The 245962-nt window shown below is 49.6% G+C and overlaps 6 protein-coding genes and 2 long non-coding RNA genes across 13 annotated transcripts; 4 read left to right on the forward strand and 4 right to left on the reverse strand.

Moving 5' to 3' along the window:
• The first annotated feature begins 11890 nt into the window (after positions 1-11890).
• On the forward strand, positions 11891-79103 carry lmna (lamin A). The gene is made up of 14 exons (XM_088620977.1): positions 11891-12111; positions 30644-30905; positions 31541-31922; positions 66189-66345; positions 68131-68256; positions 68929-69099; positions 69714-69839; positions 70634-70854; positions 71529-71808; positions 73020-73127; positions 73466-73585; positions 74152-74214; positions 74315-74548; positions 75185-79103. Exons 3-14 carry the CDS (start codon positions 31579-31581, stop codon positions 75218-75220), a joined length of 1986 nt encoding a protein of 661 aa, XP_088477103.1. The 5' UTR covers positions 11891-12111; positions 30644-30905; positions 31541-31578; the 3' UTR covers positions 75221-79103.
• LOC148639880 (uncharacterized) lies at positions 26018-27196 on the reverse strand. The gene is made up of 2 exons (XR_015930629.1): positions 27092-27196; positions 26018-26464 (listed from the first exon to the last, which is right to left on the reverse strand). It is a non-coding gene; the product is annotated as an uncharacterized LOC148639880 (long non-coding RNA).
• On the reverse strand, positions 28860-30647 carry LOC148639881 (uncharacterized). Its single transcript, XR_015930628.1, has 2 exons — positions 29356-30647; positions 28860-29132 (listed from the first exon to the last, which is right to left on the reverse strand). It is a non-coding gene; the product is annotated as an uncharacterized LOC148639881 (long non-coding RNA).
• Positions 79104-79198: 95 nt separating the features above from the next.
• pear1 (platelet endothelial aggregation receptor 1) lies at positions 79199-142012 on the reverse strand. 3 transcript variants are annotated; one of them, XM_088620974.1, is made up of 23 exons: positions 141498-142009; positions 110841-110954; positions 109007-109108; positions 108695-108795; positions 108130-108222; positions 104241-104487; positions 104023-104128; positions 103501-103637; positions 101914-102126; positions 100551-100725; positions 99842-99962; positions 96066-96229; positions 94723-94825; positions 93467-93613; positions 90788-90922; positions 89758-89886; positions 87850-87966; positions 86769-86981; positions 86248-86366; positions 83708-83840; positions 82661-82729; positions 81403-81600; positions 79199-80855 (listed from the first exon to the last, which is right to left on the reverse strand). In XM_088620974.1, exons 2-23 carry the CDS (start codon positions 110948-110950, stop codon positions 80713-80715), a joined length of 3075 nt encoding a protein of 1024 aa, XP_088477100.1. In that variant the 5' UTR covers positions 110951-110954; positions 141498-142009; the 3' UTR covers positions 79199-80712. The 3 variants fall into 3 exon arrangements, with proteins under 3 accessions (XP_088477100.1, XP_088477101.1, XP_088477102.1); XM_088620975.1 differs by lacking the exon at positions 141498-142009 and adding an exon at positions 114395-114447; XM_088620976.1 differs by lacking the exon at positions 89758-89886 and having other exon boundaries at positions 141498-142012.
• A 6691-nt stretch (positions 142013-148703) lies between these two features.
• gpatch4 (G patch domain containing 4) lies at positions 148704-157041 on the forward strand. Of its 2 annotated transcripts, XM_088620370.1 has the most exons (9): positions 148704-148830; positions 149367-149466; positions 150582-150655; positions 150869-150961; positions 152573-152680; positions 153527-153639; positions 153973-154023; positions 155635-155774; positions 155811-157041. In XM_088620370.1, exons 2-9 carry the CDS (start codon positions 149388-149390, stop codon positions 156155-156157), a joined length of 1005 nt encoding a protein of 334 aa, XP_088476496.1. In that variant the 5' UTR covers positions 148704-148830; positions 149367-149387; the 3' UTR covers positions 156158-157041. The 2 variants fall into 2 exon arrangements, with proteins under 2 accessions (XP_088476496.1, XP_088476495.1); XM_088620369.1 differs by having other exon boundaries at positions 155635-157041.
• A 139-nt stretch (positions 157042-157180) lies between these two features.
• On the reverse strand, positions 157181-170283 carry naxe (NAD(P)HX epimerase). 3 transcript variants are annotated; one of them, XM_088620373.1, is made up of 7 exons: positions 170176-170283; positions 167996-168211; positions 163162-163270; positions 161435-161545; positions 159458-159571; positions 158601-158748; positions 157181-157955 (listed from the first exon to the last, which is right to left on the reverse strand). In XM_088620373.1, exons 2-7 carry the CDS (start codon positions 168181-168183, stop codon positions 157753-157755), a joined length of 873 nt encoding a protein of 290 aa, XP_088476499.1. In that variant the 5' UTR covers positions 168184-168211; positions 170176-170283; the 3' UTR covers positions 157181-157752. The 3 variants fall into 3 exon arrangements, with proteins under 3 accessions (XP_088476499.1, XP_088476497.1, XP_088476498.1); XM_088620371.1 differs by having other exon boundaries at positions 170097-170265; XM_088620372.1 differs by having other exon boundaries at positions 167996-168240; positions 170097-170265.
• Positions 170284-172245: 1962 nt separating this feature from the next.
• Positions 172246-224074, forward strand: dennd4b (DENN/MADD domain containing 4B). The gene is made up of 29 exons (XM_088621370.1): positions 172246-172658; positions 189452-189769; positions 190836-191088; positions 192423-192492; positions 193772-193941; positions 195537-195778; positions 198837-198903; positions 199938-199996; positions 202534-202678; positions 203573-203748; positions 204889-204989; positions 205326-205541; positions 206311-206456; positions 207290-207423; positions 208251-208365; positions 209198-209404; positions 211014-211142; positions 212133-212280; positions 212685-212840; positions 213727-213955; positions 214647-214938; positions 216126-216230; positions 217388-217563; positions 218223-218391; positions 218936-219175; positions 220329-220428; positions 221040-221205; positions 222317-222375; positions 223532-224074. Exons 2-29 carry the CDS (start codon positions 189474-189476, stop codon positions 223675-223677), a joined length of 4512 nt encoding a protein of 1503 aa, XP_088477496.1. The 5' UTR covers positions 172246-172658; positions 189452-189473; the 3' UTR covers positions 223678-224074.
• A 138-nt stretch (positions 224075-224212) lies between these two features.
• On the forward strand, positions 224213-234813 carry pmf1 (polyamine modulated factor 1). Its single transcript, XM_088621371.1, has 5 exons — positions 224213-228553; positions 230821-230926; positions 231948-232048; positions 233165-233360; positions 234335-234813. Exons 1-5 carry the CDS (start codon positions 228273-228275, stop codon positions 234374-234376), a joined length of 726 nt encoding a protein of 241 aa, XP_088477497.1. The 5' UTR covers positions 224213-228272; the 3' UTR covers positions 234377-234813.
• The last annotated feature ends 11149 nt before the right edge of the window (positions 234814-245962 follow it).

The raw sequence follows: 245962 nt of genomic DNA on the forward strand, positions 1-245962 counted from the left end.
GAGGGGTGAAGAGGGGTGAACGCCAACTGACATGACGCCCTGTAAACTATTCCAGTGCTAAACCCCCTGATTGAGGGAGCGAGTCGAGCCACCATCACTTCCATACTGCTAGTGTCTAGAGCAGCGTCTGATTATTGATCTGGAGCACCTCGAGCCGATCGCCAGCGTGTTGTTTCAGTCACTAGTGTTTCCCTCCTTCATGGGGCCTAAACATTTCGGAGGCCCTAGGCGCTGTGCCTGCAGTGCCTCATGGGAAATCTGGCACTGGTGCTGATATATTTGTCTCCCCTCGTTTCCCAGTGGCAGTGCCCAGCACGCTGACCACAGATGTACTTGTCCACAACCAGCTTTCAAAATAAGATCAGATCAGATCACTTTATTAGCCCTTTACAATTTCTTGCATGAGGAATTTGTCTTTTCACATACCCCAGCTTGCTCTCCATGAGACACACAGACGGGGAGAGAGGCTGGGGGTCAGAGCGCAGGGTCAGACATTTATACGGCACCCCTGGAGCAGTTGGGGTTCAGGGCCTAAGGTGCCTGATTCCATGACTTACGTCTTTCCATTGCTTGGTGTTCTGGTCTCTGACTTGAGGTGTGGGTTCAAATCCCACTCCTTACAGCTAATACCTCTGATTTGTGAATAAAGAATATTCAGGGCCTTGCTCAGGGGCCCAACGGAGTAGGATTCCTTTGTCAGCCACGGGATTTGAACCGGCAACCTTCCAGCCACAGGCACAGCCACAGAGCCACCTCAACAGCTGTTAGGGGTTTCTTCCCGGATCTCCAACATCGACCCTCCCAGGACACTGTCCTGACGACTCGGGCAGTCAGCCCCTTGTGATGAGGTGGACTGCTTCTGGCCTCAGTGGATGCAGTGAAGAAAACATGGCTGCACTGTGACATAAGGGGCACAGGGAGGGGAAACAGCACAGAGATGGGTCTGAAGTGCAGTAAAATCCAGCGGAGCTGACAGGTGTGCTCAGAATGGCAGGGGCCTGTGTAAGTGGGTAGATTTCGGCAAATCTAAGGCTCTCTCTACAGCTCCTTAGTAGTTAATGTTTTCACTGCTCATCGAGCAGAGTCTGCAGGCCCGGGCAGCAGTCAACAGGACGCACATTTCGCCCTGACAGTGAGGGCCTTTACACAAAGGGTAGTGGGGGTGTGGAGCAAGCTGCCCAGTCGCACTCTGGAAGCAGGGCGCAAACAGCCTGGGAGGCTTCAGGGAAAGAGGGTTGGATGGAAACTCTGGATTCGTAAGATACCAGCGACCGAATGAGCGGAGCGACCGGAGTGACTGGACTGGAGTCACATACTCTCATTTGTGACTTCTCTTCTCTTCCACGGGTTGAACTCTGGGGGAGAACCACGTGCCACACAGATCATATAAAGAGATACACCAGCAAACTTCCTCCAGACAAGTTTCTAAAGCAGGCACGGACTTTACAAATGAGTATAAGGACAGCGAAAGGTAAACATTCAAGCAACACTGTAGGAAATCAATCCGTGATTAGAAATAGGGGGAAAAAAAGGATTTAAAACAGATCACATTAAAGGAAACGTCAATTTATATTTAAGGTGACATAAATTAAAAAATAACGTCCTCAGAGTAGGTTTAACTCATCACGACCCTTTCTGTAGGCGATTGAAGATCAGGGTCTGGAACAGCCCTTGATGTATCTTTGTATTTCTATACAGAGAGCGAGCGACGACAGTTAACCGCTAACCGCAAAACAACTTGACCAACAACAACAACAAAAAAAAATAGCAAAGAGCTCAAAAGAAAAACAGGGAGTGAAGAAGACTCCCAGAGACGATGTCGCTCTGGCTCGCGGCGCGTCTGTCGCCTCGTGCCGGCTTCACGGGTCGCGCGCCCCCCCCCCCGCCTCGAGGGCGGCGGCTCTCCGGCGCGCGAGTCTCGGATCATCTGGGGCTTTGTTGCGAGGCGCTCGCGGGGCGATCCCCCGAGACGAGCGGCTGTCGCACTTCCTATCGGTGTGTGACGGCACCGCCGGGTAAAGCGCATCGCGCTGGGGGAAAGGGGAGCGAGACCGCTGCGCCTTTCTTTTCTGCTGGTCCTCTACGGGGGGGCTTAGCGCCCCGTTTCCTGTGTGCGTCCGTCTGTGTGGAGTTCGCATGCTCTCTCTTGTGTAAAATGGGACAGGAGAGATACGAAACCAGGTGGAAAAAACGGGGGCAGCCGTATGAAGCACTGAGCACGTTTATCCCCCCAACATTTTAACAAGCAGTGAGGAAAAATATCAAGGACCAGATGACTACAAAAAACCCCAGCAGGAGGCAGTTAAAAAGAGTAAGAGTTTATTTCCAGCACAGATAGGCAAAGATAGCAGAAAGGTCGAGGGGGAAAGTGAAAGGAATATTTCAGCGCTGGCTAAAATAGTTCAGAAAACGGTCTTTCAACACTGCAACTGCAAAAGGGTGAACCATCAAGGAGGAGCCCAGGTATCTCGTGGGCGAAAAGGAGAAACTTCCGGACAGAGAGGGGGACATGGCTGGGCCACTCGTTTCACTCAGGTGTGCACCGAGGAAGAGCAACGGGCCTCGGGCTGAGGAAGAGGAAGGTTCTGAACCAGCACAGAAGAGGATGAAGTGTTTACACACTAGAAGCCCTCAAGATCGCTAAACCCCCGGGGCCTGAGGCGAACTTACCAGCTGCGCTCAAGGACACAAGGAGCGCAGTTCAAGTTCAAGTTAAACAATTTAAACCAAAAAAATAAAACCATCTTATTTACAGAAATTCTATATACAGAAAGGTGAATTTCAATATTACTGAACTGATCAAAATACTTATATTGTAAATGGTGTTGCTTCCCTGTGTTTTAGGAGAGAGGATATTCAGAGACCACTGACACGCTGTTACTCAAGACGGGGCTCGCACCTGGGGCAGGAGAACTGCTAATGTAGTGCCCAACCACGAGAAGGGTGACAAAGGTGACCCAAGTAATTCTAGACCAGAAAATCTGAAATTGGTTTCCTGGAAAGCATCTTGATGATGATGTTTAATATAAGATCAGATCACTCTATTGGCCCTATACAATTTCTTGCATTAGGAATTCGTCTTTTCACATACCCCAGCTTGCTCTCCATGAGACACACAGACAGGGAGAGAAGCTGGGGGTCAGAGCGCAGGGTCAGACATTTATACGGTGCCCCTGGAGCAGCTGGGGTGAAGGGCCTTGCTCAGGGGCCCAACAGAGTAGGATTCCTCTGCCGGTCGCGGGATTCGAACCGGCAACTTTCCAGCCCCAGGCACAGATCCTGAGTCCCAGAGCCACTGAGTTATGAAATGCACTGGGTTTTGCACACAGGTAGTGAAAATATGAAATACAATATAATAATACAGATTTAAATGTAATATACAGAGTGTAAACGCAGTGGTTGAGATCGCCTCCGATGTCTGTCTGCTCTGTGACAGTCTCGCGTGTGCACTGCTTGCTGGGATCGACTCCAGCTCCTCCCGACCTGGAACTGGAAGAAGGGATTAGGAAATGGATGGGTGGAAAAGACAAACGATAAACCCACCCTGAGAAACTCCGAACGGGAAGAGGCTATGAACGAAGAAGACTGAGGTTCTGTCGTCGACAGATCCTTTACGTCTTTGAGTCAAGGTGAGGAAGCAGGTACACAGGCAAACAGCACAGATGTGTAGCTCAAAGTATAAAATTGTGCAAGTGTATCGGTAAATTGTAGAATTGAACTCAAGAGATGTCACGCCAAAATGGCAGAATGCACTAGGAGGACCTCATTAAGAAAACTGCACACAACTTTGGCCACTACAGAATTTTTTTAAATAGAAATGATAGAAATAAGTGTATTTCTATGCATCAGAAAAAATATCACTGCTCTGGAATCAGTCCTGACACATTCAGGGGATGAAGGGAGGGAATTTGGCTGACAGGCTGAAGGGACTGAACCCTCTCAGTCTTGAGAAAGATCTCGAAGAGTCTGGAAGAGGAACGAGGGGCCCTCAGACAGGTGTTCACAATCCTCACCGCCAGCGACCCAGCCATTCCAGCGGGACGTCCCCAACCACAGGACACACCTGGACATTGTGCACTTGAAACTGAGAGCCGGAGACACGTCTTTACGCGAAGGGTTGTAGGAGCATGAAACAACCCAGACGTGCAGTTGGAGCAGAAGCTCTGTCTTTCTTCAGGATGGCTGGATGAGATCCCAGGACTAATTGTCAATTAGCTATTAACTACCAGCTAGATGAACCGAATGGCTGCTCTCGTTTGTAACTGTACTTAGTTTTTTGACACAGGCTAAAGACAAGCAAGGTATCCTTTTATTTATTATTATTATGCTTGTGTCCTCTACAGTTTTGTCTGCGTGGAAATAATGTCGGAAGCTCAGCCGGTCCGAGAGCTTCGGGACGCCCTGTGGAGGAGGGTCACGACCCGTCACGCGAGCCCACTCGGTCACCGCCTCGCGGTGTGGACAGGGGCGAGGCGGCTCGCGCGCCGGCCGGCCCGGTAGAGCCGGTATCAGAGCGGTATCCGACCTGCCCGAGCCCGCTTGCTGTTCTAACACTACCAACTCTGAAACCCGGAGCCAAACGCAGCACCCAGGGGAGTTGTAGTATCGGTCTCTGAACACAGCTGCAGGAAGACTCATTTTTCTTTCTGCCTCAGACATATGTCATGACGGATCTTCTGGAAACAAATCTGAACAATTTGTAATCAGAAGATTTGATGACTCGCGTGTCTGGGATTTTTCCGATACGTTTTGCCTGCGCACGACCGTAGTCCGGCGTGGGAATGACCCCAAATGTTAAACTCTCCACCTCGTTCAGCGCAAAAACCAAATCCGAAAATTCAAGACCCGGTCTGTTAGTCCTTCATTTTGTCATTCTGTACTGGGAGATGGTTCTGACTCCTTGAGATCAAAGAGCCGAATGTGGCGAAAGGCCCGTATCGTCCACGCGGGTCGGTGTGGTTCGGTGGCCGGGTCACGGCAGCGCTCTGGTGTGGCCGGGAGATACCAACTAATCCGGCCTCCGGGGGGCTGCCCGAGGAGCGGTGGGGTCTGTGTGCGGTGAAGTCATGCTGGTGGGCAGTTCAGGTGCACATAATCATTGTCTAGACAGGATCCCGGGGACTAATTAGCCGGGGGGGTCCCTAGGGTGTCGCCGCGCGCGGCTGCCGGGGGCCTGACTGGCGCTGCGCTTTCCCTGGGGCGGCAGGAGAGCCTCGCGCTGACTCACTGCGGGGAAGCTCAGCATGCTGGGAAGAGGCCGGTGGTCTGCCTGAAAGGTCATCTGATGCCACACGTAGCGCATGAAGAGGGGCCATTGTCTGTCCGTCTGTGTGCAGACTGTGGGTCTGTCTGTTTGTTCTGGCTAAATTCCACCGTGCAACTTGCACCATTGGGTCTTCCTAAATTTCCCCCTGAAATCAATTAGTGAAGCAATTCCCTGATTAGTGAATCCCTTCCACACCTGCAGTGCAGTATAGCAGGGCTCGGGGAGCGCAGAGGTGCTGCGTTTGTAGACGAAGTGAAGGCAAAGCACTGTACAAACACAGGCAATTCTTATCGAACTAATCTGATTCACATTTTTATCTATCGCTGCATCTCCGAAGCAATCGTCTCCGTCCATTTAGGATTCAAATCTACCACAGCGGGGCGGCAGGGTGGCACAGGGATTAGAATTTCTGTGCTCGGGCCCTGGGTTCCATTCCGGACTTGGGGGTGCTGTCTGTGTGGAGTTTGCATATTATCCCAGGGTCCATGTGGGTTTCTTCCAGGTGCTCCGGTTTCCTCCCACAGTCCAAAGACATGCTGGTGGGTTATTTTTCTTCTGGGAAGATTCGCCCTGGTGTGGGTGCCTGTGTGTGTGCCCTGTGATGAACTGGCGTCCGGTCCAGGGTGTACCCTGCATTGCCCCCGTTGCTTGCTTGCTTGGGCGGAGTGGTGGCTCTGTGGCTCAGGATCTGCGCCTGTGGCTGGAAGGTTGCCGGTTCGTATCCCACAGCCGGCAGAGGAATCCTACTCCGTTGGGCCCCTGAGCAAGGCCCTTCACCCCAGCTGCTCCAGGGGTGCTGTACAATGGCTGACCCTGCGCTCTGACCCCTAGCCTCTCTCCCTGTCTGTGTGTCTCATGGAGAGCAAGCTGGGGTATGCAAAAAGACAAATTCCTAATGCAAGAAATTGTATAGGGTTAATGAAGTGATCTGATCTTATCTTGCTGGGATAGACTACAGCTCCCCCACAACAAGCCCCCTTTCACCATGACACACAGGATGGGGCTTCGAGTTCCTGCTGCAGACGCTGCTCTTGTACAATTTACTACTTTAACCCCTGCAGTTAGAAAGTGGATGAGCCCGGGGCTGTGAGCTCGGCGCCTGAGCTAGGTGCCTCGGACGTATCGGCTCTGCTCTGCAGCCCTCCGAGGGCTGAGCTGGCGGGAGAGACGCTTTGATGTGTGAGCAGGAACTCCAGGCCGGCTCCCCCCTCCCCCGCTGCCCCCCGAGACTCGCGATCCACCTCAAGTCTGCGCCGAGAGCTACCGACACTGCACTGCTGAGCAGCCCCCCCCGGTTCCTGGACCAGCATGGCAAGCGAGTGTCAGGGCTCAGGGTGAGTCAGCAGCTGGAGAACAACCCAGGGCTCTGTGGCCAGAGGGAACTGACTTAGGACACCAGCAGCTTAGGATAAGATTTTAATACAATTATACTATATACAATTTCTTGCATTAGAAATTTGTCTGTTTGCATACCCCAGCTTGCTCTCCATGAGACACACAGACAGGGAGAGAAGCTGGGGGTCAGAGCGCAGGGTCAGCCATTTATACGGCGCCCCTGGAGTAGTTGGGGTGAAGGGCCTTGCTCAGGGGCCCAATGCAGTAGGATTCCTCTGCTGGCCACGGAATACGAACCGGCAACCTTCCAGCCACAGGCGCAGATCCTGAGCCATAGAGCCACTGCTCCGCCAGAGTAAACCAGGGTATTTTCCACAGATGTGGACACTGGGATGCTCAAACACAGGGATTCTTAAAATAAAATAGGTTGGCGTTCATGTGGAGTTAAAATAATGTAGGTAAATACAGCAAAATGTATGTAGATATAGCACCTTTCAAGACAAGCCTGCTTATGAGGGATGCACAGGAATAAGTGATGCTAACTAATCAATCAATGAATTAATGGCCAAGATCCAAGGTGGCTTACGATGGTCACAAAATGCAATGTGTCGCAGACACAATTCAAGATCACACTTGTGTAGTCAGCTTTAGAGGCAGGGAGCTTGAACAAGTGGCTACACAATGTGGGAAACAGGACAGAAATCCACAGTATCGTCAACCGGAGGAACAAGGACCAGGAAGACTGGAGACGGAGGGGCAGGCAGAGAAAATGTGAAAATACAACAGACATGCTCCACTCAGACAGCACCCCAGGCCCCAGAGCTGCAGGGTAGCCATGCTCACCACTGCGCCACCCATTGACATCAAGTCAGTCGTCACCTTCGTAAGCCAGTTAACCTAGGCCTTTGGTAAGTGGGAGGAAGGAACTCAAAACCTCCTCCGGGACACAGGGAGAACATGCAAACTCCACACAGAAGGCATCCAAGTCTACAATTGAACCCGAGATCTGCAAAACGCAGGTTACCTAGCATGCCACCATGCTGTTACTAATGTCATCAAAATTTCAGTGTCTGTGGAGAACATATCAATGGCATGTTAGAGCCAGGCTACAAATCTACTCTGTCTTTTTGCAGAGACTGATCTAATGCCGTTTTTCTAAACAAAGTCAACAATATCAGACACCAGGTTCTCCAGAGTTATAGTGTGATGAACCCATGGGCTCACCAGGATTTTTGATAGGGGCTCTCAAACCACTGTGACTCACATTGTGCATCGATTCCAGTTTTTTAGCCCCTCATCTCAGGCTGTGGGCAGTTTCACAGCATTAAACCAGCCTAATCATCCTAATCAATGTGACTAATGATCTCTTCTTGGCTCTGGACTCAAGCGCATTGTCTGCCCTTGCTCTGCTGGAACTAAGTGCTGCTTTTGAGACTGTTAATCATGCTGCCCACAGGAATTACTTAGAGACCCATGCTGGCATATCTCAGCTCGCCCTTAGTTGGCTTGGCCTTGATTTCTGATCAAAAGCAGTTTGAGTCAATAGGAAGAACTCTTTTGGTGACTTCAGGTGTTCCTCACGGCTTGGGTCTGGGCCAATTTCTTTCCAGCACCTCTGTGTTACAACTGAACGTGGTGATTAATGTATCTGTCACCATGGTGTTAATTTCCATGCTGGTGACATTGAGATGGACACGTGGACTGATCTAGGTGTCGTTCTTCTTACGGGTGACTTCTCAGAGGGTAAAACCTGGATATAACAACATTTCTTGCAGCTCAATATTGACAACGGTGATGTGAATGGAACTGGACCACCACAGAGTCTGTGCAGCATCAAGGTGTTTAGTGTGGTTATGAGCCTGATGTTGAGAAACTGGTCCACACCTTTAGGATCGCCAGATTGGACTAGCTCCTAAGCACACTATGCACAGACTACAGTCTTTACCAGATCCAAACCTCCGTATGAATATCACTCCTGTTCTAGCTTCCCTGCATTGGCTACCAGTATAGGATAGGGGTTAAAATCCTTGTCCTTCCCGACAAAGGACTACACAATCAGGCTCAAAAGCTTGCCGGGGTGTTATGCTCCATTCAAGCAGCTGTGCTCCTTGGCTTGCTGTGTGCCCCATGATAAAACACCATACCCTGGATGCTATGTTTTCTACAGAGATTTGGAGGGCTCTACTGAAATGATACAGGACTCCCCGTCTCTGTCGGTCCTCAAAAGCCATTTAAAAACACATTTCTTCATGCTAGGGTCTGCTAAGTTTTAATACAGAAATGCTGTTTTTTTTGTGTTCCTTCTACTTACGTGCTGTTGATTGGTCACCTCCAGGGTACAGCATTTTTGACATGTCTTGACATGAAAGGCGCTACATAAAATAATTATTATGAATGCTATTATTTTAAATAATATTCTGTCTAACATGGGGCAAGTCAGATTTCAAGGTGTAGCTTCCTTCGCCTTTTAGGATCTCTTATTCAGTCACGATCACTCATACGATCAAAGGCCGTAAATGCTGTGATAATTGCTCCTAATTGCCGACGAGGAAGGGAGCTTTGTTGTTTGGGATGGTCCTGTTTTTCACGCCTGATGCGCCTCAGAAGCAGGGGGTGAGGTAAGGCAGAGGGGTCTGTGTGATTGACGGCTCAAGTCACACCCACTAGAGGAAACAGAGCTCCTCCCCTTCTCAGCCATCCTGCTCAACAGCCACACGCGCGCAGGCAACGCACACACACACACAGGCTGACACATGGGGTTCTGTAGCAAAGGGGAGTGCTGCATTCAGCCGGGAATAGGAGTCAGGTGGCTATGACTTCATCTCTTTTCTCAGCTTATGAGGTCACCCCTCTCCTCATGCTGTGTGAGCCTCTTCCCTGTAACAGAAGAGTCTGGAAGCACGCTGACACACCTTTACAGCAGCTGCTGCACCAGGCCCGCAGTGGACCTGTGTTGTCCTGTCTTTTCTGAACTCCCCCCCTCTGATGCCACTCTCAGATCGGATATAGAGGGCCCCCTTTTAAAAGAAAATAATGGCTTCGTATGACGGCGTGCTTCTGCGGTGTTCCTCCCCATTTTCTCCCTCTGTCCTTCTCTTGCTTTGGGGATGGATGGGGAGGCTCCTGTTCCAGAATTCGGTTGCAGAATCCCCGGGAGTTCTCTCCGTGGGAAGCTGGAGAGGGCCTTCGTAGCAGAGGAGGGGATTCTCAATAAATCCAACACAAAGTGAGCCAATCGAGCACATACTGGGCTACGTGCTGAGGCAGAGTGGTTACCAGTATAACTGGCAATGCTCCTCCTTCCAGTACCTGGCTTTGCTACCACGGTGGGTTTTTGGCTCTGACTGGCACACCGGATACAGGTCTGTACAGCACAAGACCTCACTTCTGAAAGCCAGATTTCCTGTGGCCTTTAAAGACGACAGGTGTTTTCTCCACAAGTATTCACTATAAAAGCACCTGCAGCCTGCCTTACGTCAGCTTCCCAGCGAATGAGCTACTTTAAGCTGCAGGCTGACAAAGTTCTGCTCTGCAAGCCCACAGACCTCTGTATTTCTAAAACTCTTGGGTGCCCCTGGTTGCACCATCTGGGGCTGGCTCCTGTCCCATCCCGCCCTTCAGATGAAGAGTCCGAAGGCGGAACTGCTCTCTTGAAAGCCGAACCAAACTTTTCAGGAAATACTCACCTGTGTTTTGGAATTGTCCGGTGGCAAATTCTTCTACTGTAACGGATACCGATTTAAGACTGTAAACTAGTTTGCAAATGGGAGGATGTCAGCTGGTTAACTCGCCATACAGCTCAACTGGGAAGGCAGTAAAGAAGCTGGTTTGATCTTGGTTTTACGCAGAGTGGATGGTCTCTCCCCGACACTGTCCGTCTGACTGAGCCTGTTGCACACGAATTCGAACCTTTGACCTCACTCTTTCAGTCTCAGACCAGCATGTCTGCTCCTGGTAGGGTGCTGCACTCCAGTAACTGTTAGCTGGGTGTCAGACTGCTATTTTATTCTTTATTCTCCTGCTCTTTCTTTCCTCCTTTGAGAAATCAAAAAAGGACTTTCTAGTCCCCCCAAATTATCCAGAATCTCCGATTCCACACAGACCTGATCACCATGTTGCTTTAAACTGGATATCATACTCAGACATGACTGACTGACGCATGGCTCTCCCCACACAGTCATTTCAAATGACAAAACGATATTTAAAAAGTACCTTGCAATGCTGGGGCCCTCAGTTCAATTCCAGACCTCGGCACCTGTCTGTGTGGAGTTTGCATGTTCTCCCCGTGTTTACGGAGGTTTTCTCTGGGTGCTGTGGTTTCCTCTCACAGTCTGAAGACATGCTGGTGGGTTAATTGGTTTCTGGGACAATCAGCCCTGTGTGAGTCTGTGTGACCTGCGATGGACTGGTGTCCTGTTCTGTGTGTGTGTGTCCTGCGATGGACTGGTGTCCTGTCCAGGGTGTGTGTGTCCTGTGATGGACTGGCGTCCCTGTGCCTGCTGCTCATCTGGACAGGCTCTGGCTGCTCCCAAGACCCTCAACTGGAAGAAGTGATTCGAAAACAGCCGGATGTCATTGTAATTTTAAATTTGACTTAAGTGTGCATCAATTCAGGTTGTGGAACAATGTGTATACATGGATCAGACAATTGGATTGGTAAGAAACACACAAAAAAGGGCAGTTTGAGTTTAGCTGTGCAGAAGGGGGTCTAATTAATTTCCCCTAAAGTATTTCTTAAAATCTGAGTCTTAGGGCTTCTTATAACAAGCCGTTGGATTAACTTTGAAAATGCAAGGGAAAAAGACAAAAGTGTCTTTTTTTGCACTGATATTTTACTGAGCATATATGATATAGGTCAATTTATGTTTTATATTTTAATGTAGTAGCTTTTAGGATCTCAACCCAGCACTGACATTTGGCCCTTTTGATCATATGTGACATTAATATCTAATTAATAGACATTGAATTAATGTTTGCTGGTGCAATTCAGATACGTGACATTAATTGACAGACTTTGATTTCATATTTGTTGGTACACCACTCAATATAGAGTAAGTCCTCATTTTAACAAGGACTACCACATTTAATTGACTATTGAGAACGCTTTCACATACAACACAGACGGCAAGTGATCGAACATTGGTCCACAAGGGGGCAGTGTGCACAAAGCAAAACAATTTCAGAGCAGCAAAAAGCCACATCAGTTCCCTAGTTATTTGTATAACAGCGACGGTAGATAGGGATCTTTATTGTCTTTCATTTACATTTCCGAGATTGATAGTAGGGACGCACACAAATGAGACGCTATCTTTGATAACGGAATCGTTTTAAAACGAGGTTAGCGGTCGCCAGTGCGCTTTGGGTAGCGTACCCGTCATCCCGCGCGAGTGGTCAGCGGCGGTTTTCTTGAAGTCTCCCCGAAGATTAATCGGGATTTAAATGAAGAAACAAACAGACAAGAAGTCACCGAGTCCAGGAAATCGGCGGATTGATGCCGGCCCGGTTCTCAGGTAAAACGTCGCCCGTATTTTCTCTGTCTGTCGCTTGTTATCGCCTGTTCGTCAAGAACTTGTTTCCCTTTGCGTGCTCGACTCTCTTTGAGAGAGATTTTCCCCTCGCCCCTTTGCAATCCGGGATCTGGAAGTAGCCCTTCTGAAAAGCTTGTATTGACTGAAGCCAGATGCTCTGTGCGCTCAGAAAGCAATGGTATCAATTACCCACAATAAGGAAATTAACACCTGCGCATGACCCAAAACAAAACAGGAGGCAAATTCGACACTATTTAAATGTGCGTCGGGCTGTGTAGGAGAAATGAGAAAGAGGCAGGTGTTTCTTTGAGTAAAAGTGGCTCATGGCGTCGGCTAGCTCGTCCGTCCTGGGGGTGTTCGGACGAGGGTGGCTGTGGGTTGAAAGTTTGCCGCTATGTGCAGGAGCCCAGCTGTGCTCCGACAAATAATTCTGCCCCAGAATGAGGTGCCCAGCTTTCAGGTTACAGTAGTTGTCGTTCCTGCGGCTTGAAACGGAAAAATCGTTTGTGAAAGTTTTCTCTTTCGTTTCCGTAAGAAACTAGTTATCCACGTGTTGGGAATGAAACTTGGGCCGTGAGTGTGAGTTCTTCACACTGGCCGGTGAAGAACCGTGTGCGGAGATTGTGTTTGTGAGCACGTTAAAGGCGGGTCATCGAGGCGCCTCTTGGCTCAAATCATAACATAACTTTATTAGCCCTTTACAATTTCTTGCATTAGGAATTTGTCTTTTCACATACTCCAGCTTGCTCTCCTTGAGACACACAGACGGGGAGAGAATCTGGGGGTCAGAGCGCAGGGTCAGCCATTTATACAGCACCCCTGGAGCAGCTGGGGTGAAGGGCCTTGCTCAGGGGCCCAACGGAGTAGGATTCCTCTGCTGGCTGCCGGATTTGAACCGGCAACCTTCCAGCCCCAGGCGCAGCCACAGAGCCACCTCAACAGCTGTTAGGGGTTTCTTCCCGGATCTCCAACATCGGCCCTCCCAGGACACTGTCCTGACGACTTGGGCAGTCAGCCCCTTGTGATGAGGTGGACTGCTTCTGGCCTCAGTGGATGCAGTGAAGAAAACATGGCTGCACTGTGACATAAAGGGCACAGGGAGGGGAAACAGCACAGAGATAGGTCTGAAGTGCAGTTAAAGAAGTCGTATATGTTTGAATTGCAATTACGATGCTTGAGAACCGGTGTTGGATCCTACAGCTGTACTACCCAGTAGTAACGTGTTGGCGATCACCACTAGATGGCGGTACGGAGCCGCGTCACGCTCTGTCTGTGGCCGTGTTCCCAGGTCTATAAAAATATCTTTGACACAATGAAACCCCGGGAACTGGGCTCCGCACCAAATGCAACTTGAAACTTGTACTTTTATTTTTTAAAATCTTTTTGCTCCAACTGCTCTCCCCGCCCCCCCTCCAGGCAAATCAACTGACTGCAAAAATCGGCCGTTTGAAACTGTGCTGCACTACAGAGGCAGCTTAGCGCTATTCCAACAGTATCCGAATACCGTCTCTTTTGAAATGAATTCGTGTGCATCAATTTCAGCGTGCAGAGAAACAACATTCCCAGGAAAAAGACCAACGGGAGCTGGCTACACAAACAGGGCATGCTCCTCTGCTTCAGGGCTCTGAGTGGGCAGTTTTGTGATGGAGAAGGTGGTTTTCTGATCTGCGTACAAAAGAAGGGAAGAGTCCAAATACTTCATAAATAACTTAAGAAAGGTCATTAAATAACTGAGTTTAGAGTGTCTCCTTATTGGTTCATATGACATTTTTCTTAAATTGTTACAGCTGTACCAGTTGGTGCAGCTGGATGTCTTATTGGAACAATCTGAGAGGATGTGTTCTGCTCAAGTAGGCAGGGACTTGAACCCAAGCCCTACTGCACCACACTGCTTTGTTGAAGGCTCAGACCTCATTTGAAATGGGGTCCCCACCTGCAGTCTTTGTGGGTCGTAGTCCAGGACATTCTTGGGAACCGTTTGAACATCAAGAGCTAAAAAGGGCAATGGGGAGGATTTAAACGGTACTATTCAGCATAAAAAAAGGGCCTACTCACACCTGGACAGGGCTGGCAACACTGTAAGGATCATGTTTTTCGACTTCTCCAGTGCCTTCAATACCATCCAGCCCTTACTTCTAAGGAGGAAGCTGGAGGAGATGCAAGTCGATGCCTCCATGACCTCGTGGATCACTGACTACCTGACGGGCAGACCACAGTCTGTGAGACTTCAGAACTGTGTGTCTGAACTGGTAGTGAGTAACACAGGGGCACCTCAAGGGACAGTTCTTTCTCCATTCCTCTTCACCCTCTATACTTCGGACTTTAAGTACAACTCAAAGTCATGCCACCTGCAAAAGTTCTCAGATGACTCTGCAATTGTGGGATGTATCAAGGGTGAGCAGGAGGAGGAGTACAGAGGACTGGTCAGCAGCTTTGTGGAGTTGTGTGGAGAGAACCACTTGGAACTGAATGTTACAAAGACAAAGGAACTGGTGGTAGATTTCAGGAGGAAAAAGGTCAAACCTACTCCTGTCTACATCCATGGGAGTGGCGTGGAGATGGTGGACTCGTACAAGTACCTGGGAGTGCACATCGACGATAGACTGGAATGGTCTAAGAACATCGAGGCCATCTATAAGAACGGACAGAGCCGACTTTACTTCTTGAGGAGGCTCAGGTCATTCAATGTGTGTAGTAAGATGCTGCACATGTTTTATCAGTCGGTGGTAGCGAGTGCCATTTTCTACGCAGTGGTATGCTGGGGCTCTGGGATTAGAGCAGTAGATTCCAAAAGGCTGAACAAGCTCATCAGGAGAGCGAGCTCTGTCATTGGGTCTGACCTGGACCCCTTGGAGGTAGTGGCTGAGAGGAGAATGGTGTCCAAACTAGAGGCCATCATGGACAACTTCTCCCATCCCCTCTATGACAGGCTTGCAGGAATGAAGAGCACGTTCAGCAATAGACTGATTCATCCACGGTGCGACAGGGAGCGCTACAGGAGGTCATTCTTGCCGTCTGCCATAAGACTGTACAACGCATCCACCTTGCGTCTGGGCAGAGGCAACAGCGACAGTGACCTGTTTCTGGACTAAACGCATATACACATATACTGCTACATCTGTTCTCTTTCTTTTTCTTTTTCTTTTTCTTTTTCTTTTTCCCGTTTACAACCACTTTTGTGCAATATATGCCAGGGACCTGTGCAATACATTTATATTTATATTTATATCTATGGTTACATCTATATTTCTATTCATACGTGTGATACGATTTTCTGTGTACTGTTCTGTTCTAGTTTCCTCTTGTGTGTCCGGACTGTGAGTAACTCTTGTATTGTATTGTATGTATTGTACTATTAGTATATAATTCGTTACACTGTGGCTGTGTTGTGTGTGTTAAGCTGCTGTTGCACTGCAATTTCCCTCACGGGATCAATAAAGTATCTATCTATCTATCTATCAAAAGTACGATTAAGACATTTTAAAGATGAACACTTTTCTTTAGCTCAGATGCCAATCCAGAGGACGACTTCGAGGCCAATAGAGAAACCAGGGTCCAAGCAGAAGCTAAGAAGACATTGTGTTGAGCTCTGGGACGGGAGGCGCTTCCTTACACCTAGAGTTGTAGGGGTGTGGAGCAAACTGCCTGGTCATGTTGTAGAGCCCAGTTCAGACAGTTCCTTCAAGAAACAGGTCGAAGGAAGACCACTGATCGTTATTGATTTATGGATCATTATCAATCAGTTTCTAGCAAACAAATGAGTAAGATGAGCCCCCTCTCTAACTCTTCTCTGGTCCTGGTGTTCTTTCTTGTGCTGTTAAGCTGTTGGTGTGAATGAAGCACGAAGCTTGCTGGGTTAAGACCCCCGGTGTCACAGGTGGGGTCCCTGCTTTGCGAGGCCGGATGTTTGTGCGTTGTTGTTATCGTGTTTCCCCCACCTCTCTTCCCCAGAAAGAATCACTCTTCCCTCCCAGTCTGGGTAAGCAGCCGAACGCGCTGCAGGGACGTTCCGAAGGAAAAGGCAATTACACACCATGACACAGTCACACACAGTCACACACACATCCTACTCGCAGAAGTCAATCTGAAAGGCACGTTTCCGGATCTTTCTTTGTCGGTGGGTTGTGCTCTGTGCGATTCAGATCGTGGAGTGTTTGTTCCTGAGCAGCTGGGCTTTGCTGGAGGATGCGACGCCCCTCTCTCTCTCTCACGCAGGCAGGGCTGTGCTTGGCTGAGTAACCCCTAGTTACCACGTTGTGTTAGTTTCCACTCACTCGGGCTGTTGTGGTTTTCCTACGTCAGGAAGTGGTGGTTTCCATGCTTTAGCCTCTCTCTTGGTTACTAAGTACAGTTCCGATCGCCATGGTTACAACACAGATGCTCCAACACTGGAAGAGGATTTGGAAAACTGCCCTTGTTGGGACTGAGCTGGCACTAGTTTGTGAGGGAACGAAGCAACTTCAGTTTCAGGAGTGTACGTTTGTCCTCCTAGATCATCGTCACCTGGGTTTCAAATCAACGTGAGACAAAAAGTCTCTTTTAGGACTTTTCTAACTGGAACTGGAGAAAATTATCCTCAAAAAGCCCATGATGGTATAATCAGATGTTATTGTTTTGTATGATGGACAAGAATTAATCCATATCAGGTATCTGGAAGGCCTTCTTAAAAGTAAAGTGATGAGATATACTTTTCATCTAAAAAGAGATGATTTACACTTTTTATACTTTCGGTTAAAGTACATTTTTGAGATCTTCTTGCCTTTGACCTCCCTGGGCTCATGCCAGTAAGGGCTCTGGACTTTTGAGCGAAAAGGGTTCCAATCCCACGCAGGGACACTTCTTTATGAAGGCAGCATAGCCAGACTGCTCCAGCACAAGTGTAGGCAGCATGCCCTGCCCTGCCCAGCTCCCAGCCCTTTGGCTGGAACAGATCACCGGCAGCACTACTGCCCCCTGCTGGAGGACCAGTGCAGTGTCCACATGCCAGCAGGCAGCCCAGGGGGCAGACTTATCCCACCCACTGTGAACCGCAGCTTGGGCAATCCCAGTCGCAGTCGGTTAGTGATGCCACCCGGGCTCGAACCCGGGATCGCAGATCATGCCTGTGCTCAGGCAAGCATCTGTACCAGCTGAGCGCCTTGGAAATCCTCTGTGTAGGATTTTTTCTTATCCTTTTCCTGAGGGATCTGCAAGAGGCTCGTTCTCTCTTGCTCTTTTGTATCAGTAGCAAACAGGGAGGCGCCCAGCCCGTGACAGATTCATTAGAAGTCATGATCGGTTGCCTTTGTACAACAGCTTTGATTCTGAAGGATCCCAAAGCCTTTAAAATCTAGGAGTGAACTAACATCATCGTCCACTCAGTGGATGCATGGTAGTATAGTGAGAAATTCTGTTACAGGAGAAGTGTTCGGTCTATTAGCCAGCATAGCCAGCAGCCATATCACCCTGCAACTCACAACTGGCAACCCACTGAAGCTAAGCAGGTGTGAGCCTGGTCAGTACCTGGATGGGAGACCTCCTGGGAAACACTAAGGTTGCTGCTGGAAGAGGTGTTAGTGGGGCCAGCAGGGGGCGCTCACCCTGTGGTCCATGTGGGTCCTAATGCCCCAGTATAGTGATGGGGACACTATACTGTAAACAGGCGCCGTCCTTCGGATGAGACGTAAAACCGAGGTCCTGACTCTCTGTGGTCATTAAAAATCCCAGGGCTCTTCTCGAAAAGAGTAGGGGTGTACCCCGGTGTCCTGGCCAAATTTCCAATTGGCCCTTACTAATCATGGCCTCCTAATAATCCCCCTCTATGAATTGGCTACATTACTCTGCTCTCCTCCCCACTGATAGCTGATGTGTGGTGAGCGTTCTGGCGCACTATGGCTGCCGTCGCATCATCCAGGTGGATGCTGCACATTGGTGGTGGTGGAGGGGAGTCCCCATTACCTGTAAAGCGCTTTGAGTGGAGTGTCCAGAAAAGCGCTATATAAGTGTAAGCAATTATTATAATTATTATTATTATTACGTAGGCCAGAGTGTACAGCCACACTGTGGGAATTAGCCAAGGCACCCCTACTTTTTCAAAAGCTGATTGTCAAGAGCTCAGTTCAGCATGTCTTTGTATAAGACTGCCCTAGGCTAGGACTGTCAGCCCTTCATCTGCTCCTCTGTGGACAGCCTGTTGCACTCATGTACTTTTTGGACACTGCATTAATATTCTGTTTATACTGTGGTACTCTCAATCTGTATATACCTATGCGCATTTTGCACATATTTTATTGTGAGCATATTTTGCACACACCTAACTCTATATATTCTATTTTGTATTGCTGTACTTATTTTATTTGAATTATTAGTCTATTCTGATGTCTGTTTTAGCTTGTCTTGGGCTGGGCTGCTGTAACACCTCAGTTTCCCTTCGGGATCAATAAACTCCTGTCTATCTATCTCGTAAGGATGGTAGGTCCTATAACACAGTGTCTCCGACCAGGAAACAGTACATTATACAATTGGTTTGGACATTCTGGTCCAGGGGGAGAGTGCCACCTACTGGTCCCCCAACACAACCTGGTTTTCCTCAGATGTCTTCCATATCCAGGACTGACCAGGCTGGGGCCAGCTTCTCCCCTGAAATCGAATAAAATCTGCATCTGAGGTGGTTGTGCTGTCAGAGCCTTTAGTTTTTGGATGCAGATGTGAGCATGAGAATGGAAGATGGCCTCTTGTCTGATTCGGCTGCTCTGCTGTCACGGGCCAGATAAGAACAGGAATGATCATTTTCAATAATGATAATGAGCCTTCTCCGATTGCTCACTGTGAGTTCAGACACCTGTGAGCTGCTGCATGAGTAACAGGTACTGCAGTAAGGAGGTGATGTCATTGTCAGTAAAAAAACTGCTGTCCTATCCATGAGTAACCAAGAAATGACAGGATACATTTCTGTTTATAGAAATATTGGCTTATGATGATGATGTATTCAAGGTTGCAGTGCTGATGTTGTGTATTACTAGATGATAACAGATGATATCATCCTGCAGCTCCCAGCTGGCAGACCCACTGGAGCTCAGCAGGTGTGAGCCTGGCCAGTACCTGGAGGGGAGACTCCTGGGAAAGCTGAGGCTGCTGCTGGAAGAGGTGTTAGTTGGGCCAGTAGTGGGCGCTCACCCTGCGGTTTGTGTGGGTCCTAATGCCCCAGTATGGTGACGGGGACACTGTACTGTAAAAATGGCGTCTTCCTTTATATGAGATGTAACACTTATGTCCTGACTCTCTATGGTCATTAAAAATCCCAGGGTGTTTCCAAAAAGAGTAGTGGTGCTCCTGGTGTCCTGGCTAAATTTCCCCCTGGCCTTTCCCAGTCATGGCCTCCTAATAACCCCCCCCTCTCTGAACTGGCTTCATCTCTCTGCTCTCCTGCCCACTGAGAGCTGGTGTGTGGGGAGCGGACTGGAGCATCATCCAGGTGGGGCTGCACACTGGTGGGGGTGGAGGGGATCCCCATGACCTTATATAGTCCTTTGTGTGGAGTGTCCAGAATTATTATGATGATACTCAGGGAGAATGAGGTTAGGCAGACAGCCTCCTGCAACATGCTCCACTCCACCTTGCCTCCCACGACCGGCTTTTTATCTTTTTGTTTTCTTTTAACTTTGTAAGCTCTCTCATCAGCAGTTTTCCTGATCAACAGTCAACAACAGTCCTACAGCATGTGCAACATCAGGCAATCTGCATTTCAGACCGAGAATGATGGGGAGGGGGGGAGCCGCTTCTTTACACAAAGAGCTGTGGGAGTGGGGAACAAGGCGCCCAGCCATGTGGTTGAAGCCGATACCTTTTTTTTTTTTTTTAGGAAATGTCTGGACGAGATCTTCGGTTCAAATAACTATGAACTGTCTAGACAGGCTGGATGTCTGAATAGAGAGTAGAGGAGGTTCTTGTGTACATGTGTACTGGAATTCTCCTTCTCGCTGGTCTCTCAGGACAACACAGTACAGCAGACAACAGCACACAGTGGAGCACACCTCCACAACATGTATTGTCTTATACAACATGTTTGTATTATATATTACAGTAAAATATGTAGAATGGCCCATTTAAGATATGGTGTTTTTATATTCTTAGCAGACATTTCCCACTGGCCAAGTGACAAGAGAGGAAAACGATAATGTGCTTTAAAAGGAGAAGTGGATTCTGAAAAGCAGAGTCGGTTCGGGAAAAGCTCGTTAGAAACTGTCCTTTGGTTTGTAGAGTGTGTAAAAACAGATCTTTGTTTAAATGGGCGGGGGGAGAAAATGGCTTGTATTGGTTCCAGCAGGCAGGGCTCAATCTGAGTCTTGTGTGAGCTGTGGAGTCGAGCTCGCTGTCGGGAAGACTTAGTCATCAAATGATCCGCCCAGCCCGGCCTCGCCTCCAGGAAAGCAGGCTGCCCGGGCGGGGCCGGGCGGGGCGGATAGGGATGGGGTTTGCAGTCCGGCCGCTAGAGGCAGAGAGACGTGCTGTCTGGGGTCGGAATGAGCGTTTTATAGCGGAATGTGTTATTATCGAGGCCGAGATGGTGTGTGTGTGTGTGTGTTGTGGGGGGAGAGTGGTCTTCAGCTTCTGTGGTTTGAGAATTGCCAGAGCTTCACACCCATGACGCTGATTGAGTGTTTCCTCTGCGTTCTGCGCGTTGTGTCCTGGTCAGTCCCACGTCAAGCGGCCCGGACGGTTTCATTAGCTAGAGGCAGACCGGGGAGCTGGCGGGAAATGAACGAGTAGGGGTGGGATTTGACTTCTGGGGTTCACCGTGGGCAGTGAGTGAGTGTGACCCGACCCTGCCGGGCTGCAGCTCGGGTTCGGACCCGGGTTACACACCCTCGCTCCGCTCTGCGTGTGGGGGGGCTCCCTTTACGGGTCCAAACTTCACTCCGACTCAACGTGTGGCGAATACAGACGCTTGCATTTGTGAGAAAATGCGAATTATTTGTTTTATTAAAGCAGGACTGTCCCCACATTTTTTATTCGTCTGTACGTTGCTATCTTTGTGAGGAGGCTTTCTCAGCGCGTAAACACGTTCACACGTCGTAACTAATATCTGGATACTTTATATGAATAGTTCGGCGCAACCATTGGCTTTTTCTAGACAGCCAACTTTTTATGTACAGTTATGTACTCCATTAAAATAAAAACCCCACAGGGTTGAAAGAAACCCCCGTATCGTTTTGGGACTTTTCGATTTCAAAGAAATCGCCGTCTGGTTTATGGGGGAAAAATGGCTTTGTCTTGCGAGGACGGCCTCATCGGTCTTTATCACTCGGGTTACTAGTGAGTTTCTGTGCCCGTGGGGACATTTTCTATGGTCCCCACAAATACAGTACACCAAAAACATGATTCTTACGCTGGAGGGCTCCGAGGTGGAATGTGCTATATAAATTCAAGGAGTCGTGATATGGTTGGTCACATGGTATGGTTGTGAGTATTGCATACCTGGAGTGCTCATGTACATATTTTATTTCTGTTGCAACGGTCGACATTTCTGTTGATCATTTTATTTCTGTTCAATTCGAGACCTGGCCTGCTGTCTGTGTGGAGTTTGGATGTTCCTCCAGGGGGCTCTAGTCTCCTCCAACAGTCCATAGAGGTGCTGGTGAGTTAGTTGTGTTCGTAGACATTGGCTCTAGTGTGTGTGTGTGTGTGTGTGTGTGTGTGTGTGTGTGTCCTGTAAACAAGCGGTTATTGAAAGTCATGTTACGATGAGATCAAAATGTTAAAGCTGTCATCGTCACGCTTGCACACTGGGTCTCTGGCCCCTGCTGAACACAGTCCAGCCGCCTGTAGTTGAAAACCCAGCTGGTTCCCAGCTTGCACTTGGGGAAGATTTCCTCCTCATCTCCTACAGCCTCGACACGGTCCTGTCTGCCAGCCCCACCCAGCCTCTGCTCAGACATGGTTAGTGCTCTGCTGCTTCTTGAAACGCAATCCCTGTGGGATTAAAAATTAATTGTCCCTCGGCAAGGCAGCCATTGGCACGCTAACAGCATGCTCTCGGTGTGCGCAGCCCCTACTAAATGAAGCTAGTAGCCCCAAAAGGCCAATCAGAATGGGCGTTTGCTACTGAAATGATCAGCTGATACCCAGCTCCAAGGTGGGCGATGACTGCAGTCCATGTAATCCACTACAGGCTTGGTTCTGATTCTTTTCTGACTTTAGCAACAAATCTCTTTGGCCTGGAAATGAAAAAGAAACTTATGGAAGAATGCATGTAGTGGACGAGTACCCTGCGCAGGAGCAATCAGGGGCCTGGGCTTGTATCTGAAGGGCTGTGGGCTGAAATCCCAGGGGAGACACTGATGGGTACCGATACAGTATAGTACAGTAGTAAAATACCCAGCTGTACAAATGGATGGGCATGTACGTCACTTGGGATAAAAGCTTCCATCAAAAAATGAATAATCCAAGTCTTTTATCCTTGAAAATGGGGAATGCTAGTGATTTCCGTGAGCCCATACGCTTGGAAAAGGCAACGATAGAAAGACAGGGTTAAATCATTTACACAAGGTGTCTTTAAGAGCTGGAAAAAAGTGAGGTCATTTGTATTACTAATTAAATAAGGACATGACAGGCCTTCGTTGTGCATGACCGTGTCTTTGAGTAAGTGAAGGTGGCTTTGAGAGTTGAATTGCTCTGTCATGCAAGACATGGGGGCCGCTGTAGTTGCTGGTGGATGGTCAGTGCTTGTTCTCTGTAATGGCTTGACTTGGTGTGTTGTGTTTTGACATAACGTTCCCTCAGAGCAGCAGGTGAAGTTGCTGCTGCCTTAGTCACTCTGCCTGGTGCACAGTTCCCCAGGCAGATGCATTTGACCACCAGTGAATCACTCTAAATTATTTCCTCTAAAGCAATATTGGGGGGAAATAAATGAGGAAATATAGGCACGCGTACTTCTGTAAAATTGAAAGGGAAGTTAAGATTCAGCAGCGGTTTTTTTTATCGTCAAAGGGCATTTGCTACACTTCATTTTGAATGGCGCGCAAATTTTTACCACATGACAGAAAAATGCACAGTTGATGAAAACCAGAATGACTGGCCAGTTGTCCTTTAAAGGGATGTTGCACAGATTAAAGGAACTGATTACCTTTAGTCTTCATAAAAGGAGATCATGAGGGGACAATACCGGGATCCTGAAAGAATGAAGGTGGACTTAATACTAGTATTCAGAATAAATGGCTTTTTTTGTGCCAAATTCAAGCCAGAACACCCCTGCTGGAGCAACAGTGAATCCAGGATTGAGCACGTGGGGGTAGATGAGAAGGAATATTACCCATTGTGAGGGAGTGCTTGAGTCTGCCCTCGGGTTATCACTGGTTAAACAGGGAGGGGCAGCAGTGTGGTGGATTGACTGCTGGTGACTAACAACCACAGTGAGGAGTGGAGGGGAAGTCCAGTGCTGACAGTGACTTCACAGCTCCTGGGACATGATGCGTGGCTCTTCAGCTTTCTAAAGCCACAGTTCGTTACCATGCCACCAGGTTCCACTTAATCACTTTGTGTCATAATTAGGAAGAACGCTATTGCTCTGGTCACCGTGGCACAAAAAAGGAAGCTTGTCTCATTTGTCTGTCTAATTCAGTTAAGGATGCAGATCGATTGGCGGCGGAGGAGAGAGAGATTGGGGATGAGCTTCAGCACGAGTGTTTGCTTGAAGGAGTGTCTGCGCATCTGATTATTTGGGGATTTGAGGAAGGAGTGTTCTGTGTACAGTTGACTCTTCCTCTCTCCGGCCTTCCCTGCAGCCTCCTGCTAAGGTGTGTCTTTTGTCAATATTTTAAAAAGTTTACAAACAAGGAGGAGAGTCAGCCCGTCCAGCCCGTTGGGTAGTTAGAAGCTAATTGATCCCAGGATCTCATACAGACACTTCTTGAAGGAAGCCAGGTTATCGGCTTCAGCAACATGGCTGGGTAGCTTGTTCCAGACTCCCATAAACCTTAGCATGAAGAACTGTGCTCAGGTTTGGATGCATATTTTCCTCTGGATCTTGTCCCACTTGCTGAAGCTGTCCACAGCATAGTACAGTCCTTTAAGCCCAGCAGTGCATCCAGCCGCTCCTGTCCGAACTGATTTTAGAGCAACAGTATGTGAAATTTTTACACGTTATTCTAAATAAGGCCTTATGTGGGTCTTATGAATTATCCTGTGCTCCTGAAGCCTTCTGCCAAGCGTCTGCATCAGACCCTCAGTCATTGAGTAAAGCCAAACTTCCAGACACTGCAGTGTTTGTGGCGGCTCCATTTTGTGCGCAGTATTGTGCTGCGTCCTTATGAGTCCTTAATCCTCCTGTGTGGGGAAGCTGCTCACATGCTAGCTGTAGGTGATGGCTCACCCTCAAGGAAATTTGCTGACAATTTGCTCTCGTTTTGTTCTCTGGAAGTTTTCTACCCATTTTTAAATCTGGTAGTGCGTGTTCATTCTGTTTTTTTTTAATTTTGTTGGAACAGCGCTCCCCAACCAAAATTGGTGCACACGGTCACACCGCCTATCTGGGATCGTCTTCTTTCTTTTTTTTTAAAATCGGTGTTTGTTTTTCTGGGGATGAAGCACGTTTGTACAGGCAGACAGTACGTGGCTCTTGTCGCTCATTAAGAGGGAAGGTGTTGAAATCGGATGGCGGGTTCTCTCTTCTGCGGATTACGACTGTTTGCTTCTCTGACTGGGCTGTGCCCGCTGTCTGCCTGTCCGCCCCCTCTGCGGGAGCACACTGAGATATCTTGGGCGTGGCCGCAGACATCCGCACGAGCAAGCCAGAGTGATCGGCTCTTTGAGAGAAGGGGGCATTGGATCGGGTCTTTCCCACATCACGTTCATTTCCTCTTGATCATTGTAGTATTCATGTTCTCTGTTAATAAGTATCCAGGGAAACCACAAAGGACTCTTATTGCAGAACAGTTGGTACATTTGAGTTTAAAGGAGCTGCAGTCTCCTGTGTGTTTCAGCAGCGGGTTTTTTTGATCGTCAAAGGGCATTTTCTCCAGTAGATTTACATAATCAGGCACAATTAAGTGCCTCGTTTTTTGTGCTTCGTGAAGTACGATGTTTTTGTAAGAGCTTGCAGCTCAGAACTGGATCACACTGCTTCGGAATGAGAGTGGTTGATCCGGTTTAGCTCTCCAAATCTTGAAACAATCTATTCCTGAAAGTTCCACAACCAGATAGTCCTTCAGCTTTGAATACTTTTATGTTTTTAAACCACTTTCTTCACAAGGGTTCACCAGATGCCCCACTGTGAGTAAATTGAACGTTTTGAGGCGGCTTTAATTCTGAGGATTCACATGCATGTGCACGAGTACACAAAGATGGTTTGCTCACCCACATGCACAAAATAAGCGGCACACTCGATGACAGCCCACATGACTCAACCCAACCTAGAGCTAGCCCATATTCAAATCGCCAATCGGCCCACTAGGATCCCCTGCAGCTCAAATTATTGAGCATTATGAGAATGAGGCCATTTTTGGTTTTATTTCTTTCTGTGGTGCTAAACCCTTTGTGCACAGCGTCGTGCATCAGCCCTGGCAGTGCCCAGCTCGTGCTGGGTGGTGAAGGCCTTTATGTGAGGAAGCAACTGGACAGACACAACCCATCACACATTTCTGAGCTGCTCTCCCATAACCTTCACCGCGCTCTTTCGGGTAAAAATCTTGTATCGCAGGAAAACTTGTTCTTGCAAAATTCAAGACTTGATTAAGATCCTGATCATCGTGATCAAAAGTGTTGACTGCAGTTCTGTTAAAGTTCTCACTTAAATGTTCAGTTGCTGTTCTCAATAGTATTATCATGGTTCATTTTTTTAGGCTTGTTTTTTTGTGAGGAATGTGCCTCAGGCATTTGAAATATAAGATTATATTATAATGCTATTATAATATTATTGTTATTACATGCATCTTCAGGATCTGTTAAGAAAGGATGGCTTTGGGACTGTGATCAGGTCAGCCTGGCTGTGGCATAAAACCATCCTTGGGAGACTCAGGTCTTATAATTTTGATGTCTTTCCCATTTGCAGTGTAGATGCTTAACCCTCATTCCCACTAGATTCAATATAGTACAGTAAATGCCAGCTTAAGAAGTGTCTGATTAAGCATTGTCATGATTTATGCCATTAAAATGCACCGCAGGATAAAAGTCCCAATTGATCCTCTTACAATTTGTTCATTATTTTCAAAATTCCCCCCAAGACCAAGGAAATAAAACAGTGAATCCTTGGGGCTCTTCTTGAGGATGGAGAGTGATGCTGGAGATCTTGCTTCTAGAACAGAGCAAGTCTTTTCACCTGGTTCCATGAGCTCAGCTAGCATGTCACTGGGCCATGGTTCTGGAAAAGAGCAGATGGAGTTGTGGTGTCTAGGACAGGTTTATCTGTCTGATCAAGATCAGATCACTTTATTGGCCATATACAATTTCTTGCATTAGGAATCTGTCTTTTCGCAGACCCCAGCTTGCTCTCCATGAGACACACAGACAGGGAGAGAAGCTGGGGGTCAGAGCGCAGGGTCAGACATTTATACAGCACCCCTGGAACAGTTGGGGTTAAGGGCCTTGCTCAGGGGCCCAACGCAGTAGGATTCCTCTGCCGGCCGCGGGATTTGAACCAGCAACCTTCCAGCCACAGGCACAGATCCTGAGCCACAGAGCCACCACTCCGTCCATCTAAATAAGCAAGGTCACTAAGTAAGTCACTTAGGTTAAAACCAAACAAATTAATAATCTGAGTCTTTTTTTCTTGAAAATGGGGAAAGCTTATGTTTTCAGTGAGCCAATGAGCTTGGAAAAGGCTCTGATAGAAAGACAGGGTTAAATCATTTACTGCCAGATAACACCTTATCCCTGAGAAACGGTCTGGCAGACTGTACCTTCAACCTGTGCACAGCTCCTGTCCAGTTAATAAGTCACAGGATGAAACAATGGGCGGCGGAAATGGAGCAGGCGGAGGCTGACTCACAGGAAGGGGTGTGATCTCTAATGGCTGCTTTTTCTTCTTATGACAGATACACTCCTGCGATGGCGAAGCTCCTTAAAATGTCATTAATAACGCAGTGGCAAACGGAAATGACTTGGTTTGAACTTTATTGCCATATGTAACCGGTGCTGGTACAATGGAATTCTTACTTACAGAAAGTCTCTCGATTTGTAAAACAAGTGTAAAAAACAAAACAAAGTGCAAACAGTGCATCAAGACAATATACAAACAAACAATAGACAATGTGCAAGTAAACATGCAGACAGTTTGAATGTAAACAATACAGACGTGTAAACAATGACTGGAGACGTACAATAAATAAATTACAATGAGGTAGATGGTGATGGTGTAGGTGTGGTCCGAGGGGGATGGCTAAATGTGTTCGCCAGTCTCACTGCTTGTGGATAGAAGCTATTGAAGAATCTAGTGGTAAGTGTCCGTATGCTCTTATATCTCTTGCCTGAGGGCAGTGGGGTGAAGAGCTCATGCCCGGGGTGGTGACTGTCCTCTGCGATGGCCAGAATTCTACCACGGCAGCGGTCCTCATAGAGCTGTTTAATCTCGAATATGGTTTTAGTATTGGCTTCTCGCCTTTTTTTTTAGAGCAATTACAGAGCACTTTGTTTAGCATGCTGCTTCCACCCTTATCATTCCATGGCTGTGGGTCAGAGGCTGAATTGCCAAACTCCTCCAGTTGTCCCCCTGTTTTTCCCTCAGCTCCCGATCAACTGCAGTTCATTTTCCAATCGGACATTTAGAGAAAGCTTTTCCACATATAAGCTATCCCTCTTCAAATCTGCACCTTTTAGCGTGACCAGTTATCTTCTTTTTATCCCCTTGCCGATTAAGAATTGCCACTCGTCGATGGGGGGGGAAATTTCCTGTATTTATTTTTCCCTTGTTTTAACAGGTAGTCAATTGAGAGGAGATTCTCGTTTCCATCGGAGATGTGGTTTTACAGCAAGGTGATAAGTGGAGTGGTTTAAGTGGGGTACCTACCTGCTGTGTCACCCACCTGGGATTTGAACCCACAACCCCCTGCCAGGAATTCCTTCAGCCTTCCCAAACCTGGGTGGGCTTGTCCTGTTGTTCATGGGAGAGTCCTGACCAAAGTTGTGTAGTACCTCGGGCTCTGACCTCTGACCTCTAGACCAGAGAGCTGAGCCAGCTGTCTAAGGGAACAGCTCTCCTGCTTGAGGTGCTACATCTGTACCTCTAATCTTTGACAAGGAACGCCAGGAAGGAATAAAAAAGGTGCACATGAAAGCACTGCTGTCCCTTTCAGAACAGATTTCTGATCTAGATTTTCCATGAGGGGCCTGGAATGCTGTTGGGATAGATAAGGAGCAAAGCAAGAGGCGAACCCGGGACATTTTTCTCCTGCCCGGGATGTTTAAGATAAGAGCCTCATTCGCGAAAGGCTTTTGAAAGCTGATGTAAAAGCAGTGTTGAAGCTGTGCCTTCACTCCAGTTATATGGCCACAAAGGATCCCGCCCCTCGTTAAAACAGTGCTATCAAAATCGTCAGTGTAGCAAGAAGGTCTGTGTTTCATAAGAACAGTCACAAACGAGGAGGCTGTTGAGCTCATCCAGAGGCCCATCTAGTCTCTCAAACATCTTGCAGTGCGAGTGATAAATAGGGAAATAGGGAAATGAAACTGTGGACAAGTTATCAGGCCCACTGATGTGAAAAGACAGAGCAGAGACTGTGGAGGTGTGGGCAAGGTGAGGTTTGGAAAAGATAATAAGATAAGATAATATCACTTTATTAGCCCTATACAATTTCTTGCATTTCATCTTTTCGCATTACCCAGCTTACTCTCCATGAGACACACAGACAGGGGGAGAAGCTTGGGGTCAGAGCGCAGGGTCAGCCATTTATACGGCACCCCTGGAGGAGTTGGGGTGAAGGGCCTTGCTCAGGGGCCCAACGGAGTAGGATTCCTCTGCCGCCCGCGGGATTTGAACCGGCAACCTTCCAGCCACAGGCACAGATCCTTAGCCACAGTGCCACCGCTCTCCTCTCAATTGATCAGCCAGGTAAAATAAAGGAATAATAAAAAATGGGATTTTTGATCAACAAGTGGCCCTTGCTATAAGTATGAAAAGAAATGGCCTGCATATTTTTGAAGAATAACATGCACGTTAAATAGAAACTTTTACATGCGAAAAGGTTTTGCTGATGTTGTTTGCTAAAAATCCACAAAGTTAATGTGCTGTGAAATATTCAATATTTAAAAATATACCTTGAAGACAGGTGTCAGAGCATTGCAGTGGTTAGCGTTGCTGCCTTGCAGTGCTGGGGCCCTGGTTCAGTTCTGTACCTGAGGTGCTGTCTGTGTGGAGTTTGCATGTTCTTTCCATGTCCTTGTGGGTTTCCTCCAATGATGTGCTGGGAGGTTACTTGGCGTCTGGGAAAACTGGCCCTGCTGCAAGTTATGCGTGTGTTGCTGGGATAGGCTTCATGTGGAGGCCTTGAAGGCCATGAGCAAAACTGAGCCTCAAACATTTTTAGATGTCTTTAAAATGCTAACAGCAAGCAGAGACAAAAAATGAAGGATTTAAAAGCTAAAGAACAAAGAGCCGTGTTCGTGTTGAATCTGTTTCTGGTGAGATTTGCTCCTTCTGACAAACCTAGTAAAGTTTGTCTTAGCCTTATGATTTCTGGATATCCGTGACCTGTGGACTCTGGTCTGTCCGTTGATAAGGGTGCCTTTCTCAATTGGCAAAGGGTGTCTCCCAGATGAGATAAAACACCCCCGCTGAGGGTCAGCTGTATGAAAGATACATCTCCCGCTGTCCACCAGTGCAGTCTTCCAGTGAAGGGCACAATCTTTTTCTGCAGTTTCTGATCGCATCAGCATACGGTTAGCACATTCAAAAGACACAAATAAACCCAGTGCCTTATTTTTAAAGCATGTTAACATGTATTTCGTCCTAGAAGATACTTCTAATTGTAGTTTGTAAATCCTGCCCTTACCTTTGGCTAAAATACTTCTTACTGCACAGGATTGAGCCTCCAAATCCTGTATTGTTCTTGTGAGGAACTTTCCAACGCAGTATTTGCTACAATTCTTCCATATAAATGCACGTGACTGGCCAAATTAACCCCCCCCCCCCCCCCCCGGCCACAGTTTTCCTGATCTGAATTGGAAAGCAAAACCGAAAGAGAGGAGAAATCCTTCTGGAATTTTCCCTGAAAGTTGGATGCTGATCTTGCTCTTTCCTCTTGATGAGGGCTAAGCTCTCCTGGGCACTGACCAAAAGCGCACTATTAAAGGCAAGGGAGTTACAGGGGCAACTTTTTATCTTGTAGAAAATCAAGGTACTTTCCCTCACTCGGTTCTCCTGCATTTTTTATTTCGTTTTTTCACCTCGCTGGCAGCCTCTGACAGATTTCTTACGCTCTCCACTGAGAAGCTGGCGTGCACTGAAGGGCAGGGAAAGCAGTTTCAGGCTTGCAGAGCAAACTCAGTTCTACCGGAGCTCCTCCCTCTTCCACCCCTCCTCCTCCTCACTCTTTCTGTGTTCCAGAAATACATTGGCTGGGAAAGGCTGAGCAAGAAGCAGTCTGGATCTGGAGCCAGGAGGCGAAGGACAGAGAGAGAGAGAGAGATCAGGGAGCAGCAGCCAGCAGCAGCAGACAGCAGCGAAATCATATCTTGAGAAGCCAGTTCACTAGAGATCTAGCAGCTGCGTGCTGAGTCACAGCCTTGCTTCCAAAAGTACCGCCAGCCTCCGGACCAGTTCGCTCCAAGTTGCGGGACACTTTGCCCCCAGACGACTCAACTGCAAGGTAAACGCTTTTTATAGCCGCTTGGTTTTTCACACTGCGCAACAGTTCTCAAGTTTTGCCCTGCTGCAATAGAGGTGCTTTTCTCGGACGTATGAGTCAGTGGAACAGGTCTTTGCCTCGCAGTTGTGCTGCCTGCCGCTGAACCCTCTCGGTCTGTGCTAAGGCGGGACCGGTAGCCAAGTCGAGGTCATTTCAAAATTCCAAATCGCGGGCTCAAGGACTCCCCTGTCGAAGTATTTTAAAGTGCCGGCAGGCGAGGGAAGCTCATAGGTTTGATTTAGGAGATGGCAGTCCAGGTGTACAGGAGCAGGGTGTGTGAGGTGGAGGTTCCCGGTTCAAATCCAGCCTCTGCCTCGGTGTGTGGGATCTGGACGTCTCCTACCTGGTGCTCTGCCCTTGATTGAAACACGGGGCACAAGTCTTCTCGGCAGTCGTGTTTTCTGTCCTCCCGTTTCCTCCTCTTCTCGCTCCTCCCTTTATTGGCGAGGGAGGCGGTTTCAAGATCACACCTAGCCACAGGAGCGGGAGGTCAAAGGTTACGCGAAAGGTAAGAGAGTCCACCCAGGCTGGAACAAGGGCGAAGGCAGACGCTAAAGCCCGTTTCTTCTCCGTTTCCCCCCCCCCCCCCGGGCCAGGTGCGAGGACCCCGCCCCCCCCCGTCCCAGCCGACGCCATGGAGACCCCCGGCCCGAAGCGCACCACCCGCGGTGGCAGCACCCCGCTCTCGCCGGCCCGCATCACGCGGCTGCAGGAGAAGGAGGATCTGCAGGACCTGAACGACCGGCTGGCCGTCTACATCGACAAGGTGCGCTCGCTGGAGGCGGAGAACGCCGGGCTGCGGCTGCGCATCACCGAGTCCGAGGAGGAGATCAGCCGCGACCTGTCGGGCCTGAAGGCCGCCTACGAGACCGAGCTGGCCGACGCGCGCAAGACCCTGGACTCGGTGGCCAAGGAGCGGGCCCGCCTGCAGCTGGAGCTGGGCAAGGTCCGCGAGGAGTACAAGGAGCTGAAGGCCAGGTAGGAGGGGAGCCCCTCTCTCCCAGAATGCCCTTCTTCTCGAGCAGCCTTTGAGCTTGCTGCTGCAGCCCCCTCGTCGTCCCCCCCACCCCCCAAAAAAGCAAAGGTCAGGCCGTGTTCCTTGTCGCTTTCCCATCCCGGCGGCTCTCGGAGGTTCTGGAGCTCATGTACCCGTGAGGATCCCTCCAGACCCCTGCTGGAGAACGTCCTGTGACTGGGACAATCCCACTCCCGACACGCGGTGCGCTCTGGGAGAAGTGCCACGTCCGCTCCCTGCTGCGAGACGTTTTCCACGGAGCATCAGGAGGGGAGTCCCTTCTGCTGATCTCTGAAACGTCATCGAGATAGCGCCCACCTTTAAACCTCAGTGAGAGCTTTTCCGACTTGTAATTCAACCCTGCCTAGAAAATGACTCGCTTTCTCAGTCTTTTACAAAATCTGTTGGCTTCCAATGACACAAAAAGAGGACAGGGGTTGTATTGCACAGTGCACAGCAGAAACTTATACTAAAGTAAAACTTACAGATGCATTATTAATTTTCAGTGCTGTATTTCTGTAGTACTGTAGTACCTCTTCCTCCATTCATTGATCGTTCTCCTGGGTCAAGGCTCACAGCTGTGTCGTTTGTAGACTTGCTGGCTTTGTGCCTTTGCATTCAATCCCCTAAGCTTGACTGCCTCCATCATGCGTTTCATTTCTGGTTTTGTGTGTTGGTCATCCAGATCCAGCAGTTCTTGTGCTCCAACAGTAAGATAGCAGCACCAGACTTCACTGTCACTGGTTAGGTAGTGTGTTACACTGATCCTGGTCTATGTCCTTCTTAATCTGTATGATTTCTTGACTGAGCCTTGAGGATTGTTCAACACATCTGGGCGCTCATGCATTATGTTAACTGGGACAAAGTTTTCTTCCAGAGCATTTTGAATTGTCAGCTCAGCCCTCGGGGAAATAACATGTAAGAGACAAAACCCCCTTCTGTTGAGCTCAGGAGATGAGAACAAATGTATTAGGGACACACTGTCTATTGCGTGGGCTTGTACTCTGCTTATATTCACTATTCTAGAGAAGATCAATGTTATAGTCTTAAGAATATGACTATATAAACCTCATGACACATCTTAGCTGTATTTCCTGGTGCCATCATGTTAGATTTCAAGCTGGAATCTGATATCTTGAAAGGTTATTTTCAGGAGGTCCTTTTGAAGACTAATATAGAGTTGTATATTCGAAGAAACGACTTCTCTGGGTCTCTGGTGGGGGGGAGGTGGGGGAATTCCTTTAGAGATGCATGCCCCTGATGTCTTCCCTTGCCACACAGCCTTGTGTAGCTCTATCTCGCTCGCACTTTCTGGGGAAAAGGCTTAAAAGTGTGATTAGATTGAGATCTCTAAATGTTAGCATTTCACGATTTGGGCATCTGCCTCTGCAGAGCCGAAAGGGGTGTTATGTAAGAAATAAAAGTGCTGTCCTTCATTGTTAGCCTTGATAGTATGTTTTTCTCAAAATACCAGCAACTTAATATCTCAGAGGATATAGACAATAAGGTGACTTATGTTGTATAAATGGAGCTAAAACATTTCTTGAGCAACGAGCAAAAACATTCAACGACAGTATATGTACGTCGGTGCTGTGATGTGGGGTGTTAATTAAGGAGTGGCCTTAGCCACCACTCCCTGTTATGAAGCTGTTTTTATTTGATTTACTGGAGTTATCTCATGTCTAGTGCCCACTGCCGGCTGGTTCTGAAAATTTCCGGTTACGTCTCCTGTTGTAGTTTACTCCTTCTGTGTTACAGCACAGCCACTTCTGGGATTTTCTTCACAATCTCCCGTGAATCAAATTGCTGTACAAAAGCTGAAACAAAAGCCGAGGGATTTTCCCAAATCTCAGTTGCAGCTATTGGTTCGAGTCACTGGTGGGACGGTACTATTCAAACTGAGATTCTAAACCTGGAGGTCAAGTAAATCAAGTATTTTGACCAGAAACGGGATTAATGAATCTCACCCACAGATTTGAAATATAATGGAGGATAAGGGCATCAAAAATACAAAGTCACATTGTAAAGGACAAGTCCAGCCTGCACAAGCAGAAGCAAGTTCAATTGTTTGTTGTTTGCAGCTAGAGAGTTCTGTGCATTTCTGTGGTCGAGAATGCTATGCAATGTATCCTGGTTCGCTTTTTGTAGATAAAAGGTGCATAACTATTAATCCTCAAGTTTGATTTAGGTCCCAGGACATAGGAGCGGTTTGCATGCAGTAGTCAGGCAGGGAAAATAAACGATCACATGCCGATAGATCACAGTCTTGGATGACTGTCGGCTCGCCGGGGCTGGGGCTGGGCAAACTCTTTGTCGTCTCTCTGCTCTGTCCAAACGTTCGAGTACTGGTGATCACATCTGCCCGCCTTTCAGCATGTGACAGCCTCTCCCCTCCTCTTGCTTGAGAAGGAGAGAACTGAAGGACCTGTGTGGGGGAGGCTGCATGTTCCCACAGTGTGTGGTTCTGGGTGAAGGACTGAGTCAGCCTTTAAATGCATACAGTACCATTGCAGCCGTCAGGTCTGTGTCAGACTCCAAATCGATCCTGACACGGCAAAGTTTTTCCAGTGTAACCTGCAGCTTGTCTGCGATCTCTTCTCCCCTGCCTGTGCGAAAGCTGTCTCTAGCTGCCAGTGTGAGGTTGTGAAGCTGAAGCTGTCAGAGGTGTCTGAAACTTGAAGTACTTTTGGAATTTATTGTGTAGGTTGTCGGTTCCTGATTTTTGGCATAACCTGTTTCATTCAAGTTTTTACTTTCGCAATGCTCCAGTTTTGGTTTTCTTTTTTCATGATACCAGGTAAGTCAGGTGTGTCTGCTCCTGGACATCTGTTAATACAGCAGTGGTGATTAGTAGGAACTAATCAGACAGGCTGGCTGCTGTTGTTTTTGTGTAGTCCTAATGTGATGATCATGGATAATTAATTTCTGGATGATGCCGTTTTTAATTCATGGTGGATAAATGAAAATGGAAGTGGTCCTGGGATTGGTTTGTCTTGTCTCCTAGGCTGACTCAAATCAGGATTTGGAAATGGAATGTGCTTTTTTCTTTGTGAAAACAGCCCAAAGTTTCGGGAAGATTTTTGCGGCCATTTTAAAGGAAGGAGTAAATAAACTTCACTTTCTGTTCTTCTGAACCTCGTCGGTCTTCGAGCTGCCTCAGTAGGCAGGGATGAACAGGTTGAGGGTCTGTCAACTTGTGTGGGCTCACCATATCCACTAGGGGTGTTTATGTAAAACAGATGTCTAAAAGCCTAGCTGCAGGCTGAGTAAAGCCACACATAATGTTATGTACTGTATATCGAGGTGACTAATTGATCTCTATTTAGCTTGGGCCTTGCTCATGAACCAGTGATTTCTGTACTGCATGTCACTGGCTGGATCTGACCACAGGCCAAGAGCACCGCTTCAGAATCACTCAGTTTGCCACATGACTGCCGCCTCTGTGGCTGGTCGGTGACCAGCGGGTTTGTGCAATTAGCATTGCTGTTATTAGCCTGATACCTTTTAGCAGCTGCACAGGGTAAAGGTCTTGACCCAAGCCACTGGACACTGACCCAGTCGAGTTTGGGGTCTAAAATTGTTTTGCTGCCCTTGGCTCAGGCATTTTCACAGTAGGATTCCTCTAACTAAATGGCTGTGTATTGGGATCATAATGTAGAGCTTTTTTGCTCCCATTTTGAATGGAAACAAAAGCTTGTCCCTTAGCACTACTTACACTTAGGCTAAAATATCTGCGTAGGAGATTTTAAAATCGCAGTGATGTGGTGACGGTGATGGAATCACTCGTTCTCAGTTCCCAAAACTTTCCTTCATGCATGCTACCTGCAGGCATCTGTTAATGTGCTCTTTTGGGGAAATCCTGGTTTTCTAATTCCGGGAAGCCATATCCCTCTTACAGTGAGATGAGCAGTTTGGAGTGTCGTATGATAAACAAGACAATCACATCACTCAGTTTAAACCATTCTGAACAGAATTTTTGCAAAGTATCTGCAATTCCATTGCCCTTTACTGGGGATACTTCCTTACATTGTCAGGCTGAGGAGACTGATGAGTCAGTGTCTTGATGTCTTCTCATTCATTTCCTCTTCATAGTGAAGATCCACCCTCTTCATGTCCTGCTATAGAATAACTTTCATTGTCCATGGATCTGCGCAGTACTTATTAACTTAGGGACTGTGAAACTTTTTCATGAATTAAAAATGCGCTTCAAGTTGAGTTACAGGCATTACAATATTTTTTTGTGTTCACATTTTGTGGCCCATTCTTCTGCCTGGAGCAGTCTTTCTCAAGGGCGCAGCAGTGCTCAGCTGGTGTCTCATTTGGGATTTGAACCACACTGCGAAGGAGCTGATGCAGGCTGGAAGGATCCTCTCTAATCTCTCTTCCTTTCTAATCGCCTATTCCCATGTCATCGTTCAAGTTATCTCACTGCTTCCTTTTCCTCTCCGGTAATTACAAGGCAATTTGCAGAGCTCTGAGTTCTGCAGCAAGGTGTTTCTGTTTTCTGTGTGTCATGGAATTTAAAGATCTCCTAAGATCCAAAGTAAATGCAGCAACAGAATTTCAATATCCCCCTCCCACACACACAATGTGAATTTAAACCTGTAGGTTTGATCCATTTTTTAAGGATGAGTGAGATATGGTCATAGAATAATAATCCAGCTCCCTTGAGTCAAGTTCAATGAAAAAACAAACAAACATTTTGCTCAGAAACCTCAGAAATTCACACAAAGGACAACTTTACAAGACGCTTGGGTTAAAATACAGGATATTCAGGCCGTTACTGAGATTCCTAGCTGGATGTTCATTTCATCAGAAAGAGAAAATTGTGCACGCATGTCCAGAGTTTAAAATTGTTAACCCTTTCACCATCTTCATTAACAGCATCCTGCGTGGAGAGTCATGGTGAACGGGGACAGCAAGGCAAGACTGAAATCTTTACAGTTCTCAGAAAAATACATGCTCTTAAAAAAAGCACTCTTTATTAATCAGCCACAGTCCTTGACTTAAAGAGTCATCCAAGTCATTTTGAAAAAAAAAAGTTACTGAACAATGTAACCTCGTTACAGCCACTGACGACTCTCCCAACACCTCTTACGTATTAGTTACGCTGAACATTTCTATCAAAGGCACCTGGGAAACCCCATGTTGTTTGTTGAAAGCTGTGTATCCACTCTGCCTTCTACACTGACGAGCTCAAGGAGCAGACATGCCTGCGAACCACAGAGTGCACACCCACTTTACGGTGATGCGTTCCTATTGGGCGGAAGCAGGGTTTGGAGTTTGTGATTGGCTGGCAGGTTGAATGCGTTGCTCCGATCTGGGCCCTCGACCTGTTTCCACTTGAATCGGCATTAAACGTGTATTTTCTTCTTGAACTTGAACCACCCACAGTCACGTCGTTCCTGAACCACTTCGTTCCTGTTGTTTTTTTTTCCGCGAGTCTCCTGCTGCAGCAGAAGCCAGGTCCAGCTGCCGAGCCTGATGCGCTCTGATCGGTGCCACCTCCCCTGAAATAAACACAGAGAGGAAGCAGGTTGTGTGTCACAGTCTGGCATGTGTAGATTCCTGCAGATTGTGAGAGGATTGGCTTTTTTATGGTCCAGTGAAAGGCTGGCAAAGGGAGTATCGGTTTCAAACAGGCCCCACGTTGCCCTCTGGGTGAACGTTAGCGTGTGCTGTGTGTTTACTGTTTATTGGGCCAACCCTGTTGTGAAAGGCGCCATATAAAAATAAATTGAATTGAATCTCTTTATAGCTTGGGCCTTGCACATGAACCACAGAATCACTCGGTTTGCCACGTTACTGTGGCGACTTGGGCCCGTGAGGTCCTGCTGGGAGGTGTGAAGATCCTTGTGGGTGTTGCATTCAGCCCATAACGAGAGCTTCACCCCTCGAGGGGGGCCTGTGCTGTCTGTTACACACTGGCTCTGAAACGTGCCAAAAAGTTGCAAACCAGAATTTGTTTGGCTTGTACAGCTTGTCAGGAGAGTATTTGTCTAATTGTTTAAAGCCTTCCTGTGAAATAATCTGGTGCATCGGCGCCCAGAGTACAGCTCGTGGCTTTTCCAAAAACCCTCTATCTGTTCCTGTAAAGACGCGTCTTCTGTTTCCTCAAGGAAGGAGAACGAATGTGTTTCAGCTGAGCGGTTCTGCTTAAATGTGCCTGAAATTGGGAATCACTTTTCTCGAACCCTGTGCTTATTTTCGAAACGGTTCTTCTCATACTGTGCTGCATATACAAGGTCCGTCATAAACATGCAGCATGCCTGTGCGCATTTTAATATCCACCTTCTTCAGCATTATCATTAAAAGCAGACAAACAGCAGTTTACCCTTTTGATTTCCTGGCTAAGTTCCCTGGGGAAAATAAGGAGTGGGTGCACAGAACTGCTGGAACGGAGTGGGAGCAGAGAGCCCTTCACTGTCCCAGGATGGGTACCTTTTGGAATACTGCGGTAAACCCTACTCTTATGAGAGAGTGCACCGTCGCACGCAGATGTCATGTAAAAACGCACACCGCCCTCCCAGCCTGTCCACGTCCCGAGCGAACTGAACAGATTTGGCGTGTGTGAGCTGTCAGGAGCAGGGAATCTGCAAGCCTGTGGTTGTTTAAGAAGCCCAACCGGAGTGGTTTGTAACGGGAGAGGGGGGGGCAGCTTCTCTTCCCCCCCCACGCGCGAGAGCCTGATCGCGACTGTCCGCCCGGGGCCTGGTGTGACGCACGGGAGAGAGAGAGAGAGAGAAAGCAGGGAACAGGACCGTCCCAGCCTCCTCGGCGGGGCCTGGCTGCGGGCACTGCTGTTTGGCGGGACTGTTTGGTTGCCGAGGCGACGCGGCGCAGCGGCCTGGCTGTGGTCAGTGACTCAGCTGTGGGGAAGGCGCGCGTCTGTGGCGGCGCGGTGATGCCCACAGAGGGAAGCACTCTTCCTCAGAGTGCGGCGCCTCATTTGAGGGCTCCCTGAATTTCCTGTTGCAGTTCATGTGTTTTACAGGTTTCTCAGCAACCCCTCCCTGTCTCCTTGAAAGACCACCCCCCCCCCACGTACCCCGAATTACAACGTCTGAGTATGTGTGGGCGTTCTAGAAACACTTTCAATCAAACTGGCGCCAAAGACCTCCAGGTCTTTGGGAGTGGGTTCCCACAGCTGAGCCTGCTGTCCAGACCCCGCGCTCCTGTTTGTGTCTTGACTGAGGGCTTGGTCTGGTGCCGGATTTCCCACGAGGCACTGCAGGCACAGCGCCTAGGGCCTAAGAAATGTTTAGGGCCTCCGAAGGAGGGAAACACTAGTGACTGAAACAACACGCTGGCGATCGGCTCGAGGTGCTCCGGATCAATAATCAGACGCTGCTCTAGACACTTGCAGTATGGAAGTGATGGTGGCTCGACTCGCTCCGTCAATCAGGGGGTTTAGCACTGGAACAGTTTACAGGGCATCATGTTCAGACCCCAGAGCTCTGAAGGAGAGGATGCCAGTCCGCTGTTGGTGGGCAAACTGGGGCTCAGCTAGGAGTAGTTGCGACCATGGGCCTGAGGCCTGAGGCCTGGGTGTTACTCTCCCGAACCGCCATATTACTCATCGCGCTCTGGTGGGTATATATCGATTTTGAAAATATAAGGCCGCTTTCGCACTCCCACAGAAAAAAAAAAGCTATGAAGATATCCCAGAGACAGAGTGAACGTCCTTGGGCACCAGAGGACACCCCAACAACGAAATCTAGCCCTGCCTTTCCCCCCTGCGGTCATCTGTGGCCTTACTGATGTTATCAGGGCCGGAGTGTGGGGTTCGTAGGCCCTGGGCACTTTCACTCCGAGGGGTGAAGAGGGGTGAACGCCAACTGACTGTAAACTATTCCAGTGCTAAACCCCCTGATTGAGGGAGTGAGTCGAGCCACCATCACTTCCATACTGCTAGTGTCTAGAGCAGCGTCTGATTATTGATCTGGAGCACCTAGAGCCGATCGCCAGGGTGTTGTTTCAGTCACTAGAGTTTCCCTCCTTCGTAGGCCCTAGGCGCTGTGCCTGCAGTGCCTCATGGGAAATCTGGCACTGGATGCTGTACCTTACTCCCCCACCCTGGAGGGTGCTGTAGTGGCCACACTGCTTCCTGACGGGCAATAAAAAGTTCCAGGCACACTGGCGACAAAAAAGGTTTTCTGATCAGAAACGACGAGTTTCCTTTGCTGTGCAGTATGGGTCGGATGGACACGGTGATGTACGATCTAGGAGGTGTTGTCGTATTCATTTCACAGTGGGCCGTTAAGATGACATTAACCATCAAGGGGTCTCTTTTTTTTTTTACTGCCTGATGAGCAGCTCCCTGAGGGATTGTAAGGTATCGCTTTACAGGAGCTGTGTCTGTTAGCTCACTGCAGTGGCAACCCCAGGATCATTAGAGCTGGTTGTATTGGATTGACACAGGGCCCCCTGGGCCATAAACCGCCTTTCAACTCCAAGCTTAGCTTGTGCAGTTCTCTGCCCAACAGATGTGACCTTCTCATAGCTTCGCATAGTGCCTTCTCAGGTCAAGATGTTAGGAGAGGGACCTGCAGTCCGTTCGCTGTACAAATACCACCGTCAAAGAGCAGCAGGTGTTGAACAAAAGGAGACTTGAATATGTTGGCAGTCATGCTTCGTTAAATGAGTAAATTGAGGTAATGAGGCTGAAGAGTTTGTGTGTGTGTGTGGTGGGGAGGTGGCTCGGAAGCATTATTCATTTGCCTGTCTTAAAAAATTTGTCTGGATCTATACCTGCTTTGTTATCCAAAAGGGTGTTATGCAAACACAGTGCGTTCCCTGTCTGGTAACCTGAAGCTAGTTGCCTTGAGTTAAAGGGATTTCTTAAGGTTCACAGTGCGGTATCTATACGTGTTATTCATTAGGATGTAAACTGGAACAATTATATATGTGTATGCCTTTCCTTTAAAAGTAAAATTCCATATTATGGTATACTATTCATGTATCGGTGAAATTAGACAGCACAAAATCCCAGTGCTGGAAAGCCCAGATGTTGATCAGCGCTGTGTCGGAACACCCTGTCTTGGAAGGGACGTGTTAAGCCAGCACCTGACAGTGTCTCTTGGGGATGGTCCCATCTGTTAATATTGGAGAAAGTCCCTCCTAATAAAGATAATGCTCAACTGGGGGGAAAATAAACAGGATTTCAGTACTTGGCAGCGGTCTGGGGCTCTCTGGTTAGTCAAGATGCCTACCTTGTTTGTAAATATTGTAATTTGTATGTTGTATGTTTATGTTGTGTATTGCTTACTGTGCATGTAGCATTATTAATGTTTGTTTCACCAAAAACAAAAAATAAGTTAAATTAGACATTTAAACAGTTCTTTACTCTGTATTCCTTTCACTGCGTTGTTGTCTGGAAATAGTTTAATTGATTGATCACAGCATTGTATGGTGCAGGTTTAGGTGTGAGTTAAGGTGGAACAGAGTGTAGCTCAGGCTGCCTGCATTCCTCAGAAACGGTTTGGAGAGATCTGTACAGTTGCCGCTGAACCGCAGGGCTGCTACAGAAATAAAAGGGCGCCTTTTTTTCGCGTTGCACAGAAGCAGAAGTATTTTCGGGATTGTTCCTTATTTTTTTCTCATTTTTATCGCCCCACCCAAAACCTTCATGGATTCGATTTGCTTCAGTGTTGTTTGCATTTCGCAAACTGCAGATCACCTGGCTGAGAATCCCGTTAGTGTCTTCCTCCTTTCCAACCTGCAGCAAAGGAAACCTCAGCGTTCCGCAAGAAGAAATTATGGCCCCAATCGAGACTTCCTTACAAGACTAAGTTTAGTATTTCAACTTAATGTTGTGCAGGCAAACTGAACAAACCTTAGTCACAAATAGATTACAGTGTGGTTTTCCTGGTTGGTTTTTGTCTCGTATAGGCTCTGGGCCATGCCTACATTCAAAGACTGAAATACAGCCCCAAAGCACTTGGAACTGGGCTGATTGAGTCCTTCAAAGGCTGTCCCAGCAGGTGAATAACCCTGCCTTGCAGCTGAATGAGAAGACGGTTGTGTGCTGTGGGTCTGTGTCACTATCGGTCGGATCTGGCCCAGGGGGCAGTTGGGCAGCGGCCAGCGGCCGAGCCAGACGGCGCTCATGAATGGGGCAGTGACGGGCGCTGGCACACCTGTTTGCCCAGGGATTACCTGCTGATCCTCGGTCAGAGGCAGCGCCTGCCACACCTGTTTCAGCCCGCAGCGCGCACGAGGCGGGCAGCCGAATGCAGCTTTGTGTGCTGCCCTCCCCCCTCCTGTCTCACTCTCTCTTTCTCCCTCCCCCACGTCTCCACACTTCAGTCACACCAGTGCGCGGTTGTCCTTGGGCTACGGCGCCGTACCCTGGGCCAGTAACGTGATCCCCGGGAGGTGCGTGCGAGCACATCCTGGCACTAGGTTTTCTGTCGTTGAGAGATTCAGTCTCCGTGGGCAAAGACTGAATTCACATTACACCCTTTCCTTCCTTTTGTTCCAAGAGAAAGGAAAAAAAAAAGAGTATTAAAATATGTAGAAAGACACGTCGTGAAGAAATCAACCATTCTTCTTCAAAAGAAGTCCTTTCTTTGTGTTGCGTAACTGCGTGGGCTTCACAGCAGTCATGGGAATTTAAAAGCCAAGACTTGGAAACCAGAATTCCAAAAAACAGGATATTAACCCCCCCCACAGTGTGATTCTTCATCCTTCCCCCTCTTCTTCAGTCGTGATGTATGCATCAGCCCCTACGTGATTTGTGTTTGTGCCTGCTCCTTTTTGTGCCTGGTGGTGTTGCCTTATGCACATTGCCTGAGCCCGTGCTGTTTGTTTCAGCAAAACCGGTTGTGATTGTGTGGGGTGCCACCCTGATTCTTGTAGCATTTTTTTTTTGAATGGCAAAATATTTGTCGGCGCTGAATTCCCTGGAAGCATTCCTGCTTCGTTCCAAGCGAAGTACTTCCTCGTTCCTGTTTTCAATGTCTCGGGACCTGAACTCGAAACAACGGCAAACAGCTCCGCGCTGTTGGTGGACAGGGAGGAAATGGGTCCTTATCAAGTTCCCTAGGGGCCAGTCGGTGCTTATAGCTAACTGTGGCAGCAGAGCCAGCCTGTGCCTCCAGATAGCTTCACGTTCTTTATTTAAACAGAGACCATTCACAGCCTAACTCATCAGGAGAGGCCTTTATTTCTTCCTGTTTATGTCTTTCCCTTATGTGTAGCCTTGTTTGCTCTAAAGTAAGATTGTCAAGTGCCCGAAGTGAAGTGTTTCTGCAGTCAGCGCTATCCAGCATAGAGGCGCAGGGATCAGCCTGGGGCCCTGGGGTTCAATTCTAGACTCGGGGTGCTGGCTGTGTGGAGTTTGCATGTTCCCCCCTCACTTTGCGTGCGTCTCCCCCAGGTGCTCCGGTTTCCTCCCACACTCCAAAGACATACTGGTGGGTTAATTGGCTTCTGGGAAGGCTGGCCGTGATGTGCCTGTGTCTGTCTGTCCTGTGATGGACTGGCATCCCTCCAGGGTGTGCCCTGCCTGACGCCCCATTACTTGTCAGGATAGACTCTGGCTCTCCTGCAACACTGCATCGGGAGATGTAGTTTGAAAATGGGTGGACTACCCAACAGAAATCTGCACTGTTTAGAAACTGTCCTCTGTGTTGCTATGAAATCAGTATAGGGTTGAGAATTTCCAGTCTTAAAACAGTTAGGAGATGTACTGCCTTGGTACTCTTAACCTACAGAAGTGCTGAAAAGCTTGTTTGCTTGTTGTTACATAAACTCTTTGCAAGCTGTTGAGGTATCGCAGTCTGGTTTGTGATCTAACAGATTTCCACTAGCGGAGTCAGATTTTCTCCTTGTCAGACTCGCAAGCGAACATTCCCTCTTGTGCTCGTTTCTCTGTACAGCATGGCTGAGTCATAAAGTCAACAGCGAAACGCTGTCGCTGGCACTGACCTCCAAGGCCAGTTGCCACAACCGCCTCGATAAAAGAATAGCAAAAACTTTAGTGCTTAATATTGCCCGATGGATTTAAGGCGATCGAAGAGAATCTAGAATCGCAAAATTCACCTTCAGAGCTGTAGACATTTGGAGTTATGCAGTCTGTCTTTTCCATGTTTGTCCAGTAAATATTTTCAGGAGAATTTGGTTACAGATTGCTGTACAATGTCCTGCAATATGTGGCTTAGTATTTAACTTAATTCTTTTCCAGAACAGACAACACTGTTTTTGGACTGCTGTGGTTTATTCAACTGTTTCAACTACTACTCTTTTGACCTCCTGCTTTCGGAAGTGGTTCATTTTAGACTTTTTTTTCCCCTCTTCGGCCGACGGCCCACCTGAGCCAATATTTGCACTAGAGCCCATTCCTGGGAAGTTTGCGCACGGTTGGCATTGAATTTTACCCCACCCTTTGTGTCAAGTGTGAGACCCAGATAACGGGCCGTGTCCTTGTTGAGTCAGAAACGAGATTTGTCCGGCAAATATGTGGAAACGTAGTGGAAAAAAGATTTATAGGAGTTGTCTTATCCTGGTTTTGAGGTACCCCTTTGGTAAAGTGAAAATCCCAGTGTCCAGTTGTATAAAACACCTTCAATTAGAATCCCTCCCTTACTTTTTCCCCTTAAGTCTTCCTTGGGCTTCAGTTCAATTCAAGCTTTATTATTCACTGGGAGAAATGTATTTTCAGTCCAAGACAACGATATAAGAAACATTACCAACAGAAAAGACGGTACAAAAGTGTTGCAGGAGATGAGGGGTACATGAGCTTGGCTGAATGGAGTTCCAGAGATCTGCATCCTCCAATCAGCACAAACACATGTACACACACACACACGCAACCACCCACAAAATACACAAGTCACACCTCTGTGGGTTTTCTCATCTCTTTGCTGACACTAAGGACTTTTTCACTTTTTCTGTGGAGAACAGCGTGTGCAGAGAAGTCTCGTTTTGTATATTTTCAAGGTATCCCAGCGAAAGAAATAAGCAACTGCTGTATTTTTATTTAATTTGAACTTGAACTTCATTGCCATGTGTAACCAGTCCATGTACTGGTACAATGGAATTCTTACTGACGGAAAGTCTCTCGATTGTTAAAACAAGTGTAAAAACACAAAGTACAGACAGCGCATCAAGACAATATACAAACAAACAGTAGACACTGTACAAGTAAGCAAGTAAACAATGACTGGAGATGTGCAGTAAATAAGAAATCATAATGAGGTAGATGGTATAGGTGTGGTCCGAGGGGCATGGCTAAATGTGTTCGCATTTTGCATTTTGGGATGCAGTAACCTGAAGGGTTTTAACTCCTCTGGAAACTGTCACGGTCTTTGTAAAAAAAAAAAACACACAGGGTTCATCTTGCAAGAATTCGCTGCCGGATTAAATGTTACTATAAACAGAACTCGCATACTTGTGCATTGATCCATTTCTAGTTTCCAAACCAGACGAACATGACCGGTCTCTTCGTTGTCTTCCCTCCTCCCTCCCTCTGCTTTTGTTTAGCTTTGAGTCAGGAGGAAAACATGCTTCCCTCCCTCGCTTCCAGGAGCTCTCTGCGGAGAAGGCTGGGCTTCTACGCACACACACACGCTGGGTTTTCGGGAGCAAAGGGCCCTGTGCTGTTCCGAAATACGGGACCTCCCAATCAAGGATTTGAACTTCCAAGACGGAGTCTGGGGCTGGATTTCTCCCATGACCTCAGCCCAAACTAGAACACCTAGTCTCGTGCCGATGCGTATCCCTACATACTGCATTTCGGAAGCGGCGTTGTGGCCGAACTCCGACTGGGCAGGAGGAGCAGGGTGTGGGGGGCAGCTCCTCCATCGGCCCTCCTCTTGATGAATTAATTACCCACTGCGCACATCAGGGACTCAGTTAGCCACGTCAATGACAATGCCCTCCTGGAACAGACAGTGATGTGCGTGTTTAATTGAAAAAATGAAATATCAAAGGATCAAAGCGAAAGCAGAAAGAAGAGTGTTTTCAGTAGAAAAGAAAAGTTTTTAGTAGGGTACAGTTAGGATTTAGAGATTACAAATTGTCTTATTTTTTAGAAATTCTTCAAATGCAAAATATAGGCTGAAAACTCATTTTAAGTTGTAATTGATAATCATGGTAATTATTGTGCTTTTTAATTCTATTTTATAAATATAGCAATTTGAATTATAATAGAATTATAATTACTCAAGGAAACTCTGGAAAAAGTTTGATTGTTATAGATAGGTGTCTTTAAATGTAGACAGTTTATTACTGGATGTGTGATGCATAGCCTTCTGGATAATGTTTCTGAGCTTGAATAATATATCATTATACAGACAGGCGTTAACATGCAGATGCACATAACACATAACACGCTTATTTGCTTGTGTGACTGTTGCAAAACTTTCACGCCTTGTTGGGAACAGTCACAGCCACCGTGTCTGATGTCTTGATGTCGCAGTGGGGGGGGGCTCCCTCGGTGGGGGGCGGGGTGTGTACCCCACTTCGCCAGTCCTTAGGGAGCCCCGCTCTAGTTTCTCATGGGTTGGTTCGTTCAGCCTACCTGCCCGGCCTTCCCAAGCGGGGAGAGAAACTCGGCCTTCCTGAGAGCACAGGGCAAATGGAGAAAACTCTTCCAGCAAAAGAGTTGGAAGAGAACTAGTCCGATGCGCTTGCTTCTGCGCTGGAGTTCTGAGCTCAGAGACCTTGGAGATGACTTAAAATAACTTGTTTGTTTCTGCTCCGATGTGGTTAATAGTCATCGTTTACAGTCCCACCAGTTATTTTCATCCGTCTAAATGCTTTGTTTGTTACTCGGAGAGCTATCTATCTCCCAAACAATGGAATCGTGCAGCTTTTTCCCGCCCCCCCCCCTCAGCGGAGACGCTGTAAATACCAGCCCTTCTGCGTGAGCGGCTGCGTCCCGTGTTTGTGCCTGCTCTGCTCCGTGCTTCGCGTTGTGCCGCGCGCCGGTTCTCTCTGCGGGAAAAAGTGCAAGAGAGTAACGTCGGTGGGGGGCTCCGTGTTATTTGATTATTCCTGAGCTTGGAGACCAGGGGAAGAAAAGGAAGCAAAAAGCCTTTGAAGTGGGGGCCTGCCGAACAGAAGCCCCTTTGTTCCAGCCCTGCGGATCGGTCGTCCCTCTGATCCGGAGGCAGGCCGGGCCGCGGCATGTGAGCCGTGTGGCCAAGGCGGAGGGCGCGCGATCACAGTTTCCACTGCGGCTGAGCTGCCTGCAGGGAAAGCAGTATGACTCACCGCAGCCCAATTGGTTTAAGATGCCAGAGCTGAACTGCTGAGCGGCTCGGTTCCAGATTGGCCCGAGGGGGGGAATTCAAGGGCTGGGAACGGCTTCAGTCGTTTTCATCTAAATGGAGATTTTTTTTTTTGGTGCCTTTCTGGGAATTGGAGCCTATTAGCTGTGTACGAGCTCCGTCTGCATCTGATATTTGGGATCAGGCTTTCTCAGTTTCAGGCTTCTTTGTCATGAGGGGGCCGTCACAGTTACATTTATGTGCATGCGTTTAGGCTGAAGAGAGAAACGCAGAGCCTTCAGGCGTTTCAGGCCAGGACGACGCCAGGGAGTCCGGTTGCAGGGCAGTTTGATCCACTTCAGGTTTTAGGATCTGAGAGTGCGGGGTCCTGTTCCTGTGTGAATTGCACTAAAATGCAAAGGGGTTCCTGTAGCTCCAGGTCAGACTGGAGTGGACTGAAGCGCTCAGCGCCCTGTGTTAGTTCTCATGAGACCCTTGCAGCTGGTAAAACCTGAAATGGATCGCAGTGCTTTGCAGTGGGAGTCTGTGGCGGATGCGTCTGGTTCCATTAAATTGCTTCCATTTTAGTTGGACTCGTATAGTATTGTGCGTTTTCCAAATCATTCGGCTTACTTATTTAAAAGGGACACGGAGCCATTAGTGAAATGAGAGTTTCCCTTATGCATCCCGGAGGTTTCAGTTGATCTGTAACTGCAGATTTGTCTGTATCGAAGTTTACCCTGGTAGATTCATCATAGAGCTGGCCCTTTTACTTTACCGTGGCCTGACGTGCCTTGGCGGTGGTTTACCGCGCAGAACTGTGAGGAGGCCGAGCTGTACTGTACTGTGGGCAAGCCTGGGTCACATGTACCGTGAGTGGGACTCCCCATGCGTCGGGGCAGACTTGGCAGAACACGGGCGGGGCAGCCTGCGGGCTGGGCGCGACGCCAGCGGGGGGCGCTGTGGAGCTCTGCAGGGGTGGGCGTGTCTGAGGAGCATGTCTACAGCTCCTCCCCCTCCCTGCCGCCGCCGCCTGAGCTCATACAATCGCACAGAGCGATCTTAGAAGACATGCCCCTGACAGATCATTACGGTTCAACAAATGGTGCTCATCCAATAAACAAGCTCATACCCTAGTATCAGTAATGAGGTGCCAGTCCCTTAAAGCCCATGTGCCCCCCCGCTGGCACCACGGCCCAGCGTAGCGTGCGGGGGGGGCTCTGTGGGTTTGAAGGGGCCCCCGGGTCCCAACCACAGTGCTTGGTGAGGCTCCAGAGCAGAAATGCAAACCTCGTTTTCCCGAAGCCCAGCTTTAATCGCAAGCAGATGGGAGAGACCAAAGGAAGGACAAAAACGTTAATCAGCCTAACGAGACAGCATCTGCATTTGATTGGCGCTGCATTTTCTTTCATTTGCTGTGTTTGGAGTCTGCAGTTTGTTCTTCTCCCCCATCCTGAAGTGTTTAAGAAATGTACACCATGCAATCCAGAGAAGAGTCTCTGGGTTCGTTTTGGCAGTTCTTGGTCAGCCCCGCTGTAGTTTCTCGCAGTCTCCTTCTAGATCTCTCGTTCACGTTGGGAGGAGCGTCCTTTTACGTGCAACTTTGCAGTTCAGTTTCCCTGAGTGAGCTTGTGCGCTCGTATGATTTACTGGCACTTTCCAGCCCATGTTTCCAACTGGCCTCAGCTGTTCCAGTTGTCTCAGCCTCGCTGGAACTGGTAAGGCAGGGATCGGTGAAGAAAAAGTTACTGGCATCAATACAAACGACCCGCTGCCTCACTGCCAAGAGCAGGCCGCTTGGAAAGTGAAGGACCGAAGGCGCTGTTGTTGTATGGGAACGCAGAGGAAAGTGTAGCTGACAGAGTAGGGCTTTTACACATCGGATTGCTTCATTTCAGAGCGTGGAAAAGGCTCCTGATCTCTCTGTCCTTTCTAAGCTTTGGAAGATGCAAGGCTGTAGGATTTCCCTTCCCTCCTGTTCGTCGTTCATACCGAATCTTATTAACCTACACCGTCACACAACCTACACAAGCACTCGCTGCATTGGCGTTTTTAAAACCGTTTCAGCTCTTCAGTTGGTTAGCAGGGTACCTGTGCCAGATGCTGGGTTTCAGATCTGCTCCTCTTCGAACCAGCCTCTTGTTTCAGCGACTTGCTTAAGGGGTGAGCTGGTATGGCACTGTGAATGCCCATTACAGCAGCGTTGGACATCGCGTCTGCAGAGGCTTCATTGAGAAGCAACTACAAGCTGTTTAGAGTGCAACAACGTCAGACCAAGAAGCAGCTGTTTTGTTGGCGGATGTCTTGGGGTTAATCCCCACAAGAGTGATGAAGTCTTAATTCCGTTTCAATTCCATTTGTATGAAAGTCTCAGTTGATGAAGTGTTTAAGCCTCTGTTTGTAGAGAACAATTAAAAACTAATCAACTGGTCCCAACAAAGAAGTAACTGATTCAAATCAACCAATCAAGAGGTCAATAAATGTAATTAAGACTGGAGCTACAATGAAAACCAAAGTAGCTGGGGATATTCCAGGGCCAGGATTGGGGAAAACAATGATAAGGATACCCAAATGAGGCAGGTATCTCCTTTTTAATTTGTGTAGTCAAATTGTGAGGTGGGTAACATTCGTATTATTTCCGAGTCATTTTCCACAAACGCCTCTTCCCGAGACGGAACGCCGTCGCCTGCACTGGCCCGGTGCCCGGCCTCCATCCTGACAGTACTGGCCAATCCCGGATTTCAGTCCGGGATCCCTGTCAGCCTTCCTCGGGGCGTTAACTGCTGGCGACCCACAGTGCACCCAGAGATGTGCAGCTGGGGCTGGGCTGCCTTCAAGCAGTACCGGCCTCGTGCTGTGGCCAGGCTGTTCCTGCTGATGCTTGTGGACAGTGTGTGTGTGTGTGTGTGTGTGTGTGTGTGTGTGTGTGTGTGTGTGTGTGTGTGTGTGTGTGTGTGTGTGTGTGTGTGTGTGTGTGTGTGTGTGTGTGTGTGTGTGTATTTGTACACCCTCAGCCGACAGCGAGTGATGTAGCTATTTGATATAAATAGCATCAAGCTATGCTGTTTATAGATACTCCCACAAAATGTTTTTGAGAGCTTTTTCCATATTTAAACAAACATCCTTCAAGTAGTGGAATTGTCCATGTGCTCAAAGACCCCTTTCCAGCCCCAGATATAAACACCAGGTGTCTTCATGACTGTCTTCATTAGGCTCTGGAAGTCCAAGTAGATGATAATGATAATGTTATGCCAATTGCTGCTTAAATTACCACCCTTGGGTCTGAATACAGTAGTCTGAATTGAATTGATAATGATTTCCTTAGTGGCCTCTCTGTTTTGTGTTTTGCATTCTGTCACTGTTCTCGTAATCAGAATCAGAATCTACTTTATTGTCCGGTGTACATCAGTGTACATCTAGTGCATAAGATTCATGCAGGCTTGCATTTATATGCTGTCAAGGCAGTGCTCTGGAGGGGCACATTCATCAGGGTATAAAAGAGTAACAGCACCCAGAATGAATGGTTTCTTAATTTTTCTTTGTAGCCTTTAGCACTCTGAAAAGTCATCCGGAATGTGATTTTTCAGACTGGGAGCATAGTGGATGCAGCGTAACATCATTCGCTGTTAACACGGCCCTCCTGTAAACACTTCTGGTGTTGATGTGGGTCCGCTGGGTCTCTTTCTGACCAGTAGTTTTGCTGCCCGTGTTTATAATCCTTGAGAGGTTGGCTCTACCCCTGAAGCCTGGATTCCCATCTCGCCAAACGGAGCCGTTAAAGAGAGCCCACTCTCTGCCAGACCTGTGTAGACCAGCCCTTGAATGCGTTCTTGTTCACATCAAAAGCTCCTCGGCCTTCTCGAGAGAAATAATCTCTGCCTGATGCACACTCTGTGCTGTCTGAGAAGTTGAGTTGATCAGTGCACGTACCCAGGTAGTGAAGCCAAGGAGCACTGTCTTCATGAACTGACCAATTGTATTTATAGGCTGATTTGTGGCTGTCCAAGTGTAGCACAAATTCTTTTCTTTTGTCTCCACATGCAGTGTTGAGGAAAATTATTTTTTTTAAAGTAGATGCTTGTGTAAGGGATTCCATTTTTAAAATAAGGCATTGGGGGGGCATAGAAGTGATGACTTTTTCAGTTTGACTTGCTCAATTTCAGAAGTCATCGCTTGCATCAGCAGTTTGTAACGGTTCTGGGTTCTTTTTTTCCAAAAAGGAATTCTGTCCGTTGATCTTTTCTCTTCCTGGGGTTAATTTTTAACCACCAGGTTTCTATACCCCGAGAATCCGCGAATGCATGTACAGTACACATCACACAGGAGAAGCTGGAGTAGGGAGCTGCGTTCGCATGCGTAGGCTGTAGAGGACCAGGGAAAGGGAAAGGAACACAACGTTTCAGCTGTGGAGCCTCCTTCTGGTTTGAGGGAGAGACGGAATCCAGCAGATACTGTAGATAGAGCACAGGAGAACAAAAGACAAGGGCAGGGAGCATTTGAGAAGGAGTATCGACACTCTAGTTCAAGTTTGTCAGTCCAGCCATATACAAGTCTACAGAGGAGTGAGATATCGTTCTCCAGGTCTACGGTGTGAATACAGACAAGACACTCGCAAGACAATGCTATAGACGCAGACATTTCTGACAGGGTACAGGGTACATAAAGAGTGCATAGAGTGCAATTTACTTTACAGCATTGTGTAAAGAATCCAGTCAATCCTAAGAGAACTGGAAGAGAAAACCTACAGTGAATGATCCCTGTATTCATTGTAGTCGCAGTTGCTGGATTTTGCATGTTTTTGCTCAGTTCGTGACATTATGAATCTCTAGATATTGGCAGAACGTGGAGCAACCAGAGGGTGGCCACGGACTAAACACTCCGCAGCAGATGTGGTAGAGGCCACATGATTTCCTCGTTATCATCACGATCCAATTAACGCTCCAACCTCATGTTCCCGAAAGCCAAGTCATTAATCAGCAACGCATAATCTTATCGGATCTGGCGACGATGCAGGATTATTGCAGCGCTTCAGTAAAAACAAAGAGCAGTCTTTTTCTAACGATGAGTCAGTGCCGGAAACGTGCTGCCAGGCCCAACCCAGTCCCTCGGAAGGCCCAGAGCTTTATCGCTGGCGAAACGTGATCCGAAACCGCCGCCCGCCGCCGGGGAGCCGCCCTGCTCGTCCCGCGCGGGCAGGGCGTGCCTCTCCATGCTGCTCGCTGGCTGCCGATCACAGCCTGCGTTCCCTGGAGGCCTGGTTTTGGCAAGGCATCATGGGAAGAAGCTGCTGGCCCGGGAGGGAAAAGCAGGAAGCCGGAAAACACCTCTGGGGGGCCTGTGAAGACCTCTCTTCCACGCAGTCCCCTTTCTGCCCTGTCCTCCTTCACGTTCTCTTCCTCGAGCCTCTCGGCCCTCCCTCTCTCCCCCCTCCATCTTCAGTCCAGCGGAGCTGGGAGTCTTGCAGCAGGCGGACTGTCTTAATGCCGACCAGCCCTGCTCCTGCAGTCCTGTTGTTTTCCGTAAGCCAGTTGTGTAATTGTTTCTGGGCAGAACAGCCTGTGTTTTAGCGTGTAGCGCGTTATAAATGCGTACCAAAAACCGAAATCTAGAACTGGAAGTTTGAATAGCTTTTGGAGATGCCGTCCCCTGCAGGAATTGCAGAGCAATAATGGTAATGGAACAGTTCAAAGATGGCGGCTCACCTGTAGATTGTTGGAATAATCCCTCTATTCATTGCTGTTTTTGGCTTTTTGCTCAGTTTGTAACATATCAGGAACCACACCTTTTGTCAATCTGCAAGACGTTTCGACCCCAGAAAACAGTCGAGTGATAGTTTTGAATGTGTCTCTCCGGTTAAAGGCGTTGTCAAAATAATACAAATAAGTAAAAATTTACCTCGCCTTTAGCCATCTTTTTAAATCCCTGTAATTACATTCTACAGACAGATTTGTATGATTTGACAGTATAGATTAGGTCCTGCAGGCAGGCATTAAAACTCATCCAGCAATCTTAATTGATGGGCTCAGAGCTGCAGAGCTGCAATTAAGGTTGTGCCAAAACCCTTTACTTATGGAGGACAATTAGGCATTTTGGCAGATCATCTCCCCTCTGCCTGTAAATTAGAAAGCGAAGTAGCTGGAATGATACCTTCTCCCAGTGCGTCAGGCCTGCCTTCATTCCAAAGCCATCATCTGGCCCTACAGTATGCTTGTTGTAGAGCCGTCTTAGTCCAGAGTGTCATCTTCATGTAGGATATGTTTTTTTTAAACTTATTTTAGCCCCAGATGAATTTGTCTCACACAAAAGCCTTTGCTATAGTTATCTGTGTTTGCACCAGGTTATCCAATTAAGCTCAATGAAAGCTCTGACACCTTTGCTAATAGATTGAATCTGGTATGGAACATGATCTCAAGGTCATAGAAGCTTTTTCCTTTTCCAATCATTGCAGCCCGTGCTAAAAGCCTGCACTGCATCGAATCCCAGAACCCCCATGGCTATGTTTTGTGATTTGTAGACTTGTACCATAAAAACAAAAAATGTGGAGTGTCACTTCAGGACAGAGCTGCAATTGCAGAGCTTATTATCTTCCAGGAAAGAAATCCTGCCGGTGAATTTCTCCACTGGTCATTTCACCTATGTCAAAGTGCGAGAGGTTAGATTTAGTTCAAGTTGGGGGCTGCATCAGCACGCGTAGGCTGCAAAGGAACAAGTAAAGGTTTATTCACTGCTGGAAAGAGAAGAAAGGAAACAAGGTCTCAGCCGTGGAGTCTAACAGGAGGCACATGAAGAAGGCTCCACAGCCGAAACGTTGTTTATTTTCTCTTTTGCATTTTAAAAAACATGAATAAGACATGTAGTAGGAGTTAGTTTTGCTGTCAATTCTATTGACACACTGTTGTCACTTTCAAATAATATCCTCATTGTCAGAGTCACTACTAACCGGTACTGGAGCTCCAATTCAATTCACAGTCGCATAGTCCAGGAATCTCCAACCCTAGTCTTTGGAGACACAACGTAGAGCAGAGTTTAGATGTAACTAGTAACTAATTGTTTGCTCAAAACTCAGGTGATTTGTTAAATTTAGTCATTTAGAGATTCGGCACCAGAAATGTAAGATTCCTTCATCCCTCAAGTACAAGCATTATCTTATCAATTTAGCAAATGACTCGGTTAATCAGTAACTTTTAAGAATTCCTGATCTTTACAATCTAGTGATTTAGGGGAGACCTATAATATAAGATTGTGGCTTCTCAGGATGGGGTTTGGAGACACTGCTCTGTCCATGTGATTCTTTGACACACATGGCTTTGAAGCTTAAGCAAGAAACTAGTAAACAATTTTGTCCCCCAATTTTGGTGGGACCTGGCCTTCATCCAGCTCTGAATCAATAAAGCCTGGAGCTGACAAAGTACCCTATATGCGTGCTCAATGTGTACGCTCACTTTAAAAGTCTTTTACAACATGACTTTCCAATAAAGAGGCTTTTGTCTTCAGGGAAGGCATCTGGCTTGTACTCCTGGAAAAATTAACAGACTAGCTGCCATTAACTAGAATTTTCCTTTCTAGCTTAAAACCCAGTCAGTCATTTTTTTTTCCTAGAATTTCCGCAGTAAAGCAGTTTTTTAAAGGCTTGCAGGAGTGTCTTGGGAAACCTCTTCTTGAGGTCCTGCCTGTCTGGATAAAAATAGCGACTCATTTCAATCGAGGATAACAAAGTTTAAAAGGTAGCTGTCCATTACAATAAGTTCCACAATTGTTAAAAGCGTACTGTACGTTTTCACAGTGATTGGCTGCTGGAACTCAGCCATTTGTCTTGACGTGAGCAGGCACTCTGGAGATCGGAATAAGTGTGCAACTGATCAGGTCTTGTCAGACAGAATAAATCAACACGGCCAGCCCCTGAGCGGGAACAGAGAGAGGGTGCTTGTCTTCTGCCGTTTCCTTTATGAAGTCTGTGGTGTTTTTGAATAGGCAGTAGAGGAAAGCAATAAAAGAAAAGCTCAGAAAATGCTTGGATATATTCACCCCCTGGCCAAAATATTAGGAGAGCTGCCTTCGCTTAAATGTGTTGGGGCTCCAGTGAGCACCAAGAGCCGCCTGAACAGGATGTAGTCAAGTGACCCACAAGGTTTGAAAGTACCTGCAGCCCAGTTCCCCTTCCTATTCTACTGGGATCGCCTTACGTTCAAGTGAGGAACTATAGTGGGACTGAGTTGCATTCCAGTGGTTCCACCAGTATTTCTGTAAAACTGAGAAATGGCCATCGATTTACCCTTAAATCGTAATGAAAGTCAGTCTCTTGCTCCTCAAGCCCACCCGTGTGTTGACTGCCACAGAGAATGTCTTCATTTGACCTGAGGTCCTAATATTTTTGGCCAGGAAGAGGAAATACGCAAGCGTACTCTTACAAGTAGGAACGGTATAATTGACTCTGATCCATTTTTCTGTGCAAAGTAGCATCAGTATCAAATCAACACAGCAGTGCAGTCCTCCAGGGTTAGAGAGAGCCCCAGTGTGTAACACTGTGAGCCATTTCAGGTTTGTAAGCTGCAGCGCCCTGTATGCTACCACTAGGCCTTCTATATCTTAAGCTTGAGATGCCCATATAGGGCTTAATCTAAATCGAACATTTGTCTTTGTTTTAATTCAGTAACGTATGATGGCCCGCAACTTCTAAGACTTGAAATGGCTCACACTGCTAGGCCGCTGGGTTTCTTTTTCTCTGTCCCGGCAGGATTTGCGTTGTCAGATTCTTTTTAAGACACCTCTGCAGGTGCACCAGTTAAAGCAGGTGGTGGTTTTGCAGGTTCTGCACGTTTAAGTTGAACACTGACGGTGTGCCCCTCGCTGCGAGGCTGTTGTAAATGCCAGTGGACAGGAAGGACCTGATTGCGACTCATTAAAGGCCCAGTGAACACATCTGTGTTCAATCCGTGGTAGAAGGCGGCCTCTGGGTGGTGGAGGGACATGTGGAAGAGACCGGAGAGCTGGCTGGATCTCCTTGCAGCGCATGTGCAGGGGAGATGAGAGATGAGTGTTGGGCTCTCCGTGAAGCAGAAAAATGCTGTAGCCGCAGGTGGTGAGATTTTTTTCCCAACTCGTGACGCGCTGTGGGTTGTTGCCGTTGCCTGGTGACGGCAAAACATCATTCACTACGTTTTCCATTTCTGAGGTCGGGCCCGAATTCCTGTCGCATTCTTGTTTCTGCTCGTCCCTGTCCCTCTTCCCCAAGTTTCGTTTTTTTTTCTCCTCCCGACGTGGCAAAGAAAGCAAAGGTCCCGAATAGTTTTTAAAAAATCGAGTTGCTGCTTACGAAGGCAAATCCAGACCACTGCAGTTTCCCTTTTTATGAGGCATCGTTTACCTGCCAGCTAATCTGTAGTTTTATAGAGCAAGTGATTGCATTGTGTGGCTTGACTGAGATCCAGCGAGCATGAGACAGACGAGACGAGTCCTCTCGTTTTCCCTCAGCACTTTCGTGCCGGTCTGTGTCTGTCAGGCCGCTACCGCTGGGTTTGTCTCCTCCAGTTTGTGCTGGGTGTTGTGCTGCATTTGTGATGTCTGCGTGACAAGACTCCCCTGTTTAGAAAGGCTGCGGCTCTCTGCAGTAATTGTTATATTGCTGTTTTATTCCCTGTTGCACTGCGTAGGAAAACATATGGAAACTGTTAATCAGACATTGTCAACTTTTAGTGGAGAAGCAGTCCGTTGTGCAGCATTTCTTATAAGGGCTTTAAATGGTGCCCTAAGGAATCTTACTGGTAAGTTGAATATAAGCATGGAAGATAATTAGAACTAGAAGGGGGAAACTATTTACTCAGTTCTCCTAACTCCGCATTAAAGTCAAAAGTTTGCTTTTATCGGGTAGACTGGTCTTCACGTCTTTAAAAGTCTCACTGAGCATGAAGTTTATTGTTGTTGGCCTGGAGACAGTGCTTTTTTTCAATAATGGCAGCAGTGTTTTTCAGCTCCCTCTGTGTGGGCCCACAGTGGCACACAAATCCTTCACTGCATATTTTTATAATTAGTCATTCTGAAGCCTAACATTTAATCAAAGTTCTGTAAACCTAAAAAAAGACGGTGACTGCTTTTTTCCCCTCTCTCATTTACACAGATCTGTTTATATTTAGAATATGTAGCTCTGAGGAGAATTCCATTCTTTTTTCCCCCTTTTTTTAACGTAAAAAGGAACAGAGGGGAAATGCCTTTTCTGTGTGTGAGAGTGGCTGGGCTGTGGGCCTACAGAGCAGGCCTCGTTGCCATGGCAGCAGCAGGGGCATAACAACAGCATAACAACTCCCTCCTCTGCGGCTTCCATATTTGTCACACAGACGCAAGAGGAGAGCTGTGACTCACTGAATTTGGAGACACTACTGAGACATTCCCCTTTTTTTTCCCCTTTTAAATTTGAAAAGAATTTCCACCGGGCTCCACTCCCTTCCTCACACCTCAACACTTAAAAAAAAAAATAATATGTTTTCATATGTGGCATCTATTTGTACAAACACGTTGTACAGCAGTTGCTGGGTTATCTGGAAGAACGTTTTTGCTCCAGTAAACAATGGGAAAACTTCCTGAGTTTGGTGGCATTGTCACTAAGTGTTAAATACCCAAGGCGTGGTGAATCGTCAGTTTGAAGAAACCTGCATTGACAACTTTTTGGTCACGTTGTTCTAAGTCTTAGTTAATTTCCTTTTTAAAAGTTGATTTATCAGGTGTCTTGAGTAGAGAGCAGCTTGCTGCTTTGTTTGATTGAAATTGTTTTAAAACTATGATTAGTATGCCATTTTGTTTTAAATCGCAGATTCTGTTTGCCTTAACAAAAGCTTTGTGCATTTAAAATGCTAAGTATTGAAAATTAGGGAGACTTTTTTTAATTAACAAATGTATTTTGTGCGTCCCCCTTCATTTAAGGAACAAGTACTGCAACTAACAGGTTAAAAACCTAAATCACAGTAGCAAATGGGCAGATTGTTCCATACTCCCACAATTCTTTGTGTCAGTTTCTGAGCTGACCTTTAGTCATACCATAAAGGAAATATGCATTGAGCTTGCAAACAAGATCTTAACAAAATCTTTCATAGAAAGAAACAGATGCAAGACTAAGATGATGGTGTGCATTTCACTATTGTGCAGCCAAAAACCTTGCTATCTGTGTGATTTTATTAAATTGTCAGAATCTTGCAGCTCACCAGGAGTAGACAAATTAAAAGGCAGCTGGGAATATCATGGTGTTGAGCTTTCTCAACAGCCCTCGTGAATTGAGTCACTTTCTTGCACGTCGGAGGCTCTGAACTTCACAGATTATCACCTCGTGCCCGGGAGCTGCAGGACTTGTGTCTGCAGCCTCGTGGTTAACGCACTGCCAGTCACTCTGCCAGCTCACTCCTCAGCCCCTCCCTCCTTCCAGACGGCTCACAGATGGGGCGGGCCTGTGACACTGGCACCTCTTTGGAAGCAGTCCGTGAAAACAGGCGACCCGTTTCGGTAAAAAAAAACGCCTGCGGCCTGTTTTCCAAAAGCCCTCCGCGACGGATGGCTTTAGCATTCAAATTAAGATTGCAGCTGTGACTGGGGGGAAAAAAAAGAACTGCCTTTTCAGCTTGTTCGTCTCGCCCTCCAGTTGGGTGTGATTGTTTACTGCCAGTTTAACTATCAGCTGTCCTTAACGAACACAGTTTTAACACGTCAGCTGCCATGAGTTTACACACACTGCCCAAGCAGATTTGCACAGCTGTGTCCAGCATTAGTGCTTTTAATGTAAACGTCTTCATGCACACAAGCTTTTACCTCTCCATTGCACACACACTGTACACAAATATTTATACTGTCTTACTGCCATACTCATGCTGTTTCAGTTTGGCTCCGTTGTTTGTTAGATCTTGTACAAGGCCACTGGGAGCATACCTGTACAAGAGTTAACTTATCCGTCACCTGAACGATTCAGTCGTTTAGGTGCCTCTGGGGATCTTTTCCCAAGTCTAATATGGTGGGTTGGATATGGACACACGTCCTCGTTGACCCACAGTGCTCATAATATTTAGACATCGCAGCTTGAAATATATAAATATTATGTGTTTATGTATGGATACATCTCAAGAGTATATTCATTGAAGTGTCTCCCTTTCCATAAATGGCTAGAAAGCTGCTTTAAGAGTGTACGTTTCCAGGCTTGAATATCCACATCTTGGCAGCTCTTAACTCAAATGTCATTTTTCGTCATTGATGAGCAGTGCAGTCCTGCTGTCATCCTCAAGGGAGGGAACAGTTTTTCTTGACGGTAAAATCAGAAAACGGAAACTGCATTTGGCCATTTTGCAAAGCCGTTTCAGAGTGAACAATCTTTCGTTGGCTGCTGTCTAATTGTTTTGTCTGGTATAGTTCAAGATAGAATTAAATTACCCTTTAAGCCAAGTATCCACGGTGCAGATATCCACTGACTTTGGAATATAATATTTTTTTCTTTTACCACCACCCTTGAGCTGTGGGAAGCACAGTTTTTGGTTCTTCCATAGTTCAAGTAGCTTTTACGGCTTTTTTAGGTCATGCATCGATTCAGTAAATTCAGCAAATGAAATAAACCCCTTGATGAATTTTTAGCTTGTGTCCCTTTTAAAACAGAGTTACACAGTCTTGATCTGCTAAAGGTAATAGGACCCCTGTCATTTTTCAGAAGGAAGACAAACTTTGAAGCTAGTCAATAAATCATGCCAGGTTTTAGGAAGTGAGCACTGCTAATTCACTGACTGCAAGGTATATACGGTAGTCTGTGTATCAGGTAAAGACCCCGGGCTGTTCCACTCAAAAGGAAGTGCAAGTGAACATCCGATTGATTAAAATGTTGAAATCACAATGGGATGGGAATGCCTGTGGCCGATGGTTCCCAGTGCGGTTCAGTCTGCTCCCCTTGTAAAAGAGAGGATTTCAAAACATCCCATCCTGGGGAGCAGAGCTCTGAAATAAACACACGCATTGCTTTAAATGAAGGGGCTCTGCCGAAGTTTTTCCATCCTGTGTTTACTGGAAGCGCTCCATCCAGCCCATTAACCGTAGCAGATGTCTGAATGGTCCAGTATTGTGTTCCTGGCTGAGGGGATTGTCCTGCGCAGTGGCGCTCAGTGAAGACTTGTGGGAGACGTCACAGTTCTGTGTCTTTAAGCTCTTTTGATGATCTCAGATTCACCCATCCTCGTATGGGCGATTCTAAAGCCTTAACTCACAGTGAATCATAATGACTGCCCTTTGTCTCCGTAATTGTTTGCTAAACAGCAAAAAAAAAAAAAACAGACACTGATTTTCCATCTCAGTTGTGCACAGTAAGTACAGGTGGAGAAGCCTGTTACGTCTACAGAAGCGCACGCTGGCTAAAACCTGATGTGTTCAGCTCACTGAGAGCACATGACCTCCCGTCCCCCCTCCTCAGATGGGACACTGGTCCATCACAGTGTTCCCCTTCAAGTGCTGGTACCTCTATACCATCTACAGCTGAGTGGAGGAATTAGGACAGATGTAGTATTTTGTTAAAGGACATGACAGCATTTTCCTCAACCCACAGCCCTCCAATTAGTAGTCAAGAACTGCACTGCCCCCTATAGGTGTCCACCTTTCAAGACACTGCAGCTGATTAGCAGATCTCCAGTAAAGAATTAATAACTGAATAATAATAACAATTGAAAGATGGGAGCCTTTCAGATTGATCTGCCACAGATTGGTCCAAAAAATGTCCTCCGGCTGTTTCCTGAAGAAATCCAGGGTACTGGCTTGTTTCATACTCCCGCAACCCTTTGTGTAAATGAGTGGCTCCAGTTCTCGGCTTTAATTGCACTTCCACGCTGTTTCCACTCCTACCTTGTAGTTTGTGTTTTTTGTTCACTCTGTGTGGTCCAAGACCCCTGGGCTTGTCAATCCTGAAATGGCTGCTCTGCAATGGGAATCTGGACTGATTCCCTGCTGGAATTAAGGCTTCCAACTCCACAAGCCCAGAACAGGCTTGTGGATGAAGCCTGATTGAGGAATAGCTGTTCATTGAGCTAACCAGTTGAACACAGAGAACTGTGGGTCTGACACACCTATGGTACAAATAAGCCTTTTCTCTGGAGAAGAACAATTCGTACCTTGCAGCTGTGTGTACGGATTCTTATTGATTGTTAAAACTTGTATGTGCAGTGCTTCAATAACACCGTACTTGTCCCTCCTATCAGTGAGTATTTAGGGCGGTGTGGTGGCTCTGCGGCTCAGGATCTGCGCCTGTGGCTGGAAGGTTGCTGGTTCAAATCCCACGGCTGGCAGAGGAATCCTACTCCATTGGGCCCCTGAGCAAGGCCCTTCACCCCAGCTGCTCCAGGGGCGCTGTACAATGGCTGACCCTGCACTCTGACCCCCAGCTTCTCTCCCTGTCTGTGTGTCTCATGGAGAGCAAGCTGGGGTATGCGAAAAGATAATTCCTAATGCAAGAAATTGTATAGGGTTAATGAAGTGATGTTATTGTTATTTACACAGAGGTGACTTTAAATACTTTCAATTTCTTTCATGTGCTTTCTCCTGGATTCTTGGCTCAAACCGTAAAAACCCATCAACACAAATTTTTACTTGTTTGAAACAAAATTGAAACAGGCATACCTGTATCAGTAAGGTAGAGTGTTGATGTTCTTGCAAAACTGCAGCATTCACACGATGAAACAGAGAAGTTTAATGTGTATCAGCTGCTAAAAGCCCTGCAGGTCTTTGCTCCTAATGTGAAGTTGCATTTTTTTCCGCACAAGCCAGTGAATTTCTGGAATTCAAGAAGTGGCGAATTGCCAGGCTGCCTTTCGACGACGCAGTTCATTCGCTGTGTTTCACAGCCCTTGCTGTCCTCCTGCAGCTTCTACTTGATCTTTCTCCCAGGAAGGAGTGAGGGCTGGGGGGGGGACAGGTCTGATCTGGAGGGGACCGGCACTGTGGTCCTTGAATCGCCTTTTTGAGTTTTTAATGAGCAGAGTTTTCTAATGTGTGACAGAAGGGAAGCCTCAATTAGGATTCTAAACACAATCAATCTAGATCTTGGATACACCATCCATCCATTTCCTAACTGCTTTATCCAATTGCGGGTCACGGGGGAGCCAGGGTCTGTCCGGATAAGCACTGGTTATAACGGCAGGGTACACTCTGGGCGGGACGCCAGTCCATCACAGACACACACACTCACATCAGGGCCAGTTTTCCCAGAAGTCAGTTAACCCACCAGCTTGTCTTTGGACTGCGGGAGGAAACCAGAGCACCTGGAGTAAACCCACATCACATGGGGAGAACATGCAAACTCCACACAGACAGCACCCCAGGTCCAGGACTGAGCCATCTGTGCTGTATGTTAGAAGAGATGGATGTCAGACTAGCACCAGTCTAAATTTCCTCACAGATACGTCATTGTATTTAACCTAGTTGGGATCCATGTTGACATCTGTAGGTCTTCCTGTGATGCACTGCATTGTCAGTGTGTTTCAGATTCTTCACAAAATTAGGGGTGTGTTGAGAGCTACGTGTTTCTCATGGTTTCGAGATGCAACAGAGAGCCCTGCTGGTTTTTAAAATGAGTGTCCTTCACATTTTCTTGTGTACCACCTTGCTAGACACACCTCAGCACACATTCTGCGGGACCTGCCTCTGCCAAGTCAGAATGATCAAGATCAAGCTTACCCTGCTGTTGGCTGGTGTTTCTGCCTGCTCACTTTTGTGCATTGTGTCTGCACACATAGCATCTAGTGTGTTGAAATTCCCCTTAACTGGGTGTGTCATGGAGGCTCAGTTCTAATCTATATAACCCATAACCTTCACAAACCAAAGAGCATCTGTTTAGTTTTGTTTTTATCCAAAGAAGGTGAATAAAGTACTATTCTGATATGACTTCCCCCAAAATATACATACACATTATGCAAGAATAGGTACCTGTTCTTCAGTTCTGCACCCAGTAGGAAACAGGAATGACATCCTACACTGGAACTAATCCCTTCAAGCACACAGCAGGTCAGGAGACAGGGTAGTGTTTGATCCTGGATCCTGGGTAAATGTCTGCAGGGGCATCAGGGCCGCATTCACTGTTGGGGATCTTCCAAGCGTCTGTTGCTCATTTGCTTACGTTGGAGTTTGGTTGTTGTGCTCCTCACAGCAATGCAAATCGGAAGGTGTCCCTAGGTGGGGGTGTGTAAGCTGCTATCCCACGTTTCCTGATGGCTCCCTGGAGCCCTCCTCCTCCTGGTCCAGCAGGGGCGCTGTGTCTACAGGGTCTCCAGGTCTCTTTAAAGCAGCAGCACCTGAAGAGCTGGGAGCAGCTGTTAAACTGCATAACAGGACCATAAGAGTCCATCTGGAGTCCCGCACCAGGGCTGGAGAACCTCCTGCCTGATCTCCTGCTAAAAAGACCCTTCGAACCTGAGCCAAGCCAACATGTCCCCCATCGGCTTCGATCTCCGAGTCAGAGAATTTGAGCAAGTAGGGTTGCAAATGAAGGAGGCCCTTCAAAGCTCAAAGGCAGTACAGTCGTGGGTGAACAAGGATGCAAAAGAATCTAAAAAAAAAAAATAGAAAACAGCTCAGAAGTATTATATAGAACAGTAGAGTCTCAACTTTTTTGCAGTTCTGTCTGGCCCATGGGGGTTTGGATGGCAGAAGAACAGACTGGGACAAAACCAAGCTTTTGTCAAGTTTTGAAGCGCAACTTGCGGATCAGACTAATAATAATAATAATGTTTCTTTATTAGCCCTACACAATTTCTTGCATTAGGAATGCGTCTTTTCGCATACCCCAGCTTTTCTCTAGGGAGACACAGACACAGAGACAGGGAGAGAAGCTGGGGGTCAGAGCGCAGGGTCTGCCATTGTACGGCGCCCCTGGAGCAGTTGGGGTTAAGGGCCTTGCTCAGGGGCCCAACGGAGTAGGATTCCTCTGCCGGCCGCGGGATTTGAACCGGCAACCTTCCGGTCACAGGCGCAGATCCTTAGCCACAGAGCCACCGCTCCGGATTGTGAGACGAACTAGCCAGTGAGGGAGACGCCCCCTGCCCAAGTACCCACCACCCAGCGTGGCCCTGGTGTCTGCACTGTGCCGAACGCTCCAGGTTCTGTGTCAGCAGTGTGGGGAATGACAGGCTGGAGATGACTTTACAGGCCCTCTGACAGTTTTATTGCCCCTTTTATTACAGTGCAGCATGATGATCGTTGTAGCAGAGAGAGAAAGTGCAGGCTGGAGACAGAGGAGGGATTTGTGTTTTTTTTATTTTAACTGATTACTATAAGTTAGTGATAAGTGTTGTTTTTTTAATCAGTATTATTTAAATTGACTTGAAGCCAATGCATAAGGGAGGTTTACTTATGTCTGTAACCATGCTGTAGTACATTATGCGGTGGTATAGGAGTGGGCTTGATTATATGTGATTTTGGCAGTTTACAGCGGTTCTCTGCACCAAACCCTCAAGAATGTCGAGCCCCAGCTGTACTGTAATGTTAGCTGCTCGCTCGTGTTTGGTCTTGCACTAGTTGTGTTTCTCACTCATCTTAATGCTCTACGAGCACAACGCAAAGCATCAACAGAAGAGTGGAGACGCTCAGCACGGTCTGTCCTTAGCCGCTACAGGAAAGCCTTCAACAACGGGCCGAGCTCTGCGCCTCTCGGCTACTCTGGCAGCACGCCGGCGAGAGGGGTGTCTGGTTTTCTGGTCCCACCTGCGCCATGTTCACACGGCCGTTCTGCCAGCCAGACGGCGCCCCCTCCGACTCGGAGAAGGGCAGAGATCCCCTGGTCTTGCAGTCTGTGTCTCGTGGGAGAGATGGGAGGGGGTCCCCCCTACAGTGCCCACCAGTGGCTGGTGCCCAGGCCCAGGCCAGTGCCAAGCAGGGCTGTGTCTGCCACGCAGATGAGCTTGAATCTGCCGCAGAATGGCAGTGCCAGGCTGGAGCCTGTCAGAGTGGAGCTGAGAGGGACCTGGAAACCATCAGCCAGCCAGATGGACCTCATTAGTGTCCAAGCAAGTTGTGCTCCAGGCAGAGAAGAAAACCAAGGATGTGATTCTGTCGTGTTTTTTATTTTCCAGCTCAAACAGGCTACCCCCCTCACCCACACACACACCCTCCACTTTTTCCTTTTGTCTATTTTAGTTTTCGTTTGATTGCGGGATTGCATGGCTTTAATTAAGCAGGAGCCACATCCCAGAAGAGCAGTTTGAACTTTCTTCTTGCTCTTCGCCTGACGGCTGACACGTCACCCTCCCCGTACCCCCCATACCCCCCCCCACACACACACACTCGTTATGGGCAGCAGAAAGGGCTCGTGCCCATCAGAGATGCTGTTGGGTGACAAGTGGGTGAACAAAGAGGAAACAGTTGTGTTTTTAATGTAAAATCTAGGAATCTGTGCAGGAGCTCCACAGACCCCACGGTCTGTCACAGGCGGTCTGGCTCTGATCTGCTGGGCTGCCAGGCCCCTCGCACCCACGCCCCACCGAGGTGGAATGAGCCAGAGAGCTGCTGCTGGGGTGGGAAGAGGTGCATGCTGGGAAAGGAACACTCGCGCCCTGAATCTGGCCTGTTTGCCTCTCCCCCCCCCCAATTTTGTGAACTCAGTTGTGGACCCAGTCTGAAACTAAACAAAAAGATCCATTTTCAAAGTGCCTTTTCCAAAATGAAGAACCACACAAATAGCCAAATTGAGAAAGGGTTTTCAAAATAAAAAAAAACTAAAATCAGAGGTGAGGGTTTGCTCCATGAGCCTGTTGTTTACTTGTAGCTGACAGATCCGGGGATCTGATGGCTGGGTGGCCTGGTGCAGACTCCTGCCACCCTTAGCGTAAAGACGTGCCTCCTGTTATCAGACCTGATGGGCATCCAAGCTGCAGCTGTTTATCTTGCACCTTGATGCCCTAGAAGGGCCTTCTTTACCCGAGCTGCTGCCATGACTCAAATTCCCGGCTCTGTCACGTTAGCGTTGGTGATGTCAGATCTGTGGCACTGACCCATCGTCTCTCCGTGCGTCTGTCCGTCCAGGAACTCCAAGAAGGAGGCGGACCTGGCTGCGGCTCAGGCCCGGCTCAAGGACCTGGAGGCCCTGCTCAACTCCAAGGACGCCTCTCTGAGCACCGCGCTGGGGGAAAAGCGCACCCTGGAGGCGGAGCTCAGGGACCTGAAGGCACAGCTGGGCAAGGTAAGGCAGGGCAGTGTCGTCTCGGCAGCATCCACTGCTGTCCCAGCCCTTGTACAAAATCCAGCTGGGCTTTAAGTCTTAAGAGCTGGAGGAACGCTTGAATCGGCCCAGTTCAAGTTAACTGGGTTCAGCAATCTATCCCCTTATACAAAGGTTTGAAGCCAGGAGTCTGCAGGCCTGGTGTATTAAGGAAGTCTTAATACAGCAGGTTTATGTAAGAACATGAGAAAAGTCACAAATATTCAGCCCATTTAACATGTTTGGTAGTTAGTAGTTAATTGATCCAGGGATCAATCAGAAGTCTATTTTCAAAGTAAACATCAGTGGTTACCAACCCACATTCAGAAAGAATCATCAGTGATCGCTTGAGCCACTGAATGGTTAAGTCATTCGGAGGTCACAACGGAGAGAACCCTTCAGTGCCCACACTGAGCTGGTTCAGAGTTACTGCAGGCAGGCCTGAGGACATTTGGAAAATGTGCTCTTCTCATTTACCACCTGCTGATTGGACGGGAGGAGGTCATTCCTGCAAATCATTCTTAATTGATCGCTTGCAAGATGGCAAATTAAGTGAATTGACTGAATAAATACTGCTTGCAATGAAGCTCTGCAATGAAAAACAAAATCAGATCATTTTATTTTATTTTCCTATTTCATGTACAGTAGTGCATGGGTTTGGGCTGATCGTATGCATATTTGAGGTTATGGATGGATTGTCAGAATTCTTCTCCGTACCTTGTGAAGTGAATGGAGTCAGGTTATCGTACAGAGTGCAGTAGCTCATGCAGGAAAATGTTCTCAATGCCTATAGCTCCACCCCGAGGCCGATTTAGGAAGTACAACATTTTGCTCAATGTACAAAAAGGACAGCTGTCCAATCTTGCAATTTAGAAGGCTAATAATTTTCCCCTCCAGCACCACCAGTGTGCAGCCCCACCTGGATGATGCTCCAGTCCGCTTCCCACACACCAGCTCTCAGTGGAGAGGAGAGCAGAGTGATGAAGCCAGTTCAGAGATGGGGATTATTAGGAGGCCATGATGGGTAAAGGCCAGGGGGGAATTTAGCCAGGACACCAGGAGCACCACTACTCTTTTTGGAAACACCCTGGGATTTTTAATGACCACAGAGAGTCAGGATGTTGGTTTTAACATCTCATCCAAAGAGCGGTGCCTTTTTTTACAGTATAGTGTCCCCGTCACTATACTGGGACATTAGGACCCACACGGACTGCAGGGTGAGCACCTCCTACTGGTCCCACTAACACCTCTTCCAGCAGCAGCCTTAGCTTTCCCAGGACTCTCCCATCCAGGTACTGGCCAGGCTCACACCTGCTGAGCTCCAGTGGGGCTGCCAGCTGGGAGTTGCAGGGTGCCATTAGAGAGCAAGGAAATGTGACATTTCCCATCTTGTGGTCAGTGCAGCGTAATCTGCATTCTGGTGCTGAGAAGACATGCCTTTCTCTTCATAATGATGTGCCATTGCAGGAGATTCAGATCAAAACAATGTGAAGCAGTAGTGAATACCGCTGTTTCTCCCTGGATAGTTCCTCCCCACAGACAAACATTTCCACACTCAGCAGTGTTTGTGAGTCCAGAAGCTGATCTGAGCTGGGTTATTCCAGAAGAGTCCTCGTCACGTTTGACCCAAAGCAGAAGTCAGTCTGACATGCATTCAGCCAGTGAGTCTTCAGATCTCACAGCTGAGGACGCACAAGAGTGTCTGGTCCATTCTCAGCCTTTCTGAAACCCCTCCATTGAGCTCTCCTGTCGGTTTGTGACTGACAGCTGGAGGGCGGCCTGGTCGATGCCAAGAAGCAGCTGCAGGACGAGATGCTGAGGAGAGTGGATGCTGAGAACCGTATCCAGACGCTGAAAGAGGAGCTGGAGTTCCAGAAGAACATCTACAATGAGGTCAGTGCCTGTCGGACACAGCCAGGAGCCAGAAACCTTAATCTCTCAGGGTCTAAGCAACTGTGATCTGTTCTCTCTCTACCTGTTGTGCCTATTATCTGATTCAGTGCAGACGCGCACAGAGGCAATTGTGAAGTTAGACCATTATGGTAAGGTGGGAGAGAAAGCTGGTCTCTGACCTGTGATGTCATTCAGGCACATCATCACAGGGCAGTTCTGATGCGTCCGAAGTACCTGCTTGTTTATGCGCCTGGACAGGACTGATTTTATGTGGAAAATGGAGATTTTCCAGATCTATTTCAATAATTATCATTGCACAAAATGCAGAGCCCCTACAGTTTGTAAAAAAAACAAACAAAAAACATTATTGCATTCGTAGTGTACTAGAAAAAAGTTGGGCTCACCTGATGCAGGATGCAGATCTTTCTGTCACTTGCAAGTTTTAGATCATCCCATAAAAGTCCCTACACACAGCAGCTTCCCCGTTCCTCCATGTCCGTCAGGCGTCAGTTTCTCGAGACGTATTAAAGGTGACTGGGTTCTGGTAATCCCAGACCCTGCCTATCTGCTCACACACACAGCTGTGCTCCACACTGCCCCCTGTCAGCCAGCGGGGGGAAGTGCAGCTGCGAGTCCAGGCCGCGGCTGACCTGCTCTGTCCCTCCCTGCCAGGAGCTGCGCGAGTCCAAGCGGCGCCTGGAGACGCGCATGGTGGAGATGGACACGGGCCGGCAGCAGGAGTTCGAGAGCAAGCTGAGCGAGGCCCTGATGGAGCTGCGGAGCCAGCACGAGGACCAGGTCAAGATGTACAAGGAAGAGCTGGAGAAGACCTACAACGCCAAGGTCTGCCCCTCCTGCGCTGTGCCTTGCCTGCGTTCTTAAACGAGGTCCTGCCACAGCTGACCTTACCTTACTTTACTGAAGCGGCTCTGGGGCTGGGAGGTTGCCGGTTCGAATCCCACGGCCGGCAGAGGAATCCTACTCCGTTGGGCCCCTGAGCAAGGCCCTTCACCCCAACTGCTCCAGGGGTGCTGTATAAATGGCTGACCCTGCGCTCTGACCCCAAGTTTCTCTCCCTGTCTGTGTGTCTCATGGAGAGCAAGCTGGGGTATGCAAAAAGAAATTCCTAATACAATAAATTGTATATGGCCAATAAAGTGATCTGATCTTATCTTAGTGAGTCATGAAACAGTACTGGTTCAGTGTCGCAGTCTGTCATTAATGAAGACAGCTGTGTTCGGCCATGAAGCGGTGCGTCATCAGTCTAACTGGCATGTGGAGGTTTCAAGCTGACCGCTACCTTACTCAAGTTGATTGCTTAGCCAGATGTCAGAGGAAGACGGGTACCGGTCAGATGCTGGCCGGCCTGCCTGTTGCCGGTCTGGCCTGTTGCCGGTCACGGTGGCCAGCTCCGCTGTCCGCTGAGGCCCCTGTCCTGTGTGCTTGTGCCCGTGCAGCTGGAGAACGCCCGGATGTCGGCCGACAGGAACAGCAGCCTGGTGGGGGCGGCCCACGAGGAGATCCAGCAGACCCGCATGCGCCTGGAGTCCATGTCCGCCCAGCTCAGCCAGCTGCAGAAGCAGGTCAGTGCTCCTCTGGTCTGTCCATGCTTGTGCTCCTCCAGCACGGCAGCCCGAGTCTATCCCAGCAAGCAATGGGTGCAAGGCAGGGTACACACTGGACAGGACGCCTGTCCATTGCAGGACACACACACACACCAGGACCAATTTTCCAAGAAATTGGAAAATTTCTTGATTTTCCAAGAAATCAATTAACTTCTTGCGAGGGAGGAAACCCCCACAAACACGGAGAGAACATCCAACTTCACACAGACAGTGCCCCAGGTCCAGAGTTGAACCCGGGGCTCTAGTGTTGCGAGGCAGCAATGCAGATCACTGTGCCACGGTCTCGCCCTCAGCTCATACTCCCATTAGAGTTTATTTCCCTCCAGTCCTCCTGCTTCTCTGCCTTGCAGGATTAAGACCAAGCGTTTCCTAATAATTACAGGGAAGGGAATATTACTTAGCTCTGACCATTTCATGACTCGAGAAGGCAGAACCATCTACACAGTGTCAATTCCAGTGTCTTAGAAAGAGCAGTCTTACCATTCAGGCGATGCTCAGACGGGTACCCTCTCCAGAGCTGTGAAACAGCGCTAATCCGTATTCACCCACCTATGACTCTGTCGGCCTGTCTGTGGGCGTGGCCCGTGCCCGGTGCCGAGAGCAGGCGGAGAGGCGTGAGACTGGACTCCTGACAGGACTGTCTCTTCACGGGGAGACCTGAGACGAGCCAGTCAGGACCGGGGAAGAGCATGCAAACTCCCCGCAAGAGGACACAGACAGTACCGGCCCTAACCCCCCCCCCCCCTCCTCAGCTGTCCGCCCGCGAGGCGAAGATCCGCGACCTGGAGGAGGCGCTGTCCCGGGAGCGCGACACCACGCGCCGCCTGCTGGGCGAGAAGGAGCGGGAGATGGCGGAGATGAGGCAGCGCATGCAGCAGCAGCTGGACGAGTACCAGGAGCTGCTGGACGTCAAGCTGGCGCTGGACATGGAGATCAGCGCCTACCGCAAGCTGCTGGAGGGCGAGGAGGAGAGGCGAGCCAGTTTAATCCACTTTCTCCACAGCAGTGTGCAGCTGTAATAATCGCTCCTCACACTTACAGTATAGAGCTCCACTCCACTCAGAGCTCTTTACAGGTCATGGGGATCCCCTCCACCCCCACCAGTGTGTATCCCCCACCTGGATGATGCGCCAGTCCGCTCCCCACACACCAGCTCTCGGTGGGGAGGAGAGCAGAGAGATGAAGCCAGTTCAGAGAGGGGGATTATTAGGAGGCCATGACTGGGAAAGACCAGGGGGAAATTTAGCCAGGACACCAGGAACACCCCTACTCTTTTTGGAAACACCCTGGGATTTTAAATGACCACAGAGAGTCAGGACCTCAGTTTTCCATCTCATCTGAAGGACGGCGCCTTTTTACAGTATAGTGTCCCCATCACTATACTGGGGCATTAGGACCCACACAGACCACAGGGTGAGCGCCCCCTACTGGTCCCACTAACACCTCTTCCAGCAGCAGCCTCAGCTTTCCCAGGAGTCTCCCCTCCAGGTACTGACCAGGCTCACACCTGCTGAGCTCCAGTGGGGCTGCCTGCTGGTAGTGTCAGGGCGCGATGAGGGATAGAAATGTGGATTGAACGACAGCTGTGTTGTTTTAACGTGGCCTGAGACACTTTCCTTACCTGATGCCCTTTATCCCCCCCCCCAGGCTGCGTCTGTCTCCCAGCCCGCCCCCCCGCGTGACCGTGACCCGCACCTCGGCCTCGGGTTCGGCCTCGGCCTCGCGCACCGTGCACTCCAGCGCCCAGAGCTCCTCCGCCACCAAGAAGAGGCGGCTGAACGACACGGACAGCGAGGCCTCCAGCACAGCGGGGGGCGCCGTGGCCAGGACGCGCATCACCCAGCAGGCCACCGCCAGCGGCCGCGTGACCGTGGATGAGGTGGATCTGGACGGCAAGTACGTCCGGCTCAGCAACAAGGCGGATGAGGTGAGAGTCCCCGATTCGGCCAGGCTGGTCGTCAGCTCTGTGCCAGAGCGTCTCCCTTTCCCACCTCGTGCAGGAAAGCCTCAGTAATAAAGCCCTGGTTAGCGGGTAGCTTGTGTGCTCTCTGTAAGATAGATCGATCAGACTTTATTGATCCCGAAGGGAAATGGAGGTGTTGCAGCAGCCCAGCCCAAGACAAGCAAAAACAGACATCAGAATAGACGAAAAGTTATACAAAATAAATATAAAATAAATAAATACATAGGTGTGTGCAAAATATGATGATCATAGTCACTGTAAAAACAATAAAATCTGTGCAAAATGTGCATAGCTTTATACAGACTGATTGTCCAAAAAGTCCAATGGAGCAACATGCTGTCCATAGATGAGCAGATGAAGGGCTAACAGTCCCAGCCTAGGGCAGGGTTATACACCCTGACAGCCGCCAGGAGGAAAGACCTGCGGAAACGTTCCCTTGATCACCAAGCTGGAGCAGTCTGTTGCTAAAAGTGCTCCGCTGCCCAGTAACAGTCCTATGAATCCCATGTTGCGTGACCTGTTTAGAGTGGTGTCATTTGGGTTAGAGTGCCCCCTGCTGGCGTGCTGCATTTCATGATTTCAGGATCGGGGAGCCCAGTTATCTTGCCTCACGGTTACTGGAGAGCTGCTGCTGGCTGGATAATTCCCAGTGTCTACACTCCTTGTGTTCAGAGTGACCTCCGCGCAGGTCCCAGTGGCCGGCAGCGCGAGTGGCTCGGGGAGAGTCTAGAGCACAGTGCCGCCACCCCAGTGTGGCACGGCGTAGCGCCCCATTGTGCTCAACGAAAAAAACCTGAAGGCCCCTGAGCACCCCCTGGAGAGAGGTGCTCTGCAGCCCCCTGACATCACGGGCGGAACTGAGCAACGGGCAGCTGAGGCCTGTCTCCTCCAGCGAGGCGGCGCCTGGCAGCTCCGGGTTCGAGTCGGGGTGGCGTCAGCGGTGGGTTAACTGCTTTGCCCAGGAGGGACTGGCGCCAGCAGCAACGGGTGGGCTTGAGCTGGGCAGCGGCACCACTCCAGCCCCTGCGGTCGGTGCTCGCTCGCCCTTGTCGCCAGAGCTTGTTCCCGGTCAGAGCCCTGCTGCAGGGGCTCATGGGAGGTGGGAGAGGCGGTCTGCCGCACGGGTAATTGGCACTTATCTATAAATCCCCCCTCTGGTGGTGTCTCTCTCACAGGACCAGCCCCTGGGACACTGGCAGGTGAAGAGGCAGGTGGGGAACCGCACCCCCATCGTCTACAAGTTCCCCCCGAAGTTCATCCTGAAGGCCGGGCAGACTGTCACGGTAAGGTCACCCCAAATCTCCAGCTCTTCTTTTTTCAGGGTGAGACCACCGCCACGGCATCTTCATGGTTAATAGTACGATGTCAGAACATGAGCGAACGGTGTGTCTCAAGTGTGTACGGGATTCTTTCCCATAATTCTTTAGCTGTAAAGTAGTAGCAGACCAGGCCTTTTCCTTAGTGGACTGAAAAGTTTTTTTTCGTCTCTGGGTGAGTGAGTTCTGGTTTCTGATACTGTACTACGGTCTCCCTATGATCACAGGGAGTGGTAATTGTTCATACTTCTCAAACAGCCTTCAGTCTCTCTAACCCTTTGCTTTCCGCCACACGATGTGTCCAGATCTGGGCCTCTGCCGCCGGCGCCACCCACAACCCCCCCTCGGACATGGTGTGGAAAACCCAGAGCTCCTGGGGCTCCGGGGACAACTTCCAGACCACCCTGATCAGCGCCAACGGAGAGGTAAGAGCCTCTTGTGTGCGGGAGTGGGCCCAGCAGTGTCAGTGCCTCCTGCGGGCCCGGCGCTGTTGGGCTCGACTGCCAGGACAGCTCTGTGCACACTGAGCCGCAGCGTTGAGCTCCGAGCTGGTGTCCCCCCTGGGTGAGCGTGGGAGCAGTCCTCGAGCCCCTGCAGTCTGCAGCCCAGAGCCCGGCGGGCCCTGCAGACCTTCACTTCAGGCTGGTAGCCCACACCGCTGCTGCCCTCTGCCTGAGCTTCCTCCCAGCTGCAGCTGCACCCAGACCTCAGCGGGCCGCTGCATCAGACCACTTGGTCTGATGATATTCTGTTATTTTCTCCTTTTCCGGAGTGGGATTATTTGGGGAGCTGGATTTCCCGTTACATTTTGCAAACGGAGATAGTCCAGCCCTGCCAGGCCCTGTGCCCATCAGCAAATAAAAGACTCTCTTGCCTAGTGAGACAGAAGAATCACCCCAGTAAACCCCCGAAGGAAAGTGCAGATCTCTTGATCTCTCGAGAAGCAGCGAGGCCTGTTCCTAACCCCCGCTCTGCCCTCCTCTTCCTCCAGGAGATGGCCATGAGGAAGGTGGTGCGTGTGCTCTTCCAGGACATGGACGAAGATGATGAGATGGTAAGTGGGGTCACGGCTCTCGATTCTCCCCCCCCCCCCCCCCCCCCAGAGGAGGCCCCAGCCCACTGATCTCTCCCCGTCTCTCTGTCTCCCCCTGCAGGCGGCCCACAGCACCTGCGTGGACGGCGAGTACAACCTGCGCAGCCGCACGGTGGTCTGCGGGTCGTGCGGCCAGCCCTCGGACAAGTCGGGCGGCAGCGGCGGCTCGGCGGTGGCCAGCTCCGGCAGCTCCGGCGTCTCCGTGTCCCGCAGCTTCCGCTCCAGCGCCGGCGGCGGCCTGCCCGAGGGGCTGGTCTCGCACTCCTACGTGGTGGGGGGCGACTCGCGCCGGCAGGTCAGTGCCCGCCAGTGCCCGCCGCCGAGGGGCTGGGACTCCATAACGCGGCTTCCTTCAAGAAACAGTCAGGACAGGAGGCGCCTCTTTACACAAAGGGTGGTGGGAGTGGGGAACAAGCTGAATAGAAACCCTGAAAATGACAAATATGCGCTGCAGTTCCCCTTTATGAAACACCTGGATGAGAGCCTCCGTTCAATTATCTCCCTAACGAGCTAGATGATTTTATACATTCTCTGCAGACAATGTTGTTATATAATGTATTGGAAAATAATGTCAGCCACATTCACTCTTCACAACCCTGCTTAAGTAAAAAAAACAATGTTAATTCAAACCTGTTGAGTTGTGAAAGCTGTGAAAAGCTGAGGCAGAAAGCAAGACCTGTGCTTCTGCAGAACAAGGAGAGAGGATCTGTGCTGGACGTCCTTGTTAGTTTGTAACACAAGTCTTAAAGTAGCGTCGTGTGTAATGTAGTAAACCTCTGAAATCTGTTTTATTTATTGGGTCACCTGGGGCTTGAAAGCCCAGGGAATGCATGGCCCTTTCCTGGCTGTCCTTTCTGGACTGCAGCAGGCACGTCATCAGGAGCATATCGAGCCATGTCATCAACGATCCTCGATCTTGTTCTCTCTGTAGGCTGGACCCAGGATGGAGAGCTGTTCCGTCATGTAATGTGCAAACCTGCCGAAGCAGGACCAAGGGAGGACACTGCCCAGGTCCACTGGGATCCAACACAGAACCAGAAGAAACTTTTGTATACCAAGTAGATTTTTTTTTCTTTCCTTTTTTATATATAGAAATGAAACCAGTCTTATTTTGTACACAGTACTCTACAGTAATTTTTTTTTAATATGTAGGATTAGTGTGCTAACCTGTTTGTTCTGAAGGCAGGTGTGTGGGCCCTGTACTGTAGATGGAGCTGACTCTTGGGCATGGAGGGGCTTGTGAAAAGAGGGAGAGAGAGGCGTTTATATCAGCTGGGTCGGTACTCGGGAAGCTCAAAGAGCTGGATGCCGGCAGGAAGGTTCAATAGCACATCTTCCTGTCTTGGGGAAGACGTTGTGATCATGTAATCATGCTTCAAACTAGCTGCTTCTCAGGATCTGAGCCGGGGCCTGATTTGAACGATTTTCTGAAAAGGCTGACTAAGACAGAGGGGGCTGGGCCACAGTAGGTGCTGTAGGATTGTAGTGGAATCAGATGGCCGAGACAAAGACAGAGCCACTGCACAACCTAAAGATTTGCCTTAGACTGTACTGTATCTAATAGTGAACTAATTGGTCCTATATGGAACTATTTGGTCATTTTACTGTTTTCACAGGCACTGACAGTGTTAAATGAGCAGTTCCATCTCCTTACATCTGCAGGTGGTTGATAAGGTTAGAGAAAGTAAGTTTATTTTTTCAAAATCCGCAGAAGTCACTTAATTTGTCATATAAAACCTGACGGTGTGAGCAAAGTTTTTAAAAATCAAAACCACAGACAGGCAGCTAGAATTTCCTGAAGAATCGACAGTTTCTCCAAGCCTCTGTACCCACCTGAGTTTTTTCTGTAAAGGTTTTGTGGTTTAAACCAGCTGCAGTGATGGTATATTGTTTACTAACGCACATATATGAATGGAACATGCATGAAGGTTGAATATGCAAATATAAGTCTCATTGATGCACTGTGTGTACATCTCCTTTTCCCTCTTTAACAAGTAACTCAGCCCTGACAGAGCACAGTTCTCGAGCAGGGGACTGGCAGTGTTTAACTGCTTAATAGTGTTGAGCTGCACTGATGAGACATCACTCCACCACAGGACAGAGGTGCTGTTAGCATCCCCAAAATGGGGCCATTCTAGAGACGAAGGGTGCTCATTTGAACCCTCTGGTTTTGACATTTCACTCCTGACACTTAGCACAGGCACTGAGCTAAACGGGTTTTAAAAGCTAATCACACACATGCTGTAGCTCAAGAAGTGGTGGAAATGCAGATTTTTCTGCCTGCCTGTGAGAGATTAGATCCCACTGCTGAGCTACTGCTGCAAGGCTGCTCCACTGCTCAGCCTGGACCCCATTGCATGTAGCACCTCATCTTACTCCCAGAGCGTGTTCTATAGGCTTGGGCGCCTCTTCACACAGGATCGACTCATCCTGTCTCCTGTGATCGATGAGGCTTCGCTTGTTCCGTTGAGCCTGACTGTGAGGTGATTTCAGACCTTGCTGGTCTAGTGGACTCCTAGATCCTTATAATATGGCTCCAGATTATATATAACATATAAATATAACGTATAAAGGGTTGAGTGATGAATGCCATTTCCCCAAGACGAGACACAGAGGCATCTAAAGGAGGGGTTAGTGTTTCTGGAATCGTCCCATCGATCCTGTCGGTCATCAGTGATAGTCCAGTAGCTGAAGCTACCAGAAGTGGCCAGACTGAGCTGCAGGAGCTCTGGATTCTGGGGGTTTGAGTTTCACTTGCACTGAACCTGAACCACTGGTTAATTGCATGGATTTTAATGGTCATCGTCCCGTGTGTAAGTGCTTTATCAATGGACGCCTCACTGTTCCAGTGTCACACATTGATAAAGGTCTCAGCTGCAGCCAGTCTATACTATAGTGTCACCCAGCTGTCAGCAGATATTTATTCTGACTGAAACAATTATTTACACCTTTTAGGATACTTAGATGCAAGTCTCGGTGTTTTCAAGATACTGTTAGGGTCAAGAACTCATTCTGTCTGGCAAATTTTGAGGAGCTGAGAATATTTTTTTAAAACGAATGCAGTTCGCTGACCTAACGACCAGCTCAAATAAGCAATGGATCTGTTAGTGCCATAGACTCTTGTCTCCTGAGCAGCACTTGTTAGAATTCTGCACTCAATGCAGTGGATCTGTTTCCTCTAAAGCACTTACAGTTGCTTCAGTACTAAAGTGATGCTCTAACAAGTATTAATATTTCAGCAGGATGATTACATTGCTGAAGCGACTTAGAGCTCGACACTCAGGTTACCAAGAGGCACTGGAGACTCTTCCTCTGTGTCTCACTGTAAATCAGGGGTCCCCAGTCTTGGCCCTGGAGAGCTGCTGTAGGTCTGCAGGGCTTCCAGGCCACTAAACAAGCAGCAGCTCCTGCAGACCTGGGAGGAACTTGTGAGTGCCTCTTTACACAAAACCCCAAAACACCCAGTAGAGACATTGTACCTCCAGGACTAGGACTGGGGATCCCTGTCTTAAATCAATAGCAGCAAAATAAGACTTCAGCAGGGGGTTAAAGAGCCCTCCTGCATGGTTGCAGAACCTGCTAGACAGCTGTTCTTGAGTGGGCCCAGGGGGGTCACCCAAATCAGGGGTGTCTCTCTCCGGTCCTGTAGGACTGCTGTGTCTGCAGGTGGAACGGCTCACTGGCCTAAGTGGACCGACAGTAGAACCAGCCTTTCCCAGACCAGTACAACCTGCCAGATTGCAGCCGCCCGCACTCATGAGTCCAGTTAGCCTTAATGAGAACAGTCTCTCCCAACAGTGGGCCTGCTGACGATTAGAACTTCTTCAGGAAACCTGCAGCGCTTTGGCACTGAGAGTAAAGAAAGCCGAATTAGACAGGCTAGTGTCTCTTGAATACCCTTATACGCCATGTAACCAATGCAGAATATTCTCTTTCCTTTGCTACCCCTATGGAGCGCCCCACTTTCTGTGGCGGCCAGCGTGTCGAGAGGATAGGTACCCCCTGTGCCGTAGGGTAGGCAGCTGATGGAATTATACGCTTTGCTTTAACGTACTGGGGGGGAGAAGGGGGCTTGTGCAGTATTGGTAACACTTGCAGTTCTGTTCATGAATATAGATTTGTGTTCTAAAGTGCTCACTACAGTAAGGTAACAATCACGAATAGGGAGTTTTCTTTGTTACTTAGGTTTCTATGAGAGTTTTTGAGATACAGCTTCACCAAAGCCATATTTATTGTGATTGCATTTTGCAGAATTGTTCTTTTAGAATTCAAGGCAGCTGTACCATTTTGTTTGCTGTAAAACGAAAAGTGGTATTTAAGCACTAGGAGGCATTCTGGAGATGTCTGATCAGCAACGAGGTGATGTGACACTCTTCTCTCTACACACTGCTCAATGATGTATTTTATGGGAGTCTCCTTTTTCAGCCTTCGCTTTGAATCTGGAACTATTCCTCTTTAAACCAAAGAGTAACCTTTAGCTGATCTAGTAATGGCACTACAACAGTGAGACCAAAGGTTTGACTAGAACTGCACTCAGGAATGTAGGGGGATTTTTTTTTTAAATAAAGAATTTGGTTAAAATAGATGGAAATCCACATTGGCTGAATTATTGTAGATTTTGGTATTTGATTATATATTAAAGAGAAAATTCCGTATTCTCAATTGTAAATGCTTTGTATTTTCTGAAGCGTGTCTTTAGCAGACCCACAAAATAATAAGAAAAGGAGATTTATTTTTTTATCAGTGGGTTGTTTGTTTCACAGCCAGTGATAGAACTTAAGTGTTACCAATATTATTTTCATACTAAAAAAATGTTAAAGCCTTTTAAATAAAGCCTTTTCTTTTTCACAGTACTTGTTTTGTGTGTTTTGATTTAGTACAATTTATGCACAAACGCACAAACTGCAGCTCTCCGACGGCTTCAAAAACCACTCAGGAAACCTGGTTGCTGTTGCAAGAATAGATGTTTTCTTTTCTGCATTCACTTAATATAAAAAGTAATTTGAAAACAAAATCCAGGTTACAGAAAGGGTTTTTACACACTATACACAACAAAACCTTTTCAAACCCCAATACCAGTAAAAAACTCCCTGGTATCCAACACTGACCAACAGCTGTTTCTTAGAAGAATGAAGTTATTTGTGTTCAGTGATCCTGAAATTTGAAAATAACTTTCAACAAATTTCTGTAACATTAGACCTAGCCACAGAGAGCGAGAGAGAACTATATGAAGTGTTTTTTTTTTTAACATTTGGTTGGATCAGCCAGACTATAACATTCACTATGTTGCAGTGTTGACTTACAAACTAAATGACTAAACTAAGCTGGTCAACTTCTGCGCTTGTAGAACAGAATCCAGAAGGTTTTTTTGTGGCTTAAGGCCTCTGAAAACTGTTAAAGTGTAACAGTTAAGATCATCATCCCAATTAGCTCATGAAGAGCAGGAGTGGAATTAAAGCACATAGACATTATTGCAGCGCAGGACAGGAGCAGCGTACCAGTGGTCTGACAGTGTTCAAAGGAGGCGCTATTGAACAGTCTTGCATACAGTACTTGGGCTCCTGTGGAACACTGTCCAGTCAGTAGAGCTCAGCCGCCGTCTCGGCTGGTTTCTGTGCCACCTGGGCTCTTGACCTCCAGAGCTGACCGCTGCCACTCATTCAGCTGCCTGCTGGTTGACACCTGCATACACACAACTGGCTGTTTCCACTGGTGGGGGCGGAACAAAACTCATGAGCCGTTTATATTTAAGCACCACCAAACTGCTCTCGAATCCATGGGCTGAACTGTTACGTGATCAGAACACAGCTGACGCATGACGACACTCTTGGCTCGTACCCTGAACCTATTTTAGTCCCATTTTATTACCCAGTTTCCCTGCTGCTCTATTTAGGGCTTCAGCTGTGTTCTGTTGCAACACATGTTGAACAAAAATCGGATGATAAATCATCCACAAAACAGTCAAAAAATCACATATGCGTCACTTGAAATTGAGTTACAGTAAGTATTTAAAATTCATGAATACCTTTCTCAATTCAGTTTAAAACACCTTTCTAATTGGCTAAAGAAGACTTGTAACATGATATAAACACAGGAATCTGGACGCTCGGTTTCCTTTTCCGTGCTGGAGGACGTGTGTACTCCGTGGTCCGCCCTGCGGCCTGCTCCTCGTGAGCTCGGCAAGGCCAGGCTGGGGTTTGGACAGGCTGGAGCAGAGGAGTGTGCTGCACTGCCTGCAGTGGCAATGGTGGACCAGTACACCAGACATTCCAAACCAACGCCCCTGCGTGGGGGGCGGTACCCTGTGATCTACACCATGTCTACAGCGGTCGAAAGGAAGGCCAGCCGTTTCTCCAGCATCTGTCACGACGGGCCAGGGGCGTGTAGCAATGTCCTCCAGCCCCACGCGCCCACGTCACCCTGCCAGCCAGCTCTACAGCGCCAGCGCCAAAGAGCCCCTCACCGGTCCAGCGCCTTGCTGGGGGGCGAGGGGGGGCGGTGCCGCGGCGGCAGGTCGTAGTGGCCGGGGATGTGGCTGTTCACGGGGAGGTCATAGTGTCCCTGGGGCTCCTGCTCGGGCACGTCCACCAACAGGCACCTCTCTAGCAGACAGACAGCGACAGAAAAAGGAAAAATCATCAGTTAGTCCATCCTCCCCCCCACCGCTCTCTCTGTTAGGCACCCTGTCCACCCCTCTCTGTTAGACCCTGTGCCCTCTCTTCTCTCTCTGTTAGACCCTGTGCCCTCTCTTCTCTCTCTGTTAGACCCTGTGCCCTCTTCTCTCTCTGTTAGACCCTGTGCCCTCTCTTCTCTCTCTGTTAGACCCTGTGCCCTCTGCTCTCTCTGTTAGACCCAGTGCTCTCTGCTCTCTCTCTGTTAGGCTCTTTACTCTCTGCTCTCTCTGTTAGATCCTGTGCCCTCTCATCTCTCTGTTAGACTCTCTGCTCTCTCTGTTAGAGCCTGTGCTCTTTAATCTCTCTGTTAGACCCTGTGCTCTCTCTGTTAGAGCCTGTGCTCTTTAATCTCTCTGTTAGACCCTGTGCTCTCTGCTAGACCCTGTGCTCTTTGCTCTCACTATGCTAGACACTGTGCTCTCTGCTGGACCCTGTGCTCTTTGCTCCCTCTCTCTGCTGGACCCTGTGCTCACACCTTGTGCTGTGCTGCTGGAGGGAGTCAGCAGGCCACTCCCGGTGCACGATCGCTCTCTCAGCGCTGGAGACTTCATTTCCATGTAGCTGCTCTCGGAGGGCCTGCCCACCAGTACAGGCAGGTCTTTGATGGTGGCGTAGGGATTCTCGCTGTTCAGAGAGCTGCTGCTCAGATTCAGAGGACACTCCTTGGACAAACCTGATGTGAGAGGAACCAATTAATTAAAGCACGGCAATAATAATAAACAACTTTATATAGCGCCTTTAAAGCTGGCTTCTCAAAGAGCTTTACAGAATGAAAACAACAATAAAAAAAACACACATGATATGCAGGATGACAACACACAGTTAGAGGAGTCTTCTTGCGAATGTTAGAGCAATGGCTCATACATTTCCAATAAGACACCCCACGGCTCTGTGCTGCCGCTATCCCATCAGATCCAGGAAGCTAAGCCAGGCTGGGCCTGCTCTGTGCCGGGATGGGAGACTCCGAAGGACAATCTGATTGTGCCCGTAGTGGTGGCATTGGCCAGCTGGCCACTCTGTAATATCCAACCACCCCTGGTTACACTCACGGCAACTTGGAGTCTATCCAGGAGGCACAGGGTGCGAGATGGGACTGCTGTACACTCTGTGGGGAATGGCTGCCCATCACAGGGGCAGGCACACACAAATAACGTACAGTAGAGACACCAGTCAACCTGGCCAGCATTCTTTCCCTCTAAAACAGATTATAAAATGAATTCCCCAGTTTGGGAACCTGTCACATAAGACATGTTTCTTTAAAGAAGTCCGGGTATCGGCCTCATCAGCATTGCTGGGGAGCTGTCTGAAAGAGCAGGGGTGTCTTGGCCAGCTCCAAAAACAAAAGGCTTCAAACCCCAGCCTGCATTCACTGTTCACTCATTCGTCTATGGAGTGCCCTTGAAACACAGCTTAATCTCTGGCTAACTGGCTCGTTAAATAAAAGTCAAGTTTTTACTCTGACTTTATTTTACAAAGGTTTTTTTTAGGGGTGCAGGAAAGGACAATATGATCTGCGAGCTGTGTTAATGGTATTCACAAAAAGTTCTGACAGACAGCTCTGTGACAGCAAAGCATCTCTGTTCCTGTGAGGTTGGTCAGTATACCAGGGGGAGATCCATCAATGACTTCAAGTTGTATCGGATCAGTATTATGGCAGCATCGCTCCTCTTTTATAAAATAACATTGGTAATAAAACAGTAAAACAAGCCTGTGCTCCCGAACAGATACTGTACCTGTGTTATAGCGTTTGCTCAGGCTGTTGCTGTTGCTGTAGCTGTAGCACCTGTCGAGCCTGAAGGCACCTGTCAAAACATTGATTGAAAGCTACTCATCCCTATCTGAAAGGCACAGGGTGCAAGATGAGGCTACGCTCTGGGTGGGACAGCAGTTCAGCACAAGGCAAACGCACAGGGAAAACACACCATGCAAACTCCGTACACAAGGTGCTCCACGTCAGCAGCAAACCCCTGGCCCAAGAGTTAGGAGCTCTGACTGCTGTGTCACCCTGATGCACTCTGTATCGTCCCATATTTGCGTGCTTCTTTACAACTGCCCAAATCCATCCAGGGAAATCATTTATTTTCATCAAATTATTTAAAGAAAAAAATATTGCCCCTCAGGACATTTCACGTGCTCAAATTCTCGAGGCCTGGCTAAGTCCCTAATTCAATTTTCAAGTCCATGTTTTCTACCGGTAAGGTTCCTTTGGAGCCTTCCTCTAACAAACCCCAGACAGAAGGGCGAGCAGACAAACGCGTCCGATGCGAGATGTCTGACCTGACGCGTCCTGTTCAGGCCCATCTGCAGCAAGGCTGGACTGTACAGTGAACTAAGGGATGGTTCACTCACTCAGTTCACAATCACAGACCTCTGTATAAACTGATAATGATTTCTTGTGGACTATGCGCACATCCAGACAACGACCCCCTGTGTGCTGCTGTGCATTATTAGCTGGTGAGTGATGTACTGTAACGCTCCTGAGTGAAAGCCACCAGTGTCACTGCTCACTCACTGTTAAACGTGACGCACTTCGCCTGCTCCTGGTGCAGGAGTGGACCACCAGACTGCTTATTTTCAAGCGGCATCCCTTCCTTACCAATGAGCTGCATTACAGCATCAGCTCCGACAGGCATACAGTGTGTACCATGTATCACCATGTGGCGGAGGGCTTTGCTTTGCGGTGCACTGATCTGTGGGGGCAGTGCTGGACTCAGTGCAGTGGCAGTCACTGTGGCTTGCCTGTAGTTCACAGTCCACTACAAGAGAGGGCTTGTCTGTACCGGTATCTTTGCAGGCTGCAGGATCCTGGTGCTTCCAGTCTGCTGGCAGAGTGGCATTGCTCTCGGCTCCAAACAGCCCCAGCCTCTCCCTCTCCAAGTTCTTCATGTCGGAGAAAAGCTGATTATTGGTGTTCTGTGGAGGAGGTGGGGGGAGAGGGACAAAATCACACAGCATCAGCTTAACCGAACTGCAGTCCTGCACAGAGCCTGCCAGCCACACACACACACAATACACACGCACAATCGAGCTGCAAGCCCCACACAATGCCAGACCACATCCCACCCTCCTCTCCTCCACAGGGAACAAAGCTGGTTCCCACCGGCAGCCTCCTCCCCGGGCTCTTTAACGATTCCAGACATGCCCACGGCAATCGGGAACAGAGCACAGCAGGAAAAGCAGAGCGAATGCCCAAACAACCACACAGCCAGTTTCTTACTCCTTCACGCACGGCAGGGCAGCCAGTTAAACTCTGGTTCATCACACACAATGCTTTTCTTGCTAAACAATGTCCGTGATGAGAGGAACAGACACTGGTAATGAAAGTCTACCAGCAGGTCTTTTGTGTTTTGAGCGAGGCGTCAGGATACAGCCTGTCTCTCCTGGTGCACGGCTGGACCGCCAGACTGCTTATTTTTCAAGCGGCATCCCTCCTCACCAAGGAGCTGCATTACAGCATCAGCTCTGACAGGCGTAATTACCATGTATTACCATCTTGCGGAGGGCTTTGCTTTAAAAGACTGAAAAGTTGTGCTTTCAAAAGAACCCAGAGAAACAATGAAATGAGGAGGCAGAGGTGGTTCCTGTGTTTCTGCATATGATATGACAAGCTATTATTTTTCCTTCCTTTTGACAACTTTTTTGTGCTACAGATAGATGCTACAGTGTACCCCCGGATCTCTTGTGTTTTTCACAATTAGTGCATATTTAGTGTACTGGCAGGCAGCATGGTGGTGCATTCCTGTCTGCCAGGGCTGGGGCCGTGGGGTGCTGTCTGCGTGGAGTCTGCATGTTGTCCCTGTGTTTATATGGCTCTCCTCCCATGGTAGGTGGGAGGTTAGCTGCAGGTAGGTTAATTGGCTTCGGGGTAAATTGACCCTGGTGCGAGTGTGTGCCCTGTGATGGACTGGCATCCCGCCCAGGGTGTACCCCACCTTGCTCCCGCTGCTTGCTGGGATAGACTCCAGCTCCCCTGTGACCCTGAACTGGAAGAAGCAGCTAGAAAATGCAAGGATGGATAGAATACAGAGTCTTCTGCTTGCTATAGCCTCTGGGGTAATTACTCTCAGTTACTGGTTTGGAGCTATATTAATGAGTCAAAGCCCTGGTTGTGTATGTTTTGTTAAATATTCAGTTCCATGGGGCAAAGGAAAGATTTGATCCCAATGGAACTCACTGCTGATGTCTGCTTCCCTGGTGAATCCATTGCAGGAATTTTAAACAAGCGAGATTTCACAGCAATCAATACCCAAAGCTTAGGTGAGGATTTCTCTCCCAGGCTTTGAAGAACTGTGCTCTATAAAGGAAAAATCTCCTCTGATTTCCTTCCTCTTTTAAATTCAGTCCCACACGCTTGTGCAAATACGAGAACAGAAGGCATCAGCACTACTAATGCAGACAGAGGCAAATACAGGCTCTGCGTGTGGAAAGACTTTTCATCTCCAGCAAGTCAAGCCCAGGTCTGCAAAAACTGCTGAAGGGCAAAGAACTGTGGCAGAGCTGCTAGAGCTTTTGCAGCTCTGGGGCAGAAAGTAAGCTTCAAAGCCATCGTGGTTAGAGCTACACAGCACATTACAGGAGAAAGCAATTATGCCAGTCGCCACAAACCTCTCAGACTAGAAAAGGTAGCTATCACAACTGCTCTGGCCCAGCAGCTGGTGCTGTGCACCAGAAGCAGAAGGCACAGAGAAATGAAGGGGTGCCAGAAGACAGGCATTATACAATCCAGACAGCGTGAGAGAGGACAGTTTTTCAAAGAAAAACTGTCACATGTAAGCTGAGCAGTTCATCGCCTACCTGCCGAGATCCGCTTTACAGCACAACATTATTCTAGTTAATAAAATGCATGCAAATCCGAATTTTCAAACTATTTTGGATTCTTTGTTTTTGAGCAACTACTCATGTTTCAATACCAGATTTGCTCATGAACATTCTTGATCAGAAGAGAGACTCCCTGACCCAGTGAGAAATGGCATCTGCCATCTGCTCAGCCTCTCCAGGCTTGTGTCTGAATAGCTGGGTATTCAATGGCCTGGCAGCGGAGTGGCTGGTTTTCCAAACACGATTCCTAAGTGCAGCAGAATCGCGACGCCAGCAGGCAATGGTAGACGGTTCCACAGTACCAACTTGGCGAGGTTTCAGTGCCGACCTTACAGACCCATTTCCTTCAGTTAAAGCGCCTGACCTGAAACACTAGGCAAGTCAAGGCAATAATGAGCTAATCTAGGTCTTCAGGTGAACATCCTGTCTCCCAGTGCCCTGGATTGACTGGCACAGCTTGTACCCGTATCAGCTGGCATGGCCTGGCCAGGGCTGTACCCACCTTGATGGAGCTGCCCGTCCTGTCCTGGTTGTTGGGGGGGTGGGGCGGGGGCGGTCGGCTCTGGGACAGGGTGTGGTAGCTGGGGTTGGAGTAGTAATGGTAGTAGCTGTGAGGGACATCTGAGGAGAGAAAGAGGTCGTGGTCCAGCAGTTAGGGGCACAGACCTAGCTACCAAGGGGTTCCTGGTTCAAGAGCCCATCACACACGCGCACAGCGGTACCTCAAAAGCCACTCTGGATGAATGTGTCTTTTAGAAACAAGGCAATTCAGAAAAAAAATAAACAGAATATCTAAGAATGATGATGACAAAGTGAGGTTTCATGAACCAGCGATCAAAAAAGTAACCCAGGGCAAAGTGCAAATAAAAGGATGTATATGTAGGGGGTGAAAATATGAAATGCTTTACACAAAGGGTGGCAGGTGTCTGGAGCACATTACTCTGCCTTGCTGTTGAAGTGGATTCTGTACAAGACCCGGACGGGCCAGTGGGCCTGCCGTTCTCGGAGACGTTGGTGGCGCACCTGGCACGGCGTACTCGGAGTTGACCACGCGGGTGGTGGAGTAGGAGACGACGGGCGCGCGGCTCTGCTTGTCCCTGCGCCGGCAGCGGCACAGCAGCAGCAGCGCCAGCAGCAGGACCACCAGGGCCACCAGGACGACGATGCCCACGATGGCGCCCCACGAGTCCCTCTCCATCGGGGACACGGGCACCATGGAGCTGCTGCCCCCCTTCCCTGGGGCAGGAGAGGAGACACCAACAACGGAGATGTCAAAACAGCCTAGCCTACTCACACCTTACATCACAGCCTGCTGCAGCCATGGCTGCTGGTGCTGCTGTCCCGGCCATTGTGTGTCTCTGTGTTGGCCCACCAGGTAGATACACCTGTTCTGACCAGACTATCCTCTTCTCCTCCCCACATGTCCAGATGGCGCCCTGGCTGGGGACCATCTGAGTTGGATGCTGCATCACTGCCATGGATCCAAGAGGGACATGGTGGATTTAGCTATCGTTTAGGAGGATTTTGCTGATCTACAGCGATCTGCATGGATGGATTAATACCCTCATTCATTTATTTCCCTTTTTTGAATTGTATAATATTAGCATGCACAAAGGTGTTGGACAGCCAGTTGACCTTGGACCCCTAGAGGTTTTTTTTCTCCTTACTAAGGAGTTTTTGGTTCCTGTCCCCTGTTGTCTTCTGGTCTTTTCTGTTCTGTATTCACAACATGTATGGTTACTTGCATTGTTAAGCGCCTTGGGGCAACCTTGTTGTGAAAGACACTATATAAAAATAAATTGAATTGAATTGAAAACGGGGCGTCCAGTCCCACCAGCGTCCGAGCCAGGAGAGGGTGAAACTGTGGACAGGTCAAGGTTAAGGCAGTAATGAGCTAATCTAGGTTCACACGGTGGTGGTGCTGTTGTCCACCAGGGGGCGCACACCGATTTCCCAGGGAGGATCTAAACTCTAGGGCTTGATCAGGCCAGGTAACTCAAACACCTTGGAAGAATATGTGTCCCCCCCTTACTCAAGAGGGAAAAGACCTGGACAGGCGATGCAATCCAGGAAAACCGTTCGGATCCGATTTTTTGACTCTCACCTGACCCGCAGTCTCCTTGCTCGCACGGGCAGTCTCCGCTCAGGGGGTTGCAGGTGGCGTTGAGGGGACAGGCGCAGGTCTGGGCGCAGTGCAGGCCGAAGGTCCCGGGACGACACTCTGTCACGGGGAGGGAGACACACACGCACGCTGGCGTCAGGCGCTCTGCCGTGATGGACTGGGCGTTCGCACGTGTGCCAGCCAGACTGCCCAGGCTAGTGGCTGATGCCATTGATCTTTTAAGCTTTCTATTCTTTATATTAGATGGGCTGAGTGCGTGCTCCCTGCCAGTGCATACACATGCATCCATAAACGTTCTGCACTATTTCACGAAGGAGGATGGGCAACTCCAGCCACTGAAAATCAGCACTGAGAACTACAGTAATTGATTCCAATATATCATTTTAATATCAGAAACCGAGTCATCCTCGGCAGATCCAAGGACCATCACCTGTCTCGAATACATGAGATATACTGTATGGTGGCCCACAAGGCCTCCCTCTGAGATATGGGATAAACAGTGTACACATCTATATAATGTGAGCAGTGGCTCAGTATCTTCTTAAAGCCTGAGGTGTGTTTCTTGTAGGTATTGACTGGGAACTCTAGAGGCTGTACGAATTGCCATATTAACCAGGTCTGCTGTAGCCTTCTGCAATGTGCCAGACACACAATGCACCAGCAACCTTGCCTTTCAATCACCTGTACCACAGCAGAACAGATTGAGGAAAAGGCCTGGTCTGCTACTACTTTACAGTCCCCGGGAGTCAAGGGACATACCGTCTGCTGCACAATTCCCAGTACTTTGGAAAAGAATGGATTACCATGACTGCGGATACAATTTCTTTGGGGTAGAGAAACATATTTCACAACATACTACTTGTACAATAAGACCCAAAAGTACAGAATGGCAGGAGCCAGAGGGCAATGTATTTCATTCTCGTCTGCTATAGCCACTGGGTTTAAGTCCCTGAGGGCACACCAGTCTCTGCTAACACACTGTACAGACTGATGAAGTTTTCTAACTGTGATGGCAACACATCAGCAACTCAGTAATACAAACAAAAGGAAATATGTCTCAAGTTGACATATTCCAGAGGGTGGCCCAGCTGCAAGGCCCACTGCCTATACAATCAGCAACAGCTACAATAATACTGTTTCCACTTTCATGTGCTGATAACGCAAAAGGCACCTACAAGACATCAAGAGTGATTTCTGAGAACCCCTTAGCCAGCCAGCAGCTCACTGACAGTGGCTCCCCCCAGTTCAGCTGATGAATGAAAGGCTGGAGGTTAGGAGTTTTTGTTTCCGATGATAATTATAACTAATTTGCATTCACATTTATGTGAAATGATCCAGAGCATGAAATTGATGTGATTTTTAACATATATATAAACAAAAATGAAATATACATTCATGATACTTTATCACTAAAATAAACCATGAGAATGTGCTACTATTCCAATAATAAAATAAAGATCAATAAAAAATACTTGTTATTTTACAAGGACAATGCAAAGGCACGTTTGCACTGAACAAGGTGCTGGAGAACACTGTCAGGCGACTGCGGAGGCGAGTTGTGTGATATCCCCTCAGATGTGGAGCACACACCAGACGCAGATTCGCACATGCAGGAGGATGCCACGAGCGTTCATAAAAGTAGGCTTGAGCAAAAGCAGAAATGATCCTTCTTCAAGAATCATATTGTATCACAAACCTGTGAACAGGAGAGAGTGGTGGATCTGGAGCGAGCGTGGATGGGTCTGATAAATGCAGTCCACTACCTTGCCTGCTTATCTTCAGTGCACATCACACCCATTCCTGGGTATTGTGACACCTCACTCCTACACCTGGCCTAGGTAAGTCACTATCAGAGCCCTAGTGACCTCGGGCGGCCCTGGTGTCTCTTACTTGACTCGCAGTGCTGCCCGGTGTGCCCCGCGGGGCACGTGCAGGCTCCCGTCACGCCATCACAGGCCGCCCCATCCTGGCACGGGCAGCGCTGGCGGCAGTCCGGCCCGTAGGTCCCTGGGGCGCAGCCTGGGAGACAAGGGCGAGGGGTTTGAAGGCTCTGCTGCCGTTTTCGTTCGGCTCCGCACCGGCCTCGCTTTGCGGCTCCGGCGGTTTGGGAAGTCTTGCCCTCTCAGCGGGCGGAGCGGTGGCTCTGTGGCTCAGGATCTGTGCCTGTGGCTGGGAGGTTGCCGGTTCAAATCCCGCAGCCAGCAGAGGAATCCTACTCTGTTGGGCCCCTGAGCAAGGCCCTGAACCCCAGCTGCTCCAGGGGTGCTGTATAAATGGCTGACCCTGCGCTCTGACCCCCAGCTTCTCTCCCCGTCTGTGTGTCTCATGGAGAGCAAGCTGGGGTGTGCGAAAAGACAAATTCCTAATGCAAGAAATTGTAAAGGGTTAATAAAGTGATCTTAAAGTCTGGCTTTCCTGTCCCAGCGCTGCATCAGATCAGCAGCTCAGGACAGCTGTGATCCGTAAATCACCAGCATGCTCTAGTAACACTGTCCATGGCCAGACTGTACAGATTTAGCCAGGACAGTGTAGATAATACCACTTCTCTTCCCAACAGTGCCCTAGGATCTTTAATGGCCAAAGAGTTAAGACCTTCATTTCAAATCTCATCTGAAGGACGACATCTCTCACACAGCAGAGCCCCCTTTTACTATAATGCTGCAGAGATCTGGAAATTCTGGTTTCCAATGGCCTCTGAAGGCATCGTATCACAGCCCAAAGCCTCTTACTGACCAGCCCTGGTCATCGCTCTGCTATCTTTCATTCTCTACTCTGTAACTACACTCTTCTACGGACAGATGGCGGGTAAGTTAAGTGTCTGCGTGGTTGTGCTTTTATAATTCACTCCTAGAGGTCCTTCGTGAATCTGCTGGAATCACCCAGGTCATGTGGAAGTGGCCTGTCACACAGGAAGACTGACCCTGGTCGCACAGCTGTCCGGTGAAGCCCGGGCTGCAGGTGCACTCTCCGGTGATGTGGTGGCAGGGGCCGGCGCTGTGCACGCAGCGGGGACACGGCCAGCTGCACTGGGGGCCGTACAGACCAGGAGGGCAGGCTGGGAGAGGGACAGGACAGAGACTCACTCTCTTTCCGGCTCAAACGGGGAGATTTGTTTTGCAAACAGATCAAAAGCCGTACACAATACGTAGTACAAATAAAAAACATATATGCATGCAATTGAAAAAAAAAAACAAGTAGACAATTCTCATGATTATTTTGAATGAGAAGGAGTGAGGAGAGGGTGTCGCAGGGGTATCTGTGGGATACAGTCAGCGAGGTCTCTGGGGGATACAGTCAGTGAGGTCTCTGGGGGATACAGTCAGCGAGGTCTCTGGGGGATACAGTCAGTGAGGTCTCTGGGGGATACAGTCAGCGGGGTCTCTGGGGAATACAGTCAGCGGGGTCTCTGGGGGATACAGTCAGCGAGGTCTCTGGGGGATACAGTCAGCGGGGTCTCTGGGGGATACAGTCAGCGAGGTCTCTGGGGGATACAGTCAGCGAGGTCTCTGGGGGATACAGTCAGTGAGGTTTGGGGGATACAGTCAGTGAGGTCTCTGGGGGATACAGTCAGTGAGGTCTCTGGGGGATACAGTCAGCGGGGTCTCTGGGGGATACAGTCAGCGGGGTCTCTGGGGGATACAGTCAGTGAGGTCTCTGGGGGATACAGTCAGTGAGGTCTCTGGGGGATACAGTCAGCGGGGTCTCTGGGGGATACAGTCAGCGGGGTCTCTGGGGGATACAGTCAGTGAGGTCTCTGGGGGATACAGTCAGCGGGGTCTCTGGGGGATACAGTAAGCGGGGTCTCTGGGGGATACAGTCAGTGAGGTCTCTGGGGGATACAGTCAGCGGGGTCTCTGGGGGATACAGTCAGCGGGGTCTCTGGGGGATACAGTCAGCGGGGTCTCTGGGGGATACAGTCAGCGGGGTCTCTGGGGGATACAGTCAGGGGGGTCTCTGGGGGATACAGTCAGTGAGGTCTGGGGGATACAGTCAGTGAGGTCTCTGGGGGATACAGTCAGCGAGGTCTCTGGGGGATACAGTCAGCGGGGTCTCTGGGGGATACAGTCAGCGAGGTCTCTGGGGGATACAGTCAGCGGGGTCTCTGGGGGATACAGTCAGCGGGGTCTCTGGGGGATACAGTCAGCGGGGTCTCTGGGGGATACAGTCAGCGGGGTCTCTGGGGGATACAGTCAGTGAGGTCTCTGGGGGATACAGTCAGCGGGGTCTCTGGGGGATACAGTCAGCGGGGTCTCTGGGGGATACAGTCAGCGAGGTCTCTGGGGGATACAGTCAGTGAGGTCTGGGGGATACAGTCAGCGGGTTCTCTGGGGGATACAGTCAGCGGGGTCTCTGGGGGATACAGTCAGGGGGGTCTCTGGGGGATACAGTCAGGGGGGTCTCTGGGGGATACAGTCAGGGGGGTCTGGGGGATACAGTCAGCGGGGTCTCTGTGGGATACAGTCAGCGGGGTCTCTGGGGGATACAGTCAGCGAGGTCTCTGGGGGATACAGTCAGCGAGGTCTCTGTGGGATACAGTCAGCGAGGTCTCTGTGGGATACAGTCAGGGGGGTCTCTGGGGGATACAGTCAGTGGGGTCTCTGTGGGATACAGTCAGCGGGGTCTCTGGGGGATACAGTCAGTGAGGTCTGGGGGATACAGTCAGCGAGGTCTCTGTGGGATACAGTCAGTGAGGTTTGGGGGATACAGTCAGTGAGGTCTCTGGGGGATACAGTCAGCGGGGTCTCTGTTGGACACAGTCAGCGAGGTCTCTGTGGGATACAGTCAGCGGGGTCTCTGGGGGATACAGTCAGCGAGGTCTCTGGGGGATACAGTCAGTGAGGTCTGGGGGATACAGTCGGCGAGGTCTCTGGGGGATACAGTCAGTGAGGTCTGGGAGATACAGTCAGTGAGGTCTCTGGGGGATACAGTCAGCGGGGTCTCTGGGGGATACAGTCAGCGGGGTCTTTGGGATACAGTCAGTGGGGTCTCTGGGGGATACAGTCAGCGGGGTCTCTGGGGGATACAGTCAGCGGGGTCTCTGGGGGATACAGTCAGTGGGGTCTTTTGGGGATACAGTCAGTGGGGTCTCTGGGGGATACAGTCAGCGGGGTCTCTGGGGGATACAGTCAGCGGGGTCTCTGGGGGATACAGTAAGTGAGGTCTCTGTTGGACACAGTCAGCGGGGTCTCTGGTGGATACAGTCAGCGGGGTCTCTGGGGGATACAGTCAGTGAGGTCTCTGGGGGATACAGTCAGTGAGGTCTCTGGGGGATACAGTCAGTGAGGTCTCTGGGGGATACAGTCAGTGGGGTCTGGGGGATACAGTCAGCGGGGTCTCTGTGGGATACAGTCAGCGAGGTCTCTGGGGGATACAGTCAGCGGGGTCTCTGGGGGATACAGTCAGCGGGGTCTCTGGGGGATACAGTCAGCGGGTTCTCTGTTGGACACAGTCAGCGGGGTCTCTGGGGGATACAGTCAGTGAGGTCTGGGGGATACAGTCAGCGTGGTCTCTGGGGGATACAGTCAGCGGGGTCTCTGGGGGATACAGTCAGCGGGGTCTCTGCGGGATACAGTCAGCGGGGTCTCTGGGGGATACGCACTGTTCTGGCAGCGGGTTCCCTGGTACCCAGGGCTGCAGATGCAGGTTCCGTTCTCAGGCAGACAGGTGGCGCTGTTCTGACAGGTGCAGGTGCCGGTGCAGTCTGGCCCCCAGCGGCCCTCCTCACAGGGCTTCTCGCAGCGGGCTCCTGCGGAGGGGAGAGGGGAGTCCCAGTCACCCTCACGAGCACGACTGCTCGCCGCGCACTTCAAAACCTTTCCTCGTGTCCTCCTTTACTGTGCAAGATAGGCCAGTTCATTTGCTTCTCATGAAAGACAGTTTTCCTGTTGTTTTATTATGCTTTTACCACAGTGAAAGTGGTCCCTTTGAGACAGTCTTAGGCTAAGCAACTCCAGGGATCTGTCACATGAAACTCACAATGACAGCACTTCAGAGTGCAGGACTCTTGAGGAGCTTTCCTTCACTACATCTAATACTAATCCTTGCTCTTATATACTGTAACACTTTTCTGGACAAAACACAGTGTTCCCCCCCACCACCACCAGTGTGTATCCCCACCTGGATGATGCACCAGTCCGGCCCCACACAGCAGCTCTCAGTGGGAGGAGAGCAGAGTGATGAAGCCAGTCCAGAGATGGGGATTATTAGGAGGCCATGACTGGTAAAGGCCATTGAGTAAATTTGGCCAGTACACCAGGGTAACACCCCTACTCTTTTCGAGAAACACTCTTGGACCTGTTTTACATCTAATCCAAAAAATGGTACCTTTTTTACACCCCCGTCACTATACTGGGGGTTAACGACTCACACAGACCACAGGGTGTGCGCCCAATACTGGCCCCACTAACACCTCTTCCAGCAGCAGCCTCACCTTTCCCAGGAGTCTCCCCTCCAGGGACTGGCCAGGCTCACAGCTGCAAAACTCCAGTGGCCTGCCAGCTGTCATTTGCAGGGTGATAGAGCTTCTACACTCTTCACTGACTACTTCTCTATCCCACCTGCCACCAACACCAACACTGTGCCTGCCCTTTAACACTCCAACACACATCAATTACCGTCACGAGTGAACCTGAACTCAGTTACCCAACGCTCAGTGAATCAATATACAAGAGACAGAGGCTTTTGGCGACATCTAGTGGCAGGTCAGCTGTTATTACAGCCAGTGTTACAAACACAGGCCTTGAGATTCCAGGAGTCCCATCAGTCCCCTGTGCCAGACTGCAGCTTCCGCGGCGAGAGGGTTTAGCTGCACGAAAGCCCAGCGAGCGGATCCCTGCGCGAGGCGGGCGCACTCACCCGTCCACGCGGGGCGGCAGTGGCAGCGCCCGTCCCGGGGGTCACAGGTCTCGGCGCGCAGGCAGTCGCAGCGCAGTCCGCAGCCCGGCCCGTAGGAGGACTCCTGCAGGACAGCACAGCCTCACACTCCAGCCACACTGCGCCCTCTCCGGGGGCCCCTACCAGGGCCAGCGGGGCGGCTGCCTGGGGCCCCCGGAGAGGTGCTGCACAGCCCATCTTTAGCCGCCACGTTCCACTGTGAGCCGAAAACTGCCCCCGGTGGCACTTTCTGTTGCAAGGCAGCTTAAATTTGTTAGTTATGAATACTATTGATTATGATTCTGATTAGAATCACTCGTGCAGTTGTTTTTCATTCGACTCTGGGCTCGAGCGGTCAGATCCATGTAACTAGCAAACGTTAGGCAAGCCACATCTTCAAGCTAAGCCACAGAGACCACCAGAGGAGTTTTACTAGAAGTTGGTTAAGCAAAGAGGGTTAATGGACGTTTTCTGGTATATGTAATTCATTAACTTCTAAATAGTGCTCTAAATAGTCAAATACGTTTTGGGTGGGGGCTGATGATAATAGTTCACGCAAGATCTTTCCTAGGGCCTCCAAAAGCTCGATTCCTACTACTGTAAATACAAGCCGCTGTAACAAACACCTTCAAAAGTTTAAACCTTTAATCTGGGCAGTTGCTGCAGCAGACGTGTCAGGGATTTCTCTGTTAAAAGCATTTATACCTTTACCTGCTGTAGCGGTTTAGGCTGGATGTGATGTCATTTCTAAACGTACGTGCTTTTAATTTGTGCGGAACACACCACAGGAACATATGCCACTAGCCCGACACTTTCTGGTGTTGCTTTGGCAACGTCCCATCAAGAGGATCCTTGGCACGTTGGCACATCCTCAGATTCGGAAGCCTTAATCCCTCACAGCAGCGCAGGACTCTTTTAACAGGTGGGAAACATATTGATGATGAGGGCAACAGTAAGCTACTTCCACTGGGGGGTGAGAATCTGATCCCGTAGAAGCTGGATCCATTCCAGGTGTTCCCTGGGGCAGGCTCTTCTCTGTGCAGTACCACGGATACAGATAATCCCAAACACAGTACATTCATGCTAACTTACGCATGTCTTCCTTTCGTAAAGAAAATAGGATCAGCACCTAATCTCCAGCTGTGTGGATTTCAAGACTCGACCCTGCAGCTCTGGAAAACCCCAGGGAAACTGCGATCCCAGGGGAGGATCTGTATTTTGTACTCTTCTAAGAAATGGTGTTTTATTCCATCGCCCTGCCTTGCCTCTGAGCCTGGCGCTATGGTTTCTACCGAGCCTCACTCGGGCTGTGCAGGGGCTCTCACCGGACAGGGCTGGTCGCAGAGCGCCCCCTGCCAGCCCGCGGTGCAGGTGCAGGAGCCGTCCAGGTGACTGCAGGCCGCCCCGTTGGCGCAAAGGCAGGTACCGTTGCAGGCGGGGCCCCAGGTGCCCCTGGAGCAGGGGATGGAGCAGTCGAAACCCAGCCAGCCTGCAAACACAAATCCCAGGTCACATTCCTAAACCCGTCCCTGCTGGGGAGGAATAAAGTAGTTGGAATTAAACTGAATTGGGACTTCCTTCACCCCCCCACAGATACCGCCCCCCAATGGGAAGCGCCTCTCTACAACATCAGCGCCCCCTAGAACATTTTGGGGCATCAGACAGGACACCACACAGCTCGGTCTCCACTCTGTCCCTGCCAGCGTCACTGATCTCTCACTGGGCCCGCTGGTCACACAGTGGACTGGATAAGTGATTTACAGTCAGTGGAAAACAAGTGCAATACTAATTCAAAGTTTTTAAAGACGAAGATGAGTTGGCAGTTAATCCATCGAGGGGCGCGAGGGTGGTCTGGCGCAGGCAGCCGTCTCACAGTCAAAAGAAGGAAGGGCATCATTTCATTTCTCCTTGGCTTGGATTCACTTAAATCTAAACAAACCTTCATTTATGGATAGATATCCTTTTCTGACCACACTGTTATTTCCAACCGCATTCTGAAGAATACCTATTCTCAAGTTCAAGTTCAAGTCAATTGTCATTATATACAGGTATATGGTATAACGCAATGCTATTTAGCTACCTCTCGGACGATACGTAGTACAAAAAAAAAACCAATACAACTGTATAATGAAAGAAAGACAGAGACAACAGACAATGTGCAAAACAACATCAGATGTGCAAAAACATGCTTTAACAGAATGAAATAAAGGATAGAAATTATGGGGAGTGAGCTTTTGACCTGTGAGGTAGAGGTAGATTTCAGTGTGTGTTTGAGTCTTTGGTAGGAAAGAAGGCACTGTGAGGTTCAGATCGTAGGTGAGAGGTGAGAGAGGCTGGGAGTTTAACAGTTTGATAGTGCGGGGGTCAAAACTGTCTCTGAGTCTGGAAATCCGGGCCCGAATGCTCCGATACCGTTTTCCAGATGGTAGCAATGGTTTTTTTAACAAGAAATCTGGGATTTGAACCCAGAACCCTCAGGTCAAGAGTCCAGAGCTCCAGCCGCTGTCCAACACTGTTGCCTCTTGGGCTGTTTGGGACCTCAGACCCGGGGTGACAACTGCTGGCCCTGGAACCAGTGTGTCTGCAAGTGTTCATTCCACTTGAGCTCCTAACATCCCAAATCAGGCCATTGACAGCTTGACTGGACCAGTGCGCTATCGTCACCCGACACTTCAAGTGCTGCTGCTTTAAGGAGACCCAGGAAACCTGCAGACACACTGGATCACTAGGAGCAGGACTGGACACCCATGTCCGTCTTATCAGCGTTCCTTACAGCTGCGATCCAATTATCTCAGCAAACAGCTTGCAAATGAAAAATGGATGAATTTTTAGAGAAAGAGAAACATTTTCATGGCTTTCAGGGAGCAATCAAGTCTAATCCCCTGCTTCCTTGTCCCCCCCCACTATAGAAGCATCTGCTCCTGAGCGCTAAAAATGGGGGCGTGGCAGGACTGTCCTGAACAGTTCTTTCCGGGCCCTATGCAGACGACACGATCCGGAATTGTTCGGAAACACTGGGGAAAAAGCCATGCAGGAAAGGGTATGGAGACAGGGGGCGTGTCCAAGGGGCGCAGGTGTCCAGGGGTGGTGATTCCGGGGCGAACAATCCATGTAAAAGTCCAAACGGGTAATCCAGGACAGAAGCGAGAGTCCATAGCCAGGCGATCCATCCGGGGGTTAAAACACGGGAACCGGGTCGGAACCGGCTGGGGTGATTAGGAACAGAAGGTTAAAATCATAATGGAGCCAGACGCAACAGGACCGGGGCTCTCACGAAACGGGATTCGAATGACATCTGCGTCTGGCTTTTAAGGGGGAACTGAAGAGGGGCCGGAATAAGGAACAGGTGCGGGTAATGGGGCAGAACAAGGAAGGGCTGGAGAGCCCTTAAGAGGAGGAGTAACGATCGTGACAAGGACTGCCGACTTTGTGACACACATACACACGTCTGCACCTCTCCTGACCTGAAGAAAGCAGCTGCTGCAGCCAAACGCACCAGGTGGATTCGGTTCCACATTTGCTAGACCATCACGGAGCTCCTGAGAGGCCACCTGTTCGAGAAGTTTATTAACTCGCTTTTTTTTCTTGGTGTCAACAGAAAATATGCGAGAGATGGAACTACAACATCGGTATTAGCAGACATCTGCACCCGTTTAGCGCTGTGCTCTCCAAAGAACTTTTTTTTCCGGGGGCGATCTCGGAACAAATACGCTCCTGGCTTTTCCTTCAGGGAGGCTCCTTCAAGAGCGTGTTTATGACATGGTTTCAAAATCAAGGCTGCTGACTTATTAGGAGGGGAAGGCACCCCAGAAGCCTGCAGAATTGTTCTTCAGCTGCTCCAGTTTCGCTAACTGGCACTGTAGCTTCTCCTGCTCTGGCATGTCTCAGCTCATTATCAGTTTGCTGAGTCCACAATTCAAGTGAAAGGAAGCTCAGAATTATTGTTTCCAGCAGATGCCTTTATCCAAGATGTCTTACAGCATGTAAAAGTGCTCAGTGTGCTGTAACAACAGTTCACGGTAAAACAGTTTCCTAGTTACAGTTAAGAAGATGATTGGTTGTTCTTTCGACAGTCCCTTTGAAAAGAAGGTATATGACACATGATCAACAACAATAACAATGGATGGAAAGCGAGGTAAAAGCGCAAAATGGAAAAGCAGGAGGCAAAATCATGGCTTAAGGATTCAGTGTAACAGCATGACTATGCTTTTGCAGGAGGAACCAGGCCTGACAGGGCACCAGGTGTTAGGCAACCCTAATGAGGAGATATGGATCCTGTGCAGACGCAGGGGTAGGCAGAAGACACGGCTGGCGTACAATCCAATGCGCGAGATGAGGTCGTGGTCCGAAGGAAAAGGTGGTTCAGTATCCAGGAAGTCCGACAGAAGCAAACAATCCGAAGCAAGAGGCGAGGTCGTGGCCGAAGGGAGTAAGGTAGGTCGAAATCCGGGTAGTACTCTGGTGGCAAACCATCCGAGACGAGAGGCGAGGTCTGAAGTCAAAGGGCAAAAGGGAAGTCCAGAATCCAAGGTCATACGAGGAACAGTAACCGCCAGGTCGAGCTCTCGGGGAGTAGATTCAATACCGAGCAGCGTGAAGCTTAAATACTGCAGCCGGCCGCACGGTAGGGCGTCTGGTGCTGAGTTAACACGTGCAGTGGCGTTTGTAAGTATCTCCCCACTGCTGGCACTGGTTAGCTCTCTTGGGGGCTGGTCTGGGCAGGCTGGTGGTTGTGACACCAGGGTTGGAAGGACACCAGAGCCCACAGTCCGCTGTCATGGGTGCAGCGAGAGAAGATGGGCACTGGAGAGGAGAAGAGGAGCAGAGAGGCAGTGGGTCCTGATGTCTGCAGCTGGCTATGTGGATGAGGAGCAGGATCAGACAGAGAGGCACGAGACAGGGGAACCAGCACCCAGCAGCAGGTGGGAGCGGACGAGAAGCAGACTCAGGACAGACGAGGGACTGTAAGAAGGAAGAGGACAGAGCCAATAGAGGTATAAAGAGCAGGGGGAAGGAAGAAGAGTCTCAAACTGGATTGAGCAGCAGACTGGACTCCCAGCACAGAGGAGCTGTGTGAAGGATGATGGGCCTGGTTTCTCACCCTCCTTGCAGAAGCAGGTGCCATCGATGGGGGAGCAGGCCACTGCGTTCACGCAGGTGCAGCGAGAGGAGCAGTTCTTCCCAAAGGATCCTGGGAGGCAGTGGCTGGAGCAGTGGTCTCCCTGTGGCCAGCAGGGGGAGGCAAAGATACACACAGGACATCCAATTACAGCCAGCGCGCTAGACATGACGAGCTGTTATACTATGAGACAATGTTATCTAGTTCGTGTTTCCTGACATCCCCAAAAACACACACAAGCATGCAAGTGTGCTGTTTAAAGAAATGCAATTTATCTTGGCTGCAGTAGAAGAGTCAGCAATAATAAAGTCATAATCTCCAAGCAGCAGTAAAGTGTCACTTCCATGACCCAGTTCCTAGTTGGCTGTTTCTTACAGTACATTAGCTTCAGGGACGATTCTGAGGCTAGGTGGTCCAGCAGTTAAATTAAATTAAGTGTTGGTCACTAGGTCCAAAGCTACAGTACAAGCGCTGGACCTGTCATTCTGAGAGACTTAATGACCGTTTGGGTCCCATTCCTGGGGTCAGTGAGTCCTACATTTTGTTGCCACAGCTCACTTCCTTATCTCTCTGCAGCCTGCCCTGGATACACATATCAGCTGTGCGCCAGAAGTTAAAGGAATTTGTGAAACAGAAGACGCTCACAGGCTACGCTGCCTGGATCCCCTCCCCCGCGCCCCCAGGGACTCACCCTGTACCCGGGGGCGCAGTGGCACTGCCCATTCTCGCTGCTGCAGGTGCCCCCGTTCAGGCATAAGCAGGTCTCCTGGCAACCGCTGCCGTAGTAACCCTGCGGACAGGTCTCGTTACAGAACAGCCCCGCCCAGCCCGGCTGGCACGTGCACTCGCCCTTCATGGGGTGGCAGCTGGGTACACACAAACACAGAGAGGTCTCCGTCATACGGGCCGCTGTGATCCCCTCTTCCCCCAGCTCTCCCCCGTACCCCAGCCCTCCTCCCTGACCCCGGCCCTCCACTCTGCAACAGGCCCTCTCCCCTCTCCCCTCTGCCCCTGGCGCTATCCCCTCTCCCCTCTGCCCCCGCCCTTTCCCCTATCCCCTCTCCCCTCTGCCCCCGCCCTTTCCCCTATCCCCTCTCCCCTCTGCCCCCGCCCTTTCCCCTATCCCCTCTCCCCTCTGCTCCCAGCCCTCTCCCCTCTCCCCTCTCCCCTCTGCCCCCTGCCCCCGCCCTCCATTCTTTCCCCCGGCCCTGCCCCCTGAACCACCCCTCCTCCCTGACCCCGGCCCTCCCCTCTCCCCTCTGCCCCCGGCCCTCCCCTATCCCCTCTGCCCCTGGCCCTATCCCCTATCCCCTCTGCCCCCCGCCCTCTCCCCTCTGCCCCTGGCCCTATCCCCTATCCCCTCTGCCCCCAGCCCTATCCCCTCTGCCCCTGGCCCTATCCCCTATCCCCTCTGCCCCCCGCCCTCTCCCCTCTGCCCCTGGCCCTATCCCCTATCCCCTCTGCCCCCAGCCCTATCCCCTCTGCCCCTGGCCCTATCCCCTATCCCCTATCCCCTCTGCCCCCCTGCCCTCTCCCCTTGCCCCCGCCCTCTCCCCTCTCCCCTCTGCCCCCCGCCCTCTCCCCTTGCCCCCGCCCTCTCCCCTCTCCCCTCTGCCCCCCTGCCCTCTCCCCTTGCCCCCGCCCTCTCCCCTCTCCCCTCTGCCCCCCTGCCCTCTCCCCTTGCCCCCGCCCTCTCCCCTCTCCCCTCTGCCCCCCGCCCTCTCCCCTCTGACCCCGGCCCTCTCCCCTCTCCCCTCTGACCCCGGCCCTCTCCCCTCTCCCCTCTGACCCCGGCCCTATCCCCTTTCCCCTCTGCCCCCGGTCCTTGCCCCTCTGCCCCCGGCCCTCGTTATTGTGTAAAGAACTTGCAAAAATGGAGCTCTAATTTGTTTTGTTCTGTTTTTTTTCGGATCACACCAGGGTAGATAAGCGTCACTCCAGCATTGCCTGCGCTCTTGCAGACGTGACAGATCCTGGATTCAGTATTTCCTACAGGACAGGACACGAGCGGTCAAGCTCCTCTCGAGACCGGCAGGGAGCCGCACGCTGCTGACCTGAGAGTGTGCTGTTCGTCACAGATGCAGGGGTGCTGGCAGTGCACCCCGTATTTTTCGGGCGGGCACATCCTGTCCTTGCAGAGCGGCCCGCTGAACCCCGGCTCACACAGGCAGGCCCCGTTGATGTGGAAACAGCTCGCTCCGTTGGCACAGTCGCAGCGCCCGCTGCAGTCCTGGCCGTAGCGGCCCACCGGGCACTCCTCACGGCACCTGGGGGCGGAGGGAGGCACAGACGGCTCTTCTGAACATCTCCGATCGGTCAGCTTTACAGGCGGGACTATTGCACGTTGCAAGAGAGTCAATGGTCAACAATTAGAGAAGAACTAGCCAGCCTGGTCCAGTCCTGTACCTTCAATTTTAATTACAATCAAGCAGTCCTGCAGCTCCTAAGGAATCAAATTGGAAAAACCAGATTTACCAGATAAAGTTGTTTAAAGTTTGGTTTTAGCAGCTCTTAAACATAAACAGGACCTGATCTGAGGTGTATCTGCAGCTGTACAGTAGGTTCTACCAGGGCTGTACCTGGGTAAAAATCTCGCTTCATCTCACATCACAGCACTACGCACACTGATGTAAATATGTCAGGGCAGGGACAGGGCTCACTGCGTACTGTACTGCTACACTCGTGCTAGAGCAATCCATCATCCACCAGGCCTTTACACACAGTTTTTCAGCAAACGGTGACTCCTGCGATTGTCAGGCACCTGCAGGTTTGCGATGCCTCTGAGAGGTGCGATGCTCCAGCAATCAGTGTTAGCTCTCCAGTGGGGCGTTGTGGAGCCCACAGAGAGCTGCAAGGTGAATGGGCTGTACAGGTGGGCCTGTCAGAAGAGTTTGAGGACTGTGTGGGATCAGTCGATACAGAGCTGAGTCTTAATTAACTGCATTTATATTAGTGCATCCCAAAGCACTTTAAATACAGGAGGGGCCCCCTTCATACCCCACTGAAGTACAGCTCCACATGGGTGACACTGCATGACGCATCAGATGGAGGAGTGAGAGGCTTTCACTGACTGAATTAAGGAGGATTTTCCTGGGAGGCCAGATTGTGCAAAACTGGAATCTAGCCAGGACTCTGGGGTTAAAATGGGATCCATAATGAGCAAGCACACAGGAACTCAGATTAACATGTCATCCATAGGACGGCACCTCCTACACCACAGTGCCTCCTACTAACTAACAAACATCACTTACAGCAAAACAGTTAGCCTTTCCAGTTTGGACGGGTTCATGAAATGCAGTTTCGGGTTTTTTGGTGCCATTACTTTGTCAGTTCAGCTGAGTGGCCAATTTAGATATGCTAAACTGAGCAAGCCTGAGCTGGACTTTAGCGAGGCCACCAGGTGGGACACAAGCTTGTGTTCTCTGGATCGGATGGAAGATCGCCACCTACACTTCCAACATCACACACTGCAGCACCCTGATTTTAAGGGTTCTCCCTTGCCAGCACCTATGAGAAACCCTGAACCTTTCCTAACAGGGCTCCAAGGTGAGGGCACAGGCTGATGGGATCAAATGGAACAATGGGATGGCTCCTTCCATGAAGAAGCCATTCCATGTGGGGGGCTGGCTGAGCTTGCTGACCTGTCCCCAGTGAAGCCTTCGAGGCACTGGCACTCTCCAGTCTCAGGGTCACAGCCCCTGCTGTTGTGGCACAGGCAGTCCTGGGAGCAGTTCAGGCCAAACTTCCCCTCCGGACAGCGCTCAGTGCACACCGCTCCCTGGACAGAGAGAGAGGAGGACAAGGACAGAGAGGAGGGAGAGAGTAGAGAGGCAGGAGAGGAGAGAAGAACGAGAGAGAGGAGGGAGAGACAGGAGAGGAGAAAGTGGAGAGGCAGAAAAGGAGGGAGAGGAGAGAGAGGAGAGAGAGGAGAAAAAGAAGGGAGAGGAGAAAGAGAAGGTAGTGGAGAGAGAGGAGAGAGGAGAGAGGAGTAATTGGGAGGAGAGAAGTAACAATGAAGTGGAGGGAGAAGAGAAAAGGGAGGGAGAATGAAAGGCAGGTGAGGAAGGGGCTGTTGCAGGCCAAACTTAAAAGACACGCTTGCATTTCACTAATCACACTGGTGAAGGAAACACACGGCCTCACTCTCTCCACGGGGAACCTACCATCCAGCCAGGCGGACAGGCGCAGTTGCCCACGCCCTGGCAGTGCCCTCCGTTCTGGCAGGGGCATCGTCTGGGGCATCTGTACGGCAGGCACAGGGTCTCGCAGCTGTGGGCGGGGCAGAGACAGCGCGTGAGCTCCTGGCGGTCTGCCTGCGCAGTGCCGTCGATGACCTGATCAAAGGCACTCGTGAAAGAGTGCTCGTCGAGACCTCACTCACAGTGTCCCGGTGAATCCATCTTTGCACAGGCACTCCCCCGTCACTGGGTCGCAGGTGCCCCCCGTTCCGCACCGGCAGCGCCCCTGGCACCCCTGGCCGTAGGTCCCCAGAACGCAGGTGTTCTGGCAGAGGGGGCCATGGTATCCGGGGGGACAGCGGCAGGCGCCAGTCAGAGCATCACACTGACCCCCGTTCTTGCACTCACAGTCCAGGCGGCAGGCTGGACCCCAGTGGTGGACATCACAGGCTGCAACACACCAATACTGTCACTGACACAGAGCCCTGCTGTGCCTACAGAGTCTCAACACCAATACTGTCACTGACACAGAGCCCTGCTGTGCCTACAGAGTCTCAACACCAATACTGTCACTGACACAGAGCCCTGCTGTGCCTACAGAGTCTCAACACCAATACTGTCACTGACACAGAGCCCTGCTGTGCCTACAGAGTCTCAACACCAATACTGTCACTGACACAGAGCCCTGCTGTGCCTACAGAGTCTCAACACCAATACTGTCACTGACACAGAGCCCTGGTGTGCCTACAGAGTCTCAACACCAATACTGTCACTGACACAGAGCCCTGCTGTGCCTACAGAGTCTCAACACCAATACTGTCACTGACACAGAGCCCTGGTGTGCCTACAGAGTCTCAACACCAATACTGTCACTGACACAGAGCCCTGCTGTGCCTACAGAGTCTCAACACCAATACTGTCACTGACACAGAGCCCTGCTGTGCCTACAGAGTCTCAACACCAATACTGTCACTGACACAAAGCCCTGGTGTGCCTACAGAGTCTCAACACCAATACTGTCACTGACACAGAGCCCTGGTGTGCCTACAGAGTCTCAACACCAATACTGTCACTGACACAGAGCCCTGGTGTGCCTACAGAGTCTCAACACCAATACTGTCACTGACACAGAGCCCTGCTGTGTCCCGTCTTCCACGGGATCAGGCACATCCCACTGGGAAGACAGCCTGGAGCAGACCCAGGACACCCTGGAGGGATTCTCTCTCTCGGCTGGCCTGGGAGCACCTGGGAGTCGCCCGGGAGGAGCTGGAGACTCTCCGGTCTGATCGGATCAGCCCGTCACCACCCCGACCCTCACTGGGAGCTGGTTGGAAAATGGCTGTGTGGATAGAATATTGTGGGCCCCCACACCCCCAAGTTTCATCTACGAGTGAGGGCGTTCGCCTTACTTTCCTTCCGAACCTCTCAGAAGAGGGAAGGGAAGTGCAGTTTGCAGGAAACCTCATGCAATAAGCAACACGACTGTCCGATTTCTGAGAGCACCGTGTAGGCCCAGAGACATTGTTAAGGGTGCAAGATGAAATTACGGTGGAGCCGTAGCACTGGGAAGGAAGGAGTGTGGTTCACTCTGCAGAGCCGTGTGTTATATTCTCTATTTGGGTTCTTACTGGCAGTCATTAACCACACAGGTTTGTAGTGATGAACGTGCACTTTATGAACACAGTGCCCTATAACTCTTACAACACTAACTCAGTAACTGCCTAACCAACTGCCCCTCAATCTACTACTCTCTCTATATAGACTATTTACATATTCATGTACTGCATCATCTGTGCAGTACAGCAACCCATACGGATCATACTCTGCCAATATCCTTACACCATGCAAGCTGACTTGCTCTGAACTAACTCCACCAAGCAGGCCCTCAGAGCGGCTCTTGTTTAGCTCTGCAGTCCAGTAGTCTTTAACCCCTAATTGAAGGCAGATTTTCAGGCTGGTTCAGGTCAGCAGGGCCCCCCAGTCTAACTCTCTAAAGGTCAATCCCGGGAGAAATGTGGCTGTTTTTGTATCCCGTCGGAACAGACAGGGATGTGGGAAAATTCCGGAGTGGCGCTCACTCCCATCCCCACAGTTAGCTCAACACACAGGCATCCAGGAAGCGTCAGGAATAATCCCCCCTCCGCAAAATTCATGAGGAACCTTATAAGGCCTGGTGCTGTCCCAGTACCGTACAGCTACTGTGCCCTTCAGGCCTAACTAGCAGGGCCCTCGAACACAAGTGGAATAATTTTCTATTTATAGAAGCTCTTTTTGGATTAGACAACACACAGCTTTCATCCTCTATAAAGCATCTCATTTTTACTGTAAGGAACCTCTTTTCCAGGAGAGAACCACTGCCAAGCATTTGGCAACAGGAAAGAGGACCACAGGTTCTAGAGACAAACAGGAAGTCAAAGACTTAAAGGACTAAATGTTCCTGGGTGTCCTTGGGCTTCTCCTAAAACACCATCTGCAAGGAGGCTGTACAACCCAATGCTTAAGGTAAAAGTCTTACTGTCAAGTAGGTTCCCAGTTCAAAGCCAGGCTGTGCCACTATGTCACCCTGAGTGAGGTTCTGACTCTCCTTCTGATGGGATATGAAACTGAGGCTCTATTTGATCACTAGGCTCTGTACAATTAGCTAATCAGTACTATTAAATCCTCAAAAGAACTGACAAAGTCATGTGGAGAATCAAGAGTGAAACACAAACCAGAGGTCAGACGTGGAAACCTTTTTTTACACAAAGGGAACTGGGAGCATAGAACAAGCTACCAAGCCATGCAGTTGAAATAGATTCCCTGGCTTCTGGCAAGAAACAGCTGGATCCTGTCTTTTGTAACATTTGTTATGTTCTACTTAAACATACTCACATATTTTTCAGTCTCCTCTAGAATTATTTTCTACCCCACTGTAGAATCTTTGTAAAGGGGCAATTTAAAATACTCCGAGGTATAACTTGCAAGCCTCAGAGCACATTTGATTTAATTCAAGTTGTTTTATTTGAAACTGGGTTCCTTGCTAATACCTATGGCCTGCCGGAAGCTGACTGTTCTCCACTAGAGGGCGCTGTAGGAAACTGTAGGTGCTGTAGAGTCTCAGGTAAGAAATATCTCATGATTTTGAGTGGAGAGTGTAATACTAGATTTAGATCACGTGGGAATTCATTCCTTCTCAGAAAAAATGCTAATATATTTGTATGATACCTGTTAGCTTAATTTCTGAAGATAAAACATTGTAAAAAATTGATTGATTCCTCAATTTTAATATTTCATTACAATCTTAGATGTACCAGTGTGGGAAAAGATTATTTGTTTTTTTTAACACTAATAAGATAATGAAGATAGGCCACCATGAGGTTTTGGAAATCAAACCACATGCACCTAGAGAAACCTAAGTAAGACAGATATGAAAAAGACTAGATTCTGGTATTTTATATATTAAGGTATATAAGATGTTCTTGATTCCACCAAGAGTTGAGGCAATATGGAAGAAACTACCCAGCCATGCTGTCTAAGTTCTTTCCTTGACCACAAATTATTAGTGCGTAGCTGATAAATGGGCTTGGTGAGCAGATTGGCCTCCACTAATTTGTAACCACACACCTGTTCTTACTGAACAGCTGGAATACAGTACATGCAGTACCACCTGTTTTCATCGCTGCTTTGTTTCCAAGTGAACTTGTACATTGCTTCAGTTGTATTTCATGTGGCTTCGTGCTGTAATTAAACTGCGTTTTCAGCTGGTTCTGGCCTTTTTGCCACTAAGTATGAGGATATAAGAACGATTAGAAACAAGGGGCCGTTCGGCTCATCGGGCCAGTTTAGTTCGCTGTGAGGTGATCCAGCTGTGTCTTGAGAGAAGCCAGGGTATTGGCTTCAACAACATGGCCGAGCAGCTTGTTCCACACCCCCACAACTTTTAGCATAAAGAAGTGTGCCACACTCCCACAATCTCGTATTTATTTGCTCTTGCTGTACCTGTGGTGACACCCGATGACGTTTAGGATATATTGTCAATAACCATAGAAAAGAGTCTCTGTTCAGCAATTAAAGCTACTACTGATAGCAGAGGGCGGTTAGGAGTCGCCTCACCACTGGAGCAGTTCTCGCCCCTCCAACCGGGCTCGCACTGGCATCGATCCGGGGCCTGGCACCGCCCGTGGACACACTCCTGGGTACAGAGGGCTGGAGAGGGCACAGACATTACAACATGGGCAAAGACACACAAACACAGAGAAGAGCACAGGCGTGGAAACTGTTAAAGACAAGGAAACTGCAGTGAGCCACCGTGAGCTCTTTCATGCATCTTCGTCAAAAACAATATGTCAATGCAACAAGACTTTAGTAGCTAGCGAACTTATTCGGTCTCTGGGATCTCATACATATCTGGCTGCCAACAGGTTTTTAAAGTTAAAATAAATAAAAAGATTTGAAGATTTTTAGAGCAAGGAGGCCAAACCAGAGCAGAAATGAAGAGAGCAACAGTAACATTTATCAGGATTACACTGATATAACACAAACCCCCCCAGTCTCCAGCAGTGAGTTACTGGGAGTTACTGGGAACTAGGCGTCTGATCCCGGGACACTATCGCCAGCCTGGTGCGACTCACCTCTTGCCATGACCCCCCCACCCCCCCCAGCCATGCCTGTCACTTACGGACACAGGTGCCTCTGCTCTCGTAGTAGCCCTGACAGCACTGGTATCTCCTGCGGTAGTCCATCTTCACGCCCTGCCGGTAGGCGGTCTTGTACGTGACCCTGCGCACACACAGCACAGGGAGAGCCGAGTCAGAAGGGCTGGAGGGGTCCGGCACAGGCCGCCCGAGCATTTGGGGAAAGGTGATGAAGTTCGCTGAGTCAACAGGACGTAGAGGAGGAGACAGGCTGAGGCTCAAGCCTCCTACCGTCTGGCGGAATGACCTTCAAGGGGAACGCCTTGAAAGGGTGTCCCCGAAAGGGGCGCACTCACCGGTGGCGCGTGCACCTGAGGGAGCTCCGGGCGTCGGCGCAGGGCTCCTCGTACACCTGGTCGAAGGGGTGAGCGTAAGACTCCTTCACCGTGGTGGTGAAGCTGCGAAGGACAAGGACACAGGAAGGGTCACAGACGAGGCCCATCGAGAAGAGACGTGATGAGGCAGTGAAGAGCTAGTCGACCCCAGGACTCTTGCCATTCAACGGGATGGGTGTTACCCTCACAACTCCGCTACACCCAAGCGCCCCATCGTTTCCACTTGAGTCCTCTGGCTCATGTCTCACGTTTTAATCTGGAGACATTCACTGGGTTGACTGTCAGGGCCTTTGAGGTTTCTGAACACCTGAATCAGATCCCCCCGCTGTCCAAGACTAAAGAGGCTCAGTTCCTGCAGCCTGTCAGAGCAGGACATTCCTCTGAGCTCAGGAATGTACTTGGGCTGCTCTTCTCCGGACTGACCAGAGCAGCAATATCTTCCATCAGTCCATTTCATCCACTTCTGTGCCGCGGGGGAGCCAGAGCCTATCCCAGCAACCAACGAGAGTAAGGCTGGTCACAGAATGAGATGCCAGTAGGGCATCACAGCCAGTAGATCGCAGAGTAGATGGACAAAGACTAGTTGTTGTTGGACAAGTTAAAGGATGTGTTCTAAAAAGATGGTCTTATTCAGGGGCTGCAGTGTTGAGCACTTCACAGCGTCTTGGGTTCAGTTCCTGGGGTGCTGTCTGTGTGGAGTTTGCATGTTCTCCCCGGGTTTGCGTGGGTTTCCTCCAGGTGCTCCAGTTTCCTCTCATGGTCCAAAGACATGCTGGTGGGTTATTCGGCCCTGGCGCGAGTGTGAGTGTGGGTCTGATGTGTGTCTGTCGGCCCTGTGATGGACTGGGCATACCCTGCCTGGTGCCTATTGGGATAGACTCCGGCTCTCCCACGAGCCCGAATAGAGCAGTTTGGAAACAGAATGGTGGACGATCCTACTTCCACAAAGATGATCGCCAGGTTTAGTTTTCTTTCTTTTACTTAGCCTTACATGTCATAGACATACGACTTAATCAATAATCACTTGTTTCCGTTTTGTGAAAGGCTACATTAGCAATTTTCATCAGTGAGTTTTACCCTGTAATGAACAACCGTTCGAAGAGTTTTATTAACTGATCATGAAGGACTCCTCATTTACATACCATGGGTAGAATTCTACCATATTATCCTGGGGAACTGTTTTCTCTTTGAATGCTCCTAGTATGTATAGAACTTCTGACTCTGTCCTCCCTCAATCTGGGGCGAGCTGACCAAGACGCACAGGTAGGCACTGCACTGCCCCTTCTCTCAGGCTTGTTGCCTAAAAACTGTTATCACCAGCACTGCACTCCTGGACACCACTGTCTCCTGATTTTAAAGAAGATCAGATGACAGGGAGGCTTTTGTTCAGCTTTGTTTCTTCCTGCTGTCAGGTTTCAAGACTGCAGGCGGCCCTCTTTCATCCTTTTTCCTGTGCAAGCTTTTTGCGGTATAAATACGCACATTATTTCCTGTGGTCTCCTAGCTTGTAACTTTCCTTCCACATCTGGCACACTGCTATACTACTACTGAGGGATAAAGCACAGACTATGCAGGCTTTGACTGATGAATTATGTTCATCAGTTCAGTGCTCCAGTATTGTTGTACAGGGTGCAATGATACAGTATGTACCGGTACTAAGCTGTTTCAGATAAGGAAGTCAGTCTAGGCTCAGTAGCAATAACACTGCCCAGGTCAGGTCCGGCTCTGGTGAAGCCCATCGGGAACATCTCAGGGGGTGAGCAGACAGAAGGGGCCAGGAGGCGGCGCCTCTCACCTCTCCCATGTGCTGCACACGTTGGGGTCCCCGGGGGTCAAAGGGCACACCAGGTCAAGCAGAGGGACCAGCAGCAGGGCGGCGGCAGCCCCTCTCTTCGTGACGGCCATGGTCCTGGAACACACAGCAGACGGCGATGTCCCACTCTGCCCGGAGAGCGTCGGCGCTCAGCGAGGGAAGAGGGACTAATCCATTCTCCCCGATTTCTCTTACAGCTGCTGTCGTTTCTGACGTATAATCACACGCCTACCGCTAAGAGACGTGAGCTGTAGGGCTGTGAAAAAACACACTGCGCTCCCCCTCTTTCATAATGACTGCTAGAATAAATACATTTGAGCGTGCTGCCAACTTACCTTGGCAGAGTATTTTACAATAAATAGCACCTTCCATTAGGAGCCAGAAACATTGGTACCACAGCTACATAAATTATGAAACTGCACAATTCTATCGACACATTTCCAAAGCACTCACCCCAACTTTTTTTTATTTGAACCAAGGCTAATTCTTCATTTACTGGGTTAATGAAATGCATATTTAATTATGCTCGTCAGTGATATCCCTTTCAGTATAATGTGGAAGAATTTTAGCATAAGATAGTGACTAGTTGGCTTTGAAAAATGCCTTTTACCCAGCAACAGTATGAAAGAACAATTGCAAACATATTATTTGACTTTTTGATATTAATGCTACAATAGCAGAATGTCTAGCTCATTTCACACCTTTTATTTATATACTTCCTTTTGTATGTATACAAGGTAAAACTGCTTCTTAAGAACGTGGTAAATTACAAAGAAATGTTTGTAGAGAGAAAACCAACTCCTCATGTGGAAACTTAGAATGCGCTTTCCTGTGTGAATCTGCTGGATAAAACTCATTGCATTTACCATCTCGTGGAGAGGTTACTCACAGATCTGTATGAGAGGCTGCTCTCAGATCTGCATGGTTATATCCTCCCCATGCGCATGAATAAAGGACTCTGCTTGACCACACCTAACCTGAGTGAAGACTTTTCTTCAACAATTTCAAAACTTTTCTTCGACAATAACAAATACTCATTCAATCTAGCCAGAGGTATTAAAAAACGGTCTTGAGAATTTAATGGAGACTTAGGGTGCCAATACTTCTGTTGTAAGAGATCTGGGGGCAGCAGAAAAAACTGCTCCAGGAAAACACCCAGCTGTAGAAGTGTGTGTAAACTGAAGTCGCTTTGGATACAAACGTCAGCCAAAATCAAATCAGTTACAAAAGCAATGATATCAGTTTAATTCATTACTTTCAATCCTTTATAAGTGAGGCTTTAAGTACAAAAAAAACTAACGGTGTCTTAGTGCTCTCAGCCCCAACCACAGGACACAGTGCCAACTTTGCATGTTTGTTTTTCTGGAAGGAAAGCTACGGGCCTCATGAACATAAGGTATGAATCTACATCCATTCCATTTGTTGTCGTTGCTGTAGCCTGACTTTTTTTCCACTCTTTCACAGAGTGTGTACTGAGCTCATGTCTTTTTCCAGCGTCTCACTGAGACATGGCAGCCTGCGAGTTAATCTGATCTGATACTGTGTCTATTTCCTGCAAGGTTATGTAAGCTGTCTGCCCACGGGACAGAGGTGAAATATTTGGCTGGAGGAAGGGAGGAATGTGATTTGATCCCCTGTTCTTTTCAGCCACGTGCCTCGTGTCTGTGCAGCACCGCCAGAGAGGGGACATCTGGAGCCGAGCTGCGAAGAGGCCCGAGGACTGTCCCGAAATCTGCACAGGAGCACGAGACGGTCTGCAGTCCTCAGTGTGAGCAGGGCTGGGCTGGAGCTCAAACCCTCTGCCTGCTCACTCGCACTGAGCACAGCGGTGTGACACACAGTGTGGCTGCAGACGGAGATGGTAGCAGGGATCCCACGCAAAATGCCTGCCTGCTTCCTGCCATCGCCAGTGGTTTTGTCTGACTATACCCACAGTGTTTTCTTAGTTTACATGTTAACAACTGTGACACTGGGCTACTGAACACGCTGCACTCCAGCACTCTCACACTGAACTGCTGAACACACTGAACTACTGAACACACTGCACTCCAGCACTCTCACACTGAACTGCTGAACACACTGCACTCCAGCATTCTCACACTGAACTACTGAACACACTGCACTCCAGTACTCTCACACTGAACTACTGAACACACTGCACTCCAGTACTCTCACACCGAACTACTGAACACACTGCACTCCAGCACTCTCACACTGAACTACTGAACACACTGAGCTGCTGAACACACTGCAGCCCAGCACTCTTACACTGAGCTACTGAACACACTGCAATCCAGCACTAACACTGATCTTCTGAACACAGTGCACTCCGGCACTGAGCTATTGAACCAACCACCTCCTAAACTAACCCACAGTCCCAATACTGGGGACACACAGCAGTTTCTAATTTCACTATGTTCAAAACAGAAATGACTATACAGTATGTCCCTATTATGTTTAAACTCAGAGCTATGTTTGTGTCACATATTCATGCAAAGCACCATAAAAACTGACAACAGAAAATTAAGACACAAAAAAAATTAATGCATTTGAGACAGTGGCCAAACATGCCCGGATGTTATCCCAGCCGCAAAGAGGAAAAAAAAACATTCTGTGGGAAAGTTCTAGAGACGCCTGATTGACGTTCGGGGGGCTGATGACGTCAAGCGATGAGCACGGGCCGCGCGGACCCTGTCCCCCCTAACCGATCCGCGAGCCCGAGGTGTTTCAGAGCGCGGCGGCTCCGCGGGGCCCCCGGACCACCGAATCCCTTAACAGTCACATAAATCGCTCTGCACGAAAATTCCCCCTGTTTTTTTTTTCTTGCAAGGAACGAATTTAAAACCTGGCTCCCAGTAAGGTACTGGGGGGAAAGAATGAGAAAAAACTAAGCACGCAGGAAAAAAAAACAGGGTTTATAGGAGCGCGCGAATGGCTTTCATTAACTGAGGGCAATTCAGTTTTACCAGGGCCCGGTTTTTTTTAAGGGTAAACAGTTTTTAATCACTCATTTATTTTCTAAAGTCTGCTTTCTTTAATAAACTGTGGTAACCGCAACAGGGTCCCAGACGGCAATGAGAAACACACGCCGGCGCGGCCGCCGGGTGACGGACAGGCGGCGGACCGGTGCGGTGCGGTGCCGTGTCGAGGGGCAGGTCTCTCCTCGGGGTCGTGTACCTGGAGCTGTGCGACACGGCTACACCGCGCCCTCAGCTGTTTGCTGTGCTTCTTCCCAGCTCTTCACAAATGCATTGTGTGTTGCACACAGAGCTTTCCCGCCTTCACCACGCCTTTACTGTGCGCTGTTTCTAATAATGCGGCGCGTTACCACAGTAAACGCTTATTTTAAACCATGGCAGGAATTCCTGCCAAGTTGGATGAAGGCCCGGAGTAACACTGCAGCCTTTATTCTAACTTTGGGATGGTTCTATTCCCACTACCCACCCCTGTCAAGAGGTACCGATTCTGAAGTCACTAAAACCCTGTTACAGAACCTCTCTGTTGCTTCATTAAGACAGCGGCAGCCAAATCCAGACCTGCAGGTCCCATCGGCTCCCGTGTTGCGACAGACTTGGAAGCCATTGCTGCCAGTCCATCAGTGGAGTCAGCGCTGGAGTCCGGAGCAGGCATGATGTGAGGTCAGGCACCCTCCAAGGGGGTCTGAAGAACCAGCCAACCAGAAGTCTCCTACCTCCCTCGCGGCCAATCTGAAGTCTCTCCCAGGTCCAGCACAGCCAATCAGGAGGCTCTCCCAGGTCCGCCACAGCCAATCAGGAGGCTCTCCCAGGTCCAGCACAGCCAATCAGGAGGCTCTCTTAGGTCCACCACAGCCAATCAGGAGGCTCTCCCACTGTCAAGGCAGTGATGGCCAAACTCCAGACCTCAAGTTCTATTTGTTCAGCCAGTTTTTTAACCCTGGTATTTTTCTGTCATACATGGTGAAAGTGCTGCATTGGTGATGAGAAACAAGGGATCTTTCTCTTGTTGAGAGCCAACATGTACAAGCTGTTAGCCATACCTGTAAGTGCAACTCTCCTTTTTTAGGCTCTTGATCATGAAACACACAGGGGCACCCGCTGGCCAGGGCATTAGCAATGCTGCCACCAGAGACCCCACTCAGACTCTCTCAATCTCAACCTCTCAGGCACTGTGTGGATGGGCTTAAGGAAGAGACAGGGACAGACTTCCATTACCCCCCATGGCCCAGGACAATCACAACTCTACTGAGAGCTTAGGGGAACCTGTGCAATTCAATCCCTGCTCTCCGTTACCCTCAACACAGAGACCGAACAAGGCCGATCCATTAAAAAAAATGGCCTGGGATCATGCTCCAAACACTTCAGGACCTGCTGAATGAAACGCCACATGGTGTTTAAGCTGTTCTTGCTGCTGACAGACGTGATTCTGTGGAGGACTGGCCAGTGTCACCCCCAAACGGGGGGTGATACCTGAGGGGTTCAGCTGATGACGGGGCTCACTGGGAGTGCCGATCGAGCCCCGTGACCTGGACAACAACACAATCTCACCCTAACAAGCACTTCCCCTGAGCTAACTGGCCAGAGTCTCTGTGACTGGGCCCATCAGCACCTTGTTGCTGGCACCAGGCTCTTACAATCTGTTTCTCTTCACTGCAGTAGCGAATTCAAGGCGTCCAGCTACTTTTTGTAAGACCCTTCGTGCTCAATCGCTCAGGGAAAAAAGTGACTTCAGTTCCTGTAAGCAGCTGATCAGAGACAATACAGTAGTGTCTGTTGGTTTACATCCTGTCTGTGCTCATGATAGTGTAGCCAAATCATCAATAATAATAATCATAAACTTTATTTTATATAGCGCCTTTAAAGGTGGCTTCTCAAAGCACTTTACAGGATGACAACAATAAATAAGAAGACAACAACAATAAATAAGAAGACTACACAAGATAAGACACAATTACAATATACAGAGGAGACCGTGGATGGTGGTACTAAGAAAAGCAGAGGGGTGAAGAGTGGAACCAGTTCAGTAAAGGCTTTCCTGAAGAAGAGGGTTTTGAGTCTGGATTTGAAGGAGTTTAGAGAAGGTGACTCTCTGATATCCTTGGGCAAAGAATTCCAGAGCTTGGGGGCATAACAGGAGAAGGCCCTGTCACCCATACAATGTAGATGGGCTTGGGGGACAGTAAGGAGGGCAGAATTAGAAAAGCGAAGGTTGCGAGCCTTATAGGTGAGCATGAGGATTTTAAAGTCTACATGGAATTTGACCGAAAGCCAGTGCAAGGACTCCAGGATAGGAGTAATGTGAACACTTGCACTAGACCTGGGCCCACTTTACTGACTTGGCTGTTGGCTTTAATATTTCCTGATGCTTTTTGCCTCTCCCCGAGCCCAAGGCAGAGTCAAGGGAGAACCTATGAAGAAACTCACTGAGAGTGTAACTGGCCTCTGTCCAGTGCCTCATGGATACAGCTCTCAATGACCAAAGTGAAGCAATCAGTTATTAATCGATACCTTAACTGCGGGGTTTTGGCTCATTTTCAGCAAAGAAACAGGTTTCAAGTGACATGAAAACCTTACAGGCATCTCAAAATCCAATAAAATTAAGCCACTAAAGAAATCTAATTAAGCCACTATTATTCTGTGAGCTCAATCAAGTAACCAAGAGCTGGGCTACAATTAAAAGCAGATGAGGCTGGGGTCGCAGAGAGCAGCTTGGGGATCCCTGCTGCACTGGTTCTGTGTGTATAGAAGCAGGGAGTAAGGCTGTGGAGTGTTTTTTTTCTCTGCCTCTCGGTTATGTAATAGGAGCCACCCGCACATGGGAGTGATCAGAGCGAGCGCCGAGCCCCTGCATTTGCGGGCTGAGCTGTTAATCGAGGTAGAAAATATTAGTCACTGTTTTGGAACTGGGCGCAGGATGGGGAAGAGAGGAAAAACATGACTGAGGCCGGCTACGGATTACGGACGGGGAGACAGGCGGCCGAGCGCAGCCTGAGCTGCACAGGAAGAGGAGTGGAGGAGGCGGAGGAGGGGACAGAACTCGCCAAAGGCCCAGAACACCGAGAACTGCAGCAAACTGCAGCTATAAATCGCGACAGATCACAAGACTATGAGTCACGCAGCACTGGATGCACAAATCCCAGCATTCCCATTTGGTCACAGTGAGGGAGCCACCTGTATGATCAGTCTGCCATGGATGATCAACTTCAACATCCACTTTTCTTTGGATGTAGAGCAGCTAAATCCGAGGCAAATATGGCCAAAACTGCAGAACTGCAAAACCGCTGTAGGTTTCAAACGAGCAAAAGGACAAAACTCAACGAGTTCCCAAGAGTTGCTTTGTGTAGCCAGTTCCCAGGGACCCTCCTGGGATCCTTCAATAAATGACTTGCAGAGCTCCTCAGAGCAACCAGCTGCTCTCAACTGTAACCTCCTTTCACTCTTGAGCACTTTCATTCTTCACGCTAACAGTGCGATGGCTTTGCTCGGCTGGACATCTCACTGGAATTCACTAGTGAAGACTAAGCAGCACAGGGCCTGGTCAGTACTGGGAAGGGAGACCTCAGAGGAAAACCATGTTGCTGCTATAAATGGTGATGGTGGACCAGTAGGTGGCGCTTTTTCCCAGCACTCCTACCTCACAGTAGGGCCCTGCATTCAGTTCTGGACCCGGGTGGAGCTGTCTGTGTGGAGTTTGCACGTTCTCCTCATGTTTGCGTGCATTTCCTCCAGATGCTCGGGTTTCCTCCCCCAGTCCATGCTGGTGGGTGAAGGGGCTTTTGGGAATGTTGGCCCTGGCATGAGTGTGTGCGCCTCTGTGGTTTGTCCGCATGTCTGCCCTGCGATGGACTGGCGTCCCGTCTGGCCTTCCTAACGTTCCCCCTTGATTTAAGGTGAAGCACCCTGTTAGGTCTCTACCTCACCTGCTGCAGGTGCAGTTGCCAGCTGTGGGTCACCCAGGTGGGGGCTGCAATGCAGTGGAGGGTGAAGTGGGTCCCCTGTATGTAAGTCACTTTGGGAAAAGTGCTACACAACTGCAAGGAATTCTTCTTATTTTTAATAAAATAGGAGACGCCACGCATATACTGCACTCTCACATAACCCAGCCCTGGTCCCCAGAAGCCGGAGGGTGAAAAAAATAGATCCAACAGGGATTTTTACTGGGAGTCGGTAAGTAAGCCTTTTTCCAGTAATTGTGCATTTCTAGGGCACTTAACAAGAGCACTTAATACGTGTTTATTGGATTTATCTCTGCTTGGCAAGGGTTTGTTTTTTACACAGAATGAAAAACATCGGTTTCTACTTTGTTGAGATTTTGATTACATCCAAAAACCACTGAAACACTTTATTTTTTACACTCCAGAAATTGTGTTGCCGGAATTAGACAAAGGCTTTTCTTTACGCTACTGAAGGGCTCTGGTGTTGACACAGCTGATCGCTCGTAGTGGATTTCTCTGGATCTACCGGCGCCGGTACTGTCAAACGTGAGGAAGCAGAGACCGACGGTGCCCGGCGCCCAGTTCCGAGTCCGCAAGCCAATGGGAGTTCTTCCACCTTGGCGTTTCTCAAAGACAGGAGCAGCAGCAGGAGCTCCCAGGAAAACAGTTCACATCCGTAGGAGACACGGCATGCTCCCAGTAGGCCGGTCTCGGATTACCCTTCATCTAAAACAAGTCAGCTCGAACGCCGAGCGCGTCTTACACAATTTGCGTTGGTTCACTCTGAGCCAACAAGCGCTTCCAACGTTAAGACGTGTAAAAGTAACTGATCTGTGTGACTGATTTCTGGGAAAAGGTTTGTGAAACGAGGCAGGCGTATTCATTTACAGAAGGCGACGGCAAATTCATAACATGCATAAAGCATATTCCGCATGGATAATAATACTTGTTTTACTGGAGTGGCATTGTGGTGCAGTGGGGAGCATTGCTGCCTTGCAGCGCTGGGGTCCTGTGTTCAATTCCTGGGGTGCTGTCTGTGTGGAGTTTGCATGTTCTCCCTGTGTTTGTGTGGGTTTCCTCCAAGTGCTCCGGTCTCCCCCGACAGTCCAAACACAAGCTGGCAATCAATAACAGCAATTAATGATTAAAAGAAAGCTCTAAGGAAATGCAATCGAGTCGATTGGAAAGATCATATCTTGTACTGTACATACAGTAGCTGGTGACGGTGCAAGTCATTAGTGCAAGACTAGCAGGGCAAGATCAATGCATGTCAAGAGCCACTCACCCACTACAGAACACCAGTGCTTTGAAATGGCTCTCAGACAGCAGGGTGCCTCCATTACAAGGCTTTCCCAGCACCGACACAATCCTCCGGTCACAGAGCTATTCAGAACTCCAGAACAGGCAACAGGTGTGAACAGAAAGTGGGGTCTGTGTTTTCACACTGCTGGCAGCGCACAGGCGGTGAGAGCTGCCTTCTGAGCCCCCTGTGCTGAGAAAGACCGCCTGACGGGCTGCTGGTGGGGTCGTGGTTTGTGGTGTGTCATGGAAGCAGGGTCTTCACAGCCTGTATTTCCCCGTCAGAAAAGGCGCAGTCGGCCGTTTTTCACATGAGCCTGTGGCCCAAGTGCTGCTGTCTCATGTCAGGACGAGCAAGTAGGACATCTACTTCTACTACTACTACTACTACTACTACTAATACTAATACTAATACTAATAATAATAATAATAATAATAATAATAATAATAATAATAATAATTTCTCACACTTCTATAGTGCTTTTCTGGACACTCCACTCAAAGCTTTTCACAGGTAATGGGGATCCCCTCCAGCACCACCAGTGTGTATCCCCCACCTGGATGACGCACCAGTCCGCTCCCAGTGGGGAGAGCAGAGTGATAAAGCCAGTTCAGAGATGGGGATTATTAGGAGGCCATGATGGGTAAAAGCCAGGGGGAAATTTGAACAGGACACAGGGGTAACACCCCTACTCTTATATAGAAATGCCCTGGAATTTTTAATGACCACATAGAGTCAGGGCCTCAGTTTTAATGAAGCACGGTGCCTTTTTACAGTATGATGTCCCTTTAACTATACTGGGGCATTAGGACCCACACAGACCACAGGGTGAGCGCGCCCTGCTGGCCTCACCAACACCTTTCCCAGGAGTCTCCCCTCCAGGTACTGGCCAGGCTCACACCTGCTGAGCTCCAGTGGGGCTGCCAGCTGGGAGCTGCAGGGTGCTATGGCTGCTGGCCAAGCTAACAGAGCAGCAGGGAATTCAAGCTGCACCGCGCTCACTGACTGGCCCGCTTGATCCCGGAATGAAGCATCTCTGCAGCAGCTCACTGAGACTTCAGCGCAGATCCGGGCCAGAGGAAAGCAATAACAGGATACTCCCACAGTGTTCACACACTGCCCGCGCGGGGGACCTGCCGCCTGACTTCCCTCACTCCCCAGCCTACAGCCCTTTCAATCCCTCACTGCACCACTGCAGTGCAAAGGCAGCCAGGTCCTTATACCAACCCTGCTGATCAGCAGTTCAAGAACAGAGGAGCTGGCTGTACCTCCTTTCAGGAAGGGAGAAGACTGGAGAGACTGCAAGCCGAATGGTCTGCTACCATCGATATTACATCCTCCTCAGCCTCCGAGACACGGAACTCGATTAACCTGTTGATGGGCAAACGTAGATCAGGCACTGAAATCGACATATTTGTCGCTATATAAGTATTGGTCATTCTCATAACCACGCGCTCAGGCCGGTGATGTGTCTGTGTACGGGGTGGATGGGAGGGGAGGCAGGGTGTCGGTAATGTTCAGATTTATTCGAGTCTGCCATGGCATGAAAAAGGCTGAGAAACACTGCTGTGCAGCACATACTAAGCTGCAGGAGCGTATACGTGTTTCTGGTGCTCGGGTGTCCATGAGCTCGCACTCTTTACACGCATCAAACAAACTACAGCATAGCAAACTGAACAACATTCGGCCAACATTCAGTATTAGGGACAGTAGCTGTGCACTTCCTAACGACGCCACAGTGGCAATCTTCTAGACGTGCCAGGACTTTCAGTGACAAAAGCCATGTGCAGCATCCGTGGACACACTTGAACATAGATAGATAAGGCTTTATTGATCCTGAAGGGAAACTGATTAAGGAAATTGAACATCTGGGTCCTGAGGCAATGCCCAACACTGACAGGCAGAAGGAACTGAACCTCCTTAGTCATGAACAGAAAAGCCTATGGGGGAACTGATGCAGGTATTCAAAATCCTCACAGGCACCGATGAAGTCAAGGCAGCAGACGTCTTCAGGATAAGCAGAACCAGACAACACCAGTGGAAACTATGTGGAAATGCATTTAAAAACAGGAGCAGAAGACATTTCTTTACCCCAAGAGTGGTGAGAGAGTGGAACAAGCTACGCAGCTCTATTATCGGACCCATGCATTAGCCGGAGGAAATCATTGGATCAATTAGCTACTAACTACCCAACAGGCTAGGTGACCTGAATGGCCTCCTATTCGTCTGCTCTTATGCTGGAGAGGAAACATCAGTTTTGGGGTGTGAAAAACACAGGGCCAAAGACACCTCACAAATCATTAGGAGTCATCATTGTGCACTCATAAATTTAATGTCATCATAGCCCGTTTAATACTCTACAGCTAGAAAGTATTTACTCAGCTCCTCCAGTATTGACAGCTTAAGCCATTTTCCAGAACTCAGGACTGAAGTAACGGTGAACCCCTGCTTCCCTCTCTAACCACCCCTTTCAGGGAACGCCTGGATCGTTGGGATTTTTCCAGTGGGTTTAATAGGTATAGTTGAGGATCACTGGCCGGGAGATCTGCGGACTGCATGAACAGTCAAGCCTATTGAATGTTAAACTGTCAAATTTGTTAATCAGAAACAGTTACGGTTTTGATTTAGATCCACACGGTGAAACACAAAAACATGTGACATTCCTGTTTTCTGTCCTTTGAATCCAAGAGAGGATAAATAATTGCTGAGTCTTGCACTTCTTCAGTCCGGAGTGTCTGTCACCGCCTGTCTAAACCCCACCTATAACAACAACACCCAGAGAATGGAATATTTCTTTTGTGAATCTCTGCAGTCAGACACAGTCTCTTTTGCTTGTCTTTTTTATTCCAAGAGCAATGGAAGGGGATTAACCCTGGTCCCTGAACACACATGATTCACAACTGAATTGCAGTCTCACTTTTGTTCCCCCAGTTAAAGAAACGCAGTCGCACACAGAGCCAGCAGCTGAAGGGCTGCCAAGTTTCTATTGGAATACCCTCTGTTCAAACCATCCCATGTGCGCCAATCACAACGATACGTCTGTAACACAGAACAGCAGCTCCCTGTTCACTGTCACACTGCCACACTGACCAGGTGAAGCAAGAGATCTGAGGCAGAAGGAGGAATCCAGCTGTGTGTTCTGCAGCTGAGCAGACTGGTGCAGGCGAGCGAAGGTGAGTCTGAAGTCCACAGCACAAACCGGAGTTATCATCGAACGGGCAAGGGTCAAAGGCAAAGACGTCCAAGACAAAGCATGAAGGGCAAACAGGGCTGATGCATGGAGAAGACGACATGGGGTAATCAAAGTCGAGAGAGATACTTTTATTAAGAAGCATTAAGCAAGGGAACACCAAGACGAGCAGTGCGGACTATCATCACTGATCTTAAATATCCACTGGGAAAACGAGGAAAGTGGAGGTTACTTGCATGCAGTTGAGACAGACCTACACCCTGATCTAAGCTGTTATGGTAGTTGCTGAGTGAACAGCCTGACTGGAGGCTTCTCTGGTAGCAGTGATGTTTCAGGTGTGTAGACCAGTGTGGCTGTAAGACACGTACAACATACTGAGCTTACAAATCAACAACTAGTCATCAATCTCACACCCGTAGAACGTTCCACAGCCGAAACGGTGCGTTTCTTTCCTTCTCTTTTCAGCAGGGAATAAACCTTCATCAACAACTAGAGTCAACGCCCCAAATGACAACAAGGATGCGTTATTTTCTTATTCTATACCCTCCCAGTCTGGAATCTCCAACCGTTTTGTGACTCAGCTGCCTGGCCTTGACTTCAGTACCCACATGGCAGAGAGTGAGACGTGGACAAGTACAGGTCCCCCATCATAACCACCTGCAGGGCCCTTTGCCCTTAGACACACTGCAACATCTCCAGTGCCTGACAGGAGGGCCTGCGGCTCTCACTTTGAGCCCCTGGCCCTGCTGGCACCCAGCAAGCCACAGGAGCCGCAGTTTGCCAGGAAGACAAGGGAGCTCTGCCATACCAGGAACCCCACTCTCAGTCGGAGAGTGACAAGACCCAGGCTCAAACTAACAGTGTCTGGATCGCAAACCTGAAGACTCGAGGTGGAAGACGCCTGACTGTGAACCGCTTCAACTTGACTAGGGACAGGCAAGTCTGACCACAGCTTTGCAGGCTTTACAGCTACGTTTTACTGATCAGCTTAGGCTGACCTAAAACCTAAGAGGCCTGAGGAAGAGGAATGAGAAAATTAGACTTCTTAATCCAAAGAAGAGAATCGATCAGATCTTCTGGACCACTAGGACCAGAGCTGCCCATTCCTGGTCTCAACTATAAAATCAGTTGGCTACAGCTGTAGTTCCTAGCTCTGAAACCCTTGAAACACTGAATGCAACTTGTCATTTCCATCAGGCTATATCAGCTAATGAGTCCAGAATGGCTCCCCTTCAGATGTGTTGTCTGAAATGCTACCCACAGCATCTGTCCTCCGCTGAAGGTCACTCGGGGTGAGTGTATCTAATACAGAGCTATTCCCTTTAAATACTGATGACTCCAGATGGTTCTCTCTAGACCATGACTGCAAACCCCTGGCCTTCAAATTCAAATATTTTTGCCTCCCATTTTCTGCCCTAGCTGCACGCAGGAGAGTGACTGTGTAACACTGTGTGTGTTTGAGCGTTTCTGGCTACTGTATCGGCTGTCAAGGTCTCTTTTCATGTTCCAAGCGAAAACCAAGGAGGGATACGCGAGACCTGCCAGGGCTCGAACAGCACAGGGACCACCCAGGCCTACAAACCACGGTGTCCTTACTGCACTGCAGACAGAACATTTTCATATGCGCTTGTATTTATCTGCCAGGTCAAACTGGATCCTGGCACAACCCACACCTGAAGGTGGCCAAAGACCTCACAGACCAAACGAGCTTTGACCAGAAGAAACAGGGTGGCGTGGCGCGGGCGGTCTTCACTGACGAGAACGACCCCCCCTCTCGGATCAGAACCTTTCTGATGTCTTGAAAGATCATCCTCTCCTTCGATCAGCGGTCTGGGGACGCCTCCCCCCGGCCAGGTTGATGAGGGGGAGGCCGGCGGGGGCCAGATGTTTGTCAGTACAGAGCGGCAGTGGGCGTTGCAGAGATGAGCGGTCACTCTTGCTGGCCTTAATAATAATAATAATAATAATAATAATAATAATATTAATAATAACTTACACTTATACAGCGCATTTCTGGACACTCCACTCAAAGTGCTTTACAGGTAATGGGGATCCCCTCCACCACCAGCAGTGTGCAGCCCCACCTGGATGATGCGACGGCAGCCATAGTGCGCCAGAACGCTCCCCACACACCAGCTCTCAGTGGGGAGGAGAGCAGAGTAATGAAGCCAGTTCAGAGATGGGGATTATTAGGAGGCCATGATTGGTAAAGGCCAGGGGGAAATTTGACCAGGACGCCGGGGTTACACCCCTACTCTTTTCGAGAAATGCCCTGGGATTTTTAATGACCACAGAGAGTCAGGACCTCAGTTTTATGTCTTACCCGAAGGGCGGTGCCTTTTTACAGTATAATGTCTCTGCCACTATACTGGGGCATTAGGACCCACACAGACCGCAGGGTGAGCGCCCCCCGCTGGTCCCACTGACACCACTTCCAGCAGAAGCCTTAGCTTTCCCAGGTGTCTCCCATCCAGGTACTGACCAGGCTCACACCTGCTGAGCTCCAGTGGGGCTGCCAGCTGGGAGCTGCAGAGTGATATGCCTGCTGGCCTTGGCCGGTCACCTCTATGGTCTCTCTTCACTTCCGCCAAGTCCGATCACAGACCCTGGGTTGCTGTGCCAACACTGCCCATCTGTCCTTTCTCCTTCTCTTTGACTTTAGAGGGAAAACGGCCAAACAATTTGCGGCTCTGCACGCGTGCTGTGATCTGGCTGTGCTACCACTCCCATTCGGATCAACCGCCAATCACACAGGCAGCTCGTCACTGCAGGACTCGCCTGCATCGGATGGCTGAGAGGTAACACTGTGATACAGAAGCATTACAGCAGCGTGGCTGTGGGCAGCTGCTTCCACTGCACACAGGAATACACACGCGTGGATCAAGAGGTCTGACATCCTAAGAGGCAGCAAAGCCTAGGCATCGCTAGCGCAATCTTGAAACAAATACCACTTGGTACGCCAGTAAATATATCTGCGATGTAACAACGATACACAAAACAGATGTTTTCCGTTGTTTGAGAAAGTAAAAAAAAAAGAGAAAATGAAGCGTAGCCCCAAATCAGCAGAAAATTCTGAAACGGGGCCAGAGAGAGAAAAGCAGATCAGCTTGTTCGAGTGCGACAGACTCTATCGCGATGAGTGCCACACCAACGAAGGGCTGTCTCTTTCCCAAGCACACGATAGTGAGAGATCCTTCAATTCTCATTCATGGCACACGCCGAGTCGAGTTATCTCACAATAAGAGAGGATTACTGAACAAATTATTCAGATAAGAAATCACATCGTTTGGGGATTTTCATCATTGCTAACTGGAAAGTACCCTGTAAAAAAAAAAAACCCTTCCTACCATTTCCTATAAAAACAATAAAAGTAACATTATAGGGATAAACATCAGGTGAATCATTAACTCAAACTGTTTTATTGCTTCCACCTAAAATATCAGGCTCCTGCAGGCTTCATTGTTGTTATCCACTCTTGCAAGAAAGAAGCTTTAAATCAGCACTGTTTCAGCACCTGAACACAATGTCAAATGGCTACTTAAGCAAGTAATCACTTAAATTAGGAGCTTAATTAAGTGACAGAGAGCTGGGCTCAATAAAAACAGACACATTGACCAGAATTTGGAAGTCCCGTCTTCAAGTGTCACTTCAGTGTTAAAGCTAAAGTCTGGAGCAACTCTAGATTTTGAAAATGATTACAGTTACCCTAATTTGTTTACAACTCATTTTCAATCCAAATGGTGAATCAGGAAGATCACTGCCCTGTTTACTGTTCTTAGGCTCTTCACACGAAATTCAAGCCATGAATCTCTCTGCTGACAGGATGTGAGGTCAGTAAGGGGCGGAGCAGTGGCTCTGTGGCTCAGGATCTGTGCCTGTGGCTGGAAGGTTGCCAGTTTATATCCCACAGCCGGCAGAGGAATCCTACTTTGGTGGGCCCCTGAGCAAGGCCCTGAACCCCAACTGCTCCAGGGGTGCCGTATAAATGGCTGACCCCGCGCTCTGACCCCTAGCCTCTCTCCCCGTCTATGCGTCTCATGGAGAGCAAGTTGGGGTATGTGAAAAGACAAATTCCTAATGCAAGAAATTGTATATGATCAATAAAGTGATCTGATCCGATCTCTTAGGAGCCGGAGTCTGTGGCTCACTTGTTCACAGTCACACCTGGGCGGGGGGGGGATTAGTATGAGATTACGATACCCCCTCTGTCTCGACACTCAGGCTCTCCTCTCGGAGACCTGCGCCCCCTGCCCAAACCAGCTCCTGCATTCGGGAGCTAGTGGAGAACGGAGGCGAATGATATTGCTGTTGGAGAAACGGAGCCAGCTGATAACTTTATCCACCACCTCCAACCTTGTTTAAGCAGTGAACCGGGCTGTGCTCGTCAGCTTGATTGGGCAGTGAAAACTAGAGCTGGGCTGAAAAGCAGCAGAAGAGAGGAAACCGGAGGCCGGAGCTGCCTGGAGCCATCGCTCGACAGCTCGGAACGAGCTTACAGCCGACCAAGGAGAGATTTCCGGCGCTGGTTATCCTCCCCCCCCTCGTCTGCCCTGTTTGCCGGCTCATTCAAACGGTTTTGCGTTCGATCGGGATGAACCGAGAGCAAGAAGAGGACACAGGTCCATTCTGCATGTCAAGACTGCGAAGGAGAGAGCGGTATCAGTGTCTCTTTAAATCATCAACAGCGTAAAACCTGAGAATAGTTCATCTTCGGCACACGAGGTGATCTGCTCCAGTTTCACTGGTCTTCTAAGGTCTTGAACATTGCTGATTAACTCTAAAAGGCCAAGAAGACTTACTGCATGCTGGCCCTCTGCAGCACTTTCAGAACCACTGTCGAAGGGCTCTTTCTCACGGGCCTCAGCGCCCTTTTTTAAGGACCCACTCAGAGCCGCCGATGTCAGGTTCCTGGAAATACTTCGAGCAGGAAGACGCGATCGGTCCAGGAGGGCATCCCAGCAAACAAACGCACACGCAAACAGCACTTCCTGTGCAAACAGGACGAGGGGCAGCTGGAGCTGGGATGGCTCGTGGACAGCTGTCCCATCTGGAAATCGCTCCTCTCCGACAAGGAAAAGGAAAAGCTAGGCCAAAATTGGGAGGGGGGCTTTGAGGGAAGGAGGGGCAAACAAACAAGTCAGCAAAAAAAAAAAGCACTTCCCTTTCCCAGACTGGAAAGGACCACATATCAGCTGTCCCCTGAGAGGACACACATTGTCACAAGTGTGACTCAAAACTAGTCAATAAAACAAAACAAAAACAAGCTGCTGGTACTGATAGACTGTTTTAATGAACTGATAAAGGTCTGCTAGTAACTCTCAAGCCCATGTGCTGAATTCCATTATATCTCATTTAATCTCCTGCATTGCATCACCTTCCCCTAATATTTGTATTCTCAGAGTATGTTTTTTTCAACAATCTTTATTTTCCAAAATACAGCAACAGATACAAAATAAGATCACGTGCACAGAGCAGAAAGGCATGTACAACAGATTTTTAAGAGCAGCAGGGGCCTCCGATTTCAGCACTAATAAATCTGAACCCAGCTGCACCTCTTTCCAAGAGAGCCACTTTTGTGAATTGACACAGCCGAGTGCAGCCCGTGTGTGTAACACAGATGTTCTGGCTGCAGGCTGACAGTACTGGGGTGATGGTCCTGACTGATATACAGACCCCAGAATGTGTCTTCAGAACTATACAGCACTGTTAAATCAGTCACCAGAGACACCGGGGTACTGTATATAGGCAGGGATTTCAGTTCACCAGCTGTTGAAGGATCCAGCTTTCCGCTAACGATCCTCATTCCAGTTAAAAACGTAGTCTCCAGAGTTCGAGCACCTTCGTTGGTAGTGTGGACACGAGGGAACCTGTCTTTCATGTGACACAAGCATGTCTTTGGTAGTGTGGACACAAGGGGACCTGTCTTTCGTGTGACACAAGCGTGTCTTTGGTAGTGTGGACACGAGGGGACCTGTCTTTCGCGTGACACAAGCATGTCTTTGGTAGTGTGGACACGAGGGGACCTGTCTTTCGCGTGACACAAGCGTGTCTTTAATAGTGTGGACACGAGGGGACCTGCCTTTGGCGGGACACAAGCGTGAATATAGGATGACAGGACGTGTAAAGCCAAGCTCAGGCTCAGCTCCTGAGAGAAAAACCTTCCTCACTGTTTCATACAAGTGTTGACACAACGTTCCGGTACAGAGTGTCCCGGAATCCTAGCAGAACGATCCCTGGACTCGGGGATTAGCACACCCACTGTTTACCTGCTCGGTATTCTCCAAAACAATTCCCTGCGGTGATTCGGAACCGATTCGGGTTTATAAGTGGGCTGAAATGGAGCCAAGCTGATTTTGTTTTTCCATGCCCAGTCCAACAAGCCAGCAAACCCCCCGTCCTGCTCTCTTGCCATCCAGCTGTCTGCTAGTCCTCCGGGCGATCAAGCGCAGGGGAGCCCCATCAGACAAACAAGAGGAAACGGATAGGAAACATCTTGATGGTAAACTCACGGCATCGCTCAAACATCCTTTTCCTCCACATGGTGGTGAACACAGCGCTGGCAAAACAGGGGGTGGGTGGGGAGGGGGGACAGCTGACAGGGGAGGGTGAATCCTCTCACCCGTGCCCAGTTTGGCACTCCCAGCACCACTGTGGAACGCCAGCCAGCTTTCTTACAAAACCTCCCTTTCATAAGGCAAACAGCACTGGAAAAAAAAAATCAATCTACTCCCCCACCCCCCCTCAAATTACACAAGACATGGAGTCGGTGTTGTAATCCTTGTGGCTTTGCTGTTGGAAAGGCAGCCGTCGAGGACAGAAAAACATTCCGCAGAGCGGAGCTCTGACAGCAGGCTCCGCGGGCTCCCCGTCTCGCGCCGAGGGGGCCGAATCAACTCCACCGGCGGGGAGGAGGATGGGGCTGATGACCCGACAGGGTGTCTGAGGGGCTGGTGACTGCGGTCAGCTGTAGCGCTCCAGAGTTTCATTGCGCAACCGAGCTCTTGAGGACAAGGGCAAAGGTCAATTTGCGTGGCGGGGGTCTCCCAGGTAGCTCGACCAGAACTGCGTCTTGCTCTGTGAGAAAATGGGACCCTGGGAAGCGCAAGTTCTCTTCAGGACGAGCTCACAGACCTTGCCAGCAAGACAGAGGTAAGCGACGAGTTGCACAAAACACCCTTGAAATAAATTTCCCTTTAGAAGTAGAGTTACAAACAGGAGGAGGCCATCTACTCACTGACTGAAAGAAGCCAGGGTATCAGCTTCAAACATGTGGCTATGTAGCTTGTTCCACACTTCCACAGCCCTTTGCTTCCTGTTGTCCTTTTTAAATGCACTTACATGTAGTTTCCACTTGTACAGCCTCTGCTGTGCAGCTAATTCTGAAGTTCACTGGATTGGCCTTTGAGGATTTTGAATATTGTACTATCAAGTCCCCTTGGAATCTTCTCAAAAATGGAAAAGAAAAGGAAAAGGATCCGTTCCTCCAGCCTGTCAGTGTGGGACACTCCCTTCAGACTAAAGAGACTCAGTTCCTCCAGCCTGCCAGTGTGGGACACTCCCTTCAGACTAAAGAGACAGTTCCTCCAGCCTGTCAGTGTGGGACACTCCCTTCAGACTAAAGAGACTCAGCCCCTTCAACCCCAGAATGTGCCTGGCTGCTCCTCTCTGGACTGATGCCAGAGCAGCAGTAAGATTTTTATGATGAGGTGGCCAAAATTGTGCACAATATTCTAAATGAGGTCTTACTAAGCTGTTATTCAATTGTAACATAACATCCATCAATCCATTTTCTCACTGATTTTTTCCAATTTAGGGTTGCAGGGGAGCCAGAGTCTATCCTGGCAAGCAACAGGAGCAAGGCAGGGTACACCCTGGACAGGACGCCAGTCAATCACAGGGCACACACACACACTCACACCAGGACCAGTTTTCTCAGAGCCAATTAACCAATTACTATGTCTTCGGACTAAGGGAGGAAACCAGAGCACTCAGAGGAAACCCACACAAACACAGGGAGAACATGCAAACTCCACACAGACAGCACCCCAGGAACTGATCCAAGGATCCCACCGCTACAAGGCAGCAATGCTGACCACTGCGCCAGCAGTCCACCCTTTAACACAAGATCCCTTGATTCAAATTCTACGCTTTTAACTATATAACCTAGCACTTTTTGACTTGTTATTGCTTCCCCACATTGCCTAGAAGATGTTAATGATGAGCCAACACAAACAGTTCATTCTTTCCTCTGTTTTTTTTTTGCCATGGAAAGATCTTTTACTTTAAGGGTATCGTGGAAAGCAGCACATACTGCGGTCAATACCCTGTTGCAGAAAAAAGTCTCTAGATTATATACTTCGGGTGTCTGACACTTAAGGGGCTAACAGCTGGCCACAGGGGTCCAGTTCCAGAGCCATGCACAGGCCTGGACATGTAAGAGCTGATCCCTGGACACAGGCTGAGGGTGTGTGGAGCTTAAGAATGTACCTGCTGGGTACCTGAGCACTCAGCTAAACAACTGAACCTTGAATAGATCTAATAATGGGTTTTAATGGCACTTTTAATCATTTTCAGTTCTTACACGTGCTGGAGATCTACCTCCAACCTTTCAACAACCCTTGAGCAAACAAAGAAAGGTGCAATGGTCCCAGACAAGCAACTTGTAGATCCCCGTTCAGGACTGAATGAAGTAAAGAACTCAGCAGGTGTGTGGGTCCCCAGGAGCAGAGCTAGAGACTTCTGCTCCAGCTCAGCACTGTGATCCCAGAGGAGTCACTCCAGCCCGGCTAGCAGGTACAGGTGCCGAGAGACACAGCATCAGTGGGTGTGCAGTCCCGTGCAAGATGGAAGAGTTGGAGGGGTCACTCTGGAAATCAGGAGCCTAATGTAGATCAATGCAGGACCTCAGAATTGATGAGGGTCAGACTATTAATGGCACAAAGACTAGAACAGAGTCTCACACCTTTGGTTCAAGCACCGTGGGATCAGGGGGCTCCTTATAAAAGCTGCCTTATCCTCTCTTTGCCACACAAGAGAGGTCTGGGGTGTCTTGGGTTTCCATCACTGCTCATCGCCACTTCCAGCCCCAGGTGGAATGGTGGCACTGTGGCTCAGGATCTGTGCCTGTGGCTGGAAGGTTGCTGGTTCAAATCCTGCGGCCGGCAGAGGAATCCTACTCCGTTGGGCCCCTGAGCAAGGCCCTTAACCCTAGCTGCTCCAGGGGTGCCGTATAAATGTCTGACCCTGCGCTCTGACCCCAAGCTTCTCTCCCTGTCTGTGTGTCTCATGGAGAGCAAGCTGGGGTATGCGAAAAGACAAATTCCTAATGCAAGAAATTGTATAGGGCCAATAAAGTGATCTGATCTTATCATACGACATCCACATCGCTCCTCCAGAAATCAGGTTTGGCCCGACAGATACCCTGTGTTATACAGCCGGTTTCCCCAAGAAACAGGCTCTGCCTCAAAAAGAAAGTCAGCAAAACGCTGCCTGAAAAAATTAATTTAAGTAAAAAAAACTCCCGCTGGCCCTTGATTTGTCTTCCCAACATGTTTTTTTCAAATTAAAACAGATTTTGGCAGGTGACGCTTTGCTGAGCGCGCGAGCAGTCAGAAGAGGGGAAACAGTGATGTACCCGTGCCCTGCCAGAGCCTGGACCGCTTCTTCTGAGATGTTTTCACTGCAGGCTGTTTTATACCCACTGGATTCAGAGCTGCCACCTGGTTACCGGCTCGGAGTTACGGATATAGGAACAAGGAAAGGTAAAGGAGAAGAAAAGAAACACAACGTTTCGGCTGTGGAGCCTTCTTCGGCGTGATGGATATAGTCCCTGTACAGCCACGGACGAATGAGGACCTTGGCTGGTTCTTAGATCAGCGTGATGGCTAATACCCCTGTACGCAGCAGGATGAAGGAGATGAGATGCAGCTCCCCCAGGCAGGATGTAATGAAATTAACAACTGCAAACGACCCTTTTTTTCATCACGGGAAAGATGAAAACAAATCACTCTGCTATGCAGAACAAGGTACCAGAAACAACTGCACAGTAAAAGCCATGATATCCGAGCTGGTGACAGGGTAGTTTGCACTCCTGTTTTCTAGCTGTAAAAAAGATTTGATTTCAGACCATCGTGTTTTTTGCAAATTGCGATTTATGTCTCATTAATCTTTAGCAGACACCACACAGAAATCGAGGCTCCAGGATAGAATTCCAGCCATTTATCTCTGTCTTTTAAAACCACAGGCTCGTACTGACAGAAGAGCCTTCAGATTGCTCTCTACCGCAGAAGAGGACAATGTGGTTATTTTCACCCTCAATAACGCTTGTTTTAACATACTTTCTCGCTGCAGAAGCCTGTCTCCTTGTGTTTGACTACAGTAACGGAAGAACACGCTTCTTCCAAAACCGCTGGTGAAGCCCAGTGCCTCTGGGCTCTCCATCTACACTGTTCTGGGCAGTTTTAAGCTGCTTGTGTGGTGTTTTTCACAACTGCATAAACTTTTTGTTGATGTCTGACAAATTGCAGAAAACCAAAGACGAGCTTTATGGGGAACAAGGTGTACTAATAAAATCTTTCTCCATCTGGTGCATGGCTTCATTCTTGTACAAGGTGATGGACAAACACCACTCTGGATACAAGTGCCATTTCATTAGGCGCTGCGCAAGCCCAGCAGAGGCAACCACACCCACTGACTCTTTCAGCTGATTGGTTCTTCCAGACACCAAGCCCTCTCTCTCCACCAATCACCTGCAGGAACCAGAGGTGAACCACAACCTGGCTCACTCTGCAAGCCACTGTCTTATTTAAGAGCCACTCAAAACCCTGCAGCCGAAAAATGGAAAATTACATACAGTATAAGGACACAGCATCTAAATTCTCCAGGGGTAGATTAGCAATGGTATTCAATTCTTAAAATGTATCTATGAAGATGTTCAATTTTGCATGCCAGGACCACACGGAAACTGAGGATAAGATCAGATCACTTTATTGGCCATATACAATTTCTTGTATTAGGAATTCATCTTTTCACATACCCCAGCTTGCTCTCCATGAGACACACAGACAGGGAGAGAAGCTTGGGGTCAGAGCGCAGGGTCAGACATTTATACAGCACCCCTGGAGCTTTTGGGGTTAAGGGCCTTGCTCAGGAGCCCAACGGAGTAGGATTCCTCTGCCGGAAACAGGATTTGAACCAGCAACCTTCCAGCCACAGGCGCAGATCCTGAGCCCCAGAGCCACCGCAGCTCCCCAGGGGGCACAAAAAAGGATGGACAGGTGAGTCACCCTGAAAGCACGGCATTAGTTCCTAGAAGCCGAATGCCTTTTCCCTTCTCCATACCATCTCTGTGAGTCACGGGGCCTGGCGTGCCAAGAGCCCCTCCTGGAAAGCCCCCTGAAACGAAATCAAAGCGAAAAGGAGCCCCTGACGCCCGCCCGTGCTCCTGGCGTGTCACGGCGGGTGCTTGTGCCGAGTAGCCAGGCCGGCTCGGGCGCGACACGCCGCGCGGACAAAGAGCGGCCCCTCTTTCAAACAGGAAACAACAACTCGCCCACTCCCTCCGGGCTTCCTGTCCCTGCTCCGTCGGGGGGGGCAGCTGAGCGGAGCAATCTTCACATCCCCCAAAGACAAGAGCCCAAGCGCGGAGAAAACGGCTGAGGGCCAGACCAGGCCCCCCGGCCCGTCAGGGCTCGGCGGTTTTTCCCGAATGCCGAAACATTCCGGCAGAACGTTCCACTGCCGGGGTTTGTTTCAGCACAAGGACTCCTTCTCCGTGTTTTCCCGCTGTATGTTTGACTTTTGAAACTCCACGAGGAAGCCTTGCTCTGGCGAGTGCAGAACGGCTGGGGAAAGTCACTCCGTCTCGCGATTCCATTATATCGTCAAGCTCAACTCTAGCCAGTGAGGCTGGCTGATTCATTCCATGTGTTCCCAGCTCCCCGTGTGCAGAAGTGTTTTCTAGTGTTCGTGTAGATTCAGTTTCAACAAATTCCATTTCTCTTCATGTTCTGGTAGGAAAACTGATTTGGAAATAACCTTAATTCCCTTTACTGTTCTCAAACCTGTAATCCAGCCCTGTCATACAGTAGCAATCCTTTCCTTAAACAGGGAAAACTGCGCCCCTGACCTCACCAAGGCCTGAATCTTTTTTGAAAGGCCAACACCAGTAGGGTACGGAACTGTCTCTGCTCCTTTATGGCAATTCAAGGGGTCTTTAAAGTTTAAGATCGAATTCCTTCTTTTCGAAGATCGAAGGTCTTATTTTGATTAGGGAAGTGTTTTTGTAATTAGCGAGGGACGCCTGTTTGTCTTTATTGATTTGAAAAAGCTGTGGTCTAGCAGACATTTTTGGTGTGTCGCTGAAAGAGATCTGTGTGGCACCAAAATTAATAAAAAACAAAGACTGGTGGGATTAATCAGCTCTCAGAAACAGGCTGAAATCCATGTCTATTGCATAAGGAGCCCTAGCCATAGAATGTCAGACAGGGTGATTGTCCTAATGTTGCCAGCTGGACATCCTCTTGATAAGCCTATGATTAAGGGGAATCAAGCTGGAAAAACGCTTGAAGCTCTGTCAGTAAAGGATGCAGGTTTTCTCTTAAACTGGGGATGTTAAATTACAAGTCTAGGCACTGAAATATATTTCAGTTAAAAGCAGAAATCTGTTACATGTCCTTCATCCTTTTAATGACCTCTCCATCTGATCAGGTCACTTGATGAAAGAGGTTATTGGGGACAATCATTCTTTTACGGGAGAGGTAGTGTTACAGCTATAGGTGATTACAGACAGAAGTGTCTCTAAGAATCTCGATACAATGCGTAACACCTGGCTATTGGCAACATTTCCAGCTTCAAAGCAAGCTTCAGTGATCAAAGCCATCAAAGTTTACCTTGGTTTATCTTAGTTAATTAAGTTCTGTGTCAATGATTAAGTGTCAATCTACAGTCCAGACAGTATATAACTATCAGGCAGGTACAAGAGGAAAAACAAGGGACATGAGTAAGGATGCTATCGAAATGGAGAGCACTTTGTTCCAGATCACCCATTAAAACCAGATTGGGGGACTCTGATTTCCTGTGCCAAGAATCTCTCAGTTAAAAACAGCCTTTCCTGGTTAGTTGAGTGCATTTTGAGACTATGGAGATAGGTTCCTTTGAGAACATCCGAGAATATAGTTCTGGAGGGCTGGGATCATCCTTCCCAGTTAAAGGCTCAAACGCAAAGTCCTAATTAGTTCTTTCAACAATTAAGATTAGACAGAGGTTATTGGAAAAGCTGATATTCAAATAAACAGAACAGTTAGGCCGAGCAGAGACAGTTGCCGGCAGAAAAGCAATTCAGAGGGTGTTTCTTCCAGGAATTTCTCAAACCTATAAACAGAAGGAGATGGTACACAGTCTTAGGACAGGAGTTCATAATCCAGATTCCCAAGAAGGAGGCCCACCATCGTGCTTTCCCAGGGAATTAACTGTGCTCCCCGAAACGGATGTTTCACCAAAGCTTGTGCCTGTTGTTTACTCCTCCGTCACACAGCTTGTAAACTTTCAGTGACGTTCCTCATTTGCCTTGACGCAGTTTATTTGTGAATCCCGCACTGCAGCCGGGATGAATGGATTCTGAAACAAGCCTCTAGCCAACTGCTTCTAAACATTAAGAACACACAACAATTTGGGAGAGTGGCCGACTCGGAAATCGCAGACCACAGATCCACCCGAACACCCCTCAGGCAGGCAGACTTTGAGAAACAACTGCGCATCCTAACTGTTTCAATGCACAACATTAGAACCTACAGCACATCACACAGTTATTTCTGATTATATTCTAGACCACGATATGAGTGGAGATTATTCAAGGCGAAAGGGAAATTGGGAAAATCATCCACAGCAAACCTCTTTTGCAATTTTAAGTAATTCCTTGCATTTATACTGTGTTTTACAGTTGGCCGGGGACCCACTTCATCCACCCCGCCAGCAGCCTCCCTACACAGCAGACTGGGGGGTGAGAAATGTCTTCACTGGCTGGATTAAGGGGGAACTCTAGGGAGGCCATATTGCACCACCCTGGCCTAGACATTAGCTAGGACACCTGGGGCAATACCCCTGCTCAAGAACCAGGCCATGGGATTTTTAAAAACCAAACAGTTAGGACGCTTTTATGTCGCATTTATTGATTATAAAAGTCATTATAAATGAAAAGCCAGCACCTCCTACAGGACAGCTCCCTTTCTGTACACAGTGGCCCTGGTTTGAAACTTCAAGGCCGAAGGGAAGAGAAGAGCGCCCCCTACTGGTCCACCAACTGCAGTTACAGCAGTAGCCTGGATTTTCCAGCAGCCTGGGTGGGGGTCTAATCCTGGTCTGGGATGAGCAGTGTGCCCTCCCGGATTTTCATTCCAGATCAGCTCCTAAAATAAAGCAGCTGGTCACCTGAGCTCTTCAGGTGCTGCTGCTTTCAAGAGAGCTGGAGACCCTGCAGACACACTGACCAGCCCCGAGGGACCAGAGGTCGGACTCCTGCCTGCCTCAGACGGTCTAATCCCTGCACCACCCAGGCTCAGTCTGACCTGGCTTCCAAGATCTGAAGAGTGGCAATGCTGCATCTACTTTCTAAGCAGCGTTATGCTTGTAAGTTAACAGTATATAGAATGAAGCACAATGATTTGTCCATCAGCGACGATCGCAGGGGGCTGTTATTGAGAACACAATGGAATCTAAAGTGTCACCTGGTCAGAGCAAATCAGCCACAACGTAAAGACAGCCAGCCGAGGAGAGACTGGGTAAAGTTCTGTGTGCTGAAGTTGTCGAGAAGAGTTCCCTTAAAGCTGAGTAGTTTCGACACTCTGAACTGACCAAAGGAACAAGCCAGATTAAAAAGGATCTACTTGGTTGTTGAGAAAAAGTTATCACTGGACCTCAGCAACGATGAAGACACAGCAGGCATATTGTCACCCCAGGGGCAGGGCCCTATCCTATTTTTATACACAATAATCATGATCTATGTGGTGTGAATTAATGAAAAATGAAGGACTATGGGATCCAGACAGACAGTGGCACAATCAGCACTCCTGGGTATCAGCACATGGCTCAGGCCTCATCTCCTTACCCCTCTCAGGAAATACAGCTTTATCACAAACTCAGGTGAACAAGACATATTCTGTCTTTAAGCTGCTGTGAAGCTGTATTCTGGAGTGAAAGCCAGTTCAGATGTCTCCACAACAGCTGCACTAATAAAACTGAGGTTTTTCCATACTCCTGTCTCCTGAGAGTCGTCTGCTCCTCTACACTGTTTTTTTGCTAATTCTGCATATTAATTTGCCAGCATGAATAATTGAAAGGAACACAAACCTCCCCCCCCCCAGAACTTGAAAAGCTGGCTTTCTTCTGTAATGCACTTATGATTAAGCAATGATATCACTTGCGTTTTTATTACGATCCATTTGTTCCTGATTTAGCAGTGAGTGAAAGAATGGGGTCCTACTCATCCTGGAGCCAGTCTGGAACCTACTGGCAGTAAATCGCAGTTTTTCTGTTCCAGTCCCAGAGCCAGGCTTTGTTCCATCTAGTGCTCAGCTGGTCTCCAGGGCGAACTGGACCAATGCATGTCCCATTTGGATCAGCGTCCTGTACTGACCCAGACTGGAAGGGGCACGGTTACCCTAAAATCACAGGCAAAGATCTGGGAAAGGAATCCGTGACACAGCACGGACACAAGTCAGCAAACCTGGATACCTTCTGCCTGGAACAGCACTACTGCTCCTATTAATCATTAAGGTCATTAAGGAGCTGACTGTAGCTAATTTTCTGGACGAGAGTTTATTAGAAAAGCTCAAATACTCCTGCTGTAGGCCAACAGTACAGCCACTGAAATCATTGATCCTGTTTGGCTTCTTTCAAGAAATGGCTGGGTGATATTCCCTAATCAATTAACCAATAATGACGGGCCACACAGGTTAGATGGGCCAATGGCCTCATCTTATCTGTTATCTTTCTTATGTTCTTACCCATCAAGTTCCCCAAAGCCAGGATACGTTAATGGAGCCCATGATAACACCGCATGATCAAACATTTTCATACATTTATATAGCAAATAATTCTGGATTGTGTGGTCTGGAGCAGTTAATATCCTAAAGTGGCCAGTCTAGTTCTTTCAAACGAGTCTCAAACTCATTTTCTTAATCCGCAACACTGACCGTCCCGTCACGCGGGACCAGAGAAAGCTGATCAGCATCGAGACTTTACTGCTCACTGCCCAGGACCGGTGCAAGGCTTAATCTAGGTGCTCGTTTCGCTCAGCTCCTGGCACAACTTCAAAATCACATATGAGCAGTTGTAAGTGAGAGGAGGCCACTCAGCTCTTCTGCTCCACTTGGTAGTGAGTAGCTCATGGATCCTGGAGTCTCATGCAGTCGTCTCCTGAAGGAAGCCAGGTGTCTCGTCCTGTTGCAGCGTGTGCTAGTGACAGGGTGCATGTGGCCAGACTACCCATGCTGCTCTACCGATTTTCTGTTCCTCTGTATCTGAGCCTGTGGGCGATCAGGCCAGAACAGAGGCCTCTACCCCCCTGTCCTGCAGATCTTCAACTCCTAAAGGCCTGGGAACAATTCCCCTTCAGCTTGTTCAGTGGAACCGAACCATTCATTCAATTAAATCATTTGGTGGTCATTGAAATAAAGATCAGAATATCCTTCAGCCCTCCAGCACCTTGACTGAAAGTTTTTTAAAAGATTAGGAACAGCTGTTCATAAAGATTAAAAGCGGTTTGGGCTGAGCTGAAGGATAACTGGACTGAGGCTTGGGAATCCCTGGAGAAGAGTTTATCCCAGGTGCTGTACTGTTTGCCTATGGCAGGAGTGTTGTAGCTCTCCTGCACTACGAACAGGGAGGAGAGTCAAGATACTCCAGTGTCCACTAGCCAGTCCCCACTTCATCTGTGAAACAGGAGTAAAGAACACAGAGGAGTCTTGCACCCACACCCTTCCAGTAAGGGGTACACGTCCTCTGGCGCGACCCTGTGCTGCCCCTGGCCCGGCTCTAGAGACACTATCTTTTCATTCGCAGTCTGCACGCGTGGGTGCAGGAGTGCTGCAGGGAGGTCTGACGTTCGTTCAAACCCACACCATCACCAGGCCCCGCCAGTGAAGGAGCCCCTGCACCACCGCTGGGAGAGGACTACTGGTCTGGGTGCTATGAGCTACAAGAAGGAGAGGCTGCCAGAACAGGGGTTCACAATCCTGGTTCTGGAGCGATCCAGGGTCTGCTGGGTTTGGTTCCAACTGGGCCCTTGATCCACAGTGCCAAATGGTGACTGTCTGATTGCTGTGTTTTCTGCACTCAGGCGACCTTCCATTATTACCAACAGCTGCTGCACACAGCTTCATGCAGTTCTCCCCTCAAATTGTTTCTCACAGATTTGCACTCTTCTATTGGACTAAACAGCTGTCAACAGGTCACCAGTTGGTGATGAACAGACATAGATGGGAATGACACTGAATCAGACCTGCCAGCAGTGAGACAGTGTGCTTCCTTCTGCTTCAGTCTGATTGCTCATATTTCATCTCACAGCCCTGAGTGGGGGGCAGTCCTGAAACTCACTAATCAGCAAAGGATTCATATCAGTTACAAATCTCAATTGGTTTGTGTGTTTTTTTTTTTAAGAGCTGAAAGCAAATGTACCAAAGGGCTGAAGTACAAGACTGAAACATCTTTATTTGTGATTAGGAACAAAACCTACAAGCCTGAGGTTTCACCAAGGACTGAGAACCAATGTACTTATTTGGGAAACCAGGAGATGCTAGGGTGCAGAAAATAAACTTAACCAGCAAGCAAATGAGCTACTGGCAGCAGTCAGCACTGGAGATTAAGAGCCCAGATGGAACAGAAACCAGCAGAGACAGAGGTCTTCTAGAATGATTACTGAGAACCACTGTTCAAGAAGACAGAGAACACACTTTTCAACCCTTCATTCAATCCTTCATTTGCTCAATCATTCGTACTCGTAAAGACCCAACACGCTCTCCAGCACAGGTTTTTACTATTCTGGGCAGCTTGTACAGCAAGACCTGCAGGATCGGAGCAGTGGTGCCGGGGTGGAGACTTCAGGCCCTCAGGGAACAAATACATCTCAGTGTCTGGGAAAAGGGTTACAGGTCTGAAAACCATCTGTCACACCAGACACAGGCACTTCTCCAGCCTCATATTTACACCTGGACACTGATTGGGCTTTAGAGGATTACTAGGTGTGATGGCTATACTGTACATCTGAACTGACAACATGTTATGACTGTTTTTTAAAAAGCTGGTTATTGCAGGAACTTACACCCCAATGAAATTAGTTCAGCTATAGTATACACCCTTGCAAAATTTTAGAATTCAAATCACTCACCACACTACAAAAATAAAAAAGTGGGGGAAAAAAACAGTAAAGATTGTATATACTGTATGGAACAAGGTGTGCAATCGATGCCAGTCTGTGCAGTTCAAAGTATTTGATCACATACATACAAATATCGAGGTTCAAATAAGAAATACAGCCGAATCAAATTCAATCCAAAAGTAGATTCAAACACAGCGAAAGCTTAAACGATCTCCGCATACACTAATTAAATACAGACAATTAAAGTACTGAAATTCCGACACACCCCAAAATACAATACATAGAGCAGATTTTCAGACAGTCCAATACTTTATACTTTCCGCCGTTCGACTTGATCCAGAGCGCACGGATTTCGTCTAATGTTGCTGTACAAAACGCAAAAGATACACTAAATAAAAAAGACACTGAACCGTCAAATCACTTCAGTTTCCGATATGTGTTTCGCAAACAGCTAAAGATAAAGCAGTTATCTTAACAATAACACCAAGTTTAACAGCCTTAACGACTGAATGAGACACCGACAGTCGTTCCGAAAACCTAAGAGAATTTTGTCCTAACGAGAAAAAAAAAGTAATTAGTAAGACCGTCCTAGTTGAGCTACAACAAGCAAGTTACTCTCAGATTTTAAAAGAAAGTGTTAATGTGTGTGAATTAATTAAGCAACACCGCCTGGGTAATACTGTTAGTTAATACCGTATAAGCTTCGTCGAAAAACAGTTTCAATAACCTGTATCGAGTCTGCTGCGGTTTTCAGTAGTTTTCTATCAGATTTATTAAGTATTTACTTATTCAACCATACGCGTATTAAAAAAATATTCGGTTCAACAAAGTCGAAATGTTAATGTTAACGGGGCCACTCTTACCTCAGACCTGAGCATCCGCGCGCGGCTGGATCGGGGACACTCCTGGGAAACTGGCTCCTCCCGCGGTGTGTCCCAGAAAATAACGCGAATTTCACTTTGCAGTTTGACTTAAGAGCGTAAACGAACCTTTTTACCGTCCCATATCTCTGGCAACTGCTCGTGAAAAAGTCTGTGAAACCGGCTCGGTGGCGTCAATTCAACGGTCGTCGGTATTCGCAGCACCGGTATGGGTGAAATTTGCCCCCGTGAAGGAACAGACGACAAAATCGGGATTTGGAAGATGAAGCTCCCCCCCGAGACGCCCTTTTGTTATTTTGAAGATAATTCGCTGGTCTCTCAGGTGCGCTCTCCGCTGCTGCTCGGTGGCGCAGCCGGGGAGCCGGTGACGCTGAAAATCAAGGAATGAGGGAGAAAACTGTCAACAGAGCGCTCCCAGACTCAGGAAGTGTTGGAAACTCCGCCGAGGGTTGAAAATGAACCCATTCCTTTCGGGCGGGGAAGATATTAGGCGAGGGAGGATTTGAATTAATTCTGTATCATGTGGGAGTGCAGTCTTAATTGTAGACACAACGGGCTGTTTTTTTATCGTTGTTAACGGTCAAAACCCGTCCAGGACAAGCCAACGTACATAACAGCCTGCCTCTTACCCTTCGGGTTAAACGGCATTTTCTTTCAAGAAACGTTCAATCCCTTTGCAATACTGTGCTTACGACGTTAGCTGCGAAGGCAGAAGAAAAAAAAATCCAACATACCAACCAAAATTATGGTCTGGGTTTGGAATAGATGAGCCGTGACTTCAAAGATCAAGACGCATTCATTTCTGGTGCTCGTTAGTTTGTAAACGATGTTATAAACGCTCTTCCATGACTTCTTTTTTTTACATTTTTAAGGAGATTTTTTAATGATTGTATGATTGTCTGTCCCACTTATCTCTTTCAAACAGCTGATGTAGTTACACGGTGTAACAATACGCCGTTTTTTAAGTAACGTCTATTTAATCACACCGTTAGGGAAGGCTTATACGGCGGGGAAAACGACTTTGTCGTGAAACAAACATGACATTTTAAAAATTCTTCTATGGGACCCAGTGTTAAACAACCCTGAGAAACATCTGGAAGACATCCGGACACACTCGGGTTTTAAAAGTTTACGGATATAAAGCCTGCACTCTGCTGTATCAATCAAGGTTTTTCGGTATTTTGTTAAACATTGAAAATACTGTATTGACTTATTTAAGAAGCGGAGCCAAACTAACGGATGACTGCTTTTCGTGAAAAAGGCAAACCGTTGAGTGGCGTCTCGCGGTCTCACAGCCCCGGAGGTCAGAGGTTTGAGCCCAACTTGGGGGTTTGTCTGTGCGGAGTCTGCATGTTCTCTTCTGCTTGGCTAGCTTGTTTTTTCCTGTCTGGGTGCTCCGGTTTCCTACCAGCAGGTCAGGATGATTTGACTACTCTAATCGTCTTCTTCAGTTCGTGTTCAAGGCGAATTCACACTACGGGCTCTGTTGTCCCAACTTCTTACACAAAATAATAATAATAATAATAATAATAATAATAATAATAATAATAATAATAATAATTTCTCACACTTCTGTAGCACTTTTCTGGACACTCCACTCGAAGCTGTTTACAGGTAATGGGGATCCCCTCCAGCACCACCAGTGTGCAGCCCCACCTGGATGATGCGCCAGTCCGCTCCCCACACACCAGCTCTCAGTGGGGAGGAGAGCAGAGTGATGAAGCCAGTTCAGAGACGGGGATTATTAGGAGGCCATGATTGGAAAATACAAATATTTCAATTTTCAAATATTGAAAATACAGTGCTGTTTTCGTAAAAGGAATGCGATATATTTGCTATTTATTCGGTTGGTTTTAGAGGTGCTGTGATTAATGCGTTTCTTACCGATTTGATGGGGGGAACAACTCAGACATCGAATTTGCGGTATTTAGGGTTTCAGCACAGAGCCCGTAGCAGAACCATACCTGATGTCACGGAAACGGAGGTTTCCATGCTTTTCACTGATTTAAGACACAGTTCTGCGATATGGGCTCACGGCTTTCCTCTGAACCGGTTTCCTCCCAGCTTTATAGTGTGTTTTGTTTATTTTCCAGCCTGTTTAGGATCCTTCCTTCCTACCGCGGCTGTGCTGTACAGTACCCTTCCGCCGGCCTGTGGCGCTGGTCTAGCAGAACCAGGCGGGGGAAGGTCACTCACCGTGGTGAGGGGAGGTGAAACACACAACGGACCTGATGCATATGGGCCATCTGATACTCGGGTTAAAGCCCCATTATCGCTGTTGATTTAGGGGTCTGCGCAAGACAATTAGATTCACACCCGTCGAGCCCAAGTACGGACAAACGAGATGGGTGTGCGCTAATTAGGCTCACACAGCTGGGAAGCTACTTTCAACGGCACAAGCCGGAACAAGCGGAGCACAAACGAATGGGACCGGTTCGGGTCTCCTCCGACGTTGTGGGAAGGGGCTGAGTGACGTCACACTCCCGAAAAAACAGGGCGGTACATCTCGGAAACGACAGCAGCACAAACGCTACTTTCAACGACACAAACGCAGCACTAACGAATGAGGTGGGTTTCATCGTTTGTGCTGTTTGTGTGTGTGGGGGGGGACTTCACGGAGCTGACTCGCACCCAGAGCACACTAGAACACATCAACAAGATCAGCCTGCGCGCCTGGCGCTAGTAGATCGTGGATCAGCGATCTTGTTGCGAGATCTCTCAAGGCATTCCTGCCTTCAACAACAGGGCCCAGGCACCCACATCCCCTTCTGTAAAGCCAGCCTCCCGATGTCAGCCCTATATCACATGCCCCCCACCCATCACCCCTCCTAGGTACCCGTTTCTGTCCTCTAGGGTCGGCATGGTGGTGTGTACAGACCTGAGCATTGCCGCCTTACAGCGCTGGGGCCCGCAGTTAAATTCCAAGGGTTCTGTCTGTATGGAGTTTGCATGTTCTCCCCATCTTTGTGTGGGGTACCTCCCATAGACATGCCAGTGGGTTACCTGGCTTCTATGACAGCTGTCCCTGAGTGTGTGTGTGTGTGTGTGTGTGTGTCTACCTGCCCTGTGATGGGCTGGTGTCCTGTCCAGGGTGTACCCCACCTTGCACCCATTGCTTACTGGGATAGACTCTGGCTCTCCCATGACCCTGAACTGGAAGAACCAGTTAGGAAATGGATACATGGTTCTGAAGACAGACCTCTGGGATGATTCAATGAATTTTAGGATTTGAAGTACTTGTGTCAATCTCACAGGGCCTCTCGAATCCAGACTAAAGATATTCAGCACTGTAGCTGTAGCGGATCATGTCCTGGAGATGGAGCTTCATGTGACATGTCGTTTACAGTCAAAAAAATATCTCAATATCTTCATTTCTCTATCTGTCTACTCTAAGATCATCAAAATATGTTTCTTCCTCACCAGAACACACCCTGCCTTTAATTGTGAATTGTTAATTTGTGCCAGAAAAGTTGCCCTTTTTATTTTGAGGGATGCTTACCAAGTTAAAAGTAAAGTAAAAGCATTACTTTTCCTGTACGCATTACCTGTATAGGTGTGTATAATATACAGAGTGCTGTCTAACAGTTAAAGACCTCACACTTACATAGTGCTTTTCAGTACTTTTCTGGACACTCCACTCAAAGTACTTTACAGGTAATGGGGATCCCCTCCCCCACCACCAGTCTATTAGTGAGGAGGAGAGCAGAGTGATGAAGCCAGTTCAGAGATGGGGATTATTAGGAGGCCTTGATTGGTAAAGGCCAGGGGGAAATTTGGCCAGGACACCAAAGTAACACTCTTTTCGAGAAACGCCCTGGGATTTTTAATGATCACAAAGAGTCAGGAGCTCGGTTTTACGTCTCATCTGAAGGACGGCGCCTTTTTACAGTATTGTGACCCCGTCACAATACTGGGGCATTAGGACCCACACAGACCTCAGGGTGAGCGCCCCCTGCTGGCCCCACTAACACCTCTTCCAGCAGCAGCCTCAGCTTTCCCAGGAGTCTCCCCTCCAGGTACTGGCCGGGCTCCCACCTGCTGAGCTCCAGTGGGGCTGCCAATCATGGGACGCACGGTTTGTAATAAACATTATTTGCTAGATGATATCTCTCTAAATTGAATGATCATTCCTAGCCTATGGAACAGTAAATTAATTAGGCCCACATTTGAAATAGAGGGAGCCAACAGACCATGTTCTGCATCTGTAAAATTAAGTTACAAAAATGTACAAAAACTATTTTCTTCAAGCCTTTGGCAATAGATTTCAGTAGATGTTCATGTATCTGTTTGGATTCATGGGACAGTTACTGTTTTTAGAAAATAAGAACATCAGAAACATTGCAAACAGGAGGAGCCATTCTGCCCATCTAGCATGTGGAGTATTTAGGAGTTAATTGATTCCAGGATCTCACACAGACAAGCCAGGGTATCGGCTTCAACAGCACGGTTGGTTAGCTTGTTCCACACTCCCTCAGCCCTTTGTTTCCTGTGATCGATTTTAAACACACTTACTAACAGTTTCTGCCTGTATCCTCTCTGCGGCAAATCCTGAACAAGTCCACTGGAGTGACTTGAAGGATTTTGAATAACTGAACCAGGTTCTTTTGCAGTTTCCTCTAAACAAGACTCAGAAGTTTAGCTCTTTAGCCCGTCAGTGCAGGAGGACATTCCTTCTGGTTACTCTGGACTGATTCCAGGGCAGCTAAATCTTTCCTTTAACACGGCGACCAAAACTGTACACCCTACTGGTACACTGTACGATGTTAACGAAACATCTCTTCAATGAAAATCTCCGCTTTTAACCCTAAATCCTATTTTTTTTTGTCTTTTCCTTACTTCCCCACGTTATCTAGAAGATGTAAACGACGTGTCAACGTTACTTGTGTTGGGCGCTTTGAAAGTCACGTCAGTTATTTCCACCCCTCAGACTTTGACCAGAGCGGAGTTACAGTAATGTTTTGAGGGGAGTCGTGGAGACGTGGCTACTTGAATGGCCGCGGAGGTCAAGGGGGTCACTGAGCCTCTCCTGTTACAGGATGTGGAAGGTGTCCCGCCGAGGACCGGCGATTGCGGCCCGCAATACTAACTCCATGCTGTGATGATAATGGAGTGTTTTTTTCCGGCTGAGCAGCAGGCGGGCAGCGATTGCAGCTTTGAGCGCATTCCCCGTTTCCTGCCAGAAAGCTAGGGAGCGCAGATAAACAGCAGAGCTGTCGCTCCCGAGCTCCGCATCCTGACTCCCACTTGTAAATCAAAAGCGAGAGACAATTAAAAGCCGATGCCCATCTTTTACAGTTACAAGCTACGACTTTCCCAGGGCCCAGGATGAGTTACGGCCACCTAACCCAAGCTGTGGCATGTACTTACCCTCAGTTTGTCTTTGGTTGAGATTTTGGAGAGCTGCACACCCTCACACCACAGCCCTGCACTTCAGCGTGTGCGCCTCTGTACGAGTCTCGTAATTTGAGTAACGCGCGACCCCTGCTGGCCGGATGTGGTCCCTCCACATCATCAGAAATGAGTATTGTCTGTTCTTGGATAGTGCGTAAATACAGGATATAAAATTACAATTGTAATATTTAGCAACATAAAAGATCTGTGTTAATCCTGCTACCCCCCCTTATTTTCTTCTGGAATGCAATACTTGTAAATATTAACCGGTAATTAGTTTGGACACAGTGACTGACGTCCTTACAAACAAGGTCAAATAAATAACATTTAAATTGTTCATAGGTTTTATCCTTTAAATCATCACTTTCTAGATTCAAACATGAACAGGATGATTCATGTGTGTTCTGTGGGCTGAAAAATAACCTGACACATTTATTTATTACCTGTATACTGTATATACAAAGTTATTTTGGAAGACTTACAAAACTTTATCTTTAAACATTTAAATGTGAATGTTAGATTTAGGGAGTTTGATACAGTGTTATATTTCGCAAGATGTATTATGGAAAGAGAACATTTATTTATAATTAACCTGTTAGTAATACTGGGTTGATATCACATTCGTAAAACAAGACGGTCTAATGCTACTACCTGCTTTACTGCTTGTAAGTTGGAAATGCAATATTACGTGACCTCCTTTAAAAACGTCATAAAATAACAAGGTAAGAACATAATTGATGTGTGTTAAAACCTTAACCTACTATATTCTGATTTGCAATTACCTCTGGCAATGTATTGGTTTTTTTTTTTTCACTTTGATTTATTTGGATACGTGTCTCCTTTGTATTATTGTATTATTCCACAAAAGTGTGGAAAACATGTGCGTTGTGTCCGCTTTCGTACCGTGGTATTCCGACAGGTCCCAGTCGCTGTTCCACTGGGACCAATAAATCATTGCATTGTTCTTTAGAATACGTCCAAATCCATTTCTTCAAACCCCATGTAAGAAATAGCAGCAATTAATATTGTAACGAATTCGGGTTCGGTGAGGACGGACGCAGAGACTCAGATTTGCGGAGTTAAAAACGGCGCTTTATTTATTTTTTCGTCACCACCAGCCCGCAAGCACCCCCCCGCCCAGTCGAGAGAGGGAGAGAAGGCAGCCCGCCAGAGCGAGCGAGCGAGAGAAAAGAGACAGAGTAACACACAGGGGTGCGGAACCAGGGAACTATTTACACGGAAAACGGGCGATCTCCCCAGACTGTACGCCCGTTTCACTGTGGGGCAGCTTCCTAAACCCCGCCCTGACCACTTCCACCCCTGTCCTGCCCCTCGCCGCGTACCCCAGCCGGGCGAATACGCTTTAATATACAGTATATTCAAAACACTATGGTTCGTGTAACGGTTCTTGCATTGCATGAGTTTCCTCCAGGTGCCCCAGTTTCCTCCCACAGTCCAAAGACATGCTGGTAGGTTAATTGGCATCTGGGAAAACTGGCCCCTGGTGTGAGTGTGTGCATGTTTGTGTTTGCGCGTGCGATGAAACTGGCATATTCAAAACGTAGTTTTAACATATATTCTTCTTCAAAAGGAAGCATATTTCAGTATTTTATAATAATAATATCACCAACTTTGTAAGCCTTTAAACACGAAACTACATTCAAATTTGAATGTAATTCCAAAGAGCTACTGTACTTCCATGCCCTGAGAGATATTGTTGTTGTTGCTATTGGTGGTGGTGAAGGGAGCGGTTGCTAAGGACACAAACAAAGGAAGTAGTGTAATGGCTCTTAAAGGTCAAAGTTAATACTTCCGTTGTCATGGCTGCCTGTACTGCCGACGGCATGGTTATCGCAAGACCATAACTTTAATATCTTACTTATGGCTTAACTGCAATACTGAGTTCATCTGTATTCTACAACAGGTAAAAAGTATCAAGATAAATTTATAATGGTTTTACGGTACTAGTATATGTCTATGTATCATTTATTGCAGTTCTGAAAGCACAGTATCACACATTATTATAATAATAACAATTATAAGTGTTGGATTGTTTGTGTCCGTACTGAGTGTATTTCATGTCTTATACTGTTACAGCATGTAGACCTATACTGTGCTATGTTAACAACTCATAACCAGAGTGTACAGAGCTTTTTTAATTCTTATTGTGTATATAAATTATTAAGGACAAAAAGTACCCTTCAGCTTTAGCACAGATGTATAAAGGGTTTGCAATTGTTGCCGAGCTGAACGCAGTGCTCACCGTATAATATACATGTCGACATACGCGACTGGCTTTCTAATCATACTCGGGGGACTTGTTTAAGTGCAGATCTAATCATCACTCCTTTAAAAACGTACGGATGACGAATTCTGGGGGGGGGGGGGGGGGAGTTGATTGCAAAGCAAACGTCGTCCATAACGTCGGGGTGAGATGTTAACTCTTTCGCCGCTCTACAGCCGTGCAGGATTCTGGCCCCGATGGCGGACGCCGCGGAGGACAAGAGCCGAGGGCTGAAGTTCGCCGAGCGGCAGCTGCTCCGACACGGCTGGCAGCAGGGTGAGCGGCCGGGGAGGGGGGGAGTAGGGCGGCCCGGGGCTGCCCGCTTACTGGCGCCCCCACGGCGCCTTGCTACGGTGCAGTGCAGCAAAACTGCGTGAGCACCAGCAGGAGACACAGCTGTTGGTCTAGATGGGAACGAAGAGGACAGGATTTATGTGGTGGACAAGATAAGATGAAGATCCACGGGCCTCTGAGTTATTGTACTCGTACATGTTGGCGGTCCCTATATGGGTGAGGGTGTCCTGATTAAATTAATTGAATTAATTGGCTTCATCACTCTGCTCTCCTCCCCACTGACTGCGGACTGGAGCATCATCCAGGTGGGGGATACACACTGGTGGTGGTGGAGGGGATCCCCATGACCTGTAAAGCACTTTGAGTGGAGTGTCCAGAAAAGCACTATAGAAGTGTAATGAATGATTATAATTATTGTTAATGTGAATCACCTGGATTCAGAAGCCCCATTTATCGATCACTGACCTACAGCTTCCAATAGATAATTAATCTATACCCCCTCCACCCATTGACACACCATCCCTCAGTGCACTGAGCAATGTTCCCTCTTAGCTGTGTGCATGATGAAAACAGCACACATAGGAAATTAAACTGCACACAATTTTTAAAAAATATATATAATGATAAAACAAACACAGTTGTCCATTGAAAAATGCTAAATTGACTACAGGAGACTGGCTGCAAGAGGCCCAACTTGGCTGTGTGCGTTATTATCGCTACTCGATCATCGATATCTGTGCTCTCGTGGTCTCGTACCTCCCTGCTCCTGCTGGCTCCACACTCAGTCTCTCTGACTGGGCTTGTGGAATCGCTGTCCCGGTTTTTTGGATCTCTATGCTTCTGTAAGAATGACTATATTAACAAAAAAGAATAATTTCAGGTTTACAATTTTACATACACTCAGTTTAGTGCGCACAGGTTTTTGGCACTGGGGAAAAAAATGTGCACAACTTGAAATTTTTGCGCACACCGGCCATTAAGCATTAGAGGGAACATTGGCACTGGCACTGGGACACAATAAAGCAACAGTACGGACTGCACAACCAGATTTCCCTCGAATACTGTTCCTCACCTTTGTTTCCTTCCTGCTGTTTCAGGAAAAGGTCTGGGTAAACGGGAGAACGGGATTTCGGAAGCCATCAAAGTGAAAGTGAAATGCGATAAGACCGGGGTAAGGTCCTTTTACCTCCTGTTGTTGAAACCATGTGGGTCTCTGTCTCGTCTCGGGGTGTCGCCCAGGGGGGATCGGGTCTCTGACTCGTCTCGGGGTGTCGCCCAGGGGGGATCGGGTCTCTGACTCGTCTCGGGGTGTCGCCCAGGGGGGATCGGGTCTCTGTCTCCTCTTGAGGTGTCGCTCAGGGGGGATCGTGTCTGTGTTTCTCAGGTGGGCCACAGTCCGGGAGAGGAGTTCACCTTCCACTGGTGGGACCACGTGTTCAACAAGGCTGCGGCCGGCCTGTCTGTGGAGTCCAGCGAGGTCAGTGCTCCTGCGCGTTCTGCCCTGTGGGCCGGACTCTGCCGTCACCCAGCTCGAGAGGGTTTCTCACAGCGCATCTCAAAATAATCATTTTAAAAATGACCATAGTGAAATATCCCCCCGTTTAATTTGGAATTGCAACTCCCAGACTACAGGAGGAGGAAGATTGTGGATGAAATGCAGGCCTGTGTGGAGGAGTCGGGGTTGTTGCAAGCCTGTTGGTACTGCGGGGGTCCCCACAGACCCTACCCCTGCAGCACTCAGCCGCAAGTTTTTGGTTCACCTGCCATGATAAGTAAAGCTCCTGATCTGCTGAGTTCAACACCTGTAAATTTGGAACAGGTGCTCAAAATGAAGTTTAAGGGATTAGAGAGCCCTAGAGCCTGGCAGGTTTTATTGGTGCAGATGATTAAACCCTAAAAACACAGGTTGCCTGAGTTTTTCTCTATCGTTATGATCAGTGTTTAAGGTCTGAGCTGGACGGAGGCCCAGAGGCCTCTGTGCAGCCCCGGAGGACGACAGCTGCCCTTCCCTCGGTACAGGATGTATGGGCAAGCAAATATGTTAACTGAATACGAATCATATGGTAGCCAGTAGTAATACAGGGAGACATTTTAAGGGGTGTTTGAGGCCTGTAGCCAGTTGCATAAACACCCTTGAACGGAACTTCCTTTTAAATGTGTGGTCAATACCCTCACTATGGGGAAAGGGATCTATATCGAATATTTAGTGTTTTATGCAAGCGAGCCTTGGGCTTACCGCCAGGGACTGTGGACTACAGTCATGGATGCAGACGCTGCCATTGTGTCTTCTGCTCACCCTGCAGCGTAATGAGTCACCATTCTGTCAAGGGGAAGTCTCGTGCTGACACTGGGGGCTGTGTAGAGAAGTAGGGCTCCAGGCTCCCTGCTGGAAGGATAGTTTGCACTGGAATGTCCTTTGACAAGGTTCCCTTCCCCTGTCACTCAGCACCGTAGGAGTGGGTGCAGGGATCATTTGGATAACCCCACGATGGGCTAGCGCCCATCTGCAGAAGCCAGGACTCGCTCCAATGTGGAGAGACTCGAGGCCTGAGCGGTACTGCTGCTGCATGAGCAAGGATGATTCGTCTTAGTTTGCACAGGGCTTTAATCACAGTGCAGCCCTCTGCAGTGTCCCCAGCCCTGCAGAACCACCAGCGCTCTTGTGGTGCTGACTGGGGAAACAGAAAGAGAAGCACTGTGCCAAATATTTTGGGATTAGACAAACATTCCTCCCCAGATTTACAAATCTAACCCCAGAATTCCCACACCTGCCAGAATCACAACAACTCCCACACTGGAGAGGCAGGAGGGAACTCAGTTGAACCGGCAGCCCAGTATGTGACCTCCTGTCGCAGCCTGAGGAACAGTGCACCTGTCTTGTCAGTCATGCTCCATATGTTTATATGTAAATAGCTGATGATCTGTCTGTATTGTAAATGTCTGAAGATTGTTTTATGTTAATTGTGTTTGTTTTGCTTTGGCAACCCTGATTTCACTCAGTGGTCGTGCCAGTAAAGCATCTCGAATGGCATTGCATTGAACTGAGAGGCTGCCGGACACCCCTCTGGTGTGCTGGTCTGTGCTGCAGGACGGCGTGACGGTGCAGAAGCTGCTGGAGGAGGAGGGGCCCGTCTCGAACAAGAAGCCGCGGAAAGCGGAGCTCAGCAGGGCCAAGCTGTACGGCCGGTTCATCAAGGTCGGTCAGGCTGACAGACAGGGGGCGCCGGGGAGCAGGGGGGGCAGGCGGGAGAAGGGATCGGGCAGGAAGGATGGGGGGGGCGAATGGGATTGATGTGGGGGAGAGATTCCAAGGGCAGCAGCGGAAATTACTTGGAAGCAGATTTAAACTGGAAAAGGGGGCACTTCTTCACAGAGCGGGCTGTGGGAGTAAGGGGTTTAAACCCAGTGCAGAATGAGCCACCCAGGAGATTGCAGAGATCCAAAGATTAATTAACTACCAAACGAGCCAGTTGGGCCAAACAGCCTCTGGGTTGTAACCTTCCTCGTGTGAGAGGCAGGGTGATGTAAAGTGGTCTCTCTGAGGTACAGAGGCCTGTACTGCCACGCCGGGAGTGGACTGTGTGTCATTCGCGCTGAGCCCCGCTGTGTCTGTGCGTGTCGTCCCATTGGGTCAGGTGGCCTCCTCTCATGTAGAGCCATTCTTGGGTTTCTTTCTCGTGTTGTTCGTGAGCTATGGGTTGAACCTTGATTACAACTGCAGTCAGTTCCAGGCCAGCGCCTGCAGTAATCGTGCCCTTGCGGTTGTGCAGGAAATTTGGGAGAATGTACATCATTCAATACTGACAGGAGAAGGACTTAAGCCAAAAAAGATCCAAACTGTGCAGGAGCACGGGACTGTTCCAATAGAATATTCAATACTGACTGGAGAGCAGGGTCATTCCAATGGAGTGTCCAGGCTGTGCAGGACAGTGGGATTATCCCAATGGAGTGTCCAGGTTGTGCAGGACAGTGGGATTATCCCAATGGAATGTCCAGTTTCAAGGAGGTGTGTGACCCGATTCCTCTTTCTCTCCCTCTGCAGTCGGCCACCCTGCTGTCGGGGGAAGAGCAGCCCGAGGAGAAGCCGGGGAGCTCGGCGGACAGCAGTGACTCTGAGGACGAAGACCGGAGATTGGACTTGTCCTCCACCACCAAGTGAGCACAAAACACAACTGTAACAGCCTGTTCACAGGCGCATGAGCCCACCAGAGGCCAGCCAGTTCCAAATGAGCACAGAATTCACATCATATCAAATCTTTTTATTCGCAGTCCCTTACAGTAATTCTGTTTGATCCAAGTCGTGGCCTGGGTGTCATGCGCTTGTCCTTGTAAATGCCTGTGGTTACGTTCTGAAGAAACTCTTAGTTCCACGGCTTTGGCGGAGGACAGCAGTGTTGCCAGCCGTCAGTCTCTGTGTCATGTGAGAACAGGTGGAGCGCTGCTCGCGATCGCACTGACCCAGGGCCTCTCTTCTCTGTGTGTGGGCAGGTTGTCGGATGATGACCTCATCAAAGTCTGCGGGGGGCGCACGGCTCACAAGTAAGTTACACCCTACCCGCTGGCGACGGGGTGACGGATATCCTCATTGACCTGGGCTTTAGAATGTTTTCAATCATGTAAGGAAGCCTTTCTGCATATTGGACGGTTTCAGAACATGTTCAACATGTCCCCCTCCATGCTTTCACACACCCTGCTTGAGGGACAGAGCTCAGTGCTCGGAGCCCGCTCCAGAAGAGTCCGGCACCGTGTGTGCTAGGAGCCTGCGGGTGGCCGTGCCTAAAATCCCAGCAGGAGCAGAGTAGAGACAGGCCTCACACTTGTGTGTTTGCATTACGCTGCACAATTAGAAGCGTAAGATATCGGCAAACCTTCTCAAAAGAGCCCCAGAATCAGAATGAGCCTTTGCTGTTGGCCTCAGAATGGCAAACGTTTAACTAAAGTTTCTTTGCATGGTTGCAACAGAACTCCATCTTAATGCTCAATGTGTAGCGAACTTTTCCCCTCTCTGTGTGTCATTACCCTGGGTGAGGGCTGTTGAAGAGAGGATTTCCCATGTCCCCTTTTTTATCTTCGTGGAAGAAATTCCAGGCTGCAGAATTCATACGAAACAAAAGAATGGTCAGGCGAATTAAAAAAAAAAATCACCCCTGCATCAGATTATAAATTACAGGGGCACTTAAATTCCTGAAGCCTTATACTGCTGCTGTTCCAGACGATGCATCATCTAGTGTTCAGTTAAGGTGTTTTTTTGGGTTGTTGGTTGCATTTTCTTGAAGGCGATGTTTTGCCAGTTATGTAAGATGACTTAAGCTAAATTTTCTCTCAAGGGGGTTGCACAAAGCAGTAGAACTGCATTCATGTCAAAGTTAAGTGAGTATCTGTATTTAATACTTAGGATGTTTCATATGAACAGGTAAAGGTTTATTCCCTGCTGAAAAGAAAAGAGACAGCGTTTCGGCTGTGGAGTCTTCTTCAGGTGACAATAAGACAAAGAAGACTCCATAGCCGAAAAAGTTCTCCTTTCTTTTCCTTTCAGCGTGGAGTAAACCTGTTCCATTGCAGCCTGCAAGCTCCCTGTTTGAACTTCTGTTAGAGCGAGCTCTGTATGCACGAGAGAAAGCCTTTCTAAAAATGTCAATGCTCCACCTGCGTTTTTTTACTGTCAATGTCAAGAATCGCACACACAGAAAGTCTTGAGGAAACCTGGGTATGAAGCGTCCTTCGTAGATTATATTGTGAAGGTTTTGTTAGTTACGGCTTCTTTCTCAAGTCAGGCTGGCATTGTCTGTCAGGGGAGTACAGGTACACGTCCCGGAAACAACTCCAGCCCATGTGATCTGTGATCTTACTGAGGCGCGTGACGGACGACCTCATACTTGGGTTTTATCCCAGTAGAAGCTAGTTGTGCACTGGAAACGAGGAAAACCAGTTCCTTCCAGGCCTGACTCTTCCAAAAAAAAAAGTCCAGAGAGAGTTAGTTTTGGAAAGAGGGAATTCGGTTCATTTTTTGAGCAGAGGGTGCCGTTTTTTAAATAAAATGCATAGTTAACAGTAATGCAAAATGAAATCCTTTACTGTTTCTGCATTGCCGCTACCTTTCCTTCCTCAATGAGAAGCGGTCTGCGACGGGCATGTGTGCTGTTGTTCCAGGGGAGCCCGGCACGGCTTCAAGATGAGCGCCAAGCTCGCCAGGCTGGAGCAGCAGGAGAGGGAGTTCCTGGAGAAATACGGCAAGAAATCCCAGCCAGGGGGCTCGAACGCCAGCCCCGCCAGCAGGGGGCAGCAGCAGCAGCAGCAGGAGGAGGAGGAGGAGGAGGAGGAGGAGGAGGAGGAGGAGGGCAGGACAGGCAAGAGGAAGAAGAAAAAGAAGAAGCAGCAGCAGCGCTTGGAGGAGAGGGAGGCCCTGATGGAAGAGGAGGGGCACTGCTCCGAGACGGGGGCAAGTGGGCAGCAGGATTTGCCCCGGAAGAAGAAGAAGAAAGGGAAGAGGGGTAGAAGCGAGGCCATCCTGGAGCAGGAGCAGGGAAATGGTGCCGGAGAGGAGGAGGAGGAATGCAGGAAGAAGAGGAAGAGCAATAAGAAGTGCAGACAAGAGCCCGAGGAGGAACAGGCAGAGGACTCGGAGAGGAGCAGGAAGAAAAAGAAAAAGAAGAAGAAAGCACAGGATGAGTGAGGGGAGTGAGCCAAACACTCCTCTGATTACGCTTCTATTGGTAGAAACGCTGTACAGGTCCTTGTGCCCAAACTGTGAACTGACACGTTGGAAAACACCAGGCCTTGCTCATGGGGAACGACTGCAGTCTGGGGGAGGTTTGCACACAGCTGATTGCACTGCCAGTATGGGCTCGGACTTGTCCCGTCTCTCTGGAGGGTGTGAGGGACTTGGAACAAAGAATTGCTTTTTTAACCAATAGAAATATGATCCCGTGACTCAAAGGACAGATTTGCTACAATTTTTTGCATCTGGCCTCTGTTTCAATAATCTCCCTGAAACACAATCTAAAGACCGCTGCTGTTGTCAGTACGGCTGTTCACAGAATTGGAAGCTTCGCCAGCACAGGTATAAGGCGTCTGCCAGACGCTGGTGCCTCAACTCTGAAAGACACTTTGTCAAAACCGCAGAGGATTGACAAAGCTGAAATCGCATGCCGAGGAATCGGAAAGCTGAGGGCCGTGCAGCTGAATCAGGACCTCCTCCCTTCCCCATCCGTGAAGGAGGTTTCTGGGTTTGTACCGGTGGCTGCTCTGTGTGAGACAGAATGTCTCAAGGGCGGGGCCTGGCTGTAGAGCTTTTCTCAGCTCTTCCCCTTGCCTCTGCAGAAACCAGTAAAACCTGCCTGCCCGCACTGGAGCTCCTCAAGCACTCTTTTTCCCTTAATGTGGCAGCTGGCCCCAGCGCTTCCAGCTGCAGTATGTGACAGCCTTGTACTGATGGAGCACTTAAGGGAAAAATTCAACTTTGTACAATTTTGTACAAGCGGCCAGGAGATTCTGATTTTTAACTGAAGTCTCAGTTGTCACGTGTCATATTTTAACAACAATAAACATGTCCAGTTACCCCCGTTGTTAATCAATTTATACTATTAGGGAAATAAAATGTCTGTTGCAGTGAAAACTGGTGATCAGAAATGTTTCAGCCCTGGGGTTAAAAAAATAAACACTTTGTGGTCTTTCACAGATAAAGAAAAACATCAGGTGAGCTGGAGCCCCTTATTTTATTCAGGAAGAATAACATTTCCAGGATGGAGAGATGGTCTTGTTCTTGTGGGGTTCTCCGTCTAGTGAGGAGATTTCCCCTTTGACTGCACTCTGAGTTACACATGCCCTTGCTGAGTTTCAGCGAGGTCACCCATGAGCTTCTGTTGGTGTGGCGCTGTCCTCCCTCAGGCCTGCAGGAGCGTTAAGAAGATCCCCTTAAACAAAAACTGCAATAACATCCTGTAGTCAGGAAGGGACTGAGCTGCAATGGCTGTTGCATTTCACTGCATGATCTGGAACTATTGAAATTTCCTACAGCAGCCCATTGGTTGCCAAGGGATCAGAAAGATTAGTTCTATGTGGCTGAATCAGGACATCTTCCTTTTCTCATCCAAGAAGGTTTCTGGGTTTGCACTGGTGGCTGCTCTGTGTAAGACAGAATGGCCCTGTATTGTAGCCTGGTGCTTGAACTAAGGCACCAAGCTAACCCCCCTAGTCTACTGCATCACTGTACATGCTGTGGCACTGTGGTGTGCAGTACCCCCCCCCCCACACCCACTGCCCTGGGCGCTACATCAGCCGGCGGACGCAGTCTGTGCTTGGGTACTCGGGCAGGTTGAGCTGGTATTTGCTCTCCAGCGCCTGGGGCACAAAGCGCCCCCCCAGGTAGTGGTATCGCCCTCGGAAGAGCTGGGCGGCCTTCTTGGGGGCGGTGAGAGAGATGAGCATGTCGGGCTGCAGGCCGTCGGGATTGCCCTTCTCCACATCCCAGCCTGGGGGGGAGGGAGAGAGAGGATGAGCTCGCTGCTCCTGTCTTCACACGGAGGAGGAGTTCGACAGCCCCGGAGTTCTTATCCCACCATGAGTGAAAAAAGGAGATGAAAACCACTGCAAGGTGTCGTCGTTAACCGGTCACAGGTCCTGGACCCCTAAACATTCCTGTTTGCATTTCAACCCAGTTGTTGCAAAGCAGAACATACAACTCACTGAGGACTCCTATAAACCTTGCATGCCTGGGATAGGGTTCTGCGATGCTGCAATGTCTGAGGGCTTTTAACCACGTTAAAAAGCTTCTATCAAACAATTAAGACCCTTAGTTTAAATTTCCCTTTAGTTCTTTAAGGTTTAAGGGTGTTGCATAAAGAATCTAAACACATGGTCAAGACAAATGATGTACTTGTGGAGACACTGATTGCATAGAAACATGAGCATTAGATATGTCTTCTTTTCCTTTCATGATTCGTAAATATCATCAGAGGTACTTTCAATGATCAGCTGATGGGGCTTTGTACAACATCCTTAAACCCAGTAAACACTTGAGAAGACAACTAAAGGAAAGGTTAACTTGAGGCGTTTTATATAGCTGGCAGACGGACTTTGAGCTGCTGTCTTGAGCTCAGGCCGTGCCCTGTACTGACCAGAGGGGATGTCGATGCTGGCGATGGGCACGGTGACTTTCTTCAGGGTGCTCAGGATGCCTCCGAACGGCTCCCTCACGGCTCCTTTGAAGCTGAAGCCGAAGATGGCATCGACCACCAGGTTATAGGCCTCGTCGATCAGGTCCGGCTGCCAGGCGGAGAGGGGAGACAGTCAGCCAGAACCACACAGATCAACATAGTCCTTCACTTTCAAGCCTGCAACAGACTCGGTAACAAAACGTGACACTACAGGGTTTGGTCTGCCTGCAGCAATTGTGTCCATCAGCTGCTAAATCCATTAACTGAGTGTTAACGGGAAAAAATTACAGACACTAAAACTTTGTCAACTAGATTTGATCATTGGCATAAATAGATTAAGTCGATCAGTAATCAAGCAAAACTATTCAACTTTCATTCCAAAGCTGTCTTACCTGTTTTTTGTTTTCATTTGAAAGGCAAATTTAAAACCCCTTCCCTGGGCCGGACTGTTATTTCAAAAGCTGGTAACAAAAAAGTATCTTATCCAGGGAGCAAAATGCACCCCTTAGTGGTCAGTTTCAGTACAGCACTGATGGCTCATTACTGAACATACAGTAGTGCTCTAAGCTTCCTCCCACCTGTTCAACTCAGCAGAACATGTGCACTTACACCACACCACCTGCACAGCAGTTTATCAGAATTTTCACCGCCTGTGGTACATAAGTATTCCTTCTCCAAGACCATCTGCATCAGGCCCTGCGTCAGGCGTGAAGCCGAGCAGTACCCGTCACTGTGGTGTTTGAGTGCATCGTTTCTGTGCTCGGTGTTTTGCCTGCAGAGACGCCTGACGAAAGTGGTGGCGGGGGGGGTCTGCCCACCTCGGCTGGCACCTCGGGCAGGAAGCGGAGGCCCATCTTCTCACACTGGACGGTGAGGCTCTCGAACAGGGGCTTGCTGGGCCGCTTGGGGTACACAATGGCGGGCTCGTATCCCTGCAGCGACAAGCAGACAGCCCTTGGTATAGAACAGCATAGGCTGAATGTGCCGAGAAAAAGCGCGCCCGGCACGTGCTGGAATTCAGGGCGCGGTGTGCACCCCAGCTCCCCACAGGAGTGCGTCGACTGTTGGCACTGCTTTACTGGTAATAATGGGTGAGACTTATGTACAGTTCAACAGCCTGGGCTCTGGGAGCAAGACTGCTTCTCTAAAGGCATGAACCTTTATGTGTTCACACCTAGATGTGAGCAGTTAACTTGGTTAACAGGCTTGTTATTGATACCCCTGTACTTCAAAGGGCTAATCAAATCTGCCAGTAATTTCTTTATTAATTTTGCCTATGTGTTGCATGCTAACAAGGTGGTAAGCTCTGTGTGAATGAGGAATGAGTGTTCAGGTTTGTAACCAGAAACACTTTCATTAACTTGTGTTGTCTTGAACTGTGTCGATACTGAAAGAGTTTGCTATCGCCAGTTATGATCTGCGTGATCTATGATCAAGTGTCTGAGTGATAAATGGACTAGATGGTTATGCAAACACCCACAGCACCACTGTGCTGCCTTCGCTTATTCTTCTACCAAATCACATATTTCACATACATTTCTATACGTCGGTATTTGTGTGCATCTTAATTGCTCAGTGGATCATTACACTGAATAAGCACATGGGGAATTATCAAACACATGCAGTAGCAATCTCTGTTGGAGTCAGTACTACCTTTTATTACTAGTCTTTATGTCACTGTGGCTTATGTCCATAAAACCAGAATTTATCACCGTGCTAAATTCATACCACAAATCTCCAAACAATAAAGTACCCAAACCCTTCAAAGCTGTAAGTGCTGGCTCAAGGCTTGTGGTTTTTTAGATCTCAGCTCTGTCCTACAAGTATTTTATGATCTTCTTTATCTATCCTGGTTATTGTTAAAACTCGTTAAAGCATCATGCATTGGAGGCAGGAGAGGAAACACTGCTTGTTGAAATCTCTGTCATCTAAGACGCACGGCAAGTGCAAACTGTGCTCTTGTTGTGCTGAGTGGTCCTGCCATCCGCCCCTTCCAGAGACCAGTGGTCCTGAGAGAGGCTGGGAGCGCCCTGGGGCGGCACAGGCTGGCACACAGCGTGCAGCTCGGACACGGGGCCCAGGACACAAAGGAAAGGACATCATTCTGCCCTTCCTGGCCATCCAGTTCAATTTCTCTACAGTTCCTGGTTGTACTGGGTGGAAACAACCCCGCCCCCCCAGTATTAAACTCACTGAACCCCCCCTGGAAAAGTGAGCTGCTGTTCAGCCCTAACCTGAACATACAGACTCCATATAGACAGCCCCTCCAGGCTGGAATCAAACCCAGGGCCCTGGAGCTGGGAGGCAGTAGTACTAACCATAATGCCACTGTGCTGCCTGTCATGTATGCCAAAAAAACAACAACAAAGCCGCTTGAAACAACACAGCTCAGTGATCAAATTGGTTACATACATAAGTAGGGCTAAGGGGAACATTTTGATAGAGACTTCAGAAGGCCCTAAGAACAAGGTTGACCATCAGGGGACTCATGCCAATCATCATGGTGCAAGCTAGCGTCCTCCACTGCCCCCTGACATCTCTCCTGGTTCCTTACAGCTCCTTTTGAATGTGCACTCGGCAATCCTCTGAGCACTAAGGAGGAAAAGAACAGGACGCTCCTCTACACAAAGAGTGGTGGTTGCCCGGAACAAGTTACTCGGACATGCTGTTGAAGCCAACAACCTGGTTCCCTCGAGACATGACTGGACGAGACCGGACCAGCGATCAGACATGATGGCCTGGCCGAAGGGCCTCTTGTCTGTAAGCTGGCGCAGCGAGGAGCTGCGGACACTCACGAAGAGCTTGAGGTGGCGGGCGCAGACCAGGCCGTCTCCCCCGTTGTTGCCTGGACCACAGATTACCAGCACTGCAGGGGGGCTCTTGGTCAGAGAGGACACAGGATACGCCTGGAACAGGACACAAGCGGCCTGTTAGTGCACAGAGCACCCTGATCCATGAAGGCTGGAGCATAACACTCTCTCTGAGAGACACACACCAACTCCTCACACACTCTCTCACTAAAAGCAACGTCATGTAAAGGGGGGTGGAGGTGGATATCCCTGATTCTGGAGAATCAGAAAGCAGCAGGACTCATGGACTGCCTTTAATTCAACATTTTGTGAAGACTAGGAATACGTGGGATTATGATCAGTTAATTAAAGGGGCGGAGCAGTGGCTCTGTGGCTAAGGATCTCATCTGACCGGTTTTGTTCTGAACTGTAATTTATGCAAAAGGCTTAGATTACAAATAACAGTTCCCATGGGCGGGGGGTTAGGGTTAGAGCAAGCTGGGGTCTGTGAAAAGACAAATTCCTAATGCAAGAAATTGTATAGTGCCACTAAAGTGATGTTATCTTAAACAGTTTGGTTAGGATTGGCCAGCTGTGGTCCGTACAGAATTAAGTGGCATTGGTATTTTCATTTAGAATGATTTCCACACCAGTCTTCTTAATCTTAAAGTGTCAAGATGAAACGGTTCAAAGTGGTTAGAAATGAGGCTGATCGGAGGGTGACACAGAAAACCTGCAGGGCTGAGACTCTTTAGGACCAGGGTTGGCCAGCACTATCAACACACCTTCAATTATCCTTTTCATTCTAATAATTGTATCATTACTACTCCTCCGATGTTCTTGCTGGCTGATGCAACGTACTCAATTTCATACACCACCATTACTTTTCTGTTTTCAGACTGGGATCCCATCCAGAGTGAAGTCCTGCCTTCACTGAGCCTTTTTTAATCATCCCAGTTTTATCCTGCAAAACCAGGACGTTGTCCAAAGCTTATTAGTCAGGTCTGCTGTTGCCTTCTGCAATGCATCAAGGACACGTGCCCCAATTATGATGCTTCTCATTAAGAGACTTAGAATTTGCCTTTGTTCCAGTGACACTACACACTGTGGAAAAGGCCAGGTGTGCAACTACTTTACAGTCCACAGGTCATACCACATCCTGGTCCATTCTTACCACTATGGAACACACCATTTTCGAATACTTTATTATGAGTATTAAAATGACTAATAAACACTTCCTGAGCATCACGTGAAACTATAAAAAAATTGTTTATTATAAAATATTTATTAGACTATTAAAAAACACGGCTACAATCAAGAAATAAAATCTAATGGTAACTAGCGCCCTTTCTTGAAAAACTTGCATTATCCACTGAGAGTAAACAGTCAAGCAGATTAGAGGACGAGTACAGCTGCAGGGGGTCGAGTCTTTACAGGTTTAGCTCCTTCACAGCAAGAAGTGCTTAAAACAAGGAGAAGCCCAATCCTATTAAAACGAGCTCATTAGCGCAAACTGCAGTCAGATCACTGCGGATGAGCTTTCAGCTAACCTCAGCTCCTCTGCACTGCAGGGCAGTGTGCCAGCTCCATTTACAAGCAACCTCCACAGGGCCTGCTGGCGGGCCTACGACCTGCCTTCACAGCTGCTCTTTCAGCACACGGCTCGGCGGACAGCCTGCGCGAGCCCTGCAAGAGCACTGGACTCTTTCCACTTCTGGACCTCGTGTCCTGACCTTGGCGATAGCCGTGGCGCAGCTCAGTCCGGCGAGCTCCATCAGCTGGTCCACACTGAAGCGATACTCAGTGAAGAGCTCCTCGTCGATCCGCTGGGCCTCCTCCTGACTGGACACACACAGACACAGAGAGACGCGCGCACACACAGAGACACAAGGACAGACACAGAGAGAGACGCACACCCACAGAGACACGCACACCCACAGAGACACAAGGACAGACACAGAGAGACGCACACACACACAGAGACACAAGGACAGACACAGAGAGACGCGCACCCCCACAGAGACACAAGGACAGACACAGAGAGACGCACACACCCACAGAGACACAAGGACAGACACAGAGACGCACACAGCGACACAAGGACAGACACAGAGAGAGACGCACACCCACAGAGACGCGCACCCCCACAGAGACACAAGGACAGACACAGAGAGACGCGCACCCCCACAGAGACACAAGGACAGACACAGAGAGACGCGCACCCCCACAGAGACACAAGGACAGACACAGAGAGACGCGCACCCCCACAGAGACACAAGGACAGACACAGAGAGACGCGCACCCCCACAGAGACACAAGGACAGACACAGAGAGACGCGCACACCCACAGAGACACAAGGACAGACACAGAGAGACGCGCACACCCACAGAGACACAAGGACAGACACAGAGAGACGCACACCCACAGAGACACAAGGACAGACACAGAGAGACGCACACCCACAGAGACACAAGGACAGACACAGAGAGACGCACACCCCCACAGAGACACAAGGACAGACAGAGAGACGCGCACACAGCGACACAAGGACAGACACAGAGAGACGCGCACACCCACAGAGACACAAGGACAGACACAGAGAGACGCACACCCACAGAGACACAAGGACAGACACAGAGAGACGCACACCCACAGAGACACAAGGACAGACACAGAGAGACGCGCACACAGCGACACAAGGACAGACACAGAGACGCACACACACAGCGACGCAAGGACAGACACAGAGAGACGCACACACACAGCGACACAAGGACAGACACAGAGAGACGCACACACACAGCGACACAAGGACAGACACAGAGAGACGCACACACACAGCGACGAAAGGACAGACACAGAGAGACGCACACACCCACAGAGATACAAGGACAGACACAGAGAGACGCACACACACAGTGACGCAAGGACAGACACAGAAAGACACATACACACAGAGACACAAGCACAGACACACAGATACAGAGAGAAGCACACACACAGCGACACAAGGACAGACACAGAGAGACGCGCACCCCCACAGAGACACAAGGACAGACACAGAGAGACGCGCACACCCACAGAGACACAAGGACAGACACAGAGAGACGCGCACACCCACAGAGACACAAGGACAGACACAGAGAGACGCGCACCCACAGAGACACAAGGACAGACACAGAGAGAGACGCACACCCACAGAGACGCGCACCCCCACAGAGACACAAGGACAGACACAGAGAGACGCGCACCCCCACAGAGACACAAGGACAGACACAGAGAGACGCGCACCCCCACAGAGACACAAGGACAGACACAGAGAGACGCGCACCCCCACAGAGACACAAGGACAGACACAGAGAGACGCGCACCCCCACAGAGACACAAGGACAGACACAGAGAGACGCGCACACCCACAGAGACACAAGGACAGACACAGAGAGACGCGCACACCCACAGAGACACAAGGACAGACACAGAGAGACGCACACCCACAGAGACACAAGGACAGACACAGAGAGACGCACACCCACAGAGACACAAGGACAGACACAGAGAGACGCACACCCCCACAGAGACACAAGGACAGACAGAGAGACGCGCACACAGCGACACAAGGACAGACACAGAGAGACGCGCACACCCACAGAGACACAAGGACAGACACAGAGAGACGCACACCCACAGAGACACAAGGACAGACACAGAGAGACGCACACCCACAGAGACACAAGGACAGACACAGAGAGACGCGCACACAGCGACACAAGGACAGACACAGAGACGCACACACACAGCGACGCAAGGACAGACACAGAGAGACGCACACACACAGCGACACAAGGACAGACACAGAGAGACGCACACACACAGCGACACAAGGACAGACACAGAGAGACGCACACACACAGCGACGAAAGGACAGACACAGAGAGACGCACACACCCACAGAGATACAAGGACAGACACAGAGAGACGCACACACACAGTGACGCAAGGACAGACACAGAAAGACACATACACACAGAGACACAAGCACAGACACACAGATACAGAGAGAAGCACACACACAGCGACACAAGGACAGACACAGAGAGACGCGCACCCCCACAGAGACACAAGGACAGACACAGAGAGACGCGCACACCCACAGAGACACAAGGACAGACACAGAGAGACGCACACCCACAGAGACACAAGGACAGACACAGAGAGACGCACACCCACAGAGACACAAGGACAGACACAGAGAGACGCACACCCCCACAGAGACACAAGGACAGACACAGAGAGACGCACACCCCCACAGAGACACAAGGACAGACACAGAGAGACGCGCACACAGCGACACAAGGACAGACACAGAGAGACGCGCACACCCACAGAGACACAAGGACAGACACAGAGAGACGCACACCCACAGAGACACAAGGACAGACACAGAGAGACGCACACCCACAGAGACACAAGGACAGACACAGAGAGACGCGCACACAGCGACACAAGGACAGACACAGAGACGCACACACACAGCGACGCAAGGACAGACACAGAGAGACGCACACACACAGCGACACAAGGACAGACACAGAGAGACGCACACACACAGCGACACAAGGACAGACACAGAGAGACGCACACACACAGCGACGAAAGGACAGACACAGAGAGACGCACACACACAGCGACGAAAGGACAGACACAGAGAGACGCACACACCCACAGAGATACAAGGACAGACACAGAGAGACGCACACACACAGTGACGCAAGGACAGACACAGAAAGACACATACACACAGAGACACAAGCACAGACACACAGATACAGAGAGAAGCACACACACAGCGACACAAGGACAGACACAGAGAGACGCGCACCCCCACAGAGACACAAGGACAGACACAGAGAGACGCGCACACCCACAGAGACACAAGGACAGACACAGAGAGACGCGCACACCCACAGAGACACAAGGACAGACACAGAGAGACGCACACCCACAGAGACACAAGGACAGACACAGAGAGACGCACACCCACAGAGACACAAGGACAGACACAGAGAGACGCACACCCCCACAGAGACACAAGGACAGACACAGAGAGACGCGCACACAGCGACACAAGGACAGACACAGAGAGACGCGCACACCCACAGAGACACAAGGACAGACACAGAGAGACGCACACCCACAGAGACACAAGGACAGACACAGAGAGACGCACACCCACAGAGACACAAGGACAGACACAGAGAGACGCGCACACAGCGACACAAGGACAGACACAGAGACGCACACACACAGCGACGCAAGGACAGACACAGAGAGACGCACACACACAGCGACACAAGGACAGACACAGAGAGACGCACACACACAGCGACACAAGGACAGACACAGAGAGACGCACACACACAGCGACGAAAGGACAGACACAGAGAGACGCACACACCCACAGAGATACAAGGACAGACACAGAGAGACGCACACACACAGTGACGCAAGGACAGACACAGAAAGACACATACACACAGAGACACAAGCACAGACACAGAAAGACACATACACACAGAGACACAAGCACAGACACACAGATACAGAGAGAAGCACACACACAGAGACACAAGGACAGACACATGGTGACGCACACACACAGCGACACAAGGACACACACAGAGACACAGAGAGAAGCGCACACCCACAGAGACACAAGGACAGACACACAGATAGAGACACAGACACTATAGTCAGCATAAGTGACACTCAGTTCACTCCCGTATTCCAAAGGCCATTTTACATCTCAGCACTTGTTCACACAATACTGACGCTAACTCAGATATCACAGGCACATCAGGCAATAACCTGGAGCAAAGAAACTATTATAAAAATGAAAGATAATTATAAGAATACAAAATGGCATTTGTAAATACCCACATACCATTGAGGGGAAACTTTCTACTTACACCATTAAAGCAAGTACATCTACTGCCCACAACACAGGGTTACTACAGTTAGAAAACAGATCTGTACACTTGAGAGTCCCGTTTAGGTAATACTGATGGAAAGCACTGCACAGAATTTGACTTCTCTCCTCATCGGTCACACACAGTACACAATTAATACATAAAATACATTTAACACTTAAGTAGTGTTATTTACAAGTGTTATTACTAGAAATTCTTAGTGCTAAAAACAGTATTTCTTGGGACATCATTGGCACATAAATGTGACAACCCAGAATATCGGACAATCTCTTGTTCAAGTAAGTAGCTGCGTCAGCATGCACAGGCTGCAAATGAACAAGTAAAAGTTTATTCCATGCTGGAAAGAAAAGAGACGCTGTGTTTCGGCTGTTAAGCCTTCTTCAGGTATCAATCTCTTGTCTGTTCATAAAAAGAAATTTTGTGGTAAGGGTGTACTCCAGGTGGATGCTGCACATTGGTGGTGGTGGAGGGGAGTCCCCATTACCTGTAAAGCGCTTTGAGTGGAGTGTCCAGAAAAGCGCTATATAAGTGTAAGCTATTATTATTATTATTATTATTATTATTATTATTATTACTTACCTGAGGTATTTGATGGGGCGGGCTGGCTCCATGGAGGAGGAGGAGCTTAGTCTGGTACACACCCCGTTGAGTAGGCCACGCCCACCGATCACAGGACACTCCCCTTTGTGTGCAAGGACCCCGCCTCCCCGCACGCAGCGCGACGTCACCAGGACCCCGATCCCGAAAAGAGCTCGCAGCCCCAACATCCAGAGGAACCACAGGCCAGCAGCACACCTGGAGCACAAGCAGGGAAAGCCAGCGTGCTGATGCACAAACGCACAATTTGACAACTGATATTTCACCAAGGGCTGCAACTCCTTTAATCTCCTCCTCTTCCTCATCACAGCCTGCTCTTGCCATGCAGCTTAGTATGGGGTCCCCTAAACTCCTAGGGGGTGACTTTCTAATTTTACAGCACAGAGCATAGAGGCTAAAGCTGCCATCTCATAGCTCTTGGATCCCAGGTTTGATTCACTTGAGGGGGGTCTTCTGTGTGGAGTCTGCATGTTCTGACGTATCCATATGGGTTTTCCCTGCAGATAACGTTCACACGTGCGGGGTCTTTAAAGAAACTGAAACCGTAAATTCGCACTGAGAGAACCAGAAACCGAACAATTCAAACCCCATCACAGTTTAAAGACTAATCCGTCAATACCTTCAAAGTACAAGAGTTTCAATATTATATAACAGGAATCGGAAAGGAACCTTATTAGCGCCACGGCTAAAAAAATATTTTAAGTTTCTTGTTTAAACGCAATACTATCTCATTTATACGCAATACGTTTTTTGATTAAACGCAAAAAAAATTTTTTTTTTCTCCCTGACGCTCATAAGCTTCCCTACACTCTGATTTTTCCATCACCACTTAAACTGTGATATTCCATGACAGGCGAGAAAAGAAACGAGAAAATAAATTACTTCTGCGTCTTTTTATCCCCCAAAACAAAAGCGGGGTTAAATGATATCTCGAAGTCCTTTTCTCAATTCCAAATAAATGTCAGCCAGTCTTTTTAAATCAACAGGTGGGAAAGCATTCGGCTACTTTGATCGCTTTAGTCCGTTCAAGCTACAATTATTGTTCAGGACCCAAAAAGCTATAAATGACTTATTCTAATGAGGTTGATGAGATGGTCACATCCTTCGGCTCAAGAAGGGACGAGCCTCACGTTTCCTCCACGTTACAATGAACTCGTATCGAGAGGCTGGGCTGTGGACACAAGGCTCTGGGCCTGAAGATCTGCGCCTGGGGCTGGGAGGTTTCCGGTTCGTATCCCGCAGTCGGCAGAGGAATCCTACTGCGTTGGGCCCCTGAGCAAGGCCCTGAACCCCAACTGCTCCAGGGGTGCTGTATAAATGGCTGACCCTGCGCTCTGACCTCCAGCTTCTCCCCCTGTCTGTGTGTCTCATGGGGAGCAAGTTGGGGTCTGTGAAAAGACAAATTCCTAATGGCCAATAAAGTGATCTGGTCCGATGTTCTTAAGGTCATTACGACCCCCGGCGAGTCACGCTGAAGCCCGAGCGATCAGGACAGTCTTCACACCCGCTTGCGCCAGACACGTCTCCATTATCTAGTGCCCTTTTTAGGTTTAGTTCAAACCTAAGCAGTCAAACATATCGACATCATATAAACATTTTAAACATGATGTCGATACTTTAACATTTTATTGTCCCTAGGGGACAATGAAGTTTGAATTGAATTAAACTCTTCTGTCTCAGATCCACACAGGACGTTTATTTTCTAGGTACAGCTCAAGTCAAGCTACGGTTCGGAGCTCGGTTAGAAACATTGGAATAATGCATTTCCAGTACTCAGTTAATTCAATAATCAGACCATCTTTGCAGCATCAAGTCCTGGGGACGCAAGAACCAGAAAATACTCGACTCGCTTCCACAGGAATTAAGTTGGAGACCCAGCGTTACGTTTTAGTAAACGGTGCAACCTCTGGGACATAGCGTGCATTTAAAAAGAGTTCAGCGATGTAGCTTGGTAAGAGCTTAGTAGACTTAGTAGCACTTTTTATATACGTAAACTCTAAATTGTGAAGTTGTTATATAATGAGTTGAAGGCAGCATTAGGCCCTGACATTAGCACTGCATGTTTCATCTCTTTGACACTCACCACTTTCGACCTTCCTTAGTTACGTTTTCTGTTATGTTAAACCCGGTTCAGGTCTTAGAAAAATATACTTAACCCTAACCTGCTTATGAGAAAAATGGTAGTATAAAATACACGCAAAAACGCCCACAGCCTTCACACACACCAGCTTCCGCAAACATAAAAATAGAAAGTTTTTTAACCAATGAGAATACGGTGTTGAAAAGACCTCGGTTGAGGGACAAGTAGTTGAACCAATAACTAGCTGCAATGGGCGGGGCTAGTTGAGACAGATCAGCGAATCACGAAAAGGAATGGGGTGGTGCCTTTTTTTTAAGGGACCATGTCCTCTTGACAACACAAATGGTTAATTTGTTTTAAAATCGAGTTTTCTTGTAGCAAAAAAGAAAAAATGCACAGGTAACTGGTACCTCTCCAGACTGCAATTTGCAGTTCAAAATTCACCGAACTGTTCAAAAATCAGGTGATAAGACTTTTCATCCAAAATAATGCGTCCAGTTAAGTGTTTAAGATTAGAGACGGAGTGAAGCTCAGAGGTTCGCTGAAGCCCTCTAGGATGGAGCTGTCCGAGCAAGCGGTTCCCAGTCCTGCTGGGACACACCTGCGTTTTTTTCCAGCTGAGCTCTAAATCCTCGGTGCTAAGTGATGGCACTGCTCATTTGCTTCCTTACATTTTTATTCGGAAGTCTCTTCTCTCAGGCCTGAGCTGCAGAAATACCTGGAGGCCGGCAGACACACTGGACTTTGCGAGTGAACAAATTATTTGTTTAATCAATACACTTCACAAGTGATCGCACTCTTTGAGAACTGGGGACTGCAGTAACAGATTTAGAAATATATTTTCTCACCTCTTTTTCCAATTCAGGGTCATGGGGGAGCCGGAGTCTATCCCAGCAAGCAACAGGCGCCAGGCAGGGCACACCCTGGGGGGGACGCCAGTCCAACACAGGGCAGACAGACACACAGACACAGACACACACACACACACACTCACTCACACACTCACACCTGGGCCAATTTCCCCAGAAACCAATTGACCCACCAGCATGTCTTTGGACTGTGGGAGGAAACTGGAGCACCCTGAGGAAACCCACACGCATGTGGGAACATGCAAACTCCACACAGACAGAACACAGGGCCCAGGCAGTGCGAGGCTAACCACTGTGCCACCGTACTGCCCGGAGTCAGAAATGCCTGTTTGAAATCGGACACTTTCATGGGAAGGCACAGTTGGCAACCAGATATGACAACCAAACCGTCAGCACCAGTGTAGCCTCCTCAGAGTCTGCAACGGCACTGGACAGGAAGCAACGTACTAACCGTGAGACAGAGCGCTACCGGCTACTCCGCAACTCCTTCCTGAGCCAGCGAGTTCGTTACAGTTGACTCACAATGAATAATTTAAAGTAACATATCTCCTGCAAACGCCCACTTTTCACCGCATGAAGGAGTCGCTCTTTTCCTTTTGCATAATCACGTCTGAGCGTCTCTGGAAATAACCTTGAGGGGGTTTAGCGTGTGAGCTGTGGCTTAATATACGCTGCAACAGGTATCGCTGAAGTCACGAATAGTATTAATCTTACCCTGTAAGATCAGATCACTTTATTGGCCCTATACAATTTCTTGCATTAGGAATTCGTCTTTTCGCATACCCCAACTTGCTCTCCATGAGACACACAGACGGGGAGAGAAGCTGGGGGTCAGAGCGCAGGGTCAGCCATTTATACGGCGCCCCTGGAGCACCTGGGGTTAAGGGCCTCTGCCAGGGGGATTCCTCTGCCGGCAGCAGGATTTGAACCAGCAACCTTCCAGCCACAGGCACAGATCCTGAGCCACAGAGCCACCGATTAAAACTCTTTCATGAGGGATTCCTCACATGTACAGAATGCCTCAGGTTATCCGTACAGTCCGCGACATGGCGTTTTTAAGACGGGAGAGGATTGACCCTCCCCTGAAATCTGAGTATTAGGTGAATTAATACACAATCAACACACACACACACGGGAACTGTTATTTGTAATCTAATCCCTTTACATAAATTACAGTTCAGAACAAAACCGGTCAGACGAGTTTATTTTCACTCCCCTGCAGCAAAAAAAAACGAACAAGAAATGGAAAGAAAAGCTTAAAATCTGCGATCCTGTGAATCCCTCTAATTCAACGGCACCGCTGAACGCTGAGGTGAAACTTAATTTGCGGGCGCAAGATAAATAACTGTAGTTCATCCACGCCGCCAGTCGTCAGTGTTTGCTGTAAGGGCCACATGCTCATTGGCTCGGAGGGGTTTTTTCTGATAACGCGGCTGTATCAGCAAGAGGGCGACTGCAGAGACAGCTGCCTGCCTGCCTCCCTCCCCGTCGCTGTGGTCGCGGCAGAGACGTCTCTGTCGCCTCGGAAGCTACACCGGCTCTTGAGATCCCCCCCAGCACAGAAAGACCGGACTGCGGAGACACGGGTGGATAAGGGCGTCACAAACATGCAAGGAGCCCACGAAGAGCACGACCCAAGCCGCTGAGAGGATGTCCCCCGCAGAGAGCTATCGCAGCGGCCAGCACGGTTCAAACGGTAAGAGGAGATCGCTGCTCCCGGCTCGGTGCGCGGCGCCCGGCTGCGCTGAGGCTAAGCAGGTGTAGAAGGGCTACTGGGGCAGGTAAAGGGCTGACCCCTTCCCCCTCCCCCCATAAACCCAAACAAGCTGGGCTTTTTATTGATCTGCGCTGTGCAGTCGGTGAAAATGCCCCTGCTGTTGCGCCCCCTGCTTGCTCTGTAGCCGGGCAGCGCCGGGGGTCTGACCGTCTCCACACCGGGGGGGAGTGGGCGGCTGTGCGGCTCGTATTTTCGTCGGAGACGGAGTAGCCAAGGGAGAAAAAAAAACATCGCGAATAACGGTTTTCTCTAGGGAATCACGGTCCTGCGTTTTCCGCCGCCGACAGGTGATCGAGCACTGTGGAAAAGCAGGAGAAACGCGGAGTTGTGCTCGGCAAGGACAGGATATTGACTTCATTATGCGAACGGTGCTCTGTAACATTGTTTACAATCATCAAAACTGCCATTTTCACTTCCACGGCGATGTCGGACAACAATAATGTCTAGAAAGCTCGCAAGAAGGCAACACGACGCTGATAAGCGTGGAACAGCGAAAGATATATAGGTCATATTTTTATTTTACAGACGCAGAAGAACACGAGTGTTTCGTCAACGTCGCAATGACTGGCTTATTAAAAGTCCAGTTGAGGCGGGGGGGTCCAGTTGTGCTCTCAAATCTGCAGGGCGGCGAAAGACGTACTGTCTAGCCTATTGGATGTGAGTGGAAATCTTACAGAATAAGATGTTGTTATAGGCATAGACGCGTTTCGCAGACCGGCGACAGCGCCGTCCATCACCGCTCCGCCCCTCACCTGCAGATGAGAGCGCACACGGCGTGAATTTCGGGCTTTCAGCGTTAAAAACAACAGCTGACAGGGCCCGGCCTCTCTCAGTCGTCTGCGTGAGATTTCTGGGGCTTTCTATGTAGTTGCCCCATTTACACTGCTGCCCTGCGTTAGCTTTCTAAAAAGGGGGGCGAGAGTCGAAATTCGGGGGGGTGGGGGGTCGCCCAGCGATTTCTTCAAACCCTTCGGCGGAGTCCCGCCGTCCGCTTGGCCGTGTCTGTCTTTACCAGGGTAAACAACCGTTAAACCTTTGTAGCTGTTGGGTTGTTGTTGTTGTTTTTTTTTTTGCCGCAGCGGCACCTGTTCTTGAATATTCGACCTCCAGAGCGATTTACCGGCGCGGACATGCTGTGCGCTTGGCTTCCAGGTGTCCTTAGGAAAGGGGAAGTGTGAAAGACAGACGTCCTTCACGGCGCCTTCAGGTGTCCGCACGTCCTAGCTAGACTGCAGCTGTACACAGGAGCAAGTAATAGGTTTATTCCATAGCTAATAGCTGTACACAGTACCATTCCTCTTTTTCTGCAACTCAAGAAACCTGGATGTTCAGGGGTGCGGGGTAAAATAATAATAAAAAAGGCTGTGCCTTCCAGCAAAATCCTGGCTGTCCTTGGCTCCAGGTTCCTCAAAGATTTTTCCTCCCTCTGAGCTGGCCAGAGGCATTTTGAGGAACCAGTTTCGTTTTTCTTTCTGGGGTGGTTGTGGCTGTTGGGCAAGCGTGCCCCGACTGTGTGAAAGGGTTTGAGAATAAGCTGACATTCAAAAAATAAAACTAGAAATAAAAGCAGGAAGTGGCACGCTCCACAGAAATGAGGGCAGGGCTGGAAGTCCCCAGTCCTTCACCTTTTCAGTGAGCTGAATGGAGCCTTTATGTCCATTCCAGGAACAGCGACAGACCGTCCAGCTTTCTCCATCGAGAGCTGGTCAGAAACTGGAAGTGTCGTTAGGGAGCAGACAGGGGAGGCCCTGTGTTGTGGGGCTGTGAGCGCCGTGTCCAGGGTAGAGTTGTACCCCCACAATATAGCGGGGATCCCCAGCCCTGGTCTTGGGGAGCCCCAGACCAGCAGATACCTGTGTTCTAGGCCACCAGTAAAATGCCAGTTACTAAAGATCTCGGACTGTTTCACTGGGATCAGTTAAGCAGGCGGTTTGCTAAGCTAAGCAGTTTGAAGGATTGTTAAGATGTCTTCAACCCTCAAATCTCTTAATTACGATGCTGCCGGTCATTAAAAACGGGCTCAGTGGATTAGGGCTCTCCAGGCCCAGGCTGGGAGACCCCCAGATCTGTATGTACCCAGCAGGAGCAGACTGGGATCTAGCGGCGTCTGAATAGAGCAGAGGAGCTCTGGGGAGAGCGCGTGTTGTCCTGCTGTGTGTGGTAGGGTTGTTCCAGCAGGGGTCAGAGGTCAGAGTGCGAAGGGGATGGATCTCCGCAGCAGTGCAGGATGGAGACTTTGAACTGAAACCGAACAGAGTGGGCTTTGGAGAACCCAAAACAGGATTCAGACTCGGGAGAAGTGGAAGTGCATTTAACACTGGACTCGGGCGGGGGGGAGGACCTCTTTACAAAGAGAGTGGTGGGAGTGTGGAACGAGCTACCCAGCCATGCTGTTGAAGCCGATACCCTGGCTTCTCTCGAGACACAGCTGGATGAGGATCTTCTGTTACATTAGGAGCGGGTAACAGTTTATCCCAAGCTGAAAGGAAAAGAAAAGAGGCTCAACATTTCGGCCATGGAGCCTTCTTCAGGTGTGAAAACAAGATGCCGGCACACGTAGAGAAGGCTTCATAGCCGAAATGTTGAGCCTCTTTTCTTTTCCTTTCAGCATTGAGCAAATCTTTGCCTGTTTCCTTGCAGCTCCCTGCTCAGACTTCGTCCGATAAATTAGCTATTAAACTACAGTTGGGCTGCATGGCCTCCTCTCTGAGTGAGGTAGAAGGGTCCTGAGACGGGTCAGGGACATGGTCCCACAAGTCCTGGTAGTAGAGTTGAAGAATTGAACAGGGAAGAGACAGCAATGGAGCTCAGCCTGCTGTAGGTGCCCCAATCCAGTATGGTTTACTGAAACACTGCGCTCACACACTCTGTGCTCCAGAGGAGCAGTGTGTGTCTCAGCCTCACTGAAACACTCCTGCACTCAGACGGCCGTCCTGCAGGTGCGCTCTGTACTCCTGGTGTTTACAGCAGAGGTGTTGCAGGCGATGGGGTTATATTTATCCAGCAGATCCACGCGGGCTCCTGCTGGCTCAGCTGAACTTGGCTCGCGCTCAGAATAGCTGCATCCCTTTCTCTGTGCTGCTCCAGCCCCCCTCTCTCTCCTTCATCTCCAGTCTGTGGCACTCTCTTCCTGCCTCTCTCTTCCCTCTGCTCTCTCCAGTCCTCCCCCCCGGCCTCCTCTCCTCCGCTGTCCCCTGTCCCTTTCTGCCTCTTCTCTTCTCTCTTTCTTCGTACCCCTCTTTCCTCCCTCCTCCTCCTCTCTGCCTCAGATCCTGCCTGTGGGCTCTCTGCTCCTCTGCCTGTTTCTCCCTCTCTCCTCTGCCCTGCTCTTGTACTCAGAAACTAACCACAGGATCAGCCTGAATCCCCCCCCCCCCCGAATAGGAGAACCGATTTGTTCCAAACAAGCTCGGAATGGCTACAATATTGTGTTACACGATGACAAAGTGACAACTGACAAACCACATGGCAATAAATAGCTGGCGAATGATGTCCCAAGTGAATGATTGCTCAGAATGAGATTTTATTTACCTCTATTGAAGGTGGAATTATGGGCCGTCTAGCTAACGGTAAGCACTGAGGGTGAAGTTCTTCTTTGTGATTCAGAAGACAAAAGACAAAAAAAGAGGTGAAACGTGGGGTCCTGAGGTTCCTCGCTGAAGCTAAACGCCAGGGCAGGTGTTTCAGGAGGTGCTGAGTCACGATTTAGGTGGCAGTGTGAGAAAAGCCTCCTTTCTGAGAGAACACAGGAAGTGGGACAGGAAGTGGTTTGTAATGCGTCGCCACTGGTCTAAAATGGTCAATGATTGTAAATTCCGTCGAGCGCTCGAGCTCGCGTTCGCTTGCAGCGAAGTCGATGGTGTAGCTAAAGACGCTTGGCTGGTTTTTCACTGCGGCTGCACTGTTTGTGCTGTGTGGGGAAAAAAGAGAGAGAGAGAGGTCTTTTTACTCGTTTAGGCATGTTTTCTGCTCTGAATGTGTAGCGAGGTTGAAAAAGTATTGCTGGTTTCACGATAACGTACAGACGAATAAATCTCAGTGGTGCGCCTTTTCTTGAAGGAGATCTGCAGAAGATTAGAGAGGAGCAGCACAAGGTCACTGTTGATGTCGTTTGTTTTTTTTCCACAGCTTGGGGTATTTCTGGAAACCTTTAAATAGAGGCCTCACTCAAAATAGATGTTTCTTTGAGGCGCTGGCGGAGAGAGAAGGCAGGGCCACTCGCACTCTGAAAGCTAAAGGAATAGTCAGCATGTTTCATAGGAAAGGATATGAATGAGAGAAGGCTATTAAGCCTGTCTAGTTTATTAGGTTGCTACCAGCTAATTGATCTGGAGGTCTCATCCAGATGTTTCTGGAAAAAAGCCAGGTTATAGGCATTCTACAAGATGGTCAGGCAGCCTGTTCCACACTCCTGCTGCCCTTTGCGTAAATTGGTGCCTCCTGACCTGACTGGAGGACCTCATCCAGATGTTTCTTGAAAGAAGCTGGGGTATGAACTTCAGCATAGCTTGTTCCACACTCCTGTTCCCAGGTAGTCATCTGTATTCAAGAGGAGAAAGATGTACTGTAGCTCATGTACCCTGTCAGAGTTAGTCAGAGTCCTGCTCACCCCAGGAATGTACCTGGCTGCTCTTTATTGGATCAATTCCAAAATGGCAACTTCCTCGTTATAAAGTTGCAGTTTCACCACAAGTTAGATAAAAGGAAACGCTACAAATGACAGGAGGGAATTCAGTCATCTTGCTTGCTAGCCAGTCCTTGAAGTATCACAGGAGATCGGCTACAGATGCACGGAGAGGGAAGTTGTTCCAGACACCTGCCACACTTTGCGTATAGAAGTGTATTGTTTTGAGTCCTGAATGTACTGGATCTTAATTTCCACAGTACTGATCTTTTGTGATGATCTCCAAACCACGTGGAGCTTGATATGCAGGTTGGAACCTTCATCTCCAACCAGTGTCCAAAAGCAAAGGAGATTGCTTGTGCATGCTGTTCAAATGGACTTTGACATTGCCAGCTACAGTGACTGACCCACCTCATCAGTGACGGTACGGGGGACCACAGCAGAATAAGTTGGCTTTGCACGTGCGAGGGCTTCACAAACAGACCCCTGGTCCTGTGCTTGGCCTTGAAGCACAAGCGTGTGAATAATGCACGGGTTCAGGTCAGTAACTCACTGTTACAGTCTGAAACCAAGGTGCCTTTCACAGGCTGTTGACATCATAGAGTCTCTGTTTTTATAGGAGCGTCCCTTGTAACTCGCGTGTACACTATTGAAAGAAGCATGTATGGAAAATATTGTAAATTTAGTTAACAGCTGGATAGGAGCCTCACCAAGCTTCCAAACGTGTATAGAAACTGGTGGAGATCACAAAGATTGCTGCTGGGTTTTAAGGCAGGCTGAATAGTGAAGTCATGTCACTGTGTCATCATGGGGACAGTCCGATGCTGTGAGTCTGTCGGCCTCATAACGATAGTGACCGCAAATTAAATCAGAAAACATCCCGTGTGGCTGGTGTTCATCGTCAAGTTGAATCTCGGTCTCCAGACCTGGGTCGGGCAGGGAGTTCCTGGTAGGAGCTCAGAAACACCATTCACAAGTGCGCGCTGTGTTATCTGAAGGGGCTGGAGACGTCTCATCAGGAACAGTCAAAAGTCGGACTGCGAGCTGCCTGGATGTGTCATCGCTGCTGCGTCCTCCAGCAGGAATCTCCAGCCCTGGAGAGCCTCACTCCAGCAGGTGTTGAATGTCACCATTAAAACACCACTTTCTAAAGCTGTGGAGAAAAACCATTGTGATCAGATCAAGCTGATTGATAAATGAAACTGTTCAGAGATCATCTGGGAGCCTTCAGCCATCTGATTGAACAGATTGCATGATTAACTCATCAATCAAAGCCTCACAGGATTGGTGCTCTCAAAGGTTCCAGGAGGGGCTCCCTTTCATTTTGCACAGATGTTTAAAACTTTAGTCCCAGAGTTTATTTTGGAACGATTGGTTTTTGAGATCGATTAGCCCTGCTGTTTTCCCTCAATTTCCACACCAAAAGTGGAATATCCCCTCAAGAGCCTGAATACCTCTGGAGGCTACTGTAGATACTGGATTGTATCCATCTTTAGATGGAGACCTTCAGACAAAATCCTTCCTTAAAAGACCCGAAATATTTAAAACCCAGCATTTTCCACCTTCAGCGTCTCTACCTTTGTCAGTCTTCTGTCTGTGGCTCTCTTGCCCAAGCTGCGCTGGTGTAATTTGCGGACGCGTTTTGTGAGCACACGCCCTGCCCATACGATATCTGATGGTCTTGTTCGCTGTTCCTTCAGGATGCCCCAGTTTTTGCTGGGCCTGTTCCTCATGCAGCTGCCCCATGATTCTCCCTGTGTTCTTCTCTGCACAACGTTGATGACACTGGTACCAGCTGGGCATTTCCCTGTGGTTCTGACTGTTTCCTGCGAGAGTGGCAGTTCTGTAGTGCTGAGCACCACTCGGTGCCAGGCCTGGGGGTTGGCATATATCCTTGGCAAGATGCCCCCCCACCCCCACTCTCCTGCCCATCTGTAATCAGTCTCAGTAGAATGCCCACATTCATAGCAGTGCCTATTAAAAAAATGCACACTGTTGCTTTTCATGCATTATAATAATGAACTATAAAGTGCCTTCTTCAAGGTTTTAAAGATAACTTTTTCCAGAAATGACAAGGTGACTCAGAAACGTACAGTATATTAACAGGATTTATGAGCTGACACTCAACAACTTATTGCAAGATCACTCATACATTATTTCAAATGGAGTTTGTATACAAGCTCACATGAAATATTTTGGAGTTGTTTTGGTTTTTTATTAAGTTTTGTCCTTTCCCTGCAACAGATGTGGAAAATAAACAGATACATGTCCCAGGCATCATCCTGGAACTGCGTTTGTGACTCTAGGATAGAGCTGTCCAGTCCTGGTCTAGCAGGGCTGGGGTTTCTGCACGTTTTCTAGATATCCTCAAAGCACTGGCCCCTGAAGAAGCTGTCAAGGTGGACCAGTTAAACCAGTAAAGAGCTGGCTGAGCCTGTTCTGAGGTGCTGTGGGATGAAAACACTCCGGCCTGCCAGGAACAGGGTCAGGGCCAGGACTGGACAGCTGTGCTCTAGGGAGGAGCTCTGTTGTGAGATTCCTTCACTGCCACATGGAGTCTGATCGCTGCCCAGAGCCTGAATCTTCTCTCTGTTTTCAGCATGTATTACTCTGTGGTTGTGAAATGAGGGTGGCACAGTGGGACGGTGTTTAGCATTAGCGGTGCTGTCTGTGTGGAACAATGGATGTTCCCTCCGTGATGATATGAGTGTCCTCCAGTTTCCTCACATAGTCTGAAGACATGCTGATGGGTTAAGCAGCCATGTCACCCTGCAACTCCCAACTAACAACCCACTGGAGCTCAGCAGGTGTGAGCCTGGCCAGGACCTGGATGGGAGACTCCTGGGAAAGCTAAGGCTGCTGCTGGAAGAGGTGTGAGTGGGGCCAGTAGGGGGCGTTAAAAATCCCAGGATGTTTCTTGAAAAGAGTAGGGGTGTTACCCTGGCATCCTGGCCAAATTTCCTCCTGGCCTTTACCAATCATGGCCTCCTAATAATCTCTGAACTGGCTCCATCACTCTGCTCTCCTCCCCACTGAGAGCTGGTGTGTGGGGAGCGGACTGGCGTCGCATCATCCAGGTGGGGCTGCACACTGGTGGTGGTGGAGGGGATCCCCATGACCTGGAAAGCACTTTGAGTAGAGTGTCCAGAATAGCGCTATATAAGTGTGAGGAATAATTATTCTTAATTGGCTTCTGTGAAGTTGGCCTTCGTGTGTGTGTCTGTCTGCCCCGTGATGGACTGGCGCCCTGTCCAGGGTGTACCCTGCCTTGCGCCCATTGCTTGCTGGGATAGTCTTCTCCTGGCCTGCATGCCAGTATGGGGTGGAGCAGTTAGGGAATGGATGGAGGTTTGTAAAATGCAAAGCATTATTGAGGAACATCAGCAGTCCTCAAGCCTTGAAGCTTAGCTTTTTTGTAGTTTCCCATGTACCTAATGCAGCTGCAGTAGCGTGGATTCTGGTCAGCTCTTCCATATTTGCCTCAGTACCGTACAAACCGCTGCAGGGCTTTTTCACCGCTTAGAGCTTGAAATGAGTTACAGCTTTCCGGATCTTGTTGCTAGGCAACCACAGGCCTGCGCCATGACGGTCTGACAGCACTGCTGCTTGCAGAGCCCCGCTGCTCAGCTGCTTCCTCTCTCGAGAGCAGAGGAGAAGGTGAAACTCGCGGTGTGACCTTTCATAAGACAGTTACTTGTGTCCCTTTCCTGTTAAGTCACATCTTTGTTGCCGTGGTTTGGCTATTGTGCTATGCTCAGTAGTTCTCCATCTGTGCATGTTAATATAGATAAGCAGTTGCCATGCCGACTGATTCCCTCCCCACCCCCCCCCAAAAAAAAAAACTTCTGATGAGGCATCACAGCAGATATTAAGATATTAAGAAGTTTCCCCAAACAGAACCGCTTTCTTGTGTAATTCAGCTCACTTACTCACTGCTGAATTCAAAATCCACCTGATGACTCCTTATTGCGCATTTTGCAGAACTGAGGGCTTCAGCCTCCTACTGAGTTTCTAACTAACGATAGGCAGGGACGTTGGTAATTTGATCGAATGTGGACAGCCCAGTGACTTGGACCCGTCCTGTCTTGACCGTAACAGAAATTCAAGTCCAGCTCCAGCTACCACTTTTACATTTTGAAAAAACTCGTATTTCGGAAATTGGCCATGCTGATGAAGGCTTTAGGTGCGAGTTGGAAAATAATGTGTTAATTTGGTTTAGCAGTTACCCACCTTCTGCAGGTTTTGGGGTTTTAAGGTCCTACTGTGGCTTGAAAACGTTATGTTGAAGAAGCTTTAACTCTTAAGTGACCCAGTACTGTGATTAATTAATAACTGTCTAATTGTTTAAAAAGAGAGTTGTGCTTCATCGCCAGGACGGGGAAAACTAACAGGCAAGTGGCACAGCTTAGATTTGAACTAGCAGCCACCAAGCTGAAGGAGATGACCCTTAGGAGTGGAAGAGCTCCATGAAGGCTCCCTTTGTTTTGGTGTATCTGTGTGCTCGTCTTCAAACCGGTGTCTTTGACTCGCCTACCAGCTCTGACACCAGAAACTAGCATCAGTGCCACTGCAGATTCAAGCCTTGGTCACTGGAGAATTGACAAAGGAGGAAAGCAGGTCATGATGTCATCGTTACAGGCTGATGACACGCTGTGAACCCTGTTCCGCTCTAAGGCAGAGCTTGTCAGGCCCCAACCTGCTTTGAGTCACAATACAGCACAATTCCTGGCATGTGAGGCTTACATCATGCTCTTCTGTAATTGTTGCCTGGCAATTACAGCAGCCTCAAATAGCAAACATGTTAAAAAAAAATGAATGGGGGAAGGGGAACGAAATTGCTGTTGCACAATGCCTGCAGAGCCCGATGTCAAAGGATTACACGGGCCAGAGTGTGCGCCACAGAAATACTTCCCCATTTCGTTTCCTTTCCCTCGGCTCATCTGTTGCAAAGCAGCAAGGCAGACGTGCTGCAGGGGAAGACGAAGTCCTCAACAGGATCTGAAACAAGTGCGATATTAATAACAAGAACTCGCAGCTGTTGGGAAAGTACCCTTTTCACGTTAACCAGCATGGAACTTTTCTTTGGCTCGATCTCAAGATGTATGAAAGGCTTGTGTGTGTGTTTAGGGAAGATCCAACCGAACAAAGCCCAGGCCTTGCAGTCCAGCACACTGCATCGTTGATGAGCTGATTATTCATCTGTTGCTCCTATTCAAAATGGGATCTAGTGTAGGCAGGGACACGCGACGCAAGAGGCAATCGGAAAGTCAACCCGAATTAACAAAGCTCGTAACGTGCTCTCCCCGACTGGGAGATCCAGCCGGAAAAGGTATTTTGCCACATTCTTCTGGTTTGGTCACTTACTACCTCATTGGTCTCCACAGTGTGGTTGGGTGGTGGTTTGTTCCAAAAACCCATAGCTCCTTTTTTGAAAAGGGACGCCTGCTTCTCTTGCTGTTTTGGTAGAATTTTAAAAACAAAATCCATTTGAGAGCCCATGAGAAGTCAAAGGGGTTGCATGTAGGGAAATGGGTTTAATGTCGCAGTAGTAGTGGCTTAATGAATGTTAAAAACTCGACCTGGGGAAGGTAACAGGCTTTATTTCTGGGCGGGAGCTTGAATCTTGTTTTTTTTCCCCACTCGTCTGTATGGTCGGAGCACCAGACTGTTCAGGTTAACATGCTGTCCTGGCTCAGGTGTGGCTCATAGTGTGGACTTGGGATCCTCCTGTGTGTAGGTTTGCGAATTTAGAGCTGATAATTCTGAAACGCTGCTGCCTCGGAGCGCTGGAGCCCTGGGTTCAATACCGGACCTGGAGTGCTGTCTGTGTGGAGTTTGCATGTTCTTTCCTTGTTCTCGTGGGTTTTCTCCCTGCCCAGATACATGCTGGGAGGTTAACTGGCATCTGGGGAAACTGGCCCTGGTGTGAGTGTGCGTCTGTATTTGTGTATGGGCTGGGATGGACTGGCGTCCCATCCAGGGTGTTCCCACCCTGTGCCCGTTGCTTGCTGGGAAAGGCTCCGCTCCCCCATGACCCTATATGAAAAGAAGTGGTTAAAAATTGATAGATTTCTTCCACCAGTTTCTAGAGTGTACTGAGTTCGTAATAAGGTTGCTGTAATCTTTTCGCTTTTACTTTAAAATGATCCCTAATTTCTGAGCCTGGTTAGAACCACGAGACAGATTATAAAAAAATAAGAAAAAAACTTTATTTTATATAGCGCCTTTAAAGGTGGCTTCTCAAAGCGCTTTACAAAATGACAACAGCAACAACAACAATTAAAAAAAAAACAATAAAAAATACACAATAAACAACAAAAAATACACAAGATAAACACGAGAATATGCAGTGGAGACAGTGGATGGTGGTACTGAATACAGTAGGAGCAGAGGGGTAAAGAACAGAACCAGTTCAGAAAAGGCTCTTCTAAGGAAGAAGGTTGTGAGTTTGGATTTGAAGGAGTTTAGAGAAGGTGAGTCTGATATCCTTGGGGAGAGAGTTCCAGAGCTTGGGGGCATAACGGGAGAAGGCCCATTACACCCACAGAGTGTAGACATAATAATTAATAATAATAATTGCTTACATTTATATAGCGCTTTTCTGGACACTCCACTCAAAGCGCTTTACAGGTAATGGGGATCCCCTCCAGCACCAGTGTGCAGCCCCACCTGGATGATGCGACGGCAGCCATAGTGCGCCAGAACGCTCACCACACATCAGCTATCAGTGGGGAGGAGAGCAGAGTAATGTAGCCAATTCATAGAAGGGGATTATTAGGAGGCCATGATTGGTAAGGGCCAATTGGAAATTTGGCCAGGACACCGGGGTTACACCCCTACTCTTTTCGAGAAGCGCCCTGGGATTTTTAATGACCACAGAGAGTCAGGACCTCGGTTTTACGTCTCATCCGAAGGACGGCGCCCGTTTACAGTATAGTATCCCCATCACTATACTGGGGCATTAGGACCCACATGAGCCACAGGGTGAGCGCCCCCTGCTGGCCCCACTAACACCTCTTCCAGCAGCAACCTTAGTTTTTCCCAGGAGGTCTACCATCCAGGTACTGACCAGGCTCACACCTGCTTAGCTTCAGTGGGTTGCCAGTTGTGAGTTGCAGGGTGATATGGCTGCTGGATGGAGATTAACGAGCAACTCGTACAGTACGTGCAACTTTTTCGAGACATGCTCGGGGGACAGTTAGGAGACCAGAATTAGAGGAGCAAAGGTTGCGAGTTGGGGAGTAGGGTGGAGTAGATTAGACAAATCAAATCTCAGACCTGTTGAAAACCTGTTTGTGCAGAATCTGGGTATCCGTGAGCTCCCATTAACCTGTTTCTTTCCTAGATCCCTCTGAAAATGGCATTCAGCAGTGTCCTTCTGCTATTGGCAGTCTGGGATCATCATCCAGTTCCTCTCCTGTGACAGCTGTGCCAGTTTTTGCAACGAAACGTTGAGCATTGATGGTCCTCTGCTGTCCGAAATGTTGTGACAGGTATTTTTAGGATCTGAGTAACGCTTGGTTACTCTCGCGCTCTGTGCTTTCTTTCACTGGAGGTCAGACCGCCTCGCAGGAAACAGGCAGGCAGAGAGAAAACAGGAAACTGAGCCCGTAGGCAGAGACGAGCAGAGAGCGAGCTCGGCTGCGCCGAACAGAAGAATGGAAATTCTCAGAGACGCTGAGACTCGCTCTCTGTGGTGAGCAGCAGTGTTGAGGTGGGGTCTTGTATTTTGCAAGAAAAACACTACAAAAGCGCCGTCCTTCGGATGAGACGTAAAACCGAGGTCCTGACTCTCTGCGGTCATGTAAAATCCCAGGGCGTTTCTCGAAAAGAGTAGGGGTGTGACCCCAGTCTCATCCTCTGCTTTCCGCATGAGCACAGAGCTGCTGTTCACGCAGCAACACGCGATCCTAACACCCTGGCTACGGACGCAGATCAGGACAGAATTCCCAAAGAGAAAGGTTCTTAACTAACGCCCATGTCCTCAGATCCCTGTTTCTCCACGGATCCTCCAGTCTGGGTGCTCTGTTGGCTCTGAGTTACAGCACCACTGGGCTGTGTGACACAATGCTTTAAGACCCAGATCACTGGCTGCTGTTTTCTGGATGGACTCCTAGTGGAGATGTGAGGCAACACCTTAGCATCTCCCTGCACAACTGAATTCCCCCCCTGGCCTTTACCAGTCATGGCCTCCTAATAACCCCCCTCTCTGAACTGGCTCCATCACTCTGCTCTCCTCCCCACTGAGAGCTGGTGTGTGGGGAGAGTACTGGTGCATCATCCAGGTGGGGGATACACACTGGTGGTGGTGGAGGGGATCCCCATGACCTGTGAAGTACCTGTGAGTGGAGTGTCCAGAAAAGTGCTATATAAGTGTCAGCTATTATTATTATTATTATTATTATTATTGCTTGTTCCATCATTATTTTCTTAAGACAGAAGGGGAAAGACGAGAATGTAGGCATCCCATGACCCATCAGAAGCAGCTCCTGCGTGGCTCAGCCAGTCAAGGAGCTGGACGATATTGACGTCGGAGGTTCCAGCCCACGGCAGTAAATTTGGGACGGGCTTCACCCAGGAGGCCCCCCTTGACGGGGCCCGAGAGGGGCAGCTCCTAGTGGAAGCAGCAGCGCCTCCTTCTGCCTGTGCAGTGCAGAGGTCGCTGGGAGGCAACGCTGCCAATAAGGAGGCTAATATGAAAAATCCTCAAATATCCGAAGTACAGCACCTTTCTACAGTACAGTGTCCCTGTCACTATACTGGGGCATGAGGACCCACACAGACTGCAGGGTGAGCGCCTCCTACTGGTCCACTAACACCTCTTCCAGCAGCAGCCTCATTTTTTCCCAGGAGTCTCCCCTCCAGGTACTGGCCAGGCTCACACCTGCTGAGCTCCAGTGGGGCTGCCAGCTGGGAGCTGCAGGGGTGACGGAGCTGCTGACTGGTTTACTTCATGCATCAGGTCTGGCATGATCAGGCCTTAAAGGATTCATGTTAAAATATTCATATAATACTAACTGCATTTCCCTGAAGAGTTTGAATAAGTTTAAGGTTGTCAGGGCCCCCAAATGGTTTAATCTGATTGACGTTCCAAAAAATCTGCCTTCTGCATTTTAAACAATTTATGTTTTGAATTGTGTGAGGATGCAACCACCCGTTCAGAAAGTAGACGATAGTCAAAGCAACCAAGTGCCAACTGCAGAGTGCTGGTCTGTACGCAGAACTAGTGGACGGTAATAGAGCTTTATTCTTGCGCGTATAACCTAGCTGGCTGAGGTAGCTTGCACTACCTCTGAGAACTACATCTCCCATAATCCCCCTGGGTGACTTCCTGTCGTTTTCCTACGCTGTGAGACGCTGAGCTGTCTATCAGTGGTGATGTCCTGCAGGTCTCGCCCAGCCCCTTTGGTTGCACACAGGACTAATTAGAAAAATCCAATGGGAGGATTCACAGACAGTTCCTTATGGTGGCACGGGACACGAGCACTGCAGCTTGTAGCTGGGAAGTATGAGCCTGCCCCCACTGTGCCCCCTGGTCCTACCTGCGTGGGATACTCGAGATGCTGGACAGAGGGACGGACATGTGGTCACTCTAGGCGCATGCTGTGTGACGCAGTGGGTCCTCTCTCTGTAGCTTTCCAAGTGGCAGTCCCAGCTTCCATTTATAAATCAGGGAAACAATCAAATCCTCTTAAATGTGACAAGAAAGTCCAGGTATTATATCAATAGGTGAATGTGAGCCCACCCCCCTTTCACTAGCAGACAGAATGTTTACATCATTGGCAGCTCTGTTCTGGAGATTTGTGGAAAAGACTACACAGTTTCCACTGTTTGACATGGCAGGGGTCTGTGTTCACTTCCTCCTCAGTCTATTGTTCATTCCTGCAGGTTCTCCCCAGGGGAACCATTCTGCCTGCCCTATTGTTTCCTGGGAAGTTCTTGATGAGCGCGCAGACAGGAAGCATGATGCTGGAGAGCGCTTCCTGCTTTGGCTTTAGCCTATGGTTATGGGCAGTAGAGTCAGTTCCTGTGCGCTCAATATATGAACGTTTTGTCAAAACAGAATGGCTGGGCTGTCTTCAGAGCTGTCTTGTTTTCCTCTTGGAGTGGAGAGGTGAATATGTGGGAGGAGACAGCGGAGCTGTGAAAAAGTGGAACAGTCGTATGAAATGAGCTGGTTGAAACTGGGAGTTGGAGAATTATAGCCTCACAATCAACTCTGCTTTAATTATAAAGATGCTAGCTTACATCTAGTCTTGACAGTGACTCTTAACTGGGCTGGAACTTCAGGAGTGTTCCTCAGATCCTCTTGGAAAGCAGTTTTCAGTCCTGCAGGGCTTGAGTGCCTGAAATGCTGTTAAATTGTTCTCGCTAAGCAAGTACTTAACGGATTTAGCTGAAGAATTGAGAGAAAACCTACCAACTTCCCAGTCTTCCAGAACTGGGACTGGAGATGTCGCTGTGAAACAAAGAGGAGAAATGAACTCTTGAGGTTTTTGTGTGTGTGAGATAAATAGCAGTGGAAATACTGTGTAGTAGTACAGCGATTCGGTCTGGCCGATGGGTGTTTGGACTAATGAAGAGCAAAGTAAGATGAAAGCGGAACCGAAGCTTAAGCAGTTTTCAGATCTGTGGTGCAGCATTCGAGGGATACGAGACGACTCCTGCCAGTGAGCGAGGCTTCACTGCCCTTTTCCCAAGTACACACTTCCAGCGTCTGCATCTCAAACCGGGCTCGTTTCTGGACCCTGGCGCGCGCGTCTGGTTCTGTGATTTATCGCCCTTTTCATTCCTGCGTGGCGTGATAACCGCGGAGGCTGAGAAGAGATTCTTTCTGTAAATGTCAGCGGATTGCTGTCAGTTAGTGATGACTGCTGTTAGACCCTTTTCTCAGTAAACCACCCGGTGAATCAAGTCGGAGAGTTTTTGTATTGCAATGAAGAAACGAGGACAGATGAAGTTAAGAGGTTAACCTCGTCTCTCGCTCACTTTCCTGAGCTTCTATTCTTGAAGATGAGCGAAACGCTTATACAGAAACAAACAGTTAGGATTGGTCAGTAGCAGTTTCTTACCATATAAACAAGGTCAGAACGTTAGCTGTTAGGTCAGCCTTGGGCAATTAACCAAGACCCTAATCAGCTAAGACCCTGTTCGTTTCATGTTGCTAATCACAGGTAGGACACAGGAGTTACACCTCCACTCGAGAGACCTTGAGGAATCCTGGCCTGCCAGGAGTGTACAGAACAGTGAGACAGCTCTGGAGGGCCTAACTGTTAACCCTTAACAGGGTTCACTGCTGTTTCCTTTAGTCAGTGTTATTTAAATGAACTTAAAGCCAGTGCATTAGTGATTTAATTATCACGTAAGGGACGGTTATTACATCTCATCCATGCAAGCTACTGTATATAACAGCACTTTATTAACCCTTTACAATTTCTTGCATTAGGAATTTGTCTTTTTGCATACCCCAGCTTGCTCTCCATGAGACACACAGACAGGGAGAGAAGCTGGGGGTCAGAGCGCAGGGTCAGCCATTTTACAGCGCCCCTGGAGCAGTTGGGGTTCAGGGCCTTGCTCAGGGGCCCAACGGAGTAGGATTCCTCTGCCGGCTGCGGGATTTGAACCGGCAACCTTCCAGCCACAGGCGCAGATCCTGAGCCACAGAGCCACCACTCCGCCCTAAATTACAGTACTGTAGTATATTCTACAGTATGTCAGTATAGGGATGGACTTGGTTGTGTGTGAATTTCGCATTTCACAGCCGTCCTCTGCACCGAACCCTCGTGCCTGTTATCTGGAGGGCTCAGGCCTGGCTTCCTCAGAGCGGTGTGGTTTTATGACCCAGGGAAGCTCCGTACTTGCTGTTTCCTCCTTCCAGAAAGGTGGGGGGTGGACCCGGGTTTTCTAGGTCCTGCGGAGGTGGAGGAAGTGGGAAGAGCTCCGGCTGATCCAGGAGGGAGCTGGAATACCAACCTGCTGGCAGCCAGGCCCTCCAGGACCAGGAGAGGGCAGAGATGCCGTTTGCCGGGAGCCCCACTGGCACGGTGCAGAGGGTGCCCGTTTTCAGTGCCCCTTTCCTGTGTTGCAGGAGCAGCGGGCACACAGGAGGCATGACAGAGGAGAAATGCCCGCAGTTGGTGGACTATTTCGTGGTGGCGGGGCTGACGGGCAGCTCGGCCCCCCTGGACGAGGAGGGGCAGCAGCGGGCGTCCCGCCCCGTGCTGCCCGTGACCGAGCTGGCGGTGATCGCCCGCGCGCTGGGCGAGGAAGTGCCCGAGGGCTTCACCTGCATCGAGAAGACCCAGGGCGGGCATCCGGCCGAGCTCAGCGCCGGCTTCATCAACAACCCCCACATGTTCCTCTGCTACAAGAGAGGGCACGACAAGGCGCCCATCCTGGAGCTGGGGTGAGTGGGGGGGCACAGCCGGGCACTGCAGGGGCAAAATCTGATCCAGACTCGCTTCGGAATTGCAGAGCGAACCAATCAGATGTTTGAGATTGATTCATTATACCGTTGCAGCAATAAGTCACAGGCCTGATGCATAGTCCTCTGCCCTGCTCTGCCTGTAAACTCCCAGAATCGATTTCCCTTCGGGATCAATAAAGTCTCATCTATCTATGCTGTGCCTTTTTTGTGCCAATCTGGTTAGCTGTCTTGAACACAGATGTGGAAAGTTCATTGTCGCACTTGACAGAGGCACTTTCTGCCATCTGTAGTCTCCAGTCTCTGAATGACTGGATGCCCAACACGTTTCTTAATTGAATGTGTTCTCAGCAGGCTCCTTAATGAAATGATTCAGTTACTCATTAATTGTAATTGGCGGTCAACTGGCTGCTGTGGGGCAGGAAAAGACGTCGTGCAACAGATGGCAATGTCTGGATTCAGGCTGCTCCTGCACTGCCCCCAGCGTGCTTTGTGTCGGTCGCTGGTTTTTAAAGTTCGGGGCTCAGTATTCCAGAAGTGGACACTATGGGAAAGCTTCCGGGAGTCTTCAGGCAGAGCGGGCCGGAGGACTGTGCTGTGATGGTGTAACCGCCTCGCTGTGGAGGCTGGGCACTGTGAAGCAGTGAAATTTGCTTCCCGGCAGCTCATAGAGATGGGGCCCTTGACCTCGCTGTGTCCACAGTCCCTGCCCCCTATGGGGGGAGGCCATGCTACAGTGTCACCCAGCAGTACAAGGTCTTGGTGCCCTTTGGAATGTAAACTAAACTTCATTGCTCTAGGCTGCCTACTTTTCACAGGACAGTAGCTGACTAACGTTATAAGCATTATGAGCAAAGTGTTGTTCTCCGTATTGTGGTGGTAAATGACCAGAGAGCTCTGTTGGCGCTGCAGAGCCGATGCCCTCTCTTTTAGGAAAGGGGTGCTTGCAGAGCCAGAGGGCAGCAGTGGGTCCTCTCCGCACTGTAGCGGGCACGGCTTGGCCTGCAGCGCCTGTGTCTCCTCACTGTCTGCCCGCTGGTTGGCGCAGGGTGCTGTACGAGGGGAAGGAGGCGGCGAAGACGGGGTGGCACGTCATCGAGACCACGCCCTACAGCCGCTCCGCCAACCTGAGCTCGGGGGGCCCGGGCACCCATCGCACCTTCCTCACCTACCGCCGGGCGCCTGACTCGCAGGCCCTCCACACGCTGGGCGTCACCGACATCTCCCTCATCATGCCCAGCAAGGGCGAGAGCGCGCCCCACACCTTCTGCAAGGTGGACAAGAACCTCAACACGGGCATGGTGAGACCAGCCAGCACGCCCTGGCACAGTACGAGCAGGAGCCAGCCGGTCACTATCTTGCACCCTCCACCCTGCAACCTCTACACTGCACCCTCTACACTGCATCCTGCACCCTCTACACTGCACCCTGCACCCTGCATCCTACACCCTGCACCCTCTACACTGCACACTGCACCCTCTACACTGCACACTGCATCTTGCACCCTGCATCCTCCACCCTCTACACTGCACCCTGCATGCTACACCCTGCACCCTCTACACTGCACCCTGCATCCTACACCCCCTACACTGCACCCTGCACCCTGCACCCTGCACCCTCTACCCTCTACACTGCATCCTACACCCTGCACCCTCTACACTGCACCCTGCACCCTCTACACTGCACCCTGCATCTTGCACCCTGCATCCTCCACCCTCTACACTGCACCCTGCATCCTACACCCTGCACCCTCTACACTGCACCCTGCATACTCCACCCTCTACACTGCACCCTGCACCCTGCATCCTGCATCCTACACCCTGCACCCTCTACACTGTACACTATAGATTACACACTACACCTTGCACACTATACACTATACGTTACACCCTGCACACTAAACACTATCCTCGGTACCCTATACACGGCACCCCACACCCCTGTGTTTCATTCATTTAATCTGTGCAGAGAAAACATTCTCATTTACAACCTGAAGACCCACCCAGTATAAATGAATAGAGCAGTTTGTGAGGCCACATGTCTTACTTATGACAGCAATATCAAACCTGAGATTCGAACCCTTAACCGAGTGGTCTTGTGTTCTGAGCTCCCCTCCGGGGTCCCACAGATGAGCTCACAGCACAGTTTAGAGTTCGTCTGGTGTACTGGTGCCTTAAGATATTACCCCAAGGGCAGCCAGGTAACTATAGTAACAAAGAACTATTTTTTTATATTGGTTAACTGAAGCATCTTTTAAATATATTCCATCGTATGAAAGATACGTATTAGGACTTCAGATTTTAAAAGCCCGTTTTAAATATCCGAGCGTAAAGTCATGCAAAACAAAGAAACTGCTCTCAGATAAGCATGTGATATTTTCTGGAGAAGCTAATCGATGTGTAAGAGGGTGGGGGCAGTGGGGCATTCTGATAGCGAGTCCTATTACTGAGGATCATGTAAAGTTGTTAAAACAATGTGGCTTAGTTTGCCTATGGTTTCAACATTCTGTTGGCTGATGGGGACAAGTCTAAGGCCCACTGTGTACAAATGCTCTGTTTTAACCTATGCCCTTGTCTGTGTGGGTTCGGTTGGCTTTCCTGCCACAGGCGCTGAAACGTCAGTGTTGTTTTTGCAGTTCGGCCCAGCGCTGCACCTGTGCTACAAGAGAGCCGTCGCTAAGGCCAACGCTCTGGTCTACGAAGCAGGTGAGTCGGCTGTGAACCGTGGGAGTCCAGTCCGCAGGTCGCGCCCCTGGACATGCAAGAGGACAGAAGATGGCGGGATTTTAATGTGACCAGCAAGCATCTGTCCATCTGTTTTCTAACTGCTTCATCCAATACAGGGTCACGGGGGAGCTGGAGTCTACCCCAGCAAGCAACAGGCGCAGGGCAGGGTACGCCCTGGATGGGACACCAGTCCATCACAGGGCACACTGATACATACACACTCACACCAGGGACAGTTTTCCCAGAAGCCAATGAATCCTCCAACGTGTGTTTGAACTGTGGGAGGAAACGAAAGCATCTGAACATGGGGGCAAACATACAAACTCCACACAGACAGCCCAGGGCCCCAGTGCTGTGAGCCAGCAGGGCTAACGCCTGCGCCACCAGACCGTAGCCGAGTTCTGATGCCCTGCCTGGAAACGCTACATCGTCTTGTTTTAAAATGCAAACTTCTGATTTTTTTAAGAAAGACCTGCCAATACCCGTTCTTTTCGTGTGGAATTTGGAATCAAGAGTTGTGTGTTTTTCATGGCTCCTCCCATGGCTACAAATCCTGCAGCCACACAAACAGGTGAAGAGGTGGTGTGTGAACATTAGAGAGGCGGGAGACAGGCGGTGATGCGATGGCCTGAGCAGGGGGAGGTCAGGGATGACGCCAGTAGAGGAGGAGGAGAAATCTTCTGCCCGCTGACTGACAAGGACAGCATCTGTCCACCCAGCTTTTCCTCCACGGCTTCAGCTCACCAGGGCACGAGAAAAAGTTACAAACTAGAGGGCCCCACTAGGCACATCTTGCGCGTTGCCATTTGACTCATCCGTCGTTCTCACCCAGGATCTCGGTGTATCAGCAACGATGGTGGGCAGCTTGTTCCAGCCTCCCGCCACCTTTTGTGTAAAGCCTTGTCTCTAGTTTTCCGCTCTGAATGCACTTCTCCTCGGCTCCTACTTCTGCCCTTTGCGGAAGTAATAATCCCGAGCTTCATTTGTAATCCTGATGTAGTCCACTGGGTGAACGCTGCCCATATCTTTCGGGCTTTTACATGCGATCGGGTCTGTTCGGTCCTAATGCCCCTCCTTTGTCCAGCACTAAAGAGATTGAGTTCCTTTAACCTGCCCGTGTGTGATGATCCTATTAGATCACTGCGCTCGGAGTGTGTTTCAGGCCGGTGGCGCCCTGTTCCTAGATGAGGATCAGAATGACTCTCCAGGATGCCCTTGCGTCCTCGCTCACCCGCTGCTGTGTCCCTCCCCCGCGCAGGCCTGATCAGCCGCTACCCCGAGGAGGACACAGAGGCCTTCCCGCTGCCCGACTCCGTGCCCGTCTTCTGCCTGCCCATGGGCGCCACCGTCGAGAGCTGGCCCCTCCACACCAAGTACCAGCTGCCCATCTTCTCCACCTTCGTCCTCACCAGCGCCACCGGAGACAAGGTGCGCCCTGGCACGGCCGCCGTACGGCTCCCCCTGGTGGGGGGAGGGGGGCGGCGCGCCTCGTTTCTGTGAACAATACGGTGAATGTGGTCCCACGCTTGTTCCACCATCGGTGTGACGAAACGCACAAGGCAGCTGGGACGCAGGCAGCGATATTTACATGTTTGGGTGGGGGGGGGCAGAAGTAGATCTATAAGACCACCCTACAGCTCCCAGCTGGCAGCTCAGCAGGTGTGAGCCTGGTCAGTACCTGGCTCCTGGGAAAGCTGAGGCTGCTGCTGGAAGAGGTGTTAGTGGGGCCAGTAGGGGGCGCTCATCCTGCGGTCTGTGTGGGTCCTAATGCTCCAGTATAGTGATGGGGACACTATACTGTAAACAGGCGCTGTCCTTCAGATGAGATGTAAAACCGAGGTCCTGACTCTCTGTGGGCATTAAAAATCCCAGGACGTTTCTCGAAAAGAGTAGGGGTGTAACCCCCGTGTCCTGGCCAAATTTAAGTTAGGGTTAGGAGACCGTTTGCCACATCTTGCTTGTTTAAATGGTTGTGTTCATTCTTATATTCGGGTGGGAAATCAAGAAAGAAAACACATTCTCCTCCGCTTGCTACGAAGACAGGGCCTTTGTGCTTTGTGATTGCACGTTTGTGCAGTCAGGGTTTTGTGTAGCTGGGTCAGGCGTGACTCTGTCGTGCAGATGCATGCGGTTATTATTGTGGTATGAGCTTGAGTGCGATGGCCTGGACGGGGCTGTCCGGTGACCGGGGCTGCTGGGACAGTGATCCAGCAGGACGCCACGTCCTCGTACTGCTCCTGCAGAGGCGGCAGGGGACAGATCTCGGAGGCCCTGTTAGAGAGCCCCACTGAGCCTGTGTGGGGTGATCTGGGACAGTGTTGGGCATCTAGGGGCTCAGAGACCAGCGAAGAGGCACCTGCTTGTGCAGGCTCTGTGTGGCTGAATGGGGGCAGAATCCCACAAGACAGCATCTGCAAGCTGGTGCCAAGCAGGAGGCCTGGATGTGCAGCTTGTGTTGCTCCAGACCCTGCCAACCTGCAGACAGACCCCTGTGGATCCACCCTGCTGTGCAGTATAAAGGATAACCGAGGTCATGTCAGTTCTGTGAAATGCCAGCTATGTGAATTTGTTGCAGTTTGCAGCAATAGTGTTTCTTGTGGTGCTCAAATTATTTCAAGTCCATGGTTTTTGCCTGCCCCCCCCGGGTTGCTGGGTTGCTGAGCTGAACCCCCCCGGAACGAGAGTGATGAAGGTGGTGTGGCGAGCGACCTCTGAAACACGCGCCCATGTTGTCAACTACTGGTAAAGTCAGGAGGCCGAGGCGCTGCCTCTGGCCTGCCAATCAGGAAGTGGGTGGGGCCTGCTGTTGCCCTGGGCAACATAACCCCTCCCCCTTTCTTGTGCAGCAGGAAAGTGTGCAGGGCCTTGTGGGAAATGTCAGTGCTAGTCAATAACACAGCTTGCAGTTCTACAGCCCAGCTGCCCCCCAGAGGCTGTTGTGGCAGAGCCCGCTGGGAGCTTGGCTAGCACTGAGCGTCACTTCAGCGGCTCGGCTCGTCACGCCCTCTTCCCCCTCCCCCCAGGTGTACGGCGCCGCCATCCAGTTCTACGAGGCGTTCCCACGGGAGCAGCTGTCCGAGAAGCAGCGCGCGCGCCTGGGCCTGGTCAGCGTGGTGGACCGGCGGCCCATCACCAACCGCGCGGTTCACGTCAAGAAGAGCATCTGCGTGCTCTCCCACTGGCCCTTCTTCGACGTCTTCCAGAAGTTTCTCACCTTCATCTACCGCTACTCCATCTCTGGCCCCCACATCCTGCCGCTGGAGAAGTGAGTACCCCTCCGGACCCCCCCACCCCAGGAGACGGGGGCGTGCGAGTTGAATCTCCGAGACGGTTCTGGAGACTTCCTTTTGGAAAGCCGCAGTAATCTACTATAACTCTTCACTCGGGCCAGGTGTGGTCAAGTCCTTTAGTCGTGCGCATGGGGAGGATACAGTCCTGCGGATCTGTGAGTGACCTCTCCCAACGAGATGGTAAATTGCAATGGGTTTTATACAGCAGATTCACACATCTCATTCTAAATTTCCATATTAGGGGTTGTCCTTCTCTCTGCAAACACTTCTTTGCGATTGACAACGTTCTTCTGAAGAAGCAATTTTACCTTGTATACAGACAAAAGGAAATAAGTAAACAGAAGGTGTGAGATGAGCTGCGTTGTAGTATTAATATCAAAAAGTCAATTAATATGCTTGAATTATCCTTTTATACTGTTGCTAACCAGAAAAGGCATGTGAGCAAAGCCAAATAGTCACTGTATTGTGTACTTATAGGTCAATGTTAAAATTCTTCCTCAGGCCCGATTCATTTTTGCAAAGAAAAATGACTTTAGTGGCCTTTTTCTCTCACAGTACTGTGAAATAAGATCGATTTGTCCATTCTCCACCAAAAAAGCAACCCGAACCCTCCGGAAATGTGGCAGTGGCCTACAATTTTTTTATTTATCGGGACGACAAAGCCCACTGGGAAGCATCTGCAGGAAGCGGCGCATGCTGGGAGGTGGTGTGACGGTCCGGGCGCTGTGGATTCCTGGGGTTTCCGCCCAGTCCTGGGAGCGATGAGGATGGGTCGCTGGCTGGGGATGTCGAGGGTTCACACCGGCCGCCGTGGAAAGCGAACTCTGTCGGTTCTGAGGGGCGCTGGGGAGCGGGGCGGGCGGCGTGTTGCTGGAAGCCTTGCGTGCCTGCGGTAGGGAAATCCTTACGTCACGGCTCCTCCTGGAGCCTGACCTCGCCTACGTGGAGAGAAGGAAACTCCGGGACAGGGGAGGGGACCTCCGGCTCAGGACTTCTGCTTTCAGTTCCCATCCTTGTTTTGAAACGGTGACATCAGACCACTTGTCTTGCACACAGACTACCCAGAAGGAAGGTTACAAGTGAGAGGAGAACAAGTTCAAGTTCAAGGTTATTGTTACGTATCCGAGTACAATGAAATGCCTACTTGTGTTTTATCCTCACATGACAAATGACATAACGCCGGTATGTCGCCAGCATATTGCCAGCAGCCATATCACCCTGCAACTCACAACTGGCAGCCCCACTGGAGCTCAGCGGGTGTGAGCCTGGTCAGTACCTGGATGGGAGACTTCTGGGAAAAAGCTGAGGCTGCTGCTGGAAGAGGTGTTAATGGGCCAGCAGGGGGCGCTCACCCTGCGGTCCATGTGGGTCCTAATGCCCCAGTATAGTGATGGGGACACTATACTGTAAACAGGCGCCGTCCTGTGGATGAGATGTAAAACCGAGGTCCTGACTCTCTGTGGTTATTAAAAATCCCAGGGCGTTTCTCGAAAAGAGTAGGGGTATAACCCCGGCGTCCTGGCCAAATTTCCTATTGGCCCTTACCAGTCATGGCCTCCCAATAATCCCCCTCTGTGAATTGGCTTCATTATTCTGCTCTCCTCCCCACTGAGAACTGGTGTGTGGGGAGCGTTCTGGCGCACTATGGCTGCCGTCCCATCATCCAGGTGGGGGATACACACTGGTGGTGGTGGAGGGGATCCCCATTTCCTGTAAAGCGCTTTGAGTGGAGTGTCCAGAAAAGCGCTAAGTGTAAGCAATTCTTCTTATTATTATAACATTGACATAGAAAATGCCTTGGCAAATGACATCTCAATTCTTGGAGACAGGAACAGGGGAGCAGCTATCATTTTAACCAGCATTTAGATAGCAACTGTGTGTGAAATTCAAGTAATGGCAGTATTTTGAGTTCAGTGAAAAACAGGGGTGTCAGTGGGGGCGGGAGGATTTAAGAGGTGGAGTTTAGGAGTCGTAAGGCTGCAAGTTAGAAGCTTTCTTTGAACCTAGAGGACTGGGCTTCTGTACTTCTAAATATTATTCCAGTAGGAAGAAGAGAGAAAAGTGCATTCCCAGGAGGGTTTTGGTCTTCGATGATATTATTTGCTGTTCTGAGGCGGCGTGTGGTGAAAATGGTCTGCATTGAAGGGATTTGTGTACCAGTGACGGCCTCAGCTGTCTCCACCACCTTCTGTACTTTTTTACATTCATGAGCTGAGCATTCGATATGTCTCGCACGTTTTGTTGCTCGTGATTTATTGAGCGGAGAATCCCGGAGTACTGTGCCATGAAATGGCTGCGTTGTGTGTTCCAGACTCCCGCCACTCTCTGTGTAAAGCGAAGTGCTTCCTTTCTCCTATGGCCTTCAGACCGTTACTCACTTTTGGTCCTGAGTTAAACTACCAGGAGAAGATATACTGCCTGTGCATCGTTGGCTCAGACAAAAGAATTAATGTTTTGTCCTTCTGCAGAAATTCCCACCATTTAAACTTCAGGCAGCACATTAGTGAGAGCAGTTCTGAAAGCAAGGGAGGGTTACACATCCAGGGCGCTCTGTGACGCCAGTGACCTCCCAGGCACCTGCAGTCAGGCAGTGACATCAGTGCAGGACGGGCCTCACCTCCAATCAGTGCTGACTCTCCTGTGTGACGCCGCGGAGCTCGACAGCCAGCTGTTCGTCCTCAGAGGGGTTCCACAGCCCAGATTCTTCCAGCAGCCTTCCTCGTTACACTTTCACTGTTCAACCTCAGCAGGCTAGAGTGGCAGGGTTTTGAAATGAAGAACCTGAGCCCAGCTGTTTTTGTAACCCTGTTGCTGGGTGTCTCCTTGAACAATAAGGTATCGCGAGCCCGAGTCGTCCTCCGCACTGCTGAGGCTCGTCACGTTTGAAAGGCTCCCGAGTGATCACAGAGAAAGGTGCTGATCTAATTTACAAGATAAGAGAGACCCCCCCCCCCCCCCCTCCTCAACCCCCACCCTGCCTGTCACTGACTGGCTGTGTAATTGATCACGTTTCTCTACCTGTCTTCACTACAGACACATCTCCAGCTTCATGCACAACGTGCCCTTCCCCTCTCCACAGCGGCCTCGCATCCTGGTGCAGGTAAGAGTCTGGTGTGCCCACCTGCTGCGGGCGCCTCCCTGATCCCCCCATTGGTCACAAACCCGGTGGCCAGTTGCCTGAAATGCCTGTTTCATCCCAAGGCTCTGGGCTAAAGAGTTTTGCAGAGTGTTTTTTAATACCGAATGTCTGTGCGCTGTGTCAGTAATTGCCAGCCCCGGTCTTCGGACCAGCAGACACCTACACTGCTTTGCAAAAGTATTCACCCCCCTTGGTCACATTTTATTGCATTCCAGCATTGAACCATGATGTATTTAACTGAGACTTTTCGCACAACACAAAGTACTCTACAATGTCAAAATATCCTAAAATCATGTGAAACCCCTCAACTGCACACAGGTGGGCTCCAGTCAAGTAATTCTGTGATGTGGAGAAGAGAGTTGGTTATTTCAGAGCTAATTCAGGTGTATCAAAGCAAGGGGGTGAATATTTATGCATTCAATTATTTTCTGTTTTTTATTTTAAATTAATTTTAGTAAAACGTCTGGGTTTTTTTTTTCAGTTCGACGTTATAGAGTACTTTGTGCTGATGATAAAATGTGAGGAAGTCCAAGGGGGAGTGAATACTTCCGCAAGGCGCTGTAACTACATTAAACGGGCTCCGTTGTGTTAGAAGGTCAAATTAAAGGTCAAAGGTCAGGTAAAATGAAAAAATGTACCTGCTAGAAAAATGAACGAGCCACAGGAGTTCAGAGAGTGGAATCGCGCAGGCTAAGGTGTTTTAGAACAGCAGTACTGTACTGAGCCTCTCGGCGAAGGTGATTAAAGAGGAGATGGATGCCCATGTGTTCTGACTGGCTCCACAGCAGCGCAGTGTCTCTGGGTTAAGAGAGGCGCGCAGAATTCCGGCAGCAGCAGAATGGAGGTCAGGAAGCAGTGAGAGGTGGTTTAATTACCGCTGCCAGGCCTCCAGAATGGCTGCCAGTGTCCTGGTTTACTTCGCCCGCTCTGCACTGTGCCCCTGGGCATCCCTCCTGCCCTCCTGCCTCCGCGGTGACGGTCTCTCTCCTTTGCAGCTCTCGCCCTACGACAACCTGTTGCTGTGCCAGCCGGTGTCCTCTCCGCTGCTCCTGAGGTAGGCCTTTGCTGTTGAGGTTCCTCGTCTTTCTCTCTCTCTCTGCTCCTGAGCACGGGCAACCACCCGACTCCCCTGTTCGCAGGAGACGCTTTGAGTCAGGACGAGGTTACGCAGCTGGTCTTGCAAAGGCAGAAATGTCCCAGGCGGGTTTAAGCATCGTGTGGTGTGATGATTAGCGCTGTTGCCTTGTACGGTAGCTCTTGGGGCCCATAGTTTGAATCCTACTGGGGGTGGGACCATCTGTGTGGAGTTTGCGTGCTCTCCTGTGTGGGTTTTCTCTGAGTGCTCCAGTTTCCTCCTCCATTCGAGTTTCTAAATTGCCCCCTTTAGGGGCAGGGAGAGCCGCTAGCCTCTCACGTGGGTTGAGCTCACTGCTTTTGTGCACACCAAGCTTTTGTCCGAGTTCAGTTTCAATGTTATTGTTCTCAGCTGAAATTAAATGGCTAGCAGAGGAAGCATTTTTTGCTGGAAAAAGAAATCCATTTGTCTGGAATTGTGAGCGATATACACCGACAGTGGTATACCAATCGAAGAACCTTGTGCAAGGTGCTGGATTCAAAATTAAATCGGTATAAAAGGAAACGTTCTTGCATGGCTGCTCATGTGCTTCATAGCTATTTAGTAAGTCAGAGCTGGGGAAAGTTTCATTCTCTCGAAGGATCTTGTTGGATGGAAACGGTAATCTGGCGTGAGGAATTTTTTGTATTGGTGATGGATACGTCAGTATTTTCCAGTGCTGCATTCTCATCACTTTTGGTTTCCCTGAATCCGATTAATTATCCGGTTTGGGTGCCAGAGTTTTAGATGTTGGAGCCCGTTCCCAGTGTGAGGCAGGAAGGGGGACACAGCCGAGCTGCTCCTATCCAAATTGAGCCAGATGATCCTTGCTGAGGGCTCTTGTGATGCCTCCTGGTTAGAATTACCAGTGTATTTTGTAACTGGGACCTCTGGTTTCTGCATCTGTTCCAGCTGCCTCTTTGCCCTTAAACTTTAATTAACCCTCTTTGAAAGAGCTCGTCAGCTTCATTAAGATGGCAGCTACTACCTGCTGTCTGCTTGGGAACTGGATGCTTTCAATGCGGCTTCAGACTTGCAACGGCCTCAAAAGTCATTCAGATACTCAGGGTCAGGCTGAGCCAGGTGCCGGATTTCCCATGAGGCACCGTGACTGAAACAACACGCTGGCGATCGGCTTGAGGTGCTCCAGATCAATAATCGGACGCTGCTCTAGACACTAGCAGTGTGGAAGTGATGGTGGCTCGACTCACTCCATCAATCAGGGGGTTTAGCATTAGAATAGTTTCAAGTGCATCATAAGGAACAAGTAAAAGGTTTTGTTGAAAAGAGAAGAAAGGAAACGTTTCCGCTCTGGGGCCTTCTTTAGGTGTGTGGAGTTCACAACCCAAGCAGGCTGCACAGCCGAAACGTTGTTTCCTTTCTTCTCTTCTCAGCCTGGAATAAACCTTTACTTGTTCCTTTGCAGCCCCCACCTGCTGATGCAGCTCCCCTACCTGAACGAAAGTGCATCAACGTCATTGAATTGTCATTCATCCCTCTTTTTGCACATTTCGGAGTGCAAGTGCCCAGGGCCTACGAACCCCCAAATCCGGCCCTGGCTAGGCCCTGCTGCTGCAGTGCGATGGAGCAACAGCTGGTGAAAATGTGGCCATGAGGCTGTAGATGCCTTGTACCGATACGAGAGCAGGAGATCGAATCAGGTCTCGGAGTGAAGCCAATCAAGTAGTGGGCCAGTGACTGTAAACGTCACCTGGTAGCTTGACCTCGACAGCTTTTCCGTTTTAATTCTCAGCCTCCCTGGGCCGAAGTTTATTGGGGCGTCAGGCAATCAAAAAGCACTTAACACACAGATGGGGATCCACTTCACCCCCCCAGAGCAGCTGATCAGGGGGAGACAGGAGAGGTTGTTCCACCAGGTGAACTGGCAGACTGTTGCGGAGCCAGGCCCTGTTCAGAGACAGGCCACAGGATACAGAGAAAAGAGTCGCCCACAGTTGCGCCGTTTTTTAAGTGAAAGAAAGACAATGCAGAATGTTTTTTTTATTCTGCATAACATTATTAAACTGTTAAGATGGTCCAAGCGTCTTTGTTTAAAACCTCCAGTCTGATTTGGAAGGCCCTACCAAGCTCTTTGGCTTTGATATATATATATAAACTTCATATTTTACGACGTTTACATTTTCAGTTTTGTAGCAATAAAACGCGAATCTGTGAGGCCCAGAGGTGGCCGGGTCCCTGCCGGTTCGTTTGGGTGACTACGCGTCTGTCTCGCACCCGTGCCGAGGACGGTGCGGCAGCTGCTGCCGGTTCTGTGCGCCTGGTTTCAGGCTCCTGCCCTGGTCGGGCTCGGACTCGGTCGCTGTTGGCGCGGCAGCGACGCAGCGGGCTGGAGAAGGTCGCCCCGTTGAATTAATTTACGCAGGAAAGACGCGGGCAGGTCCGTGAATTTGGCAGAGCCTTTAACGGTCTCCTGCCCGGCGGTCAGCTTGCGTGCGTTTGTCCCTGTGCCCCCACAGCGGCGCCAGCTTCCTGAAGCTGCTCCAGAACCTGGGCCCGGAGAACGCGGCCACGCTCCTGCTGGCGGTGCTGACGGAGCACAAGCTGCTGCTGCACTCCCTGCGGCCCGACGTGCTCACCTCCGTGAGCGAGGCGCTGGTGTCCGTGAGTGCCGCGCCGTGCCCGCGCCCGCGCCGCCACGACCCGCCCCCGGGGGGCGCGCAGAACGCTCGCTCCCACACACGCTCGCGCTGGCCCATGGGATGCCACATTTTTCTTAGATCGGGTGACCCCTCTCTCTTATCGGGCACCCCCCCCCAGTTTAAAGGTGAAATCAAGTTTTTAAGCGATTTCATTATGATGTATAGATATCGATTGTAAAATTGGGCTCACTGCAGATCAGGAGCTCTCTCACACAGTCAGAGTTGAGCCAGAATGGATGAAAAAAACTCTGCAAGACGTGGGGTGGAGAGTTTACTGTTGATGCTTGAAACTGTAATAGAACAGGGATAAAGTGCCCCAGTCTTTTCAAGCGTATCTGAAGATGACAAGGACTGGTCTTTACCCCATCCATATGAGTGATCCCTCCCCACAGTAATCAATGATCCTGATTTTTTTTGTATTTTAAAAAATCAAATTTCTCTTAAATCTTTTTGCGATTTTAACCCAGTTGTCTGTGAGGAATGATTCTTTATCTACAAGGCAAACAGGTTGACTAAAAAAAATAACCTGTTTGGGGAGGGGTGGAAATTGTGACAGGCTCAACTATGGCCACTAACCCGAGATCAATTTGTTGTTGTTGCCAAGTTTGAAGACTTTTTTTTAACAACCCCACTGCAATCTCCTCTTCCGTAAAGGGGCACAGAGGACCAGCTTTCAAGGAGAGAGGTTTGGGAATAACACTTTGACAGGGCTGAGAAGGGGTGTGGACTGCGGGTCCTGGACGTATGCGTCTGGCCTTCCCCTGTCCACTCCCGGCGGGCAGTGGTGACCGAGAGGGGGGCTGGGGCCTGCGGGCGCCTGCCCGCCTCTGACCCTCTCCTCTCCGTGCGCCTGCAGATGACCTTCCCCCTGCGCTGGCAGTGCCCCTACATCCCTCTGTGCCCGCTGCGGATGGCCGACGTGCTGTGCGCCCCCATGCCCTTCATCGTGGGCGTCCACTCCAGCTACTTTGATCTCTACGACCCCCCGGCCGACGTCATCTGTGTGGACCTGGACACCAACACCATCTTCCAGTGCGTGGGGGGGGGGGGGGGTTTGAACGGTTTCCTGTTTCCTGTCGGTAGTTTCCCGGGCTCCTGGGAATCCGCTGGAATCACACCAGTAACACAGCGGGGGTACAGGGGCATCGGCCTGGTTTGAAGGGGAACTGCGACGGTGCTGTTATATTTTGGGGTTAGATGATGAGGGCGTTTCAGACCACACTAAGAGTAAAATGGACACAGTGACTTGTAAAAACCTCCAATGTACATCACAGAATAACTGGTATTTCCAGGCTTGCACAGCGCCACATTCTGTCATTCAGAATGAGGCAACAAGACCTGACGTATTGTGGCCTTCTTACACTGTAAACACCTCTTTTAATCCAACAGAAATAATGCTCTCAATCTCCAGACTGTTTAGCTGACAAATACTCCTTACTTGTTAACTCTGGATGAAGATCCCGTTGGAACATTTCTGTGGTGAAGTGTCTGTTGCACTACCGGCACGTATTCGCTTGTACATCACGTTACACTAGTCATGACCGTGACTAGTGAGCAGGAAGGGCTGTGTCACGTCACGATTCACAGACTCTCGACTCCACAGAAACTCTCCCTCTCTCCTGTGGAGAGACCAGGGGTTTGTGACACCAAGGCCACTTACAGTACCTTCACAGAGTTCACGATTTTGTGCTCAATCTGAAATATGTCCCAATTTTTTAATATCATCAATGAATTTATTTTGTTACTGGTTTGAGAAAGTGGGACTGCAGTTTCCCTCTGAAAGGACGTACATGTAAACTTGGTTACTTCCAACGGTAAAAAGTCATTTCTTCCAGAATCTCATCTAAGCCATTTCTGGATGGCTGGGTAGTTTGTTCCAATAACCTGCCTTATTTCAAATAGGATTCAAATCCTTTTGTATTGGCTCTCCTGCTGGCTGGCCTCACCCAGGTGGCTCGTGATGTGACCAAGGTGAGACCGGTAATTTCCAATGTCTGGACTGAAACCCTTCGGGAGGCTTTCCTTTACACTAAGGGTGGTGGGGGCATGGAACACACTGCCCAGCCACGTTGTCCTTGGAACGTCAGAGAAAGAGTCCCAGCACGTTTAATGGGTTGAGTGCAGCTCCTCTCCTCCAGTTTCCCCAGCGTGATTGCTGTTCATCTGTTGTAGATCAGAGGATAAGAAGCCCCTGTCCTGGAGGTCTCTGCCCCGCAAGCACTGCAAGATCCTGCTGGCTTCTCTGAGCAGCCTGCATCAGCAGCTGGAGAAGAGTGAGTGCCTTCAGGACTCGGAGCTTTTCATGGGCACCTACATCAGGGCCTCTCCCTCTCTGGCTTAAGGGATAGCCCATCTCCTCTGCATGCTGTCCAATGTAAATGAAGGCTACAACCGAAAATCCTAGGAAAAGTCGTGCAGTGTGACACCAGCATTAGATTGTAAGGGTTTGAGTCTGTTAGAAAATGAATCGAGTGGCAGGTTGAAGAATGTAAACGAGGGGAAGTGATTTCTGCTGCCGGGCTCCAGGGTTCCTGAGTGTTTTTGGGAGGTGGGGAGGGCGTGACTTGTACGGCCAGCACTCATCGCAGACTCTCTCCCCCCCCCCCCAGTCTGCAGCCCTGGCCAGGAGGAGGCCACGCTGGAGTTCCTGCTGACCGACTATGACGTGATCTACAGGCGGCAGAAGCAGCTGGAGCTGGAGATCCAGGAGGCCTTCCTGCGCTTCATGAGCTGCCTGCTGCGGGGCTACCGGGCCTTCCTGCTGCCCATCACCCAGGCCCCCTCCGAGAGGACCACGGACTGCAGCAGCCTCTTCAACCTGCACGGTGCGCCTGCCCGCTGCTGCCCACTGCTGCCCACTGCTGCCCACTGCCCGCTACTGCCCCCTGCCCTCTGCTCACAGCCCTCTGCCCACTGCCCACTGCTGCTCGCTGCCCACTGTTGCCCCCTGCTCACAGCCCACTGCTGCCCACCGCTGCCCAATGCCTTCTGCCGCCCACCACTGCCCCCTGCCCGGCCTTGTCTGTGTCACTTACAGGAAGACCATTCCAACTTAAGCCATCAGTTAACCTAGCCTAATTATTATCTTTTTAATACCATGTCCATTTGCAGTTGCCACTCAAGTTTAGGCACCTTGTATCTGAAACAAATATGATCTATCCTACCATTTCCAGGACCTGATCTAATAATGAGCTAGGTGACCAGAGACCAGTTCATTGTAAGGCAGACATGCACTCAAAGAGAATAGAGAGATCCCAGTTAACCTGGACAGAGTTTCTTTACACTGTGGGAGGAAACCGGAGCACCTGGAGTAGACCCACCCAGACCTGAGAACACGCAGACTCCACACAGAGCCTTCCAAGAGCTCTGAAGCAGTAACACTAACCACAGTGCTGCTGTACTGCAGGTGATTTATCTTTTGATCGTACTCCTGTTTCATCCAGGAGGGTGCGCTAAGTTATTCGTTCTAGATGCAGGGTGACTCTCCTCATACTCCCTTCCCCGTAAGTAAAGAGCTTGGCGGAGTGACGGAGATAATCTCCAGCTCTGATCCCGAGGCCTGGAGAAGAACGCTTACCCGGACTCTCCTTGCAGGGTTCCTGAAGTCCCGGGACCGGGCCCAGCAGAAGTTCTACATCCAGCTGACCCGCACTCAGATGTTCACCCAGTTCATCGAGGAGTGTTCCTTCGTCAGCGACCGCCACGCCTGCCTGGAGTTCTTCGACGAGTGTGTGCAGAAGGTGGCTGTTCCCCTCTCTCGCTCTCCCCCCTCCCCCTCTCACCCCGGCCCATTCTCTTCTTGTAAATCTCTGGAGTTCTGTTCCCGGTGGCTTTAGAGGGAAACTCTGAGCTCTTCCAGCCTCCTCTTTTCCTCCCTCTCTTTCCCGTCTTCAGCAGAAACGTTACAAAGGACAGGAGGTCATTCAGCCGGTCTGGCCCATGTGGTAGTTTGTAGGTAATCGATCTAGGGATCCATCCTTTCTTTTTAAAGGAGCCATGATTTGGGCTTTAACAGCATGACTGGGTAGCTCGTTCCACACTCCCACAACTCTCTGTGCAAAACAGCGCCCCCTGTTCTCAGATTCGTGCACCAACTCTTCCACCCCGTTTCCCCTTGTGACGTCTAGTTGCAAACCTGTTCAGAAGGCATGGGATTTATATCTCTAACTTATTAAATATTTGTTATTGCTTTGTTTCTCATTTAGAGTCAGGTTTGTAAACATAAAGAACAAGAATTAATATGCTGAGCTCTTTTTTTAATAATATGCAAGGTGTATCAGCTTTGACAGTATAACTGGATATCTTGCTCCATGCTCCCACAGCTCTTTGGGTAAAAAAGTGCCTCTTTCCAGTGCACTTCCACATAGTTTGCACTTGAGCCCTGTGGTCTGTGTGGGAAAGGGGCCTGAGTGACGTACAGCAGTAAAGCCCTGGAGTAGCAGGAAGGACTCTGGAGCCCATAACCCACTCCCAGTCTCTCTTCTCCCTCACTTTGATCGTGCTGCATTGGCGGGGGTGTACCAGTAGGGGGCGATGTTGGAGGGCATTAACACCCCACGTGTCCCTGACGCAGGTGGACGTGGAGCGGCCGGAGGAGGTCCGGCTGATCGACCTGGACGAGAGGCACAGCGGGGAGCACACGGTCTTCATCATGCCCCCCGAGGAGCCCCAGGGGCCTGAGGGCACCGAGTGTCCTGCCCCCTACAGGTAGGGTGGCATCCAGGCGGGGCCACGGCCATCTGACCCGGGCAACGCTCTCCTCTCCTTCTCTCTCATACGCCAGTGACCCGTGTATAAATAACAGCAAGATGACCGTTGCTGCAGTGTGGTCAACCCTCCTGAGCCCTGAATGGGGGCGAAGGGTTTTTATCCAGGTGCAGACACCGTACCCAGAATGCTCCAGCAAACGCACCTGTATAAATGCCCCCCCAACATGTGTGCATTTGTGTGTCACTAAATCGTAACCTATGGAAGTCACTTTGGAAGCATCAAGTCAGACGTATTGATATTGATGACACGTTTCTGCCTTTTCTCTTTGCATTTCACGTACGCCTCTCTTCATTCCAGACAGTGGGCAGTCCCTGTCCCCAGCGTAGGACAGGCTCAGTGTAGAATCAGGGGTTTTGGAAGAGGCTGCAGAGAATGTCGCTTGGCACTACCGGCAGATTCCGGGGAGCTTTACAGTGGGATTAACTCAGAGGTCAATTGGGACCTGTGGATTTAATTAATTGGAATTGGATTTATGTCTTGAAGCAACTACAGTGCCTTCCAAAGGTGGTGTCCCATTTTGTTTAATTAGATTCTGGTCTCTACCCATTTTTAAAGGAATAAGGAAAGGTTAATTCCACACTGAAATGTAGAGCGGAGAAATGCAGGGGTTTGCTGTTCAGATGGGAGAGAGGGAGAAGAAGGTAGCAGGGATGCAACGCACAGGAGAACTGTAACAGGGTCCAGACGAAGGGAATTCTGGGGCAGAGGTGTGAAATGCTGACATCTGTTTATTTTGCCCCTCCCATGTGGGCGTGTCTCTGCAGCTACGAGACGTTCCCCTCCCTGAAGGCGGAGCTCTTTGATAGGCCGCAGGATCTGCTGAGAGTCCAGGCTAAGGAGAGTGCCCCCAGCAGCCCCGCCCCTCGGCGCACTAAGCAGGTACCACTCGCTGCTGCTTGGACACGCCTCCCAGCTGACACCCCCCATGGAGGCACCTCCCATCTGACACACCCCCATGGAGGCACCCTGAGACCTGAACTGGGAACCCCAGAAATATAGCCGGCAGTAGAAAATTACACTGGTTTACTTACTAGGCCTGTACAACCCCTTTTAATTTCTTCACATTATGGTCAGCCAGGTGCAGCAGCAGCTGTGTGCTGATGACTTAATTGTTGTGGTCAGTGTGACAGGAGAGGTGTAGGGTTTATTCCAGTTATAACATCATCAGAACAGTGACACACACGAGGAGGCCATCAAAGCCTGTTTGAGCTAGATCTCACCCAGCTGCTTGAAAGAAACCAGCTTCATCGACTGTTTAGCTTGTTCCACACTCCCACTACCCTTTGTGTAAAGACGTGTTCTTGGTATTTATTGTACTGGCCACTTGTGACCTCTGGCTCCTCATTCCCTGCTCTTCCTGAAGAGGGATGTTGAGTTTGTTGATGACTTTGAGGATTTTGAATACTTTTGATTCCTTTTGAATACCCTGTCGTCTCCCCTGTTCAGGACTGAGAACGTTCAGGTCCTTAAGTCTGTCTGTCCAGGAGGTTCCCTTAAGCCCTGGAATGTATCCGATTCATCCCTGAATTTCCTGGGAGCAGTAAGCACATTGCCTGGGGGTAGATATCGATATGGAATAGATACCCCATTTCCTGAGGGATCTGATCCCAGGCTGATCGGTAGACTGGTCAAGACGAGTTGCAGCCGCAGTCCCGATGGCTGTGACAGGAAGCAGCCTGAAGGGGGTTTCTCTCCACGCTCTGTTTTTCAGGAGATCAAGCTGGCACAGAAGCGGGCACAGAAGTACGCCTCTGTGCCCGAGATGTGGTCTAAGTGCCTGCTGGGCCACTGCTACGGCCTGTGGTTCATCTACCTGCCCACCTTCGTCCGGGCGGAGAGCGCCAAGGTGCGGGCGCTGCAGACGGCCTACGAGGTGCTGAAGCACATGGAGACCAGGAAGGTGGTGCTGCCCGACGAGGCGAGTTCTCCCTCTCAGTTGTGGAAGACTGCATTTCTGACCTTGACCAGTGGGCGGCGCCGGTGCACCAAGAATCGTACTTCTCCCTGACACGAAAAAACAGTCTGTTTCCCGAGCAGTTTCGCCACTGAGGGATGGACAGACTGGATTAGGCCAGGAGAGGATGACGAGGCTGAGGAGCGAGATTGTGGGGTTTTCAACTTCAAAGCATGTCTGAGCTCTTCAGGTGCTAATGCTTTAAAGAGACCTGGAGACCCCGCAGACACACTGGATTAGGGTCGGGACCCCTGGCTTAGCGGGTCTGTGTCCTCATCTAATAATAAGTCTCACACTTCTGTAGCACTTTTCCAGACACTCCACTCAAAGCTCTTTACAGGTCATGGGGATCCCCTCCACCCCTACCAGTGTGTATCCCCCACCTGGATGATGCTCCAGTCCGCTCCCCACACACATGAATCCTTTAAGGCCTGATCATGCCAGATCTGATGCATGAAGTAAACCAGTCAGCAGCTCCATCACCCTGCAGCTCCCAGCTGGCAGCCCCACTGGAGCTCAGCAGGTGTGAGCCTGCCCAGTACCTGGAGGGGAGACTCCTGGGAAAAAATGAGGCTGCTGCTGGAAGAGGTGTTAGTGGACCAGTAGGAGGCGCTTACCCTGCAGTCTGTGTGGGTCCTCATGCCCCAGTATAGTGACAGGGACACTGTACTGTAGAAAGGTGCTGTACTTCGGATATTTGAGGATTTTTCATATTAGCCTCCTTATTGGCAGCGTTGCCTCCCAGCGACCTCTGCACTGCACAGGCAGAAGGAGGCGCTGCTGCTTCCACTAGGAGCTGCCCCTCTCGGGCCCCGTCAAGGGGGGCCTCCTGGGTGAAGCCCGTCCCAAATTTACTGCCGTGGGCTGGAACCTCCGACGTCAATATCGTCCAGCTCCTTGACTGGCTGAGCCACGCAGGAGCTGCTTCTGATGGGTCATGGGATGCCTACATTCTCGTCTTTCCCCTTCTGTCTTAAGAAAATAATGATGGAACAAGCAATAATAATAATAATAATAATAATAATAATAATAATAATAATAATAGCTTACACTTATATAGCACTTTTCTGGACACTCCACTCAAAGCGCTTTACAGGTCACCAGTGTGTATCCCCCACCTGGATGATGCTCCAGTCCACTCCCCACACACCAGCTCTCAGTGGGGAGGAGAGCAGAGTGATGGAGCCAGTTCAGAGAGGGGGGTTATTAGGAGGCCATGATTGGTAAAGGCCAGGGGGGGAATTCAGTTGTGCAGGGAGATACTAAGGTGTTGCTTCACATCTCCACTAGGAGTCCATCCAGAAAACAGCAGCCAGTGATCTGGGTCTTAAAGCATTGTGTCACACAGCCCAGTGGTGCTGTAACTCAGAGCCAACAGAGCACTCAGACTGGAGGATCCGTGGAGAAACAGGGATCCGAGGACATGGGCGTTAGTTAAGCACCTTTCTCTTTGGGAATTCTGTCCTGATCTGCGTCCGTAGCCAGGGTGGTAGGATCGCGTGTTGCTGCGTGAACAGCAGCTCCGTGCTCGTGCGGAAAGCAGGGGTAACGGGACGCGCCTCTGTGTCGGCAGGTGTGCTACCGGATCCTGATGCAGCTGTGTGGGCAGTACGGCCAGCCCGTCCTGGCAGTGCGGGTGCTGCTGGAGATGAAGAAAGCGGGCATCACGCCCAACACCATCACTTACGGCTACTACAACAAGGTGGGTGGCACCCGGCGCGCCCTCTCGTCCCCAGACAGGGCCTCGGGCCGGGTGGCCCCGCGCTCTGGAAGAGACGTCCCCGCGGCTTGGAACAGACCAGCTGGCAGGGGGCGTGGGGTGTCCGGCGGTCTTCTTGTGAGCTGGCAGCACAGCCCCAGCAGCTGGACGTAAAATGGCGAGACAGAACTCCCGCTGTTCAAAAAAGATTGCAGTGATCTGCAGAGTGTTGCTAGATCGATGTTCGAGATCTGTTCGTGGGTGTCTCCTTCTGTTCCTTCGCTGTTGACTTTGTCCTATGCGCCTTTGCAAAGCGTCTTGCGCAGAACAAGCCGTGACCAGCGCCTGCTGAATGAGAAAACAGACATCCCAGCAGCTTCACGATAAGGAAGTGCTAAGGCAGACATTGCAGAGATCAGTTGTCTTTACTGCAGAAGAAGGGAGGGTTATAGTGGGGTTGCTGGAGAGTCTTTTCAGTCTGGATTTTTACATTTCTCTCGTAAATCAGAGGACAGCATCATGCTCCACTTTTGTTTTCTGTCGGTACTGAGGTTTACTCTAGGAAGACGTTAGAGGAATAAGAAAAAAACAGTCCGTAATGTGGCCAGGCCTGGTCCTGGAGAGACCCATAGATCACACTGAAGTTGTCAATTTCTTAGATCGGTTTCATTTTGACTCCAGAAGCTGATGATTAATTCAGTTTAGTAGTTCAGATCATCTGGCATTAAAATGCCAACATCCTGTGGCTCTTAAGGACCACTGGGGTGGAATGGAACCAATAGACATATTAAACTGATTAAAACTCTACTGCTTTGCACATTGATGATTTGGACCCAGGACTGGGGTTGGCCACTTCTGCCCTGTAGTATTGCCTCTGCTGTTAGTTAGCTTAAAATGGAGCCTGCTGGGAGTTTTTGAAGACCTCTTGCATCATGAGGTGACGCACTAACCCGGGTGGTTGCACTGACCTGCACTCCCGCCCCCGTCCTGCAGGCGGTGCTAGAGAGCAAGTGGCCCTCCACCAGCCACGGCGCCCGGCTGCGCTGGGCCAAGCTGCGCAACGTGGTGCTCGGCGTGGCGCAGTTCCGGCAGCCCATCAAACTGCGCCAGCAGGGGGAGTCGCCCTTGTGTTCCCGGGCAGGTAAGGGCTCTCGCGTCGGGTCTCGTCTCTGTCCTGTGGGGGTACAGAAAGAGTTACGGTTGCGGGGTGCACAGAGGCTGCTCGCTTTCGGGGTCACCTGATATCAGTGGGAACAAACTGATAATCTGGTAGAGAATCTCTGAAAGCCCCACTCCCACTCCACCCTGATCAGGACACTCGCTTTCACTCCTGCTCACATCCCCTGCACAATATGGAGAGCCAGGAGCGGTGAGGTAGCAGCTCTAACTGCAGTATCACCCTGCTGCCCCCCCACTAACTTCTGCAGAAACATGTTAAAGATTCGGTACAATTTACCTTTGATTGCAAAATCTGCTGCTTCCTGTACGGTGCACCAACAGGTGAGGTTACTTTCGTATCCTGCGCTCTGATTGGCCTGCCTGCAGATAACCTGGTCGAGCGTCCCCCGAGGCCCCGCCCCCACTCCAGCCTGGTTCGACAGTCCAGCTGGAGCGGCCTGAGTGAAGGCTCCAGCCACGAATCGCTGAGCGGCCCTCTGGTGAAGAGCAACAGCCTGAGCAGCATGCGAGGCCCGGCAGACAGTGAGTAGCCCACGAGAAAGCCCCGAGATTTCAGCTTCTGCTGTCGCCTCTGGTTTACCGACTCATTTGGCCGACGCCTTTATCCAAAGCAACTTACATCTGCACTCAGTTATTCGAGTGACTTGCCCAGAGGTACAACAGCAGTGTCAAAGCTGGGACTGGAAACCACAATCTTCCAGTTACCAGTCAAGACTCCATGCAGCTGCCCATTCAATACACTGGAGGTTCAGTACAAACAGAGCTCTTTTTTCAATATTTATACAATGAAGTGATGTCCCTTTTTAAATCTGATACATGTGCAATATTTATATTTATATGTCCGTGTTTCTTTGGTTGACACTTTTATCCAAAGCGCCTTACATTTGCTCTGAGTTATACAAGTGAACATTGTACTGGAAAGAACTGCTGAAGCCTTTCTCAGGGGTACAGAACCATTGCTATTGCTATGCCTTGAGCTCCACAGTGCCAGGGATGTTCCTGATGTTGCTGCGAGCTTGCCCCAGTGGGCGCTGTTGTAAGGAAATGCTCCGTGCCCACTGTACCCCACGGCAGCTGGGGGATACCAGTCGGAGACCTGACGTGAGCCGGACTGGAACCACAGGATTGGCTGATCCGTTCTGGACCGCCAGAAATTGGTCACTTTTAGTCATAGTGAGGGAGGGGAGGTAGAGGCAGTGATTTTGCGCTTCGGTCTCTTAATACACATTGGGCATTTTCCTGGAGGCCTCTGAGGACTCTCCGTGTCTGTTTAACCATATAGTTGTTTTTGAGAAGCGGAACTTTGAGAAAATCAGAGGGAGTTTTCGGTAGATGTTCAGCTTTGCGTGGATCGGCTCGCTTTTAATCCCCCATCAGGCTTTCTTTAACCTCTGGCCTCATCCGGCAGAGTCCAGGGCGCTCCGGAAGACTGCCCGGCACACCGTGGGCGCCGACGGCCTGGCAGCGGCTGGCAAGCCCCCCGCCCCGGGCCGGCAGCCCCGAGACCCCACGCCCCCGGCCACGCCCCGCGCCCGCTACACCGTGGAGCGCAGCCAGGTCTGCCTGTCCACCTTCTACGCGGACTGCGCCGAGCCCGGCCAGGCCTGCAGCTGCCAGCCAGGAGAGAGGCCAGACAGGTAGGCCAGCCCTCCGGACCCCACAGGCTGGGCCCACCGGTCGAGAGCAGGGCTGACCCTCCGGGCTTCTGCGATTCCGACACCACGGAGTGTAGCGTGCACTAGTGCATTCATTTCTTCTCTGTTGCAGTGTCCATTTTTCTTTAAAAAATCTGGAATGGCATGCCCTAGGCATGGTTAGCATAGCTCACCAACAGTATAGGGACCTCAGGGGTGCAGCAGTGCGCCCCCTTTAGGGCACGTGGGTGGTGCAGGGACACTCTCGCCCATCTTTAAGATAAGATCAGATCATTTTATTAGCCCTATACAATTTCTCATATTAGGAATTTGTCTTTTCGCATACCCCAACTTGCTCTCCATGAGACACACAGACAGGGAGAGAAGCTTGAGGTCAGAGCGCAGGGTCAGCCATTTATATGGCGCCCCTGGAGCAGCTGGGGTGAAGGGCCTTGCTCAGGGGCCCAACAGAGTAAAATTCCTCTGCCGGCTGCGGGATTTGAACCCGCAACCTTCCAGCCACAGGCGCAGATCCTGAGCCACAGAGCCACCGCTCCGCCCCGTAGGAACAGTCCTGAGCACCCAGAGGAGCAGGTTAGAACAGAATGAGATCCCGCACAGTGGGACGGCCTGGGGCTGAGCTGTGTGGCGCGCATGAGGACGATGTGGTGCCCCCCGATTCCTCCCCTTGCAGCCGGCCGGCCGGGCAGCGGGCCAGCCCGGGCAGGAAGGCGGTGGACGAGAACTGCAACAACGTGCGCAGCGCGCCCTCGCCCGGCCGCGGCCTGGCGGGCAAGCTGCAGCAGCTGCTGACCCCCACCAGGCACCGGGCGTCCATGCGGCGCACCGCCAGCGTGGACGAGCGCCCGGCGGCGGGCGGGGGCCTCCCCGGGCGCCGGGTCTCCGAGCAGCGGCAGTCGAGGAAGTCCCAGGTGGCGGAGAGCCTGCTGAAGGCCAAGGACCGGCTCCACCCCGCCGCCTCGGAGGTCAGTGCCCAGCTTGGTCACAGTAAACATCGTGCAATAAAAGAACAAGTAAAGGGTTATTCCCTGCGGAAAAGAAACGGCGTTTCGGCGGTGGAGCCTTCTTCAGGTGTTCGAACTCATCTTACGATAAGTGCACACTCGTGCAAAGTCGTGCAGTCTCTACTGTATACCAGCAGCCATCTCACCCTGCAGCTCCCAGCTGGCAGCCCCACTGGAGCTCAGCAGGTGTGAGCCTGGCCAGTACCTGGATGGGAGACTCCTGGGAAAGCTGAGGCTGCTGCTGGAAGAGGTGTTAGTGGGGCCAGCAGGGGGCGCTCACCCTGCAGTCCATGTGGGTCCTAATGCCCCTGTATAGTGACGGGGACACTATACTGTAAACAGGCGCCGTCCTTCGGATGAGACGTAAAACCGAGGTCCTGACTCTCTGTGGTCATTAAAAATCCCAGGGCGTTTCTCGAAAAGAGAAGGGGTATAACCCCAGCATCCTGGCCAAATTTCCCATTGGCCCTTACCAATCATGGCCTCCTAATAATCCCCATCTCTGAATTGGCTACATTACTCTGCTCACCTCTCCACTGAGAGCTGATGCATTCTGGCGCACTATGGCTGCCGTCGCATCATCCAGGTGGGGCTGCACACTGGTGGTGGTGGAGGGGATCCCCATGACCTGTAAAGCGCTTTGAGTGGAGTGTCCAGAAAAAGCACTATATACGTGTAAGCAATTATTATTATTATTATTATTATTATACCACACCAGTTTTTCCAGAGGGTGATGGTCCTTTATCAGCCAGAGCAAGTGGATGCTGGGGCTGGATTTGCACGATGACAGAGCCCTTCAAGGCCACTTGCTGTAGTGCATGTCTCTTTCCCCTGTCCCGGCTCTGAAACTGTCCAGCCCTCTGCAGGAGCACGGGGATCAGGGATTTTCCTCTCCAGTCCCCTCCAGCGCTTGTCGGCCTCGGGCTTCATCCTCCCTCTTAAGGTCTGCAGAGGTCCCTCGCTCCCCACTCTGGGGTTGCGAAGACCCCAAGTTTAATACCCGGTCACCGGCACACCGCTCGCTCGCTCGCTCGCTCCTTGGCGCGGACGCTCGGCGGAGAAGCAGACCTCCTGCGACCCGCTGTCATGCTTTCCCGAACCGAAGGCTGGCCGAGGAGCACAAGCTGTCTCCCTCTCTCCCTCCGCAGAGCTCCCTGTCCGTCGGCAGCGACGCTGACCTCTCGGACGCCGCCTCCGTGACCCTTCACCTCCGGACCTCGTGGGACGCCGCCCAGGAGGCCAGCGGGCTGGAGGTGAGGCGATGTCCGTCGAGCAGGGAGGGTTTTGTGCGGACTTTACCGAGCACCTTAAACCTGAACGTTAGTTAATCGTATGAATTCAGATTAAATTGGTTGGGTCGGGTCCCATTTAAAGTGTCCCCTCTAAAACCATAGACCCTGGCGTACCTCTGACCAGCAAGGAAAAAAAGACTGTACACACCATCGTTGCTCTTTCATAAACAGGTCACGACAAACATGTATAGCAAGATAGAGCGGTGTAATACTTCGGTGATGTTCCAGCGTGCAGTCATTCAGAATGGGTTATAACGAGACATTGTTGCAGCGAGAAGCTAAGAGCTGAGCCCTAGGGAGAGCGCACCCCAGTGGAAATGGTGGGTGACGCCGTTAGAGACTTGAGAGCTGACATTCTGTTTCTTATTCATATGCCAGCAGCCATCTCACCCTGGAGCTCCCAGCTGGCAGCCCCACTGCAGCTCAGCAGGTGTGAGCCTGGTCAGTACCTGGCTCCTGGGAAAGCTGAGGCTGCTGCTGGAAGAGGTGTTAGTGGGACCAGTAGGGGGCGCTCACCCTGTGGTCTGTATGGGTCCCAATGCCCCAGTATAGTGACGGGGACACTATGCTGTAAAAAGGCACCGTCCTTCGGATGAGATGTCAAACCGAGGTCCTGACTCTCTGTGGTCATTAAAAATCCCAGGGTGTTTCTCTAAAAGAGTAGGGGTGTAACCCCGGCGCCCTGGCCAAATTTCCCCCTGGTCTTTACCAGTCATGGCCTCCTAATAATCCCCCTCTCTGAACTGGCTTCATCACTCTGCTCTCCTCCCCACTGAGAGCCGGTGTGTGGGGAGTGGACTGGCGCATCATCCAGGTGGGGCTGCAGACTGTTGGAGGGGATCCCCATTACCTGTGAAGTACTTTGAGTGGAGTGTCCAGGAAAGCGCTATATAAGTGCGAGGAATTATTATTATTATTATTATTATTATTATTATTATTATGATTATTATTCAGTGGATTTTTTCGAAAGTGTCTGCACTGTTGTTGAGCAAAGCGTCACTGACACAGTGCCTCGATGGGAAACGGTGGCGTTGTGCAGGAGCAGGGTCAGAGCGCCGGCGAGGGGGGCCGTGTCCGGCCGTGCCTGGCAGCCGCTGACCGTGTCGCTCCTGGCGCAGGTGCTGATGTCCAGCTGCAGCCTGTGCCGGAAGTGCAACTCCCTGGTGTACGACGAGGAGATCATGGCCGGCTGGACCTCCGACGACTCCAACCTCAACTCCACCTGCCCCTACTGCACCTGCACCTTCGTGCCCCTGCTCAACGTGGAGATCAGCGAGCCGGGCCCGCCCACCAGGTGGGCTGCCCTCGCCCCGGCGCCCTCCGGAGGCTCAGGGGCGATCTGAAAGCCGGGGAACCTCTGGCCTCCTGTCCAGGCCTCTGGAGAACGAAGTGAAAGTACCAGACCTGATTTGGCCCCCCAATAGGATGTTCTGATACCCCATTTATACAGCTGGCTGACGAGACTAGAGCCCTTGTGGTAAAGCACCACACTCAGATGTGGGACTTGAACCCACAACCCCCTTGCCATAGGACCTGAGACACAGTTCCTACTCCCCACTGCCCCCTGCTCACTTCCGCCCCCTGTAGGAGGGCAGATGGTTAGTTTTCTGAGCCCCTTATCATCTGGGCAGTAGCTCTTTTGCCTCCTTGCCTCCTGTAGCTGCTCTTACATGAACTTTGGCGTTTATTTGTGCGACACCTTGTCTTCAGTGTGCCGTCTTCTAGTGAGGTTGGAAACAAGTAAACTTCATCTGGGGTCAGTCTCATGCTAACATGCCCTAGCAGGGTCTCTCTGTGTTCTCTCTGGGCACCCAAGGGTGATATTTAGTAATGTTGCAGGCCTTCTAAGCAAAGAATGACGGCCTCATCTTAGTGATGTTTGGACACCAGGGGAGGTGAATTCTGTCTGACTCATTCTGGGTCCCCTGTGGGCGTGTTTTTGTGTGTGTCCAGTTCGGAGCGAGACTCTGTCAGCGCGGAGGAAGGCTTTCCGCCCACAGATGGCGGCACGGCGCCCCCTGGTGCCCTGACCGCGTCGGTGCGCCACCTCTACAACGGGCTGGACAGCGAGGACTCGGGTTCTGAGACCAGCGGGCAGTCCGAGACTAGTTCTGCGGCACCGGTACGTAACCCGCTCGCTTCTTCCCTCTGTAGGAGGGCAGATGTCAGTTTTCTGAGCGCTGTTATTTAGGCTGTAGCTCTTTTGCCTCCTTGGGGAAGTATGCAGAGTGTAATCCAGCAGATCACAGGGGAGCCGGAGTCTATCCCAGCAAGCAGTGGGCACAGGGCAGGGCACACCCTGGTCGGGATGTCAGTCCATCATCAAAGGGCAGACAGACACAAAAACACTCAACCCAGGGCCAGTTTTCTCAGAAGCCAATTAACCTACCAGCATGTCTTTGCCCTGTTGGAAGAAACCCACGCAAACACAGGGGGAACATGCAAACTCCACACAGACAGCACTCCAGGAAATAAACCCAGCGTCCCAGGCTGCGAGGCAGCAATGCTAACCACTGCTCTCGGCTCATCTATTTTATGGCAAAGGAACAGGTAAAGGTGGAACAAAACCTTTAGCTGTTCCTTTGCAGTGTACGCCTGCTGATGCAGCTGTTGGGTGGTAAATCTCCTGGCTAACAGTGGTGTTTTGCCTCTGGGGCTGGCTGCAGGCCCCCGCAGCGGGCGGGCCCCCCCTGGTGACGGTGGCGTACCTCAGCCCCCTGGTCCTGCGGAAGGAGCTGGAGAGCCTGCTGGAGAACGAGGGCGAGGCCGTGCTGTCCCAGGGCCAGCTGGTCGACAGCCACTCCATCATCTTCTGGAACCTGGTGTGGTACTTCAGGCGCCTGGGCCTGCCCAGCAACCTGCTGCAGCTCATCCACTCCTCCCAGCTCGCCGCTCACCTGTCGCAGGTAGGCCACCCCCAGTCACAATAATGGATCGGTCACTTGATTGATCAAGCAAGATGATGATCTCAAAGCGCTTGATGAAGTCAGTTTTTAGGAGGTCATAGTTCCAGCACAGGCTAGGAACTGCCCTCCCACATTTGTAGAGAATGACATTACATAAGAATGCCCCAACCTGGCCAAAGTGGTGGGAATGGCCTGTTCTGTGGTGCTTTCTATGGGCTGTAAAGTAATAGCAGACCAGGCCTTTGGTGTGTTACGGAGAGGAAGGCTGATGATGGCAGTGCCCTCACAAGGACATGACTGTCTCCAGTGCTGTCACTGAGGGCAGCAGCAGGCCTGGCTTCAGGTGTTTTTTTCAGATGGCTTGAAAGTTTTCAGGCAGTAAGTATCAGCTATAATAACACCCTGCAGCCTTAATTGGCCTTTTTTCAATCTCTGTTGAATCTGCCGAACCAAAGCTAGACGTGGCAGTGGGACTTGAAATGAATATTTCAGACTGTCCGACAGTTGGTGGTATTGTCTAAAATAATAGATAGATCAGACTTTATTGATCCCATAGGGAAATTGATGTGTTACAGCAGTCCAGCCCAAGACCAGCAAAAACAGACATCAGAATAGACGAAAAGTTATACAAAATAAATAAATACATAGGTGTGTGCAAAATATGATGATCATAGTTACTGTAAAAACAATAAAATATGTGCAAAATGTGCATAGCTTTATACAGACTGATTGTCCAAAAAGTCCAATGGAGCAACATGCTGTCCATAGATGAGCAGATGAAGGGCTAACAGTCCTAGCCTAGGGCAGCGTTATACACCCTGACAGCCGCCAGGAGGAAAGACCTGCGGAAACGTTCCCTTGATCACCAAGCTGGAGCAGTCTGTTGCTAAAAGTGCTCCGCTGCCCAGTAACAGTCCCATGAAGCGGATGAGAGGCGTTGTTCATGATGGCTGATAATGAACAAATAATACACTCTGCACTTGCTAACCAAAGTGTGGTATCCGTGTTTGTGTAAATGTACACTGAACCCCTTGTCCAGAACTGTGTAGATGGCAACATTTCATTGTGCAGTTAAGTTTTTAATTTGACTGGGCTTTTCCTTTATTCTGTGGATGTGGCTGAAATTGGATTTTTTTTTCTTCCTGGGACACAGGCATCGGAAGGCTCCGCTTGGAGGGTGCGCTTGCTCTGGGACACCATCACCCCCGACACTGACCACTGGCCCCCCCTTTACGTCCTCTGGAGGATACACAGTAAGATCCGCAGTTTTTCCGAATGAACATGCTCCCCTTGAAAGTGTCGCCAAGGTGCATTCATCGTCACCCTGCACAAAACCAGTCAGGAATGATTTGCATACCTGTAATGGTATGTGAAATGGGTGGCATGGCGGCACAGGTGATAGGGCACCGTGACCCTGCTCTGGGACCCCGCTGGAGCACCTGCGACGCACTCAGAGAGGCAGACCGACAGACCTGAACTGCTCTCTCCTACAATCCTATCGGCTGAGATCGGGCACAGATCTTGCTCTTCGCACAGGGCTGGTTCCAGGCCGGGCAGCGCAGTGGTCAGCACTGCTGCCTCACAGCGCTGGGGCCCTGGGTTCAAATCTGGACCTGGCGTGCTGTCGGGGTGGAGTTTGCATGTTCTCTCTATGTTCACATAGGTTTTCCCGGGGGGGCTCCTTCCACAGTCCAAAAACATGCTCGTGGGGTAACTGGCCTCTGGGGAAACTGGCCCTGGTGTGCGTCAGGGAATAAGCCGTTCCTGCACTGGCACCAGAAAGCATCTCTGCTTCCTGCTGGAATATCCCGTTTCCGGGGAAAGCAGTTCGGGCGTGCCTGATGCCCCTCTGTCTCTGCCCCAGGCGGTGTGCCCATGCGACACCACAGCTGGCGCCGACACAACCACCCCTTCACGCTGGGCTTCCTGGAGGAGGTGCTGCGCTGGGTGGGCATGAACGAGGTGCACAAGGCCGTGTCGCTCTTCCTGGAGACCGTGGGCAAGCAGCCGGGGACTCCCCTGATCCAGAGGTGAGACCCCACCGCGTCCTCGCGGACAGCCGCGCGACTCGGGTAAAAGCCAGCGGGACGTTTCTTGATTGTGATCCCCAGAAACAGCCCTCACACTTCTATAGCACTTTCCTGGACACTCCCCTCAAAGCGCTTTAGAGGTAATGGGGATCCCCTCCACCACCACCAGTGTGCAGCCCCACCTGGATGATGCTCCAGTCCGCTCCCCACACACCAGCTCTCAGTGGGGAGGAGAGCAGAGTGAGGAAGCCAGTTCAGAGATGGATTAGGAGGTATTAGGATGGATTAGGTATTAGGGTTATTAGGAGGCAATGATGAGGGTAATTTGGCCAGGACACTGGGGTAACACCCCTACTCTTTACGAGAAACACCCTGGCATCTTTTTACAGTCTAGTGTCCCCATCACTATACTGGGGCATTAGGACCCACACAGATCTTGGGGTGAGCGCCCCCTACTGGTCCCACTAACACCTCTTCCAGCAGCAGCCAGGTGCAGGGTGATATGGCTGCTGGGAGTCATAATCAAGAAAGCAGTACAGATCTAGCTGGCAAAAGATTCATACAAAATATAAATGTATTATTGGTCAGTAGCAGTTTGTTACTATATAAAGTGTTATCAAGGTGAGAAAGTTATAAGAGATCACTTTATTACCCCCTTACAATTTCTTGCATTAGGAATTTGTCTTTTCACAGACCCCAACTTGCTCTCCATGAGACACACAGACAGGGAGAGAAGCTGGGGGTCAGAGCGCAGGGTCAGCCGTTTATACAGCACCCCTGGAGCAGTTGGGGTTAAGGGCCTTACTCAGGGGCCCAATGCAGTAGGATTCCTCTGCCGGCTGCGGGATACGAACCGGCAACCTTCCAGCCACAGGCGCAGATCCTTAGCACAGATCCCTAATTAACCAAGACCACTGTTCTCTTTCATGTGGCTAAATCAGGCAATAGGACACATGAGTCACACCTCTACTCGAGAGACCCTGGAGAAACCCAGGCCAGCTGGCAATTCACAAAACAGCAAAGCGGCTCTTGACGGTTTAATTGTAAACTCCTAACAAGAAGCCGTGTTGGCACAGTGGTAACTGTGCAGGTGTGTCTGTTCTTCCCGCAGGGGTCTGTATCGGGAGTTCCTCTTCCTCACCCTGGCTGCTATGGGCAAGGATCATGTGGGTAAGATATCTGGACTCCTCTGCCTCACCCGCTGCTTTCCAGTTTATACATACACACCCAATTTAGAATGGCCAGTTCATTGAGAGCCCCTGTTACGATGGGGGGAGAATGGGGACCTGTCCTGTCAGAGCCATTTCTGTTTTTGAGGTGCCGGGAGCTCCACAGCACCGTATGGGTGAGAGGACCCCGACATTGCTGCTGGCTTGCAGGCCCGTTTCAGGAACGGGGTCCCCTGCAGCAGCTTGGGTGCTAATGACAGCACCGAGCAAGCACCTCATGGGGTTAAGCACAGGCTCTGACATTGGTATCCTTGTATACAAACAGTAGCAGGGCTCCACAGGGGATTTGAACCCAGTGCCTCGTAGTTTTGAGGCCAGAACCCTGAGCACTGCGCCTCACTGCAGACACTCTTCATGGATTGATCACCTTAGTGGTGCAGTATAGAGCAGCTCTTGTCATGAAGGGGAGCCCTGATGCAGCTACAGGTACTTCGTGGTCAGTGAGTCATCAAGGCCCAAAACAGGTGGTTTGATTTCAAGGATCTGACCAGCTGACCAAGTTTAATTAAGCAATTAAGACCAGCTCATGGGATAAGAACAAGAGGGGCCCTGCTGCTCTTCAGCCCGTCCCCAGATGTAGAGAAAGAGGTCAGTTAATAATAATAATAATAATAATAATAATTGATAATTGCTTACACTTATATAGCGCTTTTCTGGACACTCCACTCAAAGCGCTTTACAGGTAATGGGGATCCCTTCCACCTCCACCTGGATGATGTGACGGCAGCCATAGTGCGCCAGAACGCTCACCACACATCAGCTATTAGTGGGGAGGAGAGCAGAGTAATGTAGCCAATTCATAGAGGGGGATTATTAGGAGGCCATGATTGGTAAGGGCCAATGGGAAATTTGGCCAGGACGCCGGGGTTACACCCCTTCTTTTTCGAGAAACACCCTGGGATTTTTAATGACCACAAAGAGTCAGGACCTCGGTTTTACGTCTCATCCGAAGGACGGCGCCTGTTTACAGTTTAGTGTCCCCGTCACTATACAGGGGCATTAGGACCCACATGGACCGCAGGGTGAGCGCCCCCTGCTGGCCCCATTAACAACTCTTCAGTTAATGAAGTGAATGTCTTCTCTCTCTCTCCCTCCAGCTGCTTTCGACAAGAAGTACAAGGCAGCCTACAGCCGGCTGAGCGGCTCACTGGGCAGGGAGGAGCTGCGCAGGAAGAGGGCGCAGCCGCCCAGCCCCAAGGCCGTCGACTGCCGCAAGTCCTTCCTCATCCCCCTGGAGTGCTGATCCCTGCCTGGCCACCAGGGGGAGCCACAGAGGCACCGGGCAAGAAGGAGGCAGAATGTACTATCCTGGGCAGTCTTCACCCTGCTCCCTTACTTCTTAGACGCCAAAGCCCTGTTTCTTCCAAACTGTTTCAAGGGGGTGTTTTTCGATCTGTGGTGCACTTCCTTGCGAAGACCCAGTCTTTACACCCTACACACTAGACCCTGACCTGTCTGCTGTCCCCTAACCTCTAACAATCTAAACCTCTGTTCTGATGACAGGCCATCCTGCAGCAGTAGTCTCCGTGCCTGATCATGATGTGATTATAGGAGTCTTCAATTAGCAACTAATGACGCCCTTCACCATGACTAATTAAGACTAATTAGATCCATGAAAGCAGCTTCATTGGCATGAAAGACCAAGAATGAAAAAAAACAATACCTACCTAGTCCCTCCATCCTGTCCCTCTCCGCTGTACAGCCCAAATTCCCTACGGATTGCTTTCTCCGACTCCGATCCCAGTTGCCTGCTCAGCCCCTGCCCTCAGTCACGGCTTCCAGGAGATCGCCGCACGTGGGCCAGCGGACGCCCTTGTCCAGAGACTCGGACCAGGAGCCGCTGCCCGGTTTCCCCTCGCTCCGGCGAGGAGTAAGGTACCAGCTGAGGCGGCACAGCCTGCCGGGAGGCGGATGCCCTCTGAGAGGGAGGGAGGCCGTGTGCGTGTGGCGGTGGTTTGTGGGAAGGGGACTTGATCCCTGAAAGACGGTCAAACTGGACAGCTGTCCCTCCCTCCCCTGCCGCTCCTCCCATGTCCCCCGGCAGTCCCCGGAGAGAGACAGAATGACTTTGAGTTTGTTTTATTTTTCGTTCCTTGTGATGGATGAGGCTTACTTCACTGTTCTGGTTTTGTGGGGAGGGTGTTTGTAAACCAGATGGCAGCTCTGTACTATTCTGGAGGATTTCCAGGTGACTGACTATCCCGCGCGTCTTGCTGGTTGTTTGGAATCTGACTTGGGCCACAGGCAGTGCCCTGGTGCACACCTCTTTTTTTTTTTTGCTACTCCCGTAAGGTAGAGATGAGCCATTTATCTCGATTTTCCCATTGATTCTGTGAGCATTGGATTTGTTAAAACGTTGTTAAGCCAAGCGGCTCATCCAGTTGAGGCAGCAGCTCGGAGAGCAGGTTGAAGCCTGCGATTGAAAGGTCACGGCTTTGAGTCTGGATAGAGCTGCCAGCAGAACGTGACCAGGATTGCCCAGGCTGTGGCGCACAGTCGGCGAAAACACCAGCAGGGCCAGGGTTGAAGGTAGCTGGCTTGAGCCCCCCTGGCTTTCTGGCCGAGGATCACTCAGACTTCCAATGTGCACTAACTCCTTGCAGCTCCAGGAATCGCAGCTTGCTGGAGAACTGAGTCTTAAAACAGCTGCCTATTGCGGTGTTGCAGAAACTCATGTAAGATCTCCTGCCCTTCACCTGCTTGCCAGTCCCTGCAGGCCTGAAAAGTAGGCAGAGGGGGGAGAAAGGCGGGAAATTATTTTGCGAGCAAATTCTTTAATTGGATTTCTTCTGGTTTCCACCAACACCTCAGATCCCATTACGAGTTTGTGTGGACAAGATGAATAGACAGACTTGGCTTTCTGACTATGAGGGGCATCGTTATGTGCCTGTACTGCATCTAATGACTGTTAAATATTAAAGCCAGTACAGAGAACTCCATAGTCAGATTAACCCCTTTCACTCCTGAAAGACAGAGAACGTGAACTAATGGCATTAATGGTGAAGGAAATTCCTCCTGACCTTGTAGAATCCTCACCTTCCTTTAACCGCAAGAGTTCACATTGTATTCTGTTGCATTTTTAAATGAATGCTTTGTGTGCTGTAAAGAGTCAGCCACAATGCTGTGAGTATTACAGGCTCTTTACTCTCCATCATTAAAGACAATGGTGCACAACTGCTTTTGCAGCTGAGACAGAGGTGACCCATTGATTCTGTTGATTCTGTGTGCATTAGACATGTTAAAACTGGACACTGAACTGACCCTTCCAACAGCAAACAAAGGATGTTCTCCTTCCTCTAGCTGTCACGTCTGCCTATTCATCTCTCCTCCTAATAAACTCCTAATAGGTTCTGAGCCCCGAGGAAGGGGGTGGCACTGATCTACGCCTTCCAACACGTTCAGGACTATGCAGTAGTCTACCAGTCTGCTCCATTACTCCATTTACTGTGCGACGAAGAGCTGCGTTATGTCTTTGCTCAGGGCGAGGACCAATACAGCAGTTAAACAGCCAGTTGCATGTTCCTGGCTCACTGGGTGGTGGAGAATTGAAGAGAGGGGTTGTACCAATACAAATGCAAAGGGATCAAGAGGAAGTGGGGATGGTATTTTGCTCCCTGCTGATCATCTCGAGAGCTGGGTGAGCCTTGCACGATTGACAGGTCTTGTGTAGCCCAGATTTAACATGTAGCCCTTCCAGTCCCCTCCTGTGCAAGGCCTCTGTACTGCCCACACCTGTATTGTTCCATTAATCCTCCCGATAAGCAGTTAAGACGCGAGGAACTGATCGATGGACAGGTCTCTAATGGAAGGAGCCACAGGTCACGTCCTGCTGCCTTAACTTGCCTGACACCCTACGAAAGACGTGCATTTTGACCACATCATTTTGAAAATCAGTCTTTAAGATTGCCATGAAACCAATAAGTGCAGGCAGGCATAGATCAGACATCTGCGCTCCCTGTATCCCCAGTTAGCCAGCAACAGCAGTTGGAATGGGGTTGGGACCTGGACTGTGGTGGTGTTGGGGAGGGTGCTCACCTCACCTCACCTTGCCTTGCCTGATCATAGGATTTGGGGTGAGCAGGAGACAGTGCTTTCTGAAACAGAGGGGTGTCTCCCTTCCCCCTTCATAGATCAGGGTGATCATCCAGGGCCGAGGCACCGGCTTTAAAGAACAAACGGGCTTTTCCAAACTGCAGTAGGAATCTGGCAAAACAGGGATTCTGATTGGATCACAGCGTCTGATATTTTTTGCATCTGATTTGCTGATTTGAGCTAGATCAATGCCAGCATCCATTTGCTCCCCACAGGCTCATAAGGATTCTGGTCCCCCTGGGGCTCAGAGTGCCTTGTGTGAATCGATTTCTGAAGCCGTTGAAGAGATCAGATTCTTTAAAGCAGGCAGGGCTTCAGTCCCAAGCAATCAGTCCAGCTAAATATCTTCCTTTTTCGCCACTTTATTGCGGTCTGATGACCTGAATCTGGCAAAAGCCAGCTCTGAGGTCACGAGGACCTGCTTGGAACTCATTTTTAGAGTCTCATGTTTCACTTCGTTCTGAAAAGGGACTGTAAAAGCAAAATACAGCCCTCGCCCAGCAGGGGGCGATCTTACCGCCCCGCCCCAGTGAGGTAGATGTAACAATGGTCACTCAGTTTGCCAATACTAATTTGCTCGTGCATTTTTAAAGGAAACAACGATACTTCCGCGCTTTCTTAGCTCTATTGTTTTAAATGTGAAACCACTTCGGACCCTGCTTTTAATGTGTATCGACTTTTTTTTTTTTAGTTTTCGTTTTTTGGGGGGTCAGAAGATTTCAAAGCTAGCTTGAGAAACATAAGAAGGGGAAATTCTATACATTTTATTGTTTTTATTTTTGTATGGGAAAAAAGAGGAAAGCTTATTTAAATATTTTACTTTTCACGTTGTTTCGCTGTTGTAATTTATATGCCTTGTGGTTTCTGTTATAAATGTCTTGGTTTTTTAAAAAAGTGTTTTGGTATTTGCTCGTTTTTTAGCTCACGTTTAGCTGTAGTTTTACACTTCACAGGGGATAGGCTCTGACAACATTTCTTTACGCTTTATTAACAAACGAATATCGGTTATTTTACAAGCATCCTACACAACGATAAAACTTTAATAGTTTTTTTTATTATTAAAGGATAAAACTTTAGTTCGTAGGGGGGCGTTCTTTTTTAAACATTCGTGGTAGGGGGGGAGCTACAATATTATTTAGTTCAGGAGTTTAGTGTTTAACAGTCATTGACGATAGGTAACGCATGCGTTGATGAGCAGGTCTGCTTTCCATATGTGAGTATTTTATATCGAAATATTTTTTCTAGCTCTTAAGATGGCCGGGTCATTAACAAGAATGATAAACTGAAAAGACGAAAACAAAATATAGAACACCGTTTGCTCTCTACAAAACAGGATGCGCATTCTACGGTGAATCCGAGAACAACGACGTAACTGAGGACAGAGATCACAAATAAGAAAGGTTACAAATCGAGAGTTTAGGCAGTCTGCTTGTCAAACAGGAGTGAATTGATAAGATTCTGTAAGTTATCACAGCACCTGCATTAGAAACACAGGGGCGTGGTCAGTGAATGAGTGATGTCTGACAACATGGAACGAGCCAATCGCAGTGCTTTTAGTCATGAGGGTCACGCCCACCTTCGGCGGCATGCCAACGTGCGTGATTGGCTCTCTGTGGAAGGCGGGCCCCTCTTTATATTGACTGACTGCAATATCAGCCAATGGAGGGTCATTAAACCTACTTCCTTTTCGGTTAGGAGGCGGTGCTTGCGTGTTGGCGGGCTGCTGGAAAAACAACTGCAGAAGCGATGGAGGAAACTGCGCAGCACCTTTCGTCTGATCCGGAGCAAATGGACTGCGAAACCCAGGCGAGGGCGGAGGACGGTGTCGGAACCGGGGGTTCGAATAGCGGAGAGGCTCCGGGCTCGTCCCGCCCTGCAGCGGCCGGGCCTCAGGCGGGTCAGGGAGGAGATGTCTCGACCCAAATGACCGATTTAAGCAAAGACAGAACCGAGCCCAAGCCGGCCCGGTTAAAAACGTTCAACAGGGTGATGGAGAGAAGCTTGCAGAAGCTCATCAACGACATCAGGTGAAAAGTGAAAGCCGGAATTGCTGTCATTCGTGAACACCGAAAGCTCAAGACGGAAATTAAAAACAATTATTGCGATCTCTTTCCACCCAGACCAAACCACTACGGATCGGTCGTAAAATCGGCTTTTGTTTTCTCAGTTTGGAAAGTAATATTAGTTTTCTTTATTGATTTGTCCAGCTGACGCTCTTATCCAAACCCGCTCATTCGTAAAAGGTGCCCCGTAAACCTGTTATCAGTGCAAAATTCACCCTGTCCGAGTGCTGTAGATTAAAAAGCCTTCCGATATCGCGATCAGTTATTTCATACAATGACCAAAGGGAGACGGGGCGTTATTAGGCTCTAAAACCGCTCTACAACAAGTGAAATAAAAACGATGCGATACGAATGCAAAACGTTTGTTCAGTGCGGTTTCACCTTGCCTATTCACGAGGAAAGCGATTTTTATTTTCTGTTTGTAAAGGAAAATCTTTGTCTGCTATAATGTCCTATAATGTTTTCAAGCAATGTTTAATTACAGCTGAGCTGGGCGTCACTTGATTAGAGCCTTAATGGGGCGGGTTTGATTAGTCGCCTGTCCGTGAACAACCACATTTGGTACGAAATAGCGGGTTTTAGAGTTACTTGAAATCTGTGTATTAAAGAGATGAAAACTATCGTAGTTACAAGTTAGATGTGTATATATTGCCATTAAGACAGTGGCAATTATGCTGACATTTGTAAACCTAGAACAGAAGGAACTGTTTTACACAAAGAGTTGTGGGAGCATGGAACAAGTGAGGGGGGTGTTGAATTCAGTGCCCTGGCTACTTTCAAGAAACATCCTGATTATGATCAGTGAGCTGCTCAGTACCAAACAGGTTGGTGGGGCTGAATGCCCTCTTTGTATCCTTTTAGCCTTTATGTTCTCATGAAAGTCCGCAGATCTGGGGGTCAGCAGGACCAGAGCTATAAAAACCTCTAGACTAGTCCAAATTGTTTGGTCCTGCAGGTTTTGCATTCCAGCTTCCCTCTTAACGATCTAAACCGGCTCGTTATCTTCTTAATTGGACCAATTGCACAGCTTCTCCCAGCTGCTCCTTTTGGTGCTCCTGCAAGTCCCCTTTGTCCTGGCTCTGTGCCGACCTGGCTGGGCAGCAGAATCGGTTCTGTAGGTCAGGATTCGTGAAGATCTGCGCAGGCAGTGTGTGTGAAGTCGCTGACAAGACGCTGTATTGAGCTCTGCCTGTCTGGTCTCCCTGAATTCACCTGGAGCGTCGGCTGCTGGCTGTCCAAGACCAGAGCGATTTATCACCCTTGGGTGCGACGTCACTGATCAGCTGTACAGTATTTGAGGTGGTGAAGTTTAACAAGGGGCACCTCGTTCTTGGTGGGGTGTCGCCCCTCGAACAATTTTTCCCTCTGGGGAGGGGGTCCTGTTGCCTGAAGAGGGGTTTGTCTACAGACTGAGCAGTTTTGAAAGCTCTGCTCAGCCAGGCTGATGTCCTCAGCTTGCAGGCCACAGTCCGTGGTTTACTGCACGGTCTGTCTCGTTTGACTTGATTTTACGGCAGCTCACAGAGATGTAGGGGGATCCCCATTATAAGTCACCCTGCGATACAGTACCTTGTTTCGCATTTATGTCGTCGATGAGCTGGGGAAAACTTTTTCCTCGGTTCCTCTAGGCGCTGAGAGCGACATTGGTCTTACTGGATCATGTTGTCCCGGAAAATGGAAATAATATTGTGAAGAGCAAAATCTAACATGAAAAATTCTTCTTGTAGACCCCGCTGTTGCATGTGACTGAGATATTGAATCATTATACCCCAGGATCAAGCTTGCGTAGCTACAATCGTAGTTATGGTCAGGAGCTCAACTCAACTGTTCCATTAATTCGTAAGGGAAAATCTTCCTGATCTAAGTTTCTGGGCAAAGTTCCTGCTCTACACTTCCTAACCTCCATATTTCTGCTGTCCTTATGGGGAAAATAAGCCTTATACTGTATGTGCTGTTTTTCTATACATTACAACTTAATGGTCCCTAAACCTGACGTATGTTGGAGACCCCCTGTATAGCATCTCTGAGCCAGGAGGGGGTCCTGTTGAAGTCTTCCTGTTCTACAGCTGCTAGTCTGTGTGGTGTTGGGAGAATGGCTCTATGGTTGAAATGTTGTATGAGGGGACAAACACTCCGGACGTCTTGCAGTAGCCGGAGCTGCTGGTGGCTCGTTGTGGGAGGGGTCCGAGACAGGAGCACTGCCCCTCTGACCCTCGTCTGCTTGTGTGCAGCTTCCAGAGGTTTGCCCAGACCTTCCACCCCCTGTACAAGGAGAGCCCGCAGGTGACCGAGAGCATCCACAGGCAGTTCGTCTCCCAGCTGCAGGACTCCATCAGGGTGAGAGCTGGGGCTGAGGGGGGGCAGAGCAGCCAGCTTTCATAGAAAATGCAGGGAATAGAAGTCCGTGATTTATGTTCTGTGCAGTTGTTATTGAATTGGGATTATAATGGGCCCACAGTGAATAAGACCATTTGCTGTTGAGAGCAGAAGGCATGACTTTACACAGAGAGTGGTGGGAGGGTGGAACAGGCTGCCCAGTTATGTTACTGAAGCCTATAGCCTGACCTCCTTATAGAAAGAGCTGGAAGAGATCCCCAGAGATCAGTTGGTCACTAGCAAACAAATAAGCTAGAAGGATCAAATAACCTTTTATTTTAATCTGTTCTGATAAGGTGGCAGAGGTGCCTTTCCAGCAGCAGGCCCCGGAGCAGTTGTGTTCAAGACCACGGGGCGGCCAGCTCGTGACTGAGGGAGCGGACAGTCATGGACAGAACTAAATTGTGCAGGGCGAACGATACAATACCGACATGACGGTAGTGAGCAACTCTGACAGCACAGTACCTTATTCAGGAATAGTTTTAATTCAGCAGAAAACAGCACTGCTATACCAGAAGTAACAGCAGCTTAGTCTACTGGCCTTCAATACACTACACAGGGCCAAAGAACTAGAGTGTGCTTTGAGTTTCTGAATGGCAGCATAGCGACATCTACTGTCACAGACCTCTCCTAGCAAGTGGAATACAGACCACAGGCTGGAGATAAGATCAGATGAGTTTATTGGCCCTATACAATTTCTTGCATTAGGAATTTGTCTTTTCGCATGCCCCAACTTGCTCTCCATGAGACACACAGACAGGGAGAGAAGCTGGGGGTCAGAGTGCAGGGTCAGCCATTTATACGGCGCCCCTGCAGCAGCTGGGGTTAAGGGCCTTGCTCAGGGGCCCAACGGAGTAGGATTCCTCTGCCAGCTGCGGGATTCAAGCTGTGCAGTAGCTTCTCCCTGGTATTTCTGGGTAGGCTGATGGCTCAGCCCTTGTTCTGAGCGAAGTGTGTTGGCGTTGCTCTCCTCTGTGTGCAGGAGGACATCGCGCAGATCGTAGAGGAGGGCGATCTGGAAGTGAAGTTCGAGGAGCTGGACAGGCTGGAGAAGGCAGCCGAGGACAGCATGGAGCTTGCCTGGTGAGGATAACCCACCACCGCTGGTACGGAGTCAGGCAGGGGACTCTCGACGAGCGTTCCTACAGTCGATCTGTCCCGGTGTCCACGAGCATCAGTCCACCGAGACAGCACACGGGTCCCAGAGCACTTCAGTTTACAGGTCCCCTGTTTTTTAATCTGCAGGTCACCCTCCTGCATGGAGCAGGTAATCTGCTCTATTAAGAGCACTCTGGTCCCGAGGGCTGGAGAGTCCTGAATGATCTCTGATTGATTCCAGTTAACACATTGCCTGTTTCATTGAGCTCGGTAGAATCGTCTCATGCAGTGTTATGTCCCCAGTATGGCTCAGTCTAGGGGCGAATGGGGACTAACCCATGAGCCAGGGTTTAACGGCTGGAAATACACAAACAAACAAACAAAAAACCCGCTAATTACACTGTTCTACAACCCAGTACCCTCTAAACCTGTCTCCCGAGAAAGGGGCAGCAAGCTGTCTCTCTGCTCTATCTAAACTAGGCTATAATGGAAAACATGGACGCCACAACAATCTCAACCCTACACCACAGCCAAGAAAACAAATCCGATACGTCATACTGTTTCTACTTCCACACCGCTCTCCGGACGTCCCGTATGGGCGTTTAAAACCGGACCTCTCTCTTCAACCAATCCAGAGAGAGACCCAATTTAGGGACAGACCCACCTCCAAAAACTGACCTCCCCATGGGAGGGGAGTCGACAAAACCAAACCAACCAGGACGTAACATTCAGGTAGAAACTGGTGATGTCATGGTGCACACGGGCTCTCCGGGACCAGGGCTGAAGGCCCCTGTGGTACAGGTGGAGCCCCTGCGGTCCAGATGTTGCAGGTTCGAGCCTGACACTCACACCAGGATCAGTTTTTCAATTAGCCACTTACCCTACCAGCATGTTTTTGGACTGTAAGAGTAAACTGGAGCCCGCAGAGGAATCCCATGTGACCACAGAGAACATGCAGACTCCTCCCATACAGCACCCCCGGGTCTGGAATCGATTCCAGCCCTGTGCCAAAAGCGAGACCTGCGCTGGATCTCGGCTGGCAGGATTGTGGGGCAGAGCGGTTCATGCCTGTCGCTGTGTGTGTGTGTTTGTGCGTCGTAGGCGGCCCAGCGGGGTCCCGGAGGAGGACCTGTGCGGCTTTGTGATGCCCTATTACCTGCAGCAGCAGGAGTACCTGCGCCGGGAGCTCAGGAAGCTGCAGAAGGAGAATGCCAGCCTGGCGCAGAAGGTGCTGGCCGGACGGGAGGCCATCGCCCGCGCAGAGCAGCAGCTCAGCCAGAGCGTGGAGGAGCTGCAGGTAGGAGCGAGGGCCTGCGCCGCTGTTGAACCTACAGTTTCAGCTGTTCATTAAGGAAGGCCTCCCATCAACCGGTCGCCCTTTGGGGATTTATCCAGCTCACTGGTATACACGTCAGTAATACTGACCTTCTGGGGTGAAGGTCCCTCCAGATCTGTAACCTCCTGAGACTGTGTCACCTGCTGGAAATCGCTGGGCAGGATCTGGCCGAACAGAGACCAGCTGCGGTTTGACAGTCCCGGTATTTTCCGTGAGGCTCGTGTAGGCCTGGCCTGTACGCGGAAGAGGTCAATTCAAAGCATCTCGTATGAGACGCAAACGCCCGGCGACTGGGTGTTACAAACGACATTAAAATAACCGTCACGTGCGTTCTGTAGTTACGGCTCCCTTAACGATGGTTCTGAAATTCATCTTGTTACTGCTGGAGCTGCGTTTCAAAGCAGGGAGCTGTTGATCTTAAGTTACAGGGCTTCAGTTAATAGAGCACCGTCCTAAGAGCACACTGAGAGTCTCCTGTCCAACAGGCAAGAGTGCTTTCTTGTGTAGTTCAATTCCTTTATGTTAAGAAATCGGGCAAAGTGTGTTATTTGACTCTGGATGTGGACCCGTTCAGCCGTCGTTGATGGTCTGGGACAGCTGCACACTTGAATATGCATCCTGTCATTAGAATCTTTAGAGATCCCTCCTCTGTTTAAATACATGCTCTTCTCCTGAACGGGACATTTCTGGTCACAGAGTGATGTTCTGATGTGTACAAAAGTACCCTTGGTAATGCTCGTGTTCAGCAGCAGGGAAAGATAAAGATCTGGGTCATAGACTTGCTGTCAGACCTGAACAGCTGGCACTGTGTACATCTACACGCTGTTGTTGCCTAGAGAAATAAGAGGGGAGGATTACACGAATTTGGGACGGCGGTGGCCCAGTTCAAGCCCGTCCAGCTCAGGTGTCATTGTGTTGCCTTTTCTCTCTCCCAGGTGTCGGAGTCGGCCGTGCAGGAGTTTGTCTCCAGTTTGTAGATTGTGGGAGAGACGCTGGGGACGGATCTTGGACTTTGTGTGGGCAGCCTCTGTTCGTAAAGAAGACTTTCTCTCTCCTCCCCCCCCCTCCCCACAACACCATTACAGACTGTTGCTCAGTAAGAGCCATTTCTTTAACCAGAGAGGTTAGCTGGGAGGGCTTCACGCCTGGGGGGTGAGTCCTAAACTCGAGTGGACGTATCCAGAACACAGACATGGACACACATCCCAGCAGCCTGCAGTTCTCTTGCTGGATCGCACTGGGAATCAACCTCTGGAACTCGGAAAGGCAGTGCACTGTGTAGCCCAGCTGGTTTTCCAGGCCAGTGTCTCCTAACAACTGGTAGACTGGCTTCAAGACGGGTGCCTGGATTGGCATCGGTTGAAGGCATCTGTGCTTTTTCTTGCTGTTAACAATAAACGCTACCTTGTGTTGAGGTTTGTGGCGACCGAGTTTCTTGAAAGGAGGAGACCCTCAGGCCTGATCCTGGAGGGGGTGCTGTGTGCAGTCGCAGTTGAAGAGTGGGGTGCGATAAAGCCACTGGTACAATAAAGCCACTAATGAACTTAGGTTATTTGGAACCCAGCAGGGGTGAAAATCTGTGGATGCAGTGGCCACTTAAGACTAGGTTTGGGGACACTTGAAAAACCTGTATACACACGATTGGGTCCCATATTGAAAGGTGTGTCATTGACAAACTGAAGCCCCAGTCCTTTGTTCCGAGCTCATGGTCTGAAGCGGTGTCTCTTTGTACTGGGTAAGCATGTAACCCAGGGCTATGACACACACAGGGGTCCCGCAGTTAGTCTAAGGTTGTGTGATAAAAAGGTATGAGCTTTAACACCATGGCTGGGAAGCTTGTTCCACACCCCTGCAGCCCTTTGTGTAAAGAGGTGCCTGTGGCTCTCAGTGTAAAGTGGACTTTCATATAGTTTTCCAGTGTGTCCTCTGATTAGTGTTTTGCTGTTTGTTCCCGCTGGGTTCACTCTGTCAGGGCCTTTGGGGATTTAAGATCAGATCACTTTATTGGCCCTATACAATTTCTTGCATTAGGAATTTGTCTTTTCACATACCCCAGCCTGCTCTCCATGAGACACACAAACAGGGAGAGAAGCTGGGGGTCAGAGTGCAGGGTCAGACATTTTTACAGCATCCCTGGAGCAGCTGTTGTTAAGGGCCTTGCTCAGGGGCCCAACGGAGTTGGATTCCTCAGCCGCCCGCGGGATTTGAACCAGCAACCTTCCAGCCACAGGAGCAGATCCTTAGCCACAGGGCCACCGCACTGCCTAATTTTGGCTACTGTACATGTATCAGGTCCCCATGTGGTGACATAAAAGCTTCAGTTCCTTCAGCTTGTCCGTGAAGAACATTCCCTTAAGCCCCAGAAGGCATCTCTGGTCTCACTCCCGAGCAGTAACATCCTTTCTACAAAGCATTGACCAGAATTGCACCCAGCACGCCACTCTCTCCAGATCGAAGCCACATACCTCCTCTCTAAACAGGCCAAGCTGCTTCCTGTTGTCATTTGGGTCAGTCAGGTGGCAGGTATGGACAGTGAAAGTGAAATGAGTGAAGAGGCAAATTGAATATTTACCCCGATCATGTAAGCTGTAGATCAGTGAGAGATGAAAAGGCTAATGATATTTATAGCACTTACCCAGAAACATTCAGCTAAAAACGCTATTTAAGTGTAAATTGGGGACATTTAGTTCATCATTATTAAATCAGTGTAGTGAAGTACCAGAAGTGTTTTCTAGCAGGTGTATTCATTGCACCCAGACTTCTGGCCCAGGTGTGGTCTTTCCAGTGATTCATTATGAGGAAGCTACTTATCCGGGTGAGGGTGGCAGCTAGCTGGAGCCTGTTCTGAGAGCACAGGGCACGAGCATTCCTGTGCTGCTAGTCCTGAAGGGACCACACGGCGTAGTGAACAGGTGAAGCCAGCGGAAAACCTATCCACACTTGACAAGAACATGCAAACTCCACACAGACGGCTGCCCGAGGCCGGGCTTGAATCCAGGACCCCGGCGGTGTGAAGCAGCTGTGTTATCTGCCAGGCCTTGTGTTGTTTCATTTTACGCACGAGGAGGTAGTCTCAGGATGGCGTGGAGGCCCAGTACTGGGCGCAGCTCCTGGTGTGCTGTCTGCATGGAATGTGTGTGCTCTCCCTGTGTTCACATGGGGCCCCTCTGGGAATCTGGACTCCTTACATAACAATTCGGCCCTGGTGTGCGTGTGCGTCTGTGTGCCCTGCGATAGACTGCCCCCTCCCCATCCAGGGTGTACCCCACCTTGCACCTACTGCTTGCTGGGATAGGCTCTGGCTCCTCCACAGCATCTCCACAGATGTGATGTGAGGGAAAAAGATGCTTAAAAAGACTATTGTTTTTTGTTCTGACTTCTTTAGCAGGGAAAGCACAGTCTGAACACTTCTTAGGCAAAAAAATGGGCAAATTCAGCAACGTTTTTTTTTTTAAAAAATCTTGCTTGTAAGGGAGCTGTTTTTTTTCTCTGAACCAGTCAGCTGAAGAATTGTGAGGCTGCGATGAAATTCACCTGACTGGTTCAGAGAGAGGAAGGCGGGTCTCCTGGGTGGGACAGACAAGATCCCCCCGTTTTTAAAAACCCGTGTTCAAACCGATGTCCATTATCGCCGAGGCTGTTCGTAAACACCGTCCCTCTTAATTAAAGGTCCTCTCCGTGCTCGTTAATTCCCTCCCCAGTCCCCAGAGCCCAGTGAAACAGCTCCTCCGTCGCCAAGCAAGCCCGACCCCCACCACTCCTCTGCGTGTGGATGTATAAGGATGAATAAATTAAACAGCCTGGGTTCCGCTGCGAGCGCGGAGGCACAATTAGCAGATCCGTGTTAAATAACGCCCAAGGCGGAGGGCGCTTTGGAGAGGGTCCCGGCTCACGTCTCCCGCGCAGTCGACTGCTGTGTGCGAGAGAGAGAGGAGGGGATTGAGTTTAAGAAAAGCGCTAATTAAAAACGCCGTTCACAGAGCTCGGAGGGGGCACAGGGTGGGGTTGTGCGCCGCCTCTCTCTCGCTCGGGGAGATAATAGAGTCAACAGCTTGTGAAAATGACACCATGAAAGGCGTGCGTGGGGGTGAATACGGGCCCGGATTAGGCCGCTCTGATCGTCGCTATGGGTTACCGCAAGGCCATTATCCGCCTAATAGGATAAGAGGCCGGGGCCTGCCTGGCAGTGGCCAGCCAAGGGCACTTAATATAGCTGTGAGATGGGCCAGGAAGAAAGACGGCCCGTTTGAGTTTAAAGGTATAATAAACAGCTCCATTACGCAGCCCACGGGCAAGCCCTCTCGAATATAAACTAGATGGAAATGTCCTTTTTTTCCCCTTTCTCCTCAAAGGGGCTGAAGCAAGTCCACACCACGAGTACCCTGAGAGGCCGGAGCTGGGTGTGTGCTAACAGTGCTGATCTCTCTCTGTTTCGCCTGACTGTGAGGAGGAGACCGCATTTTTTTTTTTAAACAGCCAGCACTCCCCCCCCTCATAACCCAGATTGTAACCCTTTTGCTTTTATTTTATCTTTGGGAATCACCCTGTACAACTATGAATTACCAATTGATCCACCCAATTACCAGTATCCAGGCTGGTTGCTTGTATTACAGTCAAGCTACAGAATAGAAACCCAGAAAATGAAAGAAATGGGCAGGCTCAGCATCATGAATTGCTCAGGTACAGAAGTTCACCTTCCTTCTTTTTTCACGTTGAAGTTTGGATTTGCCAATAATGGTATCCCCCCCCCCAGTCTGGTGTATCCAAAGCGATGATTCATTTTGCCACGACTCCTGAACTGGCACCAGGGGGAAGGAGGACCACCATGCATTCCGGAGCTGTGGATCGTCTGGTGTAGGCATGCCAGCGGCGATATCATCCTGCAGCTCCCAGCTGGCAGCCCCACTGGAGCTCAGCAGGTGTGAGCCTGGTCAGTACCTGGAGGGGAGAGTCCTGGGAAAGCTGAGGCTGCTGCTGGAAGAGGTGTTAGTGGGGCCAGCAGGGGGCGCTCACCCTGCGGTCTGTGTGGGTCCTAATGCCCCAGTATAGTGACGGGGACACTATACTGTAAAAAGGCACAGTCCTTCGGATGAGATGTCTCTGTGGTAATTAAAAATCCCAGGGTGTTTCCCAGAAAGAGTAGGGGTGTTACCCCGGTGTCCTGGCCAAATTTCCCCCTGTCCTTTACCAGTTATGGCCTCGTAATAATCCCCATCTCTGAACTGGCTCCATCACTCTGCTCTCCTCCCCACTGAGAGCTGGTGTGTGGGGAGCAGACTGGCACATCATCCAGGTGGGGGATACACACTGGTGGGGGTGGAGGGGATCCCCATGACCTGTAAAGTACTTTGAGTGGAGTGTCCAGAAAAGCGCTATGTAAGTGTTATTATTAAAAGCCAAGACGCAGGTCTTTTGTCTTTTGAACAACACTAATCCTGTCTTCCAGACATTTCCAGACATCACTTCTTCCAGTTCAGGATCATGGGGCAGCTGGAGCCTATCCACAGGCAGGGTACACCCTGGACGGGACGCCAGTCCATCACAGGGCACACAAACACACCACTCACACCAGGGCCAGTTTTCCCAGAAACCAATGAACCCACCAGCATGTCTCTGGACTGTGGGAGGAAACCAGAGCACCCAGAGGAAACTGGTCTAGATTTGAACCCGGGGCCCAGCACTGCAAGGCAGCAATGCCCACTGTGCCACCAGGAAAGGAAATGCTGAAAACTTTCTTGATTGAAAGTGGATGGGACATCCTTTTGTAGCTTCAGCACTAGAAAGGTTAGTCTCTGACCTGATTGTTCACAAGCACAATCCTGACCGAATAAGTGCTGCTTCTTAATAACATTTTTTTTTAGGTTTTAGGTATAGTGTACAAAAATGACGTAACTGGATAAACTCATTCGTGATCTGAAGCTTTAGAACTGTGTCCTCTGGTGGACTTGTGTGTCCATTACATTTACAAACATTTCTAAATTGATTTCAAATTCTCTTTAGCTAATATGTGCCCACCAACCAACACCCATTCATGCACAATTAGAATAATAGCCAGAAGCCTTTTTCTTAGTTAATTTTAAACCAAAAACAGGAGGCAGTCCTTCATGCAAAGGGCTGTGGGTGTATAGAACAATCTGCCTGGCCATGTTATTTGTGACCAACATTGATAATTATTTTCAAACATAGATACATTAACAAAAAAACAATAAGAACAAACAGGAACACTACAACCAGCATTACAGTACCAGTGCAGTCTTACAAGGCCATGTAATACTAGTTTAACATAGAAATCTTGAACTGTCCTTATGACATTTGTCAGGTGCGCTATTGAGAGTGGCTCGCGTGTGGGATCACAGTGTGGTTTGGCAGTAGCTCCTCTGACTGGAAGGCGTTACAGGGGGTGATCAGGTCAGCCCAGTCCATCACTGGGGTACAGCTCCCCTCTGTTGTGGACATTTTCACAACTCGCTGTCTCAGGAAGGCTGGAAGTATCGCTAAGGACACCAGTCACCCTGGTTTTTTATTTTTCTCCCCCCTTTCCCTCTGGTAAGCATCATAGGAACATAAAGACACGAACTTCAAGATTCAGAGACAATTTCTTCCCACAAACTGTCAGATTACTGAGCTCAACCCCCACCACTGGCTCACACTGATGTCTTTTTTAAGTTGTATGTTATTTAACTTGTTGTTGGTGTTCTGTGTTTATGTTTTTGGTGATTCCTTGGTCTTTGTATTTTGAGCACGTAAGCATTTCATTGCACTTGTGCGTATGACAGATGTTACTGATGTTATTCGTCAGCTCTGGGCAGCTGGGAACCATGCTGCCATTGAGGGGGGGTGGTGGAGACTTGGGGTGTTGTTGTTGACACCATAGCAGCCTTCTTGCTTGGAAACTCTGTTATTTTAGGGTTTCAGGTAGAAACTTGGAGGGCGTGAGACAGGTTAGTGGTGTCTGTCTGGGGTTTGGATTGGAGATTGTATTTTCTTGTGCTCAGGAAAAAAAAAATACATGAATTTGTTCATATCAAGCAAACAGCAGCAAAATACTGATAGCTACAGCATGTAACCTTTTAAGCTACACAAACACCGAGCTTTGGCCATAATTCCAGTCCTGGATCGTGTAAACAACTGAATTCAGAGGCCTCTCCACATCAGCCGACGGCAGCACAGAATCTGTGTCGATCAAAAAAATGACTTCTGTCCCGAAATGTCAACTCAACACGTCCCCTCATCTCGATGATGGCCAGAGCAGTCATTCTGGTTGCGTGTGGTTTGACATTCTTTGCTGTCCAACCCAAGATCCACCCAGAACCCGCTGGGTGTTCTGTACTGTTGGCTACCATGGCAGCTCCAGCACGCTCAGTAACTGGTGATACAGGGGTCGCTACGCTAAGTCCAACCCAAACGCTTCCCTCTGCAGTGGAAGGAGGGTGTCTTTTGAGTATGATGACAGAATCAGAAGTGACACTTACAAGGAACCTCAATCCACCCTTAACAGAGAGCTGGTTATCCTGGTGAGGGTCTTGGCACGATGGAGCCAGCTGTGGTATCCTACAGCAACAGGGCTGGACACCAGTCCACCTCAATTCGTTTAAAAGAACCGGTCAAACTCAGCCGGCTTGTCTTTGGGCGGTTAGAGGAAACTGGACGAGCCAGTGAAAACCCACACAAACGCAGGCAGACCATGCAGACTCCATCCAGACTGATGCCCACGAGGCTGCAGTGCACACTGCTATCCTGAAGAGTCAACCCTCCCAGGAAATCCTTCCGGATGTTTTCTAACCACTTAATCCAATACAGGGTCCCAGTGGAGCCGGAGTCTATCCTGGGAAGCAATGGCTGCAAGGAAGGGCACATGCCAGTGTGTGATAGATGCCAGTCGATCACAGGGAAAACAGACACAGACACAAACACACACACTCACACCAGGGCCATTTTACCCAGAAGACGGTTAACCCACCAACTTCTCTTTGGACTGCGGGAGGAAACCAGAGCACCTGGAGGAAACCCACACAAACATGTGGAGAACATGCAAACTCCACACAGACAGAACCCGAGGAATTGATCCCAGGGCCCCAGTGCTGTGAGGCAGCAATGCTCCCCACTGCGTCACCCTCACGGAAATCCAGCTAGAATAATTCCAAACAAAGTATAGTGGAGTGTTGATGCCCAGCTAGCTAAATGAGGCTTTCATCCAAGCTGACTAGCAAAGACTGCATAATGGTAACAGGAAGAAGAGCAGGGAGTGCACAACGATCCGCCACACCATCTCAAAGTGGGTCAGGAGCTCACAGCACAAGAGGAGCTGGAAGGGAGGAAAGACAGGGCGATGAGGGGATGGAGAGAGGTGGGGGTTGAGGGCTGAGGAGAACAGCAGGTAAGGACAGGGATTTTAATGGGGCAATAGGATACAATTAAACCCAGGGAGTAAAGAGTGTGTGTAAGAAGGGGTGTGGTGAACAAGAACAAGAGCTCCGGTGCTACCAGGACAGAACAAGAGTCCTGAGCCATCAGGACAGAACAAGAGACCTGAGCCATCAGGAGAGAACAAGAGACCTGAGCCATCAGGAGAGAACAAGAGCACCTGAACCATTGGGAGAGAACATGAGCCATCGGGACAGAACAAGAGCACCTGAACCATCGGGAGAGAACAAGAGACCTGAGCCATCGGGACAGAACAAGAGCACCTGAACCATCGGGAGAGAACAAGAGACATGAGCCATCGGGACAGAACAAGAGCACCTGAACCATCGGGAGAGAACAAGAGACCTGAGCCATCGGGACAGAACAAGAGCACCTGAACCATCGGGAGAGAACAAGAGACATGAGCAATCGGGACAGAACAAGAGTCCTGAGACATAGGGACAGAACAAGAGCATGTGAGACATAGGGACAGAACAAGAGACCTGAGCCATCGGGACAGAACAAGAGCATCCGAACCATCGGGAGAGAACAAGAGACCTGAGCCATCAGGACAGAACAAGAGACCTGAACCATCAGGACAGAACAAGATCATCTGAGCCATTGGGTGAGAACAAGAGCTCCTGAGCTGTCAGAATAGAACAAGAGGGGGTAGCATCTCTCTATAGGGTAGAAAAGACCTGGACAGGGACAGCCACATAAAGATGATTTAGGTGTGTGACACGTACAGTGCATTTTGAGAATATTCCAACATAGAAGACAGGGTTTCTTGACGTCTTGCTGAAATCTTGGAAGGCAAAGGGAATCCTTATAAATCACACTACCACTAGATTTCTGCTTTTAACCACCTGCAGGTACTATCAGAAATCTGAGGAACTTCATCTCTGTCACAAGAAGGAGAACTCTTCAAACTCCTTATGAAAAAAGATGTTCATGTAGACATGTCATGTATATCTTTCAGACAATGTAAGGAAACAATAGAGCAGGAATATTTAAAAGCGTGGAGTTTAAATCAAGAATTTGATAGCAGAACTTAAGTGAGAATGTTGTGTAGAATTGTAATAGAATTGCTCTAGAATCCATCGAGAGAAGAGTAACCGGATATATTTCCGGGCTGAACAGAATGCCCTGCACTGACAGAAAGCAAAACCTGAACCTTTTCAGTCTTGAGCAGTGAGGGAGCCCTGTTTGAAAATTATTCAAAATCCTCAAGGGGGGTTCTTCAGAATGGACTCTGAACACACAAACCAGAGGCCAGGGCACTTAAATAAAGAGAACCAGATGCACTTCTTTACTCAAAAGGTGGTGGGAGTGTGGAACAAGCCGCCCAGCCATGATGCGGTGGCCACTATCGTGGCTTACTTCAAGAAACGGCTGTTTCAGATCCTTGGACCAATGAACTGTTAACTAACAGGGAACAGGAAACGGGTTTATTCCCTGCTGAAAAGAAAAGAAGAAGCAGGCTCCACGGCCGAAACGTTGTGTTTCCTTTCTCCTCTTGTCAGCCTGGAATAAACCCGTTACCTGTTCCTTTGCAGTCTACGCATGCTAAGGCAGCTCCCTACTTGAACTATTAACTAATTAATTAGGTAGGCGGCGTTGCTCCTCTGTAGTCAACGGGATTCTGAGATGTCGAGGATCCGCTCCGAAAACCTCCCGGGGCTGAAAGAATTCGCGCACCGGCGGCTCCAGCCCGGGCTGCTGACCCCGCGGATGCGGAGCAGTTTGAAAGTTAATAGGTTTTCGAACAAGATAGCAGACGGCGGATAAAGAGGCCGTGAGCGGGAGCTGTCGACGCTCTTCAGCCCACATACCATCAGTTCGGATTTTAAACCTCGGCTGTAACAAGTGCCCGTTTCCCAGTTTGGTGAGGTCGATACACAATGAAACGCCTGTACAGTCCTGCACGACAAGTGAACGCCTAATTAGGTTTATTTGCCCGGCTTTTGTGGTGAGCTTGAGAGCTTCCTAATAAAAAGCCGGCGGCCTGCGGTTCTCGAAGGCTTTCTCTATTGAGCCGGGATGAACCCCGACTGGGTATGTTAATGCTGTTAATTGGTAGCTGTCGCGCTGAGCTGCTCCACTGAGTCGCTGTGCGTCTTGGAAATGGCAGCCTGTGTACAAACACGCACCCAGAGATCCAGCGGACAGCAGGAGTACTTTCAAGTACCAAAAAATATCATTCGAATAGAACTAATTATAATTAATAGAATACATTTGGAGCAACACTTGGATGTATACAGTACGCATGCAAGTCGAAAGCGTATTTCAAGCTGGTGTAAAACTCAAATTTGAATATACAGTGGTTTAAGCAGAATGCAAGACGTCTGCCTGTTAAATTATATCAGCTAAACTTTGGCACTTTGAAATGTGCTGGATTTATTTTGATTGAGTTTTCACCCGTGAATCTGGTGTTAATGAGCAATAAGAGTTGTAATCATTACCTAAAAACATTTAATCTCACGCCTTATTTAAGAGGAATATGGAGAGGAAACCACAAGGAGGAGATGATGGAACTACTAACAATCCTGGAAGTCCATCTAGTCCGACGTCCACCTGGGTCACTGCCTCACAATCAACAGTGAGACAAGGGTCCAGGAGACGCGGATCAAGAGGGAGGTTTGTGTCGGACTGAGAACAGGAGGCCCGACTGTACTCGTAGAGTGGTGGGTGTCTGGAGCGAGCTTCCCGACCATGTTATTGGAGCCAATTCCAGTGATTTTTTTTGCAAAGCAATTAGCTGAAATCTTAAAATCAATTAAGTGATTTGATTGGATCAACGTGCTGCTTAACATCTTACTTCTGTCCCTCCACTAGGCTGAGATAATGGAATTAGGGTAACTGGCTAGTACCCTAGGGAACAGGCAGTGTTGTCTCACACTGTCTCACAGGGAGCTGGGCAGGTGTCATCAGCACATGCAGTTTGATCTGTTTTTTTGTACCACAGGCTCTTATACAAATATCACTGAAGATGAAGACAGGCAGTGATGGCACAGTGGTGTAGTACTGAGCCCTGGATTCAGTTCTGAACCTGGCGTGCTGTCTGTGTGGAGTTTGCATGTTCTACCTGTGTTCATGTGGGGCTCCTCTGGTTTGCTCCCACAGTTCAAAGACATGCAGGGTTAATTGACTTAGGGGGTGAGGGGGGCAGGCCTGTTGTTCATCTCTGCCTTAAGTTGGAAGGGCTCTCATTTCGAAAATGTGTCTTGCAGGGAGAGCTAGCGAGCAGAACCCAAAAAAACTTTCATTACCTGCAGTGATTTCTGACAGTATAAACATTATCAACAGAAGTGTCACTGCCTTGTAGACTGAGACTACCGGGTCTCTGGGGCTAGGCAAGACTGAAACTGATCAGAACTGGACTGGGACACCTGTAAGGGAAACCCGGTTTCTGCTGTTAGGGGTGTCAGGTGACCAGTAGGTGGTGCTCTTCTCTCTAGACAAGTATTTTCACACAGCCCTGTCTTGGTGGCTGGGGACACCGAGCTGTAGGGGGCGCTGTTCTTGGGCGAGACTCTAAAACCCAAGAGAAGAGACTGTGAGAAGTGTTTTGTTTATTGCAAAAGTCAGCATTTTTTTGCTGGCATGTGTAACCCTCCAGCTGTCACAGCGTGAAGCAGCAACACCTGAGAGAGAGAGACGGGAGGAGTTCCTGTTTCCGAGGCAGAACCAGTCTGCCGCGGAGCGCCCTCCTCTTCTTGGGCCTTCAAACCACAGGTCACAGAGAGAATACCGCTATGTACCAGGTACATCGCATTAAAACATCGCCATTCATTAATCTTCTTTGTGAATCGAGGTTAAAAGTTCCAGCACAGCGAGGACACCGCGGGGACCCGCGCACTTCACTTACAGAGCGCGCGTTATGACCTGGAACAGAGTTTATCCTTGCAAATGGCGACTTGTTGTCATCTCTGCTTAGAACAACCCGAGTTTTGTTTGGGGGGGGGGGTTGTATTGCAGGTCCAGCACCATCTGAAAATGTCTCATAGGCCGCGACTGGGTTCTTTTTAGAAAGGAACACGAATGTTTCAAGAAAGTCAGGAATTGGAAAGTAGCTTCTGTAGAGTAACTCTAAAAGCGCTTCATGTGGGCAAAGCTGGTGAAGACACTATTGACTCCCAGCTCTCAGACCCATTAACAAT

The sequence above is a fragment of the Lepisosteus platostomus genome, chromosome 26 (assembly GCF_059453375.1).
Source record: "Lepisosteus platostomus isolate fLepPlt1 chromosome 26, fLepPlt1.hap1, whole genome shotgun sequence".
Classification (NCBI taxonomy): Eukaryota; Metazoa; Chordata; class Actinopteri; order Semionotiformes; family Lepisosteidae; genus Lepisosteus; species Lepisosteus platostomus.

Bases quoted from the DNA above. Each gene is read 5' to 3' on its own strand.
- lmna (XM_088620977.1), top strand. From the start codon at position 31,579: ATGGAGACCCCCGGCCCGAAGCGCACCACCCGCGGTGGCAGCACCCCG. The intron at 70,855-71,528 runs GCGAGCCAGTTT...CCCCCCCCCCAG, and splicing joins CTGGAGGGCGAGGAGGAGAG to GCTGCGTCTGTCTCCCAGCC. The intron at 73,586-74,151 runs GTAAGAGCCTCT...CTCTTCCTCCAG, and splicing joins TGATCAGCGCCAACGGAGAG to GAGATGGCCATGAGGAAGGT.
- pear1 (XM_088620974.1), bottom strand. From the start codon at position 110,950: ATGGCCGTCACGAAGAGAGGGGCTGCCGCCGCCCTGCTGCTGGTCCCT. The intron at 90,923-93,466 runs GTGCGTATCCCC...TCCCTCTCCCAG, and splicing joins GGGAACCCGCTGCCAGAACA to CCTGCCCTCCTGGTCTGTAC. The intron at 89,887-90,787 runs GTCAGTCTTCCT...CTTGTCTCCCAG, and splicing joins CGGACAGCTGTGCGACCAGG to GCTGCGCCCCAGGGACCTAC.
- gpatch4 (XM_088620369.1), top strand. From the start codon at position 149,388: ATGGCGGACGCCGCGGAGGACAAGAGCCGAGGGCTGAAGTTCGCCGAG. The intron at 150,656-150,868 runs GTAAGGTCCTTT...TGTGTTTCTCAG, and splicing joins TGAAATGCGATAAGACCGGG to GTGGGCCACAGTCCGGGAGA. The intron at 150,962-152,572 runs GTCAGTGCTCCT...TCTGTGCTGCAG, and splicing joins TGTCTGTGGAGTCCAGCGAG to GACGGCGTGACGGTGCAGAA.
- naxe (XM_088620373.1), bottom strand. From the start codon at position 168,183: ATGTTGGGGCTGCGAGCTCTTTTCGGGATCGGGGTCCTGGTGACGTCG. The intron at 163,271-167,995 runs GTAAGTAATAAT...GTGTGTGTCCAG, and splicing joins CGCCCCATCAAATACCTCAG to TCAGGAGGAGGCCCAGCGGA. The intron at 157,956-158,600 runs GTCAGTACAGGG...CCTCCCCCCCAG, and splicing joins CAGCATCGACATCCCCTCTG to GCTGGGATGTGGAGAAGGGC.
- dennd4b (XM_088621370.1), top strand. From the start codon at position 189,474: ATGACAGAGGAGAAATGCCCGCAGTTGGTGGACTATTTCGTGGTGGCG. The intron at 212,841-213,726 runs GTGAGTAGCCCA...CTCATCCGGCAG, and splicing joins CATGCGAGGCCCGGCAGACA to AGTCCAGGGCGCTCCGGAAG. The intron at 216,231-217,387 runs GTGAGGCGATGT...CTCCTGGCGCAG, and splicing joins AGGAGGCCAGCGGGCTGGAG to GTGCTGATGTCCAGCTGCAG.
- pmf1 (XM_088621371.1), top strand. From the start codon at position 228,273: ATGGAGGAAACTGCGCAGCACCTTTCGTCTGATCCGGAGCAAATGGAC. The intron at 228,554-230,820 runs GTGAAAAGTGAA...GCTTGTGTGCAG, and splicing joins AAGCTCATCAACGACATCAG to CTTCCAGAGGTTTGCCCAGA. The intron at 230,927-231,947 runs GTGAGAGCTGGG...CTCTGTGTGCAG, and splicing joins AGCTGCAGGACTCCATCAGG to GAGGACATCGCGCAGATCGT.